At 47.8% G+C, this 246009-nt stretch overlaps 6 protein-coding genes and 1 pseudogene across 11 annotated transcripts; 4 read left to right on the top strand and 3 right to left on the bottom strand.

Annotated features, from left to right (window-relative positions):
- Window positions 1-7345: 7345 nt before the first annotated feature.
- Window positions 7346-35622, top strand: LOC308489905 (orphan sodium- and chloride-dependent neurotransmitter transporter NTT5-like; the record flags this gene model as incomplete). Its single annotated transcript, XM_081031522.1, is given in 13 exon segments — window positions 7346-7489; window positions 7680-7806; window positions 8022-8197; window positions 8441-8551; window positions 8718-8959; window positions 11095-11281; window positions 11912-12082; window positions 20867-21068; window positions 21186-21284; window positions 21287-21344; window positions 22450-22612; window positions 22824-23035; window positions 35340-35622. Coding segments are annotated over 13 exon segments (2175 nt in total).
- ARHGAP35 (Rho GTPase activating protein 35) lies at window positions 35594-157505 on the top strand. The gene is made up of 7 exons (XM_081032357.1): window positions 35594-36193; window positions 76912-80787; window positions 92370-92514; window positions 143434-143511; window positions 145140-145271; window positions 151871-151976; window positions 152548-157505. The coding sequence occupies exons 2-7, from the start codon at window positions 77104-77106 to the stop codon at window positions 152903-152905; spliced, it is 4503 nt and encodes a 1500-aa protein (XP_080888483.1). The 5' UTR covers window positions 35594-36193; window positions 76912-77103; the 3' UTR covers window positions 152906-157505.
- A 9770-nt stretch (window positions 157506-167275) lies between these two features.
- NPAS1 (neuronal PAS domain protein 1) lies at window positions 167276-181639 on the top strand (the record flags this gene model as incomplete). Its single annotated transcript, XM_081032134.1, has 11 exons — window positions 167276-167632; window positions 168059-168294; window positions 174471-174544; window positions 174810-174899; window positions 176333-176498; window positions 177893-178008; window positions 178237-178394; window positions 178919-179025; window positions 179560-179707; window positions 180539-180633; window positions 181173-181639. The coding sequence occupies exons 1-11, from the start codon at window positions 167511-167513 to the stop codon at window positions 181637-181639; spliced, it is 1779 nt and encodes a 592-aa protein (XP_080888260.1). The 5' UTR covers window positions 167276-167510.
- Window positions 181640-181925: 286 nt separating this feature from the next.
- On the bottom strand, window positions 181926-184390 carry TMEM160 (transmembrane protein 160). Its single transcript, XM_081032135.1, has 3 exons — window positions 183879-184390; window positions 182892-182984; window positions 181926-182276 (listed from the first exon to the last, which is right to left on the bottom strand). The coding sequence occupies exons 1-3, from the start codon at window positions 184084-184086 to the stop codon at window positions 182011-182013; spliced, it is 567 nt and encodes a 188-aa protein (XP_080888261.1). The 5' UTR covers window positions 184087-184390; the 3' UTR covers window positions 181926-182010.
- A 6514-nt stretch (window positions 184391-190904) lies between these two features.
- On the bottom strand, window positions 190905-192298 carry LOC308489906 (dapper homolog 3-like; the record flags this gene model as incomplete). Its single annotated transcript, XM_081031523.1, has 1 exon — window positions 190905-192298. A coding segment is annotated over one exon (948 nt), but the record flags the coding sequence as incomplete, so codon positions are not given.
- Window positions 192299-195320: 3022 nt separating this feature from the next.
- Window positions 195321-233919, bottom strand: ZC3H4 (zinc finger CCCH-type containing 4). 5 transcript variants are annotated; one of them, XM_081032359.1, is made up of 15 exons: window positions 233103-233191; window positions 232214-232275; window positions 218003-218222; window positions 217596-217706; window positions 215318-215540; window positions 213543-213694; window positions 212813-212909; window positions 212566-212705; window positions 211555-211662; window positions 210041-210152; window positions 209384-209493; window positions 203882-204246; window positions 203418-203761; window positions 200285-200536; window positions 195321-199107 (listed from the first exon to the last, which is right to left on the bottom strand). In XM_081032359.1, exons 2-15 carry the CDS (start codon window positions 232249-232251, stop codon window positions 197588-197590), a joined length of 3792 nt encoding a protein of 1263 aa, XP_080888485.1. In that variant the 5' UTR covers window positions 232252-232275; window positions 233103-233191; the 3' UTR covers window positions 195321-197587. The 5 variants fall into 5 exon arrangements, with proteins under 5 accessions (XP_080888485.1, XP_080888484.1, XP_080888486.1 ...); XM_081032358.1 differs by lacking the exons at window positions 232214-232275; window positions 233103-233191 and adding an exon at window positions 233671-233918; XM_081032360.1 differs by lacking the exons at window positions 232214-232275; window positions 233103-233191 and adding an exon at window positions 233416-233519.
- A 9870-nt stretch (window positions 233920-243789) lies between these two features.
- LOC308489808 (tubulin beta-5 chain-like) lies at window positions 243790-245040 on the top strand (annotated as a pseudogene). The gene has a single exon. The product of its transcript is annotated as a tubulin beta-5 chain-like (transcript).
- The last annotated feature ends 969 nt before the right edge of the window (window positions 245041-246009 follow it).

Consider the following 246009-nt stretch of genomic DNA (forward strand, 5'->3'; position numbering starts at 1 on the left):
TACACCTGATTTTCTCTGGGTACCATTTGCTTGGAGTGTCAATTTCCACCCTTTCACTTTGAGTCTATGCTTGTCCTTGTAGCTGAGATGTGTCTCTTGGAGACAGCATATGGTTGGGTTTAGTTTTTTGATCCAATCTGCTACTCTGTGCCTTTTTATTGGTGAGTTCAGTCCATTTACATTTAGGGTGATTATTATTTTTTTTTTTTTCATTTAGGGTGATTATTGATACGTGAGGATTTCCCGTCATTCTATCTTTAGTTTTCTGGTGAGGCTGTGTCTCCATTGTTTCTTTGCCTTTTTGTTGTTGTCTATTATTTCTGTGTGGTGGTATTCTGTGATGTTTCCCTCTGTTTCTTCTTTTATTACAGTATATATTTCAGTTCTGGATTTTTTTTGAGTGGTTACCCTTAAGTTTATGTAAAAGAAAGTTTGATATTTAGAGTATTCCATTTTCTTCAGCACGCTGACTTTCTCCATTCCCATATTCCGGTTCAGGCCTTTATTCTCCCCCTTTTAATGTTTCGGTTGCCACAAAGTGTCCCTGTTGATGGTGGTCGAATAGCCTCCTTTAGTATTTCTTGTAGTGCAGGTCGTGTATTAGAAAATTCCCTCAGCTTCTGTATGTCTGGAAAGGTCTTTATTCCTCCTTCATATCTAAAGGATATCTTTGCTTGATATGTTATTCTTGGCTCATAATTTCTCTCTTTCAATAGTTTGAATATTTGGTTCCACTCCCTCCTGGCTTGTAGAGTTTCTGCTGAAAAATCTGATGATAATCTAATGGGCTTTCCTTTGTAGGTTACCGTCTTCTTTTCCCTGGCTGCCTTGAGGATTCTTTCTTTGGTGTTAATTTTAGACAGCTTCAATACAATGTGCCTTGGAGAAGGCCTGTTGGGATTGAGGTAATTAGGTGTTCTATTTGCTTCTTGGATTCGAGGATCCAGTTCTGTCCACAAATTTGGGAAGTTCTCATTAACAATTTTTTTAAACATATTCTCTGTTCCCTTCTCTCTTTCTTCTCCTTCTGGTATGCCCATTATTCTTATATTGCTCTTTCTGATAGAGTCAGAGAGTTCTTGTAGAGTTCTTTCATTTCTTTTAAGGCTCAAGTCTCTTTCTTCTTCCATCTGTGTAATTTCCTGGTTTCTATCTTCGATGTCACTGATTCTTTCCTCCATCTGGTCAACTCTACTACCTAAGCTGGTTATTTCATTCTTAATTTCTTCTATTGAGTTCTTAATCTCCAGAAATTCCATTTGGTTGTTTTTTTAAAATTTCAATCTTTTTCGTAAAATGCTCATGTTGTTCTTTGATTGCGTTTTTGAGTTCATTAAATTGCCTTTCTGTGTTTTCTTGCATCTCGTTGAGATATTTCAGAACTGCAATCTTGAATTCTCTATCATTTAAGTCACTTATTTCCATATCTTTAAGTTCCTTTTCTGGAGACTTTTCACTTTCTTTCTGAGCTGTCTTGTTGCCTTGGTTATTCATGGCAATGACTGATTTATTATTTCTCTTCCTAGACATCTACAGGAGTGGCTTCTGCAACAGGTTGATAGGAAGAGGTCTTTCTTTTGTTTTCCAATACTTGTTGGTAGAATGTTTTATTTTCTCTCTGACTGCAGCCTTTTTTTTTCCTCTCTCACACAGTAGTGCTATGTTTTCTCTGCACTATTCCAGCTTCTCACTCAATGGGGGGATTCCCTGGGAGACGGGCCTCTCCTCTGTTAACAGTTCACCTGGTTTATAGGGCGCCACGTCCCTGTGGAGGTGCAGAGAGCTTTTGAAGTTCCAAAGCTCTTTCTGCACCAGATTCAGAGCCCGTCTGTTTCAGCAGTTCTCTTTACTCCTGCAGGGATCCGCCCAGATAGGTGGGGCCAGGGGCGGGGTGAGTTGTGAGAGGTGGCCCAGAGCAATGGCGGCGACCACCACCACAGCTGGTCCTACTTCCACAGCTCCCTCCCCTTTGCCGGAACTAGTTGGGCTGCGAATCTGTGTCTGCGGTCCACAATTCTCAGAACAGCAAATATCCTGTCTTTTGATCTGACACTGCTACTTTATCGCTTCTAGCACCGGGCAGTTGGGGGCGAGCTCTGGGAGGGTAGGGAGGGGGCGGCTAGTCTCAGAGCCTAAGGCTTCTGTTCTCTGCTGGGCAGTGAGGGCTTAAACCACCGTTTTCATCCTTCTTCCCTCAGTCTTTGCTCCGAGGTCTCTGCCGTGAGTGTTGGGTTCAGCCGTGTTATATGCTGCCCCCTCAGCCCTGTGGGCCATAAGCGGAGCCCTAGCAGTGCGAGCTCTTCCCTCTCCCGCAGCTGCGGTAGTTCCGGGATGCAGCGAGCTCGGAGCACTGAGCTAGGTCTGCGTCCTGTGCCTGCACGGCTCCGTCCCCGCAGTTCTCCCATCCCTCCTCCCCCGCTCGCGGGATTCTCCCACCTTTAGGTGAATTCAGTAGTGAGCCTCTTCATCATGCCTGTCTGCTGTGCAGGGAGTCCTTTGTGGAGTTACTGTTGTCCGATTAATTGTAAATTCCAGGGGAGCTTTACAGAGGCTCACCTCACGCCGCTATTTTCATCGGGAAGCGTCTTTCTTCTTTTTTTTTTTTTTTAAATATTGTTTGATTCTGTGAAACTCTCTTTTTTTTTTTTAAGATTTTTTTTTATTGGGGAGGGGGAACAGGACTTTATTGGGGAACAGTGAGTACTTCCAGGCCTTTTTCCCAAGTCAAGTTGTTGTCCTTTCAATCTTAGTTGTGGAGGGCGCAGCTCAGCTCCAGGTCCAGTTGCCATTGCTAGTTGCAGGGGTACAGCCCACCATTCCCTGCGGGAGTCGAACCGGCAACGTTGTGCTTGAGAGGACACGCTCCAACCAACTGAGCCATTCAGGAGCTCAGCAGCAGCTCAGCTCAAGGTGCCATGTTCAATCTTAGTTGCAGGGGATCGAGCCCACCATCTCCGAGGAGTTGAACCGGCAACCTTGTGGTTGAAAGCCCACTGACCCATGTGGGAATCAAACCGGCAGCCTTCGGAGTTAGGAGCACAGAGCTCCAACCGCCTGAGCCACCAGGCCGGCCCCCTGTCTTTGTCTGGTTTTGATATCAAGGTCGTGCTGGTCTCATAGAATGAGTTAGGAAGTATCCCCTCTGGTTCTATCCTCTCAAAGAGATTGTAGAGAATGAGTATAATTTCTTCCTTAAATGCTGGAGGTGCCAAAAAAGATGACTTGTATTCATCTTTTGTTATCAGTATATATTGAGTATTACAATTTTGATACAGTTTTTTCCTTCCTTAAAATACGTATACTTTTTTTTGGCACCCTCTGTATTTGGTAGAATTAATTAGTGAACCCATGTGGGCCTGGTGCTTTCTGTTTTAGAAAGTTACTAATTATTTATTCAATTTTCTTGATAGAGACAGGCCTATTCAGATTGCCTATTTCTTCTTGTGTGAGTTTTGGAAGATTGTGTCTTTCAAGGATTTGGTTCATTTCATCTTGATTATCAAATCTGTGGACATAGACTTGTTCACAGTATTACTTTATTATCCTACAGTATTACTTTATTATCCTTTTAAGGTTCATGGGCTCTGTAGTGATAGCCCCCTTTTCATTTCTGATATCAGTAATTTGTGTTCTCTTTCTTTTTCTCTTAGTTAGCCTGGCTAGAGGCTTATCAATTTTATTTATCTTGGAAAGATGAATAAAAACCATCTTTGTTGATTTTCTTTATTTATTTACTGTCCTCAATTTCTGTTCTGATTGTTTTTTTAAATTTCTTTTCTTTTGTTTACTTGGATTTAATTTTCTATTCTTCTTCAGTTTCCTAAGATAGAAACTGAGAGTATTGATTTTAAATCTTTCATGTTTTTAAATATATGCATTCAATGCTATAAATTTCCCTCTAAGTACAGCTTTCATTGCATCCCACAAATTTTGGTAAGTTGTGTTTCGTGTTCATTTAGTTCAAAATATTTTCAAATTTCTCTTGAGATTTTTTCTTTGACTGATCTGTTATTTAGAAGTGTTTTGTTTAATCTTCACATATTTTGGATTTTCCGGTTATCTTTCTGTTATTGATTTCTATTGTAAACTGAGAGCAGATATTGTATGAGTTCTAGTCTTTTAAATTTGTTGAGGTGTATTATGACCCAGAATGTGGTCTATAATGGTAAATGAACTTGAGAAATGTGTATTCTGCTGTTATTGGATGAAGCAGTCTGTAAATGTCAGTTATATCCAGTTGATTGTTGATGTTGTTGAATTCGACCATATCCTTACTGATTTTCTGTCTGCTGATTTTCAGTCTTTGTTGTCTTTGCTTTTCAGTTTTTGAGGTTTCTATTGTGATATCCTCAAGTCTTCCTCAGCCACGTTCAATCTACTAATAAGGCCACAAAGGTATTCTTCACTTCTGTTACAGTATTTTTTTAATCTATCAGTCCTTTGGTTCTTTCTTTCTGTTTTCCATCTTTCTGTTAACATTGCCTATCTTGCCTGCTACCTACTTTATCCATTAGAGCCCTTAGCATGTTAATCATAGTTGTTTCAAATTCCCAGTCATATTATTTCAACATCCCTGCCGTGTCTAATTCTGATGCTTACTCTGTCTCTTCAAATTGTGTTTTATGCCTCTTGGTTTGTGAAAAGGATTCCCAGACTCAATTTCATTGTGTGTGTGTGTGTGTGTGTGTGTGTGTGTGTGTGTGTGTAGACGTCCCCACAGCAACAAGCAATTCTTGACACCAGCAGGGTATCCAAGACTTCAATTGAATTCTGACACTATCTACTCAGAAATAGAATCGGATTCCATGGGTAAAGGGCTCAGTCCCACAAGACTGCCCTCCACGTCAGACACCAATTGTAAGTCCAGGTTGTTACCTTTGCTTCTGACTAACCGGCTCCAAATTGGAGGTTCCAATGACCCCCTCCAACTCAGGCTGCCAACCACAATTCCAGGTTGTATTCTGTACTTCTGACTGACTGACTGACTATAAATCAGAGTTTCTCCTGACCCCGTCCTTGGGTTCAATTGATTTGCTAGAATGGCTCACAGAACTCAAGAAAACCTATTTAGTCACTAGATTATTGATTTATTATGAAGGATATTAAAGAATGTGAATCAACAGCCAGACGAAGAGATACATAAGCTAAGGTCCTAAATGAAGGAGCTTCTGTCCTTATGGAGCTGAGGGCCTGGCAAGGTAGCATAGGAAAGCGTTCTGGTTCCCCGGCACGGAAGCGCTCCGAAAAAGAGGGCTCACGAGCTGTCCTATTGGGTTTTTATGGAGACTTCAATCTGACTTCTGTGTCTAGTATCATTTTAATTTTTAATTTTAACTTATTGATACATATTTTTCTTATTAAAGTAATATGTATTTTTAGATAATTTACTGAACTAAAATCAGAGAAAAGGATATATAAGTACCTATACTCCTATTGTCTTCTATACATTGATGTATTTTCTTTCAGCCTTTTCTTTCATTGCATTTTTTAATGTAAGAGAGATAGAACTTAAGATAGAAATTTGCATCTGGGTTTTGCTTTTTTAACCTATCATTGAATTTTAAGCATTTCCTGAGCTACTGAGACCTCTTTGGACACTGTGTGTCTCACAACTGATTATCCCTGTGACCCAGACATGCCAAAGTTGCCCTGACACCCACCTGCTGCCCTTTCTCTTGGGTGGCATGCCCATTCCTCCGAAAGAAAACCTCATTGCCCTCTCTCTTCCCCCCTTCCACATCTCAGTTATTCTTTTCCTTTTTCTTTTTCAGCACTCTGCCTACCCATTCTCTTGTAGAGTATTTGAGGCTCCAGAGTGGTGAAAACACAGAGAGCAGAGAGGAGAGAGGCCCCAGATATGAGGTAGAGCACCATCGTCTTGCTGGGGATAGAGCAGCTGAGGGGGAAGAGGCAGATAGAGGATAACTAGATTAACAGCTAATCATTTCAGGCAGTGAGACACGCTATGAAGAAAAATGAAAGTGGGTAGGATAGAGAGAGTGGTGGGTAGGTAGGCTGCTAGTTTAGATAGGTGGGCGAGGAAGGCATCTCTGGTGAGGTGATATTTGAGCAGAGACCTGAGTATTTTGCAGATGAGAAAGCTCAGAGAGGGAAAACAACTTTTCTAAGGTTGCAAGGCAGATCTAGTATTAAATTCGTTTCTTTGGTTCAAAAGCCCACTACAAATGGTAACTTCCTCTGTAGAGAGCACACCTCAGTGTTTTCAGAAACTCTTTGAGTTTCTGACTCTCATGCCTATCTCTACCCTTCTCCCTTGCACCAAGACATTTCTAAGAAGCGAAAGTTATGTAAGAGGTGTGTGTGTGTGTGTGTGTGTGTGTGTGTGTGTCTTGCTTTGAATTTCAGTGGTGGTAGGGACAGAAATGAAAGGTTTGCTTTAAGGAGGTGTTGAGGATTATTTTGGAACTCAGTCATTCCTTAACTTTAAAATCTAAAATGCAGTTTTTGGTGTCATTAAGGTCTACTCAGGAAGGCAGACCCTTCCTTGAAAAAGCTGAAGCTGCTCCAGAGAGTCTCCCTGGAAAGAAGATAGAGTCCCAGTCTTCAGAATCTTCATGGACGACGTTATCATTTACTGACTCAACCCTTTTAGAGAATTTTCCAGAAAGGCAAACTCAGGAAAACAAGGGCACAGCAGCTGACGCTGTGGTGGCTTGTCTTTCAGAGGCCCCGGCTTTGGAGGCCCAAACTAGGAAGCCTCAGGGCCGGGAGAGTCCAGCTTGTGAGGTGGAGGTGCCAGAGAAGGAAAACAGTGAGGTCCTTTTTACCCGTCCACTCTGGTCCAACAAGGTTGAATACATCCTGGCCCAGGTGGGCTACTCCGTGAAGGCAATCAGTTTTTGGAGTTTTTCCTACCTGTGGCTTCATAATGGAGGTTGTAAGTCTGGGGAGCAGGAATCATGGAACAGAAGGGGATAGTAAGATAGAGGCCTGTCCAGGCTTCAAACTCCAAGATCTCTGGGATCTATAGTTGCTGGAGACTTGGTACTCTGTGCAGGATAGGAGCCAGGTGCCTGAAAACCTAAGATCACAAGAGGAGTAGAGATGCAGGGTATCTGAGCATAAGGGTGGTGGGACTAGAATCCTGGGTCAGGGCTCAGGATGGAAACTGTGTATCTGGATCTTCCAGGAACTGGAGACTAAGAGACTGGACACCAGGATTGTGAGGGATGGAGAAACAGCTGAGGCTTGATGCCTGCGGCCCCGAGGGAGGCCACTGGTGGGGAACATGTTTTACTGGACCCCAGAAAAAGTCCAGGCACTGAAAAGCCACATGGTTCTCACAGCCCCTCCTTGAATCCCCTGCACAGGGAGTTTTCTCATCATGTACACTGTCTTGCTCTTCTCGGTCGGGGTTCCTCTCCTCTTGCTGGAGATGGCAGCTGGTCAGAGGATGCGTCAGGGCAGCATTGGTGTATGGAAGATCATCAGCCCCCGGCTTGGTGGGGTGGGGTATACCAGCTTCATGGTGAGGAGCCCTGGGCTGCCCAGGCCTACCCTTTCCACGCCACGCCCTCCCAACCCTTGTCCTGGAATGGGTCCTGTGATTTCACTTCCATGGGTCAAGTCCCTTCAGTTCCCCAATCCTCTGTCAAATCCCCTACCTTCTGTTGGCCTACCTTCCTTCCCCTACTTCCAAAATTCTTCATGCTTCCTAGGTGTGCCTCATCGTGGGCTTGTACTGCAATGTGTTCAATGCCTGGATTATGACCTACTTGAGCCATTCCTTCCAGTTTCCTGTGTCATGGGAGCATTGTCCCCTACTGATGAACTTCAGTGACTTTGGTGAGGAGGTAGTGAAAGAAGAGGAGAACGGGAAAACAGAGAGGTGGGAGGGAATTTGGAAGAGGAGAAAGGAGTGGAGATGGATAACGAAGAGGAATATAACAGAAGGAAGAAGAAATGGGAGGGGAAGGAAGAAAAAGATGTGGGGGAAGGAGTAAAGAAGAAGGGAAGGGTCACCCTGTCTAGCAAGCATGTCGAAAGCCAAATATCCCCAGATCCTGAATGTGCAAACTCAACGCCCTTCCTATACTTCTGGTACCGGGTGGCCTTGAAGGTCTCAGACAGAATTGAGGATGGTGGACCACCCATGGATAGTCTGATCCTGTCGTTCTTGGTGTCTTGGTGTCTTGTTGGTTCTTTCACGATTAATGGGCCCAAGTACATCGGGAAGGTGAGCCACCATTTTTGGATTCCTTAACAGCTCAGATACTTTAGCCCTCATCTAACACTGTTTCTCATTGATCTACTAATTTTTCACTCCCTCTGGTCTTTCACTCCCGCCAGCCCTTGAACCCTGCTGAAAGCTGTCTTCTAACTCCTTCTTATTTCTGACTCAAAACTTTTGATCCCTGCTGACTATTGGTTGACCCCCCCACTGGTACATGGTTGCTAATATGTCCCACTCTCAATTCAGGTAATGTACGTCATGGTCCCAGTGCCCTATTTCATCTTGTTTTGTTTCTTTATCCGGAGTCTGCTGTTGGACGGTGCAAAATTTGGCCTTGGCTATTTGGGGGTTGGCAAGGTAAGGTGTATTTTCCTCACTCCCTGTCAGGCCTTAGAGGACACCTATTATCTATTCTTAAGTGTCCTTTCCCCATTATCTCCCTCTGTGTCTCCCCCACCCCCACGTATGTTAAGGTTCTTTTCTCCTTTGACATCTCCCTTTATACTTGTCTTCTCCCTTTTAGATATCGGCTATGTACAGCGTGAATGCGTGGTGCCAAGCAGGGTTCCAAGCCTTGTTTTCCTTGGGTCTCGGCTATGGCTCCATTGTCTCCTTAGCTTCGCATATGAACCTGTCCAACAACTGTCTCAGTGATGCCTTTGTTGTGGCTCTCGTCAACCTGGGCAGCATGCTCCTTGCCACAACTGTTATCTTCTGTGTCGGGGGCTTCTGGGCCACCGTCGTCACACACGGCTGTAGTGAGAAGTAAGGCCAGCTCCTTAGTTGAGGGTCCCAACCCCAGGGAACTACAAAACCCAGAGACCCTAACCTTCACACATCGCTACCTCCAGTACAACCTCAGGTGCACTTGCAAGCCTTTACTTTCTCGTAGAGCGAGAAAAACAGTAGGATCCCTGTCATATATTATCCTTCTCAGAGTCTTTTTTAGCCCTAGAAATCTTCAAACTCAGAGATTGCCAACTGTGCACCTCAGAGCACCGCCACAGAGATAGGCTAAAAGTGGCAAACATGCAAGTTTACTCTCGTCCCAGACAGCGTTAAAACCACGTGGAAAACCTACTTCCTAATGCTCTCATTGTTTCCTGTCAGCTCCTGAAGTTAGGAATGTCTGGCAATCTATCGCATTCGGAGAGCACCTAAAGGACTCTCAGAACTACAGTCTTTATCTCCTTCTCACCCCTATTTTTTATTCTGGAGGCATGAATCAAAAACATCCATCAGGCATTTAGAAAGTACTCTGTGGACTACGAAGGCTTGGGCAGGTGAAGCAGTCCACACACGTTGCCTTCATGAAGATCTCAGTTTTGGAGGGCCTCCATCAGGGACTCCATCAGACAGCCACAAACTGATAACCGGTAGCAGGAGGGATGGGGAGGATATCATTGGAGTGGTCAGAGAAGGGCTCCCAGAGGAAGCAACCCTAAGCTGAATTTGTCCAGGTGATCCTCACCCGTGCAAATAACCACCATTTTCTTCTAGAAGAAGCCTGAGCATACGCATGTGCACACATGCAAGAGTTCTGTAGCGTGTATACTTAGGAATGGAATTGCAGGGTCGGGTATACACACCTTTAGATTTACTGTATATTGTCTGATTTTCAAAGTGGTTTATGACGTGTGAAAATTCCACGCATCCCACTTCCTGCACAATATTTGAGTAAACTTGGTCAAACTTTAGAATGTTTACCAGTCTGGTGCCAGCCTAATGTTATTCTTTAGTGTTTTAAAAAACATTTATTATAAGGTGTTGCATAAAACAAAATGTGCGGCGTAAAGAGCTATGAAATAAACTCCACCATATTCAGAACTAGAATGTCCCCAAACCTTTCCACATATCTCTAATTATAACTGTTTTCCTCCTTCCTAGAGGTAACCACTATCCTGACTTCTATGATGATGAATTCTTTGTTTTTCTTCATATTTTATTATCTATGTATGCATATATAACCAATATAGTTTAGTATGTCCATTTATGTATTTTAATTTGTTCATTTATATGTTCTCTTCGTATTCTTTCGTGTTTTACTTCTTTCATTCAATATCCGTTTGTAAGATGTATTGTTATGTGTCGCTCTAATCTGTGCCTTTTAATGTTGTGTAATGTGCCAGTACATGAACATACCACATCACGCTTCATTTACCCAGTCTGCTGTTGATGGTCATTTGGAGTCTTTCCTGTTTTTGGCTATTAAAACAATGCTGCTCTAAACATTCTTATACAGAGAGTACCAAAAAAATGTATACACATTTTAAGAAAGGAAAAAACTGTATTAAAATTATGCTGATGGGAACCACTTTGAGCACCTCTTGGAATTGCAAAAGTCAAACGTGACTCGCAGTCATCTTTTGTTATCGGTATATATTGAACATCACAATTTTAATACAGTTTTTTCCTTTCTTAAAATATGTATACATTTTTTGGGCACCCTGTACGTATATGTTCCTTGTGTACCATGTATGTGCATATTTTATTTTGCAAATATTTTCTCTCAGTCTGTGGCTTGTCTTCTCATTCTCTTGAGAGTCTTTCCCAGACCAGGCTTTTAATTTGAATGAAGTCCGGCTTATCAATTATTTCTTTCATGGATTGTACTTTGGGTATTGTATCTAAAAAAGTTATCACTATACCCAAGATCATCCAGAGTCCCCAAGAAGATTATAGGAAAACCTTCTCCTGTAGTACCCCTTGGTCATAAATTCTCCAAGTTCATACAAAGTCATGACCCCGAAGGTGGGTGCCTTCTAGGTTTCATCCCAGGCTCCACCTCACCCAGATCAGTGATGCTAGGCTAGTGACGCTCGGATCTGCAAGGTACGAGAAAAGGAGGCGGTCTCCTAAGAAGCCAAATGGTTCTATGCGATTCAACTCCTTATCCCCAGGAATGCTGAAACACTGTCAAGGCTGGTAAGCCTAGGGAAACTGCCTCCTGAGGCCCAGCCCCCTCCAAACCTGTTTGATCACCCAACCTCCGTCTTCACCGCCTGGCTCAACAGTCTTCCCCAGTCCCTCAAGAGGATGGTCCTTAGCCACGTGCCTGAGTGCAGCTTGGAGAAGCAGTTTTTGAAGGTCAGTAAAAATAGGTGAGCTGGGCCTAGGGTCTCTCAAAGCCTTCTGTAAAACAAATTTGAGCTTTTATTAGCACCAGAAAAAAATTCCAGAAGCTCCGGGATTACCTGCAGCCCTGGTGATGCAAAAATCTATAGCTTGCAGAAAGCCCTTCCGTGGATAATGCTAGGTGGGTTGGTTTTCCATGTCAGAGGCTCAGCTTAGAGATCTGATTTTCTTAGTGACCCAGGGCTCTCCGGGGGTTTTCCAGGGAAGGTAGAATGTATCCTAGTTTGTACTTTTGTTGTTGTTGTTAAGTTCAAGGACACTTTATCTCTTGCCTTTTCTCCCCTTAACAGATTGGAAGGAGTGCAGGCTTTGCACTCCTGTCCTTCACCGAAGCCATGTCCTTCATTCCCGGGTCTGTCCTGTGGTCCATTCTTTTCTTCCTCATGTGTCTCGCCTTACACCTGAACCACGCGATAGGGATCATGCAGGGCATCATTATTCCTCTCCAGGACACCTTTTCTGCCTTCAGGAGGCATACAAAACTGCTCACAGGTACCTGCTCCCATCAATTACCCTGATTTCCCTGAGACTCCAGTCCAGCCCTGGTCTATAACCTCTCCTTAGCCCTTGTCACCCTGCCAGACCTCCAGCCTTGATGCAGAGTCAATGTTTCCTCCAGTGGTTGCCTTTGTGCTCATGTTCCTGTGCGGCCTCTTCTTCCTTCAACCTTCAGGCTTCTACTACGTCCAACTGCTGAATGACCACTGGGTGGTCCTTCCCCTAATTGTCATCATCACACTTGAAAACATGGCTGTGGGCTGGGCCTATGGAGCCAGGAGGTGATCGCTTGGGTCTCTAGGGAAGGCTGACCCCTTTCTTGTTGCCTCAGTTCTCACTCAACTAGAGTGACATAGGTACCCTTAACTTCAGGGCCTTCTGAGAAACCTTTTTATTCATTCATTTATTGAACATATTTATTGAGTGCTTAATATGTGCCAGGCACTCTTTTAGTCATCAGGGATACAGCATTGAAGGAAACAAGCATCCCGTCCTCCACCGCTGTACATTCTCGTGGTGGAGAAGACACTAACCAAGTGAACAAATAAAAGTGTCAGGTGGGGAGAATGGACAGGAGAAAGCAAAAGACATCAAGAGTGGGAGTCTGTACGGTGCTAATTTACATAGGATTTTAGGGAAGGCCTCTTCGATAAGGTGGGACATTTGCACAGACTCCTGAATGAAATGAGGAAAGGAGCCATGACAAATTCTGAGAAAGTATGTTTCAAGTAGAGGAAACAGTAAGTATCAAGGCAAGAGGAAGCATCATGCCTGGAGTTTTTGAGGAACAAGGAGATCGGCAAGGTTGGGATAGGATGTTACCCTGGTTCCCCGAAAACAAGACCTAGCTGGACCATCAATTCTGATGAGTCTTTTGGAGCAAAAATTAATATAAGACCCAGTATTATATTATATCATATTATATTGTATTATATTATACCATATTGTATTATATTATATTATATTATATTATATTATATTATATTATATTATTATATTATGACCAGGTCTTATAGTAAAATAAGACCAGGTCTTATATTAATTTTTGCTCCAAAAGATACATTACAGCTGATGGTCCGGCCAGGTCTTAGTTTTGGGGAAACACAATAGGAGATGAGGCTGGAAAGGTAAGAGGAGAACATGGAGGGCCTTCTGAGCCATAGTAGGACGTAGCTTTTTGTACAGAATGATAGAGAATGCATCGGAGGGTTTTGAGTAGAGGAGTGACATATTCAGATGTCTTTGTGAGAAAGCACCTATGACTACTGTGTGAACAGACAGTGAGGGGTCGATAGTGAAGCGAGGAGAACATTTGGGAGCTATTGTCGTGTTTCAGTTGGCAACTAACAACGGCTTGGGCTTGGGGAGTAGAGCTGCAGGTTGAGAGACATGGTTTAATTTGGCAAGGAAGAGCTGCCAGGGAAGAGGAAACAAGATAATCAGGGACTGGGACCTAGTGGAACGGGAGAGTGGGAGAAACCAAGTCACATGCAAGGGACTCCCGAGCCCCTTTTTTACCAGGCTGCTGGGGGGACATCCAAGTGGTATAATTCAAGGGCTGAAGGCTCAGGTGACAGCATTTTCAGGTGACGGTGGTTCTTGGTCAGTTCACTCATGTACAACTCACTCCACACAAATCTCTGGGGACTTTCTCTGTGTTGTGGTGCTGGGATACAAATGAATGCGAAATAGCTCCTCCTCTCAAAGAGAACAGAGCCCCAATTGGAAGATGTATATAAGCAGACATTCCCACTTCGAGGTGGAAAGTCTATCGCAGAGGTAGCTGGCAGTACTCTAGGGGCACCTGGAAAGTGGGGCCTAGAGGAGAGGGTGATTGGGCAGAGTCTGGACAGATGGATCGGTAGGCAAAGAGAGAGAGCAGTATTCAAGGCCAAAGATCCCACTTGTATACGTATTGAGATTGAGAACATGCACTAAAAGAAGCTGGATACGTGGGCTGGGAGAAACCAAGAAAAGTTCAGTTCTCTGAGGGTCAAGTGTTAATGTTTTGGGGGTCTGTTTGTTCACTATGGATACCCAGCTCCTAGAAGAGGCCCTGGCACATCATAAACACTCTCATGTTTATGGAATGAATGGAAGGGACTTGGCCTTTATCCTGAGGGCACTGGGTAGTCATGAAAGGTTTTTGGGCAGTAGAGGAATGTTTGAAATTGTTTCTTGGGTTGGGATGGAAGATGACAAAGGAGAAGACAAGAGGGGATGAGGCTTGAGCTGAGGCAGGGGTTTGGAAGTGCGGTAGAATATTTGAAAGCTGCTAAGTTCAGGCTGGCCTTGCCCCCCAAGGAAGGGTGAGGTGTGTCTGGGCCTGCCACAGTCTTGTGGCCCTTTCTCCCAGGTTCCTTGCAGAATTGACGATTCTGTGCGACCGCCCCCTCCATCCCATTATTCGCTGGCTCTGGTGCTGTCTGTGTCCAGTTGTGCTGCTCGTCCTATTAGCAGCCTCTGTGTATGCTCAGTCTCGGACGACCTGGATCTATGTGTCCTGGAACTCAAGCAGTGTGAGCTTCCCTCTCCATACCCCAGACTTTCCTGGGGCGGGGCAGATCTTCCAGTCCACCTTGGCTTAAAGACCCTATCATATCATTCTCTGCTCCCCGAAGACTCATTAGTCCTCTGCCCTGGTACCCCTCCCACTCTTCCCTTCCACAGCTTTCCCTCTTCTGGGAGCTTCGATGTTCTGAACCCCTTTCCCATCTCTCTACAGTCAAAAGAGGTGCTTCGACAATTCCCATCCTGGATGCGTCTCATGATGATTATCCTGTCCCTCATTGTCATGCTCCCCGTCCCCATACGCTTTGTGTTCAGCCTCATCCATCGCATTCCCTTCAAATCCTCGAGCTCGAATAGGTCTGTCATACCCTCCTCGCCCCTATCCCTAAGTACGCATCTAACGCCCATTGGAGGGGTCCAAAAGGAGGAAATCCTGCAAGGTGATAACCGAGTCGCTGATTCACCTGTGTGACGTCCCAACTTCATGCACGAGGCCTGACATCACACAGCCCTCAAAACAGCTCTAGCAGGCAACTCTTGCACACCAACTTGGAACTACTGATGTCCTTGGACCCAGAGCTCCTTTTATTCCCAAGGGTAGGGGCAGTGTTTGGGGGGCTCTTGGGGCCTGGCTTGGCATCCTCTGTCCTAGGCCCCTCTGGTCGCCACTGTCATTGGGTTTTCCCTCCTTTTCCTCAGCATATACACATATCCATCATATACGTACATCGTCAGTGATGCCAACTGAACGTGCTTCTTAACTGGTCTGCCCAGCGCCCGGAATGGAGCTGGAGGGGTAATGCGGTTGGTCAATAAATCAGTCCACTGGGACTCCAAGCACCGGGTGTGAGCAGTTCTGTTTTTATTTTCTATAAATGTCTCAGATGTTCAGTCTTCCTCTCGGAATCTTCCATTCCTTTGAGAGCTAAACTTCCAGTCCCAAGTCCCTCCCCTCTCCTTGCCGTGGCAAATTCAGATGCCAGATTGCTAGATTTGCGTTATCCAGGAACTGGCTTTTAGCCAAGAAAACCCCGGGAAATGGTGGCTTCAACAATAATATGGGAAGAATGTTAATGTGCTTGCTAATGGGACATAGTAAGCCTGTCATGGGCCAAGACTGTTGTGGACTAAGTGACCCACACAGACTCAGTGACCTGTGGACCAACGCACAAGCAGGGCTGGGAACTCCCGAATTACGTTGCTGAGCCCACCAGGGTCCCATATCTACTTGGTAAGAGACGTCCTTTTGCCACAGGGCTAAATCAAATGAATTTGTCTAGTGGATGAAAACTGAGTGGGTCTCTTGGGACTTGTGGGAGGGGTGACTCCACAACTGAGCTGAAAGTACTTTCAAAAAGGAGATGGAGTTAGTCAGCGCCGGGGGCGGGGGCTGGGGGTAGACATGGTTGGGATTCACGAAGATCCAGGGAATGGGTTTCCTTTAAATGCTCAGAGATCCCAGGATTTCCGATTGCTTAGCTCCCACCGGGAGGCTGCCTCTGCGTAAGATTGGGACAAGAAAAAGCACACAGACACCCCCACCCCAACCATTCGTTGGTGGGTAGGACTGTCGGGGTAGGTCTGGAGAGTGGAAAGAGCAAAGATCACAGAAGTCCCTGGACGTCTGAAGTTGCACGCTCCTCAAGCTCCAGGATCGGAGCGCTGGAGGCGCTGTGAACCTCCAAGTCAGCACCCATGGCTCCCGTACCTTGTAGCCCCGCCCCTCACGCTCGCCCCGCCCTGCGCCCGAGCCAAACCAACTGTCGCTTGAAAACCGGTGTCACTGAGTCAGGTAAGATGGGACTCTGAGAGAGGAGGCAGCCCCCTTCTCATGATCAAATAGCCTGAGTTTTCAACCTCCTTCTTTTTGGGAGCCCAGGTGCTCCTCCTCTCTGCTCCCCACCTCCAGTTCCAGCTTTGGGAGTAGAACCTGTGGGAGAGGTATTGAAAAGTAGCGGCTGACCGGATAAACCATGGGATGGAAGGTCTTGGTGTGTCCCCTCCTCCTCCTCTAGATTTTTCTCTCCTCAGGTCACTGTTGCAAGTCCTTTGGCACCTAACAGCAGGGTTGTTTCAATTGCAGATACCTCGTTGCTGTAGGGGGTGTGATTGGAGCAGAAGACTGGTTTCTGTCCTAGTACTTCTCTACATGGCTCTGGGGTCCTTATTGTGTCAAGTCAGGCTTCCTGGCACCTTTGTGTGCGATGAGCCGGTTGTCTTTTGGGAATCTCTGGCCTTGTAGACAAAACGGAGCCCCGTCCCTTGGTGGGGTACCTTACACATGTTTTCATTTTTGTCCCTCACGAGACTGGTAGGCGATGCAGGTACTGTCATCCTCAGTCTTCACCAGGAGGCTCCGAAGAAAGGGATTCACACAGTGAATGAGGGGAAGAGGCTGACAGAGATTCCTGTCTTGTGGCTTCTGGCCCTTTTCATGTAGGAAATTTTCAAACACATGCAAAAGAATAACAATGAATTACTTTGTACTCATCACCCATCTTCAATAATGACCGACGGATGACCAGTCTGGTTTCATCTCTCCTCAATCCACTGTAAGCCTCTCCATTATTTTGAAGCAAATCCTCAATTTATTATTTCATCTGTAAATATGTCAGTACCTGTCTCTAAAAAATAACCCTTCAATAAAAAAAAAAGCCTGACGAAACATCACACCTAAAACAAATAACAGTAATCCATTAATATCATCAAATATTCAGTCAGTATTCAGATTTTCCTGGTTGTCTGAATTTGTTTTTCTGGTACCTTTTTCTTTTTTGACAGTTTTATTGAGGTATAGTTCACATACCACACAATTCACCCATTCAAAGTGTACAATTCAGTGGCTTGTAGTGTATCACAGCGTTGTACATCCATCATCACGGTCAATTTTAGTACATTTTCATTATCACAAAGAAAAACTCCACACCCCTTCGCCGTCACCCCAACTGCCACAGCCCCCAACTCCAGCCTTGGACAACCATAAGCTCCTTTTTGTTCTGTAGATTTGCCTAGTCTGGACACTTCGTGTAAATGGAATGATACAGTATGTGTAGTCCTTTGTGACTTGCTTCTTTCACATGGCATAATGTTTTCAAGATTCATTCCTGTATAGCACATATCAGTACTTCATTTCTATTTATTGTTAAATAACATTCTGTTGTATAGCTATACCACGGTGTATTTATTCAAGTATCAGTTGATGGACATTTTAGGTGGTTTCTCCTTTGGGACTATTATTAATAGTGCTGTTATGAATAGTCATGTAAAAGTGTTTTGGGGTAGACGGATGTTGTTATTTCTCTTGGCATATGCTTAGGAATAGAATTGCTGGACCACATGCTAATTCTATGTTTAACTGTTTGAGGGATTGCCTCATAATTTTTAAAAAGTTTGTTTAAATCATCATCCAAATAAAATTCATATGCTGCAAATTTGTTGCTATATCTCTTAAGAATTTTTCAATCTTCATATAGGTCTCCCTCCCTCTTTGTTTCCCCCTTGCAATGTATCTGTTGATAAAACTGAGTTATTTGTCCTGTGGAGTTTCCAGCAATTTGGAATTTGTTGATTGCCTCTCTGTGGTATCATTTAATATATTCTTCTGTCCTCTGTATTTCTTATAAATTGGTAGTTAGGTCAAGAAGTTGATTAGTTTTAGGTTCAATGTTCAGGCAAGAATACTTCATGAGTGGTTTTATGTATTTAACAGGAGGCAAAAAAAAAAAGCTCTCTTTTTGTGATATTAGCCATTGATGATCCTTCTCTAGATCCATATATTCATTAGAGATTAGAAAAGGGTAGTGTTCCTTTTTGTATTAGCTGGAATACTTTCAAAAAGAGCCATGGGTGATTTGACTCCAACATAACCTCTTCTAAGCCCCTTCATATCCTACGTTAGAAGCCAGCCTTCTTAGATAGTGCACCTTCTAATGAGTGTGAACTGAGCTGTCTTCCATGGTGTCTATTTGACCCATAAGAAATTCAGGCACCACCCTGGTTAAGGAATAGACATCAGCACCATCCCGCAAAGCCCCATTTGCCCATTACCATGACCACTACCTCTCTCATTCTCTAGAGGTTTCACTATCCTGACTTTAAGGTAATCACCTCCTTGCTTCTTTTTTTTTTTTTTAAATATTGTTTGATCCTGTGAAACTCTCTTTTTTTTAAAGATTTTTTTTTTATTGGGGAGGGGGAACAGGACTTTATTGGGGAACGGTGTGTACTTCCAGGACTTTTTTCCAAGTCAAGTTTTTGTCCTTTCAATCTTAGTTGTGGAGGGTGCCGTTCAGCTTCAAGTTATTGTCCTTTCTGTCTTATTTGTGGAGGGCGCAGCTCAGCTCCAGGTCCAGTTGCCCTTGCTAGTTGTAGGGCGCGCAGTCCATCATTCCTTGCGGGAGTCGAACTGGCAATCTTGTGGTTGAGAGGTCGCGCTCCAACCAACTGAGCCATCCGGGAGCTCAGCGGCAGCTCAGCTCAAGATGCCTGTTCCATCTTAGTATCAGGGGCACTGCCCACCATTCTTTGCAGAACTTGAGGAATTGAACTGGCAACCTTGTGGTTGAGAGCCCACTGGCCCATGTGGGAATCGAACCGGCAGTCTTATGGAGTTCGGAACATAGAGCTCTAATTGCCTGAGCCACCGGGCGGGCCCCAATTTTTTGCTTCTTGATAGTTTTACAACCTACGAGGTGTGATCAAACAATATGATGTGTGTAAATTAAAAAAAAATGTTACAGTAAAAGACACATTGCCATTAATCACCCTCAAAATACTTCCCCTTACTTTGAACATACTTATCCCATCTTTGTTACCGTTTTCTGAAGCAGTTCTGGAAGTCCTCTTTCGTGAGTGTGTTTAGTTTGGTGTTGTGGCTGCCTTGATGTCCGTAATCATTTTGACATTGGGAAAAGGCCAGTGGTCGAACGGTGCCAGATCCAGTGAATAAGGTGGATGGGGACACACCATAATGTTTTTATTTGACAGAAATTGCCATATACCAGAAGTGATTTTATTTGACAGATATTGCCATATACCAGAAGCGATGTGTGACATGGAGCGTTGTCATGATGGAGGATGATTACGTCACACTTTAAAACACACCTTCTCTCAACCGTAGCTCACACCCGACTGACTGCACCGAACAAGTTGAAACTTGTCACACACTGTTATGAAGGTTCGACGTGCTGTTTCCTGTATTGAAGATCCCTGCCTGGGCACTCGGCAACAGCATTCACCGTATTTTTTTATCACAGCAGAAAGGATCTATCACGCATCACTTCTGGTACAGCAATTTCTGTCAAATAAAAACATGGTGTGTCCTCATCCACCTTATTCACTGGATCTGGCACCGTGTGACTTCTCGCTCTTCCCCAAAGTCAAAATGACCATGAAATAGTCATTTGAATCGATTCAGGACATCAAGACAACCACAACAGTGCAACTAAAGTCCCTCATGAAAAAGGACGTCCAGAACTGCTTCAGAAAGTGGCAACAACAGTGGGATGAGTGTGTTCCAAGAGAGGGGTAGTATTTTGAGGGGGACTGTTGAAAGTAAACTGACATCTTAAGACGTTTAACCATAGAGCTGGGAGGACTATGGGGTGGACCTGGGCCCCTTGTTAACTCTCTAGTCTTGACTTCCTGTTGAACTGTATGGTAACCACCATGGGGAGGGACTCGAGTGAAAGAAGCCATGTTGTGCTTGTTTCTTTCTCCCATATAGGTGGCCGGTGAAGGGGCCACGCACTCTGGTTGTTTTTTCTTTTCCCGAATAAACCATTTTCTTTTTGGTGGATAATCTGGGTAATTATTTGGCCAGTCAACAGGGATCAATGGTAATGTGTCTTTTACTGTAATAATTTTTTTAAAATTTAAACATTCACCGTATTTTTAAATACAGCTTGTATGTGTGTATCCCTATCTCATATTGCTTTCCTTGTTTTATAGATTATTTATCTATCTATCTATCTATCTATCTATCTATCTATCTATCTATCTATAACTATCTATCTCTCTAAAGCTGCAGTAACTGAGACAGTGAGGTTAATGTGGAAGGATATACAAAATGACCAGTGAAACAAAATAGAGTCCAGAAACATACCCACATATATATGGAACTTTAGTAAGTGACAGATACTATTGGATATCTATATTTTAAAAAATTAATTGATATTCACACCTCATACCTGATATAAAAGAATCAACTCAAGATAAATTCCATATGAATCTTAGGATGGATTTTTCTATTTCTATAAAAAACATCACTGGGATTTTGATAGGGTTTTTATTGAATCTATAGATTGATTTGGACAGTATTGACATCTTAACAATATTAAGCCTTCCAATTCATGAACATGGGATGTGTTTCCATTTATGTCTTCTTTAATTTCTTTCAGCAATATATTTTTTAAAATATAATGTCCACTAACAGTGCTACAGATAGTTTCCTAGGGCAGGGGGTGCGGACGGAGTTAGGACGCCACAGAGTGACCTCAGAACCCTCACCATTCCTCCCTTCACCTACAGGTTATGGAGGGTCCAGGTGTGGCTATTGTGGCCTTTACTGACATCGTTTCTCTGCTTCCCGGATTTACCTTCTGGGCCATCATGATCTTCATGTTGCTGGTGACCATGGGGTTGAGCACCATGATAGGGATCGTGCAGGGCATCATTATTCCTCTCCAGGACACTTTCTCTTCCCTCCTGAACCATACAGAGCTGCTCACAGGTACTCCGACCTATGACCCCACTCTAAGCTGTGGCCATCATGTGGCTTAACCCACCTGGGACTCACACAACCCGGCTTGCATTCTGACCTCGATCCACACCGGATGTTTCCCTCCAGTGGGTGTCTGCGTGCTTATGTTCCTGGGCAGCCTCATTTTCGTGGGACCCTCGGGCAGCTACTACGTGAACCTCCTGGATGATTACTGGGTGTCTCTGCCCTCTTCCTCATTCTCATCTTGGAGAACGGGGCCATGGCCTGGATCTATGGGGCCAGGAGGTGAGGTCCCAAACCTCACTGCTATGTGAGAGCTGCTGTGCCCCCACACAGCTAGGGTCCCTAGGGAGCACTGGCCCCTCCTGCACTTACCAGCAGGTCTCTGGTCCCAGGGCGATGGAGAGGTCCTAGGAGGGCGGGAAGCAGAACAGCATAGGCTTGTTTCCTTAGAAAACAGATGTAAAATGGAAGAGTGGTGAACAGCCTATATCAAGTCCTAGGCTCCTGAGCCCTACTTTTAACCAGAGTAGTGTGTACTCTGAAACATGTAATCCCTTGCTTTTCAAAATGTGCTCTCTGGACCAGCAGCTTATTAGAAATGCAGATCCTCAGGCTCATCCCAGGCCTTCGAATCTCTATCTGCATTTGAACAAGAACCCCAAATGATTTGTATGCACACTAACATTTGAAAAGCACCATGTAATCCAAGGGTGGCAGCATTTCCAGGTGATAGTGGTTCTTAGCATCAGCTCACTTCCTCATATTCTCACTCTTAAATATTTCTTAGGGCCTCCCCTGGGCCAAGTAGGCCTCATGGTGAATACTGGAGATACTGAGTAAATTATATTTAGTTTCTGTTCTCAGAGTGCAAAGAGGAAAACATACGTAAGCAGACCTTGGGCAGAGTGGTAAGTCTATGACAGGACAAGGGCGCCGTAGGAACATACAGTAGCCGGTCATCCGAAGGAGATTAAAGAGTCGGGCGAGGAGGGGATGCAGAAACAGGATGTAGACCGGGAAGGGCAGTTGATCAAAGGAGAGAGAGAAGGGTATTCTAGGCAGAAGGAGCCAGACTTACACGTGTGTTGGGGTTAAGAAGGTGCACCAAAGAAAGCTGGCTGCACAGGCTTGAAGAAACCACATTTAGGAAGTTGGCTTTTATCCTGAGGGTGAAGGGGGATGGAAATGTTTGTGTGTGTTTTTAAAATCACAGGGCTGGGACAGAAATTAGCCTGAAAAGGGATGGATTAGAGGCAAGGAGACTGGTTGTGGAAGTGAACAGAAAGGTCTAAGAAATGTTAAGGGCTTTCTCCTAGGCGCGGTTTGGACTAAACCCTCCCCCAAGGCCTGAACAGCCCTCCCAAAGCCTTATGGCCCTTCCTCCCAGATTGCTTGCCGACCTGATTATCATGTTGGACTGCCCCATCTCCCCCATCTATCGTTGGCTGTGGTGCTTTATATCTCCGTTTGTGCTGCTGGTCCTGTTTGTAAGCACCCTGATTCATCTGTATACGAGCACCATCACCTACTTGGCCTGGAACTCAAGCACTGTGAGCACCCCTCTGCAGATCCCAGAACCCCCGAGGGAGTGGGGACAAGACTTTTCAATCCACTCTTGCCTCTAGGACTCAGTCATCTTATTCCCTGATTCCCTTGAGATTCAGTTATCTAGTCTCTTGCCTGGGTTCATCTCCTACCTCCACCCCTTGAATCCCATGTCCAAGTACCTGGACATTCTAAACCTCTCTCTCCTTTCTCCAGTCAGATGAAGTGATCCAAAATTACCCATCATGGGCTGAAGCCTTGCTTGGAGTCCTCATCAGCATTACCATCTTGCCCATTCCTGCCTACTTCTTCTACACTCTCCTTAATGTGGCCATCCCGGTCTACACGAGCCATAATAAGGCCACAATTATCTTTAAATCTGAAGCTAAAGGGGACTCATCAAAGCCCCCTCATGGCTTTCCCATGAGGCAAAACCTAAAGAATATTGGTAAAATGGATAACTAACCAGGGGACAAACGTTCTGCCACGGGAGTCATTCTTCTTGGAAATAAAGACTTGGTTCATTTGGCATAACATTTTTTCTTTTTCACAGTGGAACTCCCTGGCTGGCAACTTGACATTAGGAGACATAACCATGGCAACCGCTAATGTAACTGGACCCAAAGATCTTTTGTTTTTCTGGATTGGGAAAGTTTCTCTGGACTGATGAGTCATTCCCCACATCTTTCACACTTTCCCTCACCAGACCTGTAATGATGGTGTTCTTTGACTTCCAGTATTTGACTGATGGTGACTGTTGACCCTACTTCTCCTAGGCCACCTTCCTCTTGGAGTTGGTCTGTGTAAGGTGTGCTCCCTATGAAACTAGGGCAGAAATGGTTCTGGCAAATAAAACAGTTCTGTGAAAATTTACTTTTATCATAAAAACGTTTCCAACTCCCAGTCTTGCCTTCCACTGACTCTGTTAAATTCAAATGCTAGAATCTCGGGTCTTCCCTGCCTAGTGATTCCTATAAGTAAACTGGACCAGGCAGACACAATTTGCTCAAAAAAGAGTGGGTTCACTGATTTGGCAAAGTGGTTAACTATCTGCTAATTTTGACTTCCTCATATATCTCTTAAATACATGATTATTTAAAAAAAAATTGGGGGGGCCGGCCTGGTGGCTCAGGCGGTTAGAGCTCCGTGCTCCTAACTCTGAAGGCTGCCAGTTTGATTCCCACATGGGCCAGTGGGCTCTCAACCACAAGATACCAGTTCAATTCCTCTACTCCCGCAAGGGATGGTGGGCTCTGCCCCCTGCAACTAAGATTGAACATGGCACCTTGAGCTGAGCTGCCTCCCAGATGGCTCAGTTGGTTGCAGTGCGGGCTCTCAATCACAAGGTTGCCAGTTCGACTCCCACAAGGGATGGTGGGCTGTGCCCCCTGCAACTAGCAACGGCAACTGGACCTGGAGCTGAGCTGCGCCCTCCACAACCAAGACTGAAAGGACAACAACTTGACTTGGAAAAAAAAAAGTCCTGGAAGTACACACTCTTCCCCAATAAAGTCCTGTTCCCCATTTCCCAATTAAAAAAAAAATCTTTAAAAAAATTTTTGGGGGGGTAATATTGGGGAACAGTGTGTTTCTCTAGGGCCAATCAGCTCTAAGTAGTTGTCCTTAAATCTAGTTGTGGAGAATGCAGCTCAGCTCCAACTCCAGTTACTGTTTTCAATCTAGTTGTGGAGGGCACAACCCACCATCCCATGTGGGAATTGAACCGGCAACCTTGTTGTTAAGAGCTTGTGCTCTAATCAACTGAGCCATCTGGCTGCCCCAATACTCGATTATTTTACCTAATCTACCAAGGGGCTTAAAATTCTACACAACATCAGGTATTTTCACTAAGGTGGTGTAGGACCCAGGAGGAAGGGTATTTGGCAAGAAATGATGGGAAGAGTTTGACTGTGGAGATTGAAGAAAACCCAAGGAGGACTTCATCTGGCGCAATGTGACAATAAAATAAGACAAACAAAACACACCATATTATAAGATACCTAAAATATAAAATAAGATTTAGTTTAACAATCCTCTTTAAATACACAGATGAGCTTAGAAGAAATTAAGGGAAATCTTTAAGAGGCCAAAAATTAAGCCTAAGCTTGAATTCAGATAGGTAAGCAAGTGTTAAAGCTAGTAACTGCTTTGAAGCAATTGCCACTCTTTGGTAACTTAAGTGATTTTGGTTTTAAAGGTAGGTGAGGACAAAGCCTTGGGTCCATGAAAGAAAAGGAAGCCCCATCCATAGAAAGTTGAAGGGTTACATACCTCTGTCAAGAGTTAGATATAGTCCTGTCTCTGATAGGAGGGAAGCAGTGTCTGTCTTGAGAATTTGTAATGCCAAACCTTCTCTCATGTGGGATTTTTGTTCAAATTCATGCCCAAAATTGAGAGTAATATAAAAGGTTCCTGGTTAATAGTATCTTGCCCTCAGAACCTGTCATGAATAATCTCTGGGGGAAACAAAACTTCTACCAGGCCTCATAGAATTCCCCCAGATAAACTTTCAATGAACACAAGGTCACAAAAAGAAATCACAAAACGCACAAGGAAACAAGGCACCCTAAGGGAGGATTAGCATAATCAACAAGTAGCAGAATCAGACCTGTAAAGATCTAACTTACTGGAAGTATCAGGTACAAAATATAAAATAAATATGTTTAATATAAAGACAAAGAGAGGGATTTGAGATTAAGAATGAGAAAACAGAGTATTTGAAAAAGAACCAAACAAAAAAAGCTTTTAGAAATGAAAAAAATCACCAAGATTAAAAAACATCAATGGATGGGTTAAACAACCAATTAGAAAACTAGGAAAAGAGACAAATCTGAAGAAATTACCAATAACATAGCCCAGAAGAACTACGGTATTGAAAACATGAGCTTAATTAAGAGACATGGAGGGGACTGGGAGAAAGTGCAACATACATCTAATAGGAGTTTCAGAAAGAGACCATTGAAAGAATAGGGGTGAGGCCTCCATGCAAAGAGAGAAAAGATAAATGTTCTCCAAAAACGAGGGAGGACAACAAATCCAGAGGAGGATAAATAAAAGGAAACTGCAGTACACCAAAAATAGATCAAAAGAACAACCAGGCAGAAAATGTGTTAACTACAAAGGAATAACAGTCTCACAGCTGATTTCTTGTTAACAGCAAAAGAAGCCAGGAGATAGCGGGAAAGCATCAGCCCAGGGGTGATCGAAAATAACTGTCAACTTAGAATTGTAAGTCCAGCAGAAAATGTTACTCAAGAACAAAGCAAGGGCCGGCCCGGTGGCTCAGGGTGTTGGAGCTCTGTGCTCCTAACGCTGAAGGCTGCTGGTTCGATTCCCACGTAGGCCAGTGCCAGAGGGCTGTTGGTTGGAGTGCGCGCTCTCAATCAAAAGGTTGCCGGTTCAACTCCTTGACTCCCACAAGGGATGGTGGGCTGCGCCCCCTGCAACTAACCATGGCGACTGGACCTGGAGCTGAGCTGCGCCCTCCACAACTAAGACTGAAAGGACAACAACTTGACTTGGAAAAAGTCCTGGGAGAACTAAGCAGGATATTTTCAGGCAAAGAAAACTTTCACACCCACAAATCTTTGGTAAGAGATATATTTCAAGAATAAGTAAAATGATCCCAGAAGGAATATCTGAGACCTGAGATACAAGAAATGCTGAGTCAAGAAAATGATAATAATGTGGGTAAATGTAAACATAATTGACCTATAATGAAATAATAGCAACTGTTAATTTGTAACGTTAAAAAACTGACATAGAACTAAAATACTGGACAACAAAAACATGTAAGCTAGAGATTGAGCACTCATCTCAAAAGGATGACAAATATAATGTTGAGCTTTAGACTTTGATAAAGACGCATGTTACAATTTCAAGGAACTACAATCTATAGAAGAAGATTTGTAGAAACAATCTATAATTTCTGTATTACTTAAGATAAATAACGATAGCTTATCTAACAGATCAAATACAAAATCTCAATGGCTTCATACAATATAATTGTATCTTCTGCTTATATCAGAATATATTAGGTTGGTGCAAAAGTAATTGCGGTTTTTGCAATTATTTTTAACCTTTTAAACCTCAATTTTGCACCAACCTAATAGATTTCTTGCTAGTGAGCTGGTAGATGGGGAAAGAGAATGAGTTTTGTGGGCCAGGTCTGAAAGTGTAGCCCTTCTGTTCACATTCCATTGGCTAGAACAAGAAGCCTGGAAAACAGAGGAATACAATCATTAAAAAGCACTAGTAGTCTCTCTGCCACATTCACAAACCAGCAGAAAAAAAATCAAATGAAGAAAAATCCCCCCAAAAGAGTGCAAAATAAAATAAAATGCAGAAAAAGTAGGACAAGCAGAAGATAAAATATTAGAGATAAATTCACAAATACTAGTAATCATAATTATTTACAAATGGACTAATACCAGTTAAAAGACAAATATTGAAGATGGAGAGGTTTTAAATTCAGCTATCTGCTATTTACTACTTACATGAGACACATTTATAACACAAGGACACAGGAAGATTTAAAGTAAAAGGAAGGAGGAATCTATACTGAGCAAACACTAAACAAAAAAGACAAAATACATGTTACAGCAATAAAATATTATTTGAGATTGTCGACTAGCCAAAAATAATTCTCCAGAAAATCCACCAAAAGAACAGTTTCCTCCCAGCTCTACAGTTAAGCATCTTGAGATACCAGCTCACTTTTATCAAGATAAAGAGGCTAAGCGAAATAAGTCAGACAGAAAAAGTAGAGAACCATATGATTTCACTGATATGTGGTATATAAAACTGAAAACTACAAAAGAACAGGAAAAACAAATGAAGACACAAAAGTCATAGACACAGACAATAGTTTAGTGGTTACCAGAGAGTAAGGGGGGAGAAGGGTACTGGATGAGGGTAAGGGGGATCAAATATATGGTGATGAAAAGAGAACTGACTCTGGGTGGTGAACACACAATGTGATATATAGATGATGTATGATAGAATTGTACACCTGAAATCTATGTAACTTTGCTAACAATTGTCACCCCAATAAACTTTAATTAAAAAAAAAGATGAAGAGGTTAAAGGTATCATTTATGAAGAAGATATAAAAAGTGCAAATTGTGTGGGCCTAAAATATAGATTCAGAAGCATAAAACTGACAGAACTATAAGGAGAAATGGATAAACCCAACATTTTTGTAGAAAACTAACACACCTTCATCAGCAACCCACAGATAAGCAGAAAAACAGTAAGTATATAGATTTGAACACAATTAACAAGCTTCACATAACGGGCATATGTTTAATCCTGTATTCAATAATGACAGAATACATATATTTGCAAGCTCACCAAATACAAAATTATCACACAGTAACCCATAGTACAAGCCTCAACAAATTTCAAATAGAGACAACCAAGATGGCACAGTAGGTAAACGCTGTGTTTACCTTCTCTCACAACCACATCAAAATTAAAACTAATTTACAAAACAACCATGATTGAGACTCACCTAAAATCAAGCTGAACTGAAGCCTTTCAATTAAGCGTGTGGAGAAGAAGCCACCTCCAGACTGGTAGGAAGGGCGGAGACATGCAACGGGCTGGTCCTACACACATGTGTGACCTTCAAAGATCGGGAGGACTTTTTCAGCTGTGGTGGTCCTCCCTCATCCCCTTGGTGAGCGAGGGAACCCAGCTTCACCCCATCCCAGGGTTTCATGCTGGGGAGAGAAGTCCCCATAACTTTTGGTTGTGAAAACCAGCGGAAATTGTGACTGAGTGAGACAGTGCGGCTGCACTTCCAGGAGCTCCTCTTAAAGGGACTGTGTGTGAGCGGTGCCCGGCTCGCTCAGTCGGTAGAGCATGAGACTCTTAAAGGGACTGTGTGCGGACTTACCCACCAACAGAATCACTCACTCTGAGCTCCAGCTCTGGGGCAGCAGCTGGAAAGCCAGCAGGGACAGATGGTGGGGAACTGAGCTGTCTGGCTTGGGATGGGACTGGAGAAATGGCTTTCTCCTGGACGGGGGAGCTGGTTGAGGCTATTTATTCTTTGTTGAGCCCTCCCCCTTCCCTGCGTGCGAACACAGGCAGCGCCACATCTGAGTCTCTGCCCGTTTGTTCACCACACCCTGGTGATTTGAGACCTGGCCCTGCCTAACTTTTGCACACCCAGGCTGTTTTCAGTGGCTTTTTCGTGCAGACCGCCTGCTTTGGCTCAAGCTTCAGACTTTCCTAGTGTCTCTTAAAGGTTCGCAGAACTCAGACAAGCAGCATCTGGCTTGAGCGTGTCCTGTACCTCCGGTTGAGCAGCCCTAAGCTGGCACTAGCGGCAGCTGGACTTGGTTTGCATTTTGGCCTTTCAAGGCGCTTCCAAGTACAGCACAGCGGCAGCCATCTGTGGATTTCTTTGTGGCTCCTGCTGGATTGCTCCAGGTGGGGCACAGGCTCTGCCTAAAATAGACCTACAGCGGATCCTGTCCAAGGTGTTCTGTGGTTGGCACTCCCAGTGGCCAGCTTCAAAACAACCTGGAGCATCACCCAGCCTCCTCCAAGTATGATATACCCAAGGGGCGGATTGGGGAGGCACCAGAGTCCTGCTGAGGCAGATCCTGCTCTGTAGGGTCAGCCCTTGCACAGCAACCCTTCTACTGTAGTCAAGGCCAGTCCTCACAACCAGTGAGCTCAAGGGTCAGTCCCTCCCACTGATGTGCAATTATCAAACAAGGCTCAACTACAAGAGGAGGGCACACACAACCCACACAAGGGACACACCAGGAGCATGTGGCTCAGGTGACCAGAAAGACTGCACCACTGAACCCCACAGCACACCTACTACATAAGGCCACTCTACTAAGACTGGAAGACGTAGCAGCCCTACCTAATACTTAGAAACAAATACAAGGAGGAAGCCAAAATGGGGAGACAAAGAAACATGTCCCAAAGTAAAGAACAGAACAAAGCTCCAGAAAAAGAACTAACTGAAATGGAGACAAGCAATCTATCAGACGCAGAGTTCCAAATACTGGTTATAGGAATGCTCAATGATCTCATAAAAATGGAGATGAAAACCATAAAAAAGAATCAGTCAGAAATAAAGGATACAATAATTGAAACAAAGAATATATTACAGGGAATCAACAGTAGATTAGATGAAGCAGAGGATTCAACCAGCAATGTAGGAGATAAGGTAGTAGTAAACACCCAACCAGAACAGGAAAAGAAAAAAGAATCCAAAAAAATTGAGGAGAGGTTAAGGGGCCTCTAGGATGATATCAAGTGTACCAACATTCATGTTATAGGAGTACCAGAAGGAGAAGAGAGAGAGCAAGGAATTGAAAACCCATTTGAAGAAATAATGACAGAAAACTTCCCTAACCTGAAGGAAATGGACATACAAGCCCAGGAAGCCCAGAGAGTTACAAACAAAATAAACCAAAAGAGGCCAACACCAAGACACATCATAATTAAAATGCCAAAGGTTAACTACAAAGAGAGAATCTTAAAAGCAGCAAGAGAAAATCAGTTAGTTACCTACAGGGGAGCTCCCATAAGACTGTCAGCTGATGTCTCAACAGAAACTTTGCAAGAAAGAAGGGAGTGGCAGGAAATATTCCGAGTGATGAAAAGCAATGACATACAACCAAGATTGCTCTACCCAGCAAGGCTGTCATTTAGAATTGAAGGACAGATAAGGAGCTCCCCAGAGAAGAAAGGAGTTCATCACCACCAAACCAGTATTACAAGGATTCTTAGAGGGACTTTTTTAAGATGGGAGGGGGGTTAAGGACAGGTGAAAGGGGGAGGGATTAAGAAGTACAAATTGGTTGTTATACAGTAGTCATGGGGATGTAGGTTATAGCATAAGGAATATAGTTAACAATACTGTAATAACTAGGTATGGCATCAGATGTGTACTAGATCTATCAGGGTGATAGATGGGAATGGGGTTGGGGGCAGGGTGAAAAGGTGAAGCCATTAAGAAATACAAATTTGTAGTGAATACAGTATAGGGAATATAATAAAAAATGTTATAAAGATCATGTAAGGTGCCAGATGGGCACTGGACTTATCAGTGGGATCACATCATAGACTGTGTAGACGCCTGACCAATGTGCTATACACCTGAAGCTGAAGTAGGATAATATTGAATGTCAACTATAACTAACTATATAGGTATATACAGTCACAGGATGTGGAGTACAACATAGAGAAGAAAGTCGATGGTATTGTAACAGCTATATAAGATGTCAGAGGGGTAGTAGCTTGGAAGGTGGGTTATCACTTTATGAGGGGTTTAAATGTCTAACTATTATGTTGCTTTGTACACCTGAAACTAATTAAAAAATCAGTACAAATTGGTAGTTACAAAATAGTCCCAGGTATGTAAAGTACAGCATAGAGAATATGGTCAATAATGTCTCAACAACTATGTAAAGTGCCAGGTGGGTACTAGACTAATCGATGGGATCATTGCATAAACTATATAAATGTTTAACATTCAGATGCTATGCACCTGAAACTAATATGAAATAGTATTGAGTATCAACTGTAATTGAAATAAATAAGCAAATACTTTTTTAAAAGACAAAAAATATTAATACTACACTATTATCTAATATAGGTCCATATAAAAATATCCCTGATCATCTCAGTAATATTCCTTATAGATTTTTTTTTCTGTTCCAGGATCTGGAACAATTGGTACACAAATCTGATTTCTGTTCAATTCAATCCAGAATCATAGGTTGTATTTAACTGTCACGTTCCTTTAGCCTCATTAAATCTGGAACGGTTCCCTTGCCTTGTTAGTATTTCAAGATGTTGTCATTTTCTAAGAGTCCCTGTTTCTACATGATTAGATCCAAGTTTGACATTTTTTGTCATAAATATCACATAAGTGATGCCGTGTCCTTCTTAGAATATCCCGCTGGAGGCATGTGATGTTGGTTGGTTTCATCCTTGGTGATGTTAAGTTTGACCATTTAATGTCTGCCATATATTTCTTTTCTTTTAAATTAAAGTTTATTTTGGTGACAATTGTTAGTAAAGAGTATATTTCTTTTAAAAGTTATGTGATCCCAAAACCATAAGCAACAACAAAAGAAGTGAATTGAACATAAAAATTCAAAACTTTAATTTTGCATCAAAGGACTATCAAGAGAGTGACAAGACAACCCCCAGAATGGGAGAAAATCTTTGCAAACACATATCTGGTAAGGGATTATTATCCAGAGTACATAAAGAACTACAACTCAACAACAAAAAAACTCAATTAAAAAATGGGCAAAGAGAAGCAGCGGGATGGCTCAGTTGGTTAGAGCGCAGAGCTCATAACACCCAGGTCGCCGGATTGATTCCCACATGGGCCAGTGAGCTGCGCCCTCCACAGCTAGATTGAAAACAATGACTTGACATGGAGCTAATGAGTCCTGGAAAAACACATTGTTCCCCAACAAAAATTAAAAAAAAAAAAAAAGACAGGCAATATCAAATGTTTGGGAAAACGTGGAGCAGATGAAATTCTTATACATGTCTATGGGATGTAAATTGGTATATCCACTTTGGGAAACTGGTTAAAGAAAGTGAACACATGCACACCCAGCAATTTCTCTCTGGGGTCATACTTAGCAGACATGAGCACATATGTTTACCAAAAGACATGTTCTAGACTGGTCATAGCAGCATTATTCATAATAGGCAAGCAGATGCTCACCAACAGTAGAATAGATAAACTGTTGGTTTTATTGTGGTTCATTCACACAGTGGAGTAGTATACAGCTCTGAGAATGAATGGTCTATAGCTACACACAGTAACGTGGACAACTCTGATAAACAACGTTGATCAAAAGAGGCCACATGTCTAATTCCATTTATATAAAGTATAAAAACAGGCAAAATTAAGCTACTGTCTTAGAAATCAGGATAGCGGTTCTCCTTTTGGGGGGAGGGCAGTGACTGGAAGGGGACACAGGGAAGGGCGGCTTCTGAGCCATTGGTCATATTGTTTCTTAATCTGGCTGCTGGTTATAGGTCTGTGCTCTTTGTGGATATTTGTTGTGCTGTTCACCTGTGATTTGTGCACTTCTCGGTATGCGTTGTATTTCAGTTTTTAAAGTTCACAGAAATTGAAAGGTTCATCATCCAGTCTTCCATCGGACATTTAGTGCGTGCCCACTACGTGTCAAGCACTGACCAGGAACTGGGACCACGCAGTGAATCCGAGCATCCCCGCCTCCTGTTCCTTCATCCTGATTGGCTGCCCTTCTGGCCAATAGAGGAAGAGTTCACTGCTCTCTGACATCCCCTGCAGCATCAGCTAGCTGCAGCTTCCTCAGTTCGGTTTGTAGGCGGCGCTGTGAGCTCACCAACGCCTTGGTCAAGCGCAGACCTGATCCCCACCCTCTCTCTGATTTTTCCTGATTCTGAGGAATGGAGAGAGAATGTGCTCCAGCATCTCCACCTTTTTTGAAATACTTTTGTGGATTTTTTCTGCCTGTGCCTCTCTCTCGTGCTGGTCCGGATCCCCAGGACTCTCGTATCTACTACTCGTGCTCTCTGGTTGGTATGACCTCCAGTCCTAGTCACTGGGGTCGCTAGGGCACTGCTTGGGAAAGCTTGACAGCAGCCCAGACCGGCAGTCGGCACTTCTTTCTGGAGGCTAATTGTTCACCCGGTTGTTTATTTATCCTGGAGTGGAGGCTAGCCGGGTGCTCGGGGCGGCTGCCCCCAGGGAAGCCTGCTTCCTGTCGTTGGCTTGCTCAGCTGACACCCACCCTCTTGCGCACTGGAAATAGCTGCAGAGATGGGAATGCCTTCCTTGATGGTTCTGCTTGTTCATCCAGGGGAACCCTGCTGGAGTCCCTGCCTTGTGCCTGGACCTGTGCTGGGGACATCATTGGTGACTGAAATAGTCCCAGCTCTGTCCTCTCAGGGCTCACAGTCCGGTGGGAGAAAAAGACCTATCACTAGACAGTCGTCAGGGCTTGGATGGAGGACCCAGAGGGGTTGTGGGAGCCTAGAAGGGATGCCTGATCCAGCCTGGCGGATCAGGGAGGGCCTCCTGGAAGAAGGGACATCTGAAATAGCATCGGAGAGGTAGGAGTTAGTTATCGGTCAAGGACTGCGATTTTTTAGCTACCATGTCCAGTGCCTGCCATCAACCCCTTTGTTTAGCATTGGATTTTTTCATTTTTTTATTAACACGTATTTATTGTGGGCCATTTGCCAGACTGAGTAACTAACCAGAGTCCCTGCCTTCAAAGGGCTCACATATAAAATGGTGATACCAATACAGAACTTCATAGCACTCTGGTCGAGTGCTATGATGTCATTTATTCAATTGTGTGGATTTGATTCTTAAATCTGCTATTTACTAGCTATGTAATTCCCTATGCTTTAGTTTAGAGTAACTGTAACCTACTCATAAGGTGTTGTGGAGGATCAAGTGAGTTAACATGTTTAAAGTGCTTTAGAATGGTGCCTAGCATTCTAAATGTTTCCCGTTTTTATCAAAGAATGAGGACTCAGACCAAAGTGGGAGGCCACCCTGAGGAAATGACTTCAATCTGAGACTTGAAGAATAAGGTGGAGTTGATGGGCTTCAGAAAGGGGGGAGAGTGAACCTAGTGAGTGAGCCCAGTTTTCTTCTTCGGGTGCTGTCAGTTCACAAATTTGCCAAGATTGGAAGGTCCTAGAACACTGCTTCGGAGTTATAAAGACATTAATTGGAGGTAGGGAAATCCAGTGTCCCTTGCCCCCAGTCTTTCCGGTGTTCTCTTGGCGATCTCAAAATCACTTATAAACCAGGGTTTGCAGTGGCAGCCTAAAGAAAAATCTAGGCCACACTTTGGTTTGGCTCACAGTGCTTAAAACAAACTTTAAAAAAATAAGTCACTAACATCTAAAAATCAGATTTCACGCATTAAACGTGCTAAATTTTTAAAAAGGTCAATGGAAAAACCACGATCAGTAACCAGAGAACTTTTATTTAATGGGATGTTTTAAAACTTGAGCGCATGTAATTTTATCATCTTTTATAGAACAAGGCATGATTTTCACGCTTTACAAATGTAACTCATTTAATTCTCACAGCAACCCTATGAGGGAGGCAAGATTATTATTCCATTTTATAGATGACGAGACTGGAGAAAGAAACGCAAAATACAATATGAACCATACATAGCGTCTCTTCATGCATTCCATAAATACTGTCTAGGCGCCCGGAACCCTCATCTTCCACGATCCGTACTTCCGGAGGGATCCCAGAGGAACCCCTCCTCCGTAACTTCCCATCACTACTATTTCCCCTCCAGGCGCCCAAACTGACATTTGATTTGCAGTCATTTGCACGATGCTGACTTGGAGACCAGGGTGCAGTCGGGACCCGGCCCTCGCCCCTCTTCTGGGTATCAGGTGGTCACAGAATCCAGAACAAGTTGTATTAAAGCGCGCGTTGCCTGCAGATTTCCTACACTGCAAGGAGAAAGAGCACGCGCTCTCCCGCCCCGCCCCTTCCTCGGGAAACGACTAATTGGGAGGCTGATTGGGTTGAGGCGGGTCACGCCTCCGAGTGCTCCCCAATCATGTCCCTCGCTGGGTGCGCTATCAGCTACTCAGCCCCTCCCCACCTCCCCACGTTACGTCTCTCCCTCTCTCCTCCTCCGTTATCCCGGGGGCTGCGGCTAGCGCGGCAAACCCACCTACCCTTGGCTCTCATTGGCTGCTCAGGTCCCGCGCGAGCGAGATCGCGCCCTACGCCCCCTCTCCCGCCCCCAAAGACGGGCCATGCCTCTCCCTTCCGACTTTCTCCGAGAGCCAGCGTGAGGGGATCGGCTGCTTCTGGCGCGCGCATGGGTGCGCGCGCCTCCCGCGGGCCACTCCCTCCGCCTCGTGCCAGTCGCCGCGGCGGCTGGCAGCGGCCCCCGCGCACGCGCACTTGCCCCCCTGCCCCACTCCTTCTGCCCGGTCGCGAGTCTCCTCGCGCTGTCTCGCGCCGCAGCCACTGCAGTAGCGGCATTTTCTTGGGGCGCACGCGCATTGCGCCCTCCGCGGCGGTTCCCAGCCCCAGGCCGCGGCGGTGGCAGTGAGCCCTTCGGGCGCGCACGCGCTCTCTCACTTCTCACCCTACCCCGCGCCGGCTGTCTCCTCGCGGCGCGCGCCCAGGGGCCGTTATCCTTCTGCAACGGTCCCCGCGCGACGCACGCGCAGTAACAAGGGGGAGCGCGCGGGAGCGGCGGCCGCAGGAAGGAGGTGCCGCCGCCGCCGCCGCCGCCGCTGCCGCCATTGCTAAAGAGGGAGGGAGCGAGCAAGCGAGCGAGGCTGGTCCGCCCTCCCCTGGTTCCCGCCCCTCCCCCTTCCCCTCCCCGCCCCCCGCCCCGAGGGAGAACCGCGGCACGGCAGAAGGAGGTGGAGGAGGCGGAGGAGAGAGCCCGCGAGGGAGGGTCTGCCCGGCCCCCCGCCGCCGGAGCCGCTGCCGCCGCCTCTGCCGCCGCTGGAGGAGGAGCAGCAGAACATGGCGCCGGGGCCGCCGTCCCCGCTGCCGGGATCCCGGAGGCCGGGGCCGCGTTGAGGGCGCCTGACTGGTGAGTGCGCGAGCTCGCGGGCCCTGGCTCCGAGGCTGGGCGCCGCCCCGCTGCGGGGTCCAGGGGGAGGCGGGGACGGCGGGGCCCGGAGCCCGCGAACAATGGAGGAGCTGGAGGGGGAGGGGAGGGAGCGGCCCCCCAGCCCCCGGGCCCCGCCGGCTCCGCAGCTTTGCGCTGCGGCCCGGCCCGAGGGGCCCGGTTGCCCTTCGGACGTGCCCCTGACCCCCACAGCCCTGCTGTCCCCGCGTCTGCCCCCCATCCTCCGCCCCACTGGGATCTCCGTGTCTGCCTCGCCCCCCCACTTCACCACTCTGTTTCCAGTTCTACGCACCCCCTTCCACCTTCACCCCTCCTGGACTCTGCAGGGCTCAGGGGACCCACCTCCTCAGTGACCCTTCTGCGTCTCTTAATTCTCGACCCCCACTTTGAGATTCGTGACCCCTCGCCTCCCCTCGGATTCCGCTCTCCCCACCCCGCGGACCTGTCCCCTCCTTTGACCTGCCTGCTCTTAAGCCTTCCTCTCAGAATCTCTTGCCTCCCCAGGAGCTGTCCCTCTAGGACCTGTGGTGCCATCTCCATGGAGGCCCTTCTGAGACTCTTGTTCTAGGCACTGCTGCCCCACGTCTTCTTCTTGGGCTTAATTTCACTTCCCTCTTGGGCCTTACTGGCCCCTCATGGCACCTGCTGCACCCCAGGGATGCCCCTGGTCTCTCTGAGCCTCCGTGCTTCTAGTCCTGTCTCTGCTCCTTCTCAGACTCTGATGCACCAGCTGTCTCCTTCCCGTCTCAGTTCTGGCTCCCCTTGGCCATTCAGCCCTTGCCTCTCTTTCAGACCTTTTCGCTTCCCGGCTCTGCCCTTTGGCCAGTCTCAGCTCTTGCTGTGACCCCTAACCTGCTTGCTTTCTGACTCTGCCTTCCACGAAGCAGTGTTGTCCCTGCCTCTGACCGGGCTGCTCAGCCGTCTCTGCCTAACCCAGCTTCCCCGCGGCCTCAGGCTGCCCCAGTGTTCTCCTTGAGGTTTTCTCTCCCCACCTCCTCATTGGCGCTCTTGAGCTGTTCCATTCATTTGCTCCCCGTTTCTTTGACCTGTCTCCCTTCCAGGTCTTCGCGTAAGACATGTGTCCATCCTCCTCTTTGCTTCAAGTCCTCTCCTCTCCATTTTGGCCCCTCGTACACTTGTCCCTTTGCCTCATTAAATCAGCCATAACTTCTCTCTGACTCACCTCCCCCTTCCCGTTCTGCATCTCACAGACCTGTCCCAAATCCTTTTTGCACCTGCTCTTTTCATTTGTTCCTTTCTGCCCTGTCTTCTCTATTGAACGTCTTTCTCCCAGCTCTGCCCCTTTTGGAGCTGTCCACTTGCTCACCTATTTTTTTGTACCCATTTTAACTTTCCTACCGCTGTCCTCTCTAGGAGGCGTCCTTTTTATCCTTGGTCATCTTGTAACTGCCTCCCACTTCTGCTGCCTCTGAGGTCTAAGCTTCCCACCTGACCTTGTCTCCCCCCACCATTTTGATTCAGCTATCAATCTCCACTCTGTCCGTTCTTGTGTTTGTCCTCCCCTCTTTGCCCTCCGTCGTTTTTTTTTTTTTTACTTGGGGCAGGGGAACAGGACTTTATTGGGGAACAGGGTGTACTTCCAAGGGCTTTTTTCCAAATCGTTGTTGTCCTTTCAGTCTTAGTGGTGGAGGGCGCAGCTCAGCTCCAGGTCCAGCTGCGGTTTCTAGTTGCAGGGGGCGCAGCCCACCATCCCTTGCGGGACTCGAGGAATTGCACCGGCAACCTTGTGGTTGGGAGCCCACTGGCCCATGTGGGACTCGAACCTGCAGCCTTCGGAGTCAGGAGCATGGAGCTCTGACCTCCTGAGCCACCGGGCCGGCCCCCCTCCCTCATTTTTGTACCTCCTTTTTTAGTCCTCTCCCCAACTCTTCCCAGTGGTAGAGACGTTTTCTCACCCGGTCCTACCTGTCATCATCTGCCTCCCCACCTCCAAGTCCCCTCTTGGAGCCTCCTGAGTTCTTGGGTGGATTCTCCCTCTGTTTTGAAACCCCTCTCCCAATTCTGTTCCTCGTTGACTTTTTTCCTCCCTGATCTTTCCTTTCCCCTTGTATCTTACCAGGCTCCTTTTCATCCCATTTAGTTCCTATCAGACTTGGTTCTCCCAGCTCCCCTCCCTTGACCTCCCCATTTCCCACTGAATGTTCCTCCTCTTCAGGCTTGCCTTCCTCTAGTCTCCGTCCTCAGCTTTGGAGGCCTCAGCTTTGGAGGGAAAGGGGCTACGTTGGGCTGCGGGTTCCCTAGGCTCTGATTTAGACTGCAGATTCCCTCTGTGCCTGATCTTGAGGGTTTTATCCTGAGGGATCCTGTGAGATCTGGGTAAATATCAAGTGGGGGCTGGTTGATTGGTTACTGCTCTCTGGAGTCTGGGAGTGTACCCCCCCCATTCTCCTTCTTCCTGCCCCTTCTATCAAGGTTAGTGGTGGGCGTAGATCTCTTTCCAGTGCCCTGTTTTCTTTCCCACTCCCATTTTGCTCTCCAGCCTCTTCAGTTCCCTGGGCTTTGCTGCTTTGTGTCCTTGGGAAAAGGAGAGCGCAGCTGCTCACAGGTCTTCCTTCTCTCTCTCCCTTTCCCTGCCCTCTTCTCGGAGTGATTGTAAAGAGAAAGTTGTACCCTCTCGCCCCTTCCACCTCCAAGCCAACACCCCGTGGGAGAACTTAGGAGTGTGCTCCTTTTTTTTCCCCACTCCTGGCTGGGGAAATGCCAGTTCGCTAGTTCTCCCCAGTCCCACCAGGGGTTATAGACATACGTGGTATTTACTGCTGTGGGTCTGCAGAAGAGTCCCGCCTTGCCTAACTGCCCCTGGTTTGCAGTGTGACCTTTGGAGGGTTGGGGGATGCTGGGCTTGCTTCTCTTCCACCTCTGCCCCGGGAAGGCTCCAGCTTCCTGGTCTTCCAAATAGTGGAGGCCTGGATTTGGAAAGCTCTTTGCGGTTGTTTGTTGAAAGAGAGAGTGCCAAGTGTCACTCAGATTTCTGCCCTCTGGTATCGCAGGCGCTCCCAGCCACAGGAGCTGAACGCCTCTGGGCAGAGCCACACTGGATGGGGGGGGAGGGGCTCAGTGGTGTACAAGAGGTATGTGAGTGGGCCCTGACACTCGCCAAGCCTTTTGAGGGACCTGATTTGAGAGTGAGAAAGGAGTGCCAGGAACTGGCTGATTTGATTGGGTTTTTGGTCTTATTACCTGGGAAATGTGTCTTAGCTACCTTTCCTTGAGCTGTTTTCTTCAGTGATCTGATGTTAGGGGTGGGGTTTAGGAAATTCATTCAGAGGAAGAGGTAGTTTTTACAGAAAAGCCTTCCAAGCATTTTCCTTCCTTAACTTAGGAGAGGGAACCTTTTGCATGTTCTGAGTTTATTTATTTTATTTCTTAAGTAAATCACAAGCCTGCCTTTTTTCCCCTGTGGCCTAGGGCAGTTGCATATTAAAGCAGCCATCCAGCTGTGAAGAAGCATTTACTGGAAGGACTTTATTTCTTAACTGAACTATGATCAAACTTTGTTTACTTCAGGACTTATTCAGAAATAGTTCTGTGTGAACACATTTGAAATAAAAAATGAGAAACGTTCACTGTCATCCACAGAATTGGACCATTGACTCATCACGTGTCAGGGCATCTGTGTGTGAGACAGTGAGGGGAACTGGGTACTAGATCCATCTGGCTCTTTCAGCTTCTAACTTCTCAGGACTTTAAATCTTCTGACAAGCAGAGGCTGGTAATTTTAATTAGCTATGGCATGTGTCTTCACCATGATTGACTTAAAGAATTTTGGTTCATTTCCACTGGTTTCTGTTCATTTCTGAATTTTGTGAATCATGATTCTCTGAATTGATTTTACAGTTTATGTTCCCCGTGTTGGTATAAATAGTTGTTTTGTTTTTTTATTCTTAATGTGGAAGTGGCAGCTAATTAAGAATAAAAACAACTGTGTATGCAATACCGCTTAAATTGTGTTCCAGAGTTTTACCATCACTGGCAGCACAGAAAGTTTCTGCAAGCCCAGAGCCTGAGCTTACATAATAGGAAGAGAGGAGATAGACAGACAAAGAGCTGATTTTTCTTCCTGAACTGATAACTGATGTTCCAGACTGTCAGACTTCTCGGATGGTAGCAGAGGCTCTAACCCCAGCATCAACATTTGCTTTCATGATGGAATTGGGTGCCACAGAAATCTGTGGTGGGTAGCCTTGGCCTTCTGGACCAGTTAATGTGCCAGCTGGGGGCTGGGTGTGGAGCCTGCGATAGTGGTAGGTGACTATTTTCAACCTAATGACGTGTTCAAGAGCTCTTGCCCTGCCTTAGAAAATCTTGTAATACTGGCCTGATCAAAGTTCCTCTCATCTCTTTTTTTTTTTCAGCCTTCCTTTTTGGCTCTGTTCCCCTTCCCTTACCCATCTCCCCTTTTTTCTTGGTATGATGAATTTTTCTTGGCTTGGTCCATTTACGACAATAAGAAATAAAAAAATAGTCATTCCTCTTCAGACCAGGCACATGAAAGGTGTCCATGTGCACATCCAGGAGCCTGATGGTAGCTTTCGAGGACAGAAGGCAGTCTGGGAGGAGTGAGGGTTGCACAGGTGACTGTAAACCACAGCCTCATACTGGTATGTGTTTGGTCAGCCTGTACATGTTGGGGAAATATCACGTCAACACAGTCGGAGATTGAAAAGGTGAGAGTGGCTGTCCCGAGTCGCTGGTCTCTGCCTTCCCTTTTCTGTCTGCTGTGGGGTTTAGAGAGGTGTTAGGCCTCTTGCAGGGCCTTCCTGTGATTTGCTGTAACTATTGTCATTCTCCACCTGAAGGTCTAAACAGTGTCTTAATTTACCCAGTCTGGGACATTTTATGGATCATCTAGTCCAGTTGTTTAAATTGTTCACACTTTATGAAATAGATCAGTTTGGAGATTCTCTGCTTGAAGGGGGAGGAAGGTGACTAGCAAAAATCCATCCCTTGGCTTTGGAGCAGCCCAGTTTGAACATCAGTGCCTCGTCAGGCCTTCACGTGTACAGACTGGGAGTGGTGGCAGGCTTCCTGTAATAGCTGAAAGAGTACTGGACATACAGGAGGGACACCTTCTGCTCTAGGCCTTACCCCAATTCCTTGGAACGTTGGACAGATCTCTCTACCTCTCTGGGCTTCACATTTGTATTCTGAAGTGTAGTGTGTTGTCCAGCTCTGATGATAGATTCTTGTTGTCCTGGGTCACATACCAAGTTAGAGTTGGGACTGGACTCCTGGTGCTACTCTATTTACTCTCCCCCTCCCCAAATCATATCCTGTCACCCAGGGGGGTAGGGGCTCTTTCCCTGGGGAATGCAGTAAAGCGAATTGTGGGTTATCTTTGTTGTATACTTTTTGAAATGTAAAATAAACATTGCCTCTCTCTTTCAGTCATTCACATGGAAATTAGTTTATAATTTGGGGAAAAAGGGCATCCAGATTGTATTAACTAAATAACTAAAACCATATATCTCTTTTCAAAACAATATGGAATTTTTCAAGCTGAGTCATTGTTAACCTAGGCTCTCAAGTAGCCACGGTCTGAATAGCACTTGAATTGCTGTTATTAAGAAATGCAAACCATTCGTGTTCATCTTGCCGAAAGTTTATGTCTATTTGACTTTGATACAGTGCTTTATCAGGCTTCATCTATGAAGAATTCTTGAAAATAACTTTTGGCATCTGCCAGTCTGATTTTCATTTATTTGCTTCTCTGATATTAAGAAATACCATTAAGTTGACATATTAGCAGAGAACCAGGTACTTTCAGCCATGAAGCATCATCACAGGAGAGTAATACTTATTTCAGTTGAAAATAGCCAAACTTGCCAATCTCCTTCATCTTCCTTTACTGAAATGAACATTTTCATTTTATGAAATTTCCAACAGTTGTGACTGTTGCATTATGCATCTACAGGTATTTCGTGTCATTTCTGCTCTCCTAGTGTCTCTGCATTCTTATTTGGAAAATGTCCTCTTGCTGGTCACTATCGTAGTATTTGCACTTAGTAGTGAAATTTGAACAATTGAGAGGCCGCTTCCTATAGTGTAAAGAATGGTGAATTGATAATAAGGAAGAAACCAGTGTCCCAGCCCTGGCTCTGCTGCTTACTGGCTGTGTGACTTCTGCCAAATCACTTTCACTTCTTTAGGCTGCAGTTTCTTCATTTGAAAAATGAAGGGATTATACTAGTTGGTTTCCCTTCTGTCTTGTTTTATAGCTAATAATACTCAATTGTCTTCTCTCTCTAGATAGTAAACTCCTTATAGGGACCCTCTCAGAATCTTTTATTTCCCATCACACCTAGCAAAATATCACGTACATTGTAGGCCCCACTATTTAATACTGATTGAACCCAAACAACTGCCAAAGCCTTTTTTTTCTTCTTTTTTGATGGGGAGGAGATGTGTGCACCAACTATCGTGGCCATTTTTAGGCTTTAAACTCTTAGAGGACGTGCCCTCCTGGTCAACATTTAATTGTCACTCACATATGTAAACATACATCATAAGTGTCTTTACCAGGGTTATACAGCTAATAGGTGGTAGGGCTGTGTTATGAATCCATGTCTGTCTGATTCCAAAATTTGTGTTTATTTTATTAGGCTGCCTTGCCTCACCTCTCTGGAAAATAAGAAGAAGCTATAATTCATCCCCTTGAGGAATTTATTGTCAGTTATTAACACTATATTAACTATATATATAATATAGGGTGGGTGAGGGAAGTAAATGTTGAATAGACTTCTAATTAATTTCTGGCTCCTTGGAAAGCAGTTCTGTATTAATAGTCTTAAAGATTCTCTTAAATAGAGACCGAGCACACAGTAGGTTTCATATCATCGTATTTTGAAAAGAGTCTACATCTGTATACCAGCCGGTAATTCTAGCCAACATGTTGAAAAAGTTGAACAATTCGTTGCTGATCTGGATTCAAACCCAGTTATAACAAAATTGTATATAATTAAACTTGTCTAACAGAAAGAAGATAGAAATGTTTGGTCGTGGAATGACTCCTAAATCTATTATTTTCTTGGCAAATAGAAAAAGTACCTGAGTAGCTCCTGAGAGATTTTCTTCTGAGAAAACTCTAGGCAACTAGAAATGTCTAGATAAAAATACTCTTTGCCGCTTGACTTGTTTGTGTGATGCTCACTATGATCCTTTTTTTAAAACTGCAAATCAGAAAGTTATTAAATAATATTGGGGTGATGTTGGCCAGCTTCAGCCTCCTGAAGTATTATAAAATTTTTTAAAAATGTTGTTGCGTTGTACTTCACCCCATCTCCATTTAAAAGAAAGGTCAAAACCGCAGCTTCATCTGTTACAGCCTGTACTGCTTAGGAATAAGACAAAGGAAAATGATTACCCTTAATTGCCATGGGCAATTAAAAAGGATTCTTTGTTCAGTAACAAATTGATTGTACACAAATGAAAGTCAGCACTGCATTAATACAAGATTATTAGATTCTTGAAATCTGCATCTTCAGCTAGAGTGTCTTTCACTTCAAGGCAATTGTTTAACTGGGAATAGGGTACCTAAATGAATGGCAATAAAAGTAGTGCTAGGTCTTTATTTTTCAAATATGTTTATTAAATTTGTAGGTGGAAGGCTGGTGGATGCCACTTTTGTGATACCGTTTTTAATGGCCTGAAATCATTGAATACTTTTTTTAAATGCTGCTGGCCTATAGGGAATTTCTTCCTCTAATTGGTCAGTCAGTTGAAGAATGCAGATAAAATCTTTGATAAAGGAGGCAAAAGGGGAAAGGGACCCTGACTGCTGCAAGATTGGGACTCGGCTGTTGGCATATGCCCAGAATTAGTCAACAGCCAGAAAGGCTTAAAAATGGCAGCGTTAGCTAAAGTAGTTGTGATTTGATGTTGTGTGCATGTGTACAAGGAATACACATATTTTCTTGTGTACAGATCCCCTTTTAACATTTTTTTCTTTTCATTTACTTTTTTTTTAAACAAGGTACATGTAGAAAGGTGGATAAGTCTTAATTGTACATTTCTGAATTTTCTACATGTACAAACTCCTCTTTCATATGACAGAGCATAATTTCTGTTTTCACACAATTCTTAATAAGTTGGAAATTATTTGAGAGTCTTTATATGGAAGGCGCTTAAGTCATGACTTTGATATACGAATGTGAATGTGTAAGGTTATATCTATAACTTATAACAAATCCAAGTTTGTTCAAGGTCACACACATATCTGATAAAGAATGAGATAATAGTGATCCGTTACAAATTACCACAAGTGTTGAAAAACGTCCTTTTGATAATAGACTTTCCCTGTCTGTGCTGCAATTTCAGGTTTGTTTGGTCTCTGTTTGCTGGGAAGTAAAAGGAAATAGGTAGTGGTCACTACTTGTGATACCACGATAGACAAACTGTGTGAACTTTCTGGAAATCAGTTTGGCAATCTTTTAAGAGATATACAATCTTTGAACTGCTTACAGGAATCTATATGGACCAAGAAATAGAGATGAGGGTGAAGATTGTATATAAAGATATTAGCTATAGTGATGTGTATAAAAAAAATAAAACAATCTAAGTGTTTTAGCCTTAGGGAATGGTTACTTTATGGAAAAGTATGGAGTCATTAAAATAGGATGTTTTGGAGAATTCTTGACATGAGAAGGTGTACACAAAATAAAATTTAAGTGTCAGGAAAAAAAGCAGGATATGGGACTATAAACAGTAAGATGTCAGTTATTTTAAAATAGTACAGGAAAAAGTGGAAGAAATACGCCAAAGAGCTGTTAGTATTGATCTATGTGCTGTTGACATTTTTTTTAATTTATTGGGGTGACAATTGTTAGTAAAGTTACATAGATTTCAGGTGTACAATTCTGTATTACGTCATCTATAAATCCCACGGTGTGTTCATCACCCAGAGTCAGTTCTCCTTCCATTGCTGTTGAATTTTGAGCAATTGAAATTCTTTTCTCTGAATTTTCCCAAGTTTTCTGCAATGATTTTACTATTTTTATTTTTGATTCAGAAAAAAAGGATAAACAATTTTTTTTTTGGCAGTGTGGTTGTATTTGTTTGTTTTATATAAACATCTGAAGAAAAAATTGAGCTGAAAAGCAAGAAATTAGTAATAGTCGGCAGCCAGCATGTGCTGCCCTGAGCGGCCGGTGGCCAGCATGAGTGGCCGGCAGCCGGCGAGAGCTGCCGTGAGCTGCTGTGATGGACAACCGGCGACCGACTGCCTCAGCGGGGGCAGCGCAAGGCTCATAACACCAGCATGGGCCAGGGAGCTGTGTCCTACACAATTAGACTGAGAAACAACGACTGGAACGAGTGGGGGGGCCGGCGGAGGAAGGGAGGGGGAAAATTAGTAATAGTGAGATCTGTTGGACTCTGGTACCTTTGTAGTTGAGGCAGTCACCCTTTCTTGGAACAATAATCAAATTAATTCACAATATTAACCAGTCAATAATAATAATATGCTTATTGTGCACCTGGATACCCCTCACAGTGACTGTCTGAGGTAGGTGGTATTGCATTTTCTACTGGGCGAACTAGAGCTTCCAGAGGGGCTTGCCCGAGGCCACACGGCTAGTAGGTGCCTGAGTGTCATGCAGGGTGTCAGGCGGGGTCTCTGCTCCTGCTCCCCACATAAGAACGCAGGACATGGTGAGGCCAAAAAGGAACACCCACAGAGCCATAGGTAGGGGAGTCAGACCACTATAGTCTCGCTGGCAGCTGGGTTGGAGACACAGGAAGCAGGAGCCACACTGTCCATTCTGTATTACACTGCTCCGCTTGCAGGCTCAGCCACCATCTTCTTGCTAGCCCCCATTTTGCTGCTAGTATAGCTACGGCAGTTACATTAGTGGCCAATGGGTCACTGGTTACAGCTGATGGCCAGTTAGCCACAGCTGATGGCCATCCAATGACACTTGATGGCCATTTACTACCCGAGTGAGCACCTTTCCACGTGAGGCCAAGAGCCTGGAAATTGCACTCCTGGCTCTGTCCCCACACTGAGGCAGCCTGCTTCAGAGCCTGTGTCCTGAGCCCCTGCTTTCTGTCGCCTTCTCTGGTATGCTGCTTTACACTGTACAGAACTGAGGAGAACTGAAGACTATTTCAGGGCTGATAGCTGAAGCTAAACCCCCCCCCAGTTCTCTTTTTCAGAAAGGACCCCCACCCCCCATCCCCTGCTTGTTTTAAGAGAAAGGAACCATTAGCATATTCCTTTTTTTTTTCTTAGTCAAAATCAGGAATGGCCATCAAATTAGTTATATCTTCCCTTTTATGAGCCAAAAAGCTTTAAACAAATAAGATTTAAATAATTGTATTTATTTAATATATTTAATTAATTATATTTAAATAATTAAGGGCTATTAGGCAGAAGAGGAAGCAAATTAGTTCTTTGTAGCTCCAGAGGATAGAGATATAGGGAGACAAGTTGTATTTTTCCTTTGTCCTCCCTATTCACACAATATTTGGGTGTCTACACTGGTGAGACTACCGTTTATACAAAATATGCCTCCTCCTCTCAGAGTTTATATGCCATTTATAAAACAAAAGCGATTCTTCCCTTACAGGTAACAAGGAACACCCTGTTTCTGTATGACAAAGGAACAAATTTAGAAGGCCAGTGGCCTGATTTTCTTCTTGATCTTATCTTAAAGAAGTAACTGTGACTAAACATTTCAACTCAAGAATGCATTCACTAGAAAGATAGATTCATCTTATTATGAGCAAGAATCTTTTACCCAAAAAATCTGAAAACATTTATCCATAAAGACACGTGTGCTCCAGTGTTCATTGCAGCTTTGTTTACAGTGGCCAAGACATGGAAACAACCAAAATGTCCTTCGATAGATGAATGGATAAAGAAGTTGTGGTACATATACACAATGGAATACTATTCAGCGTTAAGGAAAGATGATCTAGGAGCATTTGTGACAACATGGATGGATCTTGAGAGTATAATGCTAAGAGAAATAAGTCAGACAGAAAAAGCAGAGAACCCTATGATTTCACTGATATGTGGTATATAAACCCAAAACAACAAAAGAACAAGACAAACAAATGAGAAACAAAACCTCATAGACACAGACAATAGTTTAGTGGTTACCAGAGGGTAAGCGGGGTGGGGGGAGGGAGATGAGGGTGAGGGGGATCAAATATATGGTGATGGAAGGAGAACTGACTCTGGGTGGTGAACACACAATGGGATTTATAGACGATGTAATACAGAATTGTACACCTGAAATATATGTAATTTCATTAACAATTGCCACCCCAATAAATTAAAAAAAAAAAAGAATCTTTTAAGAAAGTGGTCCGAGTTCATGTTTTATCTTGAATAAGAAATAATTTGGAGATTTAAGCATTTACCTCGTTTTTACTGTTATTTAACATGCACACGTACCTGATTATTTACTGGTCATTTCTTTCTTGAGGGAGAGTGCAGGCAGTCTTGATGTTCAAGTGCAATGTGAGGGGTTTACATTCAGGCATCAGGAAGAGATTGTGGAATAGCTTTGGAAGCTCCACGGGTTTTTCCTGTTTTGTTCCCCCAAGTATTCTGTGAGCCTATTTATCCTAGAACTCATCAGTAGGAGCACAATATTTGTTGAATTAAAGGTATGAATTTTTGAGAGAAACAAGGGAGAAAATGAAGTCTCTGGAGTCTTTCAGTCTTTAGGTTCTTGGGATTCCTCAAGCCATGTAAAGAGCCCTTTCTGCTGTTAGTTTTCATTTTGTGTCTCTTCAACTTTGTGACCTTGGACAAGTCATTTATTTTAATTTGAGTTCTCGTCTATAAAATGGGCCTAAATACCTACTTTGCCTGCCACAAGGCTTTTGTGTTGTAATTCCAGATTTTTTTTTTGAGAACTAAATGAGAATGTGGAAACTAAAGTTGGAAAGCCTTTCAGTCTTCTGGGAGAATGAAAGAGAAAATAATTTGGTTGATTAAACTGTTAGGTATGCCAGTGTTTTAGAGTGCTACAGAGGCAGCAGGATGGAATTCTGAATCAGTAGAGCAGCACGTGCCATTAACCTGTTGACTTGTAGCTTGCCCCTAGGTAGCAGTCATTTTTAGGGTCTGCTCAATAAGAGCCTCACTCATTTAAATGTCACATGTCATAGGCCAAATAACAATTGTTAGGATCTGTTTGGTTTTCACAGTGCTTAGGACTGAGGCTTCAGTTACTCTTTCTCTCGTCATGACATGAGGCCTTGGTTTGAATCTCAGCCCCACCTCTTGCCAGCTCTGCACCCTCAGACATGACACTTAAACTTTGGGGTCTCAGGCACCTCCTCCATAAAAAAGGGGATATAGTAGTGACTACTCAGAGGGTCACTAGGAAGATTAAAATGGAGAGTATTGTAAAAGCTTGTAACAATGCCTGGATCATGGGAAATGCTTTGTAAACGTCATTATTAGTGCAGTGGCTGGCTTTTGTATACCAGTTGAAGCATATGCTGATGGGAAAACAAATACAAATTTACCAATTTTTAGTTTTGCCGGGAGAACGTTAGAAAAAAAGAAAGAAAACTCTTCTCACCATTATATTATTAAAAATACAGGATCCAATATCAGAATAAAAGATAGTCCTTCCCAAGGAAGTTGGCAACCTAACATGGACATATGTAGATAACTGTTTCTAATTCTCATTTTTACACAGACTGGGGAAAACTTTGCCACAGGCCAGCACCAGTAATATATGGACAGGTATTTAGACAGACAGGCATAGATTCATGTGCATTTATTCTGTTGCCTTAAACAAGCTATGTGACTTGTCTGAGCCTTAGTTTTCTCATGTATAAAATAAAGATGCTAATGTGTACCTCACAGGGTTGATGTGAGAAACTGAGGTAATGAATGAAAAGTACTTGGAATATAAGTGCTCAACTGATAGGGGCTGTTCTTCTCAAATGGGCAGTTAGGTACTCATTGGGTGCCAGTTCATGCTACATGCCACTCCAAGAAGTAGGGTATTGTACTTGATTCGCCATCCTTCCTTCTCGTTTCTTCTCTGCAAGTCGCTTGAGTCATTAAACAAAAAAACCTGACTGTTGCAGTCCCTTGCTTAAGCACCTTCAGTGCTTTGCCGCTGCCTGCAAGGTAAAGTCCAGGTCGTTAGCGTGGCTTGTAGAATCCTTCACAGCCGGGTCCATCCTACCTTCCCAGCCTCATACATCTCAGTCTCTAGAACACGCTGTGTTCTTTTTCTTTTTGCCTCTGTTTTTGATGATGCTGAAAAGAGAGTGCCCTTTCTAGCCCTTCTCGGATTGGTCAGTTTCCTACTCACCTTTAACGTCCCCTCAAGTATCCTCAGACCTTCCTGGGCTTGTCCTTAGCTGTGTTCCATTAGCACTTTGCTGGGGATGTTATGCATATCACTTGTTTTTGTGTAGTGATTCTGTTCTGATGGTTCTGAATCAGTAGTCCCAAAACACCCATACTGTTCCCCAGCTACCTAGTTCTTTTCAGAGACGTCAGTGTTTTACCAGAGAAATTTTTTCCTGCCAGAGATGCTTTATGTACATACAAGCAAGCAAATATAAATATGAATGGCCTCCCTACCCTTTACATGAATAGTAGCATACTACAATTGCTGTTCTGTGTCTTCCTCTTTTTTACGGAATGTTTTGGGCCATTGTTCTGGGGTAGCACAAAGCCTGGTGGTATTCCATGATACAGATAGACTGTAATTAGCCAGTCTCCTGTTGATGGGCATTTAATTTGTTTCCAGTTCTTCGCTTTTGCAATCAGTGCTTGCTATAAGGCAAACTTGAATATCTATCATTTTGCACATATGAGGTTATACCTGTAGGAGAAATGCCTAGAAGTGGAATAGTTATCTTCTACCTCGTGAAGCTAGGGATTTGTTGTTTTTTGTTTTCCACTTTGCCTAGAAAAGTGCCTGGCTTGTCATGGGTGTCTAATTAATGCCTAAATGAAGGCTAGAATAGTCTAGCTGGGCAGACAAGGCAGATTTTTGGAAAAAATTGAACCCCAATATCCTGAGTCCTGATATCTGGGGTACAGATATAATCCTGAAGCTTGCGGAAGTTCTGGCAGCTGTTACTCATGGCTTTGGGCTTTATAGCCCACAAGTAGGACGTGGTTGGAAGGTGTTGACTTATCTCGCTCAGCTTAAGCTGGATTGCACTTTTCACACACCCCCCCCCCCAATATGGCAGTCAATACAACATTGCTCTCCCCCTGTGAGCTTATCCTAGGGAAATCCTTTTACTCTTTACTAGGTGAAATGAGATCCTCAGAGACTCGTGCAGTAATAATAGCCAATACTTCCTTAGTCTTTTTAATATGCCAGGCACAGTTTTATGCACTTTATACGTACTAAAGAATCATATACCAGATCTCAGAAATAGGTATTATCTTTGTACCCATTTTACAGATGAGGAAACTGAGGTAGCACATGTTTGGTAATGTATATGGGTTCAGAGAAAAAGAGAGTAAACCCTTTCCCCACCTCTTACAAAGTACTCTTCCCCCTCCACGTGGGATTAATCACCTGTGATTTCATGTATTGACCTTGATTATTGGGAAATATTTCTCCCACTGAAAGGTATTTGGAAGAACACAATGCATTCTTTGGTTTGTCCCCTTGATCCCTAGTTTAGCTTACCTGTTAAAGATTTCCAGAATGATCTAACAGTTAATTCCAGTTCCGTTTTCCTTTCTTCCTTCTTAGTGCGGTCCTAATTGGACTTTATAATCCTGTTTGTTCATTTTAGGGTATTTTCATGTAAGCTTATCTCAGCAAATTTCAATCAAAGCCTATTGCTCAATCCATTTCTGTAATGTCTCCTTGAAGTGTTTTGGTTTTGGTTTTGGGGGAATGGCCCTGGAAATTTTGGTATTACATGATGCTGAAAGGAATCATGAATAGTTCCACAAGAAGTGGCATGGGTTGACTGTCCTCAGCCAGCCTGGAATGCTCACTTTAATACACATTTCAAATGCTTGTCTTCCCAGATCCTGCCTCTACTTCGGAGGTCAGAATTGGCACCAGGTCTTCTTTGTAGATCAACTCTGTCTACTGGAACCTTTTCTGCACTGTCCTTTACAGTAGCCACTGGCCACATGTTTTTACTTGAAATGTAGCTAGTGGGACTGAGAAATCGGTTTAAATTTTATTTAATTTTGATTGGCTGAAGAATTGGAGAGTGTGGATGTAGAGTTTATGCTCCATGAGAGAGAGATTTTTCTCTTTTCTTTTTCCTGTCTCTTCTAACTCTCCTAGGACCCTTCTCTTTTTGTACTTGATGAATGATTAATCAGTGGCCCTGAATGGCTGAAATGTTTAAGGAAAGTTAAAATATTCCTTAAATTCTACCTCTCAAGGATAACCATTGTTAACAATTGTCTTTTAATGGTAGAAAAAAATTGCGAGTTTTCATTGATGTTGCAGTGATTTCTACACAGGCTTCATCCTTTACTCTAGAAATTTGACATCAATCAAGGTGTTGTAGGTTTGGGAATTTTAGGAGATGGAGGCTTACAATGCAGAAGTGTAACAGAAGTATGACTAATATTGGCCAGGCGCCTCTGTAAAGATTGTTGTGACATAATGGAATTTTGTCCTAATGACTAGAATCCTTAGTGAAAATCTAGGAAAGAAGATGAATCATCCTTTTTTCCTTCTCCATATCCCAGGTGATTTGCCAGCATTTTGTTTTGAGGATGTGTTGGGTGTTTTTGGCTTGATTCTTTCTTGGGGTGGTTGGGGTACTTGAAGAGTGAATAAAGGGGATTTATTTCTTGCTGGCAAGACAGAAGAAGCAGGGTCTGCTTAAATTTCTTTTCTCGTCCATAGTAGAAGCAGCACCTTAGGCTGAGTTCCTTTTTGTAAATGGTGTGCGCTCATGTGCGTACATCTTTGCCATGTAAAGATGTCACTGATTTAATTTTTTTGTTAAATATCCTTGAATCCCTAATAGTTCTTCCAACTCCAAATCATCTGTTTTGGTAACTTCCATTCTGTTCTGCAATCCTGTATTTACCTTCTGAGTAAGCTGGAGATGTTGGCAGATGGGGCAGCTTAGCTGGGGAGTGATGGCGAGTGATAAAACCTAGTGCTCAGAAATAAAGGAAGAAAATTTTTAAAAGTCTTTGAATTAAGTGGAATGTGGGATCTTGGATTGGCTCCTGGAACAGAAGAGAGAATGAATGGAAAAAGTGGTTAAAACCAAATAAAGTCTGTAGTTTACTTTTTTGTACCAAAGATAATTTCTGTTTTGACACGTATACCATGGTCATGTTAACATTAGGGAAAGCTGGGCAAAGGGCATATGGGAACTTTCTTGTAATATCTGCCTCTTTTCTGTAAATATAAAATTATTCCAAAATCAGTTGAAAAGAAAAAAAGCCAGGAAGAGCAAGAGCATTCACGCGCTGTGACTTCACCAAGTGGGGGTGGCGGACATAAATTTGGATTATGTAAGGGCCCTCCCAGACCTCTGCCTGTCTCTCTCCACTTCCCTCCTTCATCTCTCTTCCAGCCATGTTGGATGACTATAAGTCTCCCAGACATCCTTGCTTCTGGGCCGTTTTGTATTGTTTCTTTTTTTTTGGCATATTCTCCTTCCACCTCCTACTCCAGACCAAACCGAACCAAAACAAAACCAAGAACCCCTAAAAAGAAAAAAGAAAAAACGCTTAACTAATTCCTTTTAAATCTTTAGATCTGGCTTAGATTTTATTTCTCCAAAAGCTTTCCCTGGACCTCAGTGGTCAGCCCCTTATCTGACTTTGCCTCCTGAGTTTACCCCTGACGTTGTACTTCTTACTCTGTGTTTGAATTGGCTGTGTTCTTTTCTCTTTCTCCAGCTACATCTTAAACTTCTTGAAGGCAGGGGCTGTGCTTTTCATCATTGTATCTTTAAGCATGTAACCCAGGAATCTAGACATCATTGATGTTCAGGAAATGTTTCTTGAATAAATAGTACCACAAGAAGAAGCAAGATTCCGGCTCACACCCTCTCAGGCTCCATGGGCAGTTTCCCTCATGCTCTTAGGGAAGGTGGCTGTAGTTTGCTGGTTGTAAACCAGCGTGTATGTGCCATAGATTGCCAAGACCCTGCCATTGAGAGAGAAATCAGGACTTCAGAAATGAGAAATCACATTTTTTACAGGCTTATTCTTGTACCTTATTCTTACCCAAGCTCTTAGATGTCCAACTTAGGAAAATATTTTAATATCTGCTAGTTATGTAGCATTATCTTTTCCAGCATGAAGTGAATTTACATCTCATTTTACCATAAGAGATAATGTGTAGCCTGTTTTCAATCTGTTCCTTAGTAAACTAGTCAACAGTGATTATCTAGAATGTGTACGACTGTAGCTGGATACTTAATACTATCAGGTATGACCACTACTTTTGAATTTCTTACCTTCGAGTTGGGGGAGCTAGAACCTCCTTACCCCTCAGTTTGTTACTGTGGCTTAATAACATGAATCATGTAGTAAGAGGAGAAGGGGCCTTGCGGGTGGGCGCTGAGACCGTGCACGTACTGAGGCCATTGGCTCTATCTTTAGTTCCCTTAATGTCGACTTCTACAAACCAAAATGGTTGGTGAGTTTGGGTTGCCTCTATTTAGACATGGCTGGAAATGCAGATTCTAAGCAAAGGTTATGAACTTGAGCGTCTGTGGACCCTGAAGGGGTTGGGATGGGGATTGAGGGATTGTCCAAGAGGCTGTCAAATGTCTCAGCAGAATTGTGGTTCTGTTTGTTTTCTGTGGAGAGAGGATCTGTAGCTTTCGTTTAATTCCCAACGGGATCCATGACCCAAAAAAGATTAGAACCACTGGTTTAGAGTAACACTGAGACCCATGGCCTCATTTTGTCTCCCTTTTGCTTCACTGCTGTAGATTGGGTGCTGCATTTTGTTTTTCCTGGCACTTGTGAGGAGGAGTCCTCCGTGCAAGGAACTCTGCTGTTGAACATCTAAGGGAGGAGTGTGCAAGTTGTTTTGGAAGCTTGGCTCTTAAGCCTTCATCTAGTTTCTCTTAGTCTAGTTAAAATATTTTTTGTTTGTTTGATTTACATATATTGTGAAATGATTACCATAGTAGGTTCAGCTAATATCTATCTTCTCATATAGGCACAATGAAAAGAGGGGGAAAAAAGGGGAAAAATTTTCTCCTTGTGATAATAGCAAAAATATCTTTATATTTGAAATCATGATTACTGCCTTTCTAGGTGCAAGTAGCTGAGCAGTGGTCATATAAAAATGGAAAGGGGGCCGGCCCGGTGGCTCAGGCGGTTGGAGCTCCATGCTCCTAACTCCGAAGGCTGCCAGTTCGATTCCCACATGGGCCAGTGGGCTCTCAATCACAAGGTTGCCAGTTCAATTCCTCAAATCCCACAAGGGACGGTGGGCTCTGCCCCCCGCAACTAGGACCTGGAGCTGAGCTGCGCCCTCCACAACTATGATTGAAAGGACAACAACTTGGCTTGGAAAAAGTCCTGGAAGTACACACTGTTCCCCAATAAAAAATTTAAAAAATCTTTAAAGGAAATAAAAGGACTTGGTCCAGGCCCTAAATAGGCTTTCGGTGATCCACATGAAAGTGCTCAGAAGGGCACAACTATCGTGTAGTATCTTCTAGTCCTGGAGGATGTATGTACAAGGGAGAGGGGTGAGATTGTCTAGACTTTGTTTTATTGGCATTTCCCTGTTGATTTATCTTATTACCGCAAACCCTTGCATGCGAGGGTGTACCATATTAGGTGGTTAGGGCATGGCCCAGCTGGAGAGGTCTGATGAGACACGATAGGGACTGAGGCCCAAGCTGTGACACATGTATTCATATGGATCACTGAAAGACTATTGAGACCTCCCCCCAACCCCCAAGGGTACAGTCATGCGTCATTTAATGACGAGGATACGTTCTGGGAAATGCGTCAGGTGATTTTGTCGTTGTGTGAACCTCATAGAGGTCAGTACACCTGGGGTGTGTGGCCTACCTCAGGCTTATATTATTATATTATATATTACATCATAGTATTACTATATTATATTATATTATATTATATTATATTATTATATTATAGGACCTGGCCTTAAAGTAAAATAAGACCAGGTCTTATATTAATTTTTGCTCCAAAAGAGGCATTAGAGCTGACGGTCCGGCCAGGTCTTATTTTTGGGGAAACATGGAGCTGTATGGTGAGCCGATTGCTCCTGGGCTACAAGCCTGCACAGCATGTTCCTGTACTCAATACTGTAGGCAGTTGTAACACAATAAGTGTTTGTGCATCTAAACATAGAAAAGGTGCAGTAAAAATGCAGTATGAAAGGTGAAAAGTGCTCCGCCTGTATAGGGCACCATGAGTGGAGCTTGCAGAACTGGAAGTTGCTCTGGCTGAGTCAGGGAGGGAGTGAGTGGGGCGTGAATGTCAAGGCCTTGGACGTTGCCGTGCACGAGTGTAGACTCTATAAACACTACACTTGGGCTGCACTAAATCTATAAAACATTTTCCTTCAATCATAAATTAACCTTAGCTTACTGTAACCCTTTTACTTTAGAAACATTCTAATTTTTTAAACCTTTTGACTCTTGTAAATAACACTTAGCTTAAAACAAACACATTGTACAGCTGCACAAAAATACTTATATCCTTATTCTATAAGATTTTCTTTTTAATGTTTTAAATTTTTTCTTTTTAAACTTTTTTTGTTAAAAACTAAACATAAACACACACTTTGCCCCAGACCTACACAGGGCCAGGCCACAGCTTGCCCCACGGGAAGGTCTCCGGGGCACGAACAGCATGGAGCTGTCACCTCCTGTGACCGCAGGGCCTTCTTCTGGAAGACCTCCTGAAGGAGCTGCCTGAGGCTCTTCTTGAGGAGGTGTTGCTCTTTTGAGAAATATGCCCGGGGTGGTTTGCTTGTTTTTGTTTTCAATGGTAGATTTGCGGGTAAGCAGATAATGCAACAGGTAATGCACCGTGATCACTCCTCTCTATTAATGAAAACCTTTCGTTGTTTGGGTCCATGTTTTCAGACTTTTTAGGGAGCTTCTGATAAACCCTTCACTGAATTTTGTTGGGGGTTCCCCTTTTTCTTCTGCAGTTTCCTCTTCTCTTGCCTCTTCTTCGGCTGTGTGTTCCTGTCCCAGTTCCGACACCTCCTCAGTACTCAGTCCCTCAGGACCCTCGGGAGTGTCTCCATGTCCTCCTCATCCACACCGGGTAAAGCGGTTTGCCGTCTCGGCCACAGCCTTGTGGATTTTTGCAAACTCCTCATCCGTGGCAAACCCTTTGATGTCATGGGCTGTGATGTCACTAGGTGATAGGACTTTCTCATCTCCATTATAATCATGTGGGACCACAATTTGGTTTGTTGTTGACCAAATTGTCCTTATGCCATACACGACTGTATAAGGTTCTTTTTGCCCTTAGTCTCAGGTATTTATTGGACACCTAGAGGGTGTGTAGTTCTGGACTGGACTCTTGGACTGGACTGTTTACTCACTAGGAGACAGCAATATCTTTTGATCTCTCTCAGTAATCAATATGGTGACAAGGTCTCTTCTGCTGGAAAGTAGTCTAGATGGGCTCTGGAAGTCAAAATTGTCAGAGTTTCAAACCCTGCTCTGCCATTGTTCCAGCCGGGTAGACTTCAGTCAGGTCAGTTGACTCCTCTGAGCTTCGGTTTCCTCATGTGTAAAGCCGGGATATAACTGTTAGTCTCCATAGAGGACTTTTGCATTATACTCTGCACGGCAACTGCTTTGCAAGGGCCTGTCACACAGTAGGGCCCAATAAATGGAAACTTATTGTTAGTAATGGGTAAGGATTATAGATCTCAGAAGTGCTCTCATTTTATTTATTCACTAAGGGTAGTTACTGTCACTCAGGAGAAGAAGTATTCTCCTTATGTGAACGGGGGTTAGCATTAGAAACGGGACTAAGTCTCTTTTTGGGGGGAGAGAGCTTATTCTACCATCATTATTGCGAGGGCAAAAGTTCTTCATGTGGGATTCCTGAATTTTTTGTGTAAATGCATTTTTTTCTGATGGAGAAGGTTCAAATTTTCATTGGATTGTCAAAGGGATCCTTAATTGCCAAAAGATGAAGAATTGACCGATTGGGTGGGTATAGAGCTCCAGTTGGTACCCTGGATCCGGAAATTGTCCATCATAATAATATCACTGAGAACTTTTCCAAATAAAAGAACGCAATGAAGATACAGAGTGAATACTCCAAAGCTTTGGGGTGCTTTTTTTTATTTTTTGGCAGGAAGGAAGTAGGACAAGTAGAAAAGAGCGAGAGGTATCAGGAGGGCATAGGAAACTGCCTGAAGAATTAAATGCCAGCTCCTTGCCCTTATTGCAGTTCTTCGCGCACTTTGCGTCCAGGTGATCACTAAGCTTCCTCTTTCCTGCACCATACTTCCGGTCAGAACAGACCACTTGCTTTCTCCTGAACACATACATGTTCATGTTTTGTCAGCTCATGTTGGTCCCTTCTCCAATAATTGGTACTTCACAGCTCCTTCCTGATGCTGTCTTTTTTAATTGTCATTGGCTTGCAAGTCCCTTGAGAGCACTGACTCCCATTCACCTTTTGTCCTCCATAGGCATGGTCTTTTGTTGAGAATTAGACAATAAGGATTGTGAACTAAAGTGAAGAATCATGTATAAGAAGGAACTAAATACCTGTTTAAGGGAGGAAAAGGATATAGGTTAAAATTCTTGAAAACATAAAAAAGGATCAAATGCCAGTGTGAGTTCTGTTTTGGGAGAGTTTGGGAAACCCTTTTATAGCCTCTGTGACAGCCTGGGTAGGGGGCAGAACCCACCCTCAGTTAGGAAGCAGGAATGTGGGGAACAGGTAGCCAGCGTTATGGCTTGGCCTGGTCATGTCACTTCTCTGGAAAATGGGTTGGACTTGGGTCACACAGTGGACGCGGTAGTACTCGTGGTAGTAGACGCAGTGGTGATGTAGCAGGTGCTATTCTGGACCCTCAGAATACAGTAGGGAACAAGCAGATCAGACGCCTTGCTTCTATTCTAGTGGAATGTAGTGGGTGGGATGTTAGTCCCTGTGCCAGCCTTAAAATTCTGTGATCTGGAGAATGCGCACCAAGCTCTGCTTGGGATTGTGAGGATGAAATGAAAGCTCTTTAAAGAGAATAAAGTGCTCTTCTCTTATTATGAGTACTGCCAACGTCCCCCCCATCACCTTTGACCTATAACTTAAACAGATTAAAAATGTTTAAAATGTGTACTAAGATCATTGCCAGCATTTTTACATTAGCCAATCCTCAGTGAGTTTTTCATACCACATTGTAAGCTCATTAGCGTAGGAGGATTGGATAGAGCTTTTTGTGCCAATATGAGCATGAACTACCTGTCCCTGAAAATAAGACCTGGCCGGACAGTCAGCTCTAATGCATCTTTTGGAGCAAAAATTAATATAAGACCAGGTCTTATAGTAAAATAAGACCGCGTCTTTATAATATAATGTAATATAATATAAAATACCAGGTATAATATAATGTAATATATAATGTAATAAATACTGGGTATAATACAATATAATATATAAGACCGGGTCTTATATTAATTTTTCCTCCGAAAGACACATTAGAGCTGATGGTCCATCTAGGTCTTATTTTCAGGGAAACACAGTAATGATCTCAGGGTTTAGGTGTATTCAGGGACTTAATTCTTTCTCTTATAAATGAATCCCTTAACAGGGTGGAGGTATAGATTTGTACGACCGACTTCACCAACTAGAAATGTATTTGAAGAGAGTACTTACGAGTATTTTGGAAGTGTTTCTACATTAAAGGTTTGTTGCTGCCTTTCTATTGAGGTCTCACTTTTTTTAAATTTCAGACTTGACTGGCCCTTAGATTGATTCTTAAATACAATTTCACATTGGTGAAGGCTGCACGTGGTGGAAACCAAATTCTCTACTGATTTGGGGCATTTGGACCACAGACTCAGGATGCAGTTTTCTCCCAGTGTGTCCAGTTAGTGATTTGACTGAGTGTTTTTAAGCACAACTCCCTTCTCCTTACAATTGTCCGCAGGACCCTCAAAACAAAGAACAGATGATGCAATTAGGATGCAATCCAGTGCCTGTGAATTTCAAGGAAAATTATTTTCCACACAACTCGGAAGCTCATGGACAAAGACAAGCTTCCTTTTATTTAGTGAATTTATTATTAAAAGTGACCTAATAAAGTAAGATTCTTACATTGAGCTTAGAGTGTTTGAGTGTGAAGCAATGATGTGAAATTTCTAAGGTGACTTTGATTTATGAATAAAATGTCACTTCTGATTCATTCTCTGAGCTGCTTTAATTTTTTTCTGTAAACTTTAAATGGAATTGACGTTTATACTGTGTCCTGGTGTTTAAGTGACTGGAAAGACGTGGGTCGTTTCCCGCTATCTCCTGTGTCACTGTGCTGTCTTGTGAGTTGTTGAGATTGAGAGAAAAGAGGGGGATTTTTACCTATCCACTGTTTTTAGTCTATGTACTTTAATTCCTTTAAATTTGAGACTGGTTTTCTTCCCATAGTATTACTTTTTTGATTGTTCTTATATGAGGGGCCAAAGCCCTCAGGATTTATATGAACCCTGCTGTCTTATCAACAAGAAAGAGAGAGTTTTTCTGGAGCCTTGTTACAGTTATTTCCAGAATAGTGAAGTCACATAATTACTTTTTTTGGTGACTTTTCAGGTATACTTTGTGAGTAGAAGTGAATTTTTGCAGTGGGATTAGAAGCATGAGGTTACATTTAGGGGCAAAAACTTACAGCATCTTCTCCCTTCTACTGTTTGAGAAATGAGGAAAGGTACAAGTTAGTGTTTTCTCACAATTTAATGCTCAGGCAACTGAAGTTGCATTCATTCTTAATTGCAAATTACTGAAGTTTACAAACAACCATTTTCCATCAAGTCGTACTTTGGAAATGGTCTTTGTGGTTAAAACTCTGGCAGACACTCTGTTTCTTCTGTGAGTCTTGGTTGACATTAGGGTTCCCACTGAGGAGACAGCCATTGAATCTGCTGACCCCGGTGCGTCATTTGATGTCCATGTCTCAGTGTTCTTATCTATGAGGAGAATACCTGCCCTTCTCAGGTGGGCGGAAGAAGCTATAAGGCAAAGTATGTAACAATACTTCGAGCAACATGAGGCACGCACACGCAGTATTCTGGGGAGTGTGTTATTAAAGGCTTGCCTCTAGGCAGATAAGAGGCTGTACCCCCCAGTGGAGAGCTCTGCCAGCAGAGCCAGTGGATTACAGCAGTAGTAGCTTGTGTCTGCTCCAGAATGCTCAGGCCGCACAGCTGGTTTTGTCCATTGTCTCTGCAGCAGGGCGGTGTTGGGGTTAAGCCAGGTGCACAGGCTTTAGAGGCAGGCAGCTGGGGCACGCGAAGTGGGCTGCTCTAGAATGACGCACTTGACCTCTCTGAGCCTTCCTCATCTGTAACATGGGGATTTTGATAGTACCTGCCTGCTTAGGGTCTTGTGAAAAATGAAATCACACATGCATATTGTTTGTTTGGTACAATGCATGGCTCGTGAATATTTGCTATTATTACTTCTGTAAAAGAGAGATGACTGAACGGGAAAACGTGTGTGTGTGTGTGTGTGTGTGTGTGTGTGTGTTTCAAGCCCATTTTAGGGCATCTTCTGTCCTTCACTTGTCCCACTTGCTGTGTAATGAGACGACTTCACATTGGCTTGGGACTCCTGCTTTGACTGTCCTTTTGTTTCTCCCCAGGCCCCAAGAGGGGCCTCAGTAAATGTTAAATAACTGATGAACCCGAAGCCCCTTATTGTGTAGGACTAGCTTAATTATCAGAGGAAGATGTGATTGTCTATGGTAATTGCTAGATTTTTGTATATTCCAGTTTGTTAAGAGTTGATTATCTATGAAGCATTCAGTAAAAATCCTATTTTACCTGAACTTTTCACTTGCCAGTCTCTGAAAGGACTTTATTCTGCCTAATACTTGGAAAATGCTTACATTGTGTTAAAGGTCATGGTTTCCTATCGTAAGGTTATTAGAAGTCATACTGGACCAGTTAAAAAAGTTCAGGCGTTTATCTGTTAGGCATGTTGGCAAACGAGATGTGAAAATGGCCACAGCTGATGGCCCAGTTTTGTCGGTGAGCCTGGAAATCAGCGAGAGTCAAGCTTCTTTGTGCTCTCGCTGGGCTTTGCATCTTCTCTGAGGTTTCCATTTCATGAGCCATTTTTTGTTTAGTGGAAAACTGGGTCAGCAGGTGATGTGGTGAAGGGCTGTAGATGTGGTTTTAATCGTTGTTAACCTCTGGAATCAGCAGTTTTTATTTAGCCTTTTAAAAAATTTATGTCCTCCCAACTCTTCTTACTCTTATCTTGGTTTAATATAATACCAGAAAATGAATTTAAGATAAAACTTACAGATGTCGAAGTGATCTCTGTGCAGGTTGGAAACACAGCCTTTTAGGAGCCTGAGGTTTGCATCTGCTCTAGATGGACTCAATTCTTCATCCTTCTGAGAAAGGTAAACTATGTTCTGGACAGTTTGTTGTACTGGGGTTCGCAGACTAGATCTTTAACTGAAAACTAGAGGCCCTCCTCAGAAGTGCAGTGATAGCCTTCACAGGGTCACTGGGGTCTTCGGCAAGGAGGGGGCGAACATCCCGGCCCTGTGTGCCAACTGCACTCCTCCTGCCCTCCTCAGGGGCTGCCTTTCAGGACTGAAGGAGCTTTTGGAATTCTTTGGTGAGTGCTTTGGATGAGATCTGTTTTCAGGTTGCTGTTTAGAACTAGAGTGGCTGTTTGCTTGGCCTTCACCCCCAACCTCTCTGAATTTCAAAGCGTTGTAACAGTCATCGGTCAGACACCAGGCGCCTCAGGAGCGCCTGCTGCCTGAGGTGTTCTGGGGGACCGGGGAAGGAGACATACAGAGATCCTCCCTGTGCCGTAGGAACCCAGTCAAAGAGAGATGCGATACTGGTTTCCTTTTTAAAAAATGTACAGCTAAGCTGTACTATAAACGTGCAGCTAAATATGCAGCTAGGCTAGCTTCGTAGTTCTTAGGGCTCAAAATTACGTGAGACTATACCTAGGGAGACATTTTCTAGGTTTTTGTTTTATGGGACACTTTTTAAAAATTGGTAGTCTTCATTCTCCATCTTAGTTGATGCTGCTATTTGTATTTCCTCATCATCTGTTGTGGTATCAGTTATTTTCCAATCAGGAAAGTAGACCCCACCCTAGATACTTCAAGCAAGGGATTTGTTACAAAGGTGTGGAAGGGCTGGAGGAGCAAAAAGAGGAAAGGAGGGTGTGTGGAGGAGCAAGGGGGAGAAGGAGGTTGTTACCCAAAGATAAGGAAGCTGCCTTTGGGCTGGAGTCCAGGAGTCTGCACTCGCAGCCAGTTGCCGGCTTGCTCTTGCAGTTGACCAGGAACCAGAAGCCAACACTCCACTGGTGGGTGCAGTGACCTACTGTCCTCCCCAGATGCTCGCTGCTGCTGCAGACAGACCAGAAGTGGGCAAAAAGTGTGTCCTTCATCCTGCCATCCAGTCTCCAGCCTTTGGCAGGACCTAACTGGAAGCCAGCTGGCAAAGGATTCTGGGAAATGTCGTTTGCAGGCTTTCAGTTCTGGTGCTACAGAAGGGGGTATAGAAGTTCAAGTGTGGCCAAAGGAATGCTGCTTTGCTTGGGAATGATGAATTTGTCATAGTGGACATGAGCAGGTAAAGCATTATTTTAAACTGATGACATTCAAATAGGTGGAGAAGAAGTAGAATGGCCTTCCAGATAAGCGGTAGAGCCTGTGTGGAGGTATGGAGCAGGAATGCACAAGGCATGTTCTGGAAACAGTTTATCTGGAGTATGGAGTTCTTGTTGGATAGTTGAAAATAAGGATGGAAAGGTAGGTTCGAGTCAAGTTGGAAAGGTAGGTTCGAGTCAAGTTGGGGTGGAAGTGTTATAACGAAAACAGTAAAAATTAACACAGAGCATGGTACACTGTGATTTGGCCTGGGAGAAATCTGTGAGGAAACTCACAATATTCCAAGCTTTGGAATGAAAAGGCCACAACTGAGACCGAGGTAGTGGAGTTGGAGGGGAACAGTCCCTCCAGGGGAGCGGTTAACTGGTATAGCTGTCAGTGGGTTGGGGCGAGCCATTGGAAAAGGTCCGTTTTTCTACATCAGTGGAATGTGTTGGTTACTTTACCATCTATGAAGGTCTCCGTTCTCTCCTTTCCTTGCTTTTACCTCTCCGGGATGAAGCCTTGGTGACTAAGACTCATTGTGGTATTGGCAGGATCGCTCTGGAACTGGCACTAAGTTCACTTGGATCATAAACTGTATTAGTAAATCTGAAACCTGTGTAACCTCTGCAGGGTCCTTGATGACTTGAGATAACACTCTTATTACTCGGGGACACCTTTTTGGCCTTTTCTTTAGACATGAATTTACATATCCCATTTAGCAGGTAATTATTGAGCCAGGTGCTGAGGTTGGATGGAATTAACAATTTAACAAGAAACACATCAAAGGAAAAATAACCATTCAGCACTAGAGCCGCGGCAGTTGCTCTGCCTGGACCTCTCTCCTCCCAGACTCCCACATTATGGACTCCCTCACCCCTTTTTTGTTTTGTGTTTCCCCTCACTAGAGTGGGAGCTCTCTCTCTGAGGGCCAGGATCTTTGTCTTTTGTTCCTCGCTGCATCGGCAGTGTCTTGTGCAGTGCCTGGCACAATAGTAATTTGCAAGAACTCAGTAATGGTTTATTGAAGGAGAATAAATGAGTAGGGACGTGCAGGGAACTGAAGGAAGGCCACAATAGCCAGAGTCTAGTGAGAAAAAGTAGAACAGTGGAGATGAGATTTCACAGGGATGGATAAGAATTTGGGGTTTTAGTAGAAGGGCAGAGGGGAAGCGCTCAGGTTGTAAGCAGGGGATTGACAAGATCAGATCCGAACTTTAAAAAGATAATTTGCTGCTCTACAGAGTATGGATTGCAGAGAGCAAGAGTAGACGTGGGAAGCGACATGTGAGGCTGCGAGGATCCAGGCGACCTAGCTTCCCGGGCGGCAGATGTGCTCTCTTCTCAGTGGTGGAATTTGAGTGTCCAGTCCAACGGCAGGAATTGATTGTTATCAGTCTGGTTATAATTGCATGCGCTTAGGTTATCATTAGCCCCATGAGACCTACCTGTCTCCTTGAAGAACATCATTGTCCAGTGATCCTGCTGACGAATGAAAGCTGTCAAGGTAGCTTGGCTGTGAGATACCATTTAACTAGCTTGTACCTGTGAGTGACTTCCTGCCTTCTGCAAGATTTAATGGCCTACTTAGGGAGAAAGGGAGAAAGTCCAGGCCTCCTGGCTGTATGCCAGGTGTTCTACCACTAAAATGTTAATATTACCTTTCTCAGACTTCTGCTGAATCATTTGCTGGCACTGTAAGTAGCTTTTTAAACTTTGATTTCGCTACTTTTGAGATTGTTTATGCTAGTACTTTTCGCTGTGGGAATTGGACTTGCTTTGGTTCCTTGCAGAAGGCCTTTCACCGGCCTTTGCTTTTTAAAATGGAGTTGAGTAGCCTGCGATAGGTAGGAATGTTTCCGCCTCCTGACATGTTAGTTGGCAAAGTAGTAGAGGCAGCACTTAACAAAGGTCACTTTGGAAGAATATTAGTTGGGTACTTAGCATTCTTGGCATTCTTGTGGAATGATACAGGTTTATGGCCTTTTTATTAAGTTCTTAAAATCGAATGGTCTTTAATTAGAAGCAAGTACATATAAAACTTTGTGACTCCAGACAACACTGGCCTTACTGTATTAGATTATAGAGGGAGGTTTGCGCCTGTAGACATACAGGTTTTGTTGGGGGAATGGAGAAAGGGGTGTGAGGAGGCTGTATCAAACACATTCTGGCTCCATCCATGCCATCTGCTCACTGCAGCCTTGACAGTGTGGAATGTGGACACACAGCTTTCAAGTTCAGTTGCCTTCTGATTGCTCCTGACTAGGCTTTTAACTCGCATGATTCAGTGGTTGAGCTGCGCTTTCTGTTAAACAGTCAATATGGAAAATGGAGGTCAGTAGCCTAAGCTGTTTGAACTCATGTAATGATAAGACTTGATCAGCCATGATACAATAGATTTTTAATCACCATCTTTGAAATGGCCCACTCGTATATTTTAAATAAGACGGTGGAGGAGTATATAAATTCAAGGACGGACGTGTTATTACAACCCTCAACCCCCAAAAGAAAAAAAAACAGCAAGAGAAACCCCTCCTTACTCTGTTGTGTACGATTCTTCACTGGGCAGGAGGGGCTCGGGAAAGTGTGTCATCTCTTTGTCCGAGTGTAACCCAGGATGTCCTTAATAAAGAAGACTGGGGGGCTGATGTGTGTGATAGGCCTTTTGGTACAAACAAGTTACATAATCCCCGTGCTGACACCTGTGCTCCTGAGGGGGGAGGTTAGCCGGAGGGATCGTCCTGTTAGCGACCGCAAAATCAAGCCCCTGATAGGCTTCCACAGTGGGTTTTCTGAGCAGAGAGGAGACGTAGCAGATGTGTGCAGGAGCAGGTGAGTGGTCTGAGGAGCTGCGAAGGTGTGTGCAGAAGTAGAGGAGCCGGTTGAGTCACCTGTTCATCACCAAATCCCCTTTTTTCCGGCAGACTGTAGTAGTCACGTTAGCCATGTTAGAAAAGTTGTCACTTAAGATTTTAACGTAGTCGATGCTGTGGGTAGTGAAAGTCGGTCTGATGACGAGTTTTTATAATGGTGGTACACTTTTCTATTCCATTCTTTCTAGTGTGAGCTAGAAATCAGCAGGAGCTATTTCTTGTACATTGATTTTAAGACTTTTTGAAAGCAAGTAGCTGTGGTACGTTCCCAGGGCCATGTGTATACCTGGGGAGTGGGAGGTGAGGTCCCCGAGGGCAGCGCTCTGGGGGTTTATGTTGGGATGGAGCAGTGCTGCCGATCTGTACGTGGGTAACTGAGAAAGGTATGTTCTCCCCTGCGTGAGTTTATTTTTGATAATTTGAACTCGGAGACCTGGTTTTCTGAATAGCAGCCAAATACATGAGGTCAAGGTGATTTCCTCTAGTAGATAGGACAGCTGTCATGGAAGAATAGGCTAGACCTGTTTTCCTTCTAAGTCTGAGGGACTCAAGTAGTGATAAGAGGTGACTCATTGATCTTCCTAAAAATTGCTGGCCAAGGACTTTCAAGGAATGGTAGTTGATAAGGAGGAACTAATTACTATTTTGTTATCTAAGGGAAAATCATGAAGCTAGCTAGCATTGTATAGAAAATGCCATTTGTTATAAATTCCTTATGGGATCGCAGGTGTTTTCTTAGTTATTTTTGGACTCCTCAACAGGACATGTTGCTTGTGTAGTTAGAAATTTATCTTGAAGTAGTGAGTACTAGACGGGTGTTACGTGGAACACTTAGCACAAGCCCAGGAAAGTACACATACGGGGCTGGGTGGCGGTGGTAGCTGTAATCAATGGGACTGGCTGGATGTCACTCCCTTTTGTCCCCTTTGCAGTCATTTTGATTCTAGGATCTTGATTAATCTTATCTCTGCCTGCTCACCGATGGCAGAGTGGTGTGTACAAGCAGCCCTGGGGTGGGGGTGGGGTGGGAGAGAGGCTTTGGGTAGAGCACAGTTCTGACAGCAGCTTCTGTGACTTACTCCCCTTCTCCTCTTCAGCTTCGCATCTGTTATCTAGATGAACTGGCAGCAGATCAGTTCATCTAGAAGTTCTCTAGAGGAATCTTAAGAATTTTTTTTTTTAATCAGCCAGTTTTCCTCAGATTTTGCTTCTTATTTATCTGCCCTTTCCCCTTGACAGACTCCCTGGACAGTGAGACACAGGGTCATCGGTTTAAGAATGGGAAGGAAATTATGGCCTTGAGCACAGGCAGAAAGAATCTGGCTCTCAGGCACTTCCTGTGAGCCACTGCTAAATTACAAAGACCGGGCCCTGACAAGGCTTTTCAAAGGGGCATCTCACACCGCCACTGTGTCAGTGTTTCCATCGCAAGCAGTTGTTTTTCACGGTGCTCATTATGACCGGGTTTGAAGTGGCCTTTACATGGGAAACACGTACCTAGTGGGGTGAGGATCAACTGCGCATGAAGGGAGAGGGAGAGTGTGCGGGTTGCTGTCAGAAAGCCCCCTTTCCACCCACACCCGACATGCCATTGCTGCTCGGAATCCTGGGGCTTCCTCAGACAGTGACAGGGTCCTCCAAAGATTTGCCCCCGACCTGGCCCCTGACCTTTCCCGTGCTCTCTGTTCCAGTTCTCTGGCCAGGACCTCATGATGGAGTGGGAAAATGGGCCCGGGGAGGCGAAGGTCTGGGGTGGTGTCAGGAGAGCTGGGTTCTAGACAGGGCTCCATCTCTCACTGGCTGCGTTGTTTCGTTTCTGTCTCAGTGGTCACTGATCTGGGTAAGTTTCCTAAATGCAAGGAGGAGAAAGGGTTTGTGGGACAGACTGGATGACTGTTGTTGACTTTTGCCTCTTGGCAAAATCTTAGGAATCAGGCCACCAAATGTCTGATCAGTTAAAGGGCTTTTCGAACCATGAAGTTTTTGAGCTTTTTAAAATTATAGATCTTTTTTTAAAAAAGAAGTTTTTTTTATGTGGAATCCCAACACATAAAACAGATCCAATTGAGTTGCTCTATTTTAAGGCTGGAAGGTCTGATGTGCCACCTGTTCAGCCTTCTCCAGAGCCCCGAAGAACTGCCAGTTACATACGGGGCCCTCCACACACCGCTTCTCAGTGTTTCTTCTCACTCCAGAGAGGATTAGAGTCACCTGTTTACCGAGACCCCCAGGCAGAGGCCTAGTGTAGACAGGGGCAAAGTGGATCGCTGTGGGTGGGCTGTAGTGGTTGGAGAGGGCCAGCTCTACTTGCTAGCCATGTAGACGTTGTTTCATTTCTCTGAACTGTATCCTTTTATAAAACTGTGAAGTGTATAAAATGTACAGTATGAACACCTACAAAGTGAATGCCCCTGCAACCAACCTCAGAAACAGAAAGGAAGCCCCACTCGTGTTCTTTTTCTATTGTATCTCCTTTCCTAGTTTCACAGTAGGAAGCTGAATTATGCTTTTTAAATACTGAGGTGATAAATATTTGATTAAGAAATATTTTTCATAATGACTTTTTATTAACAGTGTCTACATGTAACATCTTTTCATTCAGAAAATCCAGTTTGTTTTAAACGTAGTAACTCATATATTCATCTCCTCTAGCAGATAGGGATAAACACCTCAATTTAGCAGGTTTCACATATGATTAATTGAGCCTGGGGCACAATTTTGTGCTGATTCCCAGCCCCTTTCCATGTTCTGTCTTGTAACTTGTTCATTTTTCATCCCTCTGAGACCTCTGTTTTTAACTTCATTTGAAACAAGGCAAGTGTGTAAGTAAATGTGGAGGCCAGAAGACGGGAAGGTGGAATGTATTGATTTTGCTAGTTTGAGTCCTAAATTAGTTCTTTAATCTGTGGGTCCACACTGTCGCCTGCTAAGATTTGCTGGCTTGGGAGTTGGTTCCGTTTGTTCTGTTTCTGTGGGACCATTGTTCTTATCTTCATTACAGGTGCATTAAATAAAAGAAAACAAAACCATTCTTTAAAAAATGTATGCATATGGCATAACTTTTATTACTTGCAGTAGCCTGTTTTAGGGCTGGCAATTTATAGAATAATGCAAATGAGTAGTGAGGAATAATTAGAAACAATGGGCTGAAATTCTCCTGTCATCTTAGAATGCCATCAGGGGAATGGAATAGTAAGACTTACTGTTGGACTTGAAAATAAGCTGACCTATTTTTCCCAATCGACAGAAATGCGTGTTTCTTCAGCACTGCCCTCTGTTTGCAAGGCACATTTGGCTGGACGGTGCTTCCACTCTTCTTGCTTATTCAGATAAATTTTTATGGAGAACATTCTTTCAAAAAGAACTTTTTTCTGCTGAGAAGTTTTAAAAAACTGAATAGATCATAAGTGCTTCGGAAATAATTGCTGAAATAATTTATAGGTTTTCTTTACCACTTCAAAATCAATGTAAAATTGGTCTGAATACCAGGAAATTCAGAGGTAAGACTTGGCTGTATTTTTGTATCTTGGTTTGGTAAGCGTCTCAGCTCAGTGTATTAATGGTAGACAGCAGGCTTGTTGGAGTGCCTTTAATTTCAAATTGGTCTTGATTTTGCATTTCCTTTGCTGGGGAATATTTCCACAGCTTATCAGAAATCCTGTTTTGTTGTTGTTTTTCTTAATATAGCTAGCCATGTGATGCATCAGTGAGAAAGATTGCTCAGCCTTTGGTTTTGTCTTTGTTTCTAGTCACTTTGATCAGATAGCTTGATTAGAACTCCAGAGCTACCTGGTATAAAGCTGCTGAGGATAAAGTTTAAGGAAGTGCTTTTGCTGAAAGCAGCCTCCTTCATTCATCAGGGGAATTTGATTTCATCCTGTAAATAACTTGGCTTAGAAATTTTGTTTCTTTGGGACAGGCTTGTAGAGTTGTGCATACCTCAGAGCATGAGAACTGTGTCACGGTGAAAAGTGGGCTGCTTGCTTTATTTTGTGTGGGCCAGTTGGGGTAGTAAGACTGCAACAGAGTCGTTTTTCCTATCCTGGAATTCAGAGGCACCTTTAGTGGGGCTGGGGGTGGGGTGGGGTGGGGTGTGTGTGTGTGTGTGTGTGTGTGTGTGTGTGTGTGTGTGTAAATCAAACAAAAGGAGCAGGAAAAGACATTTGCAAAAATTACAAATGGCATGTCAGAGACTCTTTCCTAGCTGCTCTTTAAAAAACTAACTGTAGGCCAGATTATTTTCAAAACAGACATCTGACTTATCAGTCCTTGAACATTGTCTTGGACCCCTTGTGTTCTCCTCATTGGGTTCTCTGGAGAGTGCTGCCTATTGAGTTCACAGAGTATAGTGAGAGCCCAAGACATACACACACCCAGTGTCCCAGAAGAGCCCATATGTTGAGAGATTCCACATTTCAAGGCCAGATGGCTCAACACTTAAATCAGTCTTTTCAAAGATCCAGATGACCCATTTCAGAGATTTCCTGTACCTTGATAGAGCGCTTGGGGATAGAGTGAGATTCCGTGGCTATGAGGAAATCCTCCCTCCTACATTAAATTGTAGGTGTGTGAATTCTGTGCTGGTGGAAGCAACCTCCAGGACTATTCTGGGCAAATACAATTCGCTCTTTTCTTCCTTTGTAAATTCGTGGCTTTCTGCCCCCTTCCCCATGTTGTTATTTTAATTTGCATTGGACTGAGGTAGAAATGTAGTTGCCATATGCAAATGGATCTTTCTTTTATGTAAGATGATCTCTTCCTTAGACTATGTTGATATGTTAGGTGAGGAGTTGAGGTAGCAGTGTTAGCACACACAGTAAATAACATTGGTGGGATAAAAGATTGTGTTCATAGTGTATTCTCACAGGTAAAAATGCAATCTGTTCCTAGTTTGAGCCCCAGCTACCCTTCTTGTCTTCTGCCTCCCGTGCATGAAAATTCTGCTCCAGTCTGCCTCAAAACATGTCTAGTGTTTCCATTTTCGTCACCATGATTCATGCCCTTTCATGTCTTTAGAATGCTTAGGCCATCTCTCCAAGCCCTGCCAGTCTTTTATATACCAGTTCAAATTTTACTGCTTCTTTGATACCTTCCCAGAGCTTAATAGTCTCCTCTTCCTTTGTCTGGATCCCAGGAAATGAGCTATGCCACTTACTGTCTTGTGGTTTAGTTATTTTCTACCCCCCCTTCTTCCGCCTGCCCCCCCACTCCAGTTCAAGCCGTTGTTTCTCAGTCTAGTTGTGTAGGACACAGCTCCCTGGCCCATGCTGGTGTTATGAGCCTTGCACTAACCCCGGCTGAGGCAGTCGGTCACCAGTCCTTGGTCAGCCGCTCACAGCAGCTCACAGCACGGCTGCCGGCCACGCACGATGGCTGCCAGCCACTCATGGCAGCTCACAGCAGCCCAGCTCCAGGAAGAGCTGTTGTTCACAATCTTAGCTGTAAGGGCGCAGCTCACTGGCCCATGTGGGAATCGGGGTTAGCAGCACGGCGCTCTAACCACCTGAGCTACCGGGCCGGCCCCTAGTTACTTTTTAAGTAAAAATATTGTATCTCAGGAAATTATAAGATTCTCATCACCAAGGACAGTGCCCCATTCTTTGTTTCATCACATCTGCTTAACTTTATAAATCTGTATTTGATTTGGTTGATGGACAGCTCAGTTCTCAATTCTAAAGATTAGAGACTAGAGTAATACAAAAATGCGTAATGAACCCCTCTGAAATACTATGAAGGAAGAATTTAGCTGCTCTGTAACTGGGGCCGTCGGTCCTATTCAGTAGTAGAGGCTATGTTGTGCTTGTTGAATTTGATGGAGTCATTTCACAAGACACTTCTCATGTGGGAAAGAGAGGAGTAGGATAAGGGCATTGTTTCCCATTCTGAAAGAAATCGCACGGAGGAAATGGAGACTCCCTCCATAGCAGTCGGGTTCATAAGGATTATAATTGCTCTTTACAGCTGAATACCTTGGCACGTGGTTTGTGCTCGTCACTAACTAAGGTTCTGTAAATGCAGCTGGATTTCACAGGTGAATGAGTTAGATGAATAAGGACTTTGGACTCCTTCCAAGTTTTCTCTAATGTGTCTAAAATTTTCAGAGGAAAAACAAACAAAAACCTTAAGAAAGTTTACTTTAATGTTTATTGATATGAAAATGGAAACATTGGATTTTTAGAGAATATTTTGTTTAAATTCAGTGTTTCAGTAGACCAGAGTAGTGTTCTTACTGGAGCTTTTATATCCCATCCTTCCTTGCTCACTTGGCAAATAAATTCCTCTAGAAAATTCTCCTTTACGAGTCTCTTTTACTGGGAAAATGTTTCCTAGTTAGATCCCTTCCTTTTGCTCTTCGTCTCTCTCCTGTAGCTCTTAGTCTTATCAGGTATCTAGTTAGTGCAAACATTTTGATGATAATTCATAGCTGTGAAAACCCATTCAGAAATTTAAGATGTTGAGAAGTATGAATATTAAGGAGGTTTAGAAAACGCTCTTTGCTTTCTGTTAGTTACAGTGCAAGTTTCCATTCCTTTCCCCTATTGGGATTAAGAAAAATTATGGTAACAAGTATTTTACTTTCTTTGCTAGCAGTTCCCTATGAAATTGTTTCCTTATTGTATTAGTACATGATATGATTATTATGTAGTATTATAGTATTGTTAGTTTGGTGGTGTTCTACATGTGGTTGTTTGGAACTAAATGCATTTTCAGAATTTGTTGACTATTTTCGTAGGAAGACATGATAGTTGTTTTTCGTTGTGGATAATGGTGGGGGACCTTTATCCACCGCCATTGTGTCACGGGGCAGTCCAGATCACCGAGCGCAGAAACACTTGCTTTTGGGGGGGCGGGGGGGTGCCTGAGCTTGTGGGGTGGGAGGGGGAAACACGCCGAGAGTTGTTGACAGTCTGAACTTTAGCAGTCATAGTAATGCTGGATCCCAGTGGCATTTTTGTGTCCTGTGAAATGTGTACTATCTTGGGAATGTTACCACTTCTTGCCTGGGTGTTTTGTAGAGGTGTTAAAAAGGAAAACGCCCTCCTCCTGCCTTCCAATTGAGACACTCTGGGGAGCCAGCGTCTTGGTTAAACACGTCAAATAAACAACTCTGGGAGCCCGGTGACAGGTTTTAAAAAAGCTCTCAGATGTTTACATTATGTCTCTGTGACATATGTTTGTGACAAAGAATTGAAAATACTCCTGAAGTATTTTCCTTTCTGAAGTAGTTGACTTAGCATAAAACTACCTGTTAGGTTCTGTGTTTTCATTTTTCTAGCACAAGTAGCTCTAAAACTCAAAGATGAAAGGAGTTACTGTTTTAAAGAATACTTCTCCCCCCACCCCCCAATAGCTCTTCAGTTTTAAAGGGATTAGTACTGTCAAATTATTAGAATGGACATTCAGATTTTACTGTTTGAATAGCTGCGTTGGCCACTGAGAACACCAGTTCCCATCAGATTTAAACTAAAGACATTGCAAAGTCTTAGACATGCCCTGTTTTCTACTTTCTCTTTCTTTGTGGTCTCTCAGATCGTTAAATTTAGTGACTCAGCTAATTTTTTTTTACCCACCTCTTAGAAAAATTGAACGTGTTTGTGACCAAGCACTTAAGGTTATTTCCTTTAAACCAAGTGTTTGGGACGTTTTTAGATTTATAACAGTCTTTGTTTACCGTGTAATTCAGTCCAATTGAGGAACTAGTAAAACTGCATTATCCAGACATCAAAGACAGACATGTAAGAAGAACATACTTATACCAGGAAACCTATTAGGTTTCTAACAAGTGGAAAGTTACCAGGTGTCCAAAAATTAACCACTCCCATGCCAGCTAATTTTTTTTTCCGGTAGCTTTTTTAGTTTAGTCAGTTAGCAACATTCTAGGTTTAAACTATCAGTTGCTACATTCTTGAGAGTTGCTTTCTTTTCTTGAGCATTCTTCAGATAACTGACTTTGACTTGAAGGACTAAATAGAATATCATGCGGTTGAAATTGTAACTAAACAAGGTATTGAATGGATAATAAATGCATTTTAGTTTAGTTCAAAATTGAGCCAATATCTTTATTTCTTGAAGTTTAAGAGCAGGTTAGGTTTCGTTTTCCTGAGATTTCTATGAAGAGAGATTATTCGTCCCACTTTACAGAGAATAAATGGGATGATTTGCCAGCTGCATGCATCAGCCTCTTGAAGTAGGACCCGTGTCACCAAGTTATATTTCAAAATTGGTCAAGTGGGTGGCCTTGAGTCCTGCCAGACCCCGGGGTGAGGAATTGATAGAGAAGGCTGGCTCTGTTACTGGAGCAGTACCCTGGACTTCTGAAAGTTTCATCAACATTCCTACCTGAGGCTCTGTTAAACCCGGGTCTCCTCGTGGGTCCAAAGAAAACGGAATATGTGCACCACAAAGTAATGTGCAAATGCACTTAGTTGTTGGGTTTTTTTCCAGGTATTTCAGAGAATGTGTATAAACATGCTTTAGGTATTCATAAGCATTTTACGATTTTACTTAGGTAAGCAATTCCCTAGGGAAGTGAGGGTGGGGGAGATTTGTTTTGTCTCTTTCCCATGGACTAGAGTCTGCAACTTGGCTTCTTCAGGAGCATGCCACTAGGTTATCTGGAGGCAACTGTTCACAGTCACTGAGGTTTCTCTTTTGAAAATGGTCACACAATTTTTACATACCACATCTAGCCACATTTTATTTCCATAGAGGGTTTGGCTTTCTAGGTTATCAAAGGAAGATACGGGTGTTTGGGAAAGGTATGTGAAGTTATCATAGCGGACAACTGTGCTCGCCTGCTCAGTGCCCCAGGTATCAGCAGAATAATGTGTGGTGGTCTGATTTCCTGTGGCGTTTCTGATGAGATAGGCCACAAAAACATTAAGATTGTGGAAATGCTGGCTTCCTACCAGGGATAAATGAGATTCAGAAGAAAATGGCTCTGTTTCACATCTCCTCTTTGGGAGTATCTCAGGAGACTCTTCATTTGGCTGCAGGTTCAGCAGTTGCAGTCATATTTGCACATGTAAGTAGACCAGGGTGCAGTGTAAACAGTGTAGACAGCGGTGCAGTGTAAACACTAGTAGCCAGAGGACCATTTCTGTAGAGGCAGCCAGACTACACATTTTACTTATTTCGGCTGGAAAGTTGCGAAAGACTTTGTAAGACATCGTAACATTTCATTACTTCAACTATTCAAACTTTAGGTCCCGTAAAGTGTTACTTTTCAGCCACAGTCTGTGGTTCCCCCTAACCTTCAGGAAAGAATCCAAACTCTTTGGAAGTGATTTAATCTGGCCCCTGCTTACTTGCTAAGTGTCTGTCTCACCCATCTCCTCCCCACACACTTTATTTCAGCTGGTTCCCCCATGAGCCGTGCTTTTTTCTGGGGGGAGAGGAGTCTGCATATTTCATTCCCTCTCCTTTAGGTCTCAGTGGAGCTGGAACTTCCTTCAGAAAGGCTTCCCTAAATCCCAAAGGCTGGCTTTGAGGACTCTTTAATGTGCTTTAACTGTCATTTATTTATTCACCTTTTCAGTAAATATTTGTGTCAAGCACTTTGTCATAGGCTGAGGACGCCGAAGAGAATGAGACAGGAGTGGGCCTGCTCCTCACAGAGCCCATGTTCTGGTCAGCAAAGCAAGCCCGTATCACACTCTTTATTACATTTTTATTTGGAAATAATTACAGACTTACAGACAGTTACAAGACTTAAAGTATCAGGAAAGAATATCTTACACTCTTTGTTCAGATTCACCTGTTACTATTTTTCCTCATTTGCATTCTTTCTCTTGCACTTTCTGCCTCTCCATACACGCACACATGCACACACACACGCACGCCTAATTTTGTTTTCTGGACCAGTCACATACATTATGGCCTTTCCCCCTCCACCCAAATACTTCTGAGTGTATTTCCTAAGAATGGGGCTATTCTCTCACATGATAGTTATCAACCTCATAGATTTACATTAATAAACTAATTTTATCGAGTATTCTGTTCATAGTCCAGGGTTGTTAATTGATCTAACAATGTGCTGTGTAGCCTTCCCCCCTTGACCCCCTCCTGTGGTGCAGAATTCAGTCTAGGGTCAGATAATTGCATTTAGTTATGTCTCTTTAGTCTCCCTTAATTTGTAATATTCACATAACCATTTTTTGTTAATTATGACATTGATAACTTTTGAAATGTATCGTGTGCCCCCGTCCCTTTTTAATAGAATCTTGCTCATTTTGTGTTTGTCTGAGGTTTCCTTGTGGCTAGGATGCGGCAGTGCATTGAAGGCCATCAAACTGCACAGTGATGTGTCCTCCCGGGGATCACATCCGGAGGCCCATGATGTCCTTCTAGCCCTCTTCGGCAATGATAATTTCATTACCCAAAGTGTTACCCAATTTCTCCGCTGTGTAATTAGTGGGTTGTTTTTTTCCCCTTTGTAACTAATCATAAGTAGTCTATCGGAGGACACCTCGATTCTGTACAAATACCCTGCTCCTTATCAAAGTTTCCCTTTTAGATTTCGTGTCAAGTGATGATTTTTGTCTGACTCAGTGGTGTGAATTCAAGTTTCTGTTTTGTGCACTGGGTTATAACTTATCACTGTAGTTAATTATTTTGGTTCTCAGATTATTCCAGATTTGACCTGTGGTAGCCCCTTTGAACTAGCTCAATATCCTTGTGAGATACCCTATCATTTTTTTTGAGCACTTCCTTTCTTGTACAAGATGTTCTAGGCTTGTACCCTCCCTAACCCTGGAATCAGCCATTTTCCCAAGGAGCCCTCAAACCCGTGTTTTAGCACTTAGCGCACTGCCTACTTATGTGTCTTCCTCCATTAGATATTGCGCCTCTCTGAGGGCACATAAAAATATCAGCCTTACTCACTCTTAAAAACATTGTCACCCAGCATTAGGCCTGGCCCTCGCTGTTTAAGTACTCGTTGCATAAGAAAATCAATTTTTGCTATACAGTTCAGTGATTAAAATCGAGTTCCAAAATGATGATGCTGATGGTGTTGTTTTTTTTCCGCCCCATCTAGGAAGAAATGTTGGCAATTTGGCGATAGAAGTGGTGAAAACTGACCTAAAACTGGTATACAAGCACTGTGGGACCTGACACTTTTGCTGCATGGGCAGCCAGCCCCCACTTATAATGTTGGGCAGCCCTTGGGTCCACTGGAAAACACTAATCTGATCTCGGAAGTGGCTGATTGTGGCAGGATGTGTCGACGATGATGATGGCAAGAAAGCAAGATGTCCGCATTCCCACCTACAACATCAGTGTGGTGGGATTGTCTGGGACGGAGAAGGAGAAGGGCCAGTGCGGCATTGGGAAGTCATGTCTGTGTAACCGCTTCGTGCGCCCGAGCGCGGATGAGTTCCACTTGGACCATACGTCTGTCCTCAGCACCAGTGACTTCGGTGGGCGAGTGGTCAATAATGACCACTTTCTCTACTGGGGAGAAGTTAGCCGATCCCTGGAGGATTGCGTGGAATGTAAGATGCACATCGTGGAGCAGACTGAATTCATTGATGATCAGACTTTTCAACCTCATCGCAGCACGGCCCTGCAGCCCTATATCAAGAGAGCTGCTGCAACCAAGCTCGCATCAGCTGAAAAACTCATGTACTTTTGCACTGACCAGCTGGGGCTGGAGCAGGACTTTGAGCAGAAACAAATGCCAGATGGAAAGCTGCTAATTGATGGTTTTCTCCTTGGTATTGACGTTAGCAGGGGCATGAATAGGAACTTTGATGACCAGCTCAAGTTTGTCTCCAATCTCTACAATCAGCTTGCGAAAACAAAAAAGCCCATAGTGGTGGTCCTGACTAAGTGTGATGAGGGCGTGGAGCGGTACATTAGAGATGCGCATACTTTTGCCTTAAGCAAAAAGAACCTCCAAGTTGTGGAGACCTCAGCGAGATCCAACGTAAATGTGGACTTGGCTTTCAGCACCTTAGTGCAACTCATTGATAAAAGTCGGGGAAAGACGAAAATCATTCCTTACTTTGAAGCTCTCAAGCAGCAGAGTCAGCAGATAGCTACAGCAAAAGACAAGTATGAGTGGCTGGTGAGTCGCATTGTGAAAAACCACAACGAGAACTGGCTGAGTGTCAGCCGGAAGATGCAGGCCTCTCCCGAGTACCAGGACTATGTGTACCTGGAAGGGACTCAGAAAGCCAAGAAGCTGTTTCTCCAGCACATCCACCGCCTCAAGCACGAGCACATTGAGCGCAGAAGGAAGCTGTACCTGGCAGCCCTGCCATTAGCTTTTGAAGCTCTCATACCCAACCTAGATGAAATAGACCACCTCAGCTGCATAAAAGCCAAAAAGCTGTTGGAGACCAAGCCGGAATTCTTGAAGTGGTTTGTTGTGCTTGAGGAGACCCCGTGGGATGCCACCAGCCACATTGACAACATGGACAACGAGCGGATTCCCTTTGACGTCATGGACACCGTCCCAGCAGACCAGCTGTACGAGACCCACTTAGAGAAGCTGCGGAACGAGAGGAAAAGAGTTGAGATGAGAAGAGCGTTTAAAGAAAACCTGGAGACCTCCCCTTTCATAACTCCTGGGAAGCCTTGGGAAGAGGCCCGCAGTTTCATCATGAATGAAGATTTCTACCAGTGGCTGGAAGAATCTGTGTACATGGATATCTATGGCAAACACCAAAAGCAAATTATAGACAGAGCAAAAGAAGAGTTTCAGGAGCTGCTTTTGGAATATTCAGAATTGTTTTATGAGCTGGAGCTGGATGCTAAGCCCAGCAAGGAGAAGATGGGTGTCATTCAGGACGTTCTGGGGGAAGAACAGCGATTTAAAGCATTACAGAAGCTCCAGGCGGAGCGCGATGCCCTCATTCTGAAGCACATTCACTTTGTGTACCACCCGACCAAGGAAACGTGCCCTAGCTGCCCGGCGTGTGTGGACGCTAAGATTGAACACTTGATTAGCTCTCGGTTTTTCCGACCGTCTGAACGGAATCAGAAAAATTCCCTCTCTGATCCCAACATTGATAGAATCAACTTGGTTATCTTGGGCAAAGACGGCCTTGCCCGAGAGTTGGCCAATGAGATCCGAGCTCTTTGTACAAATGATGACAAGTATGTGATAGATGGTAAAATGTACGAGCTTTCCCTGAGGCCAATAGAAGGGAATGTCAGGCTTCCTGTGAACTCTTTCCAAACGCCTACATTTCAGCCCCACGGATGTCTCTGCCTTTACAACTCAAAGGAATCTCTGTGCTACGTGGTGGAGAGTATAGAGAAGAGTCGAGAGTCCACACTTGGCAGGCGAGACAATCATTTAGTCCACCTCCCCCTGACATTAATTTTAGTTAACAAGAGAGGGGACACCAGTGGAGAGACTCTGCATAGCTTAATACAGCAAGGCCAGCAGATTGCTAGCAAACTTCAGTGTGTCTTTCTGGACCCCGCCTCTGCTGGCATCGGTTATGGACGCAACATTAACGAAAAGCAAATCAGTCAAGTCTTGAAAGGACTCCTGGACTCTAAGCGTAACCTAAACCTGGTCAGCTCTACGGCCAGCATCAAAGATCTGGCTGACGTTGACCTGCGAATTGTCATGTGTCTGATGTGTGGAGATCCTTTTAGTGTAGACGACATACTCTGTCCTGTCCTTCAGTCGCCAGCCTGTAAATCTTCCCATTGTGGAAGCAACAACTCTGTTTTACTTGAACTACCAATCGGACCACACAAGAAGCGCATTGAACTATCTATTCTTTCATACCATTCCTCGTTTAGCATCAGAAAAAGCCGGTTGGTCCATGGGTACATTGTTTTTTATTCAGCCAAACGTAAGGCCTCCTTGGCCATGTTACGTGCCTTTCTTTGTGAAGTGCAGGATATCATCCCCATTCAGCTGGTCGCACTCACTGACGGCGCCATAGACGTGCTGGACAACGACCTCAGCCGGGAGCAGCTCACCGAGGGGGAGGAGATCGCTCAAGAAATCGATGGCAGGTTCCTAAGCCTCCCCTGGAGCCAACCCCAGCATAAACTTGACATCTTCCACCCGTTTTTTAAAGACGTGGTGGAGAAAAAGAACATCATCGAGGCCACTCACATGTACGATAACGCGGCCGAGGCCTGTAGCACCACCGAGGAGGTGTTTAACTCCCCCCGGGCGGGCTCGCCGCTGTGCAACTCAAATCTGCAGGATTCGGAGGAGGACATCGAGCCCCCTTCATACAGCCTGTTTCGAGAAGACACATCACTGCCCTCTCTGTCCAAAGACCATTCTAAGCTCTCTATGGAACTGGAGGGAAACGATGGGCTGTCTTTCATCATGAGCAATTTTGAGAGTAAACTGAACAACAAAGTACCTCCGCCAGTCAAACCAAAGCCTCCTGTCCACTTTGAAATTACAAAGGGGGATCTGTCTTACTTAGACCAAGGCCATAGAGAGGGACAGAGGAAGTCTGTGTCTTCTAGCACCTGGCTACCTCCGGACGGGTTCGATCCTTCTGATTACGCCGAACCCATGGATGCTGTGGTCAAGCCAAGGAATGAAGAAGAAAACATATACTCAGTGCCGCACGACAGCACCCAAGGCAAGATCATCACCATTCGGAATATCAACAAGGCCCAGTCCAACGGCAGTGGGAATGGGTCCGACAGTGAGATGGACACCAGCTCTCTAGAGCGAGGCCGCAAGGTATCCATCGTGAGCAAGCCCGTGCTGTACAGGACGAGATGCAGCCGGCTGGGGAGGTTCGCCAGTTACCGAACCAGCTTCAGCGTGGGGAGCGATGATGAGCTGGGGCCCATCCGGAAGAAAGAGGAGGATCAGGCCTCCCAAGGCTACAAAGGGGACAATGCTGTCATTCCATATGAAACAGACGAAGACCCGAGGAGAAGGAATATTCTTCGCAGTCTAAGAAGGAACACTAAGGTGAGACACCAGTTCAGGAGTGAGGCATAGGGAGGGGCTTGCAGTGTCTCGGTAAGAGTTGATTGATGACGATGATTTTCAAGGACAGCTTATTCTGGTAAAAAACTGCTGTGTGCGTGTGTGTTTACTCTTTGTTTGACTTAGCATAAAAAAGTAAGCACTGTCTCCGATCGCTGCTATTGGTGGCTCTCAAGTAGTATGGACCTTGGATTGACAGCCTGACTTGTCTTTGTCCAAAACAATAATTCATTACCAAAATGAGCAGAGAGTGTTGAACTGGTCAGTGTCCCGCCAAGTAGTCAAGCCAGGCACCATAGGTTTGCTCTTCCTTCCCTCAAACACCAGAATCCAAAATTGTGTGCCTCAGTTTCTTACTGCTAAACAAAAGCTCATCTGTACATCTCTTCTGGGCTTCTCTTCCCCTCTGATCCATAAAGGTTGCTACATTTTAGATTAGGAAAAATTGGATAGGTATTTGCACACACAAATCAGTTGAAGGGTCTTCAAGTACATAAATGAAAAATAAGGACCTTTCCACTGCAAGTTACAAACCTGTCCCATGTTTGTAGAATTGGGGTGCTGTTTTTTTGTTTGTTTTTAAGTGAGTTGAGACTGCTGAGTTGCTGTTTGAGCCTCAGATTTGATTTAGGGACCACAAGTGGGCAGGGAGAGGAAGAGTGACAAGTAAATTGTGTGTATTGTGAGAGTCGGGCCTATTTGTCAGATGTGGAGGGCGCGTCCCCAGGGCAGCGTAGGCCACGTCTCTGTCTTGTGTAGAATTGCACGTGTAGGGAGGGCACAGTGCTCTGGCCCCTTGGGCGTAGGCTTCGAGATGGAAAAGTATGTCCCAACTCCTCCTTTCCCCCCATTTAGAGTAGAGGGAAAGCCTATGTTTTTCAGAGAAAGACAGCTCGGTGAAGCACCACAGCAGAGCTGTGTTACGTGTCAGCCTTGACCTGCATGATACACAGATGATTTCTCTGCATTGAAAGCTTTTGCTGCTCTGCTTAGCACGAAATGGCAGAAAACAAAGTCATTTGTCTGAAAGTATTTCGGGGAACTTTGGAAAGAAAGGTTGTCACAAACTTATCATGAGACATACCGAATCAGCAGGATCTAGAGTCCAAGTTGTTTTGAGAGCTCACAATTCTGTTGTGAAATATCACCTGGAGGCCAGGTCTGCAGTTTTCACTGGTGAAGAGGGCCCTTGGAGGTGGAGGAACATGGTGCCATGGCCCTTCCCATGAAAACACGGCCCTCCCCAGGAAAACACGGCCCTCCCCAGGAAAATACGGCCCTCCCCAGGAAAATACGGCCCTCCCCAGGAAAAACACGGCCCTCCCCAGGAAAACACGGCCCTCCCCAGGAAAAACACGGGCCTCCCCAGGAAAACGGATTCACTCTGTGTTCCTTGATAGCATCTAGGATGCTCCTCAATCACCATTGACTGGAGCTTCCAGAAATTTCCTGTTCATGCGGTTGTCAGAAAGAGTAGGGCAGTATCGTGTTCTGTTCCCCTCCCCCACTGAGCTGAATATTAATAAATATCAAAGGCATTCTTCTTCTGTCTGATTTCCCCTTGGTTTGTTTTCCCCCTTGGATTCCTTTGTCTATCTGCCTTCAGTGTTTTGTTCTCCAGAGGTTGGTAGCAGGCAGCCCCATCCAAAGCATGAAGCCAGAAAGTAGCCTGACCTGCCTCCCGGTATTTCCCAAAGCTCTCCTGTTTAATGATACTGGGATCCAAACGTTTTGAATATTTTGACTTTCTTCCTCCTCCACTCCCAATGAAGACTGTTGGCAGAGCAGCTTCTCTAAATGCTGACAGTCTTCTAATTGTGGGGGTGTTTGCACACCTGGGAATTAGGAAGGTGGCATAACAGCACACTGTGAATTATAACTTTTTCTGACTTTTTAATACTTGTTGAAGATAATACTTTTAAAACACATTCCCAAACAAGCCATGCTTTAAAGAGCATGCTGTGTAGGCTCCACAGCAAACGCCAGCTCTGGTGAGCTCCTGAGGTACTGTGTCTGCGCCGGTCGTGAGCATTTCTTACCTAGAACTTCCTTACGCGGGGTTGCTGGGTCAGCCTGCGAGAAGCGATGGACTTCCCGTCTGTCTGATTTCTGTGGGCCACGCCTCTTCAAGGCAAATAAAAAATGATACTTCTGGCCCAAGAGCAATAGCGTGCCAGTAATCAGTTTAGGAGTGTCCTTTGGAAAGAGTGAGTAAAAGGTGAAATTGTCTTTTCCTGCCTTGGAAATGGTGCTTTGAAATGAGTGTGGCTACTTTGTCGTCTTAATGCAGAGATAAGCAAAGCCTTGATTCTCTTCCTGGTGGCACAAACCTCCTTTTAAAATTGCTGCCATTAACGCAGACTGACACTTGTTTTACTGGAAAAGCCAGATACTATGGGCCAGAGAATGCCAAGCCAGCCCCTCCGTGGGGGATTTGGCTTTCAATTTTTATTGGCATGACAAAGCAATAAGTATTTATTTGAAGTGAGGGGGAGCCAGCAGGTAATGGAAAACACACTTAGTGCCTCCTGCCTGCCAGACACCACTGGGGAAATGGCACAGATCCGTCTTGCACTGGCCTAAGTGCCCAGTTGAGGCAGCAACACCGAAGCAACTTCTGAAAAGGAAAATAGGTGGTTTGGGGGGGATGTGTTGGGGCAGAGTAGAAATGCCATGCTGGGCGTGGTTAAAGTAGTGTAGTGTGGTGACTGGGAGCTGAGGCTCTGGGAATGGGGAGTGAGGGGGGCCTAAGTCACATCCCAACTCCTCTGCTTCCTCACTGGGGCTTTGGGCGTGTGATTCTCATCCGTTTTGCAAAAGGGGAGAATATCGAAGCACCTTCCTCATATGTTTGTGGGAAATAGAATGAGATTATGCACAGAAAACATTGAGCTTACTGTATGCTGAATAAGCGTGAGTTCTTGTTATTTAACTAGACCTCGAAGAGTGAGGTAAGGAAAGGCTAGAAGGTGGAAATATGCATGTTATGTTGAGGAAAGGAGAAAACTGCTCTGGTCTGGCTGCCCTCCCTTCTGTGTAAGTTTTAACCCTATGTGTTACACAGCTGCTGTCAACAGCGCTTACCCTAGCAACCGCCCCAACAACAAAAAAGTCGTGCTCTGAGTATGATGTGATGTGGAGAAAGAAATCCCTCAGCACCCTTGGCTAATTTGCTAGATTACCTCTTTACTGTGAAATTGGACTTGGGGTGAGGAACTCGGTTTCATTTCTGCTAATGAAAGTGCAGACTGCAGAGCCCACTCATGCTAGGTCCTTTTCCCAGCTGAACCATTTAGCAACCCACCCTCATAGTGGGAGCCTTTCGCACTCAGCTGAATGAAATTGAAAATCTACGATTGCTCTTCAGTGGGGTCTGTGAATAGATGCTTTGTCTGTAAAGAGTTGTTGTTGCACATGGTCTCTGTCTCCCAGTGCCATGAGTTTGCAAAGAGGAGATCAGGACGAGTAGGCTCTTATTTTAAAGCCAAGAAACAGGCCCGCGTGCCTTGCTCCACAAAATGTGCCTTTTGGGCAAGCTCGAATTGCTGAATTTAGTGTGTATGACCACAGATTAAAGAGAAGCCATTATTGGCGATTTGCCCTTCTATCTGATGTGCTTTTATTTTGTGTGTGTGTGTGTGTGTGTGTGTATATATATATGACAAAACAGGATGATAAAGAAAATCTTTCACTGTAGCTACCATACCACATGACAAGACAACCCATTGAAAAGCTAACCAATTCAATCACGCATTGTTTGGTCTATAAGGCACCAAGTAACCAGTTTGACAGTTTGTGTGTGTCCCCCCAGCACCAGTGAATTGGCTTATTTCATTGGATTCAGTGAATTAGCTGGTTGTTGTGGCTTTGTGTGGACACAGCTCTCATTTTGTGAGGGCTAGAACGGAGTTAAAGTTTCGAGTGTGAATAAAAACCAGCTGGGGAATTGGGCTGCTCGCTCCCCAGGGAGGGATGTTGCCTTTTGACAGACAAGCTGAATTGTATGAAATATGGGCTCTTTGTAACCTGCTCAGGAAAGACTCAGTGTGTGCTTCCAAAAGGCTAGTCCTATTCACTGAGCTGTGAGGTCAAATAAATACTTGGGTCTTAAAAAGGGCGTGGGGCAGTGACTTGACCTTGGATTTTCGGATTCTTGAAAGAATTTTATCTTTTAAAAAAACTGTTTTGCTCCAAGGCACATTCACTTTTTTAGGAAGGAAACAATTCAGTGCATGGGTGTTTAGTGAGCACTTGGGTTCATCTAGCTCAGTCACAGGGAACATAGATTTTCATCGTGTATTTACATGCATTTTGAATGTTTCCAGAGAGGAGGTACAGGGCACTGTGGAATTGTAGAGCAAGGAGTTTTATCTCAACTAGGTTATTCAGGAGCACTCCCCAAAGAAATGATATATAAAGCTGGAACTTAGAAGGTGAGGCAGGCAGGCAGTGAGGGTGGAGGCTTCATGGGGAGAACACTTGAGAAAATGGTATGGAACTTGGGGCAGAAAAAACATGGCATGTCCACAGAGTTGAGAGAAACTTAGCATTGGCTACTGCAGAGAGTGAGGGAGAACCAGGCCGAATAAACAAGGCTGCGATACCGTGGGGAGGATTTGGTACTGTGCTACTTTTCAAATGCCGACTGTGTGCCAGGTACAGTAGCAGGCATTTTTACATCAGGTTTTCATCTGTTTCTCCTCTCAGTCTTAATGAAGTGATTTTTTTTTTTCTTAATTCCGGTTTTAGAGATGAGGAAACAGGCTCAGAGAGATGAAACACCCTGCCCAAGTCAGTGTAGGTACCAAGTGGAGGAACATTTTTTTCAACCCCGGTCCTCTGACTTCCACTTCCGGTGGGTTTTTAGAATCCAGTCTCTAAGAAAGACAGTAATATTCAGTAGCCAGGCACACATTTGGACCACTCAATCAGTTCAGTCAATTTGTTCATTTCAGACAAAGGACTTTGATTATCTGAAAAAATCCATTTTCCACACTGCCCCCTAAGAACAGCATGGTGCTGTTTCTAGCTTCAGAGTCTAGTCGAATAGAGGACAAAAAAGGCATGGAGACACTGAAATAGCAACTGGAACTATGAGAAATTGTTTCGAACTGGTGTCATTCGTTTCTCAGTTTATTTTAAGCCCAAAGAACTGCTGTAGTGTGTTTTGGTGACAAAAACAAGACTATCTTTATCTGCCTTAGTTGACAGCACACCTGTTCTTTAAAAAAAAAAAAAGTATTACAATAGGCAACTCATTTATTTGTCAAAGAACAGAATTACTTTGATCTTCACGGAGCCAACTTACTCTCCTCCATCACTTAGTGACACCAAAATATGTTCGTAAGGATTCATATTATTTCGAGTCAGGAATCACCTCGACTTCCATAGAGAAAGGACTCTGAGTGTGTTTTCTCCCGTGTTGGAGAGGAGGCAAGCGGGTAAAAACTGACCTATAGTTCTGGGAAGTCCCTGTTCAGTGAGTGTTGTCAGGCAAGATGTTTGTAAAAATTTTCTGGAACTAGTGGAGCCCCTCTACTTTGCCTCCTGTGGCATTGGCCATTTAGCCAAAGGCAGCAACAGGGATTGACCCAGATTTGCCTGATGTCATGCTTTATAGAGCAGGAGGCTATGGTCTCAATTTATTTAGGGTCCCTGAAGGGACAACCTGCCTCTTTTTTCCCTTCATGCGAGAGGATTAGGGATGCTGAGAAGGCTGAGACTTCGTACTACTTCCTGTTCCCTTCCCGAGATGGTGAGTGACCAGGTCACAGTCCTAACTGGCAGCTTAAAGGAGACAAGCCCAAGCATTTGCGCTTTCGCAATGCACTTTGAATGAAAACACCCTCAGATTTTCTCTTCAACTTGGGCTTTGGCTTTTTCAGGGCCAGAAGGGGGAGCACCAGTGAACCAAGAGCGAGTAACTTAATTGCAAAGGTCTTTTTCAAGCTCTGTTGGACACGTGAGAGAATCCTTGCCAATCAGAAAGCCGTATGTTGAATGTAGAATGCAAAAAGTGCTCTTGGGGGAACCAAAACTACATAGTGCTGTAGTTTATGGAATCTTTCGGTTTTTCTATCCTGCCACTTTCAGTAAGTCCAGAGTGTGCCACCACACCACTTAGTAAGCCACACGTGTGACCCTCGAGGGCTTTGCTTGTCCGTTTCCCTCTCGAGAGGGAGAGTTGTCCCCATTCAGAGGGCACGGTCACTGTTGAGACTACATCCTCTATGTAGCAGTCCTCCTTGAAAAACAGAATGGAGGATCCAACAGCCTGGATTCTGGTTTTTATTTCCTTTATTTAAATATGTTACCAAGCATTTAAAAAGCTGTGCTAGGTGGTACACCTCTAGTAACCGTATTTTCTGACCCTAAAATCTGGATAAGTAATTTGACATGTATAAGTGTATTTATGGAGACCAGGAAAGAATATTTGAAGTTGACAGTTTAAGATCACTACATAGCTCTACCCACTGTTCCCACAGAAGATAGAGGTGTTTTGTTTTTTAATCCAAGAAGGATGGCTGACCTCTCTATTGGTGCCATGGGAGACTCTTCTTTGTGACTCAGTTGGTACTTGCTCATCTGATACCTACATGAGCTTTGCTTATTGTGGATATATGTCTTCTCTTACTAATTACCATGTTTCCCTGAAAATAAGACCTAACCGGACCATCAGCTCTAATGCGTCTTTTGGAGCAAAAATTAATATAAGACCCGGTCTTATTTTAATATAAGACTGGATATGATGTGATATAATATAACATAACATAACATAATATAATATAATGTAATATAATGTAATACTGGGTCTAATATAATATAATACCGGGTCTTATATTAATTTTTGCTCCAAAAGACTCATTAGAGCTGATGGTCCGGCTGGGTCTTATTTTCAGGGAAATATGGTGGATGGTAAGATCATTGAGGGCGAGAGATGACTTTGGTCCAGCTATTAGCTCTGCTGCTAGTTTGCTATGTGACCTTGGGTATAATTCATTAAAAAAGAAAAATGCCAAGATTCTTGCCCTCTAGGAACTTAGCCCAGTAGGAGAATGGCCATATATGTACAAAGTGGCTATCTCCGTTTGGTGCCGCAGAGTCATATGGGAATTGATTATCTGGGACGTAGTACTGTCAGCATGAACAAGACCTTCAGAGCTTCACCTCCTCACATCCTAGTGAGAACAGCAGTGTTCGGACAAGCAAAAAAGCCTCTGTATGCATGGAGACCTCCTCTCAGCCAAACTTGAAAAAATAGCAAGAAACATTGGTCCTATGCATTATTGGAAACGGGTTTTATTCAGGAAATTTATTGAATGCTTACTGCACATCAGGCTCTGGAACCCCGTCATCGTAGAGGCTGATTGGAGGAGCCCTTCTCTAGCCTGTTTCTTATTCCTTGGGGGTCATTCTAATCTTTTTCTTGCTCCCGTGGATGTAGAGGGGCTTTGGAGTGGGCTTACCATCCTGCAGGCAGGCGATTGACGTCTTCCCACTCTGCCAGAGTTGGGAGTTTCCCCTGAATGCTCTTTCTGATTTCCAAAAAGCTTAGAGGCCAGAGGCAAATTCCAATCACCATTTCTCTGCAGTGCAGCATTGCCATAAACTAAAGTAGTGGTTTGTTCCTATTTCCTTTGCCACCTGGTTAGTATCAAGACTAAGCATTACGCATGTTCTTAAGGAAACTGTGAAGTAAAGAGCAATGGACTGTGTTGTTCATTCAGAAAATACTTATCCAAAAGGACAAGGTGAAGATGATTCAAGCTGACCCAGCCCTTTGTTGCTTTCAGTGGCATTTCATCACAGATAGTTCACGGAGGGGAAAGGACCGTGGGGCTTTGATGTTCATCCATCACTGGCCTCTGGATCCCGGCGCTCTCAGTGCCGGGTGGGAATCTATCGGAGCCTCTGTTTTCTCATCTGTCAGATTATTAAGACTAATAACCCTACCTTGAAGGCTGGATGTGAGATTTCGCTAATTGTGCAGAGCACTGAGCAGTGTCCTGCACGGGACCACCCCTAACTAATCACTATTATCTTCCGGTTTTGACTCTGACTTTCAGCTTAGAGGCACCGATGTGTAGAATGTTCTCAGGGCTTGGTTTCCTCTGGCTAGGTGCTTTTTTCGATTCAGCCTGCTTAAGTGAGTGTCACCCCAAGAAGGTGAATGTTGGGGTGGTGTCACTTTCTCCTCTCCAAGGACCTGCTGCTGAGAGGGCTGCTGTGACTCCCTAATGAGTGACACACGTCTGACTGTGGACAGAGACATGTGGCAGGCAACTCAGGAGGATGGCATTTCCATCTGACATGTGCCCAGTCACCCTTCGGATGCTGGTTCTGTCAGCAGTTGGGCCAGCGCTTGGCACGCACCACCAATTCTGCTCCCTTACTAAGGAAGTTTACAATCCTTCGTGCAGGAGCTCTTACCGAATTTATGACACTCCACAGAGCCTTCAGTTATTTCAAGGAGGAATTTTGACATTTTGTAAACCAGAGTTTGTTTAAATGAGTGAGAGGGAGGGAGGGAGAGAGAATTCATGTCACTCAGCCAGGGGAGTTAACCCGATTGCTAAACCGTACTCTCCATTTCCACATTTGTAAGTTGAAGTACTGAACTAGCTCTTGGGCTCCTCAAAGTAAGAGGACTGCGAGCAGTTGTCGAATTTAAGTCTTCCACCTGATGGCAGAATCTTCTTGACGGCGAGTCTGGCAGGGAGGTTGCAGCCTCTGCTCCGAGGACTTACAAGAGCAGTCCCTTCCGCTGTCAACAGCTGGGGTGGTTTTGTGTTTTCAGTTTCTCTTTATACACGCCTCTCCGTTTTCGACTCTTATCTCTCCCACCCTGACTCGTTGGAATCATACAAAATAATCTCTTTCCATGAGAGAGTCCCGTAGCTATTTGAAATAGCTGTCATAGTGCCCCAGTCTTCCCTTCCTCCAAAGCTCGTGCTCATGAACGTTATTGAGATATTTGCTCCAAAATTATTCAGTCCCTTGATTTTGAAGCTCACATGAGGAAAAAATGCTCTAAACAAATGGTAAATTTCCTCAAGCCACAGAAATACAATTGAAATTGTGGTCTTTGTTAAAATATCTACTAAAGAGGAGGGTGACTATATCGGATCAAGGTAAATGGACCCAGGTGCATCTCCAGCAATTCGGTTTCATTTCCAAGTTAATAAGACCCATTAGAAGGGCAGATGTGCTTACCAATGTGTACGGCTATGAATTTAAACGTCTTTAGGGGTCTCTGCATAAATTCCCCTACAGTGGACAACTAACTTCTAGATCGGGGTCAACCATTCCGTTTCCTTATCCTGCCCATCATTCCTTTTGGTACCCTTCATATGGAAACAAATCACTTCCTGTTTAGTCTGCGATTCTTTGAGAACGTCCTTTGCAAACAACTAGCGAAGAAAGAACAGCTGAGAATAAAATGTACATGAAAGAAGGAACAAGCCCGTTTCTGGCCTGTTGGCTGGCATTACCTGAAATGACAACCCAGAGGCAAAGACAATCCAGTCTTCAGACAGCCTGCCAGCTGCTAACGGATTCAGTGTGGAGGACCGCAACGCACTGGGAAAGGGTCCTGGGGTCCCAGAGACGAGCCACACACTCCTCAAAGCCTGGCCCTGGCGCTGGCCCTGGCGCTGGCTCACAAGACCCGTGACACAGCTTCTCGGGGGGCGAGGCGTGGCTGCTGCTTCTCCCCTGATTACTCACTGCCTGAGGCAAACAGGCTCTGACTTCAGACTTTTTATAAAGAAGAAAAGCAAATTAGTGATTTACGATGTATCTGTATATGAAATAACCAATCTGGGCTCTCTCCCTAACATCTTCTCTGAAGTTACAAAGAATTGACGCTTTGAAATCTAACAGACCTGGGTTTGAGCCCTGCCAGACAAGTTCTAGGACTTTGGTCTTAGCATCGCAGGGATGGCGCCCTGCTACAAGGTGGTCGTGAGGGTGAAGTCGCCAATAATGTGAGCTCTTACAAAGGAAAGAGAGGCTGAGTGCTTCTGTCGTTACACAGGGTTACAACCAGATACCAGGGAGTCAAACAGTGCTCTGTCCATACCCTTTAAACTATTAGCTATACAATCTGAATATGCGAAGAAGACCATCTGGATTTCAGTGACATTCTTTTTAGCAATCCCAATCCTGCAGGATTTGCCTGTCAAAAAACTAGCACAACAGCACTGTTCTTCAATAAAATGAGGCTTCCAAACCAACTGGTGTTAAGGAATAAAAAAATGGAACTTTAAAAGAGACACTGCAAGGGAGTTATTTCTAATCACTAGGAAGCCTTCTAACCGTAGTTCTAGTAACTAGACAATAAATTTTAATGTTATGCTTTCTCCCCCTTCTCGGTACTAGAACAAGACAATGAGATGTCATCTAACATCCTAAGTTAGCTAGAAAATTTAGCCTCCATCAATTGCATACTTACTATGTATCAGACACTTGCTTAAGGTCTCTATATGCATTATTTCATCCCAGATTCACAACAGGTCTGTGGGTGGAGGTGGCAAGAACCCCATTTTGCAGATGAAGAAGCTGAATCCTAGAAAAACTCAGTTACTTGCCCAAGTCAGTTCTGTCTGTCTGCAAGACCTGTGCTCTTAACCACTACCATTCACTGCCTTCTTCTGGAAGTTCTTGGGATCAGCTGACTGAATAACTGGATGATTGAATACGTGACTAAGGGTGCAGTTCCGTCTGGGTAACTTCTAATGGTCATGAAGACCCACTGACATAAAATTCCAGCGTCTTTGGAGGCAGACCTGGGTTTGAATCCCAGTACTGTCACTTACTAGTTGTGTCACTTAGGCGTGTGGCATTTTTCCTTGGTAAAATGGAATGTCATAAGGTTTAAAAGAAAGAATATTTGGGACCTGGTTGGTACATAGTAAGCTCTCAGGTAGTTTCTGCTGCTGCTACTCCTGCTACATGAGGAAGGTGACCGCTAGGAAAGGAGAGACAGAGAATTGTCTTATTTGTCACCTCTGATTAGTTAGTTTTACCCTTTCCTGATGCGAAGCCATTAACCCCCAGCTAATGTACCAAAGGGAATTCTCACTTGGGGCTTTCAGCCCTAGCAGAATCCATGCCTATCTCTATTCTGGAAAGAGGTAATTATTAGTTTCCGATTTCATCTTTTGTCTTTTTAAGAGTTTAGCCATCTTTGTATAACATCTATTATCCATATGGGATCTTTGGAAAACTTCCTGTTTATTCCAATGCACCCGATAAAGGGTGTAAATAGTCATCTCATTGTTTTTAAATAAACATGGCCTACCTCTTATAAACACCTTTGTTCTGGTAACACCGACTCTCACTTAAGGGGTGACCATGTGGCAGATTGCCGGCATCTTGTGTGATATTTGGAGGCTGGAAAATACAAAATTAGTGAAATGAATAAGTGGATCTCTTTATCCTGCTTGGCATTTTTCCAGCAGTTTCCACACCACTGCGAGCTCCCCCCTGGAAGCCTTCCTGATGCTTCAGTGCATGTGGACACTCACTTTGTTTTTGTGCTTTCTTTTCTCTTTCCTGGACAGAAACCAAAGCCCAAGCCCCGGCCATCCATCACGAAGGCAACCTGGGAGAGTAACTATTTTGGGGTCCCCTTAACAACCGTCGTGACTCCAGAGAAGCCAATCCCTGTTTTTATTGAGAGATGTATTGAGTACATTGAAGCCACAGGTAAGTGTGTTACCTCGAGCCAGTTACCGCTTTCACCGTCTGCAGGATGCTTTCCAGAGGGCTAAGCCATCTGGAGCTTCTGGAATCAGCTCTTGCTGAAGTGGGAGATGCTTTCTGAGAAGGAGCTGAGCAGTGCCGACAGCGTCAGCCTCCCTCCATCTCCATGCAGTTGTGCAGGGCCTGTTAGCCTCTCCGACCATCCTGCTTTCAGGGCTGCAGTCGGGGCTGTTAGGCGCCTCTGTGCCCCCCACCCCCAGTCGCCTGTCTCTCTGTGTCAGCTTCCTGAGGGCAGGGAAAGGGTTTTATTTATCACTGTGTCCTCAGCACTAGGCTGGACACATGGTAAACATTGTTGTGACTATTACAGCCCTTGGCCACTGACAGGTGCCTGAGATTCATGTGTTGATAGACTTTTTTTCCTGAGGTAAAAAAACCAGTCAGGATGCTTGAACATCTATCTTCTGGTCAAACAGCTGCATTTCAACTCCACTGACAACTTGATGCTATCTCAGAGGCCAGCTATCTTAAAAGTTTCCGCATTGTTCTCGAAGTGACAAGATTTTATCTGTGTTAAAACATTTCCTTCATTCAGAGCTCCCATAACGTGTGTCTTTGGCCTCTTTTGAAACCCCTGGAGCTTCCAATTTCACTCCATTGTTTCCCTTGATCTTCCCTTGGATGCTTTCAAAGCTGAGGAGGAGACCACGAATGGGGGGCACTGTGTTACCTGGATTCTTGAACAGTAACAGTTGAGCTCAAGAATGTAGGCTTAAGCTGATTTGAAACCAAGGTGGGGGTTATAGCCTTCCTCTGTGTTCTTCGCGATTCCCGTGTCTGTAGTGTTAAGTATGGTGCGGTTTGGCCAGCCCGCCAGGATGTACTGACAACTTCAGCAGTGTCACGCTCAGCTGAGTGACTGGCGTTAATATTTCCTGAGGATGTGGGAACTCAGGGAAACTAGGTTTCAAGTTGAAGCCCACTAAAGACTGTCATTATTTCCAGGGTTTTCTCTGCAGCACACCAGGCTTGAATTCCAGCACGCACTTTGCATAATCATAGCAGATCTGCAGCTTTGTTTAGTTCATTCTGTTCCCAAAGCCTTTTCTAAGTGTCCATCTTTTGGACACTGGTGTTGTAGCAGTTTTTTCCTGGTAGCTCTCCCTTGGGCTGGGAGGAAAACTACACAAAGCAAATTCCTTCTTATTGACCCAGCAAGAAGAGGTAATTTGTGTCATTGGTGGGGGGAATTTTTCCCCTCAAATTTTTGATGTAGAACTTGTTTCAGATTTATGGAGAAGTTATAAAAAGTATAATTTGTAACAAATTGAAAGTTACAAAAATCCCCAGGTTAACATTTTACCACATCCCCCATCATTCTTTCTATAAATGTATCTTTTATCTGTAACTTTTGAAAGTTGCAAATATGATGCCTCTTTATTTCTAACTACTTCAGTGGTTGTTTCCTAAAAACATTCTCTTATAACCACCATGCAATTTTCAAAATTAGGATATTAGCATTGACCCATTGCTAGTCTATCTAATCTATAGACATTTTCATTTCATTAGTTGTCCCATTAATGTCCGTTATAGCAAAAGAAATTTTTTTTTTTTTTGGTCCAGGACTAATCCCAGACTACATATTACATTTATTTATTTATTTATTATTTATTTATTATTTTATTTTTTTTATTAGTTTTAGGTGTACAAAACAACATAATAGGTATTTATCATTTATATCCCTCACAAAGTGATAACCCCCCCATCTACTGCCCCTCTGACATCACATACAGCCATTTCCACTGTCTCTATTCCTAATGCTGTACTCCACTTCTATATATATACACACACATATATATATACATATATGTGTAAAATTATAGTTGACATTATTGTTCAGCTTCAGCTTCAGGTGTACAGAGCGGTGATCAGGCATCTACATCATCCCTGAGGTGGTCTCCCTAATGGGACAAGGGTCCATCTGACACCCTACAAAATCTTTACATTATTGATTACATTCCCCGAATTGACTTTCGTATCCCCGTGGCCATCTTGTGGTTACCAACTATGCTTTCTAATCCCCTCATCTTCCCTCTTATTCCCACCTCTCCTCCCATCTAGCAACCCTCAGTTTTTCTCTATATCTCTGAGACTATTTCCGATTAGTTTTTTCATTTATTTTATTCTTTAGATTCCACATATAAGTGAGATCATATGGTATTTGTCTTTCTCTGTCTGACTTATTTCACTAAGCATGTTTTCTAGATCCATCCATATTGTTGCAAATGGTAAGATTTCACTCTTCTTTATGGCTGCATAATACTCCATTGTATAAATGTACCGCCACATATTACGTTAAATTGTCAGGTCTATTCTTAATCTAGAACCATTCAGTCTGTTTTTGCATCGCCTCAAAGGTTTTAAAGAGTATCAGTTATTTTGTAGGATGTTCCTCAACTTGGATTTTGTTGATGTTTCCTCATGATTAGATTCAGGTTAGCATTCTTGGCAGAAACAGCAGAGTGATGCTGTGTCCTTCTCCATGCATCACAGCAGGTGGCACATGATGTCTCTTTGTCCCTCACTGGCAATGTCCTTTGATCACTTGATTAAGGGGCTGGTGTTTGCCAAGCTTCTCCATGTAAAGCTACCCTTGGCCCCTTTGTAATGATACGTGTTTTATAGGGAGAAGCTTTGAAACTGAGTACCTGGTTTCTCCTCATACTCTCACCCACTAGCTTTTGCCTCCATTGATGGTTCTTCCCTGAGACCGTGATCACCACAGTTTTTCTCACTCTGATTCCTTCTGCATTTATTTGTTAGTTGGGATTCTCCTGTGTGGGAGAGCTGCCCCTTCTTGGGGAAGCCTTTTGTGAGTGGCCTCCTCTCGCGGCTCCCCTGTGGTGCACCGGGGCCTGACCATCACCCGTGTGCTCTGGAGCTGAGCGCATCAGGGGGCCTGACCTAACCTACCCGCCTTGCGTCTCTCACTCTTAGACCGTGAGGAGCTTGTTTTTATACCCTGTGACAGAATTACACCTCTCCTTGCTCTTCTACTTGTGGATCCTTTCAGGTATGAAGACCTCTTCTACCCTGCCCCTAGTCCACCCCAGCCACTGTCAGGCTACTGCTTCTCTCAGAGCTCTTTCATGTCACACTGCTGTCCTCCTTGTCACCAAAAAGCTTGGAACTTCAGGGTCATCTCTGACTCATCTGGTCAATTCCCAAGTCTGTCGTTTCTCCTTCGTCATGTCTTGGCTCTGTTCCCTCCACTTCATTTCTGCCGCCCCCCCATCACCCTCCTTCTCAGTCCATCCTGAGTATGTGACAGTTCCTCTCCTAAAAGCCTCCGCTTGTCCTCCCTACAAGACGCGGTTTGGTCGTGCTGCTGCTGCGGTTGTCTGCCTGCCCTCCTCTCCCCTTTTCCTTCATTCTTCCTTTTCTCCCCCACCCCCTTGTTTCTGTTGTGTACTATGGCAGGCATTCACTTTAAAATTGTTTTACAAGAATACAGCCAATATATTAGAAGGACGTGGACCGAGCAGAATTTCTTTGTATTTCTCTGCTTCGCGTATGCCCTTGCTGTGGTTTGCAGTGTATCTCCCATTCCTCCTGCCTCTGGAACTGCTCTTCATTCTTCAAGACTCCCCCATGCCAGGAGCACTTCTAATGTCACTTCCCTGGTAGTTCTTCTCAGGCACATTTCAGCTTCCTGACAACAAGATTCTCTGTTCTCCCGTCTCACCAGAGCCTGGTACCCAGTATACATGAGTGACAGAGTGGTTTTCAACGTGGAATTGCTTAACTTTATTGTTTTCTTCTTTCTTTCCTTGTCCTTTTAATATTTGGTTCTATATTTCCCTTCACTGGCATTAGTCTATATACTTTTATAGAATTCCAGGAAAAAATTTAAACCTGGTATTAGTGTGTGTTGAGGAGTTGTCATTGTGTACTCTTTTTCCTAAAAGAACTTTTTTTCCTCTTCAGAAAATCAAAGCACGTTCATTGTAAAAATTCAACAAAAGGCAAAATCTGAAAAAGAATTTGAAGATCCATTGATCTTCCACTTAGTGAAAACAATTGTTAGTGGTTTGATATATTTCCGCATAGTCTTATTTCTCTGCATACGTGTATAGATTTTTACTTTTACATAATTCAGAATAAGTGGTGTGATTGGTCTAAAAATTTTTTGAGCATAACTCACTTAGATGAGGCAAAAAAGCCCTGAGTTCACCAATTTACTCTTGTTTTCCTGCAGAAAAAGAATTCAGTAATTAAGGATGGGGTTGGAGGACCATTTTTTGAGAACCAGTGTTTTTTAAACCAGACCTCGTTTTGTTAGCATGATCCCTTCATCAGATACTCTTTGAAAAATATCAATTTTTTTCACCCTTCCACCTCCCGCCTCCCCCCGCCCACTCCGGTTCAAGCCGTTGTTTCTCAGTCTAGTTGTGTAGGACACAACTCCCTGGCCTATGCTGGTGTTATGAGCCTTGTGCTCCCCCTGCTGAGGCAGTCAGTTGCTGGTCATCGGACAGCCCTTCTCAGCAGGTCATAGCAACTCTCGCCGGCTGCCGGCCACTCACGCTGGCTGCTGGCTGCTTATGGCAGCACGAGGTAGCCCACGGCAGCACACAGCAGCCCGCAGCAGCCCATGCCGACCTCCAGCTGCTCACTGCATCTGAGCTCCAGGGAGAGCTGTTATTCACAATCTTAGCTGTAAAGGGTGCAGCTCACTGGCCCATGTGGGAATCGAACCGGCGACCTTCAGCGTTAGGAGCACGGCTCTCCAGCCACCTGAGCCACCGGGCTGAAAGTATTAATTTTAATTGCTGCATCTTGTTCCATTACATGGCTGTGTCACAGATTATTTAACTATTCCTCTGTTGTTGGGCCCCTGTAGATTTTCTCTGGATGTCCATAAAATAAAGAAGCAGATTAGCTAGAAAGGTGTTTTCAAATAGTGACGGAGAGCTTCCGGTCTGGTTAGACTGGGGTTCGAATCTTTGTTCATCTGTAAGCCGAGGGTGGTGACAGGACCTGCCTGCCAGGGCCCCTGCGAGGGTGCAGGGGGGGACTGGGTGAGACTCCGGGGTGCACTCAGTGTCAGGCATCCGCTAGTCGCCGCTGGGAGCTTCACCTCACTGCCTTGGTCTGCCTTCCTATTGCGGGTCCAACTTGACCATGAAACATAAATATCCATGGCTTTTGTTCTTTCCTCCCCAACGTTTAAATTTGCAAATAATGAAGCCCATTGAATACATTGATCATCCAATATTCACCAGTGGTTGACATTCTGCCACTTTTGCCCTTTCTCCCCGATTTTTATACTTGTTGAACCATTTGAAAGTCAGCTGCTACACCATGTCACTTCACTCCTAAAAATTTCAGCATATATCCCTAAGCTTGGACTTGCTCCTCCATAACTGCAATAACATTATCACTTTTGAGAATATTAGCATTCACTCAGTAGTATTTCATATATAGTCTATGTTTAAATTTACTCAGTTGACTTAAAACTCTCTTACAGCTGAATTTTTTGTTCTAGAGTCCGATCAGTATTCATAGTGCATTTGGCTATTCGCCTCTCTGTCTCGTTTAGTTCAGAACAGTTCTCTTGGCTTTTTCTTTTTAATGATGACCTTTTTTGAAAAGTCTAGACAGTTGTCTTGTAGATTGTCCCCTGGTGTCATGTCCTGTCTGCACCTCTCCATTGTCCTCAGCCCCTTCTGACACCACCCACAGCCACCTCATCCTGTGTGTCCTGTCTGAGCAGAGGGCCTCCCCGGACAGAGCCCACCTGTGAATTGGGCATGGGGGCTCTATAGCATTTCGTTAAACAGTTGAATGAATTATGGATTAGGGTTTTTTCCCAGTCCTGTCTGATTTGTACTGACCTTGCCCTTTTCCTAGGGAAGGCCTGTGCTGCCACCTGACCTCCCTGTTCCATCTCTCCGTCTTACTCATGATAAAAATTGCCATTGACCCAAGTTCCCACATGGTAGGCTAGGCGGTCACTTCTAGCTGATTGGAGATGATGCTCCAAAGGAAGCTTGTTGGCCAGCCTTGCCCTGAGTTCAAAGTCAAAAGTCATTGAGTCCCTGTTTTTGTGTCTGTCTCATACAGCTTGGCACTTCTCTTGTCCTGGCAAATAATATATTGCATCATCACCTTTTTGGAAGGGCAGTGCTTGGGAGTTTATAGCCCTACGTGGTGATGGGAAAGACACGCAGCACCCCTCTCCTTTCGTGCCTCAGGGCCTGCATCACTACCCACTTGCCTCTTCGCAGCCAGTGCCACAGCGAGTGGCAGTGGAGAAAACAAACCAAGCAAGGCCTAATGGAGCTGGAGTGGCATGACCATTATGATTTGGGACAACTTGAGCCATCCCATCACCTTACAAATAATTGTTCTAATCACAAGAGTAATATACTTGCTCGCAGTAAAAAACAGTTAATCATAGATCGTATGTGCATGGGTGTTACACAGATACAGAAAGTGACAGTGCCCTATAACCCAGTCTCCAGCAGTAACCTGCAGTAGTGGTTGGTCTTGTACATGCTGTTCTGCTGTTTGGTTTTTGTTTTATTTAATACCATATACCTTGGACATTATCTTTTCAATTCCATCTTAAGGCCAACTGCATTCTAATGTTTGATCTGAGAAGTAGGTGGCAAGAATTGGTGTCAGAGTGGGGTCTCTGGGAGTGGAGGCAGAGAAGCTTTGTTTGCAGGCACCTTCATGTTCTAGGGGTGGCCCAGGGCAGGATCCCGTGACTGCTGCGTCCTCTGCTCGTAGTTTGTGAGTAAATTGCCAGCTCCTCCTAAACACAGATCACAAAGGAAGGACCACTGCCTTGTCGCCTGAAAAGTCGGGCTCCTGCTCGCATTACCAGGACTCGGCATTGCAGTTCCTTTCCCATATTCTGGGGTTAGCGCAGAACCTCTGCGTGAAGATTGGCTCTGGTTCACACCTGTCTGTTTTCCTCAGCTTTCTGACCAGTTCATTTACCCTTGTTTCATACTTCCCCAAATTGGAATGCATTCAAGAAATGGCCAATAGATAGAAGAGCTTTCAGATTGATTTGCAAATGCTTTTAGCCCAGGCCCAGGGACAGCCCTGGTGCTTGTTGTGCTCCTAGGTCATTAGATTTTCACTCTCGGCTCCGGTTACATGGGAGGGCTGGAAGAGGGCAAGTGACTACCACAGCTGCTCTGGGGTCACCACTGGTGGGGGGGGGGGGGGCGGGGAGGTGCTGGGGGTCAGACAGACTTGGACTTTCTGGCCGAACGCTTTTTCTTTCAGTTTTCGTCCGTGTGGAAAATTGGTTGAGGCAGTGGAATCACTGCTCCTCTTCTCTAGCAGGTGACTCCTGAGTGAGAAAGCACATTGGCCCAGCTGACCTAAACTCTCTGACGCTTGGCAGGCAGTAGCGATACACAGTCCAGTCTAGACTGTTCCTCACTGGAGTCAGGGTGAAGACTTTAGAGCCCACTCCCAAACCTCCTGAGAATAATTTCTCAGCGCAAGTACACTGACTTTCCACCTCCCTATGGTCACAAAACTAAGGTTTTGAATCAGGTCTCTGGGCCCATTTTGAGTTAAGGCTTCCTTTTCACCGTTGGGGGACATATTCGTGTCCTCCAGCATAGAAGCCCCCTGAGGGAGCTTCTGAGTGGCCCCGCTCCTCATCCTGCAAGCTAAATGCCTGGTGCCTGCTCCTCTGGGCTCTGCCACATGTATTCCCCAGGCCCAGGCCTTGCTTGTCAGCCATTTAACTAAAAATAGAATCTCTAGGAATGATTTCTTTGTATCATGTGTGAGACCAAACCTCCTCTCTCCTTCTTTCAGTGATTTTAAACCTTTTTCTTTTGGCAGTGGGAGGGGGCAGGGTGACAGGGGCAAAAGTAATTTCCCATCCAGCAGTCCTTTTCTTAATTGCTTTGCTTACTGAGAGGTGACCAGTCCCAGCACCTCTAGCAAGTGCTGCAGAGGCTGAGAAAGGAACTGACTGTTCCCAGGGAGAAGCACTTTCATTTCGGCAGAAAGCGCTTCTTTCCCACTTCAACTTATAATATATTCAGACCATACCATATAAATAACTGTAGGCCACAGTTTTGTTAGTGCATCTTAATTTTAGTTAGTCCCTGTGGAATGGAAAACTCCCTGTAGTCAAGGAAGCTTGGCAGCTGTTTAAAATAATAATGCCAAAGATGGCCTCCGTTGTGTTGACTCTTCCATTTTCTATTCCTGACACATTTATTGTGCACTTGCGATGGCCCAGGCATTGTACCGGGCACTAGGCATATGTGATCTCATTGCCCAAGAGACTGTTTTGCTGCTCTAAGAACCCAGATGTGGTGGCAAGCTGGCCCTTGGGGAGAGGGTCAGGGTACATCACTCTCGAGAAGATCTCAGTGTCAATAAAATGTAGGGTTAGCCTGGCTGGAGAGAAGGTGGCAGCATTTACATTGCCTACCCTATTCTCTTAGGAGGAATCCCACACAAAACCTGGTGACAGAATGGAGCTCTGTCTTTGGGCAGCACCTATCTGGGCAGTGCTGCAGCTGAAATTCCCTGTTTTCAAAGCCCTTTGCTAGAGGGCATGGAATTGAGCCGTACAACCCTGCCTTGGGATTTCAGTGCCTGCACTTAGCAGGATTGTGTAATGCAAGAGGGGCCATTTTGTATTTGCCTTCTGGGGCACTGTTCCTTGGTGGGGAGCAGAATCGGGGCAAGCTGGACCTCTCATCTCTGGTTGAGGGGGAAAATGCAGAACACAGGCACCAAATGGTTGTAGAAAGACAAAAACGTCCTCATAAGTCATCTGTAGGTCCACAGATATTTAACTTACCATCTTTTTATTGGGGGGGGGGGCAGATTTCATTCATGCAGCAGATATTTAGTGAATATTTGTATTAATTAAGCACCTACTATATGCTAGTAGTGAACTAAAAAGTTTGCCCCCATGATGTCCAGGGGTAGGACAGATAGACACAGTCTCACAGATGCATAACAAATTCAGGCAAGGAACATTATTGGATGTGAAAATCACTGAGTAATAAAATAACGGACAGGTCCAAGTGAGGACATGGGGCAGTGAGGACATGGGACATGCTGCTGTTGGGAATATAAAAGCGTATAGACTAACTTTGGAAAACTCTTTGATAGTTTATTAAAAAGTTAAACATGTACTTAATCATTCTACTCCTAAGTATTTGCCCAGGAGAAATGAAGACATGTTCACACAAAGACGTGTACTAAGCTGATTCCAACGGCTTTGTTCACGAGAGCCCTAAACTGGAGACCACCAGTGTCCATCCACAGTGAATAAACGAGCTGGTCCATCCATCCACTGGAATACAACTCAGGAGCCAAAAGGAAGGAATTACTGCTACATGCAGCAACATGATTGAATCTCAAAGCATTAAAAGCTGAGAGTGACAGAAGCCAGACACAAAAGACTGCAAATTATGACTCCTTTTATATACAGCTCTGGAAAATGCAAACTAATCTATAGTGACAATAGGCAGTTCAGTGGTTGCTTAGGAGCAAGAAGTAGCAAGAAGTGATTGCAGAGGGGCATGGGAAAACTTTTGGGGGTGATGGAAATATTCTATATCTTGATTGTGGTGATGATTTCACTCCTGTATGCAGGTTTCAAATTTATTAAATTGTACACTTTTTAAAAAAAAAAGATTTTTATTGGGGAAGGGGAACAGGACTTTATTGGGGAACAGTGTGTACTTCCAGGATTTTTTTTCCAAGTCAAGTTGTTGTCCTTTCAATCTTAGTTGTGGAGGGCGCAGCTCAGCTCCAGGTCCAGTTGCCGTTGCTAGTTGCAGGGGGTGCTGCCCACCATCCTTTGTGGGACTCGAGGAATCAAACTGGCAACCTTGTGGTTGAGAGCTGGCACTCCAACCGAGCCATCTGGTAGGCAGCTCAGCTCAAGGTGCCGTGTTCAATCTCAGCTGCAGGGGCAGAGCCCACCATCCCTTGCGGGACTCAAGGAGTTGAACCGGCAACATTGTGGTTGACAGCCCACTGGCCCAATTGGGAATTGAACCGGCAGCCTTCGGAGTTAGGAGTACGGAGCTGCAACCTCCTGAGCCACCGGGCCGGCCCAAATTGTACACTTTTAATGGATATAGTTTATTACATATAAATTATGCCTCAATAGTTGCTTTTTTATAAACAAAACAGAACAAAAACCGATCACTGGGAAAAGGTTTTCAGGGAACTTGATATTTACGTGGTCTCAGAATATTAACACGCTAATTAATCATTACAAAGGGGAATGTATCTTTATAATGGGAGATCTGGGGGTTACCACCTTAACTAAGTGATCAGACCTGGCACCCCTACTAGCAGTTCAGGCAACATTGTGTACCTTCTTGCCAAAAATATTGAATCAGAATCTTAGCATGAGGAAAGAATCAGATGAATCCAGAATGTGATACATTTTACAAGACAACAGGCCTAGACTCAGTAGAAAGGTCAGGGTCATGGAAAAAAATGAAAGTTTGTGGGCCTGATGCAACGTCTACATTTATAACATGAACCCCTTTCCCATTCCGCTAGCCAAGCATTAAGTCCACGAGCTTTGGAATCACCCTGGCGTCCTGACTTCCCTGTGCAATAGCTGACCTTAAACTTATTTAACTCACTAAGCCTCATTTTCCTGTTCCTTCAAATTGGAGATGAAAGTACTCGCTCCTTCAAAGGGAATTTGTTAGAATTAAGTGAACTGTTTGTAGTGTTCCTAGCATAAGGCCTGGTCCTACTAATCACCCAATCAGTGTTAGACATTATTCTGGTGGCTCCTGTCACTGCCGTGGCTGTGGCTGAGGAAAACCCAAACAGGACATTTCCCCAAACAGTATGGATGAGATTGGACAGTGTCTGTAGGCAGTGATTGAGACTTCTCATTGAAGTGGAGCATCCGCTGAGAAAAGTACCCTCATCACGAGTACAGCTCAGTGAGCAGCCACAAACGGAACACACCTGTGTTAACCAGCGCCAGACCAAGAAACAAGATGACCAGGCACAACCACTGTCCTGATTTCTGACAGTTACAGAATCATTTTGCCTGCTTTTGAACTCTAAAAATGGACTCCTACCAAATACAGTTTTGGTCTGGCTTCCTTCAACATTATCTGTGAGATTCATTTGCAGTTGAATTCATAAATTTACCCACGGTTGTGTGTGAGCGTTCATTCTTGTTGCTGTATACTATTCCATTGCGTGAATGACCCACAATGATTTATTCATCCTACTCTTCCTGGACATTGAGGCACTTTCCAGTTTGGGGTGATTCTGAATAGTGCTGCCGAGAACATTCTCATACATGAGTTCTGGTGCCTGTGTGGGCACTCATATGCTTCAGGTAGGTCCCCAGGAGTGAGACAGTTTTTAATAATTAATTTTAGAATGTTGAACATGGCGATTTAAAAGATGTCTTCCAGCACATACCATTCCCTGAGAGGGTAATAATCTACAAGGCTGAGAGCGAAAGCCGGGAGGGGATCTCTGCTACCTATTTGTGCCTTTCGGTCGTGTGTCTTTTAAAGGATCAGGGGTCCTGGCAAGGGTGTGTGTGGGTCCACAGAGCTGTCTCACCCATGCTCTGAGTAGCTCAATCAGTCCCATTTGCAAGGTGTGCATGGCTGGAAGAATCTTGAATTCTTCCAGGACCTTGTGGTGTGGCTCTTTCCTTCGCTGGATCTCTCCCTGTGGTTTCATGTTGAGGCTGTGGTTAGCACAGACCTTGATAACCCCATGGCTTTTACTGTCCAGGCCATCCAGGGCGTTGCTCTCTCGTTAACTTTGGCCCATTGGTAGCACAGATAAGTAGCTGTTCTTATTGACACCTACCAGTGAGACTCCAGAATGAAAGGTTCAGCCCTACGGAGAGTTTGAGAGGGAAAAACGTGAGGCAGAACGGAACAATGGGGCTCTTACCCCCGAGGCTCTGCGGGTGATGGGGCCTTGCAGCCATGGCGTGAGGGCTGTGGCTGTATGTAGATCAGTTTGTCAGTGTCATTCACAGGTCAGAGGTGGCCCTTGGCTCCTCTGCGCAAATGGAAGCCCTTTATAAAAATGGGCTTTGACCATTCTGAGAGCTGTGACCTTCCTCCTGCTGGTCTAGCTCATTTGCCTGGGTAAATGAGCAGAGTGCTTTGTGTGTGGCAGATTTAAATTTCACCACTAATTGAGGGTAGCATGTTTAGGGGAAAACGCTTACCATTAGATCAGAGGCCTTTGGGAGACAGCCTGGCCACAAACACATCAGGGCAGATTGAGGCGGGGCTGGGGATGGGGAGAGTACGGAGGGCAACTGTTATTAGTAACCGTGGGACAGGCCCTGGAGAAGCAGGCAAGGGCTTCTGCCCTGTGCCATGGGGACCGTGCGCATGTGTACAAATGTTACGTATGTTTCGGTGACCTTTTCCCTCTTTTTTCCTTGCTGCTGAATAATCTGTACAGGAGGAACCTGAAGCCAAACTACCTGGATTCAGATCTTTGCTCTGCTTCTTCTGAACAAATGCTTAACCTCTCCATGATTCAGGTGCCTTGGCTGTAAAAAGAGGATAAAGATAGTACTTGGAGTCCTTGAGATGACTCAGTATGTTCAAGACCCTGTAACAGCACATGGCAGGGTATACCTGGCCACTGGGCTGTGTCCCCCTCCCTGTGCCAGGTACCTCACCTTCAAGGTCCAGCCCAGGCTTCTCCCTCTGGGACAGTGAGTGACTCACTCCCCTTCCGGAGGCCGGGAGGGTCAAGCATGGACTTTGGTACCTGTAACACCGTTTAAAATCCCAGCTCTGCACTTTCTCTCAGCTAAACTGCTTCATGCCTCTGAGCTTGGCTTCCTCTATAAAATGCAGCCAATGGTGACAGCCACCCTATTAGGTCGGTGAGGACTGAATGAGATCGAGTGCATAAGCTACTTGGCTGGGCACGTGGTAAACGCTCAGAAAAGGGGAACTCCGCTTATCTTGTGGTGACATTTTCAGAGTTAATTTCTTTCTTGTCCTCTGAGTATTTATCTCAGGGGTCGGTTTTGAATCTCTATTTATTTAGACATTCACTCTGTACTGTCTGGGACCTTGGTTTCCTGTGTTGTAGGTCTTCTCCGTGCTTACCTGGCCCGTGATAAAGACTCAGGAATCTTTTTTCCCAGAGTTATCTTCATCTCACTCTTTAGATAAGTAGCCCTTTGTGCATTTATTTCTCCAGAGGGCCAGAGGACTGGAACTGTGAGGATACTGTCCTTTTGTTGTTTTTCAGCACATACGTAGATATCGAGCACCTTATGTACTAGGTGCCATGCACTGTTCAAGATACTGCTGATACGGTATCGGACAAAACAGAAATCCTTGCCCTTGTGCGGTGTACATTACCGTCTAATGAGGGAGACCGACAGTAAGTCAAATACAAAGAATCTTAGTGATGAGCCCTCTGGAGGAAGAATGAAACAGGGTGGTGGGATGTGACCTGTCCGGAGTAAGTGGTAGAGTTTCAGGTGTGGAAGCCTGGGGGCGAGTGCTTTTGATGAGAGCCTGAGGAAATGAGAGAGGGAGCCATGCCACACGTCCTGGGGAAGAACCTTCCAGACAGAACAGCGAGTAGAAAGTTCCTGAGACTGGAATATTCCTGGTAGGACCTTGCGAGGCTTTACTGTGAGTGAGGCAAGAAGCCTTTGGAGGGCTTTGAATGAAGGACTGTCTTTGGCCTTTGGTTTAATGAAGTAACTGGCCATTGTGAGAACAGTTCTGACTCCTGAAGACTTAAACGCCCTTGATCGAGCTACTTTCTGCAAATATTTCTCCTGTCTGCCCTTCCTTTCTCTGGCTCGCGGGCCCAGGTTCACCTACCCCTTTGTTTAGACCTGAAAGGATGGTGGGCAGCCTGGGTTATAGTCCAACTGGGAGAATGCCGGGAACAGCGGGGTGGCAGTGGGGTCACCTCCTCGTCCTGGAGGGCCTTCCCACCTCACCTTCCTTCCCACTTTGCAGGGTCTTGCCTCCACGTCTTTGTTCATTGCTGTTTTAATTGCCTCACATGTTTCCCCTCCCACCTGATGAATCCCTACTCTCTCTAAAGCCTTTCCACTCGAGACACGCCTTTATCATGGCACGGTTTCCCTTGTATTAGGGTTCAGCAAAGTCATAAGGGCAGGGCCATGATGTGATAGGATTAGTGTCCTTAGAAGAAAAGACAGCAGAGTGCTCTCCAGAAACCCAGTCAGCTAGCGCCTTGATCTTGGACTTCCCAGCCTCCAGAACTTTGAGAAAATAAATTTCTGTTGTTTAAGTTACTCAGTCTATAGTATTGTGTCATGGCAACCTGAGCAGACAAACATAGATGGCAAGTGACTGACACGGGCGTCAGAACTCCAGAGATCTTTAAAGTAGGGCTTGATCTTTTCTTCATTTACGTGACCTGATGGGGCCTGGCTCTCCAGAGACCTCAGTCAGGGATCTTTGTGTTCACATGACCAGAACAGAGCAATTGGGTCAGTAGAAATGGGAATTGAGGCAACAGAAAGTCAGAAGGACTGAGGCTGGTGGAAGAAGACGTGGAAGAATACCACTTGAGAATCCTGGTCTAAAAAGATAAGCTCCCTCTTTTGTGTAGCGCCTGGCTCTCAGGTGCTTTATTTGTTTGAAATGTAAGATGACGGGTATCAGACAATTCAATCCCACTTTTTCAAACAGAGATGGTGCAAGGCCTTGTGATTTCACCCAGTTTACGTTCTTTCACTCTTGGCTAGAGTCCTTTGGCTATTTAAATTTGGTGGCCTCCCAACAGTTTAAAAAAAAAACACAAACTCACACAATTTATCTTTTCACGTAAGCTGCAATTTGGTTGAAACAAGACCTTTGTGGTATGTAGTCCAGAGCTCCCGATAACTGGAACTACAATCAGTGTTTCTGTTTTGTGATCTATTTTTTGTGTTTCAAAAGCCACAACAGAAAACTCTTTCTTCTGTGTGGTTGTCAGGAGCCAGCATTTGGGCCGTGACAGCAAGAGACTGTTTTTGTAGAAACTTAATCTGTAAGGAGGTATTTCACTTCCTGGGCTGGGCTCTCTACAGAGAGCACGTACTCTTCTGTAACAGATGAAGGGAGTGAGGGTCCTTGAATCGGGGTAAATTTAAAATTCTCTTGAGCCTTGGAGAAATGTAGGTTATATATTTATTGTTGATGTTTTAATATCACTTAACATTGAAGGAGGTGAAAACTGAGGTGAAAATACCTAGCCTGAATTGACCCAATACAACATTTCTTGATTCTAAGAAGCCCCTTGGTTGTACGCAGCTCCCTCTGTGTGAGAAAGCTCCTGGGAGGAAGGGGCGAGGGTAGTGCAGTAAGTACAGGTGTGAACGATCAGTTCGCCTCATTTGGAAAACATTAAAATGGGCTGAGATGTACAGCATTGGGTGGAAGGAATGTGGCAGTAGCTGTTGTAACAACAATGATGAGGAGGATAATTAACATTTAGGAGGCCTCAGCCTAAGCTCTTTATCAGCATGACCTCATTCAGTCCACCCAGGGCGGAGAGACAAGCAGAGCGCCTCCGGAGTAGCTGTGCCGGCCGCACGCAGCTAGACTTTCCACAGCCCTCTTGGCAGCAATTCTGGGAGGCTGACAGTATCTTCCTAATCTGAACATCACTATTTCATATGTCCTGTATTTTGGCTAAGGAAGCTTTATCTTCAGAGTGATCTTTGAAGAGAAGGACTTCTGCAGCATTTAAATAACATAAGCAAGATTACAGGAGAATCCTGTAAGCCATTTAAGAAAAAAAAAGCTTGTCTGTTTTACAAAGTGGAAATTGCTGTATTATTGTCATACTTTTCTTCTTGAAAGATATCAAGAAGAAAGTAAAACTGAGCCTTAATACTGCAACCGAGTTACAAGCATTGTTTTAACGAGAGAATTCAGCAAAGCGGTTAAGAACAACCCCCCGGGGTCAGTCTGTTTGGATGCCAGGCCTAGTTCTGCCACCTCATTAGCTCTGTGATTTGGGGCAGGTTACTGTCTAAGCTTCAGTTTCCTCACCTGTTAAGTGGGGATGGTGATAAAAGACAATATTTTGATATATCCTTATGTCTGCCTAGATTTACCCAACTGTTTCTAAGCATCTAGAAACACTTGTTTATAGCTCTCAACATACTAATTACAAATGACTCTTAGCTATTCCTAAAGCAGACCTTCTAACACTGCTATTCAGGTGGTGCTACCCTTCATCTTTTTTAAAAAGTCTGATTGGAACTGTGAATGTGTGGCGAAGCTACTAGGTAATTATTCATCCGATGGGTTTTCTCAGTTACTTCCCATTTGCAAAGCTGGGCATAGTAACCCTTTTGCTCTGGTGACAGGTGAGTGATACAGGCGTTGGGACATCTGACCTTTCGTTCTGGATCTGTCGGTCGCTCATTCAGGCCATGAAGATGTTTAATGAGCATCTTCAGTAGTCCAGGAGACAGTGAATAGGATGTGGTCCTTGCCCTCCATAGTTAGGACGTGAGAATGGGGGAATAGGTATAAGAGCAAGGATTTGCCTGTGTTTACAAGACTGACAACTCAGAGGAGCGAGCTGGAGTCATTTTCTCTCTCATACCCTTAACTTCATCAATGCGGAGTGGAGCTCATACCTGCTTTACCTGTGCCACGTGGTGCGTGATAGTTGACAATCAAGAGACAGACACATGGAAATATTTGTAAATTATTAAACTTTGCAACTATACTTGTCTCAACGTGTGTTGGTCTCATAATTTGAAAAGTAGGAGTAAGGCCTTCAGCAACTCGTGAATAGGTATGTGCTGGATGCTGTACCTCATCTTATCTTTACAACAGCCCTGTGAGGTAGAGCTGCTGATAAGCCATAAAGGTCAGAGGTGATTCGCAGCCATGTTTTCCCAAGTGGGGAGCTGGAGCAGCTCAACTGTGGTCTTATTTCTTGCATATCTTGCCTAAAAGAGGTTCTCAGTTTAATCTTGACCTGCACTACCAGGGCTCCGAGACTTTGATTTAGTGGACCAGTAGTTACCCTTCTCATTTTGGAGGTGACAGAGGGATGCCAGCTTTTTGACCTGCCAAGCAAGGACATTAAATTTTTTAAAAATCTTTTTTTACTATTATTTCACAAAAAAGAAAATACTTTATCAACTCCAAAGTAATAGGAAAGATGATTTCAGACAGAATACAGGCCAGCCCGCTATTAATTTTTTTAATCATGTGTTTGATACAAAATGCAGGCCCGCATGCAATGGAAAAACACGTCTCCCCTCTTAGCCTTCTGCGCAGTCCCTCTAAACTAGCAGGTTCCCTTTGTATGTAAGTTGCAGATATCTTTGTTGCTTGACTTTATTTATAATCTTTCTTCCATATAGAATTTATTCATTTGTTTGTTTTTACAGTTGAATTTTCCATTGTTTCTTTTGGCTTCTGGGCTTTTTATATATTTAGAAAGGGTTACCCCACTCCAAGATTATTTATAAAAGTCTACCATAGTTTTTTCCTTGGGTTTTATGGCTTTATTTTTATCTAAAATTTATTTGGGGGAAGATGCCACATTATTTCAGTTATGACAACAGTGTTTATTGCATGATCTGTCTTCCTGCCACTGATCTGAAAGCCACTTACAATATATCTCAACTTCCTGTGTGTATTGGGGGGTCTTTCTAAACCCTCTCATTTCATTGATCTAGCTAGCTAATCACACATCCATCCACATGCCGGAACTATACTGTTTTTAATTACTTTAGCTTTATAGGTAGCCACTTTGGAAATTTCTTGGCTTTTCTTGCTTGTTTATTTTTCCATATGAACTTTAGAACCTGTTTAGTTTTAAAAGATAAACCTTTTTCTTTCTTTAAAAGATTTTATTGGGGAAGGGGAACAAGACTTTATTGGGGAACAGTGTGTACTTCCAGGACTTTTTTTCCAAGTCAAGTTGTTGTTCTTTCAGTCTTAGTTGTGGAGGGTGCAGCTCAGCTCCAGGTCCAATTGCCGATGCTAGTTGCAGGGGGCGCTGCCCACTATCCCTTGCGGGATCGAGGAATCGAGCTGGCAACCTTGTGGTTGAGAGGATGCACTCCAACCAATTGAGCCATCCAGGAGGCAGCTCAGCTCAAAGTGCCGTGTTCAATCTTAGTTGCAGGGGGCACAGTGGTTGAGAGCCCAGTGGCCCATGTGGGAATCGAACTGGCAGCCTTCGGAGTTAGGATCATGGAGCTCCAATGGCCTGAGCCACTGGCCCCAAAGATAAACCTTTTATAATCCTACTGGGATCATACATTAACTGTTGATATCTTTATGATGTCATGGATTTTGCGTCTTTCAGTAGCATTTTAAAGTTTTCTTCATCTAGCTCTTGCATATTTTTTTTGATGCACATTTAAAAGGGACTAATAGGTGGACATTTGTATGGATGAAGGGTTTTGATTTCTGTATATTAACTTTGTACCTAGACCCCTTACTGAATTTTTTTATTGCTTGTAATAATTTTTCAAATAATTCAGTCAGTTTTGTTGAAATAATTTGCATACAATAAAAATCACCGATTTTAAGCATACACTCAATGAGTTTTGACAAATGAGTATAGTTGTGTAACCATCACCACAGTCAAGATATAGAACTTCTTGGGTTTTTTAATTTAGGTAAATAGTTTATAACATCTGTAAATATTGTTTACCTCCTTTTCCCCCACTTATTCCTTTGATTCCCCCCCCCCCGGACTAATTATATTGGTTAATAGCACTTCTAGGGCAATATTAAATAATGCTAGTAATAGTGTATCCACTGTTCTTGTTTCTTGTTGGCGTTTAGGATGAGATAGATATTTTTCTTTCATTTTTTAAGGATTTGTCTACCTCTCCATCCTTCTATACTAAGAATTTTTTGGTTTCTGTTTATTAAGAGTGGAGTTAAATTACATCAAATACCCTTTGAGCTTTTAAGAAGATGCAGTCATTATAATTTTTCTCTTTTGATCTACTTAGGAATCAATTAATAATTTTCTACTATTGACCCACCTTAGCAGTCCTGGAATAAATCATACTTGGTGTGGGATAATGGGAAATGGATATTTGGTCTTTGTCCCCAGATTCTAGCACACAACTGCTACAACCCTTGGAATCTATGGGGTGATGATTGTCTTGTGAGCTCAAGAGATGAGTGGTAATTGAGAATAGCATCAGAAAGACTAAGGCATGATTCGGGGATTGGAACTTTTAGGTCCACCCCCCCTGCCCCCCGAACCTACACGGAGGGACAAGAGTCTGGAGACTGAGTTCAAACACCAGTGGCCAAATGATTTAATCAGTCGTTCCTGGGTAATGAGACCTCCATAAAAACCCCTAAATGATGGGATTCAGAGATCTTCCTGGTTCAGGTGCTGGGAGGGTGGCGCTCTCAGAGAGGGCATGGAAGCTCCATGCCTCTTCCCCCATACTTTGCCCTATGCATCTCTTCCTGTTTCTGAGTTGTATTCTTTATAATAAACCAGTAATAATAAGTTAATAAAATGTGTTCCTAAAGAGGAGGTTGTAGGAACCCCTGACTTCTAGCCTGTCAGGCAGACGTACAGGAGGGGGGGACTTGTGACTGGCATCTGAAGTGGGGCCAGACTGTGGGCTGAGCCCTTAGTCTGTGGGGTCTGCACTAACTCCAGGGAGTTAGTGTCAGAATTGAATTGAATTGTTGGACACCTGATTGGTATCCAGAGAGGTGGAGAACTAGTTGATGGGAGAAAAAAACCTACAAACACTTGGTGTCAGAAGTGTTGTGAATAAAAACAGATCACTTGGTCATAAAATATTATTTTTAAATGCTATTTGCTGATAATTTTTGCACAGTAGTCATAAACAGGGTTACTCTGTGTAGAGATTGTCTTTTTTCCTCGTGAATGTTCAAAAATGTTTATTGTCTTTATAGTCAAATGTCAGTTTGACTGAATATAAAATTGTTGGGTTAGCCTTTCTTTCCTTGAGGACTTTATAGGCCCAATTCTAATGTTTCTTAGCATGGACTGTGCATTGTAGAAATCTGAGGCCAGTGTTTTGCTTGAATGCATCAATGATTTTTTTTCTTAAGTTCAGTAAGTCTTCCAGAACATGTCTTGTGAATTGAACTAACTCAGTTTTTCCTGAAACATAATGAGCCCTTTAATTTGTAGATTCTGGTTATCCTAACTTCCGTTCTACATGTCCCTTATTGGGTTTTCAGCCATGTCTTTTCTGTGTGGTTTTCTTTCCTTCTATAATGGAAAAAATGCATTTTTCTCTTCTACTTCTCTGAGCTCTGCCCCTAAATATTTTATCTATTTTTGTCGTCTTACATTCTTTCTAAGTGCGCATGTCTCTGTTTTACACACCTTGTTTCAGCAGGGATTGCGTTGTTCACTTGTATTTTTTTAATTCATGGAAATATATTTTTATTTACTACATGGCAACATTTTTTAATGAATGTTCTTTGCAATTGGTTTTTCTTGTACCTTCCTTTTTTGCTGGTAGTCTTCCTGGAGATTTTGAACATTAAATTTCGATGTACTGTTCAGTATGTGCTGGATCCTTTCCAAATTGTCATTCATCTTTGAATGAAGTGATTCCTTCCTAGTCTGACAATTTGTAGAATATGCTTTTGAGGAGGGGCGAGCTTAGCAGAAGTTTTCCTTGAATATTCTATATGTGAACGGAGCCACTAGCCTTTCTTGCCCTCAGACATCTGGAGTTGGCAGTTGTAACGCCCCAGGCAGGCTCTGTCTCAGTCGCCCTGCCTCCGTGATAGCTGCTTCCTGTCGGCTTGACTGTGTAGAACACTTCGCCCAGCCTGGGTCTGAGGAAGCCTCCATCACCAGTCCCAGAGCCAATTCCCGCCGCTCGGGAACAATGGATTGCTGGTGTTGCCCCCTCGGAATGAAGCATTTACTTAGTAGAAATGGACTCGCACACTGTGTCCGGCCATCCTTCCAGCAGGCTTTCTCTTTCATCGTTTTCCCACACCCTTACTTGACCTTTACAGCAGTTAGTGGTTCTTACTCAGATGTTGGGGTTTGAGGTCACAAGATGTCTGGTTTTGTCAAAGACGTGATGTTTCTGTTTCTCATTCTCCTGGTTGCTTTTGTGTGATTCTCTAGGCGAGAAGGAGTAAAGTCTTCTTAATTCTGCCACTTTAAAACTAAGCATAATCTCTAACTGAAATAAATTTAGCATTCTGAAAAACTCTTTCTTTAAATGGGTTTTGTTTTGTTTCGTTTCGTTGTCTAACAGAGAACTGCCTCACTATACCACTGGTTGGGAAATTGCTGCTTTTGTTTAAAGGTAACCTGATCTTGTCACAGGAGTACCCTGAGGGTTTAGCGAGAGGGATGTGCTCCCTTGCTTTCCTGCCCTCTCCATTAGCCTTGCTATTTCTGTCTCCCTCTGATTTTATTAGCAGTTCAGTTAGATCTTTGTCCTGCAGTGGCCATCTTCTTGTGTGTGTGTGTCACTCGGCTGAGAAACTTGAGGAAGACGTGTCTCCTTTGTGAACAGGCAGGTTGCGCTGCAGGAGTAAATGCAGACCAGTGTAATCACCGAGACAGAAAGCTGTGAGCTGTAGGTGGCAGACCCGCAGACCCTGTGGCTGCCTTAGGTCGCGTGCTACGAGAACTTGGTAGGTTTTCATTCTTGAGGCTCCATAAAGAGCACAAAGTTCCTTTTTAGACTGTTGTTTTTTTCACCACAGCCTTAATTTTTACTGTCACTTTTTAGCTTAATTTGTCTTCTCCCGTTGGCCACAGTATATCACTCAGTGGCTTAACAGAGCAAAGAGTTCTTTCTCATCATGATGTTTGTCCTGGGGACACCACTCTGCGTGGTCTTCCCTCGGGGACCCAGCTGACAGAGCAGCGCCCTGTGAATGCTGCTGAGTGCCTAGGGAGACACCTGGAGGGTCTCATTCCAGCAATGAAACGCTTTAGCCTCACTTCACTTCGACTCACAAGCCATTGGTCAGCATGGTCACCCAACCACAGGGGACAAGGGACTTCATTCCTCCTTGTTTCCAGGAAAGGAGAGTGGGACATTGGGAGAAGCACTAATGACAACCATGGCCACCTGTCAGTGGTTTCAGCAGGGTTGGCAAGTGTTCCGTGTAGAATTTCTAGTGTTTGGATTTGTACATGTTTCTTCTAGCATGCCAGTGGATTGGAATGTCTGTGTCCAGCTCTGCGTAGACTTCTCGGTGACCTTACAGAGGGAAAAAGTTCTCACCTCTTTTCTGTTTTCTGCATGATCTTGCTTAATCCCTATACAGTCCTGTGAGATGGAGACTACTGTTTTATTGTTTTAATGATGCGCTGGTATTGAGGAAAACTAAATCACTTCATCAAAAGTGGCTTAACTAGGCCGGCCCGGTGGCTCAGGCAGTTGAAGCTCTGTGCTCCTAACTCCGAAGGCGGCTGGTTCGATTCCCACATGGGCCAGTGGGCTCTCAACCACAAGGCTGCCAGTTCAACTCCTCGAGTCCCGCAAGGGATGGTGGGCAGTGCCCCCTGCAACTAAGATTGAACATGGCACCTTGAGCTGAGCTGCCGCTGAGCTCCTGGATGGCTCAGTTGGTTGGAGCGCGTCCTCTCAACCACAAGGTTGTCAGTTCGTCTCCTGCAAGGGATGGTGGGCTGTGCCCCCTGCAACTAGAAACAGCAACTGGACCTGGAGTTCAGCTGCGCCCTCCACAACTAAGACTGAAAGGACAATAACTAGACTTGGGAAAAAGACCTGGAAGTACACACTGTTCCCCAATAAAGTCCTGTTCCCCTTCCCCAATAAAAAAAATAAAATCTTTAAAAAATATATAAGTGGCTTAACTAGTAAGTAGCAGATTCAGCCCAAGTGTCCATTTATCTCATTCCAAAACTCAGGCTCTTAATTTTGTTTACACTTTAAGGTCTAAATGTCCCCAACTTGAAAATGAGAGGCTTATTAGACTAGCTCATCTACAAGGGACTTGCTGACTTAAAAAATCAGCCCCCCTTCTTGTAACTAGCAGGCCTGGTCGTCTGTGCTTTGAACACTAGCCCTTACCAGGTTTGGCCTTTCCTGGAAGCTGGGAACCAGGGCCTGCAACTGAACGATTTAAAACGGAAGTCTTGGTACAGAAACATGACTCACAGCAGCAAGAGCTGTACATCTCTTGCCTGATTTTAAACACAGACCTTGGCAGCCAGCCGTTACGGTGGGGTGATTGTTTCTGATCAAAATGTCTGGAGCCAGCATTCTTTGTGGGTAGGAGCAGTAAGTCAGGTGTTTTCTTGGCCTTCTAAGTAAATCTGGCCATTGGGAGACCAGCCTTTAAAATAGGTTACACGTAAAGCTGGATATTTTGCTAGCTCTTTAGGTTTCAAACTCATTTTTAAAGCTTTTGTTGTTCTTGTTTTAAATAGGTACTCCTTGTTAAAAATCAAAGCACAGTGTTTAGAAATTGATGCACTCATATACTGTTGGTGAAATATAAATAGATATGACCATTAAAAAAGATAATTTGGGGGCGGCCGGATGGCTCAGTTGGTTAGAGCCCGAGCTCTTACTTTTAACAACAAGGTTGCCGATCCCCCACATGGGCCACTGTGAGCCGTTCCCTCCACAACTCGATTGAAGACAGTGACTGGAGCTGAGCTGCCGCTGAGGGCTGCTGGATGGCTCAGTTGGTTAGAGCGCCAGCTCTTAACAACAAAGTTACCAGTTCGATTTCTCCATGGGATGGTGGGCTGCGTCCCCTGCAACTAGATTGAAAACAGCAACTGGACTTGGAGCTGAGCTGCGCCCTCCACAACTAGATTGAAGGGCAGCGACTCGACTTGGAGCTGATGGGGCCTGGAAAGGCATACACTGTTCCCCAGTGTTCCACAATAAAAAATTTTTTAAAAAAGATGGATAAGAGATGACTGATAAAACCTAATTTGACAGGGTAAGCCAAATAAATAGAATTATTTAAAAGAGAAAAAAGATAATTTGTCTGATCCATTAAAAATTGTAAACTCTTATGCCGTAGCCCTTCTGAGAGTTTATCCTTTGGAAATGTTGGCAGGCGTATGTCCACAAAGGTGTGTACGAGGTTGTTAACACAATGTGCATCCATGCGGTGGAGAGCTAGGCAGGTGTTAAAAGGACATTTATCTACATGTACCAATATGAAATATGTCTGCAGTTTATTGTGAAGTGAGAAAGCAAGTTGCAAAATAATGTGTGCAATGTGATCCCCTTTATAAGGTGGAGAAAACCTGTATGTATATGTTTATGACTTAATGGGAATAGCGGAGATTTCAGGAGTGTCTCCCAGGTGGCTCTGGGAAGGAAGGGAGATTTTTGAGGGTGTAATGGTGAAAAACAGGGCTTTTACTATTCATTCCATGTATTTAAAGAAATTTGACAATTAAAACAATTCTTTTAACAATTAAAAGAAATTTAACAATAAATATATATTACTTTAAAAAAATTAAACTGTATAAAATTGAAGTGTTAAAACGTAAAGTTGCTTTCTCATTCCTTGAAGTTATCTGCTGTTAGGGGTTTAAATTGTTCCCTTGGAGATTTGTTTTCTATGCGTATATGTACACATAATATAGCACATGCTACTTGTTTGTAGACAAATGGAGCAACACTGAAAATTCTGTTCTGTGACTTGCTTTCCCACCTAAGAATATATTGTGGGCATTTTCCCACATTAGTAGATATAAACTACTGCTATTACTATTACTTCTTCTTCCTCTTTCTTCTCCTTCCCCCCTTGCTCGTCCCCTTCTTCACTGCATGGTATTTCTTGGTCTGGGTATATCATAGTTTATTGAATCAGTCTCCTGTTGTTTCCAGTCTAGCATTATAAACAGTACTATAATGGTTATAGGCGTGTATCTACACACACATACATGTGTGCAAGTGTGTCTGTGGGTTAAATGCACTACAGAAGGGTGTGCACATTTTATATTTTGATGGATATTGAAAAAATCCTGTAGGGGTGGCGTGGTGTGTGTTTTTTAATAGTAACATGTTAGAGTTGGAAGATGCTTTAAAAATCATCTAGTTCAATTCTACAATATGGGTGAATCTCATGAAAATGTTGAACAAAAGAAGTCAGATACAAAAGAATAAATACACTATGAATCTGTTTGTAGAAAGTGGAAAACCAGGAAAAAACTTACTTGTGCTATTAGAACAGGACAGTGGTTATCCTTGACAGGGAATGGAGAGACTAGAAGGGGCTTCTGGAAGGCTGGGTCTATGCTCTGACTTGACCTGGGTGCAGATTACCTGGGTGTGTTCAGTGTGTGGAAATTCATCGTTGCACAATTCTCTATAAACTTACTCATATGTGTTACACTTCAGTATAAGGGGTTTTTGTAAGCATCTAGTCCGACTCTTTCGTTTTACACATGAGACCCCTAGAATTGAAGGGTTTTCTCCCTCCTGCCATATGCTGCCGAGATTTCCTGAGAGCCTTATTCTGGAAGCCTGAGCCCTGGCCTGTTTTGCCCAAATTGGACTAGTGATGCTGATGGCACTTGGAAAGGCTGGGAATGTGTGACAGTGTCTCTCACCTTTAGTCCCTTGACGAATAATGGTGTGGCTGAGGGCCAGCTGACGTGTCGAGTGGAGTTTCTGGGTTTTGTGGCTCATGCGGTGGCGTTTGGGAAAATCCTAGCACCAGGCCTCACACCGAGTCAGTGGACAAGCTCAGGAAGATTTGTTACTGAGGAGTCCAGTTCTGCTACTCCACTCTCCTCGTTCATGATTTTTTACCCAAGCCGCCTTCTCACTGCATCCTAATCTCTGCTCTCTGCTGCTGCTTCCTCCTCGTTTTCAGGCCAGTCCCTGTTTCAGATAATTGTATCTTTTCAGTAAAATTGTTTGCTAAGAATAAAAAGGAAACAGATTTCTGTGTTATCCTTCCTGGCCCACTTTGGGAGGGTGGTGGTGTGGATTGCAAGGAATTGTTTGCATGGCGTGTGACTTGACATTGGGAGATTTTCAACAGCCAGGATTCCTTTATTTTGCTGTGGAGGTTCTGTCTGGAAACTTTCTATGAGTCAAAGGATAGTTGGACGTTTGGGCATTTCTTCTGGTCAGAAATTGTCGCCTTTGATTAAAGATGAAGATGTATCCTGAGCACTTGCTGGTGTGCACGCTCTGTCGACTTTGCGGTGCTAAGAGCACATCTGTGTGGGGTGCTTTTTATCGTGAGTTAGAAATAATGGCTAAATTACAAGCGCCACCTCTCTTAATATAAGTCAGGCTCACTAGCATGGTCTGTTCCCTGTCCTGACAATACCAAGAGATTTGGGTAAACTTCAGGTAAGTGCAGGCTGGCCTCTTAAATCTTACACATCCCCAACACACTGGAGGAAATGTTAAAGAAAGCTACTGATATTTTTGAAGGGGTCACTGGTAAATACAGCGCTGTGGGTAGACATTCCAGATAGGATATTGAAGAAACCCCAAATGGGTAAGTCCTTATTTTGAAATAGAGACTTCTATATAAGTGGGCAGTCTCTTACTAGAAAATTCTCATGCTGAACCTCACCCTGAGCCCCTAGCCCATCTCACTGCTTCCTTTCCTTTTGTTTCCCGTCACCCTCTGCCTTCCCTCCTCCACTCTGCTCTCAGCAAATCCAGCGGGCAGCCTGCCTTCTCCTTGATTGACCATCCTTTCTTGGATTGACTTCACACTCCCTCTGTACTTCTGTGCCAGTTTTTGGCTACATGGCTGCATAGCAGTCCCCGTGTCCTGCCTTGTGGCTTATCTTTTATTCTGTTTAATATTTAAGTATGATTTCACTTTTCACGTCTGTACCTTGTCTCCCTAAGTTATGACATCCTGAAAGGACATGACAGTGCTGTTAATTTTTGTATCCCGACTATACTTAGGATTTGGTATAGTATCACGCGGGTAGTATGCTTTCGATAGACTGATTGTCATGACACTCTTGCTCAAATGCCACCATATGTCCTACCATATCATCAGAGAGAAGATTATTATAAATTGAAATTTTAATTTCTAATTTATTTTGTGAACTTGAGCAGGTGGTTCTTCCTTTACACCATAAGTTAACCTCCGCTGAAAGACTGGGGGACAAAATGACTTTCAAGTTCCGACTGATGCAGCTCCTGAGTCCGCTGGCCTCTGAATGTGGGATAGTATTTGCCTGACAGGACGGTTTCAGTTCAGCAGAGGTGTTGACATGGCGTGTTGGAGCTTAGTGGAAGACGATGTAACCTGGGTTTTAAGGTCAGTGTGTTAATTCTTTGAGAAGAAAGAATAGGCACAAGGCAGCATGGACCTAGGGTGAGACTAAAAGCTTCAAAAACTTAGAAGTGAACAGTCTGGTCAGTGTTTGGTCGCCTGTGAAGATATAAAGCATTGCTCTAAAGTGATTTATTTCCCCATTGTACTTTTATTCAGTTACCACCTTTTGATAGCTTTCTCCTATATTTTGTGACTGTTGTTTTGTCAACTATTAAATCCTAAAAATTGGGTCTTTTCTAAGATTTTTATTGTTTTACAGATTTCACTTTCTTGTTTTTATGCCAAAATCATGTTCCTTAAGTTTTTATTTTATAATGTGTTCTAACAGCTGGTAGAATTCATCTTTTTTAGCTCTACTTCCCATTTCCCCTAATTGCTCTCTTTATCAGAATATTGTGTAGCCTCTCAATGTTTAGTTTATACTTGCCTAAAAGAGTAATTAAGGACCTGTTATGTGCCAGTCCCCTTAGGAGCTGGAGGTTCAGATACTTGAATAGGACAGCTCCGGTTGCCCTCCGAGGACACGCAGTTTAGTGAAGCTTCTAGTCAAGGCCAAGTCAGTAAAGAGGGTAGCGCCAGTGCCCAGCTCTGTGTGTACACCCCGCAGCCCCCCGAGGTCCAACCAGGCAGTCTTCCAACAGCCCCTTTTCTGTTGGATCTTTTAAAGATAGTTTTATTACTTTTTTCTTTTTTGAAAAATATGTGACTTTTTAAAAATTATTCTGTTAATGCCTTTTAACCATTCCATGGAGATTTTTTTTTTTTTTGGTTTATGTTTAAAATGCAGTTGGACATCTTTGTGATGGATCAACACTTCATGTTTCAATCCAAGAATATTATTTCTCTGCATTTCTTTCCCTCATAATCAGTCACTGCAGTTGTTTGTCTTTACTTTCTGGGATTGACAGGGTAGGGTGAGTGTAATAAATTTGTTTGTCAGTCTGTAAATATTCCTGGGCCTATCGAGAGTACAAGGCAGTTTTCAATGCTGAAGAGATTCTGAGGAAACCTAAGTCCAGGTCCCATTGGAGAAATGGCCACATGGAAGAGAAAATGAACAGTTACTGGTTCACGGCAGTGAGTTTCACCAGTGTCCACAAGGCCAAAGCGTTATGTAGAAGTCTAGGAAGGAAGGAAATCCCTTGAGCTGGCTTGGTACATGCCTGTGCTGGGGGCTGGGCCTGAAAGATAAGTTGGATTCTGTAACAGAGAGAGAATGCGGAAGAATCTTCTAGGTAGGGAAAGTGCACCAAACAAGAGTCAGGTGTGGAGGTGAGAGGCTGCGTGAGCCCTGGGGCTGTATTGCCATAGAATCCTTTGAATGTCAGGCTCCAGCACTTGGACTTGGCCTGCGGGCTCAGGCTCTCGGATCCCTAGGATTCCAAGGAAGGGCTTCAGCACGGACGGGGAAGGCAGGCCGCCCGGACTCTGGGTCCTTCACAGTTCAAGATTTCATTTGGAAAAAGGATTTTGTCACTCCTGAAAAATCCTTTAAACCTTTCATCAGTGGGAAGGTAGGGTTTGAAGATTTTCTTCTGACAGAATTTGCTGAACTGTGTCAGCATGAAGCTCTCTGAGGCCTTGTACCTTCCTACCTCGGTCAGCCTAGTCAATCAGCCCTGTTGTTCTTTACCACCTGAGTGGGTCCTGAATCTGGCACCTGCCACTGCGTTTAGCCTTGCTCTCTTCCTGGTTTACCTGCAGAGCCTCTTGGTGATGAATCTTTCTGCTTCTGGTCTCATGTCCTTTTTGTCCCTCATCCACATTGCTTCGAATATCTTTATAAAACAAATGAGACCACATCCCTTCCCCTGTTTAAAATTCTTCAGCGGCTCTCCATCACCCCCAGGGTAAAGTTTAGTGCTGTTGCCAGCCCGTTGTCTAGCCTCACCTCACACCGTTTCCTCATCACGTTGATAGACTTCAGCCTCACAGATTAGAACTACGTACAGCTCCTTGAGCTTTCATGATATTTCTCGCCCACGGTGCCTTTATTTGCTGTTCTAGTTTGAGTCCTTCTCTGACCTGCCCGCCAAGCCAGCCCCCGCCATGTTCTTCAGTGTTCTGTGCAGTCCTCTGGGAACACTCATCACGCTGGACTCTGATTGTCTTCCTTCCGCAATGGAGCCTAAGTTCCTTGAGGGAAGGGACTGGGTGTTCACCTTTGTAGCCTCCAAACCAAGGACACGGAGCTCTAATAAATGACCATGAATGACAGAATGGCATAGAGACATTCAAAAGACCTCGTCCCTCAAAAGTTCCATTCAGTGGAAGCATGGAGTTGTATACACAGAAAAGGAGAAGTAAAAAGATTCGTATAATATGAGGGTCTTGAGCAAGGTTACATCTGACTGGGAAGAAATTTCCCTGTGTTCTTAGCATGAGGGGAAGAGGGTGTCTTGCTAACAGTCCAGGGAATGTGTGTGAAATTTTTGAAGTAGGAAATTGAAGGAGAGGGCCTTGGAAGGAAAGGACCTGTGAGTCAGCCGAGGAAGAGTGCCAGTGACCCTGCCAGGGCTAAGGGGACACTTGGTGGCCCGAGGGTGGGGCTGGCCTTAAACATTCAAGTGCATCTTTCTCGAGTTTGGGGCAATGTTTGTAAATCATTTTAGAATTTAGGGTTCAACATAATATGGAGAGAGCATTATTCATAATAGGCAGAGTGGTAACAACCCACCTGCCCAGCTGACAATGGTGTAGCCATGCAGCGCTGTGTTATTCATCCGTACAAAGAAACAAAGACCCATATAGTCGGCCCTCCGTCCGTGACTTCTGCATCCACATGTTCCACATCCCGTCCTTGACTTCTGCATCCACATGTTCCACATCCTCAGATTCAACTAACCTCGGATTGAAAAAGATGTTACATTGTTGCTGACGAGTGCTGTGTAATTAGACCTATGACTGTTGTGTCTATACTGAACATTACAGACTTTTTCTTGTCATTATTTCCTAAATGACACAGTATGACAACTATTGACATAGAGTTTACATTTTATGAGGTATTATAAGCAATCTAGAGCTGATTTAAAGTATACGGGAGGATTGCATAGGTTATATGAAAATACTGGGCCATTTTATAGGAGGGACTTGAGTGAGCATCTGTGGATTTTGATGTCCATGGGGGTCCTGGAACCAGTGATTCCAAAGGACAACTGTACACACTACAACATAGATGATTCGTGAAAATGTTATGCAAGCAACAGACACCAGTCACAAAAGATTATATATTGTAGGATTCCATTTATACGAAATATCCAGAACAGGCAAATTACTATAAAGACAAAAAGTAAATTAGTGGTTGCCAGAGGCTTTGAGGAGAGAGGAATTTGAAGTGGCTGCTAATGAATACGGAGTTTCTTTTTTGAATTGATGAAAATGTTCTAAAATTGATTGTGGTGATGGTTACAGAACTCTGTAAATTTACTTTAAAAAACAACAACATTGAATTGTATGCTTTCAGTGGGTGAGTCATGTGGTATGTCAGTAAAGCTGTTAGATGACGATGATGATTGGAGGATAGATGTTAGATGGTTTGCTCCAGGTTTGGTACTTAAATTTTCTCAGTCCACAGCAGCCTGTATTAATTCAGGGGTGGGTGGATCCTTAGAGAAGAGACCTGCTCTGACAAAGATTCCTTACTGCCTGGTGTTTGCTCAGCATTGTTCAGTCTTCAGGTGAAAGCGGGGAGCTAGCAGGAGCTGGGTGGGGACAGTGTGTGTGAGTCACAGCGACTCCACGTGTGAACATTTACATCCGGGCTCATCTGAGGAGCAAATGGGCAGACCGATAAAGAATGCTCTCCTCCTTCAAGGGTCTAAAGACAGAGTGCTTAACCATCCTAAATAACTGCTGAATGAATTATTGTTGTCTTTGGGGTGTCATTGGCCTCAAAGAAGCGATACATTTTCTCTCCTAGTGCTGTGAAAGTGATCTACTCACACCGTTGTTAGACCTAACGTGCTACAAGTGTTCCTGGGTTGGATTATCTCATGTTCATTGCTCTGTCTGTCCTCTCCATTTTCAGGAATCCTTCCCTGAGTACCCTCCCTCCCACCTGCCCAAAGCAAAGTAAGGTGTCACTACCTGAAGAACCAGTAGGTTCGCTCCTACTGGTACCCAGCCCTCTTGCAGTGTCACCACGCTCCGATGTCTTTGCCACTTGGCTTCTCTGTTTCCTGCAATACTGCTACACTGTAAGGAATTCCAGGGCAGGGACTGCCCCTGTGCCTAACATAGCACCTAACACATTGTAGACACTCAGGTGTTTATTGAAAGTGTGAGTGATTTATTCTTCCTCTGTATTGAATTAGATTAGGGCAGATAAGGAAATGAAGTCACTAGCTACAAGATGAATTCTTGAGGACGATCACTTAGAGATCTCTGCTGTCTGGAGGCTGTCTCCACTGACTTCCCTTTCTCCTTGCCCAGGCTCTTACACTGCACACAGGTTTTGTTTCACCTTTGAAAGCTGTAGTGTGCCGCTGCCACAAGAGTCGTCTTTGGAGTTTCTTTATATAGTTGTTGGAGGGACCGGTGCTGTTAGAGCAGGTGATTTGGGAGAAAGCAGATGCTCAGACCCCGCAATCTCTCACTTGAAGGACTGTGCGGGCAGGTGGGTTTTTACTTCTGGGTGCTTAACCCAGAAGCTGGATGGGCTTCGGGGGTCTGGAGCCCTGAAAATCAGTGCAGAGACTTGGTGTGTGCATGTACGCACATGTGCACTGTGGCTGGAGTGCGACCCCGGCCTCCGTCAGGCTGGCAAAAGGAGGGGAGGCTCCTCCTCCTTCACCAACAGGTTAAAGACTATGTGCAGCCTGGTGTTGGTGGAGCCCTACCACATGAGCCAGCGTCAGCAAGGACGATGGCACACCCTGCTCCTCAAGGCGTCTATGATCCAATAAAGATAAAAGGACGTGGCCCTAAACCTTTTAGAGTTTGCAAAGACAAGATGGTGAGGGCTGGGCGGTAGAGTTGTTAAAAGATCAGCAGGATCGAGGTGATTGAGCCAAGATCAAGTACCTTGCGCTTCCCGGGGCTCCATGCACCCGCTAGCCCAGAGCGCTTGGAGTCCACCTGCAACTTCCCTGTGTGCCCCTCCCTGCCCCTTGGATCTTTTCCAAGATGCAGAGTCACTGATCCCGTATACTCATGACAAACAGCAGTAAGAGCAGCTAATAAACCTGTTTCAATGTGGTAATGTTAGCTCCTGGCTTTATTTCTGGTCTCTCACCTGCATGTTATAGACTGAAAAGACAAAGCCATCGGGGGTGCTGGAATCTCCTCCTGCACCGGAGTTGACTCCCCGTTTTCTCCCTCCCCTCCCCACAGAGAGATGGCTGAGCGCACGTCTGTGTCCCCTGTGTTTTCACAAGCAACACGTGCCCAGTGTTAGGGAGAGCTTTGATGGGTGGCGCACAATTCTTCAGCAAACACCAATCCAGTCTTTCCTGGAACTGCCCTCCAAAACCCCACCAAACTAGAAAATGGAAAATGGCTGCTAAGTGTTTGGAATTAGTATAATAATACGCGTTTCTTTTCGGCTTTATACTAACCGAGAGCAAATTGCGATGTTGCCCTGATTGGAGACAGCAGGACTACAGGCCAGACTATTTATTACTCGAGCTGATTTCCTCCAGCTGTCGGTGAACTCCCAGATTGCTCAATCTCACTGGGAAATGCTCTTTCTTTAGCCCTGGCATGCAGCACAGAGCCCTTCAGAGAGGTGCCAGAGCAGCATCTGTGGGCAGCACGGCAGGTGTGACTATCATGCAGGGTGTCAGGCGGGGTCTCTAGTCCTGCTCCCCACATAAGAATACAGGACATGGTGAGGCCAAAAAGGAACACCCACAGAGCCATAGGTAGGGGAGTCACACCACTATATTCTTGCTGGTGGCTGGGTTGGAGACACAGGAAGCAGGAGCCACACTATCCACAACCTGCCGTCCACTTCTCTCTGCCAACCCACCTCACTTGCTAGCTGCAATCCGCGCTTGCCAGCCACCATCTTCTTGCTAGCCTCCATCTGCTGCTAGTGTAGCCACAGCAGTTATATTAGTGGCCAGTGGCTCACTGATTACAGCTGACGGCCATCTAGCCACAGCTGATGGCCCTCCAATGACACTTGATGGCCATTTACTACTTGAGCCAGCACCTTTCCACATGAGGCCGAGAGCCTGGAAACTGCACTCCTGGCTCTGTCCCCACAGTGACCCTGAGCAAGTTCCTTCATTTCTCTCAGTCTCAGTTTCCTTGACTGTAAAATGAAGATGAAAAGAGCCTCCTTGTAGGGTAGTTGTGCATATTAAGGGAGATAATGTGTACTGGGTACCACTTGGGAGCTCACATTGCCAGGCCCAGTGCTAAGTGTTTTCATGAGTCTCGTTTCATCCTCATAGCTATCCTCTGAGATAGGTGTCATTTCCAATTTTCTGATGAGGGAAATCGGGTTCAGAAAGATGAAGATGGGAGCTGAGATTGTAACCCAGAGCCGTTACTCTATTGGCTACATTGCCTCTGTCATGCAGGGTCTCTGGTCCCGCTTCCCGCACAAGAACGCAGGACATGGCGAGGCCAAAAAGGCACACCCATGGAGCCATAGATAGGGGAGTCACACCACTACATTCTCGCTGGCGGCTGGTCGAGACACAAAAGCAAACATCTGCCAGTACCCCAGCGAGGGGTCTTCCAGCACCATCTTGCTGGTGGCCGGGCGAGACTCGGGAAGCAGGATCCACACCATCCACAATCCACTATCCACAATCCGCCGTCCACTCCTTTGCCAACCAACCAACCCCCTAGCGTAGCCACGGCGGTTTTATCAGTGGCTAATGGCTCACCGGTAACAGCTGGTGGCCACCCAGCCACAACTGATGGCCATCTGATTACAGCTGATGGGTATCTAAGAACTGAGCCAGCACCTTTCCACGTGAGGCAGAGCCTGGAAACTGCTCTCTGGGACTCTGTCCCCACACTCCACCCCTACAGGATCTCGCTTCACAATCTACCTGATAAGTGTCTTCCGCGACGGGCCCTGTGTCGTATTAGCCTATAGGCACCTATTTGCAGAAAGAAATAGCAGTCTTAGGAACCAACAATGGCAAATACCTTCCATCTGGGAGGATACACTCTAGCTTTTTGTCCTGGGAAAGGAGGGTCGCTGCCACTGGCACCTTTCCCGGTTTGTGGTACCGGGTCTTTATGGCAATGCTTGGGGTCCCTTGCGTAGCTTCACTGTATAGCAGATGGAACCCCATAATAGGCCATAGCAAGAGCATTAAGGTTCCCCACAAAATCATCCCGGCATCAGGACCTCCATATACCACAGTCACTTGAGGTAGCCACTCGGCCACCACCCCTGGTGTCACTTGCAAATCATGGGTCAAACCAGCCCCCCATGGGGCTATCAGGCCCAACCACCAACAATGGGGGCTTTTGACCTGCCAGGGCCAAGTCCATTTCTGCCGTAGCCTGGCTTTAACAGAGTCTCACTGGTGGTAACCTGTAATTGAATGGGAGCGGCTGTTTGATGTAACAGGGCTTCTACTAGTGCGGGCCCTCCCTTCTGTGGCCTCTCATTCAGGACTCTCAGGACGTCCCATAGACGCAGGGCCCAGTCACGCATCGTGGGAGGGTGTTTTGACACCCAGAGACCTTGCTTCAAAAGGCCATTGTAGTGTTCGATCATGCCAGCTGCTTGTGGGTTATACAGGGTATGAAACAACCATTGCACGTTCATCCTGGCAGCCCAGCGCTGCACTTCTTGCCCTATAAAATGGGTACTCCTGTCACTTTCAATGACTTGGGGGCGCCCATAGAGGGCGCACAGCCGTGTAAGAGCGACTACTGTATGCCGCTCATCCACAGCTGGACACGGCCAAGCAAAAATCAACCCCGCAGCAGTGTCCACTGCTGTAAACGCGTATATCGCATTGTGGGCCTTAGGCAGGGGTCCAGTGTAATCCATTTGCCAGGGAGTGAGGGGCACCCCGACTCGCGTAATCTGCTATGTCTCCCAGGGCAGCCTCTGTCTTTGGGGGCTGTCCTGGGCACAGACGACACAGTCATAGCAGGCATCTGCTATCTCCTGCCATTTCAAAGGCAGACCCCAGTGTCTGCTCACCTGCCACATGGTTCGGCTTCCAGCGTGCTGCAATTTCCTATGCAGCCAATGGGCCACATCAGTGGCTGGGTTCCGTTCTAACCATCGGACCCGTCCTAGGGCATCTGCTTCATCATTACCTGGGGACACTAAGGGGGAGTGACCTGTGACATGCATTAGGGTCACTCCTTTCTCTGCCCTAGGTCTCAGAGGTCCTGCCACATGGCTTGACCCCACAGTGGACGGTGTCCTACCAACCAGTTTTGGTGTTTCCACATGGGGAGCCACAACGTTAGGCCCCGGAACACCGCCCAGCTGTCAGTACAAATAACCAGGGGCCCAGGCTCCTGGCTGATTACCATCCACACAGCCCGTAGCTCAGCCCACTGGCTATTCTGGCCCATCCCAGTATCAAACCAAATGGTGTCTGTTTTGGGCTGCACACCAATAGCCGTCCAAACAGCTGCAGCTCCTCAGCTAGAACCATCGGTAAACCAGGCATCCTCAGGTACTGGGGACTGTCCTTCTCTGTAGGGCGAGGGCTCCAAGTCCTCCCCTCTAGGCAGAGCGCTTGGCTCAGCCTGGGCTACAAACTCCAAGGCCCCAGGACCTGTTGTAGCTCTGTGCTCAAAGGGCTTGAGCTAAGGGTGCTACATTGCTCCAAGTAGGCACCCCACTTGGCGAGGGTGGTCATCTGTGGCACCCCCGTTTTGGGTCCCTGGGTCCATGTATGGACCCACCCCTGGACAGGATAGGTTGTTCGAACCAACAGCCATGCTGTTCCTGTAATGGCTTCTGTGGTCACTAGGGCTGCATACACAGAGGCCAGCTGTTTCTCTATTAGAGAATAGCGGACTTCCACTCCTTTCCATAATTAGGACCAAAATCCCACTGGCGACCGGAGACGCTCCTGCCGTTGTCAGAGGCCCCATCTGTACCCCTCTTGGGTTACGTGAACATCAAGTTCAAACGGGCTGCCAGGGTCTACTGCTTGCAGAGCCTGTGCCTGCTGCACAGGCAACAAAGCCTTGCTCTGTAGTCTCTGTCCAACCCCATGAGGCCCACTTTTTATCATGTTATACAGGGGCCTTGCCATTTGTGCTAAATGGGGTACAAACACCCGCCAATATCCTAGCAGACCCAAATACATCTGCAGTTGGGAGACCTTGGTTGGCCCGGGAAAGGCTCGTATTTTGTCAAGAATCGCCTCAGGTATGACCTTTGTCTTCCCAGACCTCACAACACCCAAAAACTTTACGGATAAGCCAGGGCCTTGCACCTTTTCCTCATTCACCGCCCAGCCACTTCAGGTGGTGGAGAAGAGAGGGAGCTGCTTGCTCTAAATCAGAAAGAGAATCTGATGTTAATAGAATATCATCGACATAATGAAACAAGGCCACAGAGGACGGGCGATCCCACTGTGCCAAATCCTGGGCCACGAGCCCGTGACAGATAGTGGGGCTGTGCAAGCATCCTTGTGGAAGGACTAGAAAAGTCCACTGCCGCCCGTCCCAAGTAAAAGCAAACTGCTCTTGACACTCGGGTGCAATGTCAATGGAGAAAAAAAGCGTTGGCCAAGTCCACTACATAGTGATGTGTCCCCAGGCTGACAGTCAGACGATCCATTAAATCGTGAATTGAAGGCACTGCAGCATACAAGGGTGGTGTCACCTTATTTAACTTCCTATAGTCCACAGTCATTCGCCAGGTCCCGTCTGGCTTCCTGACAGGCCATACTGGGGAGTTAAAAGGACTGTGCGTCGGCCTCACAATATGTGCCTTCTCCAATTCCAATATTGTACGACCAATCTCCTCCTGCCCTCCTGGCAGGCGGTACTGTCGTACTGTAACCACGCGCCGGGGCTATGGCAACACTTGAGGAGGGTGGTGAGCATGCCTGCGTGTCACCGCTTTCACCACCCGGATCCGGAGACGGAACTCTCCTACCGACGTCTGTAAGCTGAGGCCATGTAGCACGTCCACCCCTAGAATATACTCCGGAACGGGGGAGACATACAACTTGTAGGTACGAGGGGGAAGCCTTCCTATACCCAGTGGTAAGGAAATGGCTTTCACGGTCAGTCTTTCCCCCGTAGCCATCAATGCAGATTGCTGGTCCGGGGAACAGTTCTGGGTTCCCATAAACAAGACTGCAGTCTGCGCCAGTGTCAACTAGGGCCAAAACCCTCTGCACATTAGAAGGGGACCAATGTATGGACAGTTCCACGTGGGGCCTCTGGTCCCTGCTCATCCCCTCTGACAGGGTCCCTTGGCCCCACCCCTAATCAAGCTGAAAGGAGTCGGCCTCAAGTGGCTGCATGAAGTCCTGGAGGGACACGGGTCGCGCTTTCCCAGACTTCTCCTTTAGGCTTCGCCCGAATTGCTGTTCCGGACACAATTGTTTCCAGAGTTCCAGCAGGGTTGGTTCAGCATTGGTTCAAAGGGTTGGTTCAAAGTTCCAGCATTGGGTTGTCGGTCTATTTTCTCCCAGTCGACCCCTGCTGCCACGAGATCACATCACATCTGTGCGCGTGTTACTCTCTGAGGCCCGTGACCTCACCCCCTAACTTTTGATTTGGGCTTCCAGATCTCAACTGCGCGGACCTCCTGTCTTAACTTTATTCGCTTCCGGCTTTCAACATCCCCTAGGGTGGCCATGACAGTTGTAACTTCATGAATCCGTTGCCCCACTATAAGGCGTAAGAATGGCAACCAAGGATCCAAAAGCCCTCACAGGTGCAGTATCCAAAACCAGATCTCTCATGCTGGCTGTAAAACGCTCGTCATCTGACCCCTGAATATTAGGGTTGAACATTAGGGATAATTTGCGTAAGTTCCGTATATGTCTGCCATTGACTCAGTATCTGGCAGCTCACCAACCTGTCCCCATACTGTGAGTACCGCAGTGGTGAGCCACTCCATTAGGGTGTGGTTGCCCTGGTCGTGAGCCAACCTATGGCAGTTCTGTAACCTTTGTCGCAGGGATGGATGCACTGTCATGAGGGCGAGCTTTTCCATCTCTCCTGGGGAGCAGAGAATGTTGTCTGCTCCCTCATCCCATAAACGTAGTAGCCAAGCTGAGATTGGCTCTCGAGGGCTCTATCGGCACCGCCTCCCCAGCTCCTGCAACTCAGTGGGAGTGTAAGGGGTGTAGGTTGTGAACTCAGTCACAGCTGGGTTGCCGGCAGCAACGCCCCCCCAGGGCCCAAAGGCTGTTCTGCTTCACCTTTTGATGGGCTGGGCGTGGGCGTTGGGAGCTACACTGTCTCCACTCCCGTTGTCTGCCTCTGCCTCAGAGTCTCCACTGCTCCTCCTCTAACCAACGGACCAGAACTTCCAACACCTGCCCCCGGGGCTGTTGCCCCCACACCTGGACTATTCCAGCAAGCGCTTCTTCCGAGTTCTGTCACAACGCAGCTAGGAACATCCAGGAGAAACATCAGCTCACGCGGCCTGCTGTAGCCTTCACCTCCTCTGGCAACCGCTCAGCCAGAGCCTGCAGGGCCCTCTCCACGCTGGCCAGAGAGCCATCCATGTCCTCCGACCCCTCCTCAGGGGCCCAACTCCCTGTGTGGGGGCCACATGTCCTTCTGCCCAGTCAGACGCCATTCCTACTTGGCCGCAATCTTGCTCGCCATGCCAGGTGTCCGAATGGGTGGAGGCCTCGGTGTCAGGTGCCCACGGCAGCAGCTGACCAACAAAAGGAAGACGACGCTTGCTTTGGCCAATAGGACGGCGTGCCATCCAGAGGCTTGAGAGGACCACCAATTCACCGAGGGGTCACGTTTCTCCCAGGCAGATTGCGTTTCCTGCTCCTGGTGCCGCTCCTCACAGACTTCCCGAGACTGACTTTTCATACGCACAAACTGCTCCACTATCCTTCGGAGAGTCTTGGCCGGCACCATAACCTGCTTACTGCACCATGTGCCATGCGGGTTGAACATTAGGGATGGTCCCACTCCCCGTACAAGAACGCAGGATACGATGAGGCCAAAAAGGAACACCCACAGAGCCGTACCGTGGGTGGGAGTCATACCACTATATTCTCGCTGGCGGCTGGGTTGGGGACACGGGAAGCAGGAGCTGCACAATCCGCAATCCACTTTTCTGCCAACCAGCCAACCCCCTAGCATAGCCACAGCAGTTATATTAGTGGCTAATGGCTAACCGGTAACAGTTGATGACCATCTACTACCAAGCCCGTACCTTTCCACATGAGGCCGAGAGCCTGGAAATTGCTCTCTAGGACTCTGTCCCCACCGCCTCCCTTCACTGGGGTAATTTAAGGCCCTAAGAAGACAGATCAAGTGCGGCCCTGGCACCTCAGGGAGCAGTGGGGCCAGGCCAGCTAATACTGGACTCTGCCCCCACACCAAACATCCTTCTTTCTCTAACTACATGACGGGTTCTTACTGACACCAAATATGCAGGGTCTTTTCCAAATCTTTTTTTAAAGGTTTTATTGGGGAAGGGGGATAGGACTTTATTGGGGAACAGTGTGTATTTCCAGGACTGTTTCCAAGTCAAGTTATTGTCCTTTCAATCTTAGTTGTGGAGGGCACAGCTCAGCTCCAGGTCCAGTTGCTGCTGTTAGTTGAAGGGAACGCAGCCCACCATCCCTTGCAGGAGTCGAACCGGCAACCTTGTGGTTGAGAGCCCACTGGCCCATGTGAGAATCGAACCAGCAGCCTTCGGTGTTAGGAGCACGGAGCTCCAACCGCCTGAGCCACTGGGCCAGCCCCCGACACCACTTTTGCTCTGACACCAACTACGTGTCCTGTGACAATCCTGACACTACCAGAAGTCAGTATCAGACTCCACAGATTTAAGGGCTCAGCCCCACAAAGCTGCACTTATTTCAGACACCAGTTGCAAATATGGAGTCCCCCATATTTCTGTCTGACTTGGCCACAAAGTCAGGGGTTCCCACACCTTCCCCAGATTCAGTGATTTGCTAGAAAAACTCATATAACTCAGGAAAATGCTATACTTACTCTTACAGTTTATTGTACAGGATCCAACCCTGAAGAGACGCGTGGGGCAGGCAGGGTAGGGGCACAGAGCTTCCATGCCATCCCAGCTCCTCGATGTGTTCACCCAGCTGGAAGCTCTCCACACCCTGTTGTGTACGGTTTTTATAGAGGTGCCGTTACATAGGCATGGTTGATTAAATCATTGACCGTTGGTGATTGAACTCAACCTCCAGCTCCTCTATCCTCCCTGGAAGTTGTGTGGGGCTGAAAGTGGTAACCCTTTAATCAAGGCTTAGTCTTTCTGGTGATCAGCCCCATCCTGGAGCTATCTAGGGGCCCCCAATAGTTACCTCATTAACATAAACTCAGGTATGGTTGGAAGGGGCTTCTATGAATAACAGAAGACGCCCCTGTCATTCAAGAAATTCCCAGGGTTATAGGAGCTCTGTGCCAGGAACTGGGGACAAAGACCAAATATGTATTTCCTATTGTGTCACGTTGCCCCTGTCCTTTCCACAGGACTCCTAAGCTTAAGACTTAGTGGGCTCCTCTGCCCCTCGGAAGGCACCCAGGGCTGAGGAGGCCAAGTCCTCGAGGCTGGGAAGAGCCCAGCCCTGGGCCCGCGTGCCTTTGGTCAGTGCGGGGAGAGGCCTTGCTTCCCAGAACTCCATATACACTTTATTAGCTAATCTTCCATGATTTGGAGGACGGTATTAATCTTCAACTAGCACTAATCCCTTTTAAAAGAGGAAACAAATCATGGAGTCCTTTGGGCAGAGGCCATTCACAGCCCCCATCACAGTGGAAAGGGCCGACATTCTAGCCCTTTGTTCTGTGAAGCTGTGAGCTTTATAGCATCCAACTGAACTGGATTCAGAAGTTTACCATTATACCCAGTGGCAGAAGTAAACTAGAAGCGCGTTAAAAAGGTTATGAACTTAAAAAAAAAAAAAAAAGGTTACCAAGTTCCTTCCCACTTGGGGAGCAGCTACCCTTAAATAGTCCATATTTCCATCCACAGCCGTCATAGCCACTTTCTAGAGCTTGTGGAGGAGATTTGGCGGGACTGGAGCCGTTAAATCAGCAGTCATTTCCCCGGGCCAGCTAGGTCTCTGTAATTCTGTCTTTCAGAGAAGGCAGCTAATTTCAGGATACATACTCCCATCTATCACTGTAACAGTTTAATAGGTGCAGTTACAGCTTGAATACACCAACAGGCTCTATGTGAGTAATTGCCATATTTATACTGCTTTGAATTGATGACAAAGTGCTAAAATATGAGGTGTGTGGTTTCATACGCTGTGATTTTTATGGGGGTTCTGTTACTAAATGTCTCCCTCCCCTGTAATTCTATGTTTGTTAGCGAGTTGCTTTCCCATTATCAAAATAGTTTTAAAACAAAGCTTTCTTTACTTTTTGTGCCTACCTCCCACATACCCATTTCTCACCACCCTCCCATTTTCTGCTTACTGTAAGTTAAATACAAGTCCCCTGCCTTCCCAAAATGCCCGCCTGCCATAACAGCAGGCAGGCAGGCAGCTGCGCTTTTGCGTCTTCAGATAAGCGGAGTTCGTGGGGCTTGTGACTCGGCACTGCTAGCGGACTTCCTCAGGACCCAGTGCCCTGATCGGGGCAGCAGGGTCTGGCCGGCTGCCTGGGGAGCCAGCAGCCAAAGAGAAGGAGAGCTTGTTCCACATAGTAATCCTGCCCTTCTGTCCAAGACAGAAATAGTCTGGGTGGGAGCCCAAATCCCTGATTCAGTTCTGACCGGCTGCCTGGCCTGGCTGTTACGTTCCCTGTCCACAGCCGGAAGCGTACGCAGGCTGCTCTGCCTCCTGGGCCAGCTGAGAGCAGAGGAGACTGCCTGCCCCACAGGCAGGATGGCAGGCTGTCCGGGAAGAGTTGTCCAGAGGGCAGTACCCGCTCTCAGCTGCAGGCCCTCCTCTGGGCCTTCACGGAGGTGGTTCACCTGTGCCATCAAATTCTTACCTGGGGCAGCACCTGTGGCGCGCCCGTGCGCGTGTGCGTGTGTGTGTGTGTGTGTGTGTGTGTCCAGCTTCTGGGAAGGGGTGCATCCCAGCCAAAGCCAAACCATGGCCCTGCCCTGTAAAAGTAAACAGCCCAGATCAGGAGAGCAAATGACAGCCTGGTGAGATCGTGAATTACAAAGTCCCTGTGACTTCACTAGGGAGTAGTGGGGGCAGGAAAAGCAGACCCTCAGCCAGTCCCTAAAGGAAGGCGGGAGATGTGCACACTTGGTGATCACAGCCCTTTTCTGTGCCGGCCAAACCTGAGGCTTTCTCTTCCCCACTTGTCGTGGGCTGGAATGCCCGCTAGTTGCCTTGAGGCCTAAGACTGGTTGAGGACAGACTCCTTCAGTCCTGGGTGGTCCCTGCATGGCTCCTCCAGGTACGAGTTACTGTGCCGAGTTTGGGTACACAGAAGGGTAATCGAAAAACACTGCCTGCTCTTGTGGTCTCCTGGCCGACCAGCACTCAGCAGCTAATCACACAGCTGTACGGTGACTCAAATTTTGCCCAGTGCTGTGTACGACACGTTTGGAGTACGGTGATGAAACGTAGCTCTGGAGTCAGACTGCCTAGGTTTGGATACCCGGCCTGCCATTTGCTTGCCATGTGGCTCTGTTCCTTCCGCTGTGAAATAGGAATGATATAACGGTGGTGCCCAGCACGTCAGGTGCTCGTGAGGGTCTGCTGAGATAACGCATGCAGAGTGCTTGTCGCGCACCTGGCGCACCGTGTAAGCACTGCATAAATGTAAGCCGTCATTGTTGTCATAACAGACGTCACTTAGATCTGGGGGTCCGGGGAGACCTCCTGAGGAAGCAGTGTTTAGCCAACCGAGAGATGGGGGTAAAGGTAGGAGGAACAACCTGTAGGGAAGCCGTGAGGCAGGCCCCGCGATTGGCGTGAAGTGGATGGGGAGGGCAGCAGGCCGCCGGTGAGGCAGGCTACCCAGGCCAGGGGAGCAGTGTGTGTTTATCCCAGATGCCGCGTGGAAGGATGACAGGCCAGTGGGGACCACAGTCAGCTTTTCTGCCAGAGGATTATAAGCTTCTAACCTATGAGTAATGCTCTTTCTTAGTGGGGGAAAAAAGGCCAGGACAGGAAGGACACTGGGCTGTCACTGGTGACAATCATCGCTCCTTTCATGGTTCATTGGGTATCAGGAACCGGAAAGAAGTGAACTTCTGCCCTCATGAATGCTCGGGAGGAATCTGCCTGTGACCTCAGGGAGCTCTTCTTTCCGGGCCTGCTATGAAAGGGGAGTTGGCGTTGACTGCATGAGGGTGCAGGGGGTGGTGACATTGTACCTGTGCTCGTTGGGGCTGTGTCTTTGTTGGTAGCTCTTTGTTTAGCCAGTGAGACCCCTCGCTGTGGTGGCACCAACTCTGCCTCAGAGTCACATTGCCACCCCTGGGCTTGTGCTGGCCAAGTCACACTCAGAGCCCAAAAGGCACTTGTGCCTTTGGCAGGGGACACCCCAGCTGCTCCCAGCTTTAAACATCTGTGGCTGCTGCAGTGTGCATTCTGCTCACCTCAGTCATGGCTCACGCTCCTCTTCCCTCCGTCCTGGTCCTGGGTCACCAGAACGGGCAGCGTCAGCTCGAAGCTGGCAGCAAGTTCACTTTATCAGTGTGGTTTCTGAAACACATCTATTGGGGTGTGCATTTTCTTGGAAGTCAGGGTAAAAAACAGAGCCCCTTGTTTGGCTCAGCAGGGTCCGGAAGCTCTTTCACTGTTAATGCCTGTAAATACATGGGTAGCTTATAAAGGATCGGCCAGATGCTGGAGCCATATGATGCCCAGACCTGGTATGGTATTTCCGTCTCTTCACCTCCAGTTATCTTCTCTCCCTTTCTCCTCAGCCTTGAAATTCATGACATGGATCTGTGTACGTACAATGGCTTTGGACGTTTATAAAGCCGCAGTGCCTAGTTGTGGGGCTAACACCCGGTCAAGCAGTTATAATAGAGTGTTAGTGGCATTCTGTCATGAGGAGAAAGGAGGGCTGGCATCGCCAGAAACAGATCTTGATTGACGAGGGAATTACCGAGGAAAGACAGCTAACAAAGCCGCACTGGAGGGGCCAAAGTGACCCTAGTGTTCAAGTAATAGAAGAGGCAGAAAATCATTCCGAGCACATCCGAAACAGGAAGGCAGCAGGGAGATCTGCTGAGGACTCAGTAATGTTATCAATAGTGGAACTTCATCACAGGAATAAAGCCAAGACACTTTCCATTGGCTGCTTTCTGTTTGGAGAGGAGGCCGCATTTTTCCTCTGGCTCTTTCTCCTCAGTCCTCCAATTGACAGATGAGAACACTGAGTGGGATGTGAATGAAGAGATGAATGCATATGATTAAACAAGGGAGGAATGGAAAATCCTGGTAACGCGGACTGAATCTGTCATTTATCGGATGTACCCTCCATACAGTACTTAAGGGCAAGGGGAGCAGGGTGTTGGTAGCATAGCATTTAAATGCACAGTCATTGAGGCAGTGCCTTGAGGAAGCCAGTTCAGATCCTAACCCCACCACTTACCCAGCTCTGTGGCCTTGAGCAAATGTCTTAGCCTCTCTGAGCCTCCATCTGCTGTCTGTAAAAAGGAAATAAAAATAATATTTACATCAAGGAATTATTGGGTGGATTCACTATGAAAATTGTAGTGAAGAGGTTAGAAAAGTGCCTGGCACATAGTAAGCCCTCAGTAAAATTAACATTGTTATTTTATTATATCCGTGGGCCAGCCATTTATATTCATTTGCCGTGTGTAATCTCAGCATTCACATAAACAACCCTATGTTTGATGAGGACCCCCAAGGCTCTGAGAGGTGGAGTGATTTGTCCCCAGTCACCCAGCCAGCTAGAAGACAGAGCCAGATCAGAATTGAGGTCACTTTGGTGTCAAAACCCATGCATGTTTTGAAATATTTTTCTGCATACTGGCTTATTTTGGCAGAGCCCTCAGGCAGGTGCTGCTGTTGAGGCTTGCTAAGAGTATATAGAGAAAAGAAAAAGAAATGGGAGGAGTTACACTGTGGGCTTTGCCTAGGTTATCTCATGTCTTCCCCGCAGCAGTCTGCAGGTATGTGTTAACCTATTGTGTAGTCAGATGAGCCAGAGGTTACGGTCAGGTTTCGAACCCTTGCCTCCCTGACAACAAAACGCCACTTGCCAGCTTGCTTTCCACTTCCATCATTAGGATAATAGCTGCTCGCTTAGCCCTGTGCTAAGATCTCTTAAATGCCTGCCATCAGGCTGCGAGTGGGGACTGTTGTCTGTTGTCAGAGAGGGAAATGGAGGCACAGTTGCCCAGGGTCTTACAGCCAGCAAGTAGCCTTTGCTTTTACCTAAGCGCTCTACTGTCCCCCTCACCCTTTCATCGGCCATTGAGGTGGGGGTGCTCCAGTGTGGTCCTCAAAAAGAGATACCGTACATATACATCTGGTGTTTGACCCGAAGGGGGGGCTTTTTACTCTTCTTCACCCAGAGGTCAGTCCTCTTGGAGACAATTTGGATTTTATGCTCGAGGGAGTTTCCTTCTCTCCCTGAGTTCTCAGCACCCCTCTGGCCTTGAAACTTAGCCTGCCTGAGATTTCTTGGACACATGAAAAAGAGGAGAATGGTCTATGAGATGCCTCAGCCTCCAGAAAAGTTGACAAAAGTTGTTTAGTGGTTAAGACATTTTTCGTGGTGAGCACTTTAAAGCATTGGCAGCACCAATTAAAGGACTAAAGTGCTGAGTTTTTATATCTAAATATAGAAAGTAAAAAAACAAACAAGTCAGAGTTGGTCTTGAAGGAAGTACTGATTTATTGCTAGAAAGGAGACTTAGGAGGAACTGAGTCCTGACTGAGCAGAGGCGAAGCCTGGCCCCGCGCCGGCTGCGGAAAAGACTCCTGGCCAAGAGCAGCGGTGCCGAGCCACGCGGTGCTTGGGATCTAGGAACAAGAACTTGTTTGGACATTTCAGAAAACCAGACACATTAACCAGGGCAAGAGGTGATTCCCTCCCTTGGTTTCCAAACTCCTGTGGGTCACCCGGCTGGTTTCCTAATGCCCCTAGTGTGCCAAGTGCTTCGGGCATCTCTCAGGAGCCAGGGTCAGCGACAGCCGCTCTGACGGGGACGTCTTAGCCCATGGCGAATGCCTCGTGGCTGGCATTGGGGAGCCATCTAGCCATTCTCTGTCACCAAGATAGTTTTGAGGAAGACCACACCTGAAAGCCTCTGGAAAGGGACTTATCTGCCATGAGGATGCTCAGTCAGTATTTACTGAAAGAAAGAATAAGGCTTCTTGGCTTTTCTCTGCACTGTTTTTGAACATTTTTATAGTCATACCTGGCCATGGTTAAAAGTTTCAATAATGCATCAGGGATGGCTTACATTAAAAAAATAGAAATGTTAACACTTTGTAAATGCTTTGTTCCTAAAGTATTTGGTATCTATTTTTCTTTGTATATTGCCCCTGGCCCCCCAATTTTATTGAACGGCAGAATTCAGGAGTCAAAGAAACATCAGTTAGAGGCCTGGGCCATCTTGTAGAGTGACAGTTCTCAAAGTGTGGTTCCCTGACCAGCTGTATCCTCCAAGAAGTGTCAGAAATACAGGGTTTTGGGCTCAGCTCCAGACAGAATTAGAAACTACAGGTGGAGTTCTGGAACCTCTATTATAATACGCTTTCTAGGTGATTCGGATGCATGCGGGATTTTGAGAACATAGAAGTAAAAGAACAGAGGCTCTAGGCTCAGATGGGGTTCAAATCACAACCCACTCACCCTCTGACCTTGTGCGTATTACTTGACCCCTTAGCCTCTACATTTCTGTCTCCAAAATGGGGTTCATAGTAACCTCTCTGAAGGGGCTATGGTGAGAGCTAATATAAAATGTCTGGTAGGCACTTAGTATTATGTGCCTCACACATAGTAAGCATTCAGTAAATGGTTTATTGTTGTTGTTAGCTATCTTCCTAGACCAGGTATTTCTCTTTAAACAGCATCCCAGACAGGTGGCTATCCCATGAGGAGGTCGTTCAAAAGCTCTGGCCCATTCCAGTGAATGACAGCTGTGATGATACCTAGTTATTTTATATATTGAGAGAATATTTGCCTTCCTGTAATTTCCATTCTTAGTAGTTAGAGCTCTCTGTGTTCTCTTGAGCCATTGAAACAAGACTGTTCTACATGGCAGTTGTTCAGATATTTGAAGATGGTGACCTTGGCCATTCTGAACTTTCTCTTGTTCTATTCCGAAAGATTAACTTAAACATAAGACATAGTATATATTTGAAACCAGTAGGGTTTTTTTAACAAAAGAAAGAAAAAAGGCCTGTCATTGAGACTGCATGAATGGGTCTTGGGCAATTTCTGGAGTGTCGAGATGCCTCCAAGTTTACAGTTTAGGCTTTTCCAAGTGGGCTTGTGGGTATGGAATAGACAGTGCTTGGGAGTACTGTTGGTGAGGACTCTGTTTTCTGCTGGCCGGTGTGAGCCAGTCACCGTGGCGTGTTTCTGTGTAGGTCAGTGGGTCCTTTGGAATCCAGTGTCTCTGCCTATAGGACTCCAGCCCTTTTCCTGCTCTGGTCTTGGGCTCCTTGGCAAGATGCCCATGCTGCCAGGCGTCCTAGTTCTCACCCGTGTCCTCACCTGTGTCACTAGCCCTCTGTTTCACTAACAACCTTCCTGGAGTTTGCAGTCTGCTCTAAGCTTTTTGTTTTTATTTCATTGATGTCTAATTAGTAGTTGTGAGAAATTGTACAGGCCAAGCAAATGATACCTTTCCTAATTTATGCCATGGTGTTGTGTAGGTCAGTATTGCTATTTTAAAATGGGATTTCGTAAAATAAACATGCATGCAGATTACAGGAAATACTAAGGTGATGATTAATTAGAGCTGGCCTTGCACGTTCAGATGCTTCCCTTTTTGTGATCATGCGTCTAGCGGGGTTCAGCAGGCCCACACCCCTGATGATTTTCAGACAGATTATTTGAACTTTGTTTCCTGCCCTGCATGGTGATCTTAGGAGACAATGCAGAGGACCCCTCTGTCCCAGCTGAATGTCAGGGTTGCCAGAAGGTGATGGAATGGGCCGAGGCTGTCAGGATCTTCTGCAGCTGAGCCTCTCCCTCCACACTGGGCTCGGGAACAGGGCACTCTCCATTGTCACGGACTCAAAGCTCCTGCCATCTGTACCACTGCTCTCTTTGCATAGAGACCACTGACGGGTAAAGGGAAGGGGACTAGAAAGTAGTCCTTGTTTCAGCCTATGGTGTGAAAACTTGAGCCTGCTGACACATATCCAGGGCTTGCCCAAATGTGGATGAGTTCATGTGTAAGCATGTGATTGATATGTGTTCCCTGAGATGTGAAATCGGTAGAAAGTTTAAACATGTTTAGAAAAATCCCTGAGAAAAGAGAACATTGTAAAATTACTAACTAGGGATGGTGCAGAGGTCCACCTGTGACCTCTGACCTTTGGGGTTGACAGCAGTAGGGGATGTACCGTCTCAAAAGCTACTGAGAGCCAGTGGACTGCACTCAAGTGTGATATTTCATCTGGGGTGAAAGACTGGTCTGCACCCAGCCTGGTGGATAAATGTCAAGCATCTTCTGGAACAGTGTGGAGACAGAAGGATGGGAAAGGCCCTGGACTTAGACCGCTCCACCTCTTACCCGCTGTGCGATTTGGGCCCAGGATGTCTGATCCTCACTTTTCTCATCTGTATTCTCTCCGTCCAGTAGCTCCTACCATAGGGGCCGTCGGCATCATCGGCATCCTTTAGTAAATGAGTGAGTGGTGGATGGATGCGGGAAAGCACCTTGCTCAGTGCACGGCAGGTGACCATGTGTTGTGGGAAAGGTCACCCTGAGCAGGCCTTCATCCAGGGCCTCAGGTTGGGGAAGTGTGAGCATTTCTTTCACGGAGTGCAGTGATGGCAGCTCCTTTGTAACAGAACATTGCACGACAGGGTATTCTTCAGGCCAGTCCATTATCCCCCTTTTCTCTGGGGTGAAAGGCCTGTATGCAATTAACAGCTTTTAAGCCAGGGAATTGATGAGTTTTGTTTCAGTATTCTTCAAAGTTCACCTGCCACTAATCTGGGACCCCAGAAACAGGCAGGCTGACTGCTTTTATCTCGCCTGATGGGTGCCTCTCCAGAGGCGGCAATTACAGTGAGAACTGACTTTGAGACACTTGGCTCTCAGGAGCCTGCTAATTGACTGCGGGCCTCTGGGCTGCCCACACGCCTTCTGCTGTTCTGTGGTGGCTCTAGGGCGCTCCGTCAGCGCCCTTTCGGCCAGCCAGAGCTGCTCCAAACCACCGTCTTCAGAAAGTACCAGGGCTGCTTTGGCCATGAGATCCCATCTTGGTTTTCACAGTGACTTCATTGTCCTTTAGACGGTGACCTAAGGGGGACAACAATGGACTCTCCTCCCCTAAGAGGGGAAATGAAGTCGGTGGACAGTGTTTAGAATCCGCTCCACGCTGGACAGTGCTTCCTCTGCCAAGGGGGGAAGGTGGGAAAGGCAGTCTCTTACTGGCTACTTCATATTCTTCTATATGATTTCATTGAATTTTTGTACTGGTTTTTTTCCCTTACCTAACACGGTACACCAGGTAAGTTCCAGAAGGATCACAGTGTTAAATGTAAAAAAAAGAAAAGAAAGAAAAAAGAACTTAAACTAACAAGAAGGAAGAAATAGAGAATGTCTGATCTATGAACAGGAAAGTTTGTTCTAGGCATAAAAATAAAGGAAAACATCGTAAAGAAAATGGTGTTAAAAACCTAAAAATTTTGAATTATGTACTTAAAAAAATTTAATACACAGAAGTAGAAGGCAGATAAGAAAAAGGGGGGAAAAATAAACATTTATAACATATTAACATAGTTAATTCCTTAATATTTTAAAACCTTTCAAGTACAAAATGAGATCCACTCCTACAAGAAAATGAACAAGAATGTGAATAGGAAATTCAGCAAAGTAAGAAATACACCCTGCCAAGAATCTGTTAAACTTACCAGCTATCCAAAAAACATAATTGTGGGTTATCTCTAATAGTGAGAACTTGGGAAAACCTAAATGATTAACAATAGGACTATTTTTAAAGTTACTATATACTTTGATGTCTTTAAAATCATGTTGTAACAGAGTAAGAATATTTAATGATTAGAGTAAGTTCACAACATACTTTGTGAGTGGAAAGGGTGGGTTAAAACATAGTATTATCTCCATTTTGTTAAAAAATTAAAATTCAAGAGTATACATCAAAATGTAGACCAAAGTTGTCTGTGGTCGATGTACTTCTATGTTATTTTAATTTTTACAAAAAATAAGTATTTTAAAGTTTTTAAGTGAAAAAGAATATGGGGGGAAGTGGGTTGAAGCTTCTAGGAGAGTCAAGAGCGCTTCACCCCACTCCCCTCTCAGGGTGGGCGTCTCGGGCACAGCCCCTTCTCCCCTCGAGTCCAGTCTTCCTCAGTCTCTGCCCCCCGCTTCCTGCTCCTAAAACGCCTGCTTGTTCCTCCTCAGGATTGAGCACTGAAGGCATCTACCGGGTCAGCGGGAACAAGTCAGAGATGGAGAGCCTGCAGAGACAATTTGATCAAGGTAAGGCCACAGCCGCGACAGCCCAGCTGCCAGTGGAGCCCCTCGAGAGCTGCAGTTTGGCCCTGTGGGGGTCTGGGGGTGTTCCTGCCACACACAGCCCCAAAGCAAGAGGTGCTGGCTCGGTGGCTGAGAAAGAGAAAGCATTTGGCCCCAGTTAGCTCGCCTCCATGGTCACATTGCCATGAGGAGGGGGCCTTGTTAGCAAATGGAAGCATCACTCTGCCAAGCCTGCGACAGCCGGCTGCTCCCCCACATCGCCACCCACAGATGCTGTTCCCAGTCACCCTGGCACGTGCCTCATTCACCGCCGAAGGGCCTTGCTTCCATGGGACTGGGCCATGCCGGGGTAATTGCGGGCACATGGTACAAAAGTTAGCTTGAGAAGACAATCCAATTTTGCCAGGGCCTCATGAGTGTCCTCTTCACAAAGTCCCTGCACAAGAGAAAGAAAGCAAGGGAACATTCTGTGATCAGCTGAGTCTGGGATCCAGACTCCCGAAGCTGAACTCTCGTGAGTTAGACTCACTCTTGGCAGGCACTCCCATGTCCTAAGCTAGGTCAGTTCTGAGAGGCCAACCTATTTCATCCTAACCTGGCTTAGAACTGAGCACTCTGTGGGACGAGACGTCCCAGTGCCAGAAGCAAATGAGCCAAAGCAATCAAAGTTCTCGGATGTCACTGGCTGGAGAAGAAGGTAAGCTGAGGATCAAAGTGGGGTCTTACTCAGAACATGGCTGGGCCTGAGGAGACCAAGCCAGGTTCAAAAGCAAGGCAGCCCGTGCTGGCCTGTGCGACAGAGCAGCTAGCCAGGGCACAGCCAGCCGGCAGCAGCAGGCACCCCGCCAGAGCACCCAGGGCCACAGCACTTTGCAGCACCATACTTAGTCCCTGCTAGCTGGCAATGGGAGGTGGTGACACGCGCGAGAAGGGAAACACCTGTTAATCTTGCGGGGATAGGAAGCATGAGGTCAGAATGAGGGTAGGCACCTGTGCTCTTTATGCAAGACTCTGTAACACAGTTTATAACCTGCTAAATGGGAACAGCAGGTGATTACTTACTAATCAGGAATGCAATAAAGTCTGCAAAGAAAAAGACAAAGGTCAGTGGCCTCATAAGCTGGGAGGGGCCCAAGGGAGAAAAATGAGTCTATTTGTCCTATCACCACGAGGGACAAGGGTGGGTGCAGCAGTCTTGACAGTTGCTAACGTGTCTGTAACCCACCGGGAAAAGTGAGCCAGCCTTTCAGGAAAGCTTCTTCCTGTCTTCCCTGAGGGGAAGGCATGTAAAGAAAAGGTAGCAACACACCCAAGCAGACGTGGGGACCTGGATGGCACAGAATGAGGGGTACTCAAGGGTGACCTTGGAAGGAGGCGCTGGGTGTCGGCCTCTGTCTGTGGAGCTCAGAACCTTTTCTTAGCTCTACCCAGGGCCAGCCCCTCAAGTCCAGCCCATTATCGTCTCAAGTCCTGGCCAGGCCCCAGGCCAACCCTGGGCAGCGTCCCATGGTCCTCCCGGTTTCTCTGACCACCCCACCCCCCCGCCCCGTGCCTCACCCCAAGCACTGAGTTTGCCTTTTGCCTCTGCCCAGCTTAGACTGGTGTGGCCTCACTCTCCCACTTCCTTTCAGACCATAACCTGGACTTGGCCGAGAAAGACTTCACAGTGAACACTGTGGCTGGTGCCATGAAGAGCTTTTTCTCAGAACTGCCAGACCCGCTGGTCCCGTACAACATGCAGATCGATCTGGTGGAGGCGCACAGTGAGTACTGGCAACCCCGCCCCGCACCCCACGAGTGGACGGAGGGGTGCTGCCCTCGGGGAGCCAACGCTCGGGCCCTTGGAGCTGAGACTTGAAGGACACTAGGAAAGGGAACTAACAGGTTGCCGCCAAAGGGACTTTGGAGACCGGAGGTGCTTCTCTAAGGGTTATAGCAAGGTTCCCCCAAACTCCGTGAGTTAAGATCCCAGCGTGGATGTCAGACTCGTTCTAATCCCTGCTGCTTTGCCTGTGCACAGTGTAACCTTCCCTGACCCTAAGTTTCCTACGTCACTGTCCCTACTCCTGTTATGAAATGACATTAGGGAAGGTCTGGAGGCGAGGCCACCACAGACCTGTGTAGTGGTAGCTATTTCCTTTCCTTTCCGCTCCTCTCGCTCACCCCTCTTCTCCCATCTGCCATACAAGGAAGTTAGCATGTGCTTTGGGGCCAGGCAGCCAGCTGCTGAGGAAGCCAGCCTCTGGAGGGAGAAGAACCGCGACAGTGACCCCGACCAGATGGCACTTGGGGCTGCAGCAAGTTAGCACCTCCGGTTTTAAGGGTCACCTTTGCATGCTGTCCCACCTGCCCCAACAGCTATTTGCACTCTAGCTTGCCTCTCTCGGGAGGCAGCGGTCCACCTGGTTGGGAGTCTTCCCACTGGGCAGACTTTCCTGGACTTTGTGTAATGCTGCAGAGGCGGCCTGACCTCTCGGAGCTTTTCATGGGTGGCACTTTCTACCTTTTGGAGCCAAAGGCTGCCTTCCAAGTTGGCACCTCTGGTGGGCGAAGACTCCCAGAAGCAGCCGTTGCTCTGCCACTGCAGAAGGGAGTGTTTTTGCCTGCGACCAAGGAGGTGGGGAGAAGGAAAGGGAACCATGTTCCTTGGACCCCGGGACATTAGTTTCATCTTGTCACCTCCTAACTCAAAAGAGGGAGTTTTGAGCAAGCACATTTTACTAACCAGACTGATGGTGCAGGCAGAAATTTGGGGGAGGTCACAAATCAGCAGGGCTTTAAGTCCTGGGTCACGTACTCTTAATGGCTTCAGGGAATAGCGGTGCTGACAGAAGCCACCCCTGAGCTGTGAAAGTGGCCCCGTCAAAACCTGACTGTCGCCTGAGCTGCAGGGCTCCTGCAGTCACCTTCCATGGTCTGCGTTTCCCGTGATGTTTGTTTCCACACCTGGGTGCCGCCTTCACCACATTTTATCCAAACGGTTTTAGCAGATTAAAATTGTTTACAGCTCCTAATCGTATCCAAACCCACCAGGGATGGGGCAGAAACACATAGTTGTAGATTATCACGAGGTGGCCTGGCCTTCTTTCCCGTCTGCTCAGGACAGGAAGTCAGTGTTTCTCCAGATGAGTTAGGGGTGGGGACAGGTGCCAGCTTCTGCTCTGATTCTGTCAACATAGAGGTCCTCACAGCAGTCATGTCTCCAGATGTGAAACGTAGGAAATCTCCATCCGGAGCCAGCTTTCTTTCTACCTGGGCTCGTCTCTGGGCGGAAGTTAGGAAGAGCTGAAGTGGGTTGGTACCCAGCTTGCTCGGAGCTGGGGGATTCCTGTCAGCATTTGTCTTGACTTGGCGCCATCTAGAGCCTGGTAGGGTCATGACACGGAACAAAATCCCATTGTTTCTGCGGGAATTGCTGACATGGCATCTTTTTGTTTTTGGAGGGGGGTGGGGGGCAGAAGAGGGAGGTGTTATTGATAGGGAATCAGCTGCCCTTCCTACAACAGCTTCCAGTGCTGAGGAAGGGAGCTTCTTGCTGCTGCTGCAGCCTGGGGAAGGGTGGAGATTTTCGCCTTCCTCTTGCCATTGTGTGTTTCCTGTGCCCCAAGCTAGTCAGCGGGGGCTCCCTGTCTTGAACCTGGTGTCGGGGAATGTATCTCCCTGACTTAGTACCTCTCATAGCCAAAGCAGCTGAGTGAAGAGTGGGACTGTATATGTCAGGGGCTGGTTAATTGAAGCAGACACACCAGCCAGGCAGTGCCCAAGTCAGTGTAAAGGGACATTACGGAACAAAAATTCTCTGGTCCAAAAGTATCTGTTCCCAGCCGCTCTGGGTTTCCATGGCAACATCAACTTGACCAGCTCTTTCCACTTAATACCTAAGAGCTGTTGTGTCTGTGTGTTCAGGGCTTGGAAATGGTTTCACATCCCATCACAACAAATATCAAGGTCCCTATCAAATTGCTTTGTTAGATCCAGAATTTCACAATATTGAGCATGCTGAAAATGTGCCCAGAAAACAGAGATTTTTGTGATTATTCACCAGTTATCTTACTACCACATTCAGAGTGATGTGTGGGCGATTCAGAAATGAATAACAACATACCACTAGGGAGTGGCAAGCTGTTCCAAGACGAGACATTGACCCTGCCCTCCGCGGTGCACACTGCAGCCATCTGCCAGACAACGTGAAGCAAGCAGAACTAGAAGTGCAGAAAACACAGTGAGGAAGGGGGAAGGGAGAGGTAGTACCTGAGCTATGGCTTCAGGTAGTCCCAGGATTGCAGGAGGTAGAGAAAAGAGCTTTGAATTCCCCATTCCATCTCATCCTGACACATCACCTTGGTCTCTTACAACACCCCCCGCCCTACCACGACCTATGTGGAATCCCTCCGTTCCACCCAGTGCCCTGTCTTTTGGGCCAGAAGGGGACCTAGGGCTGGCTGTGTCTAAGACCAGAGGTTATAGCCCCTATAACTGCTTATAATTCCACGTGAGCATTTTAGTCTACAGAGAGGGCCAGCGACTTGCATCAGATTGTCCAAGGGGTGTGTCACCCAAATAGTCAGGATGCCAGCTGACCGACCGTCTCCCGTTTACAGAGGAGACCTTAGGGCCAGAGATCATAAATGACAGGCTTAACGGCACCAGGCGAACCTGCCTGGCTGCTCACTGGCCTCTTGCTCACAGCTGCCTGTGATGTTGCACATTCTGGGATCTTGCTTCCTCTTGTTTGTCCAGAGAGCTGCTTACGGTCATGGAGGGTATTCCTCACCTTCTAGCACATGCCACGCCCCATGTGAGACAGGGACGCACAAGGGCACAGGCCCTGCCTCCATCTGGTGGGGTAGGAGACACTGAGCAGGTTATTGCAAGGCCATGCCTCCAGGAGAAGGACAGCCAGAATCTTCCAGAGTGTGGTCTCGGCCTTGGAGTCATTTCCCACCTGAGGGAGAGGTGGGGATTACACACTGGGCGCGCCTGCATGCCTCACCGCGGGGTGTGGCCCAGAGCGGGTGTTGTCCTCTCCTGGTGCTGCAGGTATGCCAGGTGGTCAAAGGCCATCGGCGTTTCCTCTAGGCACCGAGTTGGGCAGCGACAGACCCAGGCCTGGAGCCAGCTTAGCATCCTGGGTGCCAAAGATGGCAACAGAGTGGTCCAGCCAGGACCAGAATGGAGTTTAGGGTCCCTGGCACCAATTTGTGTGACCTTGGGCCAGTATTTTGACTTCTTTCAGCCTTGGTTTGTCTGTATACCTCTGGCTGTCCATCTTCCTTCTCCTGAGTTCTTGGGGTATCATTGTTCTAAATTGCCTGGTCTGTGTCCAGACTTCATTTTGGTTCAACTGACCTGAAAATGCCCCTCCTGACTGACCCTAATTTCAGAAGTATGGTGTGTTAGTTGGGGAGGCCCAAGCCCTGTGAAGACCCTCCCCACCCCTTTCAAAGAGGATTATTAACGTTGGAAAGGAGTCTGCAGCCTGGTGGAAGGCAGGTGTGCTGAACGGGGAGACACCCCACCTTCCCCCACACCAGCCTGTGCCCTTGGCGTTGTCTCTTGAGCCGGTTTTCTCAGCCAGCATGTGGGGTAAACTCAGCCCCACCTTCACTCGGGTGGTGGTGAGGGCTGCACAGAGTGCTGTGAAATCTTCCCGCCAGCATTCCGGCATCTCCAGAGGAAGGAAATCCCTGGTGTTGTGACTACCGTGACAAGGCTGCCAGTTTGAGCCTGGAGTTGGTCCCTTGGCACTAGTGGGAGTTCGCTCGCTTGCAGGAGGTGAACGAGGTCGAGTCAGAAGGACGTCAGCAAGATAGGCCTTGTTTTTTGTGTGGTAGACGCAGGTCCAGGCTTTGCACTGGGAGACTTCCTGTTGCTCTCCTGATGACTTCCCTTCTCCTCCTGCCACACGGCAGAGGCTCCTCTGGAGGCTCCTCGGCACCGCGCAGCTAGTGGGAGATGGACAGGGAGCATGAGGAGGTGGCCACCTAGGCCCTTGTCAGGCCCCTCACTGTGTCAGGAGGGAGGCTGGCATTCTTGGGGCGTCCATAAATTACTATCAAGGCAGGCTCTGTAACCTCCATCCTGCCCCACCTTCCCCCCAAGGAAGAGAGAGGAAGGAACCCTCCTTGTTGCTCAGCAGATAGGAAGGAGAGGGCCATCCCGGGCAGACGATGGCCTTGCCAGCCCCATTTCCTGCCTCCAACCAGGAGGGAGGGTGAGGCTCAGCTCCTAGGTGAAGGTGCTGCTAATTAAAACAAACACAGCTGTGTTTGTGTCATGCTGACACCGGCACCCGGCGGGCACGGAGGAGAGAGACCTGTGCTGAGCTCACATCTGGAAGGGGCACGATTATTTGACTAAGTGAGACACTGAGCCATGCACGTGCCTCTCTTATTCTTCAGTACAATTGCTCATCCTCCTAGAGAAGCTTACTTTTTTTAAGTAAACTTTTTTCTTGAAACTTAACAGGAAAAGTGCTTTGAAACTCAAGGCCAGAGGGGGAACGTGCCCTTGAGGTTGACCCTTAAAATAAATCTTGGGTTCAGAGAAAGGAAGCTGATAATGGCCCTACATAATTAGTTCTTGTGGCTTTTATAGTCATTTTCTAACAAATGTTAGACAAATGTTACCAAAACGCTGTTTTTATCAAGTCAAAAGATTTGCCCAGTTTCGTGTTCATTGGCCTGCCAGTGAACGCTCTCGATAGCTGTCTCCCCCCATCTGCAGCCTCCCCTTCCACTGATGTCCCTGAAAGTCAGACTAGCCTCCTGGTCTCATTGTGTATCCAGCCCTGAGCTCTTCACTTCCTGCGATGTCGTCACTGAGTCTGGGAGGAACTGTCATCAGCCCCTTTCACAGGCAAGGAAACTGACACTCAGATGTGTCACTTCCCCACGGTCACATGGTTGGTGTCAGAGATGGGACTATACCCAGGACCACATGGGTTGGGTTTGGGCTCTGGATCGCTGCACGGCACTTCCTCCCTGCCAGGCCCTTCCCTGAACCTCCCTCCCCCACTGCCAGCTACGTCAGTCCATCTGTCCTTCCAAGTCTAGCCTGAGCTGGGCTCCTCACATGCTTCCCCAGACTGTGACCCTCTGATCACATCACCTCCTGCAGACGTTCTTAACTCAGAGGCTACAGGCTTCCTAAAGAATACATGGGTTTGGGGAGGCCGCAGATCTCCAGGAATCACAGACAGGCTTGTACACAGCTTATTTGTGGGGAGAGGGTCCAGCGTTTTCCTCCATCCCAAAGGAGCCAATCCCCCAAACCAAGCGTAGCCATCGTATTTTTTAACGGACCCTGTCTACCCACCTCCACAACCCTCAGTTGTGGGATAGCTTACAATTGGTTCATGGGACGACCCTGCTGTGGTGTTTCTGAGCCCTGGATTCCTAGAGGTGGCTGTCAGTTCCAGGAAGGAGCCTCAGGATGTCTTCCCACACTCAGAGAAACCTGTCTCGGCCACCTGACTTCAGTGGGCTCTGGGCCATTTTCACCTCACTGGCCCCAGCTGACTCTCCCAGCCAAGGCAGAGCAGGCCCACTCGGGGAGGGGGCGCCAGGACCCAGGAAGCATAGTGGTCTCCACTCAGGCTGCGCAGCTTCTCGGGGCCTCCGATGACTCCTCCTTGAAATGGGGGGATAATGGCCCCTGCCTCGTAGGACCATGAGGACTAACTAAAGTAGGCCTGGTGTGGACTGAGTATTTCATTTGGGTTAGCTGGTTTTCGCGCTCCCAGCTCACTGGGATGCCGATGGGTGAAGTGGGGGCGGTGGGGGAAAGGGCCACATAGTCCCTTTGATGGACTGCGTGAGACTCCCCCACTGTTTCCATCAGCTCTTCCAATAGGGAGGTGTGTGGAGGGTCCCTACGGCTCTAGGGAAAGGACAGAGCCCTAGTCTGGTGACAAACTCCCTCCTTAGACAGTCTGTTGGTGTGGGTGGGTGGCAGCGCTCACCCGTCTGGTCAGGAAGTAAGCAGGCTTTCTGCGTGGAGATGCCTATCTCCAGGGCAACCGGAGGAGCAAAGAATGGTGTTCTTTATGATGGAGTCCCTTTGGATCATTGAGTCTCAGATGGTAGGGGCCAGGAAGCCCCAGGTCCACAGTGTTCCCCTTCAGTGGGGGCCTGGGACCCAGAGGTAGGCCTGGCCCCAGTGCCCGTGCCACTGCCAGGTGTGCCGCCTTGGGCAGAGGCTTGGGGACAAAGAATGGGGCTGGCCTTGTCTGGGCTGCCTCCAGGAAGGTCCAACACAGCACACTCTTAGGTTTCACCAACTGCCCGGGACCACTATCTGCTTTGAGCCCCAGAATACTCACCAGCTACAGTCCTGAAAGTCTGCTTTTCTCTCTCCTCAGAAATCAACGACCGGGAGCAGAAGCTGCATGCCCTGAAGGACGTACTCAGGAAATTCCCGAAGGAAAACCACGAAGTCTTCAAATATGTCATCTCTCACCTGAACAAGTATGGCGCAGGGCTTGCTGTTTGCTTTTCCCTCCTTCAGAAATCACCAGTCAGGGCCAGTGAGCAGCAGAATGAGGCTGGGCAAGGCTCAGCTGAGGACAGGCCGGCCCGGCAGCTAACCGCAGTCAAGTGGGTGCGGAAGCTGCGGTCAGGAAACCTGTTTACGGGATTTTTCCTGAATTTATTCACACAAAATAGGTCTGTTTTTCGTGCAAAGCTATTTTTCTGTTGACTAAGTGGTGTTCTATAGAGCTCTGTCTTGGGACACACTCAGTCCCTATCTCTGCATCGCCAGTGTTGTCACCCACATTGGTGGCCTGGGTTAGAATCCCTGAGGCAGCCCGTCCAAGCTGGGGCTTGTGGGGACTTGTCACGTGGGCACATGAGCAGGGCACGGAGCATGGAGAGTTGTGCCTGGGGCTCTTCTGCCCTCACGCTGTGGTGGGCAGGCGGGGAGAGCAGCCGGGGTGACAGAGCCTGAGCACACACATGGCCCGGGGCAGGGTGTAGAGCCTCGGCCAGCGCCCCCTGCCCTGAGGGGCTCTGACCGTGAGTTTGCTGTCACCTGCAGGGTCAGCCACAACAACAAGGTGAATCTCATGACCAGCGAGAACCTGTCCATCTGCTTCTGGCCCACGTTGATGCGGCCCGATTTCAGCACCGTCGACGCGTTGACAGCCACGCGCACCTACCAGACAATCATCGAGCTTTTCATCCAGCAGTGCCCTTTCTTCTTCTACAATCGGCCCATCAGCGAGCCTCCTGGCGCCACGCCCAGCTCCCCCTCTGCTGTGGCCTCCACCGTGCCCTTCCTCACCTCCACACCAGCCACCAGTCAGCCGTCACCCCCCCAGTCGCCCCCGCCCACCCCCCAGTCCCCGATGCAGCCTCTACTCCCCTCCCAGCTGCAAGCCGAGCACACGCTGTGAGTCCCCAAGGCCTGGGGCAAAAGGAGGCTCGGTCTTCTCTCTTCAGGGTGGCATTTGGCCTTGAACGCAACCAGGTCCACTGGGGCAGGTGTGGGAGGGGCTTGTCTCTCCCCTGTCCCCTCCTCAGGACCTCAGCAGTAGCACCAGCCAACAGTCCGCCATAGGCTGGGCCGTCAGGCACCCTGAGCCTGGGGCTGGCTGCAGGCGGCAGCTGGGGGCCCTGCCCTTCGACATGAACCCCTTTGAGGACTTAACTGGCCAAGCAGCGGCCCCAGTGGCCCTCCATACGCTCACTGCTCCCTGACGCCGGCCCACCTGTCCACGCACACCAGCCTCGGGTCACCTGCTGCCGGGACAGCCTGGCCTTTGCCAGTGGGAAGAGGAGGCTCCAAGATTCAGGCCATGAGGAAAACACATCTGTCTCTTCCCACCTTCCATATCTGCACCCCCACCCCTAGTTGGGGGTGCAGCCTGTCTGGAACCTCCTTGGGAACATGTAGGCCACAACTCTGCCACCTCTAGGTACAGTGCTGAGGACGAGGGCCCGGCCCGGCAGAACAGAGGGTGGGAGCTTCGTGCCTGCACCAAGAGAGAGTGGCTTTTCCCCGATGGCCCTCACACACGCCCTCCCTTCACAGGTTTCGGGGATACATTCCCTTTACAACAAAGGAACACTGGGAGGAAAATGGAAAAACCCATGTAATAATTTTAAAAAAGAAAAAGGAAGACACTACAGGAAGAAAAACTACAGACCTCAAGATTCAGCTCTCCTCCCACCTCTCTGAGAGGGAAACAGGTGGAAGGAAGGTGGCTCTTGTCTTTGTGACAGCAAAACAAGGAGGCCCAGGGGTGGTTGCCTGAGAGCCTGTTAGGGGCCCACTTATGTCCTGTCCCCAGATCCCCCTTTCCCCAAGAAGACAGTCTGAGCCCTTGGTGCAAAGAGCTGGGGAGACCAGCAGACCTGGTCTGCCTTGGGACACACGACAGGCTGTGGAAACACTACTTGGTGTGTGTGTGCGCATGTGCGTGTGTGGGGGGAGGGCATGCCTGTGAGGGAGGGCACAGTGGAGGGTGCTGGGGTGCATTTGGGGTTTGGTTTAGTTTACTTGGTGTTGAAGTGGAATCATTTTCATCCTGGGCCGTAGTCCCCAGCAGGGGTACTTGTGGGAAGTGGGCAGGTGTAGGGAACTGAAGTACGGTGGCCTGCTGGCGCCCGCCCAGGGGCATCCTTCATGCTCCCAAGGCCAGCAGGGCCCAGAGGAGCTACAGGCACAAAGGCCAGCAGAGTCACGAGGAGAACCCTTGCCTGCCTGTCACACCACCGCCACCCTGCCGTGTCCTTCCCCAGCACTTCCTGGGAAATGGCCTTCCCCTCGGCTTCCTGGCCTTTCCACTGGCCCCTGGGAGAACCCTTCTCGTGCCCCACCTCTGCCCTCCACCCCCACCCCCCAAACACATCAACCCCGCTAAGGCTGCTACAGATCCTGGCTGCCCTCCGCTCCTGGTGGCTGGGCCACAGCCTCTGCAGTGAAGAAGCCTGACACTAAGGTACCCAGGGGTGGGGGTGGGGTAGAGGGCCCTACACGCCACGGCCTTCCGGGTCTCTGTGCACTTTAAGAAGCAGCACCTGTGGTATGTTTGAGGGTTCCCTGGGTCACCTCAGCTGGGTGGCCTTATGCGTAAGATGCTTCAGAACAACCTCCAGTCACCCCAGCCCCAGCCGCTTCACATTGACTGGAGGGTGTGGCAGGCCCTTTGCTGACTTCCTCCTCTGGATAAGCTGGATGGATACCTTCACGTTCTGGTTCTCGTACGGCAAAATAAGGTGCTTGGGAAAACTAAATTATCCCTGCAGGCTTTACCCCCTCTTTAAGAAACAAAAAGCAAACCCAAGGTACATCAATGTTTTACGTAACTGTTGGATGATGGATGTTTTTCCCTTTTGGTGGAGCTGTGCCTGATGCTTTAGGTTGGGGTGGGCTGGAAGGTGGTATTTGTGTTTTCACAAGAGGTTGGCAGACCCCCAGGCAGATGAGGAAATGAATTTCTCACTCTTCTAGGTATGCTCACCTATTCCCAGTCAGCCCTTCAAGGTATTGGGTTCCAGTTGAAGGAAAGCCATGGGGGTGGCCTGGAGCCACTGTCCCTTGTGTGAACTAAAACAGGTAGCCTGGTTCCCTTCCACTGCCACCACCTTGTGCTGGGGCACCCCCCACACGTACTGCCACCTGCAACTTCAGCTCTACACCAGGAACTCCCCCCAACGCCCTTGGCTTCCCACATCACTCATCCCTGCACAGATGTGCACATTGTAGGGGATTTGGGGGGTGCGTGGGGGGGCAGAGGAGGAGCGGCTGTGCTTTGCATCGTCACCCCTGTGCGACCCCACAGCGCCCCCTGGTCGCCAGCCTGAGAAGCTGCAGGACCTCCCGCCTGCACGTGTCCTGCCAGGACTTGAGAGATGCGGGTGGGGACCGGTGGCTCATGCCCGGTCAGAGCCACAGTGGACAGGAGGTTCCAAGGCTTCCTCTTGTTTCTGTTTGCTGACTCTTGAGCTTCTCTTTCCTGCTTCTCCAGGCTGACTCAGACTAGGGGGCGTTTCTTGGTCGTTCTGAGTTGGCATCGCCATCAGTAGTGGTGCTGGGCCTCAGCTTCCAGTCGGGGGTCAGCGTTCGGACCAAATAGGCACCTGGAGGAGACCCATAAGGGGGAGCCGGGGCGTGCGTTGTGACACTGCCTTAAACAATGCTGCCCACAGCTCAGAACTGAGACGGCAGGCATGAGCGGCCAGCTGGGGTGTGGGACTTGGCTCCGTGTCCCACAGCAGAATAGCGGTATGTCGAGCAGCTCTTCTCCTGTCCAGTGTTCTTTGTATACCCGCAAGAGTGTTGATGCCACACTTGGGGAGAATGGACAGCCCTTGGTTGTAAGCGCAAGGCTGATTCTGGTTCTGATGCTGCCACTCCGGGAGGGAGGGAGACGGTCCACAGTTGGGAGGCATTGCTTGTAGATTCGGCCCAAATTATTGGCTGTGTTACCATCGGGTATCAGCGTACTGTTATCGGTCCCATCACTTGACACTTGAGAAACTGCTGATAACTTGGCAGTACTGTTTCTGTGGGTTCTGCACCCCACCGCCCCCTTGGTCTGTCTTCCTTCTTAACACAGGAAGCATGCTGCCAGGCGATTTTTCTAGCAGCCTGTGTCTGCCAGGGTGGACAGCGGATGATACAGGAGCAGGGTGCCGGCCAGAAGGCCCCGGGAGAGTGCACTCCCTCCCTGTCCCTATGCCTCTGCTCCTGGTGGGGAGGGGTATCCCAGCATCAGCCCTGAAACTTGAAAACAAACTGCAGCATGTGCAACCTAAAGTCATCCATCTGTGCCCCCTCTCATCCTCCTGTGAGAACACACTGCTTTGGGGGTGTCTGCTACATAAAATAGTGGACAGTGGCCAAGGAAATGGACCGGGAGCCGCTGGGGCTCTGCTCAGCCAACTGCTGCTTTCCCAGGGGGAAGAAGCCCTAGGGACTTGGGGGAGTTGCTGGGGACCAGGTTCCCTCACTCCACAATCCTTGTGTGTAATGGACATGGTCTGCCATGGTTCTTGGGAACGGGCCCAAAGAGCTGGGGTTAGTCACGGTGCTCTGCAGACAGTGGCCAGTTGCCCTCACTCCTATTGCTTGGCAGGTTCAAGCCACTCATTTGCACTTAGGTGAAAGGACAGTCCTGTATGCCAGAAACCTAAGTCACATCTGGGACTGGTGGGGATGGCACCAGGGAGGTAATGTGTGAGGGGAAAGGCCTTTCTCCTCTCCCAAGGTCTGGGCCGCCCCCGGGCTGTGCCTGTGTCGCTGTCTTAGGGATCCTTCCCTCCTCTGGGGGCCACCTTTCAGCCGGCCTGCCTGCAGACTCCTACAGGTCAGAGGTAACCGCCCCTCCGCTCCCACCCCGCCAGCCCCAGCAGCCCTCCTTCGGCTGCTCAAACAGCAGTGATGTTACACTTTCAATGTAGTTGAGACAGGGCGTAAGTTATTGTTTGCATAAAAAAGAATCATGTTCCCTGTGTACATTAAAGAAAAAGGAAATGTCTCTGAATTGTATGGGAATAAAACTTGTTTGAAAATTTGGAATAGTGCTGCTGCCAGCTTATTTTTCTGGTACTTGTATTTTCACATGTTAAATGATCTTTATATATGTTGAATTAACAAATATTTTGAGTTTCCTGAGAAAAACAAACATTAATGGTATTGAAATGTGTTAGTAGTCTGGCCGTGTGCCCAAAATTCTGTTTTGCAGCAAAAGTGGAGAACTGTATGTAAAGAAAGTATAACAGTTATTTCTTTGTATTTTAGGGGCTTTAACCAGGACATCCTCTAGATGGTGTTAGGAATGTTTGCTTAATTTCCAGACTTTTTTGTTTTTTTTGAACACGTCGTGGGTATTTTGAGGCTCCAATCTGACTAGTGCATGGTCAGCCGGCAACTGAGGCTGAGGCATCTCTCTGACTGAGGTGTTTTTGTTTGGTTTTGTTTTTTAAAATCATGTATTTGCTACAAAGTATTGTACTTGTCTCAATGGGAATGGTGTAAAAAACTGAAAAGGCCTTATGTGATATGTATCATAGTTAATAAATCCGTCTTGTAAAAAACCAAACATGAGAGAAGTGAAGGCGGCCCCTCCTGCTGGGCTCCTGTCCACTCAGGCCCCGTGGGGACACTGGCTCCATCCTCAGAAGCCGCGTCCAAGGACCCTTGAGCAGGAGTTGTTTGCCACAGGGAGGGGATAGGCGTTCTCCAGCAGGGCCAGCAAAGCCGGCCCCCTTAGCTGCTTGCGAAGCCCTGCCTGTGCAGGGCCTGCTTCGCACCCTCCCCCAGCACTTCCCTGCTTTCCTCCTCTAGCAGAGTGATCTGCTTCCCCGATGCCTTGCTCTTGTGCTTTATTTCAGGTCGATATCCAAAGCACCACCCAAAGACCCCTGTGGCCACGGGCCCAGAGGCCTAGGAGGTAGGAGAGTTAGCCTCTGTGACCACCTTCGTTCAGGACCTGTGTCTCCAGGAAGGGAGGTTAGCTGCCCCCCAAAGAAGCCTCAGTCACCCAGGTCCAATCTACTCTGTCCCCGCTCTCTCCTCACCCCTTCCTTCTAGGCTCCTTAGGTCCAACTGTGGCCGTGCCTTCCTGTTCCTACCGCCCCTGCTCAGGCACCTCCACACCCTAAATCGCCTCCGTGACCTCAGGCTTGCCCCTTCCAACCCATGTTCTTCATACCCCGAAGTTATTCCAGAAGGAAGACCTCGCTTTGTGTTGCCTGTGGCAGGAGTGGGAACTAGTCGGTATGAGCCCTCTCTCCCTCCTGTTCCTCTGGCAGACATGACTCGTTGACCAAGACCCTCCCACAGAGCTCAGGCTCTCCTCTCTCTCCAGACAGCCACTGCCCATCAGCAGGAGCTGGAGACAAGAGGCCAGTTTATAGGGGTTTCTCACGGGGCAGTCAGGTGCTCACTGGATGTCCATGCCAGGACCCCTCCCTCTGGACCCAGCCAGCCCTGCCCTCCCACTCCTCCAGGCAGACCTCCAGCACCAGTCAAAATCATTCTCATTCTCTGAATGCACTTGGCTGCTTCCCGCCTCCAGACCTTTGCTTGTGCCGTTCCCTGCCTGGAATTCCTTCTATCCACAGGCCCCAACACCTCTGCCCATCAGCTTCTCACCTGGTATTCAAAGCTAGTCCCTCTAGGAAGTCTTCCCTGACCCTTTCACACATTGATTCAATTTGTTCTTTAAAAAAAAAATCTCTACAGGACAGAGCCAGCACTGTGTGGTGACATAAACCAGTCTTTTTCTCTGGTTGATGTCCAAGTCCATGCCTTGTGGACTTGTACCTCTCAGCCTCCCAAGTCAAGAGCCTTTTGGGGACAGGGCCTGTGGCTCCTCCAGATGTCCTCCTAGGATGCCCAACAAAGTGACTTGAATGTGGTAGGTCCTCAGTTGTAGAACGCAGTGGTCTCCACCATGCCGTTGATTTGACTCTGTCTATGAGCCGACGTCTCCCCCATGACGCTCCAGCCCAGACCTCCGCTCCAAGCACAACACTCACATCCACCTGCCGGTGACACTCCACCTGGGGACTCCAGTGTGACACACCCATAGCCTAACTCCTGGCCCCTCTGTTCAAACCTGTCCATCCCCCATAAGCCAGAGACGCTGGAGGTCTCCTTGGGGTATCACTGTCCCGTCAACTGGACCCACCTCCAACTTCTGTTTTACCTTCCACGTAGCTGTTAAATCTCCCCCTTCCCTCCTCGTTCCCTGCCACCATTCTGATGGAATCTGCCCCAGCCTGCTTCGCCTCCCCCCTGGCCTCCCTGCCTCCAGTCTCACCCTTCTGTCCCATCTCCTCTTGGCATGCAGAGGGAGGTTTTCCAAACAGATCTGGCCCTGCCATCCCTGCCTTATCACCTTGCAGGGCTCCCCAGTGCCCTTAGAGGAAAGCCCAAACTCTTCAGCCTTACCTGGCACCCTGCCTTCCAGCCTTTGGCTCTCCGAGGGCCCACCCACCTCAGGCCTTTTGCACATGCTGTTCCCTGTCCACCCCTCCTTGCTAGCTCCCTCCTTAACTCTTAGATTTCAGCTTCAAGGACTTTTCCTCAGGGAAGCCCTGCCTGATCCCAGACCAAGATGGATTCCTTTGCTTTCAAAGAACTGTTCTCTTCTTCAGGAGTACGTTTCTGCTTGTCACTCATCCCGATTGTATCCGCCTACCTAACACATTTACTGAGCATTTACCCTGTACCGGGCACCTGGGGATACAGCTGGAGCTGACATCTAGTGGAAAAGACAGTAAATAGGCAAAGAAATGGACATATACCGCAATGTCAGGCGCAGAAAAGGAGTTAGGAAGGATGTGGCCTTGGAACAGGGATGATATTCAGGAGGGTCAAGAAGACCTCCAAGGAGGTGACATCGCAGCAGAACAGGGACCAGGGTGAGGTGAGTAAGGCACTCGCCTGCCTCGGTTACAAAACTTAGTGCTCAAGTTATGTAGAGACACAGTGATCAAGATAAAAATATTCCAGTGCAATGTTTCAAAGTCAGAAAAACATCAAAATGAACTGGGTCAAATATGTGGTGATGGAAGAACTGACTCGGGGGGGTGAACACACAATGTGATATATAGACGATGTATTACAGAATTGTACACTTGAAACCCTTGTAATTTTACTAACCACTGTCACCCCAATAAATTTTAATTAAAACAAAACAAAAACAACTGGGGTGACAGGTTAGCTCAGTTGGTTAGAGCGTGATGCTGATGACACCAAGGTTGCCGGTTCGATCCCCACCTGGGCCACTGTGAGCTGTGCCCTCCTTAAAAAGAAACAAAAACAAAAAAAACATCAAAATACTGCGTTAAAACAGAATCAACACTGTTGAGCTGTAGTGAAACCTGAGGCTAAAAGAGAAATCAGTAACTGAGCCTGGAACTGGGAAGGAATTGGTGGTGGATGAGACCAGAGCGGCAACAGTGAAAGCAGAGAGAGGAGGTGGGAGTCTGGCTATCCTGAAGGTCAAGGTGACACAATTTGCTCAAGATTGCATGTGACTGTGAGAGAGAGAAGGCGGGATGACTCCAGGTTGACAATATAGTGTATCTGATTACCGTCTGTCTCCCCCACTACCCTGTGAAACCTACGAGGGCTGGCGCCGTGCTCCGCAAGCTACAGCCAGCACCTACCACGCACTAGGCGCTCCGGAGCTCCGGGCCCACGGCCCGACAGGGGAGAATGCAGTGTGTTATTCTATGCGGCCACCAGGGGTCAGCAGAGCGCCGCCTGCCCAGCCCTGGTGGAGCCCGGGAAGTGCTGGAAGCCGGGTTAGGGGGCGTTTTAAGGAAGGGGGGCAGGAAAGCAAGATTGGAAGGGGCAGTGGAGACTGGGGAGGAGGCAGGTTCTGAGAAATGGGGTTGGAAGTGTCTCAGGAGCAGGCTGAGAAGCAGGGGGACGAGCTGCTCTTCCTGTCATCTCATCCGTCCATGTCCATCCACTTATCCAGCCATTCCGTCACAGGTGGTCAGGTGCCAAACCACACAGTGCTTTGTAGAGCAAGATAATAAACTTGAAGTTTGTCCTGAAGGCACTGGGGAGCCATGGACGTGCCTTGAGCAGTGAAGAGACTGAGTCGGATTTGCAGGCGCTGAGAGGAGGGAGTAGAAAGTGGACATTCGAGAGATACAGGCTCACAGGGACTCGGCCTCCCAGGTGGGGACTTAAGAGCGTCCTAAATGTTAGCTAACATGTAACAAAAGCTAACCGGTTTTGGACACTTACAAGGTATCAGGCCCTGTTTTACTCATTTTTCATGTATCAACTCAATTTTCACACAAACTCTATGACATAAGCATTATCATTCTCCCCATTTTCCAGATGAGGGAACTGAAGCACAAAAGGTCCAAACGATTTGTCCAACATCACAAGTGTGTAAGTGGAAGCCAGGATTTGAACCCCAGCCATCTGACTGCAAAGCCCAAGGCTGCTCTAACAGATGACTACACACTGGCTGGCTTCCAACAATACAAATGGATTCTCTTACAGGTCTGGAGGCCAAACGCCCAAAATCAAGATCTCCGCAAGGCTGTGCTCCCTTTGCAGGCTCTAGAGAAGAGTGTTTCTCCTTCCAGCTCTGGTGGCTCCAGACCTTTCTTGGCATGGGGCTGCATCACTCCAATCTCTGCCTCCATCTTCACATGGCCTTCTCCTTTCTCCTGGTGTATTTCTCCTCTATGAGTCGTCCTCTTCTGTCTCTTAGAACACTTGTCGCTGGAGTTAGGGCCCACCTGGATAAGCAGGACGATCTCATCTCAAGATCTTAATTATATCTGCAAAGACCCTTTTTCCAGATTAGGTTACATTCCCAAGTCTCAGGGTTGAGACGTGGACATATGTTTTGGGGGGGAGCACTATTCAATCCCCCACCACCCTCCTCCATGGCACTGTCATTATTATTGAGATCATTGGTATCATTACCCACAGACTGTAGAGGAAGGTATGGCAGGTAGGGACGGCGAGGAGTGGGCGCTTAATAATTGCAGAAGGCATCTCATCATTGCCCCACCCTCCCCAGCTAGTGTGCAGCCTCTCATCCCTTCTCCAGGGGGACACTGCAAGGTTGTGGAGAGAGAGTCCCTGTCTATCTGGAAGGGGTAGCCCTTGGGTTGGGAGAGGTAGTTCGCCGAGCCCTGTGAGCAGCCTTCACGTCCCTCCAGGTGTGCCAAACCCGCAAAGCCTAACCATCCCGTACCTGGAGCTGTCTCTGCAGCTGGTCTCCTGGGTGAGGGGGTCAAGGTGACGACAGAGTGACCACCACGTGCTGCTCATTCCCCAGGGGAATGCAGTGGCTGGTTTGCTGCTTGCTACCAAAATGAGTGCTGTGGCATCCATCTGGGCCCACAGCCCACCTGTGTCACTTGGGTGCAGGGGACCAGCCCCACGACGCTGATGTTCTGCTGGGCATAACAAGCATTTCCCTTTGTTTCACTGAGGCTCACTGTGTTCTTCCGGCACCTGTGGGCAGGTGACAGGTCAGCCCTCGTCCTCTATGAGGTTAGAGTTCTTCCCTGACAGCCTGAGTGGCCTAAAGGGGACAAGATGGGGCAGGAGATGGGAGGCCAAGTGAGCAGCAAGCAGGACTGAGGCAGAAGCAGGCACCTGGGACGACACCCAGGTGTCAAGTGACACTTCGTCTTGGAGCCATTTATTGAGTAGGTGCACGGCGCTCTTCTCTCATTTCCCCAACTCCTTTATTCCAGTAATTCTCAATCCCTGACCAGCCTCCGTATAATTGCACCTGCATGCGCACACACACCTGCTTTGTTTGTTTCTTTAGCACTTAGCTCCATCTGGCACACATGTTTTTCTTCTTTTGTCTGTTGTCTGACACCCCCACTAGGATGCCAGCTCAAGTGACATGAATCTCTGCCTCTTTCATCCCTGCCGAGTCCCCAGAGCATCTGGCACATAGTAGGTGCTCAATAAATGTTTACTGGATACATGGATCAAAAACAAAACAGGACAACTCTGGGGCCAAATTAGGTGACCTAGGTCTCCAATGACCCCTCATCATCCAAACTAAAACATTTTCACTCTCAGAACTGAACATGAGCTTGACCTCTCAAAGAATGCATTCCTGGCGTGCTTCACCCCACTACGCGTCCCGGTCCATGGGAGACATCTGGCTCTGCGGATGTTGGCCTTGAACCAGGCCTGCCTCTGGGGACCCTCACTTCACTACGTGCCAGAGGGGAAGCAAGAGGGGTGTGGATCAGACATGCAGTAAGACTTCCTGGGAAGTGAAAGCCTGGGGATATGTTGGCGACTTAGGGATCTCAGGTGTGCCCCAGGAGGTCTCAAGGAGAAGGAGACTCAGCTCTGAGGGGTTTTGTCACTATTGGGATGAATACCCCCTTGGGAACTCTGGCCCGACACCTGCTCCCTAACTAGGCATTTTACAGATGAGGATAGTGAGGCACAGAGAGAAGAAGGAAGCTGCCCAAGCTCACACAACTGGAGCCAGAATGAGAACATGAGGCTCTGTAAAACTATGCTCTCCACCTCCCAATAGAGAAGAATGTTTAAGTAGAAGTCATTGAAACCCTCCCTGCAAAACACACACACATATATCCCACAATGCCATACTCTCACTACCTACCAAAATCCTTGTCCCTCTTCTTGATTTCCCCTGCTGACAGGGAGTTCACCACCTCCCAAGGGCACATACTGTCCTTCCCCATGTCTTCCATCCTGGCTGCTTTGGGAGTAGTGGGGTCTCAGTGCTTTGATGGGAAATGACTCCAAAGCAGAGGAAAGTCAGGGAGAACTGAATGCAGCTGAGAGGCTGAGAAGCCAGGCTAGGACAGGAGGTGTGGGATATGAGACCATGAAAGTCTTTGCTGCCGTAGTCTCAGGACCCCCTAACAGCTCCCTCTGCTATCCCTTCAAGCCCCAGGTGGTAACCACTCACTGCTTTGCCTGCCCTGGGTGCTGCACTAGCCCTTCTGGATTCCTCCAAGCCTTTATCAAGAGTCCTTTGTTAAAGACTCCTGGGTTCCCAGCTCTCCCCACCTGGGGCATAGCCTGATGCACACCCTGGCCCAGGAGCTCTCCTATTGCCACCTGCATCATCGGCGCTGCGGAAGGACACACCTCACAGAGCAGCCCCACCCCTAATTCACAGATGGGAAACTGAGACCTCAAACTGGATGTGTGTGTGTGCGTGAGAGGGAGGGAGAGAGTTTACCCGTGACTCTGTGTGACTCTGTGACTGGTGTCTGGGTGAGAGGGTCTGCGTCTGGGTACTTGGGCGCGTCTGTATCTTTGGATGTTTACAATCATGTCTAGCATATTTAATGCCTGCCTCTGTTCTCAGCTTTCAATGGCTCAACTCAGCAGTTCTCAAACTTTTTGGTCTCAGGACTGCTTTCTATTCTTAAGGAAGACCATTTTAAATAGCAATAATAAACCCATTACAGGTTAACATAAATAACGTTTTATGAAAAATACATTGTCCAATACAAAAAAATTTAGCAAGTAGAGTGTCATTATTTCACACTTTTGCAAATCTCTTTAAAGTCCAGCGTAACAGAAGCCAAATGGATCTTCATGACTGCTTCTGCATTCAGTCTGGTTTTTTTTAAAAGTTTTTTTTTTTTTAAGATTTTATTGGGGAAGGGGAACAGGACTTTATGGGGGAACAGTGTGTACTTCCAGGACTTTTTTCCAAGTCAAGTTGTTGTCCTTTCAGGATTAGTTGTGGAGGGCGCAGCTCAGCTCCAGGTCCAGTTGCTGTTGCTAGTTGCAGGGGGCGCAGCCCACCATCCCTTGCGGGAGTCGAGGGATCAAACTGGCAACCTTGTGGTTGAGAGCCCACTGGCCCATGTGGGAATCGAACCGGCAGCCTTCGGAGTTAGGAGCATGGAGCTCTAACCGCCTGAGCCACTGGGCCGGCCCCTGCATTCAGTCTGCTTTGACGTCACATGTCATACAGCTTCTGGAAAACTCCACCAGACATTCATGGGAGAATGAAATGAAAGAGGCAGAAAACATCTCAGCATGAAAATTTGAACAAGCAAAGCCCCGGAGAGGGTCTTAGGAATGAACCAGTGCAAGTCACACTTTGAGAACTGCTGGATGAACTTACTTCATGCTCACAATGATGCTCTGAAGTGGGTACTAGAATTAAATGAACCATGGCAGCTGCCCAGGCCACACGGGCAGGAAGTAGTATCAGCAGACAAGAGCCAGTGATCTGAGCTAGCTGACCATAACAAGTCTCTGTGGGGAAATATTACTGGCTGAGAGACTATCACCAACAGGCTAGTCTCTCTATGCCTCAGTTTCCCTGGCTGTAAGATGGGCTGAACAATAGAACCCAGCTCAGAATTTTGCTATGGAGAAAAGATTAGCAGAACATGAGCACTCCCAAGTCATTTAACTGTGGTCATCGTGAACAAGTGTGAGTGTTCCAATTAGCCAGTGCACATGAATGTTCAGAGGTGTGTGTGCCTTTGTTTGTCCAACTAGAGGCGAGCCCTTGCTCTTGCTGAGCCCCTGCCTGCCTGCTTCTCCTGAGTACCGCCACATTTTCATCTGTTGCTCTGGTGTCTCCCAGGAGCATTTAAGTGCCTGGAGACCCCCATGCCAGGCTGCTGAAGGGGCTTGGGAAGGAGAGATGTGGGATCTCCTACCAGAGTGGAGAAGTCCTGGTTCAGATGCCTGGGTCTACGTTCTCTGTGTGAGGTGCTACAATCCCTGAGTTCCCATTTATGATCTAAGGGGGGAGCTTGGATGTTGGGGTTCCCGTCCCTGTGGCGGGGATGGGGTGGCGTAGGGGGAGAGTGGAAATAAGACCTCAGGGTTCTGACCTCTGAAGTTCCTCAGACACCTGTGTCCCAGTGCCTGAAAAATCCGGATGCCAAATCTTGGCCTTAAAAGAGGGTCTGTAGGCTTGGATGAGGGGTCCCCCTCTTGGGGGAGGGCCTGCTAACACCCTGGAGTTGTCTCTTGGAAAATGAGGGTATCAAATGAGTGGATTTGCGTCCCTGGAGGAGGCACTAACTTCTGAGTCTCCACCTCTACAGGGGGCTCGGCTGCAGGGTGCCCCAAGGGTCTGCTGGAGCTCCCTTGGGGGAACTGGGGCGCTAGTTCCTCCCGGTGAGGTCTAGGGCCGAACCCCCGATTGCTGGGAATCACCTGCCACAGAAAAGGCCTGAGGGACTGGAGCTGGGCTGGACCGAGGGGGCGGAGAGTCGGTGGGCGGGGCTCTGGCAGACCCCGCCCCCTCCCGCCAGCCCTGTCCCCTCGTCTCCAAGTCTGCGAGGCCGCGGTGGGCGCTGAGAGCCTAGCGCCACAACCCGCGCCCCACCGAGCCCGGCCCGCCCCGGGGTCTATGGGGCCGCCCCTCTGCGCCGCCCGGGCGGCCCCACGCCACGCCCGGAGCCCACCCTGAGGCCAGGTAAAGGAGGCTGGGGGTCCTGCGGGTAGCGGACGCCTGCTGGCTGGCATGAGGGGACGGGAACTCCTGGGTGTTGGAGGAATAGGGAGCCGGAACTCCAGTGTCCTGGGGGCTGGGGTATCCGAACGCCTGTATCCACGAGGCTGGGGGAAGGGGCACAAGGATGTTTGGTTCCTGGAGAAGTAGGGGGCTGGGGCATCTGGACACCTGATTGGGGAGGGTTGGGGGAGGTGTGAATACTGGGGTGCGTGGGGGGAATCCTGAACGCTAGTCCTGGAGGAATGAAGACCTAACTGAACACGTTCCTGGTTCTGAGGGCCCTGGAGGCTGGGACACCTGGGCCCCGGCTGTCGGGTCCATCCTGAGGGCTCCCTCAGGCTGAAGCTCTGGCCACTGCGTCGGGGCTGGGGCTCGCACGCCCGCATATTCAGGGAGGAAGTTGTGGTTGCGGAGATTTGGTGGTCCGCACACGTGGCGTCACCTCAAGGGGCTGGGGGGTGGTCCCTGGGTAGAACATGGGGTGGGGTCCCTGCCCCCTGCCCCCCTGCCTCCTCTCCCCCAGCCCCGCAAATAGGCGCACCACGGTACGGGCAACCGGACTCCTTGGACCGGCTTGGAGGGCGGATCCCCAGGGCAGAGGGCTCCGGGGGCAGGGTCCCCGCCGCAAGGCGCCCGCCCCCCCGCGCGGTTTGGGCATGCTTGGCACGCAGCGCGCGGGCCGGTCCGATCCGTATGCGCGCCGCGTGCGCCTATTGGTATGCGGGAGCCGGCCCGGCGCGGGCGTGAGGCGGGCGAGCTGGCGGGCGGCGCGGGGGAGGCGGCGGCGGGGCACGTCCTCGCCCTCAGCTTCGCCTGGGTCCCGGCAGGGTGAGAGGGGCAGGCTCCGTACCCGGGACTCCAGGTAGAGGAAGCCGGGGCATCATCCAGTTCCAGCTCCTTGCTGACACCCGCGCGGACCTTAGTTTCCTAACGGGTCTCCCGGGGCGGGGAGGGGGGAGCCCTACTGCACTGAGCGCTGCCTGCAGCTCCTTCCCGCGGCAGGAGACGCGGGTCTCGAGTCCCGCAGGCTGCTCTGAGCCCGCCTGAGAGAGTCCCCGCGGAGATGGCGGCCCCCTATCCCAGCAGTGGCGGCAGAGGCGAGGTCAAGTGCGGGGCAGGTCGTGGCGGCAGCGTCCCGTGGGACTTTCTGCCGGGGCTCATGGTCAAGGCCCCGCCTGGACCCTGGTGAGCAAAGCCCCGCCCCTCGGGCCTCGCCCCGCCCCAAGGAGATGTGCTGGGAGAATTCACACTCACTTCTGCCCCGTCCCCTAGGGCTAGAATTTGTTACCCCGCGCTGCTCAGCCGTGGTTTTGAAATCCACCAGCATTGTGTGGTGTTCTCAACCCCTTTCTCATAATTCATACCCAACATTCCTCATCTTTCCCCTCTTCTTCCTCCTTCCCCCCATCATCTACACCCCAGGTTCTGTTCCCACGGCCGAGAGTAGAATTCACGTTCAGGTATCTGCCCTCACCTCCAGAGTGTTGAATCCACTTCCAAGGTCCCATTCCATCCCCGAGGCCCCAGGAAGCGGGGTTTCCCCCATCCCCCGGATCCTGCACCCCTGAGCTCTGGAATCCCGCTGACGCCTCCTCCGCGCCGCCCGTCCAGCTTGCAGGCGCAGCGCAAAGAGAAGTCCCGTAACGCGGCGCGCTCGCGCCGCGGAAAGGAGAATCTGGAGTTCTTTGAGCTGGCCAAGCTGCTCCCGCTGCCAGGAGCCATCTCGAGCCAGCTGGACAAGGCGTCCATCGTGCGGCTCAGCGTCACCTACCTCCGCCTGCGCCGCTTCGCCGCATTGGGGGCGCCGCCCTGGGGGCTGCGGGCCGCCAAGCCCCCGGCCGGCCTCGGTGAGTGCGCATGCGCGGGGAGCGGAGGTCCCAACATCTTCCGTGTGGGACAGAGAAGCTGGAATCTCAGGTGCCTGCCCGCCCTCGCCCAGCAACTTAACCTAGAGGGAGAACGGGGTTTGGAGTCAGACAGACCTTTTATGTGTCTCTATCAGGTGGCTTCTACCCTCCAAGATTCAATTTATTCATCTGTAAAACGGGCACACGAGGTAGGGAAGATTTCACGAATTCTGGCCTCATCAAGGGATCTGGCAACACCAGGGATCATACTAGTAAATGCTATTCTTTAGAGGAGATGTATCACAAAGGAGACCCACAGCTCCGTGGGTGAGACAGAGAGGACCCAGACTGGGCCTCCCATCCACTAATGGGCAGACCTGAGGGGCACCAGGGGGTACACAGGGACTCGCAGTCAGAATTCCCAGTTTGGGATAGTGGGAGGGAGACAGTATAATATGGCCGGTAAGACGGCCAGCTTCCAAAAGACTCGCCTGGGTCCCTTTCCCACTCCGCCACTCCCCAGCATTGTGACCCTGGGCAGGTCACTGCACCTCTCTGTGCCTCATTTGTGTAATGGGAATCATGCTGAAACCTGTCCCTGAGGCTGAGGAGAGGATCCAATAGGTAACATGTGTAAAGAACCTGAACGTCCCTGGCAGAGGGTAAGCCATCGGTATGTGGCAACTAAAGTTCTCAGTGGTGATCCTGCAGGGTTGTTGGGGGCGTGTGGTTTATTCAGCACCTACTGTGTACCTGCTACTGTTCTGAGCCCTAGGGATCCATCAGGAAATAGACTAGATAAAAGTCCCGCGCTGGACAGGCTGACATCCTAGTGGTCAAGACACAATAACAAAATAATCAAAGAAATAGAATCTATAACATGTAAATATAGTATATATAAAAACAGATATATAGAGATGCCTGCTTTTATTATTATTTAGACTTTATTATTGAAATATATGGAAGTGACGTTATTATTACTTCTGTTTTATGCATTACTTTATTCGTATTATTAGAAGACAGCGAATCGTGTTAATCTGAGGTCGCAGGTGACAGGGACAGGGCACCCCAGGTTACTCCCCCGCCCCAGAAGAAGGGGAGTCCTTAGGGTGGGGGGGCTCCGATTCCCCTCCTGCCCTGGTCCGGGGGGAGGGGGGAGAGAAAATAGCATTGATTAAGCTCGCAATAAATCACCATTTAAATTTAAATAATCCGGCTTCCCAGGCGGTAATTAGGCGAATTGACTGGCGCTGAGAGAATGCGGCATTAGAGCCTCTGATTACTGTCATTACCGCGAACAACATGTGCGCCGTCGGGGGATAAACATCTTGTCTATTGTCCCCGAGCTTGCGGGTGAAGGGGAGGGAGCTGAGAGAGCCTCGCTGGCGTCCAACCCGCCCCCCATTGCCTGGATGGGCAAGTCGAGGGGCAGGGGCTCGCTGAAGTCTCGGCACTGAGGCGGCAGACCCCAACTTCATTAGCTCCCCGGGCGTGTATGCTGGAATTGGTGGGGAGAAACTGCATGGACTCCCTCCTATACCCCCAAAATTAGGAAACTGGGGAGCATCTCCTGCTCTGCAGGGTTCCCAAGAGGCCAAGTGCCTGCTTCTGTAATTCTGATGGGAAAACTGAGGACAGCATTTCAGTAGAAGTTAGAGAGTAAAGCACTGTGTGTCACTCTCCCAAAAGGAAGGGGTTCCCATGTCCTCAATAATAATAATAATAATATACAATACAGGCTGCGCAGCGTATACAGATTAACTTGCTTAATCCTCTCAAAGTCTTAGGAGGGAGGCCATGCTATAAGTCTCATTCTATAAAATGGAAAACTGAGACCCAGATTGGTGAAGCTGTTTGCTCAAAGTCACACAGCCAGGAAGATGCCCAGCTGAGGCAAGTTCTGGGGCCTGGCTCCAGAGTCCACATTTTCAACCATATTTGGCATGTTTGTAGGTCTCCAGGGATGGGTCCTCCCTTTCAGGTCTCAGCCTTTCTCTGGGCCTCATTCTACCATCTGTAAAATGGGACAACAGAGATTAAAGTCTAGCCTGGGCCTCTGAGTCTGGGGAAAAGATAGCCTTACTCTCATTTCAGCATTGGTCATTCAGTCAACAAACCCCCACTGAACACCTTCCCTGTACCAGGCACTGGTCTAGATGTTGGAAACATCTAGAACAAGACAAAGGGAACAAGACAAAGTCCCTGCCCTCAAGGGTGGGCCTACAAATCCTGCATGGTGGGTCCCCTGGCCCCCACATTCTGATCTCATCTTCTTCCTCTCTCACCTCTTTTGCGCCCCCCCCCCCCACACACACACACTGGCCACCTTGCTGTTTTTCAGAGAAGCATGGTCTCATCTCAGGGCCTTTGCACTTGGTCTGCCCTCCCCCAGGAATTCCCTTCTTTCTGAATGTCAGCTCTTCAGTAATGCCTTCCCTGACCACTCTATTACAAATGACACCCCTCCCAGCACTCCTTGTCTTCCTTTTTTGACTTATTTCTTCTTATCATCATATGGCACTAGAGATTTCTTATTTCTCTTGTTTATTGTGTGTCTCTCCTCCATGGCACCTTGCTATCTGAGTCTAGAATAGTGCCTGGGACACAGTAAGGGGTCACATCAACAGTCCGGTGACTGGAATGGAGTGAGGGAAGGAAGGATGGCATCTTAATTCATAGGTCAGGCCTGGCCTCTCTGAGGAAGTGACCTTTGAGCTGAGACTGGCAGAAGGTGAGGGAGCAAGCTATGAAAAGTTACAAGAAGAGCCATCCAGGCAGGAACAGCATGTGCAAAGGCCCTAAGGCAGGTTGGAATCAGCTTGCTAGTTTGAGGAAGTCTGGAGAGGAATAACTGAGGCAAGGAGTGGTCAGCAGGGGTCAGGTCCTGCAGGGCCTCATGGGTGAGGACTTTGTTACCCCAAGTGAGAAGGGAGCCAGGGAGGTAGTGACTGTGGGTGGGAGCAGGGAGCCCAGTGGGGAGGTGAGTGCAGTGGTCCAGGCAAGAGATGGGGCAGCTAGACCAGGGTGGGAGCTCTAGGGTGACAAGTGGTCGGCTCCATGTGATGCAGTGAGGGTACAGCCCACAGGACTTGCAGAAAATAGAGATGGGTATGAGAGAAGGAAGAGGGTCAAGGTGCACAGCAAGGAACTACCTGGAAGGGTAGAGGTACCCCAGGTTATCCATAGTAATACTGATAAAAATAGTGGCAGGACTTGGGAATAGTGGCAGGTACCTACTGTGTGCTAGCTGTGTGCAGCTTACATGCATGAACCCATTGTGCTCTATCACTGGACCCATTTTACAGATGTGGCTAAGGAAAGTAGGGGCAGAAATGCCACCCCTTCCCCCCAACCCTCAGGCCCACGCACTCTGATTATGGTGGGATGGTTCCCTCTCTCAGACCTCCAAAGGGTAATGAAGTCCCAGACCTTTTTCCCCAGTACCGTGGCAGCAAATCCCTGGGGGCAGTCAAGAATGGTAGGTGAGAGGGAACCCCTAAGGCCTGGGAGAGGCCCTCAGTGCCCAGTCTGTGTAGGGGATGGCAACACCCGGGACAGTTTGTCTTCTCCAGCAGAGTCAGGCTCCAATAAGAAACTCAGCAAATGTTTGTTGAATGAGTGAGTGATGGTTAGGGTTTGGACTTGAGGAGGGGGCAGATCTGGGAGTAATGAAGAGCCACCTACTAAATTTGGAGGACAGGGGAGGTGAGGCATTTGGGGAGACGAGGAGGGGACACAGGAGAGGAGTTGGGGAGTTGGTGGGTTTGGAGAGGAATTGCCTGGGGTAATAAAACGCATGCCAGTGATAAGGATAGACCCCAGGGCTCCCTGTCCCAGGGGACAGGCCTGGTGTTTGGGGCAACAGCCAGTGGCTGAGCCCCCCCCCCCATCCCGACGTGCCCATTAACGCTGTTAATTGCAGCCGTTCAGTCTGACCTGGGCTGATCCTGCGAGAGGGAAAATGAAGGAATTAGCAAAAATGACAGGGGAAAATTGCGACAATTAGCAGGCAGCATTGTTCCCGCCTGTCACCCGGCTGGTTCATACAGCATCTCGGGGGAGGGATCCCCATTAATCACTCCCCCCACCCACCCACCCCTTATTGTTCCTGGAGCTCCAGGCAGGGGTGAAAAAAGGATGTAATAGCAGGAAGCTATTGGGTGAGCTCCTGAGAAAAGGAGGCATGGCCTAGACATTTGGGGCCTGGGGGCAGAGCTGGGGGGTGCTGAGCCCTGATTGGGAGGAGGGAGCGGGGTTTTCCCGCCTAGTGTTTTGGTGGTGTGGAAATAACAATAGTAATCACACTATTAATACTCACTGTGGATCCGTGTTTGGGAACACCTGCTGTGTGGGCCAGGCCGTGCTAGGCCTTTTCTAGAAGTTCCTTAAACTAACTGAATGCTCAACCAGCCTGTGAGGGTCACGCTCTTAGCAAACCCACTTGACAGAAGAGGAAACTGAGGCACAGAGAGGTGAAGAGACTGGTCCCAAAGCACACAGCCAGGGAGGGGCTACCCTGTGGCTGGATGCCAGACGTGGACCCTTAGCCTTGCAGGAGCTTGGGAACCCTCAAAGTCACCGAATCCTTTGCCTCATTCCCCAGTTTAGCCACGGGGCTCCTTGTGGGGAGTCTTGTTCCTAGCTCTGTCAAAAAGTTTATTGAGGTAAAATTTATATAACATGAAATCCACTACTTTAAAGCACACATTTAGTAGCACTTAGTACATTCACAATGTGGGGCAGCCATCACTTCGCTCTAGTTCCGGAACATTTTCATCACCCCCAAAACCCCTGTACCCATTAGCAGTCACCCCCCATCCCCGACTCCAGCCCCCGGCAACCACCATTCTGCTTTCTGTCTCTAGGGATTTGTCTATTTTGAACATTTCAGATAAATAGAATCATACAATACACGACCTCTCATGTCTGGCTCCTTTCACTGAGCATAGTGTTTTCAAGAGTCACCCATGTCGCAGCACGGATCAGTGCTTCATGCCTTTTTATGGCTGAGTACTATTCCACTGTCTGAATATAGCACGTCTTATTTATCCATCAGCTGTGGGATGTTTGGCTTGTTTCCACCTTTTGACAGTTAGGAATAATGCTGTTATGAACATTCACATATGGGTATTTGTTAGGAGACGTTTTTCATTCTTTTGACTATATGCCTAAGTGGAAACGCTGGGTCAGATGGAAATTCTACTCGTAGGCTTAACTTATTGAGGAACTGCCAGACTCTTTTCCACAGTGGCTGCACCATTGACATATTCACCAGCAATGCACGGGGGTTCCATTTTCTCCACATCCTCACCAACACTTATTTTGGTGGGTTTTTTTTATAGCCATCCTGTTGGGTGTGGTCTCTCATTATGGTTTTGATTTGCATTTTTCTAATGACTAATGATTTTAAGCATCTTTTCATGTGCTTATTGGTTATTTGTATATCTTGTTTGGAGAAATGTCTATTCAAGTCCTTTGCCCGTTTTTGAATTGGGTTGTTTGTCCTTTTGTTGTTGAGTTGTAATGTCTTCATCTCTATTCCTTGGTATCCCTCTGTCCATTTTTCTCTCTGTGTCTTTGTCTCTCAATATCTCTCGCGCTCTCCTTTTCAGTCTCTTCTCTGCCTCTTCATCCTTCAGGTCTGAGCTCAAACACCCCCTCCTTCAACAGGCCTTACCCCATTCCTCTTCATTTCACACCACCTGTTCCATTCTTCATGGCCGCAAATGATAATTCTGTATTTCTTAAGTTGTTTTACTTGTTTAGGTGCCCCTGGCCTGGGTGACCCGTGAGGGCAGGATGGGCTGTCTGGGTCACCTCTGTGTTCCCAGCACTACCCAGCACAGAGTCTGGCTGCACAATTGATGCTCAGGGAGAGCTCGCTGAATGAATGAATGAATGAATGAATGAATGAATGAATGAATCCCTTCTGCATCCCCTGGCGTCTGTCTCTGTGTGTCTCAGTCTCTCTGTCTGTCCAGCCCACCTGTGTCCCTCTCATGCCTCCCCACATCCCAGGCCTCTCCCCCACAGAGCTCAGGGCCCTACAGTACCCCCAAGATGGCTATGGGATGGTGGGGGAAAGAGATTTGCAGCCTAGTTTCCTGGGGGCCTGCACAGAAGGCCAGGGTCAGCAAGACCACAGTCCTCAGCCTCACCCCGCCCTTTGCCCGCAGCCCCAGGTCACAGGGGCCCTGTGGCGCTGGTTTCCGAAATCTTCGAGCAGCATCTGGGAGGACACATCTTGCAGGTGAGGCCCCTTCCCTGCCCGCCGCTCCTTGCTGCCACCTGCTGGCAGCCTGCGGAAAACAACACCCTTTTCTCCAGCATCCACCCCAAGGGAAGAACCGGGTCTGGGAGGTGGAATGGTGGGGCTCCCTCTCCTGCCTGCCCCTTCGGAGCACCACCAAAGCCCTGCCGCCTCCAAAATAATCCATCCTAGGTGGAGATCAGATTTCAGAACCTCTTACAGACGCCAGGCCCTCCTCTCCCACTTCCCTGTCTCTCTACTCTAGTCCCTGGATGGCTTTGTGTTTGCGTTGAACCAGGAAGGGAAGTTCCTCTACATCTCAGAGACTGTCTCCATTTATCTGGGTCTCTCACAGGTAAGGGGCTCACAGTAGGCTGCCTGGACTGGCTCACCTCCACCTCCCTTGGCAGTCCACTCCATGTCCTTCCTTTCTCCTGGCCTTACCATCCAGGCATGAAAAAAATGGACTGGATCTGAGGTTCCCAAAGTGTGTTCCTTGGAACCTCGCATGGCACCCGACATAGTTTCTTCTCATAGCCAGAGGAAGGTTATCAAAGTCACAGGTCAATTTGAAGAAAGCAAATTAGCAGAAAGATCAGTTTGCCAATGAGTGGTGGCCAAATGCACCATATTTACCAAAACTTGTTTCTTAACAATTTTGAAGGATTACAGCAATCTGGATTGGAAGGGTTTGGGTTTTGCCAGCTCTGGAAGGTTTTCTGTGGCATTTTCGGTGACTGGCTTGTGTTTTTTCTTCATCTCAGCCCACCATTTCCATCTTAGCTCCTGCAGCTGGCGGCTGGAAGGGAAAAAGAGGGCAAGGAGAAGCCGAAAGTTCCCTTCCCTGGAGTCTTGGCTCCTTGTGGCATCTTAGGCCTTGCCAATCCATTCAATACAAATTGCTATCAATTTTTATCATTTTCAGAAAAATTTGGGCAAATGGTAAATTTAGAAAATTCAGTGTGTTGGTATTTGGTCTTTGTGAGTAGTTTTTCAGTGACTTCTTGATTTCTAGAGGAGGAAGACCCTGAAGGAAGGGAATATGGAAAAAAAGGAGGGAGGGAAGGAGAGTGAGCAAAAGCTTGAAGCTGGGGAGGGTGTCAGGAGAGGAGGAGTTCAGAGGGATGAGGGATAGAGGGAAGCGTGTGACCTCAAGCTCAGGGGCAGTGGAAAACGTGGGAGGTTTCTGAGAGGAGGAGGCCCAGGGTCAGATGAGTAACTTACGGAGTGGTATCTGAGTGGGGACTGAAGGCCAGAAGACCAATGAGGGCGCTGGGGCCAGGAACACAGCAGGGAGAAGATGGGGGCCTGGACTGGGGAAATGTGAAGAGAACGGGACTCATGCAAGAAATTTGGAGTGGTGATGAATTGAATGTCTGATTAAAAGGATCTCTTTAAAGAGTCTGAAAACCATTTCACTGTATGTATCTTGAGTCCCAGGCCTGCTGGGACATCTGTGACTCATTTCAGGACACAGTTGTTTGCTGTAAATTGGAGGCTATGACACCCCCCCCCCAACCCCTAATTCCCAACCCGTTATACAGCTTCTTAATAGAATAAACAGGGGCAGAAAGTCGTTAGTAATCACTGGCTTTTAAGTGGGAGGGCACGGGAAAAGCCTGGGATTGTTTCCTCCTTTAAAAATGTGTGTTTTTTAAAAATTCTAATAAAAACACAAGACTGGCATGAAGCGCTCGTGCATGCAGGGGCGTGAACCTGAGGCTGAACCGGCAGGCGAATGACTGCGCGCGCCTCACCCGACCCTGCATTCCCTTCCTGCGCCGGCAGGTGGAGCTGACGGGCAGCAGCGTCTTCGACTACATCCATCCTGGGGACCACTCCGAAGTGCTGGAGCAACTGGGGCTGCGGGCCAGGACCCCCGGGCCACCCACCCCGCCCTCCGTCCCTTCCTCATCATCCTCTTCCTCCTCGCTTGCGGATACCTCTGAGATCGGTAAGTCTAAGGGCCCCTAAAGAATGAGGCCTGATCAGGGGACACCAGGTACACTGTATGCAGCTGTTTCATGCATACAAAACCCACTCCCATTAGGGTTGTGCAAAGTAAATTTTTGTAAAAATGAATCAGAATCTAAGCTGGGGCAGCAAAAGTTGGCTCCCTAAGAATGCCTGGATCCCCAAAATTTGAACTTTAGAAAGCCTCCTCTGGCTGCTGGGTGCCAATGGGTGACAGATGGAACCAGGCTTTGGTAAATAATAACAACGCACGCTTATCGGGCTTTTATATGTGCCGTGCCTCCAAGTACATAACCTGATTGACTTCTAACCACAATCCCACAAAGCAGCACAACTATTGCTCTCCATTTTACAGAGGAGGAAACTGAGGCACAGCACAGAGAGGTTAATTGTCCTAGGTCACACAGCTGTTAAGTGGTTGAGCTGGACTCCAACCCAGGTTTGTCAGGCTCCAGGGTCTGTCTTCTAACCCTCGCTCCACTGGAAAATTCCACCCCATGTTGGGCAGGGAGGGTGTTGGAGATTACCCTGAAAGTTCCTTTTAGCTCTGAGATGTTGACGGACTGAGGTTAACTTTCTTGTAAATAAGATTTTCTTATATGGGGCTTGCTTTACACCAAACACATGTGAGTTGTCAGCAGTGCTTGGAAGTTTGGGGAGATGTTTGTGACACGCAGGACTGTTGGGAACTGTGATTATGGTTACATATGGTTACATATGGTTACAAGTGTGAGGCATAGGGTCATCTGGATGTGAGCATATTTATGACTGCGTCATAGGGCTTTATAGAATAATTTGTATTTGTGAGTCATCTGTTGCTATACCCTGAGTCCCTGCTCTGTTCCCAGCTCTGTGCTGGGCAGGGCTGGGGAGACAGCCCTGTGACAACACTCCCAATGCCACCCTCCCAGGGCTCACAACGCAGTGAGGGATACTGACTCATTCCCAGACGGTGATGGCCCAGAGTGGGCAAGCCTGGAATGGGAGACCCCAGAAGGGCATCTGACCGAGACGAGGGGTCAGGGAGGGCTCCTGGAGGAGATGTCTGATTTGAGACCTGGAGGTTGTAGTTAGAGATGGTGTCAACAGCAGGAGGCAGTTCTTGCCAAAGTTTTAGGCCTTGAGGAGCTGGGTTTTCTCTCAAGGCCATGGCAGCTTCAGGATAGGGGAAGAACAGGGTCAGAGCTAAGCTTTAGAAAGACCCGGCTGGCTGCTGCTCAGAGGGGAGTATGATGTCAATGAACTTGTAGAACCGTTAGGTGGGTCTCTGGCTGTGGCCATGACCCTGTGTCTGCCTAGCCCTGCAGGGGATGGGGGTGGCCTGTGTGTGTTTCCTCCCAAGGATTCCATAACCTTCCTCACGATCCATCCCAGAGACCAGCACCACCGAGGTAACCCCCTCCTCCAGGGTCCAGGAGCTCTCCTTCTTCATCCGCATGAAATCCACCCTCACCAAGCGGGGACTGCACGTCAAGGCCTCTGGATACAAGGTAGGTGTGAACTCTTTGACCCGGTCTCTTGATTCCTACCTCCCTTTGCCTGTCCGGAGAGCGCTCCTGTATTCCTGCTAGTTGTGTCCCTGTGCCCCAGCGCCTGTGGGTGACCGCCGGAGCCAGGCCCGGCAGTGGGGTTAAGGTCCCCCTAAGGGTTACCGCCCCGTCCCACTTAGCCCCTCCATCCCGTTTAGCCCCGCCTCCAACCACGCCCACCACCTGCAGGTTATCCACGTGACTGGTCGCCTTCGGGCCCGTGCTCTGGGCCTCGTGGCCCTCGGCCACACGTTGCCCCCTGCGCCACTGGCTGAGTTTCCACTACACGGACACATGATAGTCTTCCGTCTCAGCCTGGGTCTCACCATCCTTGCTTGTGAGAGCAGGTACCGGGGGTGGTGCTGAAGCAGGCCAATGGGAGCGCACAGGAGAGCTGGGGGTGTGGGCTGGGACACTGGGGGGCACTGGGGGGCCTGCGGGGAGCCTGAAGAGCAGCAGAGGGCAGGGGTAACTGGAAGAAGGTAGCCAAGGTGTGGCGGTCAGGGCATGGCCTCTGGGGATGCGGGAGGTACTGATGGATGTCCAAGGGGGCGTGGCCTGGGCAGAGCTCCGCCCCTCCCTGATCCCATCTCTCCCGGGCCTCTCTTGTCCCTCATCCACTCCTGCACCATAAAGTGGGGGAAAATGAAATCCTGAAATAGTCCCCTCACTGGGCGCCTCTGGAGTGCCCAGCCCACCTCACGCCCAGGAGCCACTCTAGCGGGGACACTATGATTACACTAGTTTCACACAGGGGAAAACTGAGGCTCCAAGCACTCCAGAATAAGGGTGGGAACCCGAGGTGATTCCGGAGCCAACCCCGCCTCTTTCCCCCGCCCCGTGGTTTCGGGCCCTCCCTTTTCGCCCTCAGAGTCAGCGACCACATGGACCTGGGGCCCTCAGAGCTGGTGGGCCGCAGTTGCTACCAGTTTGTCCACGGACAGGATGCAGCCAGGATCCGCCAAAGCCACTTGGACTGTGAGAACCCCTACCCTGCCTACCTGCACCCCAGACCTGAGTACCCCCAATACCCCGCTCCCGGAAGTCCTGCTTCTGGGCTACCACAGTCCATCCTGTTGCCAACTCCAGGGGCCCAACTCAGCAGAGAAGAGGGGCAAGGAGGCTCTGAACAACAGCTCAGAGGTGGGGGGGGAGTAGGGCGGCTATGGGGCCTCTGACCCCCCCCTTTAAGATCCAGGCGCCGCGATGCCGGTTACCTCAGGGTCTTTCTGATTCTGTTTCCCTCTGTACTTTTGCCTTTTTCTCCCCACTGTCTCACCCTTTCTGTTCCCCTGGCACTGTGTCTCCCATCTGTGTACCTGTCTCCCCGTCTCTCTGCACCCATCTCCCTCTCTCCTCTCTGCCCATCTCCCTGTCCACCTCTCTCCTCTGCCTCTCCTGTCCATCTGTCTCTTCTCCCTCTGCCTGTCTCTTCCTGTCCTCCCATCTTTGTCTCACCCCCCCACCCCACCCCATCTCTTCCCATCCCTTCGGCCCTTGGGCTGGGCCCAGTGCTGGACAAAGGACAGGTGATGACTGGGTACTACCGGTGGCTGCAGCGTGCTGGGGGCTTTGTGTGGCTGCAGTCTGTGGCCACCGTGGCTGTGAGTGGGAAGAGCCCTGGGGAGCGCCACGTGCTCTGGGTCAGCTACGTGCTCAGGTGAGGGTTGCCCCCACCCATCCCACGGGGAGGCTGGAACCCCCTCCAGAAGCCTCTACTGTCTCTCCACACCTCAGGGTTGGAGCTCTTCAGGGGGCGCCTAGAAGGGGACAAGCCTGGAGGGGGTTAAGAAAAGGGGAAATGAGAGAGCAAAGGCTTGGAGGTGAAATGCCCTTGCTGCAGGACACGGGAGAGGGGCGGGGGTGACAGTATCTGCTTGGGAGGCAGGTCTGAAACGGCCTCAGGCCTAGGCTGAGGGTGTGGACCTGAGCCTGGGGGCGCTGGGGAGCCATGGCAGAGTTTAAAGCTGGAGGAGTCAAGGCTGCTTTTTGGAAAGCCCCCTCTGGGTGCTGTGAAGTGGGAGGTCTGAGGAAGAAGACCGAGGAGACCAGGGAGGAGGCTGGGGCAGTTCCTGGGAAATACCAGGCAATGCAGGTAGAGGACAGAGGCGGCCATCTGCTGTCGCCCAGGTCTCTGGCTTTGCTGGGCCTGGATCTGGGCCCTTGAGAGGAACAGCAGCTCAGAAGGAAGACACTGAGGTTAGATGCGCATGAGGTATCTGGGGGATACCTAGGTGGTGACATCCGAGGGTCACGGGCTGTACAGGTCTGGCCTCGGGAGACAGGGCCAAGCTGGGCTCGGAGACAACTTGGAATTTGGCGGTCCAATCATGAGGTCTAAGTGCCTTGGGATAGGGTCACTATGTTCACTGGGGGGTGGGGTTCTACACTAAGGGGGGAGGGCAAAGCTACAGTCACAGCACTGGGGGGCAGGAGGGAGTCTGCTCTCATGCAGGACCCCTGGCTCCTAACACCACCTGTCTCGTCCCAGCCAAGCTGAGGGTGGTCAGATACCTCTGGACGCCTTCCAGCTTCCAGCCAGCGTGGCCTGTGAGGACACGTCCAGCCCAGAGCCAGAGCCCACAGGTGAGCCCCACCTCCCACTCCAACCCCTGGGAGGCTCAGAGCGACCCCTGGGAACTGTGCTGTCCGGTCCGGAAGCCACTAACCACAAGTGGCTATTTACATTACAATTAAAACTAAAAATTCAGGTCCTCAGTCATATTTGCCCCATTTCAAGGGCTCAGTAGCTATACGTGGCCAGTGGCCAATGCACTGGATGGTGCAGATTTCGCACATTTCTGGCATCGAGGAAAGTTCTGTCTGCCTCGGTTAAACTGGGTTTCTCAATCTTTGCTCTACTGCCACTTGGGTCAGGTAATTCTTTGTTTGGGAGACTGTCCTGTGCATTGTAGGGTACTTAGCCTCCTGGGACTCTAAGCACCAGAGGCCAGAAGCACCCTCCTGCCCAGCTGTGATAACCAAAAATATCTCCAGTCATTTCCAAATGTCCTTTGGGGGACAAAACCCACCCCAGCGGAGCCTCACTGAGCTCAGCTTCATTGCACAGATGGGAAGACTGAGGGCTGGGACGCACACAAACAGTGCCCTTCAACATCTTCCAGAGCTCGTGCCTCCAGCGGAAGGGAAACAGGCTGCCCCCCTGGACGGGAAACAGGAGGCCCCCCACATCCAGGGCAAACGCATCAAAGTGGAGCCTGGCCCGGGGGAGACGAAAGACCCAGATAACAGCGAGGACGAGGAGACAGCTGTCCATCCAGCCCCACCACGGCCGGAGTTCACTTCCGTCATCCGGGAGGGGTCCCTAAAGCAGGACCTCATGCGGCCATGGGGCCTGGTGCCTCCTGGGGACCCTCCACCTTCCATGCTGCATGCAGGCTTCCTGCCCCCTGTCGTGCGGGGCCTGTGCACACCTGGCACCATCCGCTACGGCCCCACGGAGCTGGGCCTCATGTACCCACATCTGCAGAGGCTGGGCCCGGGCCCCACCCTCCCAGAGGCCTTCTACCCCACACTGAGCCTGCCCTACCCAGGGCCCACAGACACCAGGATGCAGCGGAAGGGGGACTGAGGACTGAGAGAGCCACCTACAGAGCTGGACCCTGGGGGATGGGGACAGATCACCAAGGGGGCAAGGGATAGGACTCGCAGCTCCATTGGCGCTCTTTGAGAATTAAAGTCCTGCTCCCAGTCTGTGGCTCAGTCTCAAGGGACCGTGGAACTCCTCTCTCCTTCCTTCTTAGTTATCTCCACCTGTCTTCTTCACCTCCCACGCCATCTGCCTCTTCCCGCTTCCCTTCCTCCATTCCCCTGCAGGCCCAGCCTTCCCCTGTCACAGGAACCACCACTCGGAAGATGGAGCAAGGGAATGGTCAGGTTTTAATGTCCCGGTCCTCAGGCCCAGGCCGTCCAGCGCCCAGCCACTCCCTGCGGCCCTGCTGCTCACTCCGGCGGGGGCCGGCCTGCTTCATCGGAGCCTTCAGCAGTGGCCGTCCCGTCATCCTCCGGCACCAGTTCCACGTCCAGCTCCAGCTGGCCCATGTAGAGGCCAACAGCACAAGCCCAGAGCAGACCAACGGCCAGGACAGCGCCCATGCCCGCGGCGGCACCCCCCAGCGAGAGCTGCATGGGCCCCCGCAGGGCTGCCAGGCCCACCACGTAGGAGGCACCACCCCACACCACGCACAGGCCGCCCAGCAGGAAGAAGCCTGTGGGAGAGGGTGGAGGCCACAATCAATGGAGGGGAGGGCCTGGTGTCCCAGGCTGGGGCTGTTGGGTGGGTGGGGGGAAGGCCAGGATCAGGCAGGCAGGTGCCAGAGACAGAGGGGATCAGGGGATTGAGGTGGATTTAGAAGGGGGATGAGGCAAACTCCTGGGCAGGACACGTCAGGGATAGCACAGAGCCAAGGTCAGCAGGCATGAGAAGGTGTCAGAGGGGTGTCTAGGCCTTGGAAGTGAGGTCCCAGATCAGAGGGGTCGGGGGTGGGGTGGGGGTTGGTCTGAGACAAAGATAGGGTTGGAGGAGTAGCGGCTGGGACTAGGATCCTGATCTTTGTCGAGAAGTCAGATTGGAAAAGAAGACCCACAGCCATGCCCTGGGCCACCCACTCAGGGTTGGGGTGGGGTGGGTGGAAGGTCGACACAAGTGAGGATGAGACAGCTTCCGGTGGGGAGAAGAATAAGAGGTTCTACACTTACTATTGGGAAGGATTGGGCAGGAGAGAATCTGCACTCAGGCGGGCAGGGTGAGTGCTCTACATTCCCCGGTGGGGGAGGAAGCATCCACACTCCCGGGTGGGGGCAGGATGGGGGTCTGCACTCACCATAGGCGGCTTCCCGACCCATGTCACTCTGCATGAAGGAGATGACCCCGATGCCTGATGCCAGGAGGCCATTTCGGAACCAGGAGAGGAAAGCTTGGAGGGAGGGGGAAGAAGCAGCATCAGCCCAAATCCTGCCCCCAAAGTCCTCAGCCCAAACAGTCAAACGGCCCCATCCCACTCCAAATTCCCACCAGATCCTGAGGGCCCCCCACCTCTCCCTGTCCTCCCCAAACCCTCTCTTGTCTCCATCTCTGAACCCTCTCCCCAAACTCTGCAACACTAAAGACTCAAGACAGTCCACAGAATCTGCAGGAAAACCTAGGACCAAAGCTGCAGAACCTAAATCTGAAGACGGGAAGACCCCAAGAGGTCATCTTGGTCAACACCATGGGCTGCCCTCTTACTTCTTTCTCAGACCTCTGGCCAAAGCTTTCCCCACCCCTACCCCATCCCGTACATCTGGATGCCCCATCCTCTCCAATCCTGACAGAATGTCCCTCCCCTTGCAGCCTGGATCACCTCGCCCTCCAATCAGCCCAGAGCTTTTCTTCTATCGGTTGTTCCCTCCTCCAATCTGGAACCTCCCCCTCTTCCGTTGGGATCCCCTTATGCACTCCCACCTTATGCAGAGTGGTCGCCTTTTCAATCGGAACCGGCCAACGTGGACCCCTCTTGTAAATAACTCTCCCACCCCAAGCACTCTTTGGAAGCCCCTCTCGTCCAGACGTATCAGTTCTCAGGCTGCCTGTCCTAGCCCGACCAGCCTCTCGGACCCTTGGTCGCATCCGCAAGCCCGTCTCCTATGAGGATACACAGCGCTCCTGCAGCCAACGCTTCCCTGCGCGTATACGGAAGCCGTTCTCCCTCTGAGCCCGGGCCCAGTTTCCAGCAGAAGCCCCGCCCCTATCTCCCACTCTCGTGCGCGGACAGCTCGGCTATTCCAAACCTCCTCTCCCATTCGAGCAGACCCGTGCCCCAGCTCCAGACCTGTCTCATGCGCTTTCCGGAGGAGCCAGGCGTCTGCGCGGTCCAGCTCGGACACGGGGGGCGGCGAAGCCCCTGCGCGGGGGCCTTGGCCCGGAGCGAAGGATCCCCGGGCGCCCCCACTCCGGGATCGCGGAGGCGGCAGCAGCGCCCCCCGGAAGCGGAGTCGCGCCAGGCGGGCGGCGGGAACCCACCACCAGCCGCCTCCCATGGTTCGCACTACGGACGCCGCTTACCGCCCCGCCCCACGGGCCTTCCGTAGGCTGAAGTATACGTTACTCATACTTAGTGGCCCACCCATTGGTTTTGTGCGCGCCATTCAAACCCAGTGCACACCGTCCATTGGTCAGAATGGCAGCGATTCCCTCCTCCGTCATCTGTGCCGGTACTACTTGTCCCACCTTGCTTCTGGTGACGGACTACGAAGCCCAGCGATCACTGCGCTAGGGGAAAGCCAGTCTTTAGAGGCTGCAGGCCCGATGTCTGCCGGGACTTGTAGTGTTTGTTAATGACTTTCATTCCAATGGCCAAAAAACAAAAGCAAAACTCTTCATATAGAATCTTTACAAAATCTCGAAGAGCCCAAAGGAGAAGGTGAAGCTTACCATCAATCCCACCAAATCAGCGGTTACTGCTAATATTTTGTTATCTTCCTAACCCTTCTTTTTTTCTGTGCAGATGTCAAATGAGATGCCATTTGATAAATTATTTTTTTTCACATTTCAATAAATCATGAAAATTGACCAGTGGCATTATTTTTCCACAACATAATTTTTAAAAATATATTTATTTTGGGTGGCCGGTTAGCTCAGTTGGTTAGAGCGTGGTGCCAATAACACCATGCCGTTTCCATCCCCACATGGGCCACTGTGAGCTCCGCCCTCCTTAATAAATAAATAAATAAATAAATAAATAAATAAATAAATAAGCATATATATATATATATATATATATATATATGATCGATAGAGATAGATAGATAGATGATTGATTGATAGATAGATATCATGGTACAAGATACAAAAGAGTCTAATGAAAAGTAATTTCCACCCCGTGCCCTAGCCAGCCAGTTCCCATCTCCCATCCCACAACATCAAGTTTAATGGTTCATACTGATGCATTATAAAGGTACCAGAAGAGATCCCAGGCCCTAGATTGTTTCCAGTTGTCCGTGTTGAAAACAATTGTGGTTTCCTTTTAGGTCTAAGCCTATATCTGAGTCCAGAAGGACCTGATCCCATTGGCAAACTTCAGCCTCCAGCTTCTCCGCCTCTGAATCCACACATTGCTTTATATTCTCTGGTGACCTAAAAAATAATTTTTTTTTTATTATCAGCAAAAAATGCGTTTATCCTGGAACAGCAAAGAATTGCAATTTGGGGCACGCAGCTATAGAAAAACCATAGATAAGTCCAACAAAGGAGAGGAAACATTATTTTATGGAGAAAAAGGAAGAAGTTGGGAGGGGTTGTTTTGAAAGAAAACCCACTGGAGAAAAACAAAAGGTCAGGGAGTTAAAGGTTTCTCATTAGCTGAGCTGCTGGGGTGGTCGATTCTTTGTAGGAGATGCGATACATCTTTTCCTGATGGGGCCTATAATTGATGATTCTTTCCTGTTGATTTTTCTTCTGTGGGGTTCTGTCTGTAATTGGCAGTTCTTTCTGTGATTGACATGGAACGGTAGGTACCGTGTGAGAGCTCCCCCTTCTGGCGTCCCGACTGTATTTTAGTTAGGATTCCCTTTATTAATCCTTTATTAATTTTCACGTTCTTTCCCGCACTGTGTCATTATGATCTCTATACTTATCCGTCTCTGCCGTCAGTCTGTCAGCTTCCAATGGATGAGGTCCTTGATTAACACATCTCCATGTCCCCCAACCCGATATATAGGTAGGAAACTTGGTAAGTAATAATAGCAAACATCTACCAATGGCTTTCTCTGTGCCAGAAATTGTGCTAGGTACACTATGTGTATAATGTCATTTAATCCTCACTGTAACCGTTAAGGATTAGAATATTCTCTCTTTTATAGAGGAAAAATGAGGCTCAGAGCAGTGAGGTAATAAAAATTAGTGTTTAGTGAGCACTAATCATGTGTCAGATTCTGGCTCTTGCTTTATATGGGTACTCTCATTAAATCCTCAGAATAACCCTAAGTGATATTATTATCCCCATTTTACAGAGGAAGGGAAAGGTTAAGTCAGTTGTCTTAAATCACTCTGCTAATTAGGTAAGTCCCAACACCAAATTACTCGCCACCATGCCATGCAGCTTATACTCATTCATTCATTCATTCAACAAGTATGTACTGAGCACTTGCTCTCTGATAGCATTATACTACACATTTGATATAAATCTGTAAACAAAACAGAAAAAATTCTCTGCCCTGAACTTCCTCAATGTAATAAAGGGCATCTACAAAATACCTACAACTAGCATCACTCTTAGTGATGAAATATTGACTGCTTTCCCCTTGGGACTGTAGACAAGGATTTCCACTCTCATCACTTCTAGTCAACGTTGTATTGGAGGTCCTAGCTAGTGCAATAAGGCAAGAAAAAGAAATAAAAGGCATGTAGATCTGACAGAAATAAAACTGTCAATATTTGCATGTGATGTGATTGTTTATGTACAAAATTCTAAGGAATCAAAATAACTACTAAAACTGATAAGTAAATTTAGCAAGGTTGCAGGATACAAGACCAATATACAAAAATCAATTTTATGTTTCTATCCTACCTGGAAGCAATTATAAAATGAGATTGAAAATAATCCCCTTTACAATAGCATTAAAACAAAAAATACTTAGGACTAAATTTAACAAAAGAAATGCAGGATTTCTACAACTGAAAACTACAAAATACTGCTTAGACACATTAAAGAAGATCTAAATAAATGGAGATATATACTATGTTCATGTATTGGAAAACTCTTTGCTTCCTTGGAGCTTACATTCTATAAGGATAAGCAGAAAACAAGCAACAAACATGCTAAATAAGTAAATTCTAGGGAAAGTCCAGGAGAGTAGAAGAGCTTAGAGAGGGTCCCTAACCCAGCAAGGGTGTGTCTGAGTTGAAACCTGAACTATGAGTAGTCATGACCAGGTAAAGAGTATTCAGAACCCTGCAGAAATAAATCTGGGGCCCAAGAAAGCTTACAGTGAGTGTAGGAGACTGAACATAAATAATAAAATAAAACTCCAATTATTTGCCATCACAAGGTGGTTTTCTTGCTTACCTGTGGGCAGCTGTGGCAATTATATTTTCTGAGAAGCCCTAGAGTATGTAGAGATTTTTTTTCAAAGATTTTATTGGACAAGGGGAACAGGACTTTATTGGGGAACAGTGTGCACTTCCAGGACTTTTTCCAAGTCAAGTTGTCCCTTCAATCCTAGTTGTTGAGGGCGCTGCTCAGCTCCAGGTCTAGCCGCAATTGTTAGTTGCAGGGGGCTTAGCCCATCATCCCTCGCGGGAGTCGAGGAATCGAACTGCCAACCCTGTGGTCAAGAGCCCACCAGCCCACGTGGGAATCGAACCGGCAGCTTTTGGCGCTAGGAGCATAGAGCTCCAACTGCCTGAGCCACGAGGCCAGGCCCCTGTAGAGATCTTTAGAATTCAGCATGGCAACTCTCTGTTCACCCTAACCTCAACCAGAGCAAGTCATTGATAATCTTGACTCTCCAAGGTTACTCCATTTAGTTCCTGAGCCACTTTTAACTCGTGATCCTGTGCACTAGGGGAGCCATGAAGGATTTATGCAGGGGACAGACAATGTTCAACTTATCTGTTAAGGTCACTCAGCCTTCCTGTGGAGGGCAGGTTATAGCAGGGAGAGATAGGAAATTTGCAATGGACAGGTAAACCTGCCAACAGCTATCTCCTTCTCTCCATTCCTTCTCTAGTCCAAACCCTTTTTACCTTTCACCTGGACAACTGAGACAGCACACTCATTGGTCTCCAGACCCCCTTAAAGTAGATTCTCTATTTACTAATTCAGGAAATATTTATTGAATATGTACAGTGGGCCAGCCTGTTGGAGACACTGAGGATACAGCAGTGAACAAAACACAAAAATAACATGTCCCATATATGACACTATTGGGGAAGTGGGACGAGGGAATAATTAATGTAAAAATCCATGAACTGTTAAGTCGGTGACGAAAATAAATCAAGATGATGAGGTAGGTAGAGACTAAAAGAGGCCGCTGGCCTCTAAGAAGACGCTGGTGATCTTCACGTTCTGCGTAGTTGTAGTGCAGGGTCTCCGCTCCCGCTCCCCACATAAGAATGCAGGACACGGTGAGGCCAAAAAGGAACACCCACGGAGCCATAGGTAGGGGAGTCATACCACTATATTCTCGCCGGCGGCATCCGCCTCTCTGCAATCCGCTCTTGCTAGCCCCCATTCTCTTCTGCCAGCGTAGCCACGGCAGTTATATTAGTGGCCAATGGCTTACGGGTTACAGCTGACGGCCAACTAGCCACAGCTGATGGCCATCTGATCACAGTTGATGGCCATTTACTGCCCGAGCCAGCACCTTTCTATGTGAGGCTGAGAGCCTGGAAACTGCCCCCTGGGGCTTTGTCCCCACAGTAGTCTCCTCCCACATCGTCAGCCCCGGGCTGTGTGACCAGTTGAATACTGTGGACTTCTAAGGCTGGACCATTAAAGACATTATGACTTCTGCCTGGTTCTCTTGGATCATCTTCTCTGAACAAAGCCAGCTGCTGTGGTGTGAGGACACTCAAGCAGCCTTGTGGAGAGGCCTGGATGGAGCAAAACTGAGGCCCGCTGCCAACAGCCAGCACCAGCCATGCGAGTGAACCACCTTGCAAGCGGTCCCTCCAGCCCGTGAAAGTCTTTGGATGACAGCAGCCCTGGCACAAATCTCATAAGACCCCAAGCCAGAACCCCTCAAATCTGCTTTTGTGGGATTTCTGACCCACAGAAACCGTGTGCGATAATACACATTTGTTTTAAGCCACTAGGTTTTGAAGATGTGACAAATGAGTAGCAGTCTGAGTGACAAGAAGGAGTCAGCCATGAGGTGAGGAGGAGGAATGCTCCACACAGAGAGGACAGCAAGTGCAAAGGCCCTGAGACTGGAGTGTGTTTGACATGCTGGAGGCGTAGCCAGGAGGCCCGTGTGGTTGGAGCAGAGTGAGCGAAGGGGAGAGTGGGAGGCGAGGAAGTCAGAGAGGAAATGGGGTGGGGCGCTGTTGGGGTCTTGTGGGCCACAGTGAAGGCTCCACATTTTAAGTGTGATGGGAGCCAGTAGGAGATTTTGAGCTGAGGAGGACCATGATCTGACAGAGCTCTTTAGAATATGCTACTGACTGCTCAGTGGAAAATAGATTTAGTAGTCAGACATCTAGTGATGTGTCTCCCTAAGCCCTTCAATAGTTCTCCATCACCCTCTGAAATCTTGGCTACAAGGCCTGCCAGGCTAGGCCCTTCTTGACCTCTGCCCCTGCATCTCCAGAGAAGAGCTTGCATTTTATAAAGTAGGTGGCAGGTTGGAGGGGGTTAAACTTGGGGAGGAAGTTCAAATGAGCTGTAATAGATAGCCTGCCTGCCAGCAATGAATACTAAGCATTAAATGGGATTAAGTGAGAATTGAAAATATGTGAAACATTGTTCACATTCTTGGCTGCTGAAATAGTTTAATTTAGGCTGATTGGGGGGGCAGGGGGCGGGGCTGGGGATTGAATGCCAGAAAGGGTCAGGGCAGAGAAAACAAATCCTCCTTAAAGAGACAGATCCCAAAGCTCGTCCTCTTACTGCTGCAACATGATCAGATAAGTGGTTCTAATACAAATCATCTGGGAGCTTTAAAAAATGATTAATGCTCCAGCCCCATCCCAGACCAATGCAGTCAGTATCTAACCAGCCACTGGTATTCTTTTCCAGTGAATGTATTTTAATTCACTACCAGAAAGAAATGATAATTACGTGACACAATGGAGATGTTAGCTTAGGCTATGGTGGTAATCATACCGCAACCTATAATTCTAATTATATATGTCAATGTGTATCAAATCAATACATTGTACACTTTAAACTTATACAATGTTATATGTCACTTATGGCTCAATTAAAACAAAAATTTTTTTTAACATTGTGCATTTATTTATAAAAAGGTTGGAGAAACACACAGAACCTGGACCCCTGTGTAACGGGGAGTCACCATCGTCATAATAAATACAGTAGGGGCCGGCCCGGTGGCTCAGGCAGTTGGATTTCTGTGCTCCTAAGGCTGAAGGCTGCCGGTTCGATTCCCACATGGGCCAGTGGGCTCTCAACCACAAGGTTGCTGGTTCAACTCCTCAACTCCGACAAGGGGTGGTGGGCTCTGCCCCCTGAAACTAAGATTGAACACAGCACCTTGAGCTGAGCTGCCGCTGAGCTGCCGCTGAGCTGCCGCTGAGCTGCCGCTGAGCTGCCGCTGAGCTGCCGCTGAGCTGCCGCTGAGCTGCCGCTGAGCTCCTGGATGGCTCAGTTGGTTGGAGCGCATCCTCTCAACCACAAGGTTGCCAGTCTGATCTGACTCCCGCCTAAGGGATGGTGGGCTGCGCCCCCTGCAACTACGATTGAAAGGACAGCAATTTGACTTGGAAAAAATTCTGGAAGTACACACTGTTCCCCAATAAAGTATTGTTCCCTTTCCCCAATTTAAAAAAAAAAAAAACTTTAAAAAAGAAAATGTAATTAAAAAATAAATAAATACAGCAATTTTTAAAAAAGAAAAAAATACTGGATTGGAACAGCTGATGGTCATCCTGAGCTCCCCCCACTCCCTCTCACAGGGGGGCCACAAGGTAGATGCCAAATTCAGTCCCCTCTTCTACCTCCCAACCTTCCATAATTATCCAGGGATAAAGGTAAAATAATCTTTCTTTCCAGGTGTTATTAACCCTCAAAACCCCAAAGTCAGAGCTCCTTCCCTTCCCAGGGAACTCTGCAGGCATCATCTGGGTCAGATAGAGTTTCCCACAGAGGTGCCAAGGGGATATTCTAGGGGCTCAGGGACATGGATGGGGGGCACTTTGTATATGAGGGGAACAATATCTGGGCATAGAAAGATGAATAAGAGCTCTGTGAGAGAAGTAAAGGGCATCAAACAGACTAAGTGTCTAAACTAAAATGAGGAAATTCAAACTGAATTAGCCCTTCTGCATACCATAGCACACCCATAGTACAGATGAGGAAAGTGAGGCCCAGAGAAATAGAACTTTTCTGCCCCATGGGCTCCAGAGCCAGCAACTGAACTGGATCAAACTGGGCTCCTCCCCCATTCCTCCCTATGGTGGAGGGGGAGCCTTTTCAACCAAGACTGCAGTGGATGGGGGCAGTGAGGAAGGGTCTTTGGAAGCAGAGAAAACGGTGGTCTTTGGAAGGGAGGTGTGGAAGGGCCCGTGATTGGGAGTGTGGTGGTGCAGAGGCTATGAAGGGGGAGCCCACGCAAACCCTCAAACTCACACTGTAGTCATGACCTTGAGAGAACCCGAGCGGAAACGCAGTATCTTTTTCTTGAGCGCGTGGGAAGCCTTGATCTTCACAAAGACTTTGGCGGGGCCCGCTGGCGCCCCTCCACCTGCACCACCCCCTGGCCCGGAGGCCGCGGTGGCCGCCACCAGCTGCTGCGGCCACACGAGGCCACCGCTGCCGTCTGAGTCGCTGGATGCGGAGCTGAAGGCGGGCGACTCTCCCTCGCTGGCACTAGATTCGCTCTCCCCGTAGCCGCCGCCAGCGCCGCCCGTCGGACCCCGGCGTCCAAGCGGCCCCAGGCGCCCGGCCGAGCACTCGGAGTCGCTGCCTGCGCAGCCGTAGAGCAGCCGGCGCCGAGGAGCAGACGGGGACGGGCCAGGCCCGGGGCCGCGGGCCGCGGGGCCGCGGGGGCGGCCTCGGCGCCCCTCGGCTGCGTCGATCTCGGCGGTGGAGCGCCAGCGGCGGCAGGACCCCGCGGCCTGCGCGGCCAGCGTGGGTGCGGGGCCGCGGCGGGGCCGCGGAGGCCGCGGCTCTTCCCGTTCCGCCGTGGGGTACTTGGGGGGTCCCGGGGGCACCGCGGCGGCTCGGCCCAACAGGCTGGTTTCCGACTGGGAGCGCGCGGCCTTCCGAGCCCGGGGCGAGCCCCGACGGCCCGAGGCCTCCGTCACGCGTCCGCGGCGGCCGGCGGCCCGGGGACGCTCCCGAGGTGGGGACTGCTCCACGCTGCGGCCCCGCGTCAGTGGTGGCGCTTTGCGGCGGGCGGCGCGGCCAGGGAGGCCGCGGGGCGCCGCCTGTGCCCCGGGGATGTACTGCGCCTTCACCAGGCGGCCCTCGCCCGGGCTGTCGGGGGGCGAGGGCACAGCGGGCGGCGCAGCGGGCTCCGGCGCCGCCTCCGCCTCCCAAGGCGCGGCCCAGGCGCGGCCCAAGGCGCCACAAAAAGTAATTTTAAGAATGTATTTTTATCAAGAGCTGAGTAGATGTCAGGGACGGTTCCACAACTGTGGACACGACATTGACCCAAAGAGATAAATGATCAGCTTTCATGGTGGGACATTTTAGAGTGCGAAGGGAATGACAATGTCAAATTGTGTCACCTGCAAATCAGACATTTATTCGGGCTGTCCTATAACTCCCTTAACTCCCTTAAAGTCTGGCATTTTCTCTGGCCAGGTGTTCACGTTTCTCATTTCTCACCTCTGTTTTGCCCTGAATGAACTCAGGCTTCTCTCCTCCCCACAGAGCCTGGCAGAGCCTAGTTCACCCCAACTCCCAACCAGCACTGAACTGTGAAACATGCCTCCTTGTCAGTTTCTCCTGAGAATCAGCTGACCTGCGACACATTTCCTGTTTAACCTCCCTGGTTACTTACTTCTCCATATCTACCCAACTTCCCCTTACTGAAAGCCCTTTTACCACAGAAAAGCAATGCTTTTTTTGTTTGATTTTTGCATGCTTGCAGGTTCCTGAGGTCCCTACTGCAATGGTCTTTTTGAATAAAGTTTCTCCTTATTTTAACCTGGATCTGTTTTTATCTGACATCTCCACAAAGTTCTCACGCATTCTTCGCTAGGTTAATTCCTAGATACTGTATAGTTTTTATGGCTTTTGGGAAGGATATCTAATTTTCTGTTAATTTCCCAGTTGGTTATAGAGGAATGCCATTGATTGTTTAAATTGAGATATAATTCACATACCATGAAATCTATCCTTTTACAGTGTACAATTCAACGGTTTTTAGTATGTTTACAAAATTGTGCAACCATCAACACCATCTAATTCCAAAACATTTCATTATCCCCAAAAGAAACCCCATCCCATACCCCCTACACTTACCCCACACCCTGGCAACCACTCATCTACTTTCTCTCTATGGATTTGGCGATTCTGGACATTTCATAGGGAAATGGAATCATGAAATATGTGGTCTTGTGTATCTGACTTTTCTCACTCAGCATAATGTTTTCAAGGTTCATCCATGCTGTGGCATGGACCAGTACTTTTCATGACTAATATCCCATTGTATGGATCTACCACAATTTATTTATCCATTCAGCAGTTGATGAACATTTGTTCTACTCACAAGACATTCTCCCCCACTTTCTGTCCTCCTGACAGGTGAAGCAGGGTCCCGCCAGGCAGACACAGCCCCATGTGAGGCCACAGGCCTTGCAGAGCCTAATGGAAGCTGGATTTCAACCCAGACTTGCCTCTCAATTGCTTTTGAACAGTATACAACCTTCCCAACTGTACATGGCATCTCTGTGAATGCCAATTCAAACAGAAAATTAATTCATTGAAAAGATATTAGGCAGTCTAGGAAGTATTTCCTTCCTCATAAAGAGATATGGAAAAGAGTTCCTTCTCTGCTTCTGCTTTTCGCTGGTAAGGAGGTAAAGGCTGGGAGATGCTTTAGCCATGTTGCAATCACGATGGGGGCTGCTGGCATGCCAAGACCAGCAGTATGGAAAGATAGTCCAAACCTAGGTGAATTTGCAGTTTATTCCGATTTTGCCAACCCCGGAAGTGACCTGTTGGCATTCTTAACTGAGATGACAGACTCCTGGCTCTTTAAAAAAGCTGAGTTGGAGTTTTGAGTTACAGATGAAATTGTCCTTACTCAATATGGATGAATTAGAAGAACTTCCAAAATGGCATTCTGAGTTTCTGACATAAGCCTAGAGCTTACCTGCTGAGACCAGCAACCAGGGCAATGAGGACCCATCCCTAAGAAATATTTGGGGATCCCAATTAAAGGGCAGAACGCCCCCCCCCCAAAGACATCCATGTCTTAATTCCCAGAGCCCTAATATGTCATTCACATGGCAGAGGGCTTTGCAGGTGTGATTAAGGATCTTGAAATGGGGAGATCATCCTAGATCACCCAATGTAATCCCATGGGTCTTGAAAAACCGAGAAACTTTCCCAGCTATGGTCAGAGAGAGATGTGACAATGGAGGAAGGATCAGAGACATGGGACAGTGTTTTTGAAGATGGAGGAAGAAGGCCACGGATGGCCTCTAGAAACCGGAAAAGACAAGGAAACACAATCTCTTTCTTTCAGAAAGGAATATAGCCCTCACAAGTTTGATTTTAGCCCAGTGGGACCCATGTCACACTCCTAATCTCCAGAACTGTAACAAATTTGTGTTTTAAGCTACTGTTTGTATAATTTATACAGCAGCCATGGAAAATCAAGAGGCCCATTGAAACACAGAGGCCAAAGTAAGTCCAAAGGAGATATGGCTAAGCCCTGCTTACCTGCACACCCTTGCCGAGTGTGGCTTCCTCAGATAAGGACCCTGGTTGACAAGTGGGTGGTGTCTGAGTCCCTTTGGGCTATAACAAAATACCACAGTTCTGGAGACCAGAAATCCAAGATCAGACCACCAGCAGATTGTTTGGTGAGGGCCCCCTTCCTGACTCACAGCCGTCTTCTAGCTGTGTCATCGCATGGTGGAGGGGGCGAGGACATGGCAGACAGCTCTGTGGGGTCTTTTCTAAGGGCACGAATTCCATCCGTGAGGGCTCCATCCTCCTAATCCCATCCCCCAGGGGACTAGGTGTCAGCATATTAATTCTGAGAGGACACAAGTATTCTGCCTACAGTGGTTAAGGCTCCTGCTTCTTTCTTCTCACCCCTAGAAGCCAGCCCAGTCGTCCTGCCTTCATCACTAGCGTCTGTGAGCCGTGTGCAGGCAGGACCGTGCCTATGTGTGTCACCGCTGTTACCTGACTGCTGAGACTGGCCTTGGCCGGAGCTCAGGCTCTGTGGGATGCAGTTGCTTTGGCTCTTTGGAAGCCCCATTCCCAGTGTCATCATGGATGTCTCCCTAGGGCTGGCCATCAAGAGAATAGATCCAGGTTTCACCCCCTACCCTGGGGCAACTCCCACCTCCTTGTTATTCCAGGGGATAGGATAATGGGAGCAGCAGAGAGACAGGAAACCTGCAAGCTTTTTAAAATAACTGCATCCTTTAATGGCAGTAATACAATTATTGGATTAAGAGACCACAGGAGAGAGGGCAGGTGACGTTTCTGGAAGACAGATACAGAGTACAAAAAAGGGGGTGGAATAGTCATGCGACAATCATTGTAAAAATACAGTACGTTATATACATATTTGCACCATCAACTTTCAACTCTGAAGGAGTATTTACACTTTTGTTACAATCCTGGTTAGAGAACATTTTTCTTTAAAAGCTCAGCCTGATGGCAAATGAAAATTTTGGGTGAATTCATAGTCCATGAGGTTCTTAGGCTGAATATCCAAGAGGAGGGTTCCAGCTTCCATTTCATCCAAAATTTCGGTTTTAAAAAAGTATTTCATTTTGCTTTACAAAAGAAATTATCAAAGGAGGAAAAAAAAAAAAACCAAAAAAAAAAAAAAGCCACACTGTGTATGCTTACTTATTTTACAAACACCAAGGGCTGCAGCCCTCCTGCTCAAGGCCAACACTTGGTGGCTGAAGAAAAATCTCACTAATGATTGTTTAAACAAAACAAAACAAAAAGGACACAAAGACAAACCAATCCAGCCTGATGACGGCGCACTGACCTTGTGGGGCTGCCTTTCCTGCCCTTGCTTCTGGCCCTAAACTCAACAACTTTTTCCCCGGACAGAGGGCTCTGGTTCAGCAGCCTCCTTCACTTCCCACCCTAAGGAGCTGGGAAGGGGAACCCTTCGGCTGGGTCACCAGGTTTCCTCATTATCAGCAAGGGAGACGAGGGCCTTAGTGAGGCGGGTGAGGTGGCAGCACAGGAAGGCAGGGGAGGCCAGCAAGGACTGGCACGCGGCTGGGCAGGACCCCGAGCAACAGGCCTCGCCGTTTCCCTTGGCCAGTCTCCCCAGGCCATGGCCACAGGGTGGGCTCCTCTGGAGCTCAGGACAGGACTGGACCTTAGCAGGGATCCTAGTGGGAGGGGGCAGCCCGGTGCAGGTGTCTCTGCTCCCATCCCGGCTCAGCCGAGGGGAGCAGGACGCAGGCTTCGGGTTGCACACCCCCCACCCCCAGCAGGGGTCCTGGTCACTCTCTTGGAGCGGGCCCAGCAGCCCTCACCCTGCCCTGGCTACTCTCTGGAAGTACCCACAAGTCCAACAATGTGACATGTCTCTGAACCTGTCTGTCGGCTTAATAGAAAACTAAACACATCAAAACCACGGGTCCTAAAAACAGGGTGCAAAGAGGGGCGAGGAAAGCAGAGAACAGGAACACTTTGCCAAAAACCACCGAGGGCTCCCTCTGTCAGGAGCCTGGTGGGGTGGCCAAGCCACGGATCCTTGAGCTGTCCCCAGAGGGGCCAGGGCCAGCACACTGGGCGCTCTGGCCTCTGAGGACCAGGACCAGCCCTGGCATGAGGGGAGGAGGGTGTGGTCACCATAGGACAGGAGCTAATACTGACGGAAAACACTCGGTTTGCGGAGGCTGCCTCCTGGAGGCAGTCTGGGGAACCTGCCCCACACCAGCCCTGCGCCTGCAGGTCCATCTGTCACTCTGGAGTCTCCTGACACAGGCCGGAGGGTGTGGGGTCGAGGCTGAACTCTGGACGGAGTAGGGAGGACTATGTGCGAATCCAGACAAGACAACAGGAAAGGCTTCGTTTCTCCCAGCCCAGGCCACTCCCAAGGGCTCTTTTCCTTTCGTTCTTTGATCCTTTTTCACTCCCATCGGCCCCCGACGTGGGCCATCACAGTGCAGAGATGGGGTTCTAGAAACGTGTGGACCTGCTTCTGCAGGGTCCTACCATCTTGGCTCTACCTCACCTCCTCATGCAAAATGTTGAGCAGCGTTCAGTGCCTTCTCAATGCCTACTGTCCCCTTTGTCCTGGGGGTGGAGGGGGAGCGGTGGGGCCAAGCTGCCCCCAGAAAACCCACCAGACCCCCAGCCTTCAAGGAGTCCCTGCAAATTGGGCCGGCCACACAGAGTGCCTGCTGGGGCTGAGGCCCAGGGGACTCGCGACTGTTCCTGTGCACAAGTAGGTTTTCTTGGCGGGAGCCAGGACCCCGCAGCACTGACCAGAACTGAAGATGGTTACATACAATTTATATGTTTCAAACAGAAAGTACTACTTAAAAAGAGAGAAAAGAAGAAAAAAAGAGGGAAAAAGTAAAGAAAAAAACACCGAGACTCCGGCCCCGTACCTCCAAGTTCCCACCTCTGGTTGCTTCACTTAAATATGCCCTGGGAAGGGTGGGGTGCAGGGAGTGCCCGACGCCCACGTAACACTACTGGCAAAAGGGGGAGGCAGTGGGGTCGAAGCCTTTAAAAACATCTTTCAGGGACCCCGCGTCCTGCTCGCCCTCGCGGGCCGGGCTATTGCCAGCAAACGGGCTTCCGGAGCCCGTCTTGGGCGCCTGTTTCACGGTCCCGAAGAGCGTGGGCACAGGCAGGTTGTGCACGCCGGGCTGGGGCGGGGTGCCCTCCGGTGGTGGGGCAACTGCGGCGGTGGCAGGGGCCGCTGCGGCCTTGGGCCGGGGCCGGTTGTAACTGTTGTATCTGTCCGTGGCCGTGGCTGCGCCCCCATCCACACCGGACTTCCCTGATTCCGGCTGTTCCAGGGCAGACTTACGGACGAACGGGGGCTCCTTGGCCTTTGCAGCAGAGCTCTTGCCGTTGCCCTCGGGGCCCTTTGGCTGGGTACCCGTGTCAGCAGCTGGCTCTGTGGCTTTACCACCTGCGTTGGGAGTCCTGGGGTCATAGAGGCTGATACCACTAAGCACGCTGCTCTGCCCGCTCCCGCTGCCCTGGCCCAGCCCTCCGGCTGCCAGCACGCGGGGGTCATAGGGGGCGGTGGCTGGGGGGGAGGACTCCCCACTGGGGCTGGCGGCTGGAGAGGATGCTTCGGCAGGGCCAGGCTTGGCAGTGCGAGAGGAGGCCGCGGAGTCCGCCGGCTTCTGCAGCCGAGGGTCGCTGGGGGCCTTCCGCACCCGGGGGTCACTGGGCTTGTCGCTGGGGCTGGGGGCCGCCGAGGGGCCAGTGGCATTGACAGTCTTGAGGATGCGCGAGAGGAGCTCAAAGTCAGGCAGGCTGGAGCCGGATGTGCCTGGGTCCGTGGAGGCGCCCGGGCGCTGGCGGGAGTTGGAGGGCCCTGCGGTGCTGGCCCGGTGCAGCCTGGGGTCCAGGGCAGGCATGGACTGCAGGGCTGCGGGGAGGGGCGGCGCCAGGTCCTGCTTGGGGATGGGCACGGGGATCAGGTCCTCGGGGTTCCAGAGCACAGTGCGGGCGAAGCTCGGCTTGCTCAGGGTCACATCCTTCTTGATGTGGCTGAACTGCTGCAGCTGGGACCGCGGGTCCCGCAGCGGGTGCCCGGGGAGGGGGTCCAGGGGAATGTTCACGGCCTTCTCCCGCAGGGCCCGCTCCCCTTCCTCCTCTTCCACAGGGGGTGGCCCAGACCCCTTGGAGCCGCTGGGGCCTGTGGGGTTGGAATGAAGGCCTCCTTCGGGCTTCGGGGTGGGCAGGGAGCGAGCCAGCCGAGGGTCGGAGGGCCCTGTGTCACCTGGGCCCGATGCACTGGAAGCCTCAGCATGGCGGGTGAGTCTGGGGTCCCGGGTAAGGCGAGGGTCAGCCAGTCGGCCTCCTGTGGGGTGTCCCTTCTGGAGGCGGGGGTCCCCCAGCCCACTGCTGCTCAGCTCCCCAACGGAAGCCTGGGGTCGGCTGGATGTCTGCTGCCTCAGGGTCTTCAGGATGGAGGTGACACTGCTCCCACCCTCATCCTCGTCGCTTGAGTACCAGTTTCCAGTGTCACCTGAGAAAGAGCAGAGAAGAGCAGGAGGGGGTGAGTGGCCACCACATCTACCAGCCTTCTTGGACCCCACGGTGCCCACTGGGTGAATGCCTCCCCGGCTTCTTGCCTCTCAGAACCTCAGTTTCTCCTCTCTTAAGACACCCCCCCTCCAAGGCTACCACAAACAGCCAGTGAGTTCAGGCCAGCCAAATACCGAGCCTGGCAGGTCCCTGGCTAACGTTTCTAGACCTTTCCCGCTGTGCCAGCACTGTTCTGTCTTATTAATTCTTACAACCAGCCAGGAGGGAGTTTTGTTATCAGGCCCATTTGATGAGAAAACAAAGGCATGGACGGTGCTCTGAGATGGGGTCAAAGCGAGGATTGCGCCCAGGGCGCTGCCACTGCCTCCTCACCCACTGGGCAGGCTCAGGCCCCAGTGTGGCAGCCTGTGAGCAGCTATTACGGACTTAGCTCTCACTGTGCTTGGGGCTCAGACACTTGCCCCCTACCGCGTCCCAGGGAAGGGCAGTCACCGGCTAATGAGGCGGGGCCAAGTGGGCGGACTCCAAATGGCCCAAGTCCAACCTCCTAGGCAGATAAAGCAGGAGCCACCAGGGCAGGGGGCTGCTCCCTCTTCCACTGTCCCCACTTCCTCCCGGGCTCCTGTCAGGGCCACCCGTGGCCTCTGGATTCAGATTCTAAACAATTTGTCCACGCCGTTTCACACGGGGGTGGATGTTCCCAGGTCACCGCACGGCCCCGTGCGACTAGCAGCTGTGTGACTGACCATCACTGGTACAGCAGCGTGTACCACGACTGGCTCTCACGTGCTGGCTTTCTGAGGACATGGTCTGGGGAAGGCGGTCTGTCAGCCTCGTCCTACAGCCTCCTCCGTGAGGGCACAGCAGGTGAAGCATGTGGGCTGCTGTCTCCTCCAGGGAGCAGCCCTCCCCCTCCACGAGGGGTGGAAGTCTCTCCCAACCCCACGGACACAGACACGGAGGGCAGCCCTCACTTCCAGTTTTCCTCAGGGACACGCAGCAGCCTCGGCCTGACCTCACTGCCCTCAGCAGGGGTCCTCCCTGGCCACAGGCTCCTTTGCGGCGCCCAAGCCGACCTGGGTACCCCCAGCTGCCCCTGCACGGCAGCGCGGGGCCTGCCCACCAGAGAGGCCCCTGCCCCTGGGGAGGACACGTGCCTTCCTCACTCTCCCGGTCCTGCTTGCTGCTCCCAGCCAGCCTCCTCGCTCTTTCCTCCTCCTCCTGCTGCTTCTGCTGGATCCTCAGGTACAGGGCCCTCTGGGCTGAGGGCAGGAAGTCGGGGACACCGGCGCCCGGCTGCGGCCGGCCTGGGGGCCCTCCCTCAGAGAAGCTGTCGGGATCCAGAGGGTGCTCGGGGAAGAGGTGCTCCCCAGGCTCCCCTGGCATCTCTTCGTAGGGCCCGTAGTCCTCTGTGGCAGGGAAGAACCGAGGGTTCGTGTCGGGAAGGGCCTCGAGGCACCAACTCCAACCCACCCATGCCCTCAACTGGAGAACCACCCGACGGCGATGGCGAGGGGGGAGAATGCGCAGCCCGCTCCTTCCTACCCCCCCAGGAGGGGCCCCTGGAAAGCCCAACAGTGGGGAATGGAGCAGCCAACCTAGGACACAGCAGGATGAAAATGGGGTTCACAGCGAGGTTTAGTGATGTCAGCAAATGCTGATGATGTGAAAACAGGATGAAATGTCATACAGATGTTTATAAAATGCAAAGAAAAGGCTTTGGAAAGACAGACAGAAAACAGTCTCTTTGGGAATGAGATTTGAGAGAGGCCCAGGGATCTTTCACTTTTTACTCCACACACTCTGACCTGTTTTAATTATTTGCCAGGAGCACTAGATTTATGGTTTATTTGTAATAATCAATAAAGAAAAAAACTGTATCTCATACTGAGCTCATAATATGAGCTCAACCACTGGGAATGAGACTAGTAAAGAGGAGAAGGAAATACACCACAATGCTGCTATGGCCATGTGTCAACCCAGAGGTTCATGGGTGATTCCTCCTCCTCCCCGCTTTGTGGGTTCCCAAACTCCACAAACGTTTATGAGCATGCTGCAGCATTTAAAAGGGGGAGGGGCAGCATGGCTGGCTGGGGACAACACCTGGAGACTCTGTGTGTGTGTGTGTGTGTGTGTGTGTGTCCCTCTCTGAGACAGAGAATGTCCAGTGAGCACTGGCCCACAGAACATTCTATGATGATGAAATGTGCCGTATCTGCACTGAGCCACGTGGCTGCCACTCTCCATGGGGCTCTGGAGCATTTGCAATGTGGCCAGTACTGCCAGGACAGTGAATCTGTAATTTAATTTAAATCAGATGTGTGGGATTAACATGATTAAATTGGCCAATATTTCATACACAAAACACAAAGCCGAAAGTGAAAGGTCATCTTCTTCTAGCCCCTGAACTTCCTACCACGTGAACCGGAGGGGCGAGCGTGGTCCTTGCCACACCCTGGCTGGGAGCTGGGGACACTCAGGGAACAGCAGTCCCCTGCAAGGCACTTTTCATCAAGTGCGACTCACTCAGTGGTTGTGCACTTGTGAACACACTAAGTCCTCACTTTACGTCATGGACAGGTTCTGCGACTTGAAGCAAAATACAACGAAGCCAATTCCCCAAAGGCCACTTGGAATAAGGAAGAGTTAAGCTCCCGTGGCACCTCATCAACACTGAGAGTGTGAGGATCTGCCGTCTACTAAACACCACTGACCGTATGCTCTGAAAGGGTAGATTTCCTCACGTGGGAATTGAAGCCGATTACTCTCGAGCTACGTACCGTTAACGTACATACTGACAGACTAGCTTTCCTTTTGGACCCAGACCTTTTCCATGCACATTTTATATACATTTTTAAAGGGGGAGGAAGTGTGGGAACCACAGCACCCCCTCAGGCAGCCTGCTTTGCTCACTTGAGAACATGTCACTTATCTTTCCGAAGCCATTGTTCCTCACCCCAAATACCTGTTCACGGCTTTGAACATCATCTAGACACCAAACCCACACGGACCTCCAGCCTGCTTGTCTCCCCTGACACCTCTCAAATGAGCATCTCACACTTAACGTGGCCAAAGCAGAAATGCTGTCCCCACCCCAACTCGGCTCTTTCCAGAGGGGCTTCCTGGACAGGTGGCACTAGCACCCCCAGAGTGACTATCCCATGGCCAGAGACCCATCCGCTCCTGCCCACCTTGGAGGGCACGTGAGTCACGTCGGCCCCATGACACCACCTGTAAACCGAGGAGCCTAGTCCTGTTCCTCTCTGCCACCTGGCTGCCACCCGACTACAGCTCGCCTTCGCCCAGGACGACTCCACTCCCGCGCCTATTACCCATCGCCCTCTCATCTTCTGCTCATACCCTGTCATTCTTCCCACGAGGCCACCTGGCCACGGTGACAGAGTCCCTGCACTGAGGATGCTCTCGCTTGCCTTTCCCTCTAAGGCCACCTTTGCTTTTCTCCAACAAGCCAGCGGGCTGGGCCTGCACACCTGCCGTGCCTCCTGCCGCGGCTGCCCCTTCCCCTTCACGACCAACTCTCCGTCGCTTCTCACACAGGCCTCAGCAACCGGCCCCACCACGGCCAGACCCGCCCAGCCCGCGCGGCCCCCCATCTCCCACAGCACCCCCTGTGACTTCCAGCAACGAGCAATGCTGAAATGAGCCTTTGCGTTTATTCGCACACTTCCTGCCGGCCTCCTCCACTGAAATGCAGCCAAGGCAAGGAGCACCGCTGCTTCGCCGGCTTTGACCTCGGGCTGGAGTCCGTGTCCCCCTTTCCGAAGGGCGCACTCTGCCTCCTACAGCTGCAGCATCATTATCTCACCACCCCACCTGTCAGACATTCAAGCTGGTACCAATGCACATTCTTGTTTTAATCGAAAAGGAAAGAAACGAAGAAGGAAGATGGTCAGACGTGGGCACAGAACGAGCAGAATCGCAAGGCTGACGCTGGCAGCCCCAAGCCAAGAACCACTGACAGGAGGCTGCGCCGGGAAGGGTCTCTCAGCCTCTCACCCCGACGCCACTCCACACCTGCCCCCTGAGCTCCCATGCTCCCGACTGCAGGCACAGCAGGCAAAATGTCTAAGAAACTAAAATGACAGTGATAAAATCACAATACTCCTTCAGGCCTCAACAGGGCAGTGACTCCCATGTCAGGGAAAATGTTCAACCACTCACAGGACGGAGATGGAGCTGGACTCATGCTTCCAAAGACTCAGACCGAGGAAAAGAAACTGAATCCTCAGACTACGACCCTCTGCGCGGCCCCTCCTGAGCCCTGCGTACCTGTATCCCCCAGGAGTCCCGGCTCCATCTCCATGCCTTCCTGCTGCTGGTAAAAGTTTTCATAGAAGTTCTGGGCTGGCGGGATGGGGGGCATCATTCCAGAATGGGGGGAGTCTCCAGGACCGTAGGGCATCATTGGGGGGCCGCCGGGTCCCATGGGCGGGCCAGGGTTCATGCCAGGGCCCATCGGCATGTCGGGGTGCATGTCCGGATGCATGTCGGGGTGCATGTCTGGGTGCATGTCGGGGTGCATGTCGGGGTGCATCGGACCCCCCATGGGCCCTGGGGGTCCCATGTTGGGCCCAGGGCCCATTGGTCCTGGAGGTCCTCCGGGTCCAGGGAACCTAGGAGGAGGACATGGTGCCGTGAGAGGGGCTGCAGAGGGAGGGTGGCAGACACAGTACGGAGACGTGGGGGCAGCCAGGCCCTCTAGCTCAGGACAGTGACAGGCCCCAGGCACTCACCTCACGCCCAGCTTCTCCGCCAGCTGTCCCGTGGGCCGCACCACGATCTCAAACAAGGAGGGGATCTTCTTGTTGTACATGTCCTGCTGCTGCTGCAGCTGCTGTGGGGACAGCGGCTCATGCACGGCCATGGGCATCTGGGGGGGCCCCGGGGGCGGAGGGGGCGGTGGGGGTGGGGGCGGGGGTCCGCCTGGCATGGGCCTGCCGTTTGGAGAGGTGGGGGCGGGGGGCCCCGGGGGCCGAGGCGGGGTGGGCAGGAGGCCCACGCCGGGCGGCGGTTTGGGCAGGGGGTTGATGCCCTGCTTCTTCAGCTCCTCCACTTCCTTCTCGTCCTCGGCACCGGCTTCCGCATCATCAGCCAACATCTGCGGGTGGGAAGGACGGCAGGGAGAGACAGTCAGGACAGGACAGGCGTGCAGGTGGGTGGCCCCACCCAGGGTTCAGCACTGCATTTACTGAGGAAAACTCTAAATCACGAGGACCCTGGGGCCCTTACAGCAGAAGCCTCTTTGGCACCAAAATCATCACCCCACACATTGCTGTACCCACTCTGTGACCAGCAGGCACGGGGAGCCATTTTGGTGTTGCAGCAAGATACACATCAAATGTACTATTTCACCATTTTAAAGTGCATAATTCAATGGCATTAAGTATATGTGTGATGTTGTCCAACCACCGCCTGTCTAGCTCTAGAACTTGCCTAGCACCCAAAAACAAACCCATCCCCATCAGCACTCACCCCTAGTACCCCCTCCCACGACTCTGCTTTCTGTCTCTATAGATTTGTCTATTCTAAACATTTCATATAAACGGAATCCTACAACAAGCGGCCCGTTTGTGTCCGTCTTCTTTCACTCAGCAGTTTTCAAGGTTCATTCATGCTGTAGCGTGTCACCTATTCTATGGCTGGCTAACATTCCACTGTCCTGTTTGGATTTTAAGGGCCTCTTACTGCACTTACAATCCAACCCCCTCCTTCCTGCCACCCCAGGGCCTGCCGGCAGGGTTGGGTGACTGGTGAGTGCTGCGCAGCACCCTGGAGGCTTCGTTTCCTTGCATGCTCGATCCTGAGCACCCAGCCCCGTTTCAGTCTGCCGGCAGCCAAGCCTCCTTCTGCAGGGCCCTGGTCTGGGCCAGGCTTTTCCCCAGGCATGTTTCTCCCTCTAATCCTCACTAAGTGGTTGTGTCCCCCAAATGTTGGGTCTCTTATTAAAGGTCAACTCAGAGTGACTCTCCTGGTGTCCTGCATTCATCATGGAACCATAAGCTCCCATTAAATCGCTGCCCAAACTCTGTAAGATACTTGTATTTAGTCATATCCTCGTCTGTTGTTGGCTCACCCAATGACTGTCAACTCCACAAGGACAGGACTGTTTTCTGCCCTGATTTACCCCCGAGCCTGGCATAGGGCCTGATACTGGTACACAAACAAATGCAGTCTGGATTTGAGCAGAATGTCTCATCAGTTAGGATCCTGGGCAGAAAAGTTAACACAGCAGGCCTGACTGCTCTTGGAAGGCCTTGCCACGTTGGCCTTTGGCTGGTGGTCCGGGAACCTGGATTTCGGGAGGGTTTCCAGCCTTCCCTGACTGATAAGGAAGTCCCCCTGCACCGAAACTGTGTACAAACAACACGCTTTCCGCGGAACATTCCCCTTTCCTTTTGGGAGTCTGGAATTTTGGCATGTGCCAAGCAGGGGCTGCCTCCATGACCAGCCCCCAATACAAACACTGGGCATTGAGCTCTAATGTGTGCCCCTGGGAGACAACATTCCACACGTATTGTCACAACTGGAGGTGAGTGTGTCCTGTGTGGACTCCACGCGGTGAGGCCTGATTTCCCCAGCTTTTGTCCCCCCGCCCTGTCCTTTCACAGTAGAATCTCAGCCATGAGGAGGACGAGACGCTCGCTCCTGGAGTGCCCCTCGTCGCACCTGGGCCTGGGTCATCCTGGAGACCTCGGCACAGACGCCTTGCTGGATCCTACCGTGGGTCCTGGTCTGAGATGCCCTGTCCCAGACAACTCCTCCTGGGGCAGCGGGCGGGGGTGCAGATGACACAGGCAGGACCTTCAGGCGGGTGTCAAGCAGTTCTCAGCTCCTCTCTCTCCCTATGATCAGCGATAGTATCCAGACCCCGGGACAGCAGGGTCCAAGAAGAATATGGCTTCGAGGGGGACAGAAAACTTGGAAAGCTCATCAATGGAAAATCTGTCCCTTTGAGCCCTGTTCCTCAAGGTGTGATCCGGGCAGTGGAGCAGCAGCACAGGGGGACCCTGAATCGGATCCGTATTTTAACAGGTGCCCACTGCAGCAGGAAACACTGCCCGAGACTAGCCAGGCTGGGGAGAGCCCAGAACCTCACGGAGTCTTTTAAGCACGCTCAGTGGGGCGCGGGGGAGCAGGCTGTAGTCCCAGCCCATAGGCCCTGTCTGCTTCATGGCCCTCATGGTCTGCTCACTGCATTCCCTCCCGGGACGCCGGTCCCTTTCAGTTCCTCAACCGAGTGTGCAGCTGCTGCTTGTGCTGTGTCCCCTGCCGGGCACATGCCTCCCTCACTCTTTACTTCCCTTCCTGCCTGCCACTCACCTAGGGGCTGGCAGAGTGTCAACTCCTCAGTGCAACTCCTGGAATGTCAGCCCGTTTCAGAACCTCTGGACTCTGCACATTCTCTCTCATATCAAGGGATCCCGGTATGTGATCAGGACCTGCCTGATGATTGGATCCTGTCTCCTTATCACGGTGTCCCCAGAACAGTGCCTGGCAGCAACTGAGCACTGCCACAACACACATTTGGTAGATAAATGAGCAAGGGAAACAAACGTACGCATCTCTGCATCCCCTGGACTCTAGAGAAGGGCTGGTTATCAGGACAGTGGAAGACGGAGCAGTGGGGGGTGAGGGATGTGCGAAGTGTAAAGGAGTGAAGGCTTTGACTGGCCAACCTTGCTGGTTCCGCACTGGTCTCCCCTGCACACCACCTCCCCCCAACCTGGCCCTGAGGTCCTGCCCACCTCCACAACTTCAGTTACTGTGGTTCAGGGGCGGGGCTCCCATACTCATCTCTCCGGCCAGAGCTGCAGGTGACCACCTCCACTTGGTCACATCTCCTTCATAAGCTTGCCACATACCGCCCAGAATCTGGTGTATTATCACCGACTCCTCCCTTCTCTTATCTCCACACCTGAACACTGGCCTGGAGCTGCTGCCTGGACCTTCTGAATGGCTTACCTGCCCTCCTCACCCCAATCCTCCATCCTGCCATGCCCCAACCTCCTGTCTAGTCAACCTCAGTCACAAAGACCGCCATAGCCCTGCACTGCTAGGTCCTTTCAATGCTAACTCAGTGCCCTCAGGTGGAAGGCGAAACCTAGTAAGGTCACAGCTCATTAAACAGGAACAAACTTGACCACAACCTTCTCCGCGCACGTGGAAAGGCACCGCAGTCCAGCCCCTGAATGTGCCCCCACCCCCTTTGCCTCCCAGCGCCCACCCAGAATGCCCCATTCATTCCCTCCTTGCCATACTGCCTCCCTGCCTGGCGCCTATCCTTCCTTTAGGTCTCCTGACACCAGCCTCCTGATGGCCTCCCTGTGCTCCCCAGACTAGCTTTACCCGTTGGGAACACGCTGCACTTCTCTTGTGCACCCAGCCAACACCCCCTCGTCCATGAGACCGCCAGCTCTCAGCTGTGGTGACCTTCTCCCTGCCGTTCACCGCTCTGAGCAGCGCTCAGCGCAGGGGACACTTAGTGAACACGTGGCTAACTGAACGAGCGGAGGCTCTCACCCACAGGACAACCTCCATGAGGAGCGCCAAGCCCTGGCGAGGCGGGGCTCCCCCTTCTGACCTCTGACCCCTGGGCCTGCCTGCACCCCACACTTCAGCTACTCAGCTGTGCCCTGCAGTCGGGCTTCCATCTCTCATCCAGGCCAGACAGGAGTCTTACCTCACAGCTTGCGGGCTGGCTGGAGAGCACCTCCTACTCCAGGACAGCCTCTCACCCCTTGCTCGGACCCCACAATGTCCTGACAAGGACTCCCGCCCTGGGTCTTGAGTGCTGCCTCGAAGGCAGGGGCTGACCCACATTAGAACCCAGGAAACGTAAGAGACATGTAAAACACATGAGAAAAAACAGAGTTCCCACCAGAAAAGCTGAACCCAACCCAGCCATGCAGTCCTTCCTCAGATGCTGTGTAGGAGCACAATATTTTTGGACATGGTTATATTGGGCTAAGTAAGATATACTGTTCGAATTTCATCTTTTCACCTTTTTCTTTAGTGTCTCTCCCAGAAAATTTATAATTAAATATGTGATAACTCGACTTCTCAGACTGGCCGCGTTATAACCACTTTTGATATTTCTTTGCCCAGGTAATATATATTGTCCAATTATTAACTGTGCTGTAGAACTAGTAGGTGGATAGTAAATAAAAAATAATTAAAAACAGATGGGCCCAATGTGGTCTCATGGGCAGCACTGGTCTAGAATGCAACCTCCGAGCCTCCAGCAGGGGGCAGTCCTCAGTCAGATATTGCTCAGTTCTTCACATGAGGAACCAAGCCGACTTTTCCCACTACTTATCCTATGAAATAATTCACAAACTCTAGGTACCATTGATGACAAACCCCTGGTCTTAGAGTATTAGGCTCCCCAAATGGAGGGAAAGAGAACTTTTTCCAACTTTCTGCATTCATCTGCCAACAAGGGACAGATGTTCTCTTGGTTGGCCTGTGCACGACGTCCCCTGAACCCATCAGGTAGCCCTGGCAGCCATTTAAACAGGGCAGTCACCAGTGGATGGATTCTTGACACTGGCTTATGAATCTGATCCTTTTCATTCTTATGAAAAACAGCCAATTCCTCAAACGTTTTGCAAACTAGAAGGCAGGAAAGCCTTCATTTGAAAGGCTCCGTTCTCTCATCCATTCCCTTAGATGGATTAGGAAACCAAGGGCAGGATGATGGGGACCCCAAAGTCCTAGTGACCGCCCAGGGAGAACAACAGATACTAGGATGAGTTTCAAATGTCAGCTGGTGAGTGAGGAAGGCCTGACACTTCACCCAAGGGAAGAAGTCTCCCACCAACCTCCAATTTCCTTGTACTTTTTCTACTGCCTAAGAGAATCCTTGAGACTTGGAAGGAAACAGTTGACATTTCCATCACAATATAACCCATCCCAAGTCTCCTTTCTTCTGTGTGTATGGTGGACTCTCTCTAAAAGACAGCTAAAAATTATAAGCTATGTTTGGAGATTCACCAAGCAACATTCCTTTTATGTAGCCGCCCCAGTGAAAACTGCCCTGGCTGGAGATAAGATACACGTGTGACCACCTCAACTCTCCCTGCAAAAAAGAACAAAATCCCCATTTCCTCCAGATCAATGCAACTGGGAATTCTGGTCCTGCACAGAGGCCAACCAGGCAGGCTGCAGTGCCAAGTCAACGGAAGGGGCACTTCCTGGTTCCCATCAGCTATGGCGACATTTGCCTCAGAAATTACCTTATCCAAGAGTTCTCTCGTTTCCTCAGTCAGAGGGTCATGGGAGAACATGCAGTCGTCACCATTGATGCAGTTCCCAGTTGTGTGGTACAACTTACACGGAAAATCACGTTCATGGCAAATTAAGGCAAATGCTTCATCTCATGGAACCCACCCCGTTTTGGAGATGAGGAAAGCCCAGACAGATGGAGTGACTTGCTCAGATTTGCACAATGCGTTAACAGCAGACCCAAGATAACACCCTGTTTCTCAAGACCCCTGCTCCAGAGTGCTTTCCCACCCCACCATGCTAGTCTTGGGGTTGTGTCCTCAGCACAACACTCAACAGGAATAGGGAAGTTCAATGATTTGCCCAAGGTTACGCAGCCCATTGGAAAAGTCTCAGAGGAATAACAGGCAATGGTATAGGTTGGTCTCAAGCATTATGTATGAAAAGAACATATAGTATGTGTGTCTCAGTTTACTCATCTGCAGAACGGGAACAGCAGGGCCATCAGAGGATAGATGTGAGGGCTAAATAGATGGAGATGCACAGAGAGCTCTTAACACAGTACTGGCACTAAGAGATGGGAAGTGCAGCGGAGGTCAGCTGTTGTTACCAGTAAGGAGAAAAGAAGTTCTGCCCTCATCAGATCAAATGTGGGCACCAAAGGATATCATGCATATAGGGGCAGTTCTCAGCTCTGGCACAAAATCCGGTGATGTAAAACTTGCACAGTTCTCGCTTTTTTGGTAGCTCGATGTCGTGGCTAAAATTACAGTGGTCTCCCTGAAAGAAAAGCAATGAAAAGGTCAGGTGGGGACACAGTAAGCCCTTGCTTACTCCCGTCTGCAAAGAAAAACTGTCACCACTGAAACTCTGTCACCACTGAGGCACAGAGGGGCCAATGACAGAATAAACTACCCCCAGGAAAGGGCTGGTTTCCCACCCACTTTATACTTCTGACAAAACGTGCACTCCCCCCTCTCTCACAGGTCCCTCTCCCTCGCGTATCTATTCCATTCCCTCTCCCTGTCTCTTTCTAACCCTTCCTCCTCTTTCCTTCCCTTCTTTCTCCTCTCTTTTATCTACTGTTTTTCACTGTTTGCTGTATGACAGCCAGTATCCAGTCTCATGCTTCTTCCTTCCTAACAGAACCCCAATTTTGTTTGGGTTAAGAATGTGCCCAGCAAAGAAAACTCCATTCCCCAGGGTCCCTTAAAGTTACGGCCACAGATGCCAGGGAGGGCAAAACACAGCCTCAATTTAAAAAAAAATTCCATCCACCCATTTCTCTTCCTCTTAGCCCTTAGATGTGATGCCTGGAGACACAGCAGCCATTGTGCAACCATGAGGACAAAAGCCATATGCTTAAAAATGGCAGAATGTAAAGCAGGAAGGAGCCTGGATTTCCCAGGGTGCCAATGACCACTGCACCAGCCCTGTACTGTCCACCCACCCCGAGACTGCTGTGAGGGATAAACATCTAAGTGTTTAAGCCAATACAGTCCAAACAAAGCACCGAGGTGACATAAAGACAGAAATTGTTCTATATTCGTTTCCCTCACAGGAATGGCTACTCATTTTCCTTTGTTTATATGTATTACAAGTTTCTAAAAATAATATGAATTGTGACTATAATAAGGCATATTTTACATACACATGCACATTTGTTTGAAATACGTATTCTCTGGGCATATGTTGACCAATTCTGTCCACTGTCATTAAATTTGATTATAAAGCTGGCTAGTTGAACTAACACTGGGTTACACTTGTTTCCGTCTAAATTCTGTGGTCATTGGTCCATTTTCAGGCATTAAATTCTGCTGTGAAGTTCAACGCGAGTCTGGTGCTCCTCCCTTTTCTACGGAAAATTCTCTTAATTCCCTCATTAACTTAACCAGAATATGCGACATCTTTTCAATCCTAACACTACATTTGAGGCCACATGGATTAGTTGAAAATTTTGGCCAAAAAAATCCCCCTCCAAGCCAAAAATCCCCAGATGTGTCATCTTGCTCTGGCCCTTCAAGTCACCGAGAGAACTGCATCTTTCAGGCCCCACAGGCATCTCCTCCCCCACCTGAGTCCTGCCCCCAGTTAGTGTGGCCTCTACAACATTCCCAGCGGGCTGTCCTCTGGGAGACTGCTGCCCTGCTACAGCACTCAGGTCCTTTGCTTTGTCCCTTACCCATGTGCACCGCCCCTCCACGAAGTATTTGCAGATGACTTTGCCTTTCTTGTCAGACTGCTGGTGGGGTTTGTCATGGTCACTCCTCCGGTAACCCCCACCACCATCCTGTTAGGAACACACAGTGTGAATACGACGGGGAATGAAAAGGGAGGGTGGGAAGGACGCTATGCAGGCCAGGTGGAGACGGTCTCTGAGTGAACAAGAATGACAGGAACTGGCTGGCAGGGATGATGTAAGTGTCCTCACATAAAGAGCAGTTACACCCACCACTGGGGCTATACGGAGTCTGAGCCCCCCGGGATGGAGGGCTGGCACTTGGACAAGAAAAGCTCCGGCACTTGGAGCTGCTGGCAATGAAGACTCGAGCAGCTGGACCGGCCCGGTGACTCAGGTGGTTGGAGTGCCCGTGCTCCTAACGCCGAGATCGCTGGTTCGATTCCCACATGGGCCAGTGGGCTGCCGTGGGCTGCCATGAGAGGCAGGTGGCCAGTGTGAGCGGCCGGCAAGAGCTGCTGTGAGTGGTCGACCAGCAACAGACTGCCTCAGCTGGGGGGAGCGCAAGGCTCATAACACCAGCATGGGCCAGGGAGCTGTGTCCTACACAACTAGACTGAGAAACAACGGCTTGAACCGGAGTCAGTGGGGAGGTGAAAGAAGGGGAGACAGCACACACCTGTGTGGGAACACATCCACCTCCCAGAGGCTGAGGCACACGTGCCTCGCTGTACACCTCTCCAGGGCTAGCTGAGTGGGTCAGCTAGAACTTTCCAAACCTTAGAGACTCATCACGGGTGACTGCAGGTGTTACACAGATGTGGTTTTAACAACAGAGGGTCTCACCAGCAGCACGTCCCCCACAAGAGCTGAGCGGTGCTGATTGGCCCTATGGGGACTGTCTGCTGGGAGCAGGGGGACAGGCTCAGCCTCAGAAGACAACTTATTAAAGGGAAAAGAAATGCAAGGAGGAGCCTCGGTTAAACACAACAGCTCAGAGTGAAGTCGACTCACGCCCATGTCGTCGTCATAGAAGTCTTCGTCATCGTTCAGTCCACTCTTGTTCATCCCTCCTCGGCTGCCACCTCGACCGCGCCCCCGGCCCATCCCTTTGCCTCGACCTCGGGAACCCCGACCCCGGCCTCGACTTAATCCTGCAGAGGGAAGAAATGGCGTGAACCGCTGCCTCTCCCTAGAATCCAACTCCAGCTGCTGCCAGAAGGAGCCCCACCAATTCGTCACCTCCTGGGCCCCTGCCTACCTCGTCCTCGGCCATCCTTGGACCGGCGGTACTGGTTCAGCTCCTTGGAATAGTCATCATAATCCTCATCTCCCATTGGCTCCTCACCTTCTCCATACTAGAATTCCAGAAAGAAGGCGAGGAGTGTCCCATGGGAAACAACACTGTCCCCAACTATACACTCTGCCCTTTTTGCCTTTTTGTTTCGGGACCACTAGACGCAGAAGGGCTCCCGTCCTCACAGCCCCAGCCTGAGCGGTGGGTGGTCCTAATCCTTTCTGTGCAGTCTTCACTCTTTAAACTCCCACTCCCTGGGCAAACCCATTAGGGCGCCTCTACACAATGGACAGCTGTGCGGCCGTAACAAAGAATGCATGGAAAAGTCTCAGCAGGAACAGAACTGGGAGTGTAGTAGCTCTCCTAGAGAGGGGGGTGGGTGAATAAATAAGCACCTGACTGCAAAGGCCTAAAATGTGGCGAAAGCACACTCAGGAACCTTGTCACCAGGGACGGGAACTAAGTGGCTGAGACACCAGTGGGAGGAAGATGTAATTTTCACTGATCACCCTTTGGTGCCTTTTCAATTTGAACCATATAATGGTTTCCTTGATACCAAAACAACATCTGAACACATTTAACACATAAATCTGCCATCTGATGCTTTCTTTCCACCTTAGTCTTACGAGCCACCTCCAATAGCCCTTGCAGCCCACTAGCCACCCCCCAGCCCTTGGGCTGGAGAAAACCTTACATCCATCTCGTCCTCGTAGAAGTCGTCTTCGTCCTCTGGGTGGTCTCCCATGGAGCCTCTGCCCCTGCCTCGGCCGCCCCTGCCCATGCCTCGGCCTCGAGACCCTCCACGGCTTCCTCGGCCCCGGTAGCCCCTGCCCCGGCCTCGGCTGCCTGCACAGTGATTCAGAAAGTAAGCGCCTGAGTAGGAGCAGACCCACACCATCAGCAAGAGATACGTTAACCCTGAGATCAATCATTTCATCCTCCACGAAGCCTTCCCAGCTCCTCCAGGTGACTAATGGTCCCCTGATCCCTTTAATGGGGGTGCCTCAGCACTGTGGACACATGACTGCTGCTGCACTCACTACAATGAAAACTGCAATGTCCGACACCGTGGCCAGCAGCCACATGTGGCTACTGAACACCGAAAACGTGGCTGACCAGTCTAAGAGATGCTGTGGGTGGAAATCACACCTGGATTACAATGACTTAGTTAAAAAAAAAAAAAAGACAGAGAGAATGTAAAATATTACATCTGTCTGTTTTGACTACATGTTGAAGCAAGATTTTTGACTGCATTAGGTTGATAAAATATATTGTTAAAATAATTCCGGGCCAGCCCGGTGGCTCAGGTGGCTGGAGCCGTGCTAACGCCAAGGTCGCCAGTTCGATTCCCACATGGGCCAGTGAGCTGCACCCTCTACAGCTAAGATTGTGAACAACAGCTCTCCTTGGAGCTGGGTGGCCGTTAGGAGCGGAGGTTGGTGTGAGCGGCCATGTGCTGCCATGGGCTGCTGTGTGCCACCATGAGAGGCCGGTGGCCAGCGTGAGTGACTGGCAGCCATTGTGAGCAGCCAGCAGCCGGCAAGAGCTGCCGTGAGTGGCCAACCAACCAACTGCCTCAGCCGGGAGGAAGCGCAAGGCTCATAATACCAGCATGGGCCAGGGAGCTGTGCCCTACACAGCTAGACTGAGAAACAACAGCTCGAACCGAAGTAAGGGGGAGGTGGAAAAAGGGGGGGGAAATTAATTCCATCTGTTTCCTTTTACCTTTTTAATGTGACTAGTAGAAAATTCTAAATTACGTGGTGGCTTGCATTATATTTCTATTGGACAGCACTAGTTTAGAAATCTCCCCAAAGATCAGGGCCTGACCAAGGGAGGTGTCCAAGAAAGAATGCTGAAAGAAAGAAGGCAGGAACAGCCACTTAAATCTCAAGGCACGTCTTAGACAGGCTAAGAACTGCTGAGTTGGAAGGTTCTGGAAACCTTCTTGGGTTGGGAAATCTCACTAGCCAGCCTGGGTTTGTGGTGCTCTGCCCTCCCCCACTATCCTAACTGCCACAGGTTCAATGTCCAGAGGTGTGGCAGTCCCAGGAGCTGTAGTCACACCTTGTCATGTGATGTGGCTTGGAGGACGGGGGAGGAGGCTACTGAGTGTGGGGACAGCCAGCTGTCAGTTACCCTGGCCCAGATGTGAGAGATTATCCCTTCTCTCTCTCCTCACTGCTGACCAGGACGAGAATTTAAATACCAACCGTCAGCCATGCTGGCCTTCTCCCTGCCTCACCCCAGGCTGGTTCCTCCCCAACCACAGCGCCGGCACTGGCCCGTCTTCTCATGTGGTAACTCGGGCCCGAGCCTTGCATATGCGGCTCCCTGTCCTCCCCTTCTATACTTAGCTCAGCCCCACATGACTGCCTTTGTCTTCTCGGGGACTTGGGGCCCCGTGAGCACTAGGCTAGCCAGGCCTGTCTGCTCTGCACTGCAGCCCCCGCCCCGGCGCGGTCTTACCTCGGCCCCGGCTGCTGCCCTCCTTGGCGCGCCGGTACTGGTTCAACTCTTTGGTGAAGTCATCGTACTCCTCCTTGCCCATGTCTTCCTCCTCGTCGCCCTCGTACTCCCCATACTGCTCATTCTCGTAGTCTTCATACATGCCATAGCCTTTGCTGTCCATCTTAGAGTAGGACTTCTTGGGCAGGGACGTGGTGTGTGACGGGGGATACTGCGGGTGGGACTGACAGGGAGAGGAGGTGAGCTGGCCCCAGGGCCTTGGGTCCAGACCAGATCCCCCGGTCCCTGAACTGACACATCTGTCTGGGTGTCTCTGCTTCCCCTGCAGTGAGACACCAGCCCGCCAGCCACTCTGGGGACTGGTTTCCACCTGAGTGAGATCTGGGCAGCGGGCCCAGATGTTTCTGTTCTTCACAAAGGGCCACAGCTTGAAAGAAAATGGGAAAACAGACCCCACAATCCCTGAAGAACCACAGAGGGAAGAGAAGGGAACTATTTCCCAGGGCTATAGAGCACTCTCAGTTGGGGAGGGGGCCTGGTAGGCAAAAGGGGTGCTCCTTGGTTAAAATTTTCCTGGGGCTTTGTACTTCAATTAATAAGCTTCTTGGTAACCAAACTAGAAAGCTGTTTTAAATGATACTTTCCAAAGTGTGCTAATGCCAAGAAATACTGATAAAGTTAGATATATATAAATGGAAGCTCCCAACACGTCCTTCAGGCAGGGAATGGATAAACTGTGGTACATCTGACAATGGAGTATTTATTATTCAGTCATTAAGAGAAATGAGCTATGAAGCTACGAAAAGACAGAGAGTAACCGTAAACACGTATTGCTAAGTGAAAAAAGCTAATTTGAAAAGGCTATATACTGTATGAACCCAACTCTATGACATTCTGGAAAAGGCAGAACTACAGAGACAGTAAAAAGATTTGTGGTTGCTAGGGACTCGGGGGAGGGAGGGCTGAGTAGGTAAAGCAGAGGGGATTTTTAGGGAATTGAAACTATCTTATATGGCAAATACATAACTTTATGCATTTGTCAAAACCCAAAGAACTGTAAAACCCTAATGTAAAGTATAGACTCTAATAATAATGTGTTAATGTTGGCTCATCAATTACAATAAATGTACCTATACCACACTAACGCAAGACGTTAATAACAGGAGAAACGGAGTAGGGTTGGTAGGGAACTGTATCACCTGCTCAATTTTCTATAAACCTGAAAGCGCTCTAAAAAATAAAGTTGTGATTTTTAAAAAAAATCCATACTCGTTATTAAAAAAACAGAAAATACAAAATGTAAGATACACAGACACACACTACTTTAGCAGATCCTAACATGCCTCAATATTCAGTTCCCAATCAGATTGTGGCATTCCTTCCCTTCCCTGCCTTCCTCAGGTCTAAAGTCTGAATACATTAGTAGATCAATGTCAATTATACTATCTTACAATAAATTATCCGTTAATGATGGATGATGCTGAGTCACAGGCATGTGTGGGACATCTTTTTCTTTCTTTTTCGTTTTTTTTAAGGTGGGCACAGCTCATAGTGGCCCACGCGGGGATCGAACTATCAACCTTGGTGTTATTGGCACCATGCTCTAACAAACTGAGCTAACCGGCCACGCAATAGGACATGTTTAAGAGCTACTGGCTTTAAAAACATTTTTAACCAAAAATTGAAAATCTGATTAAAACTGGATTGTTAAAAATAAAAAAACCTGAAAATCAATGTTGATGGTTTTTTCTTACTAATTGTGCAGGGGGGGGAAACGTATACAAACTGAACAAGTAATTTAAATTTATGTTTAAGGTCAGAGATATAATAGGGTAAATATCTAACTTCTGACCCCACTCAAATTATCCATTTAAGATAATTTATTTCCGCAACCATTTCATTCTCTTGCCAATTTCCCACAAAAGGTCACTTCTCAACAGTGGAAAACAGTCATCTATGACAGAGACAAATCAGCATCCTTCTTGGGGACAGGGGAAATACTGAGTCCTGCTAAGGTCACGAGAAGATGTGTCACAGAGATTTTAAGAACATGGCTTATGGAGATCGGTCTCTGCACTTGAGAGCTATGCAACCTGGTTGAAGTTTTCTGAGGCTCAGTTTCCTCACCTGTCAAAGAGGGGTGAAAACTGTACCTCATCTTGCAGGATTAAAATCTGTGTGAAGTACCATGAAAGAGCACCTAGCACATGGCAAGTGCCCAGGCTCAGTAAACACAGGCAGTTTTACTGCGTGGGGGCTCCAACAAGCAGTTACTCACCGGTGCATACGGGGGGCTGTACTCTCTGTACTTGCGGTGCCCCTTCTCACTGGGGCTGAAATCCGAGTCATCGGAAAAGTCAGAGAAGTCATCGCTGGAAGAAGCATGGCGCTGAAATGACAGAGGAAGTGGACTTGGCGAATATGCTGCAGGCAGGCTACTCTGGCAGTCAGCCCCAGGACAAGTACTGCTGGAATGTGCCGGAAGGACTCTGTGCTCGGTGTGAAACACCTCTCCTACGGGCATTTAGTGGCAGTGGAGCATGAGCTACCAACTCTTTTAAAAAAGGTCTTTATCCAATTTGGGGAAGGAAAAACACCACTATTAAGAGTGCCCTCCGGCCTGACTAGATTAGCTTAGCCCCTGGAGCTCTCAGCCAGGCAGCCGAAGCCATACTCTGCACCTACCTTGTGCTTGGATTTCCTCCTCTTCTTCGACCTCCTCTTCTCCTTCTCCCGCTCTTTCTTCCGCTTCCGCTTCAGCCTCCTGTGAGACTTCTCTTCATCTGAATCGCTGTGGTGCTTCTCCCCCTTTTCTTTCCGGCTCCTCTCGGGCCCTCCGGACGTGTCCTGGGCCTCCTCGGCCCCATCATCTTCCAGTTCACCTTCTTCCAACTCGCCATCTTCCCTACAAACCAACCCCAAAGCCAACATGAACATGGGTTTGAGGAAACCCCTGAGGGCGCTGGGCGGGCCCAGGCTGACAGGCACGGAGGGCCCGATTGCTGTGAATGAGATCTGTAATCCCTGTGAGAGGCCGTGGAAGGCCGTGGGGACAACTGCCTCCTGTCCCACCCCTCATCCTGCCCCAGAAGGACTGCATCTGATCCCAGCTAAGCTGGGTGGGGGCTGGGGTAGGGGACAGGGACTGACACCACTGGAGCAGTATTTCCCAAAGTGTTCCCTAGGACTACAGTTCTAAGAAAGGCGACGAGGTTCTGTTGTCAAATGAGTTGAGGGAATCCCCATCTTGGGGATTCACAACGCTTACTACCACAACACAAGTTCCCAGAAGTCCTACAGCCAAGAAACCGGTGTAGCTCGGCCTCAGAGTACTTCTGAAATTCACCTGACCACAGACGCTGCTTCTCTCAGGGAACAGAGACTAGCATCTCTCCCGGAGAGCACAGCGGCATGCAATGGCCTGGAGTCACCCACTCAGCCCCTGCCCTATGGGTGGTGGTGTCTGTGGACAGCGGAGAGGGCCATGGTGCTGAACCAGGGGTGGCCCACAGACTCCTGGACCCTACCCACAGGAAGGCCTAAGGACACTGAAGGTATTTTACAAAAGCCCATAAGAATCACTAGTGAACAGGCTCCAGTCCCCAGGTTCTGAGGTCTGACCACCCCACCAGCTCCACGGCTCTGGGCTGGAAGCAGCTAGAGAAAGGGAGAAGGGTGAAAGGAAATGCCCCAGGCCCTCCTGAGGTCCTCATGTGACAGCTGTCAGAGTGCATCTGCAGAAGGGGCCAGCCTCCCACCAACTGCTGACTCCCTTTTTCCATCTGACTTGCCTTACCTCTGGGCTCCCCAGTCAAGATTTCCTGACTTTGTCGACCCCCCCACATCACCCCCAATCCCCAGTACTTTAAAAAGTAAAAGCACTCGCCCAGCATGACAGATGCTGCCAATAAGACATTCTAAATATCTTAGTATCTGTGGGGTGGGATGGGAGTGAGGGGATACACAGGGTTAAGAAAGGGGCAGCTGGGGAAAAAAAAAACAGTTTTTCAGCCAAACCCACAGACACAGTTTTCACAAGTACAGAAGCTGGTTTAAAAAAAAAAAGAAAAAAAAGAAATAATACAAATTGTAAAACGCTCCCAAAGTTCCTCATGCACAACCATGGAAAAGTATGTGTGAGGGCATTAAAAAAATGCCTTCCTTGTCAATTAACTGGGACTCAAACAAAGAACGAAGACAACATAAATACTGTAAGGAACCCAAGCCCCAAAAGGCTAACAACAAAGGGAACTAATCCAGGCAGAAAGAGCCTCAGCTGCTCAGATGGGCCGAGGGTCTGTGTGGGAAGCAGCTCAGCAGGCAAGCCGGCCCCTGGAGTCCCGGGAGGCTCTAACAGGCTTTGTAGAGAAACAACAAACTGACCACTTCTCTGAGGATCCTTCACGGCCCTTTCACTCGTGTCACTCCCTTTGTCCGCCTTGGTGCTATTCCCCAAACATCCAGACCTTCAAGAGGAGCCTTTCTACTAACTCTCATTCCCAATTCAAAGGGGTCAGGTCCGCTTAAAACCCAAATGGTCCAGCCCCACAGACACCCCAGCAGAAGTCAAGGGCAGCTCTCAAACACAAAATTTTGGACACAAAACTCTGACGTTTCAAAGGAAACCATACAGAGGTGCCCGATGTGCACCTCGTGTTGTTTCCTTGTAAAAGCAGGTTGTCCTGGGCCAGCCCCACAGGAAGACTCCAAGTAAACTAGAACTTTGGAGACGGCACATTCCTGACATGTGTGGCACCTTCCGGCTTGGGTGTGGCCCACAGAACAAGGCCAGGCTCAGAGAAAAGCTCTCATGGGATAGAAGAAACTCTGCTGGAATGACCTCACCCACAGTAAAAGCACCACCTGACTGGGGAAACTGGTTTTGGTGAGCTCGCCCGCCAACCTGAGGGAGAAGCTATTATTTGATGGCTGCCCGGAGTTGTGGAAGATGTTGGGACAGTGGTTACTGGAGCAAACACATGTGTCCCTGATGGGAACACTGTGGGCGAGCCAGGTAGCCACACCTCAGGAGAAATAGGAGAGACAGACAGACGCAATGGGGCTGGGGAAGGCCCAGAGACAGACCTGAGAAGTAGAGGCTGGCATTCTATGAAGAAAAGCTCTAAAGTGCACCACTCTCAACACTTTAGTTTGGGAAAAAGAACGCTGAGAGGGTCATAGGCATAAAGTACCCAGAACCCAGGGCCGAGAAGGAGGGACCACGGGGACCCAGGAACTGCCCGGGCTCCCAGAGGCCCAGATGAAAAGACTAAAGCCCAAGAACGCCAATAGCCCAAGACTCTCCTGGAAGCAGGAGGAGCCTGTCAGAGTAGAAGGGACAGTGGGACGTGATCAACCCTCTTACTTCAGACATGAGGAATGTAAAGAGAGAATAAGTGAAGAAACTTGTTGAGGTCAGACAACCGGGGGGTAACACAGAAAAAGCAAAAAATGGACTCGCTTTCCGACTCTAAGCCCATCGTTCTTCCTGATGGGTAAGGAGGGAACGGGAAGGCGGAGACCACTCGTCCACCACCTGCTTGATGCCACAAACATTTCTCAGCATCTTCTCCATGCCGGGTCCTTGAGCACTTCCTTGTCTGCATTGTCCTCATAGGAAAAGATAGGAGTTGTAAGAAACCCCGCAGACAAGGCAGCCTCCAGGATACAGGGCCAGAGCAGCTGGGCCTCTCTCACCTGCTCCCGGGAAGGACACTGGGCACAGCAGGCGAGGGTCTGGCCCAGGTCAGCTCAGGCCTCCATCCCCTTCCTGCCGCCCACAGGGGCTTGGATGGAGGCACAGGCTGCTGTACCTCTAACACCTGGGGGCGGGACCACAAAAGACCATCCAAATTAACTCCAACGCCTTCACCATCATCAAGAATGACTGCAGAAGAATTAGCCTTCATTCCAAAGGATTTCCCAAGGCAGGTCCACCCCACAAAGACTTTCAGCTAAAGAAGGGTTCTCTCCATCATCTGTATTAACAGACTTGGGCACATCTGGGCTCAGTGACAATCTACTGTACCAATGTTCATAAAACTTTTTACAAATGGGGTAGTGAATACTTGAAATTTTGTTTCCTGCGAGTTGGGAGAAGGTGAAAAATAAACAGGATTTAAAAATCGCTGGTGATTTATGAAGGGAAATGAGATAATGGAGGGGACACGGGGACGGTGACACTCGACTGACCACTGTGCATTCTCAGTGCTTTCTGGCCACGCTCTGCTCTCAAACTCCTCAGAGCCCTCGGCTAACACTGGAGAGTCCCAGCTAAATGCAGTCCCTGCATGGATACGGGGCATATTTTCTTCAGACTCTGTTCAACAGAAAATCAAACCAACTGGGACAGAGGGTACAAATCCTGTGGACCACTGACATGACTGCACAAAGGCAGTCTCCACAAAACGGCGACCAGGTTTAAGTGGTGCCACTTAACAGGCTGCCAGCAAAATCCATGTCAGAGCGGGATTAAAGACCAAGGGAGCACGCTTAATAGACTGTGACATAATCCCCCAAGAAAGTGGGGGAAGCCCTACTGCGCCTGTCATTTCAATCAAGACCTGCCAAGCCCTCTCGAGACCAGCATGCAGAAGCCCTGCAGCGCTGGCCTGGGCAGAGACCACCTTATTCCCAGAGCAATGTCCCGGGATGCACAGGGCTCTCCTGCCAGAGTAAACCAGCCAAGCTGGGAGACTGACCTGGAACAGGTGCCTGGGAGGAAATGAGAAGAGGCCAACTCTTTGCCTAAGGTCAGATCTGCCTTGCGCCTCCTGGACTAAGTTTCCAGGGCCTTTAAGTTTCCATTCACAGAGCTGGTGATAGCCAGCTCCTCAGGGTCAAAGAACAGATCTGGATACCCATTGTAGGAATGGCATTCAGCCAATTCCACAGGGCACAGAAGCATGCTGAGTTCATCGCATACAGTGGGCTTGGCAAACACACTACTTTTACCATGTTTCAAAGTCAGCTGGCCCCACCGTCCAGCCGACGGACTTGGGCATCTGGCTTTTTTCTGCAGACCAAGTAACTCAACCAGCTCTGCCTCTTCCCTCACATGTACTCTCAGTACATGTAACCTCAGGCTTGGTTATCTCATCTGTAGAATGGGATAACTGTAGCAGTACCCACCCCCATGGGTTGTGAGGGATAAAGGGGATGCCGTGGATCAAGCCCTTGACAAAGGGGCAGGCACAAAGGAAGGACTGGGCAAACAGCAGCTACTGGTTTTAAGAACCAGCTGGCATGAACGTGCCTGTACATGGATAACCCTAAACTGGCTGGGTATCTATTGGGAACTGTTCTCTCTAAGGAGAAGCTACAGCCAACGTCCCTTTGGGGCCACTGCTAACTGCTGGCCAACAAGGTCCTAGCTTCTCTTGGCCCAACCGTGCATGCACCGCCCTCTCCCAACAAATCTTGCTGATGAAACTGATAAATTAACAGCTCCCCTTCCTCAGCTCTCACCTAGGTGGTACCAGAAAGTAACCAAGGGGCTGACCAGGAGGGAAAGGCATAGGGAGAGCTGAGCCTAGGGAGAAGGGACAAAGGCCCCCTACGATAACAAAGCTTGGCAACATGGAAATTCTCTAGGCAAGAGAGGTGGGTGAAAGCTGAAAGGGGCCTGGGTTTGTGGGTCTATCTACCTGGTTTACCAAGACAGACAGACAGACAGACACAAAAAACAACAAAGAAGATGGAAATCCATGGGAGCAGTGGTTATTACCTGAAGCTCATGGGAGCCCTTGACAAGAGGCGGCTAGGTTAATGTGAAGGTCAGGGTTATGGTCATTAACTGCCCAAACTCTCCACAAATTGTCTGGGTAGGCTCTGAATGACCCATTAACTAGGGACAAAACTACAAAAATTATAAGGCGGCTCCGCCTCTTCAAATGTGTAAGGACAGGCCTAACTACAGAAGTCGAGGAGCCCCCAATCTGACTCTGCAGGACAGTCCTTTACTAGGAGCGAAGGCACAGAGCCTTTCCTTTAGAAAATTGGCTCAGGACTCATGCCTGGGGAAGTCCCCAAACCCTTTCCTTGACTTAGGACGTGGTGAAGCAGCCCTGGGAAGGAGAACCTCACTGAGGGATTTTCAGAGGCAGGAAATTCTTGAAATAAACCTCTGGGTCTTGCACATGTTTTTCAGTGTCCTTACTACCTAGGTTCACTGATGAGCAATCAAGAGCAAATGGGCTCTGTGTCTCCCTGTCCCTCAACATTCTCAGCAATGGTCACAACTGGCTCTGTGACATCACACCATTTCCACGGCAACATGCTCCTATCACGGGCACCACCCAAACAGCAAGCACAGACCAAGGAAGGGAAAAGAAACATGTGGCTACTAGCAACCTGAACCCCTCACTTCAAACGTGAGCAGAACAGCATGAGCAGAACAGCCTGCGTGGTGCCTGGACACGAACACACCTATTGCCAGAAGTCAACGTGGGGGAAACTGGAGAAATCTGAACCCAGACTGGGTATTTGAGATATTAAGTCATTATTGTTAATTTTCTTAGACATGATTATGGTTTTGTGGTTATATTTTTAAAATATTTTAAGTTAGAGATTCATACTGAAGAACTTACGTGTGAAATGAGATGAGATCAGGGATCTGCTTTAAAATACGCAGGGAGGTGAGGGAGGTAGTGAAATGAACCAAAACTGGCAGAATGTATATCAATGTTGAAAGCGGGTGATGGGTATATGGTGACCTATGATACTATTTTCTTTTCTCTTGAACATGTTAGAAAATTTCCATAATAAAAAGTTGAAAAAGGAATAGATGCCCCAAGTGGAGATTACCTCAGCAAGGTGAGGAGAGGTGTCAAGGTCCTCAAGAAGTTAATTTCCTAGCAGAGAGCCGGAGTCCCAGGTGGAGGTCCTCCACCATCCCTCACCTCTCTACCCTGGTTTCCTCAACTACAATACCTGCCTGGGTACCTCACGGTCTTATAAAGTCTAAGAGCAGTAGGAAGTATTCATCCCGAATATTCTGTAGCAGAAGCTTCTATGCCAGGAACCACACTCCAGAGCTCTCTACTTCTACTTGGCTTTCACCAGGACCCATTACCAAACCTATATGGTAGTGATACATTGGTTGCCCATTTTACAGAAAAGCAAACTGAGGCTCAGAGATGGGAAGAAATTTTGCCCCTAGGGTCAAAGCAGGAAGCAGCAGAACTGGAACCTGAGTCCAGGACTTTCTGACTCTAGACCCAGTTCTTAACTGCTACCCTTGAGATAATTAGAAGAAATTACCTGAAAAAGAGTTAATTTACTAATCAGGGCAACTGACAAAACAACTGCTCCCCTGAGATTCATAATTGAGTTAGAAAATATAAGACATATGTACAGAAAACAGATTAAATGAAACAGTATTCCAAGAAATGCCAAAGTGAGGTACTAAGACATTGGGCAAGTTCCTTAAACACTCTGCCCAATCTGAACCGTGAAGGAAAGGCAGTGATGAAACCTCCAGGATGGATGGAACTCTTGTGGGAAGAATTCCCCCAGACCATGAAAGTCAAGTGCTTAGCACCAACCTGGCCCAGAATAAATGTGCCAGAATAAAATCTACCCCTGTGCAAAGACACGAGGCCAATACAGTTCTTCCAACATCAAATAAGGTGAACTGGGACATTCAAAACTCTGCCCCGGTTAGCTCAGCTGGTTAGAGTGTGATGCTCGTAACACCAGGGTTGCCAGTTCGATGGGCCACTGTGAGCTGCTCCCTTCACAACTAGATTGAAACAACTACTTGACTTGGAGCTGATGGGTCCTGGAAAAACACACTTAAAAAAATAAAGTTAAAAAAAAAATCTGACCAAAGATACTTGGATAGTTAAGAGAATAAGGTGCACATATAAAAAGGTCCAAGGAATCCTAGTGAAAAACCAAATGGGATTTATCCCAAAATGGACAGAAAGCAACATAAATCCAAAGAAAGGAAATTCAAAGTCCCCTAAATGCTGGAAGGTTCACCCCCAAGTGTACAGCGCCCACAATGGGTTCGTCCAAGCACACACACCATTTGACAGGTTTCTACAGAGCATCAAACAAAATGACCACGAAAAACCCCATCTGCTAGAAAAACCTCATTCAAAGTGTCATTTTCTTTGCCTGAGTAAGCCAGCTATTCTTCCCCTCCCACTCATTCTGAGAACAGCTCATGTGCTGGATAAAAGGTATCTCTCTGATCCAAGTTTCTCCGGTCAATCAACCTCTGAAATTTACTTCCCGGTAACAAAGTTTCTTAGCCACCTTCTCATGCCAACCATGCTTCAGATTGCTTAAAGCTGGAAATATGCTGATTTGTATTCAAGGAATACGAAATCAAGGAATTGAAATAAGACTTATCAATTTGATTCCATTCAACCAAAGTATTAATATTTTCCTTTTAAAAGACATCTGGCCTAGGACTGTAAGATTCCTTGTTCATACACCCCTAAAGAACTTCTTATGAAGAACTGCAATTATCTGTATACAACTATTTGTTAACTTCAGGTTATCTGTGGGCTCCTGGAGGGCCGAGAAAGAGAGAGTGGCAGTCACCCCCCCCACCCCACCCCCACCCCCGGCCCCAAGTTTTCCAGGGCCCAGCACAGGCTGGGAAGGTGCTCAGGATATATTCTACACACACACACAGCATCACTTGCAGCTCTCCACACCCTCTTTGTCCATTTCATTAACACAGACATTGGACCATTTCCCAGGCAGCAACCTGGATCACTCCAAACCCTCATGGGGTCATGGAGGGGTTTGTGTTTAGTCACAAACTCATTCACCAAGTGTTTACTGAGGGCTTCCTGATAGGCAGGAGGCTGACGATGAGACCCCATCTGTGACTGACTGGTACCCCACCAGAACAAATGAAAGTAGCCCCCCACCCCAGGCACGTTGCTGAGGCATGGTGCCCTGAGCAATGGCAGAGCAATGGAATCCCTAGGAAACCTAAGACCTGGTGTCTGTTAGGAAAATGAGCAGGGCAATACTCCAAGCCACCTGCAATGGACATTTAGCCAAATGACAGTCTCAGCTGGGCCCAGCTCCCTTGGGTCAGGCCATAATGGGGATGTAATAGCCACGATCCACTTCTACACCAGCCTTCAAGAGTCTCCGCTTACTTCTAATGAATGAAAATCCTTCAGGTTGAAAACCCCGGGCTTGGGCCTCTACCTCCCCTGGAGGGATTGGAACCCAGGGGTGATGGAGCCACCGCAGGTCCCGGAGGGGCACGAGCACACCCCCTCCCTCTTCGCTGCCAACTTTGAAGGGAATACCTGTATTCCCTCCCATTCTCCCACGCCTCCATCACCACAAAACGGACGACCTCGGCTGCAGTGCAGGCACACCACGCACTGGGCAAATCAGGCCAGTGCAGGGGCCAACAAACTTGTTCTTTAAAGGGCCAAAAAGTAAATAAATTTTAGGTATGGCAGGCGATTTATGTCCCAACTTACTCAACCCTTTTAGCGAAAAAGCAGCCACAGAAGCTATAAATGAATGGGTGTGCCAGTGTCCCAATAAAACTTTACTTAAAATAACAGGCTGGGTGGGCTTTGGCCAGAGGACCAGTTTGCCTGCTCCAGTCTCAGTAGCCTTCACACTTTGACCCTGACCCACATCCACTCCTTTACATTCCTCTCAAACAAAAGTTTCATGAAATCAAGTTAACCTTAGCTGTACTCTGCTTTTTCTATCCTTTTCCATTTCTTTTTCTTTTCTTTCTTTTTTTTTTTAACTTTCATTTATTTGTTTTTTCCCAGGACCCATCAGCTCCAAGTCAAGTAGTTGTTTCAATCTAGTTGTGGAGGGCACAGCTCATAGTGGCCCATGTGGGGATCAAACTGGCAACCTTGGTTATTATTAGCCCATGCTCTAACCAATTGAGCTAACGGGCCACCCTCCATTTGTTTTCAAAAGCAGGAGACAAATCAATAAATGGACTTCACATCCTACTAATAATCACAATGCTGCAGTACAAAAAATAGATCCAGGACACCAGATCCAGGACAGCATATGGGTATAGAGCTCAGGTCTAAGTTCTAACATGCTGCCTGGGTTCTAACTCTGACTCCATATCCTCTAGCTCTGTGACCTTGGACAAATAACTTCTGTTTCAGTTCCCCACCATAGGGCTGAGGTGAGTTAATGCAGGAAAAGCACTCAGAAGGCCCCTGGCAGGTAATCGTTGACCTTCACATGACAACTGGGCACTGTCACACCTTTAAGAAGACCAGGAGACTTAGGAGTTGAGTAACTCATGAGTCACTTCCGGTCGGCCTGACTCCCACGTCCATGGCCATCCACCACTCCCCACCATCTGTGTATCAGAAGAGGGCCAACCCTGGTGTGGAAACAGGCAGCATCCAGCTTATTAAGCTTTATGGCCCCTTGAGTTTCTGGTTTCTGGGACCATCCGACAGGGACAAACAGGACAAGGGAATCACATGCTCAGCTAGCTGCCGAGCCAAGGTTTCTGACAATCTGCCTGTAATCTGGCCACTCAGTCTAACCTTACAATTCATTTTTAAGGCATCTCCCTTGCAGGTGGGTATTGGGAGCTGCAAAAGTAGCAGCAACCCCTAACCGTGACCAGAAGCTGTAGAAGATAGGTCAGACGCGGGAAGGAAATATGAGGCCTGGGAAAGGCGGTACCAACCTCTGCCCAACTCTAAATAAAGTCCTCAGACGAGGACTACTTGCACACACTGAAAACTTTTCTGCTCCAAGAAAAACACAGGCCAAGCCTGGATGCTGAATGGATAAACAAAACCTTAACTGCCTCAGCCAAATCACCAAGGGGTGGGAAAATCCTGAGCTGGGACAGACCTTGCTCCTTTCTCTGAGATGCTGGAGAGGGTAAAGGACTTGCTTAAGGTGATGTGACTTGTTAGCAGTGGGTGAGGTGCTAGAGCCCTGCCTCCCCCATTCTCAGGAAGCCTACCAAGATTGCAGCACTGACTCAGATCCTAATTGCAAAAGATGAACACAGGAAGGTAGTTAACATAAGCTCAAGACAGCATGACTTTTCTAGCATTTATAATAAGAACGCTGGGCAAGCAAGAAATGCCTTAAGATGGCTTCCACTTAGTTTCAACCCCAATCAGCTCCTTGTAATTGAATAAGCTGACCAGAGACCTAAGTGAAAGATAAATTGAGTTCCTTCAAAAACACAGATGTTAGTCTTACTTTTGTTTACACACCAGACTGTAAGTTCTACTTAGAATTTTTCTCCAGTAGGCACAGAAGGGACATAAAGAAACCAAGACCCACTGAATGCCAGGCATTGTGTGGGTGCCCTGCTTGTGTCCATTTGACTGCAGTGACTCTGAGAGGTGGGTGTTATCATCACCGCCCACTGTACACTGCTCAGGGCCAGGCCTGAGCACAAGCTTATCTGCCTCCAAAGCCCATACTGTTCCTTCATATCCTGTTGCCACCTCCGATGTTCAGAAGATGTCACTTGCCTTACAAATAGGGAGCCGAGTCACCAAATCACACACACATGAAATGAAAAGAAATACACACGAGAAAGCTCCTCTATTCAGAACAATTTGGCTAGAAGCAAACTATGCTCCAAATAACCTGTGCTCTGCTAAAAAATTATTTCAACAGCAGGATGCAGCACCATCTACACCAAGAGGCCATGCCTTCACTGTCATCAACTAATAGAGCCAGAAATTTATTTAAAAACTGCCCACGTAATCTTGTAACTTACTAAATCAATGAAAAAACCTCGCACAATGTTTTCAAGACTGCATCTTCGTGAACTACCCAAAGCAAGAGAGGTCTGCAGGCGAAGACGAGGCAGATAAATTTGGAAAGCCAAATCCATGAATTCTGGCTCCCCCGGAACGATGTTTTTACCTTATCCAAATGAACTTCATATGCCACCCGGACAAAGAGGCAGCTTTTCTGCTCTTTCCATTAAGTTTTAATTATGAAACCAGCCTCAAACCATTTATTCTGATAGGACTCCCTCCACCTATGAGCAGAATGCTGTTAGGGGTCCTTGAAATCAGCTTATTAAATACTAACTGCCAGAAATCTCAGAAACCATCCGTTTTCCTCCTATTGTCAGTGGGCATGTTGCCAAGGTATGGGCGAGTGCTTTGCTCGTTTAGAAACTCAGCCATTTCACTTACTAGTTGCTTTGAATTATTTTCTTCTGTCACTCAACTTCCTAACCTGAGTCAGAACCAGTCACTCCAGGACTGGAAGACACTGTCCACAGGGCCCAAAATTAGGTTCTCTGGACTATGGTTTGACCTAAAGCTATCCAGAGGCTTGGAAATAGTTTCAGAGCGATTTTCACCACAGAGGTATTTACTGCAACTGTATCTGCCCTGTATGAGATGGTTCTGGGACTCAGTAGCCACAAAAACGTAACAGAAGTGAACAAGTAAGGCACCCCTGAGACATCCATTCTCCTATCAGGAAAGGGGAAAAGATGAGAGAGAAAGGAGCAGAGGACAAGGCATTATTAAACGATAAACTGCTGAAACAGCCCAATACGAAACTGTCTCCATTCAACTGGACAGGAACACACAAATTCAGAGTCAACAGTTAACCTCTAACTTGCCAGGTAGTCAACAGCTGGGAAAGCCTTCATTTCCATAGGTGCAAAACGACTTTCCCCTGGGATCAGCCTTCCTGACCAAGGAAAAGCCACCGTTGTGGCTTTCAAAAATAGCACTACATAAAAAAAAATTCTGGCTTGTCAAGAATCAAAAATTGCAACCTTCAGAGCAAAGCAAAATGCTACCTAGAAGACAGGACAGACTGAATTAGAAAGCCCTTTTGGGGAACCCTATTTTTTTTCCTTTGAAGAGCAAATTTGAGGGGAGTAAGAAAAAAAAGGGGTTTTAGGATCCGAATGTCTGTTTTCCTGATCACAACAGATTTTGTTTCCACTGGGAAATTTTTATTTCCTTTCAGATTAAACCTCTCCCCAGAGAATGTAAAAATTTTCAAGGTTACAAGTATGTAAGAGTTGCTGTTAAATCAGGGATTCTGAGTGACCCTTTTTTTTTTTTTTTGCAACATCCATTAATTTGAATTTTAACTAATACTGGTACATCAGTTTGGGGGAGAAAAAGGCAGTACTGTGACATTTCAAAAACAAAGGCTACCGAAATACAATTTGACATAATTATTTGGGTTTCTTGGATTTGATAGGTGAGATTCCTTTGAAAATGAAAAAAAACAATAAACCCTTGTGTTGACATGCCTGAGCACTTTTTAAATCTTTAGGGAAATATTTTCAAATTCAATAAATAAATGATTGCTCAAATTTTCACTTACAAAAAAAATCCCATTTCATTTTAAAAGTTAAATAAGCATCTTTCTACAACTTAGTAGTTCTCGAAACTTGGAAGGTTCACTTAGCATCCAGTTTCTGCCCTTGGCTCCTGGAGGAGGAATTTCACAAAAGGAGGGGAAACTTTAAAGGCAATTCGTTTTCAGCTGACCCTGCGCACTGGATAGTGTGTTCAGTTTTGTGCTTCAGACATTTTTTTGCAGGATACTGTACTGTGGGGATATTTCTTCCTCCCACAACTGATTTTACATACCTAAGGTCACCACTTCCCAGGAGTTAAGTTGTGAACACATTGAGAGGAAGAACAAGTGGCCCACTGAATTGCGATTTACATGTTTCCTCATCTGAACATGAGTGAACTGTTTTCTTCTCCTGAGAACTGGAAAAAAGGAAACAGGGTCTTTTGGAGGGGAAGAGGGCTGTGTGTTAAAAAGCTTTCTCTAACAAAGTATGTCAGGAACCAAGAGTGGGCAAGAGGGAAAATGGAACTTCAACGTGTTTTGTCTTTTAACAGGAGAACTTATGCTTGTAAAACACATCAGAAGTACAGTGTTTGGTTCTGCAAGTCATTTCTGTTGCTGTTTTTTCTTTGTACGTGTAGGAGAGGGGGGACTCGGGGCTGAAGGAAGTGTTCTCTCCACCATGACTGGGCGTGTAACACGTTTGCATCAACTTTTCACGGTCAGGCATGTGCTTTCGAACAAAGGAACAGTGGAGACAGGGAGTGGAGATGGGGGCTTGACACAGTTTACAGATTTGGTGCTTATACAGTACTTTACAAATGACTTGCTTAATTTAAGCGTCCATCACCGTAAGACACATTGGAGTAAAATGAGAAAATTGGATCTACTTGAACCACAATCTTTTTTGGGGAGTAAGGGCTGAGGGGGGGAGAACATTAACTTGAATGCAATTATCATAAACCAAATTCAGTAAACTTGTCTCCTACAAATGGACTTGAAATACCCACTTTCTTCAAAGGTGAAGTCTGGAGACAATGCAATGGATTGAAATGACAAGAGGGATACCAAGGGCTTGAAAATACAGGGCCTTTTACGTAAGTTTTTGTCATGTTACAGTAACACACTATTTTGGGGAGAAAACTGTGTACATCAAATTTTACAAATTAAACATTGAAAGGATGTGCAAGTCTAAAAGGACTCAACAGGGCTAGAATCCTGATTTGAACATATAAACTCACTCTCTCAAGCATCACTTTGGTCTAAAGGTGAGGAGGAAGGCAGGCAGGAAAGGGACAAAAAGAGGGAGATAATTGAATTACTCAATAAAAGAGGCTACTTACCATCCCAACCCATTGTAAGACATACACTTCTGACATAAGAGAACTCCTTAGAGGTCGAATAAAGCGTGTAAAAGCACCTTTGAGTAATGCACCTGCCCCCAAGAGGGGGCCCGGAAGCCCAGCGTGGGCTTAGCGAACAGACCTTTGCTAATCTGTTTATTTCCTTGAACTGGAGTCAGGCTGCGATGGGCTGCGATTCCCAGGACGATACATTTAATTAGAACAAAACAGAACAAAACAAAAAAAAAATTTTTTTGTAAAAGCTCACCAAACTGCTGCACTTGTGTCTCTGAATGTGGGTGGCATTTCTTTTAAAAGGCAAAGTAGGGTCTGTGAAGGAGAAAGGGAGAAGGGGAGGTGGGAGTGGGGAGAAGGGGCAGTGTCGCCTGGCGGGGAAGCCCTAGCCACCACCCCTGTCTAGAGCAAGGTCCTCACCGACTCCGCAGCCGGGACTGCGCGCCGGCAGCCCTGTCCTGAGGCCAGCGCGTTCTCCTTCCCCACCCCCACTCCCTCCAAGACTCGCTTTCCTGTCGGCAGAAACCCTCCTTCCATTTCCAAATCCACTACCTCCCTCTTCTCCTGCCCCACAAGGAAAGGGTGGGCGAACCCTGCACCCCAACCTTGTGCTGGCGCACGGGAAACGGGGGCCCCAGCCTCGCCCTGAACGCGCGGAGGTGGCCCCTTTATCATCCTCCAAAGGGCGTGGGGCGAACCCCTTTCGCACTTAATAGACGGGAGGGGGGTCACTCCCCTCACCCCTGCCGCAGCGCGCAAACCTCGTTTTCTCTCCCGGAAGGGATGGCGCCCCACTTCAGGCCCGAAGAGGAGAGAACCCCAGGAGAAAGAGGGGACCAGCTTCCTCTCCCCTCCGAGGCAGGGAAACCTCTCCCGCCGCCCCCCCTAAAAAAACCGCACAGCCTAGCTAAGAAAATCGAGGGGACCCCTCCTTTTAAGTAAAGACATGGGGAAGGGGCTTCCCCCCAAAACAGGCAGGGGTTTCCATCAGAGGCTAGAGATCCCCCCATCTTTTTTGCTCTCTAGGGAACACCTAGTAAATACCTCCCGCCAAAAAAAAAAAGAGGCGCGAGAGAGCCCCCACCCAAAGGGCCCCCCAGTAGGAGGATGGAGAAAGGACGGAACAGACCCCCACTTTCTACCTCCTAAGAAAGCTAGGGTGCCTCTCCGAACAGGGCAGGGCAGACCTCCCCCAGGAGAAAGGATACTGCCGGGCTTTGGGACACCCCCAACTCCAACCCCTAAGAGCGGGGCTGTCGCTCGAGATCCCCCTAAAAAGGGTCCGGGCCCCTCCCCCCTCCCCTTCCCCGAAGCCAGGCGACGGGCAGGCGGGCCCGTGGCTGCCAGCTCCGGGCGCAGGGCAGCCAGGACCCCCGCGGGCCTCCGCAGCCCCCCCGGCGCCCCCTTCCCAGGGCGGGCAGGCGGGCGCGGGGGGTCCGGGGGGCGCCTCCTCACCTTCCCCTCAGCATGGCGCCCAAAAAAGACAGAGCGAGAGCGAGGGAGAGCGGGCGAGCGCCGCGAGGGGGGGGAAACGCATGAGGCCAGGAGAGAAAGCAAGCGAGAAAGAGCGAGCGAGAGACACCCACCGACCCCGCCCTTCCTCCTCCTCCTCCTCCGCGGCCCGGCCCAACATGGCGGCCGCCCCCCTTCCTCCTCCTCCTCCTCTTCCTCCCCCCGGGGACGCTGCCCCGGCCGGGCCGGGGGCCTGACCTGTCGTCAGGGAGCGGGAGGCGGTGGTGGAGGAGGTGCGGGGTGGCCGGGCAGGCGTCGGGGGAACACGGAGGAGGCGAAGGCGTTGATGGCGGCGGCGGCGATGGCGGCGGCGGCGACTCTGATGGCGGCGGCGGGGGGGTCCCGGGCGCGGCCTCCATAGTTCCTTTGGGGGGAGGGGATGTTAATGCACGAAAAAGGACTGCTTGGGCGTGGCGGGAGGGGCACACTTCGGCTCTGATGGCTCCTGATAGGAATGGGTATATCTTTTTTTCGGTTTCGGAATCACCTCTGTGCCGACCTCCGCGTAGGCCGCGCGGCCTAGGCCTCGGCGGGCCTCTCGCCGCCTGCTTTCTCCGCAGCCCGCCCCGGGGCTCACTCGCTCACGGGCGCAGGGCCCTCATCGGGGCGAGAGCCCCCCCCCCACGCACCCCCGCGGGCCCGGGAGTGGGAGACCCGGGGGACACGGACACTGGTGGCTGGTTGGGTGTAATTAGCGCGGGCCGCGCGCGATGGAGCAAGCGAGAGGGTAGGGGAGAGAGGAGAGCGAGCGAGGGGGGGGGTTTAAAAAAAAAAAAAAAGGATTTTAGGGAGAGAGAAACGGGCGGCGGAGACCGGCCGACTGTCTGTCTGTCTGCCCGCCCTGGGCGCCCCGGCTGCCCGGTCCCCGCCGCGGTCAGAAATTCACACAAAATGGCGGCGCGGCCCGGACGGGCTGGGAAGCTGAGGCGGGAGGAAGGGCGAGGTGGGAGGGGGAACTGGGAGGCGGAGGCCGCGTCACGTGGAGCAGAGGGGTACTGACCACTCGCCCGAAGGGCGGCGGAAAGACTCGAAGGAAGAAATGAGGCCGGGGAAAGCGGAAAATGCCGAAAGGAGCTGAGCAGGAGACGGGGAGGGGCGGACAGAGCCGAAGGTGGTGCTGGGGGTGAGGCTAGAGGGACAACGGGAGGGCCCAAGGAGCCGGAAATAGCCGAAGCGGATCGGCGCTGGGAAACAGGGCACTGAGGTGGTCCGGAAAGGTCCGAAGGTGGCGTCGGTGTCGGTGGCAGGAGGCGGAAACAGCCGAATGAGGCCGCGCCGGGGTAATGGGATTTAGAAGGAAGGAGCCGCAAGGCAGGCTAGGAAGAGAGGTTAATTAACGGAGTAAACTATTTTGAGGCAATCGCCTGAGAGCAAGCGGGAGGAACCGAAAATTACTAGCTTGAGGGAAGGCGGAAAGAATCGAAAGTTTTAGCTGGGAGAATGGGAGGGAAGAAATTCGGGCTACGGAGAGAAAAAAAATAACCTAAAGCCGAAGGCACGTGTGCTGGAGTTGTAGGCTTCCGGAGAATGGGAGGATGGAGCGGAGTAGAGCAGACCCGGAGATGATGTCATTAGAGAGCTCGGTCGATGACGTCATCACTGGGCGGTGCAGGAAGGGCGGGCCTTGGTAGGGCTTTGGTGGAGTTTCAAGAACCTGGTGTGTAGTAGATGAAGGCTCTCAAATGCTGATCTTGGAAACGCTGACCGGCTTCAAACAGTACCAGAACGTAAAATCCTTGACCCTCACAAGTATACTCAGGGGAGCTACTATTCCCATTTAATGGATAGACTGAACCTCGGTGCTTAAGTAATTGGCTCAAGGATGAGCCATAAGCAGGACAGCAAAATCTTTAATAAGAGCTGGCATTCCTAGGGGTAGTCTGTGGACCTCTGGTAAACCTCGATAGGAGGCATGCACCCTGAGTTTTATAAAAAGTCATGACCTCTTGTCTGAAAATTAGCTCTTGGCTTATTCATAAGTTCTATGAAGACCCAATGACTGGCTACAGAATCCCAGGTGATGGTTTATCAGACGCCACACCAAGTGATGAAGTGGGCGGGCCCAGTATAACTTCATCATCGCTTGGAAATGGTATCTTGGTACTGAAGTCAAACAGGTAGTGGGACATCCAATGTCCCACTTCCCAGCCACTGGTGGCAGACTAATTCCAATGGATCCAATTTGCTTTCATTGGAATAAGCATTTGTTGAGAATTGGTGTTATTTTTTTCCTGCCCTCATCTGTCCTATTTCTGTGAGCATTACCATCCCTGGACTTTATTTACTATCTGTTTTCACCGTATAATTTTTTAAAAGTTAAAAACAAGACCATCACACAAAAACATTGTGAGTATGCATCAAAGATGTTACTTAACACATTAATGAGAGAAGAAGCAGAAAAATAAAGCTGGTTCAAGGGAGGGCCTTGAGAGACAGGTATGCATGGATAATGGAAAAATGAATGCTGGAATTAGGTTGGGAATTTTGATACAAAACTGGTCAGTGTCTCTCAGGGCTGTGTTTTCTGCCAGACAAAAATCATTTGAACCTTGAGAATCTTCCATAACTTTACCAAGTCTATATACCCTAATCAACAATTACATAGTGAGTCAGACAAAGTAACAACTAGATTCAGAAAGTCTTGGTAGACATTATGCTAGTATGGCACTGAAAAAGCATGGAGAAATATTCTTGTCTGCTGGGATTTGCTAGTCTTTTCATTTCCCTCATTACCTAAAAGCAGGTGCTCTTTAGGCTTGTGGAATGGACTGTTGAAGCTTCAGAGATGGCGCCAGCTGAAAACCAAACCTGGAAAGGACAGGGTGCTGTCCTCCTAGATGTGGTCTATGTTCTCAACCAGTGTTGTTTTGTCCATAGCTAGAATACATGGAGTACAGAAATCAACGTATGGAAGGACATCTTTCACAATTACACATAATGACCCACTTAGAGTAATTTTCCTTTCTATTCCCATAATTCTGCTCTACTAGCTCTTGGTATGTTAAACACACCTTTTTTGGACAATTTTCTTATGAGCATGTGTCAAGATTTTATTATAGTCATGGCACATGAAAGGAAAAAGGTCTCTTGTGGGCCAATTAAAAGATTTGCTCTTGGTAGGGACATGTTATTTGACAAGAAAAAAAATTCTGAGATATCCTAAATTAAATTAAGCAGGCTGGAAGTTGGAAGGAAGACATAAGAAAGGTTAATCAGTTAACAACTGCAGGGCAGAAACCAACAAAAGACTGCTTACATTCCTGAATGTACTAGTGTACATTGAAACTCTGAATTAACCTCCAGGTAGCTATTTCTGAGATTATCTAGAGAGAGAATAGCCAAGGCAGCTGATGTCTGCCAGTTGGAGAATTGCTTGGCGTGGGAGTAGAGTGACCAGAATAGAGAAGACACACAGGAGTTCCCTGAGAACCACTTTGGAAAATAGACTGGCCATGTCAAATACAGCTGAATATATGCCTCCACTATGATTCAACAATTGCCCCCAAAAGTATATGTCCCACAGAAATACAAACCAAAAGTTTTGAACAAGAATGTTCATAGCAGGGGCCGGCCTGGTGGCTCAGGTGGTAAGAGCTCCATGCTCCTAACTCCGAAGGCTGCCGCTTCGATTCCCACATGGACCAGTGGGCTCTCAACTACAAGGTTGCCAGTTCAATTCCTCGAGTCCCACAAGGGATGGTGGGCTCTGCCCCTTGCAACTAAGATTGAACACGGCACCTTGAGCTGAGCTGCCTCTGAGCTCCCGGATGGCTCAGTTGGTTGGAGCGCATCCTCTCAACCACAAGGTTGCCAGTTCAACTCCCACAAGGGGTGGTAGGCTGCGCCCCTGCAACTAGCAACGGCAACTGGACCTGGAGCTGAGCTGCACCCTCCACAACTAAGACTGAAAGGACAACAACTTGAAGCTGAACGGCACCCTTGAAAAACGACTTGGAAAAAAGTCCTGGAAGTACACACTATTCCCCCTCCCCCCAAAAAAAAACTTAAAAAAAAGAATGTTCATAGCAGCACTATTTGAAATAGCCCCTAATTGGGAACTACCTAAATGCTCATCAATAGGAGAAAGACAAGTAAATTGTAGTATATGTACGACTTCTAAGAACCCCTGGATCACTGAGTTGGAAGAACCAAATGGCAGAGTCCTTTGTACCACGTCTTGTACCAGCTAGAAAACCTCTTCTTGCACGGGGCCCCAGCAGCCTTAGAACTTTCTTTGCTGATGAGTGAGTGCAAGTCTCCCAACTATGATCCTAGTTGCCTCCAAAATTCCAAGAGTCACCAAACATTGTGGTTTGTGTTTGTTTTTTGTTTTGTTTTGTTTTTTTAGTGTGTTGGGCTGGGGTGGTTTAGGTGCAAGTTTCAGCAACTTGCCCTTTATATTGGAAAGAAAAAAATGCCAACATACCTCTTCCTCTGGATTTCCAAAATGTCTTTAAGCTGGCAGGTCCTTGTATTTTTCTGAGAGGGAACCTTCTGTAATACCCATAAGTCTGACCAATGGTTCCATGGTGCCTGTTTCTTTCTACTCTTGGAACGTTATTAATCTGGCAAAGGACTTTATTTGTATAGTTCCTGGGATGGCTCTAAGGTGGGTTCTTTGTGCCATGGATGAACAGTCCTTCACAGAGAAGACATTCTTCAGAGTGTGGAAGAAAAACCAGCGGCTGACTCCAACCTCTGGAAACCCCTGGGGAAAAAAGGAGACTGTTGGCTAAAGAGAGGTTTTATGATGTTTTGGATCCTGCTGACTACCAACCCAATAACTATTTCCCCTTTCTTTCTTGCTAATTTAACCCTGTTTTTATTGGGAAGATGGGAAATAATCAAGTCCAGGCTCAGAGATGATCTTTGATTGGTCTATCTGGTTCTTAAGAGGTGATGTCGCCCCCTAGAGGACACTATTGAAATTATTGAGGGAAATTAATTTTGGTTGTCAACTGATTCTCAAGGAGACAGTATTGCTCCCTTGGGGGCATTTTGGAAATTTGAGGGGAGTTTTTTGGGAATTACAATAATGAGTGAGCTGTTACTGGCACTGAAGGACAGGGACCATGGATGATAGAAAGTCCTGCAACATGACATTGGTATTGAATGATCAGCTAATGAACGAAGTTAATGTTAGTTCTTAAATAATGGAAAGAACTATTTATAGTAAGTTATATTAAGCTGTAATGCTGAATTTTTCCAGTACTTTTGGAATTGTGAGCATAGAAGAGTCACGGTAGACTCTTGGGATTTTACAAGACGTATATCACTATTTTTGTATAATGAAAATGTTGTGGAATTGATAGAGGTGGTGGTTGCACAACACGGTGAGTGTACTAAATGCCACTGAATTGTTCACTTTGAACTGATTAATTTCATGTTACATGAATTTCACCTCAATGAAAAATGTTAAAAAACATATATACCCCCCAATTTGAGAATATTTTCCCTGTAAGTTTTGTAAAAGTATAAGGGGGAAGAAAGAAAGGGGACACTTTAGATGTTTAATGAGTCTAGAAGTGCAGGAGAAAATAATTTATAGAGCAGTTAGCTTTATTTTCAGGGCTCTTTTTCACAAAGTGATCATTTTACAAGAGTTACTGCCTACTCACAGGTAATGGCTGCAGTCACTCCCTAACCAATTACAAATGACTATGTGCCAAGGATCTTCAGGGTCACTTTCAAGATCAGTCTGTTAACTAATAAATCATTCAACACCATGGATCTATTTTAACTCTTCAAAATAGTTTGACTCCTCTTATTTTTCTTTTTATAATTCTTGTACATTTCATTTTAATAATACAAAGCAACTCAGCAAAAGTGTTTATTTCCAAAGTCTTATCTAAAAGATGCTTGATATAGCCCTCTACTGCCTGGTCATTCCATGATTTCTAAACATCTTTCCCCCACAGAGAGGTTATTTGATCCTGTTATTGGCCTTTTCCTCTGAAATCAGAAAGTATCACAGCATAGTGCAACAGCTTTGGATTCAGAACTTTAAAATGAGGGTTTAAAAAAACTTTTTACTGTGGAATATTTAAACATATACAAAAATAGAGAAAGGAGTAAAATGAACCCTCATGTACCTATCACATCACCTAACTTCAGTGATTATAAACTCATAGCCAGTCTCAGTTCCTTACTCCCACCCACTGACCACCCCCCAATTCTGCTAGATTAAATCCAAATCCCAGAGTTATCCCATCTAGCTAGCTAGCTCCCCACATATACACTCATACCTTTATTGGGTTAAATAGTGTTTTCCTCCCTGCAAATTCATGGCCTTCCTAGAACCTCAGAATGTGACCTTACATGGAAATAGAACCATTGAAGATATAACTAATTAAATTAGATGAAGTCACACTGAAGTAGGGTGGACCCTTAATCCAATATGGCATCATAAGAAGGACCCATCCTAATACTTTCATCTTAATTTGACCTTCCAAGTAAGGTCACATTCATAGGTAGCAGGGATTAGGACTTGAACATATTTTTTGGGAGGACACAGTTCTACCCATAACACCTTTTATAGGTGAAAACTCCATCAATTTATAATTAAATATTTTAGATTTATTATAGGTATTATAATTTTATTAAAACCTATTAGTTTTATCACTTGATTCCCTTAAGTTCCTACTCTAACCAGTGTCTACAGAATGACTTAGAAAGTGTGATTAAAAGTTATACAGAGCCATAAGAAATATTCAGAGCTTAGTCGGATATCTTAAATAGCCCTAAGAGTTAAATGGTTCGAACAGGAAAAGACTAGAATGAGCAGCACACAGATCTGTGTTCCATGGTTCTCCCCCGACTGCATTTTAGAATCATCTGGGGAGGATTTTGTAAAAATCTGAATGTCTCAGCTCCACCCAGACCAATTAATCAGAGTCTCTGGAGAAGGGACCAGGGCACCATATTTGCTGAAAAGCTCTCTAGGTAATTCTAATCTTCAGGTGGGATTGAGAACCAGTGACTTGGTTAATGGTGAGCAGTCACCTGGGTGCAGCTAATTAATTATGTAATCCGTAAACCCAGGAGCATGATCTACTACATAACTGCTCTCCACCCCTTTTAAGTTACAAAGTTTCACGTTGGGCAGCTGTTTTAATTAGATGTTGAAAAACTAACTGCCCCATGGGTAAATAAATACCTAAGAGAACTGTATGCAGGGTCTCAAAGAGACACTGGTATACCCATCTTCACGGCAGCATTATTCATCATAGTCAAAAAGCAGAAGCAACCCAAGTGTCTTATCAATAGATGAGTGGATAAACAAAATGTGATATATACTTACAATGGAATATATTCAGCTTTAAAGAGGAAGGCAATTCTGACACATGCTACACATGCTACACGTGGATGAAATTTGTGGACATTATGCTAAGTGAAATAAGCCAGTCACAAAAGGGCAAATATTATATGATTTCACTTATGTAAAATATCTAGAATAGGCAATCTCATAGAAACAGAAGTAGAATGGTGGTTGCCAGGGGCTGGATGGAAAGAGAAAAGGGAAGGTGTTTTCTTTCTCGTTCTTTCTTTTTTTTTTTCTTTTTTTTTTTTTCAGTAATAGGTAAGATAGTACATTTTACGTTATGTGTATTTTACCACAATTTAAAAAATGCTCTGAAATTTAGTGGCTTGAAGCAGCAACAATCATTTCACTTTTTTTCTTATCTTTTAAAATTTTCTTTAAATTTATTGGGGGAACGTTGGTTAATAACATCACATATATTTTGGATGTATAACTATAACATGACATCTCTATACTGTATTGTGTACTTACTACCTGAAGTCTCCTTCTATCACCATGTATTTGACCCCCTCATTTCATTATCTTTCACAGTATCTGTGGGTCAGGAAGGCTTGGCTGTCTGAGTCTGGCCTGGGACTTCTGTGGTTGCAGACCACGTAGCTAGAAATGGAATAGTGGAAGGCTTGAAAGCTGGGGGCTGAGTTGGCATCTCTTTGTCTTCGTGTAATTTCAGGGCTTCTCCATGTGGTTTCTGCTCATGGGTTGGGCTTCCTCTTAACCTGCAGCCTCAGGGTAATGGGACTGCTTATCTTATTTATCAGGGCTCAAACTCAAGTGTTCCCATGCACAGGGTGGAAGTGACCTCCCCTTTCGTGATTTAGCTTGGCAGTAAAGCAATGTCTCTTCTGCCACATTCTATTGGTCAGCCACCAAAGCCAGAATAGTTTCAAGGGAAATGAACATCCCTCATCGGGAGCAGTGTCAAAGGGATGTTACAAAAAGAGCATGTAGGGGTGGCCAGATGGCTCAGTTGGTTAGAGAAGAGCTGTGCTCTTAACAACAAAGTTGCCAGTTGGATCCCCACATGGGCCACTGTGAGCTGCTGGCCCTCACAACTAGATTGAAACAATTACTTGACTTGGAGCTAATGGGTCCCGGAAAAACATACTTAAACAAATAAAAGTTTGTTGTTTTTTTAAAAATAAGAGCATGTAGGTTGAGAGACACTGTTGTAGCCATCTTTGCAAAATGCAATCAGCCATAGCCATGGTCAAAGGAATTTAGTAAATCCCCTTGTTGCCATAATTATTTCCTTAGTTGGCATCATTTTACCCTGGGAATATTTGGAGTTAAATATAGAAATGTTCATGTGACTCAAACTTCGGGAATTAATGTTTTGGTTTAAGGAATTTGTGCATATTTGGCTTTTTATATGGTGGAAATGTTTAAGAGAATCTGGCCTACTGGAGTTTCCTGGTGAGATTTGTAGTTCTGAAAACTTTTCCCTGTAATGAATCTGGATAAATGATATATGACTGTTCACTGGACTATTTCTTTTGTTTAAGCTTGATCTTCAAGATAAAACAAAAATTTTTTTGATCTTTTTTTTAATTGGGGAAGGTGTACAGGACTTTATTGGGGAACAGTGTGTACTTCCAGGACTTTTTTTCCAAGTCAAGTTGTTGTCCTTTCAGTCTTAGTTGTGGAGGGCACAGCTCAGCTCCAGGTCCAGTTGCCCGTTGCTAGTTGCAGGGAGCGCAGCCCACCATCCCTTGTGAGAGTCGAACCGGCAGCCTTGTGGTTGAGAGGATGCGCGCTCCAACCAACTGAGCCATCCAACCAACTGAGCTGCTCAGCAGCAGCTCGGCTCAAGGTGCCGTGTTCAATCTTTAGTTGCAGGGGGCGCTGCCCACCATCCCTTGTGGGACTCGAGGAATTGAACTGGCAACATTGTGGTTGAGAGCCCACTGGCCCATGTGGGAATCCAACCCGCAGCCTTAGGAGTTAGGAGCATGGAGCTCTAACTGCCTGAGCCACCGGGCCGGCCAAGATAAAATTTTTTAATAGAATAAAATAAAAATTACCAAACCATTCTCATTCTGTCCCTGAACTTCCACCCATTAGGACCCTCATCTCATCCTCTGGAATAAGATACGGGGTAAGATCACAGTTGAAGGTTGGATTGGGGGTCAGGAAAGCAGTTAGGAAAGGTCCTTTCCTAGGGGGTCAAGTAATTTTGGAAGAAACATTACAAATTTAAAGAGGCATGTATGTGCTTCTCAAACTTGCCCATTTCAAAAAGAGCCTCAAATCATTCTACTGTTTTTTCCCTCTTCTTCCGCCTCCTATGGCCCCAGTTCAAGCCTCTGTTTCACAGTCTAGTTGTGTAGGACACAGCTCCCTGGCCCATGCTGGTGTTATGAGCCTTGTGCTCCCCCTGGCTGAGGCAGTTGGTACGCCACTCACAGCAGCTCTCCTCGGCTGCCGGAGCTCATGATGGCTGCCAGCCGCTCACACTGGCCGCTGGCCACTCCTGGCAGCACACGGTAGCCCAGGGCAGCACACAGCAGCCCTCCAGCTGCTCACGGCAGCCCAGCTCCAGGGAGAGCTGTTGTTCATAATCTTAGCTGTAGAGGGTGCAGCTCACTGGCCCATGTGGGAATGGAAGACTACCTGAGCGTCAGGAGCAGGGTGCTCCAACCTCTTGAGCCACCCGCCGGGCCCTCAAATCATTCTAAGCAAAGCGATGCGCATTCTGGAAGAGTTGACTTGTATCTTTAGTTGTCAGGGTCCCAAATTTTTTATATTCTCTGTTTATCTCAAAGTACAGTGGTCACACATTGTAAATTGTAATTCACAAATAGATTTACATGCTTTTTAAAAAGACCAAAGAACCTTCCTGCAGTCGCGTTCAGACCTAGCTGCTCCAATCTCCAGGGCACGTCCCATCCTTCCAGCCTGCAACCAGCAACAGAGCAAAAAAAATTTACATATTTCCTTGCCCTGTACACACCTTGAGGTGAGCAAAAAAAAAAAAAGAAATTTAAATTTGAACCATGAGGGAAATCGTGCACATCCAGGCCGGCCAGTGTGGCAACCAGATAGGTGCTGAGTTCTGGGAGGTGATCAGTGATGAACGTGGCATCGACCCCACTGGCACTTACCACGGCGACAGTGAGCTGCAGCTGGATCGCATCTCCCTGTATTACAATGAAGCAACAAGTGGAAAATATGTTCCTCATGCGATCTTGGTGGACCTAGAACCCGGGATCATTGACTCTGTTCACTAAGGTCCTTTTAGCCAGATCTTCAGACCAGACAACCTTGTTTTTGGTCAATCTGGGGCAGGCAACAACTGGGTCAAAGGCCACTATACAGAGGGGGCCGAGCTGGCTGACTCCGTCCTGGACGTGGTGCGGAAGGAGGCTGAGAGCTGTGACTGCCTGCAGGGCTCTCAGCTGACCCATTCACTGGGTGGGGCCACAGGCTCTGGAACGGGCACGCTGCTCAGCAGCAAGATCCAGGACGAGTATCCCGACCACATCACGAACACCTTCAGTGTGGTGCCCTCACCCAAGGTGTCCGACACAGTGGTCGAGCCCTACAACGCCACCCTGTCCGTCCATCAGTTGGTAGAGAATACTGATGACACCTACTGCATTGATAACGAGGCCCTTTACGACATCTGCTTCCTCACGCTCAAGCTGACTACATCAACCTATGGGGACCTGAACCACCTCGTCTCAGCCACCATGAGCGGTGTGACCACCTGCCTCCGCTTCCCTGGCCAGCTCAATGCTGACTTCCGCACGCTTGCAATCAGCACTGTGTCCGAACTCACCCAGCAGGTATTTGATGCCAAGAACATGATGGCTGCCTGTGCCCCCCGCCATGGCTGGTACCTCACCATGGTTGCTATCTTCCGTGGGCGGATGTCCATGAAGGAGGTGGACGAGCAGATGCTCAACGTGCAGAACGAGAACAGCAGCTACTTCGTGGAGTGGATCCCCAACAATGTGAAGATGGCCGTGTGCAACATCCCACCCCATGGCCTGAAGATGGCGGTCACCTTCATTGGCAACAGCACGGCCTTCCAGGAGCTGTTCAAGCACATCTCGGAGCAGTTCATGGCCATGTTCCGGCGCAAGGCCTTCCTGCGCTGGTACACAGGCGAGGGCATGGATGAGATGGAGTTCACCAAGGTGGAGAGCAACATGAACGATCTGGTGTCTGAGTACCAGCAGTACCAGGACACCACCGCAGAAGAGAAGGAGGATTTTGGTGAGGAGGCGGAAGAGGAGGCCTAAGGCCAAGCCCTGTCCGTCACTCAGGCATCTCAGTTCCTTCATTCATATTTCTTCCTTAGCTTCCCCTTTACTCTCCCTCAGACTTTGCGTTTTCTGCCTCTTTTTTCTTTGGGGTGGGGTGGTTCTAGAACAGTGCCTGGCACATAAATGGGCGCTCAATAAATATTCTCTCTTTCCACTCTGGGAAATCTAGATTCTTCTCATTCTGAGTAATCTTGCATTTCCTTCTGGTGTCCATTCCTCCCATCTATCTAGTTAATATTTCCCTCTCTGTTTTCAAGACAATTCTCCAAGAAGCTGGGTCTCATCCAGATCCTGTTTAGAACCGTGTGCTGAAAACCCAGGTGGATGACAACCGTCCTAAGCCCATGTGGTAGCCAAGGGGAAAGGAAACCACCCTAACTAGCAGGGAGAAGTCCCTACAGCAAGGGGTAGGGCTTCCCATTCTAGAGTAGTTTGGGAGTGGGATCCAGGCTATTAAAGTCCTAGTTTCCAGGTATTTCCCTGCTCCTCTCTCAGCTTTGGGGGAGGCGTTAACAGTATTGTGTCCATTTTCGATCTCCCTCCAAGCTCCATCCTGAGCTGTTCCCTTTGTAGGGGTCTGCCCCACTCTGTCAAGTGGGATCCTTGTCTCTTCCATTTAACCTCCCTCTCACATTGGATCCCTTCCTTTCTCTGGTTGGAAAAGGGGGTTAAGGGCAAAAACCTCCAGACAGGCCCTCTACATTCCCACCTTTTCTTACCCCCAAAAAATACCAGTCTTGCTGTATGTGTGTGGAAAGGTATGTACTGCCACCTAAATGTTTGAATCATTACCCAGAAGGGACGGACAGGACACCATCTTCTGGCAACATCTCATCTTTTGCTGTTGCCATTCCCCCCCACCCCTGCCTTTGTCCTACCCTTCAAATTTCTATTTTGTTTTGGATTTGCTTTTTTTCATATTGAAAAAAAAATGACATTGCCCCA

The sequence above is a fragment of the Rhinolophus hipposideros genome, assembly GCF_964194185.1.
Source record: "Rhinolophus hipposideros genome assembly, chromosome: 21".
Classification (NCBI taxonomy): domain Eukaryota; kingdom Metazoa; phylum Chordata; class Mammalia; order Chiroptera; family Rhinolophidae; genus Rhinolophus; species Rhinolophus hipposideros.

Bases quoted from the DNA above. Each gene is read 5' to 3' on its own strand.
- ZC3H4 (XM_081032358.1), bottom strand. From the start codon at position 233,831: ATGGAGGCCGCGCCCGGGACCCCCCCGCCGCCGCCATCAGAGTCGCCG. The intron at 218,223-233,670 runs GTCAGGCCCCCG...GTTGGTTTGTAG, and splicing joins CTCCCGCTCCCTGACGACAG to GGAAGATGGCGAGTTGGAAG. The intron at 200,537-203,417 runs GTACGCAGGGCT...TCCCTGCCACAG, and splicing joins GGGACTCCTGGGGGATACAG to AGGACTACGGGCCCTACGAA.
- TMEM160 (XM_081032135.1), bottom strand. From the start codon at position 184,086: ATGGGAGGCGGCTGGTGGTGGGTTCCCGCCGCCCGCCTGGCGCGACTC. The intron at 182,985-183,878 runs GTCTGGAGCTGG...CCTCCCTCCAAG, and splicing joins CCGGAAAGCGCATGAGACAG to CTTTCCTCTCCTGGTTCCGA. The intron at 182,277-182,891 runs GTGAGTGCAGAC...CCTCTCCCACAG, and splicing joins GGGTCGGGAAGCCGCCTATG to GCTTCTTCCTGCTGGGCGGC.
- ARHGAP35 (XM_081032357.1), top strand. From the start codon at position 77,104: ATGATGATGGCAAGAAAGCAAGATGTCCGCATTCCCACCTACAACATC. The intron at 145,272-151,870 runs GTGAGTACTGGC...CTCTCTCCTCAG, and splicing joins CGATCTGGTGGAGGCGCACA to AAATCAACGACCGGGAGCAG. The intron at 151,977-152,547 runs GTATGGCGCAGG...TGTCACCTGCAG, and splicing joins GTCATCTCTCACCTGAACAA to GGTCAGCCACAACAACAAGG.